Genomic DNA, 288,358 nt, shown 5'->3' with positions numbered 1-288,358 from the left:
AGGCAGAAAAATTAAAAAATTCTTCTCCTTGAACTGGACTCGATCCAGTGACCTACCGCTTTTTAGGCGAACGCTCTACCAATTAAGCTTGTATGAAGAAATTTCCATTAAGTTAATATTAGTAATGTCATTATTTGCTTAGGTTATTATTGTATCAAGGCTCAGATCCTGGTATGACTACCCTATTAGAATTGTATCTGTCTAATAAAATTATTGAAACTCTTTCAAAATTCAATTTCAGTTTTCACGTTGTTTTTTTTAATAACTTGTTTTTTTCATAAAAAGAGTTGAAATTTCATTTGCTGTGACAATATTTGAAGCGTGACAATATACGAATTTCTATTTTAAAATATAAAACAATCGACTGTAAATTACCATGGGTCTATAGTAACTTTCTTATTATTTAGGTATTACAGCATATAATTGAATTCCATACCAATAAAATTTCGTATCGTAGTAGTCTTCTTATATTAAAAATCAAATTTTTAATTTAGTCTTTTTTTTTCATCTAGTTTTCTAAATATTTTGTAATTATTTGACTTTAAAATCAATTTTCCAATTTAAGAATATTGAAATTAAATTTTAATTTCGAAAAATTTTTTTTTTCCAATTAAGAATTAATTTTTTCCTTTCTTTTGTTTGCAAAAATTGTTTTATATTGCAAATATTTAATAATTTTACTTTTATGAATTGGAACGAATTTTCAAGAGTTTGTGGATACGTTAATGTTGCTCCATTCTAAATTGTATAATTTTCTGTTAAAAATTCCATTTGATTTTATGAACAAAAAGAAAAATGTTAAAAATTCTTATTAAATTTTTTTTTCTTTTTTACATTTTCAGATCCGGATGCAGTGGATTTTTAAATAAGAAAATAGAAAAACAGATCAACTTTTAATTAAAATTTTAATTGCATTTAATAGAAAAACGGAAATTCCTTTTTAATAATTCGAAAATTTTATGAAAAGAGGAAGAAAGAGAAAAAATTGGTTAATTTTTTTTTTTAATAATTTTTTTTAAGAAAGTGAAGTAAATATTAAAAAATATAAAAATTAATAAGTAAATATTTTTAAATATATATATTATGTATATTTGTATCTAATATAAATATATAATATTATATAGAAAAAAATCAGTGCATATAGAAAAAAAAAATTAATAAATTAATTAAATTGTGAGTTTATATGAGTGCGAAAAATAATCAAAATAATTTAATAATTCAATTAAAAAAATCATTTCGTAAGAGAAGTGCTAAAAAAATGAAGTCAGTTTCATGATACTATAAGTGGTCGGAATCATTAATATTAAATTTATTAAAAATGCCTTCGACACCATACGATTTAGTACAGGATGATAATGATTTACGGGCACCTGTACATGCTGAACAAGCATTCTTCCAGGGGATTACATTTCAAGCTAAGGTAATTAATGTTCTATTATTGAATATATATAAATATATTATATATGTATGTACATACATACATAGTAAATCAAAATTTTATTTTAGAATTTAAATATTTAAATTTATTTGAAAAATCACAAATTTGATTTTAATGTCAAAATTATAAATTTTTTTTTTTTAGATTAATTACTTAATAATTAGTAATTGTTTTAAATTTAAATGAACTTTTAAAAATAATTGGGCTTGTCATTATTAGCTTTTGTGTAATGCTTTTCTATTGCAAGTGATACCGTATATAAGTAATTGAGTCGAAATTTCTAAAGTGTTTATGATAACTAAAAACTGTTTAATTATCTTATGTATATGTATATATGTAATTGTATGTATGTATGTATGTATTATATGGGTCTGAATTTTTGATATTTCATGACTATCTTACGAAGTTGGTGGCATTGATAATAAAAATGTACAGTTATTATTATTTCACAAATGTTGTTTGGGTCAAAAAATCGATTTTGTACGCACATACCATATAGCCAAAAACTATGAGGGCTATATGGTACTCGTATGTGCATGCGAGATGCCGATGTGTTAAATACAATACAGAGAAGAAAATAGAGAAGGATAAGATTAAATTTTTGTAATTTTGAGATGCAAGCGTACTTGAACCGGTTACACGTTCGCAATACAAAGCTTATAAACAACTAGCTGGATCATTGTCGAGATTGACGCCTACCTCGATCATTTTCAAATCACCCAGTCCTTCCGTCCGTCCGATCGCACGATAACTCAAAAACGAATAATGCAATCGACACCAAACTTTTCTGATATCATGAATCTGATAAAGTCAGATTCATGAAACTTGGCAGTTGTGTGTCCGATTATAGATCAGCTATATTTGCGAAGTTTTGATGGAATTGCTTGACAGGTTCGAGTAGCTCCCATGCAAATCTAAAAGCTTATTCTTAATATTTGGAAAAATAATAAAGTCAGATTCATGAAACTTGGCAGTTGTGTGTCCGATTATAGATCAGATATATTTGTGAAGTTTTAGTGGAATTGCTTGACAGGTTCGGGTACTTGCCATACAACTCCAAAAGCTTATTTTACATATTTGGAAAAATAATAAAGTCAGATTCATGAAACTTGGCAGTTGTATGTCGAGTTATAGGTCACATATATTTCTGAAGTTTTGGTGGAATTGCTTAACAGGTTCGAGTAGCTCCCATGCAAATCCAAAAGCTTATTCTTAATATTTGGAAAAATAATAAAGTCAGATTCATGAAACTTGGCAGTTGTGTGTCCGATTATAGATCAGATATATTTGTGAAGTTTTGATGGAATTGCTTGGCGCGTTCAGGTACTTGCCATACAACTCCAAAAGCTAATTTTAAATATTTGGAAAAATTATAAAGTCAGATTCATGAAACTTGGCAGTCGGATGTCCAATTATAGGCCAGACATGTCCGTGAAGTTTCTATAGAATGATTTCAGAGGTTCGAGTAATTGCTACACAAAAACGAAAGGTGCAGGGTATAATTCAATCGGTTTATACCAACTGAAACGGTTTTACTTGTTTTCTTTTAAATATAACACGCATTAAGTGGACGGTTTACTTAAATTAAACTAAGCATAGCTCAAGACACATTAAATAAAAATTTCAATATTAAAGTTAAAAAATTTAAATTTTATTCTTTGTCTAAGTCGGTTCCCTTTTTTTTCATTTTACAAGAATATTTTCTATATTCTTTTAATTTTTTAAGCAAATATATTAAATACATGATTCATAATTCAAAACTGCACGAAAATTCAATTAAAATGTCGAGACACTTGAATGTAACCCATAATCGTATAAAAATTAGCTTGCTATAATATAAGTATTGTGCTATATAGATTTGTACATTATGTAACAAGAACTTGTGAGTAAATAAATAGGCAATACTCATGTACACAATGAAACATGCAATAAGTAATATAAGATTCTAATTTTAAAAAATAATTTTACAACTATTTTTACAAATATGAAAATTGTTCTTTCGTGCCTGTAATCTTGATTTAAAAGAACGAATAAGTATAAAATTTTATAATAATTTTTGGTTTGGTAAAAAAAACAAAAATGTTAAATAAACCGGCATGCATGAATCAATAAAATTATTTGAAATCACACAAACAAATAATGTACTCAGACACAATGTTATTTTTCTAACAATTGTTGTATAAAATATTTTTGTTATAGCCGAGGAAATTTTCTAAAAATGAAGTAATTTCCTCTATTTCCCTTTCATAACTTTAATTGTTTTCAACATTATATAATAGGTACCGAAAATATAGTTATTTAAAAGCTTAAAAAATAGTTAAGGTTCGTTTAAAATCATTGGTTTCAATTTCTATAACAATATAAATATTTACGAAAATTACAAAAAAAGAGCCAAATAAAAAAATAAATACCATTTCTCTCCATTTGTTTAATTTAGTAAATACTAAATACGAGTACAAAAAAAAATTTGATAGAATTATAAACAGTGTGGCAGACAACTTTTACAAATAAATTTTTGTGTTAAAATGTTCTCAATAAGGACGCATATTTAAATGAAATTATTTAATAAATCTATATATGTTTAGCACTTCTAACAAAGTCGTAAGGCTATTGAATTGCAATATGAATTTGATCTTCGTCTTTGGGGGTAAATTTACATACTAAATAGCTCGAATAACATTATATTCTGTAAATGAAGAAGACGCGATGGAGCATCTGTTGTACAGATCCGAGGTGAATATTCGACTACAGCTCTGAGGTGTTGCGGGAACGGTCTTATAATTTCGGTAGAAGCCACGCGGCTCAATATACTACCTATATATTGCTATGGAGATGACTATACAACACTGCAGTTTATCAGGGGTCTAGGCATAGAGTCGGCGAAAATGGGGATTGCAAAAGATCTAATCAGTTGATGTGAGAAGGCTCAAAGGGTCCCGCTAACTTTTAACGGAAATAAAATTTTAATATGCTGAACAGTGTGAATCACCCTTTTATCGAATTTTCGGGTTCATATATTCAAAGAGCAGACGTAAATAAGATGGAAATTTTGTTTTGAAAGATTATCAATTTTACTTTCAAACTTATACTTATTCATTTCATATAGCGGCAATACTCATTGAATATTGTAACAAATATCTGACCAAAACTAATATTACATTATTATTTCATTGCCTATATTTAGTGTCTATAAAACATGAAAAGTGAGTGAAATGTTGACCATTCTAATTTCATGTTTTATTGTAATTACAATTGAAATTTTCCTAAAAAAAAAAATAATAATATCATTTATAAATTTTTTTTTTAAATAGTAAAGTAACTACTGTTTTGGGTGAAGTACAAGGTCAACAAAGTATTTTAGGTTTCGTTTGCCTATTTCTGTTTTTTTTCTTGTTCTTTTTTTCTCTTTCGAATATTGATTAATATTTGATTGGAGCATGATTTTTAACATGGAATATGTTTAACATGAATAAAATTTACTAGTCATGCTACCTGTTAATTTATTTCGTTTTTAAAGTTGTTGTATATTTGAACAAGTGCATGTACTATAGGGAAATCCCCAAGGAGTTAATACTGTTATATAGAGTTATTTAGATTATTTTTTATTATTTATGTGTGAATGCTTTTAAATTCTAACAGTAGCGTTTTATAAAAGTTTAATTATTTATGTGAACTTAAATTTTCTTTTTGCTTTTTGTATTAGAAATGGGCACTTTATATTTTTAAAAATCAATTTGCAAATTTTGTTTTAGAATGGAATTAAGAAGTTGTTTTTAAAGTGACCATTTGTATTATTTTGAATAAGAATGGAAACGAATGAAGCAAGTTTATTTTATCACATTTTAGTCTTATTACTGACAAATCTATTCCCGGAATTATTACTGCAAAAAATGTATGGAAATCTCTGTGGAATTATTGATACTTGTGGGATTAGATACTTTTAATTTTTTTCTTGTTCTTCAATACCAAATTTTCAATCAAGTCTTCTCAGACCTTCTTAAAATAAATCTCTTTCAATGAATATTTCAATGCATATTGATGCAACTTAATATTTTTTCGATGTTTGTGCAAGTGAAAGGTCAATCAGTAATAATTAACATGTTAGAAAAAGACAGTTGCAGTAAACAATCGCAATGTTAATAAACAAATAAATGTGTACTTCTCGTTTTGAATTTCAAATATCGTATTGAATTGCCGAGATTATCGTCAGAAATAAATTTAACAGCGCCACAATTAGAGCGGACATAGAAAGCATTTTACTAATAAATATAATTTTTCAAATGATCTTATGGTCACCTTGATTATTAAAGTGTATAGATATAAGAGCAAAAAATTTTTAAAAATTAAAAAATAATTAACAAAATTCAAAATATGTAATCGTCTTGTTTTACAATCTTGTAAAATTATAAAATAATGACTTTCAAATTTTTTTTTTTTTGGGTGAAGTTATTCAACAGTTGGCCATTAGTATTATCAAATATGAAAATCTCAATTTATTGTTTACTTATTTGTATATTTCTCTATTTACTATGGTTATAGTTATGAATGAAATGATAGTTAAATAAATTCGATAATTTGATATCACAAATATTTATGTATATTTCATATATATATAAACATTTTGTATGTGTATGTAAACACGAAACGTAGGCAATGAAAAAAATAAAAAATTTTTTTTTTCTTTAAAATTAATTATAGCTCTTGAATTAGGATGACAATTTTAAGTAGGAACTTAAAAAAAGTTTTAATTGAATTATTGAAGTTACTTCATAACATTTATGATTTTTAGTCAAAGATGATGATATTTTTGTTTTTCTAAATATTCTTGACATAAAAAATTGCTATTTAAATTAAATACTTTAATTTTTTCTTTGACTTTTAAGGCGGGTATTAGCAAATTTATTTTAAGAGTATAAAATATTGAAATACAAAAAGTAATTGCTGTTAATGTTGACAATATCGTCATGTGACTGTTTTTTATTAGTTTGTATTGAATAATTATATTAACGTTCATAGTATAGGTAATATATTTAAATACCTAGGTGCATATTCGTATTGTAAATTCTTATTCACTAGTTATTTTTAAGAATTTATTTTTATTAAAAAAGTGTAGAGTTTCTTAAAATATTAATAATATTATGTAAGTACAAAAGTTATGTATACAATGTTAAATAAGCATGATTTTCATTCACAATTATGACTTGAAACTGATTAGAGCTGACTTGAATCGTGATTTGTATTTGTTGTACTTACATTAATTCGCTTTGCAGTTTATTAGTCATGTAATTAATTTTATTTACTATTAAATAACAAATTTATTTATTTATTATTAGAGATTAAATTGCATAGTTTGTTCGATAGTGTTTAGGCAATGTTGTCGATTAATCTTCGTATGCAGTTAAGCAGTGGTGGCATGGTATTGAAAACATGTATATTCTAATGATATTATTATTCAAATATGGTTGAATGAAAATATTTTAGCTTCTTGAACCGATTATTTTTTTAAAGTTGAGTAGATAAGCTTTTGAGCTCTTTTTCAGTGCAGCTCTTAAAAACACTTATGATGTTTGATCACATTTTTAAAATTCTCACATAGTTCCTTTTGGTATGAAATTCGTACTCGTATCAACTGAAGTTTTTCTTTTTGAATAAAAGTATACATTTTATTTTAGCTTTATTAATTGTAAGCCTTTAAAGTTTAAAAGTTTGAGTGCAATTAAAAAAAGTGATTCCAACTGAATGAATTTTCGAGCTCGTTAGCATACCATTAGTATTACATCAGATGGCAAGTCCACATTTTACAATATTCTGTACTTACGACAGACATAACGAGGAACTACAGAAATAACGAGGTAATGCTAACATATATGTTGTATTTGTTTGCTACAAGAACAAGACAAAAGATAACACCGGAAGATTTTATTGAACTATTTAATATTTCAAAGCCTTTTAACTTTTAGTTATTAGTATTTTACTCCATATTAATAGTTCATATTTAATTTTGTAGAAAATTTCAATTATTTTTGAATAATTTGTAATATTAACTTTGCCATAGAGAATTCCTATATTAATAATTTATTAAACTTTTGCCATATAAATAAAAAATTTTTCTTCATGAAGTCCATTACATATTTTAGAGTATATTTTGTATCACGTTCCAGTATATGATATACAATATGATATACAATATTGTATATCATAATAAATGGTATTCAATAAATTTTACATACATGAATCATCACATATTTAATCAAAAAAATAACTAATAGAAATTGTTTGATAACTGAGTATAAGTAAGCACAAATTTCGTACAAAATTTAATTTACATAATATATACCAAAAAAAAAAAAAAAAAAAATTGCACATCATTAATCTTAATCAACTCATTTATACATTATGGTTCTTCCCTCATCAATGTCCTCCCAACAGTATATATACATTTTGAAATAAAAGTCTAGAAATTTGAAGTAAAAATTATAAATTTGTGGTTTTATAAAAAAAAAAAAATCTTTCAATTTTTTAAATTCAACAACAGAAAAAAATAATTTTTCTGTTCTAATATAAAATGTTATGCTAAAAACCACTACTCATATTCCTTTTAATGAAATATTTTGTAATAAAATATAGAGAAAGATTGTGTTTATATAGGTAGGTATAGGTAGGACAACAACATGGGGAAAAAATCTTTTATATTATTTTATTAACATTCCTTATACCTTAACCACCAAAAAAATATCAAAAATATATAGAGAGAAAGAACAGCAAAAAAATAACAAAATTATTTGACAAATTACTACATAAGAAAAGCCCCACCAGGTGTAAACTGGATGATTATTTCATGATTCTGTAATTCTACATTAAGTATAATAAATAACTAATAGCTTTGTATAACACATAAATTTAAATACATTATGCTGTGTGTATGCATATGTATGTCTTACCATACCAACTATATGTGCTGAGTTGCTTGTTGTGAAGTAAATACAAGGGAACATTGTACATATACAAACAGCCCCGGATTTATCATACATGCAAAGTATGCATTTGCAATGGGCGATAAAAAATAGGGGCGCCATTGAAAACTTAAAAAACCCCTAAATTTAAAAAAAAAAAATTTTCACCAAAAAAAAAAGGATTCCAAGTTTTTTTTTATACATCAATTTATAGCGAAATTAACTTAATAAAATCTACCTACATGCAAACATAATATTTTGTTCCTACACATATTTTCTATTTGCACCATATAACAAAAAATGTTCATAGAATTAAAATTACTCATACATTTCTTTACTCTACACTACTCTTTCATTCTTATTTTTTATGTACTGTATATGCCTATAAACACAGAATATTATTTCACACAGCTGTATACATTCAATCGTTCATATATATAAGTGAAATCGTCTCATATAATATACATACATATATAGAAACAATGTACGCAACAAATAAAAATATTCAAAAATACACATGTACACATAATTTATATTGTCTAATATGAATAAGATCAACACTCATGCGTACACATATAATTATGTCATAAAGCAAAATTTTTATTTTGCTGAGATTGCTCCCTATCAACACTCGCTCGTACACATATAATTATATCACAAAGCAAGGTTTTTATTATGCTTAGTGGCTACACTCGTTCGTACACATTATATTTAAATTGTTTCATACATGCAAAATTTTATTTTTTGCTTAGTTGGCGTCCACTCACCAAACAAACAAACACATTATTATAATGTATTACTTTTTCTGTATACTATTGCATTAGTAAACAACAAGAACAAAACAAAAAAACGAGAAAAAAAATAGAGTTGACCTTGTCAACTCTGTGATACCCGTACGAATTTGTTATCCAATGTGCGAATAACTAATGTGCCATAACTAACTATAGGGCGGACTATGACTTTAAGTTGCCGTATTACCATATTAATTTATGCAAAATTTCAGTACTATGTGTTATTCAAAATACTGGTTGTGCCAAAATACTATTGATGTTGTATGGCAGCTACCAGAAAGAGCCAAGAAATTTTAGCGAATTTTATTAAGCACATCGGCCCTACTAATATACTCACTTGTGTGAAATCTCAATATCAGAGCTTTTATAGTTTCTGAGATATAGGCAAATAACTTTTGAAGTTGTATGGCAGGTACCAGAAGGAGCCAAGTGATTTCAACGACTTTTACCACACACATCGGCCCTACTAATATATTCACTTGTGTGAAATCTCAATATCACAGCTTTTATAGTTTCTGAGATATAGCCAAATAACTTTTGAAGCTGTATGGCAGGTACCAGAAGGAGCCAAGTAATTTCAACGACTTTTATGGGGCATATTGGCCCTGCTAATATATTTGTTTGTGTGAAATTTCAATACCATAACTTTTATAGTTTCTGAGATATAGCCAAATAAATTTTGAAGTTGTATGGCAGCTACCCGAACCGGTACCCCGATCATGTCCAATTTAAATAGGGTTCTGGCACTTACTACAATAAATAATTTGTGAAAATTTGGTGAACTTAGCTCAATTAGTTTTTGAGTTATCGTTCGGACGGACGGACGGACGGACGGACGGACAGACAAAGCTAAATCAACTCAGAATTTGACGCTGATCAAAAACATACACTTGAGTCTATATCTAACACCGTTATTTCTTAGCGTTACAAACGGTAAGGCAAATTTAGTATACCCTTCGAACATACGTTCGTACGGGTATAAACACAAATTAAGAATGAGAATAGAAAGAAATTAGAAAAAGAGAATGAGAACAATATTCTTAAATGATGGAAAGCATAGCTTGGTATTGAGATTGTGTATACCAATATTTTGTTTTTGTTTAACCACAAAAAATTTTGAATGAATTTTAAAATTACATGATCGTTATGAATTTCTACTACTATGTTCTGCTTTCGTTTTTGAAAAAACTGTTATCAATCACAGAATTAAATTTTAATTGATAAAATCTACTACTTATATTGAATTGAAAAAATGTTGTTTAATAATCAAGTGAATGTTAAGAATTTTTATACTGAATTGATGTAGTGTAAGTCATCCAAAAAATAAGAGTAAAATGAAATGGCGCATAATTTGCTTCACACATTTATCTCCAAAATTAAAACAGTTAAGCAAAACGACATTCTGAAATTTCAAACCCACGAGCCTATAAATACCAGTAAATGCATTTATTTTAATAAAATCTAAAAAATATAATGAACAGTATAAAAGCTTATAGCTATGTACATTAAAAGCTTAGTTTTTAAGTCACAAATTTTAGAACGAAACTTTGATTTTCCTTAAATTTTTGAATGCAAGTCGAAACTTTTTTTATACGCTGCTTCATTTCTCAGGCGATTTGTGAAATAAAAAGCCAAATTTTACGAATAAAAATAAAAATAATTATAAAAATAAAAATAAAATTACGAATAAAAATAAAAATAATTTTTTACTTTTTTTCATATTCAAATAAGCTTTGAAAAAGTTCATTTGATATAATTTTCATAGAACCTTTTACAATAAGTTTCACTTACGTCAAAAAGTAAATTTTTTGGTTGTTAAAATCAAAAAATCAAGTTTAAGTGATTGATATAAATCTGATCATAACTTCATAAAAAAACGTACAGTTAAATAAATTACCTTGTTTTTGAATTTATAAAACAAAAAATTGAAAGTTTAGTTCCAGACTTTAATTCTATAATTCAGCACAATAAGGTTACAAGAAACTGCTTTATGATGCACAATGTGCAATGCCTATTAAATTTTGTTCACAGTAATAAAATAGGTGAAAAGGTTGAAGGGGGGGGGGGGGGGCGCACTTTTTAGGAACCGCTTAGGGCGACGAATACATCAGAACCGCGCCTGTATACAAATTTGGTATGGTGGTTTAAACAAAATTAATCAATAAAAGTATTAGAATGGTTATAATGTGGTTTCTGTATATGAAAAATTTTGTTATATTATGAGATTTTAAATTCAGTTGGTATGGGTTCGAATGAACCCAAATGATGAATTTTAAAATTTATTGATAAAATATTTTACAATAATCAAATAGAAATATTTAGATTTTCCGAATAGATTCGATTAAGCAAACTTACGTGTTATACACAGAAATGAAAAATAAGACTACATAATGTAAATATTATAAAGTTTCGTGTAAGTATATAGAAATTGTATTTTTCGTTCTAATAAAAACGTGTTCGTATCATATTTATTAATATGTAAAATAAATTAAATCGAATCAAATCAACGGTTTTTAAAATATCCCATTTCCAATAAGCAATATAAATTTAAGCAAGTCAATTATTCTGTTAATATTGCAATCATTCTATTGCATAGTTTAAGGATGAAACCATAATGAAATGGTAAATCAGTAAAAACGTTTCAGTCGGTTTAACCGATGTTATTATTTTAGCTTTATTATTTTTCGAACCCGTTGATCGAAATATACCGCATGATGTATTTACAATAGGGCTCGTCAATCGGCACAAAAGAAGCAATTTGTGAAAGTTTGGTCATATTTACTTTATTTTGTTTGGTTTTTGAGTTATCGTGCCATCGGACGGACGGACGGACATGTCTAAATCAGCGCAGTATTTTACGCTGAACAAGAATATATATACATGTCCATACCGGAGAGGACTCTTTCAAGTGTTCCAAAGTTAATATATCCTTCACCAAGGTGTATGAAAATTAGAAAACGATTGAAAATAAACTGGGGAAATTTAATATAACAATATAATTGTGGTTTATACATATTGCTGCTTCTTTGCTTTTAGAGAAATTCTAAAAAGAAATTTGAGAAAAAATTCTATCTCTGGTCGAGTTCTGAAATTTTACTAATTCTATGAGCGAATAACATTCGGAGGAGGGATGGAGAGTAAAACAAGATAGAAATAATTTTTTTTAAATATGAATAAAATGTTTAACGATGCCTCGAAATTGCTCAAATTTTAAACATTCTCAACTTAGTGTCTAACAGAAAAATGATTTTTATGAAATTATTTCAAAGAATGCAAAAATTATGCCAGTAGACATAAACAAACTAACAGACAAACTTAAATTAATAAGCACATAAGTTTCATAAGTTTGAAAATGTGCTAAAAAGGAAGATATTATAATATAGATGCGAAAATTAAGACAAATGAAATATTATTTTATTACGCTGCAGGTTTCCATCCACTACGACTCATAATGTTATGAGTTTTAGTTGAAAATATTATTCATACATGTATTAGATTATTTGCGTTATAATTCCCACTAGGACATCAAACCCATGTTATTATTAACTGTGTGTATATAGAGAAAAATAAGTTACTTTAATAATAAAAGTAAATTCATAAATTTTGTTTTTATTTATGACTATCATAATAAGGTTTTTGTATTATGAAAATGTTATATAATATAAAAAAAAATTATTTAAATTAGTTTTATTAAATTATATGCATAGGTATGTATATCAAATAGACATACACATATAAAATAAAAAATTATGAAAGTAAAGTTCTGTGTACTCATTTATAGATTTTGTGTTTCCTGCAGATTAATTTATTGTATCTAATATTTTTTTTTAGTATATGAAAAGCTTAATTTAAAATATGCAAATAGAAATATGAGCTCATTTGAAAGGGATTATTGCAAAAAAAAAATTCACATTACAGTGGTTTACAAAATAAATATTAAAAGCATGCAAGTATATCGCTACAATTGGGTCGTAATTGAGAAGCAATTAAGTCATAATATTTTGTATACAACTACTTATATGTAAATTGTAACTTTTTCATTAATATTAAAAAAAATATGTTTGACTAATAGACCATATTATTAGTTTTAATCTCAAATTAGGCTGATCTACAAAAAGAGTTTAAATCTCAAATTCTGACTATGGCTTTCGTGTGTAAACTATAAGAAGTATATTTTCAAGCATATTGACTTGCACCTCAGCTATATGTGCAGGCTGCAGCACACAAAAAATTTTAGAATTTGACTTTTCGATTTCGGTGAATCCGATTTCCGCTCTGCCTCCTGTCCCGATTCCTTCGGCTTCCGTTCCGGTATATATTCTGATTTCGATATTTCGACTTCGACACTTCGGCTCCGACTTTGTCTCGTTGACTCTAATTTCAAATCCCCGACTTGTACATCTCCGATTTTGCAAGTTGTAGAAAATATTAACTTACTTACGTTTAATTTCTTTTGATAAAATGCGAATCGGATTGATTCTGATTACAGATTTGCTACATGTATGCCTAATATAAATGCAAATCTCTTAAGATTATTTCAAAAATTATTTATTATCCCTGCATTATTTATTATTTTTAATTTATGCAATCTTTTATTAGTTTAATCAAAATTATTCTAAAATTTCTTATAAATTTTTTAAATTTATTCTAAAATTTCATTTGCTATTTTTTTTTTTATATAACAAAAATTTTCAAAAATAAATTAAATATGAAAATATAATTTAGCTTGTCCTTTATTTTATTTGGAAAAAAAAAATATAAATTTTATTTTCTATTTAATTTAAAAATTTTATTTATTTATTTGCCTACCAATATTTAAAATGAAAATTCAAAAAAAAAAAATAAATAAATTGTAATACAATAATATTGTAGCTTTTGAAAAAAATTAAATTTTTTATATTTTATTCAGTCCTTTTATTTTTCGGGATAATAAATTGTATATGGGATATGAAATTATTATACTTAGAAAATTTACATATTTTCCTTATAAGTTTTAGAAAAATAATATTATTTGCTTATATTTTTAACAATTTTATTATTATTTAAAAATAAAAACTATATTTAATTGTTCAGAATAATATTATTATGAATATTAGTTTATTCACTTACCATATTATTATATTTCTTTGTTAAATGAAGAATAAATTCTAGTTATTTAAATATAAGGATGTTATTTAAATTTATATAAGAATTTTTTTAACTATAGCAATATTTTTATTTTACTCTATTGTATTACAAAATTTACTGTATGAATGTAATCCATATTTTATATTGAAGTAAAATATTTAGTTATAAAGAATGTACCTTTGCATATACTTGGTATTGAATACATAAAGAAAGCCCAGAGTGTGTTATTGTTTGCAAATAATAGTATTTATTCAAATGTAGAACATAATATAAACAATTTTCTATTATATTTTTGGTTCTTTTAATATTTTTAAAGAAAACTTTTAAGTAAAATAAAGGTATATGCACAAAAATTTCTGTTTTTTTGACCCATATAACAATTAGATTTAGTTTTGAATGAAAATGAATTCGAACTAATTTGAGATGGGCTCACAAATCCATATATGACTAATAAGTTTATTATAAGTCGAATTTGCTTTATATTTTGGAAAAATATATAAATTATGTCAAAATTGAACTCGTGTAGTAAAAAATAATAGAATATTCAAATCCTGATGGCGAATTTTGTTTCAATTTTTCAAAATCTCTTCAAATATTAAGAAATTTTTTTTACTCCCAATCCAGTTTTAAAATTGATAATGACTATTAAAATTCCATTATTTGTTCAGATACATTCATATTGCCCAGTTATCTTGTCAAGATCATATTCTTTAAAACATTTTACATTTTACACAAATTATTTTGCTATACCAATATTACAGTATTTATAAAATTTAAAATAAACAAAATGTTGTATAAATTAAATATATTTTGTTATTATTATTGTGTTCTTTTTTATAATGAACTTCATTGTTCTCTTAATTTTGAATATTTTATTTTGCATAGAATGCCATTTTACTTAAATACACGTATGTACATGTACTTTTATATATTTGTAGTATTTGTATTGTAATATGACCCAAAGCTTATTACAATTTTATTAAATGCAGGATATTATAACATTTATATATACATTTTATGAGGATTTACTTGAAATAATATAAAAGAGATGAAATATAATCCTATAATTACCATAAATGTAAATTTTAAGGTTCTTTTATTAACTGTTATATTGTAAATTTTTGTATTTACTTAAGTATAATTCTTTTGTTTTGTATCTTGTAATAAGCATAAGTGTAAAAGAGACAATTTTGTTTTACAAACTTATATGTACACAATTTACACAAAAGCGCACTTTGAATTGAATGCAATAACATTTGTAACATCCACTGATGCACCGTTGACTGACTGATGTTGGATCAGCAGCTCAACAATCAAAGAGATAAAATCATATTAAAACTACATTGTTTTAATAAAATTTTAATTAAAGAATTTTGTTAAATCGTTTTGGCCATTTAAATGCGTTTAAGTCTTAAGCGTTTCTTTATAAAAGAGAATTTAAATTTTACAAATTTTGTTGTTCCTGTGTATAACAACAACTTCAATACATTGTTCATTTTATGTTACTTGTCTTGTAACTAATTATGAAAACAATAGTCTTTTATATATTTTATTTGTACTTACAAGTGTTCTTAAAAGGTGTTACGATGCGTATCGTATGTAATGAGTTGATTGAAGTTCTTGACAAAAAAATATTTTTTTTTCTTGTTTTGAACTCTTGTTATTGGAGGCGATTTAAAAGTTTAAAAATCTTGAAAAAATCTTGAAATAAATTACTGAGCGAAAATGGTAATTATGAGCAAAAAGCGAAACGGAAACCTCGATTAATAGATGAAAGCTTCATGCGTTTATAGAATTTACAAGTTTCCTGAGGTTTCAGTACAATGAACTGCACAAAAACTAGCCATTAGGAATGATAGGAAAGTTGCCAAAGGTAGGATGTTGCCAAAGGTAAAAAATATAGCATTTTTTTCACAATCTCTCGCAGTCCGTCCGTCCGTTCGTGGACCCGTTTACAAAACTAATAAATGGTTCATTTCGTTAGAAGAAAATTTTATCCATCTCCATCACCTCTAAAGTTATCGCTTCTTGAAATTTGTAAAAATAGAATTTTTGGCGCCTTATATTTCCGAAACAGTAAGCTTTTCCAAATTTCTATAAATACAGAAAACTAACATTTAACGTCATGCTATCAAATTTTCATTTAATTTTTTCTTAACTCCCACAATTAAACTTTAAATTTTAGTATTTTCAATTTTATTTTTACGTTATCCTGAATATATGCAATTTTTAAAACATTTCAGTATATGAACGAAATTAACTTAAATAACGTAAAAGCTAGATTGTTTTTAATTAGAATTTTAAAGGGAAAAGTGGTACTTTATAAACCATTGGTTTGACTCAACTTTATTTAAAATTTTTTTCTGCAAAGCTCCTTAAAAGGAGAGTAAATTTGATTTAATTTAAATTATTATTTCTTAAATAAAGGATAATTGATTTTTGAATTCTGTCTTTCCAAATATTGCTTTATTAATTATTCAGGTTTACTTTTTGCTAATTTTCTTATACATTTAATATAAGCCGCTTTATGTGTCATAGTTAATATATTACGTGTCCTTGACATTATCGGTACATTTCTTTTCATAAATTTTTTTCATTCATTTTCTTTTTCAAGAAAAAAATTATGGGCATATATTTTAAGTAGATATTTCAACCTACGTATCTGTATGTATATATATACGGATTTGCCCTACGCATGTATTTATTACTGTTTAAGTCGATACCCTTTTTCAAGAAAATCCTTTATTTTGATTTATTTCCTTTTTAAGAATGTATACTTTTCAATGTCACATTTTCATGATATTTTCAACTTTTAACATTATCATTATGTAGGTAAACATAGCACACTACGTACCCTAGTACATATTTATGTAAAATTTTCATGGTTATTAAAGGAAAAAAACAAAAAAAAAATTTATAAATGTTTGTCCTCTATGAGAACAATTTTTAAAAGAAATCCTTCCAGTTCTTTATATACTTAAATAATATTTATGTACGTTACATATCATATATGTTTATATACACAAATATTTGCCTTATATCATGGAAAAAATTTTCATGGAAATTGAAATGGAATATGAGTAAAAAGAAAAATTCACGCACGCATTATTTCTTTTGTGACGAAAATTATGATAATAAATTCTTGTTGCTTTGAAAATTGTCACATGCACACGTATACATACTTGCAGATTATTGCTTTATGTATTATATTTCAGAATATTATTGTATGAGTTAAGAGGTACATATATGACCTATAAATTAAATCGATAAAATACAGTGTAGCTGCTATGAGAATAAGAATATTGGATATTAAAAGAGTTACAATGAAAAGTTTTTGTCATATTGTGAAATTAAAGGGGCTATCATTTATATAATGTAATCAAAAAATATCTCTTTGTTATTTCCAATTAAAATCACGAATGAAGTTAAAAAAATTATGTGATTAATTTTATTGAATTATTTTGTGAATAATAATTTGCACTCTCAATTGTGATTGTAATTTAATAAATAATTAATTGAATAGTTTGCACTCTCAATTGTGTATACAGGGTGGTTCGCATGGTGGCAATCAATATCAAGGAAGATTCTGTGATCAAAGTTACCGAAGTGCTCCTACACATAAATTAGTGCTTATAACTTCGAAACCATGTAATATGGGTAACCATCGATGGCTTGTTTTACAGGTAATTGATTGCTCCTTTTTTTCGGTCTCATGATCAATTTGATTTAAAAATCAATTTTATAAACAAATACAATTTTTTTTTTGCGGGAAATTTATCAAAGAATCATCCCTGAAATTATTTGCCAAATTATATGAAACACCCTGTATAATAAAAGTTCATTTTATACCCTACACTTTTAAAATGAATTTCAAACTTAAACAGATTTTATATTTGAATCGAAAATAATTTTCTAATTTTAAAAGGCAATTCAAAAAGAAATTGTTCAATATGAAATTGACAAAGATTCTGTGAAATTGACAATATAACTTCGTTGAAACAAATATAAATTGAGAGATAAATTCTTGCTTTCTTTCAAAGAGTTCCGGTGTTTCTTATAGATGAGCATCACACAACATTTCTCAAAGACAGCATCACACAACATATAAGTCAGGTTCACGCTTTTGTTTCTGGAAAAGAATAGATTCTGAAGTCTCATATTCATAATTAAATTACATTGGCCACCTATTTATACCTTTACTAAATTGATTTTCCAATTTTTTTATAAAAGTTTTCTTAATTATTTCTCACATAGGTTCAATATCTTAAATAAAATTAACACAATGTTGTGTATAAGTTGTTATAGAACAAAAATTTGTCTTAAATTTTGTAATTCGCGACAACGTCATATCAAAAATTCCATAATAACTGTAAAATTATATATAAATTCGCACAAATATTAAAGTTATAATCCTTATTTTAAAGAATTACTTTGATAGTCGTTGTACATAATTTATTTTTACTCTACAGGCGGTCATAATTTTTAAATAATGTTCGAAATACGATCGAATAAAACCATAAAGCAATCAATAAATTTCGAATAAAAAAAGAAATGAAAATACTTGTATATCAGATAGATTAACTTTTGTATGTCATAAGTATATAGTGGGTGATAAATTTATGTCATATAGTAAACATAAATTTGATTATATCAATGTTTAATATTTTATGAAATACATACATACATTTGTATGTATGTATGTATTTCCTAAATGTATGGGAGTAAATATATTTTGGATTTATTTATAAAAGCAAAAATTGCAACGAAATCGAATAAAATTGCTAAAAATATTGACAATTCCAAAACTGAACATGCTTACATGCAGTTGAATATCGGGGAAATTAATATTCAAAAGTCATAACGGTGGATAAACAAACACATTCAATACAAACACGCATAATATACAAATGTATAAAAGGATGTTGTGTGAAAATTAATATCTTTATAATTTCAATTTAAACTATTTTAACTTTTATACGCGATAGTCGTTTGAGTTTTCTATAAAATGATTTTCTGTTTTTTTGCTCCTCTACGTAAACTAGATGGCACTGCTTACAATAAGGGATGTATTGTGCTCTTGTCAAATTTTATTGAATAGTTTTCAACGGAAACCGATTTCATTATGTCAGAAAAACAAAAGTAAACTCTTTTTAGAAAAATTTCAGTTGGTCTGTAAGTCTATCTGTGTGCATTCGTGTATCTCAAATTCAGCTGAACCGATTTTGATGAATTGAAAATATATTTGATATTTCAGATCCCATAAATTAGGATTTTTTCAATTGTTAAATTGACATTTTCGCTCTTAATAATAATTAACAGGTCATCTTGAAATTTCATATTTTTTTGGGTTGTGAACAATAATTGTTCTTTTATTCATTATTAATTATTAATCAACAATTTTTCCAGATATATGAGCCTTCATAGAGTAATTAGCTTTAGAATTTCAAAAGAATTTTTTACCTAGAAGCTTACTAGTTGTTCTGGGGCCTGGAAAGTGGAGACACTTGCAGATTCTGTGGCGAGGATGAGGGAATCGCAATGCGCTGCGAAGAGAGACGGGAGGCGCTGATAGGCTTTGCTTTCATGACGGCAGAGTTGCGTTCTTCTGGGCCTCACAAGTTGTTTGAGTTCATCAGGAGGGTGGGTCTCGAGCGTGTGTTTTAGGGCTTCATTGTAGATGGTCGCGGTGTATTGTTGCGCCCGCTGTACAAATCTACTAGTTATTTTAAAATTTGAAATAATTGTATAAAGCGCATTTTCACAATTTTGTTCAACTTTTTTGCTGAATTAATAACAATAAATTTATTGGAACTACAAATATTATTCACAACATACGGATTGTAGTCGGTTGTGTACTGATCAAATAAAACCTTTTAATTTTAATTTGGGATCTAGTTTTAAATTTTGTAGAGATCAAGTAATTTTTCAATTAAAATTAACATGCAATAAGAAATATGTAATTATAATGAAATATTGAAGGTGGTATGTGCTTATATTTGTAGGATTGTGTTTTTATTTAAACAATATTATGTGGGTTCGAGTTTTAAGGAATAATTGAGTGCATTATTACATGTTTCTATGAAATAGCTGTTTATTTCATGTTTCATATTTCAATTTAAGTTTTTTTTATTAAAATTTTCTGAAAATGTGTGTGGGGAGGAAGAGGGTGGGAGATGATGAAATATGGTGAAGTTTCGAAGTTAATTACATGTATTTATATATGAGTGTTTTAAATATTGAAGAACATCAATTAGCTGTATGCCTAAATTTGTTGTTTTTGTATACTAATTAATTGTGGGCAAGTTTTTTAATTTATTTACTAGATGGAGTAGCTTTTTGAAGGGAAAATTTTATTTGTCAATAAAATTTATGATAGAAAATTTTAATTTGGTTTTAATTTGGATATGAAATGTATTTATTGTGGTCATAAATTTTTGCTTTCAATTTAAAGTTAATTTATACTTACTTGTCAAGGTGGTATATTTTGTGTAGAATGAAAGCTAATAGCTGAAATATTTTGAGCGGTTTCGATATTATGAAAATAAATTGTTGCGTTCCCGTAGGTTAAATTCTGTTTCAACAGATTTTTTTCAGGAAAAATTCGAATAATTTGTGATTGGTTGAGTTTTTCTGTGTTTCTCTTTACAATACGAAGTTTGGTAGAAATGAGTCGAAGATTACGTTGTTGCATGCTCTCAAACATTATTTCTGATTATTTTGAAATTGGTATTAGTGAAGGTTATCTTTGATCCAGACCTTCTTGTAATTTGAACATGTGACTACAGTTTATGTAGTAGTAGGCTGAACAATTCATTTCACTTGCTTGTTGTGTATTTAAATAATAATAATGAGATTGCTAATGATCTTTCGTGGCAATCTAATAGTTGCACTTTGTGCGAGTAAGTAATGGTTTGAAAATGCGTTGTTCATGATAATTGATATCTGGCTTAAGCAATTCGTCTGAAAATAAAACGAATATTTGATCGAAAACGCTTGTGTTCCAATACGATTTAGCTAGTAATCAAGTTTTTATATTTCTGAGTTGCGTAGATACTGGTCTCTGTATATGAACATTTGTGCGAGTCTGTGCCTCATTTAGTAATATTTCATTTTTTCTGATAGCATATAATTAAGGCTCTAAGTGTAGCGCATAACTGCAATAATCAAAATAAAAGATTTTCATAAAATTAATTTTATTCAAATAGATTAAAAGCAAAGAAAAAACTTCATACTCATAGGTAATCAACTATCTAAAGATTACATGATGAAATTTTCGTTTTCCTTTTATTTATACGTGATAACCGCAAGTGATTGCATGCAAAAAAAAAAAAAAATACCATCTCTGTGCTAATCTTGTCTTCGTTTGCATATAATATAGTGGCATAGATAGATTTATTCAATCTGTTTTCATGAAAGAAAGCAAATGGAAAATAATTTGTGCTATGTGCATATTGCATATTGCACATTCATTCATTCATACATGTATGATGGTGTTAACCTAGTACGTGTGTAAGTACTATTATGAATTTTTGATTTATTTTTTGTGTTTTTCGTTTTTTGTTTTTATAATATTGAATAACTAACTGCGATTACACGATTTGTATTTGAATGAGGAGGAATCGAATAGCAACACATGCTGCGATATTTTCTGCACTTTTAAAATTTTTATAATTCTATTTTATTAAAATTGAAAAATAAAAACTTTTATAGAACATACGACGAACGATATTCCAATTTTAAAATATAAAAAAAAAAAAATTCATTAAAAGTATACTATTGACCTAGTCAGTATAACAAAATTAGTTTAGTTTTTTTTTTGTTATATTACTGCACATCACGTTTCGAGTTTTGTAACATGAATTGGATTTTAAATATTCAAATGCATACTATAAAGAGGATAGAAACTCAAATGGTGCGCACACGAGATTTGATATGAAAAAGTAAAATATTGAATTTTTTCTCAATTTCTAAAATTTTAATAATAAAAAAATAGTTTAATTATTTTGATATTATTTTGAATACATACTCAATTTATATTGATGAATTTTTTTTTTATTAATTTTGTTTTTTATATGTATAAGGTTCAATTGAATTTCAAGACGGCAAATTCATTTTTTTTGCTATATTGAATGAAAAAATTTCAATTTTCGCAAGTTATTTAAAAATTTTTAAATTAAATTTGAAATTTGGGCTTATTTTAGACCTTCAATATTGAGCTGGGTTTTTGATTGAGCCGCGCTAATTGAAATTGACTAGCCCAATTAGAAATTTGCCTGCATTTTCTTAAGAAAATTCGCGCCAAATCTAATGTTATGTAATTGGATTTGATCTTTTTATAAATTTTTCTTAATCAAACATTAAGATTAGATTTTTTAAACAGTTTAATATGAAAATTACATAAATTGGATGTTTGGCTTTTTGAATTAAGTTTAAAACTAGAATAGGAAGAGTTGAGTGTGCCGATTCTGTGGTACTGTTGTGTAAGATAAATAAAAATAAATATTGTAACATATGATAATTAATAATCTACTCAAACCAACCTTTTATTTTTTATTAAATGTCTCTGTTGTTCATTTCGTTCTCAACATTAGCATTGTGCCCGGTACAGTATATATTTTTTTGAATTGATTTAAGACTTTTGAAGTTTTATTGCAACTATCATTAGAATTCATAAAAATCTTAATGACTTTGACAGTTTCTATTGCAGTAAGGGCAATATATATATTTATTCATTTTAGTGCGAAATCTTCATGCTAATAGCTTCCGGAGATATAGCCAGCTACGCGAACCACTAGTTTGACCACATCTAAATTCGACAGAGTGTTTATTCAATTGTTATAATCTACGAAAATTTTATTAACTTAGATAAATTTTGTTTTTGAGTTATCGCTTACATGATAGACGAACTGACAAACTGACATATATGAATCGATTCCAAATTCGGCTCTGAACAAAAATATATATATTTACGTCTATATCTTAGACCATTATTTCACTTACAAGCGTAACGGAATATTTATGTCAGTTTCTTTCGAAAATACGTTCGGGCGGAATATAAAAAATATCTCATACTTATTTTAATTAATTTTTTATGAAAATATTTTTTAATTGTAATTTTATAAAAAAATTTCAAAATCTATATAGAATATTTAAATTAAAATTATAATAATAAAATTCTTCCGACATATTGTTTTCATACTTGGAATTGTTGACAATAAAAATGGTATTATTTCTTATATTATTTAATTGTTTTACTTATGTATACAAATTTAATAAAAATTTATTTTTAGAAATACTCCAAAAATAATATTATAAAACAAAAATTAGAATTTCTTAGAAATTGAAAGATTTAAACCGAGTGATTCAACAATTTTCGCAATTGAACAATTTATTTCTCATTTGTTTATATTGAAATTTTTGACATTAAGAAAATTGTATACCTTATTTTGGATTGTGTTTTTAGCGAATTTTGTTAGAAATTTCTTGTTGTAGGTTCTGATTTGAACGGCGCTTTGAGCGGTCTACAAAAAATTAACTTCCCCTGCTTTCAATGCAATGTAAAATATGCAACGCATATTACGCATTATAATCACTTTATTGTAACGTTATCATGCTGAATGCAAGATTAGTCATAGAATTGAAGCCTGTTTGTATATGGTTTATGGTAAGTCCGTCGCTGATTAGATCTTAAGTCTTTCCTAAGAAAATCGTCTACTTACACTTTTGCTTATTGTTCGAAAAATACAATAGGTAGGCAGATAAGTCATTTAAAAGTTCTCTTCCACGAGCAAAAAAAGGCTGTTGTTCTGGTCTGTCTCCATTTTAGCATTATTCCAAACATTTCCGTAATATAACATATATTTAGGTCTAATAGGAATAGCTGAGTGTCTGTGATTTTGCAAAATACAATCCGCAATTATTGTTGTTAAGGCTTGTAAATTTAAAAGTATAAAATGTTGTATGAATTTTATAAATTCAAAAATTTAAACAACTTGTAAGTTTCTAACAAAAATTATTTAGCATAAGTTTAATGTTATAATTTGGAAAAAAGATAAAATGGAAGTCATTTTTAAAGTACTTCTTCTTATTCTATTTCTTTTCTATATTTTTGAAATATTGTATATATAATCTATGTATTATGTATGTGTATGTGGTTTATTTTTATATGGGAATTAAAGAATCCTAAAATAAAATTTTCTTTTATATTATAATATTTAAATTATCATTAAAGGGACATAACAGTAAAATTAATGATATACTAAGATTAATTTTTCAGCTCAATTACCTACCTATACGTACCAGTTATGTGTATATGTAGAATATTAGCCTATAAGTATACATAGAATATTAGCCTATAAGTATGTAAATAAATATGTATTTAAATATATGCGTGTATATAAAGAAATGAATTAAAAGTAATTTCCGATTTTTATTTTCCATTTTATTTTTCTGATTCTGGTTGTGTTCTGTACAAGGCACAAAGCAATTTAGAGATTAAGTATCCATGTAATTTATACTGTTGTTATTTTAGATACTTAAATATTATTGTGTTTATAAATAAGAAGAGATTATGAACCTTAAAAAAAAAACAAGTTATTTTAGTTTTTATTCTTCACCGATAATTTCTTTTCCATTCTTTCTCCGAAAATACTTAATTCTCTTTATTTTAATCTTATATATTATGTGAATATTGAGAACGTGATTTGATTCTTTTCTCCCGATTTTTAATATAGAATTTGATTTGATTTTATGTTTTATGAATAAAAATAGGTACTCTGCTTTCTAACTCATACTACATAAAGGATTTATACTTATATATATATATATACTTGACATTAAGATGTCCTTTTGATTATTTTATTTATTTAATGCATTTATTTTGTTTAAGAATTTATTGAGTTAATTTTTTTTTTATTGTTATTTTTATGTTATTATTAAACAATTTTCAATTTAATAGAAAATAATTTTGGTTTTATTTTTATATTTCTGTGTGATCTGGGTATATTACAAGAATGAAAAAAAAAATTGTTCTCAATAAATGTTTAAATACTTAACTATATTATTTACTCTGTTATAATATAGTGTCCTTTATAGTGCTTTTTTTTTTGGGGGAAATTTTTGTATATGTGCGGTATTTTCTTTGTTGCATGATATAAATTTAGTTTATTACGTGCGTAAAAAGTAATTGACAAAAATGAGTATAAGCGAATTTCGTGATTTGTTTGGTAATGTCCTTCTTATTTAAAAACGAAAAATGAAAAGAGGAAACGGAGGGGAATGAGAAATGAAGAAAAAGAACCAGTATTATAATATATGAATGTTTAATGAAAATGATTTTTTTTTTTATTGTATTACAAAATTTATAATGTCATAAGAAAACGAATGAAAAGTTATGAGAATAGTGTTCGTGGTTAGTTGGGAGTAGTTGAGAGTTTTTAAGGGTAATGATTTTTCTGTGTAGAAATTCAATTATATGCAGGGGTAAAATGTAAATTAATTTGAAAATTTAAATATTAATGGTTTGACGACAATTTTTTCATATGTTAAACTCTTCTTCAAAAGGTAAATATAGCTGTGTTATAACTGTTTTCGCAGAGAATGAGAAAATTTACAGACGAGGAAACTGAAGGAAAGGAGAACCTGCTTTTAAATGGCATACATCCAGCTGTAGATGGTATTTATCTGGTCTGCTTTAGATCAAATGTTGAAAAACAGAGGCAATGGGAAACAAAGGAAGGTAGGATACTATTATTACGGCTTGCATTTTAACACGGCACTGAATATTGGGAGAAAAGATAATGAAACTGGAAATTCCCTCATCTCATGTTTGTACACCGATTGGATGTGTTCGATGATCTCTTGGGAATGCCCACGCTGATTCGTGGAATTTCTTCAAGAGCTTGAATGAATGTAACGCTGATTAGAGGCGTCGATTCCTCTCTTTATTAGAAATTAACCTAACAGATTGCATTTAATAACAATTAATTACAAATTTAAATAAAATTGTAAACCACTGCTTCATCAAAATGTTTTCTGACAAATATAGTATAAAATATGGATACGCATACTTGAAAAATAATTATTACCACCTTATAAAATCATTTTAAGAAAATTAATGTGAACAGGATCAACTGCATTTGCTTTATTGCTACAATATCTTTAATGAATGAAATTTTTAAACAAAAATTTTCAAGGAATTTTATGTTATACTTATTATGTATATGTCCATATATATATGGTAAACCATTAGCATATTCATGCTATAATATAGTATATCGTATAACAACGGTTATATACATAAATTATACTGTATATAATTTCTCCTTGAAATATGTGTATAAATTTTTTGAAATAATTTTTCTTGATGTTTTTAAAACCTCACACACTACACTCTGTATATATATATTGCTTTCATTTTGATAAAGCAAAATAAAAAGGAAGAAAATAAAGTGAGATTGAGAGTGAATAAAAAGAAAACCAAATAAACATAAACTTTGAAATCGATGAAAAATAATGGCTAAAATGGATTTTTAACTTGAAATAACTACGTTTATGCCCAGTCTCTTTATAAATGTTTAACTTGGAAGTGATTGAAATGAAAATATATCTGATAATACATACGAACATACTTACATTTTCAAACGCTGGGTATAAAGAAATTAAGTATGTATAACAATAATGCTTCCATCCCTACATATACATTAATGCTATACATATATACAAGCATATATACAAGATTGCTTAAAATTATGTAAATCGATTTCTAAAAAGGATAATGGATAATGGAAAATACTTAATAGTTTAATATTATTAATGAGAATAGGACAACAAGAAAAAAAGGAAGAAAAGAAAAATATAAAAGAATAAAAACAAAATGAAAATTGGAAAAAATCGAAGTTAATGTTATTACAGTTACATGACTGTGTACAGGAATTGGTGTTTAAAAAAAAAAATTATAAAACACTTTTATTAGTATTCAATGTAGAAGCTCTCGGTTCCGATTCGATATTATATAGTAATCATTTTATAAGTATACATAAACATAAAAAGATTAATATTATTATAAAACTGTGATATCTGTAACGATGAAAAAAAAAAATGAGATAAAAGTTGAGAGAAGCAAACAAACACTATAGTGAATAATTTTTATAAATTATTTTTATATTCTACACATTAAGAAAATATTGACTTTAATTTTGAAGGTTATAATGATGTAAATTGTTACAATTTTTGCATTTGAAGTCAAATAATGAACTTATGCTTTTTTATGTAATCTTTAAGAGATGATTTTTGTTTACTCTTTAAACTAAATTCAATTGAATGATTTAATTTCCAATTGGAGTTGTTTACCATTCAAGAATATTTTTATTAAAAGACAATTATAGAATGCCTAAAATAGCAGTTAAGTTATATTTTTTATTGTTAATTCTAGCACCTAAATGTCAAAGGTTGTATATGAGTTATTGTGAAAATATCTGGAATTATAAATGTTGTTCATAAAATTATATCCTTGTTGTCGTTCTTTTAGAGCTTTTCCTAAATGTCTAGCTGTAATTAATTAAGCTGTAATTGACAATTATATGCAAAGAAAGCATTTAAAATATGCGGTGGAAAACAAGAGCGCCACTGAATTTAAAAAAGAAAACCAAATTTTAAAAAATAAGTTTTATACTCCAAAATAAATGGAAAGGAAAGTTTCGAAAAAACTTTCCTTTCCATTTATAGTGAAACAAACTTCATAACATGTACCTATATAGCAAAACAAAAAGTTGAGAGCTTAGTTCCAGACTTTATAATTCTATGCCTAATCTCGTATTCAGCAAGGGAAATTTACAAGAAAGTTATTAATTATGCGTAATGTGCAATGTTTATTGCATGTTTGTTCATTGATTTGAAGGAGTGGAGATTAGGGAGGACGCGCTTTTTGGAATCCACGTAATCAAAACCGCGCCTGAATGTACTCAATATAATAGAATGCTTAAAATCTGTTGCTTCTCTCTTTGTTTTTCCTTACATTTGTTCAATTTTTTTTATCATAAACCAACAAAAGAAGATATCGTAAGAGGAAAAATCTAAAATTTGCTTTCTCAACATTTTCAAATCTTCCAAGAAATTATTATACAAAATATATAAACTTAAAAACAAAGAAGAGCTAATAAATGCTAATGTATAACTGTAGCATCATAATATAACACCAAGAAATCCACATTAAAACTTTTTCAACACGATTTCTATAATATTTCATCATTTTAGGTGCATCAATAATTTCTTGTCCCAGTCGCAAAACCGAAAAGAGAGTAAACTGACGAGCCAATAAAAATAAAAAAAAAACAATCTTAATTTCTCTTGTCCAGTTCATTCAATTTTAATATAGTAAAATAGAGTCCCACATTTGATTGGAATTAAAATGTTTAAATAACAATTGAAACTAAAACGAAATTAAATAATTTATAATAATTATATTTTAATTAAAACTCAATATTCTGGCATTATAATTATCTTCTGGCTATATTTAGGTTGTATTTAATCTAAAATCATCTATTATAATCAAACATAATATTTTTGTACACGCATTCTTTTAATGTAAATGTCGGTATGTTAATCAAAATCTGTGACATTTAATGGCATTCAATTGAATTAAGTAACAATAATAATATTAATGACAAATATTATTTAATAATTCAGAAAATATTACAATATTCAAATATTTTTTGAATTATTTCAGATTAATTTATCAAAATCTATTATTAAACCCATTGAATTTAAATGAGATTTGTAGCGTATAATATGCGATAGAGTGTGCGTTTAATTATAATACAATTATCATAGTGTGCTGCGTGCGTGTATCAAAAATTATAATGTTTGCATACGGTGTTTTTAATCGTATTACAATAGATTTAAACGAGTTATCTATGTAATTTAGAAAATAACAGCAGCATTTTATTTATAGCAATTTATATATATACTATAGACTACCCATTCGACACAATATTGTTTTATTCACCTATAATTAACGACTAATTTTCTATAATAAATTTCAAGTGAAACAAATAATTCAAATAAATTATTTTCTACGTTCGTTTATTCAACAGCAGCAATGTGTGTTTGTATATTTTAAAAATCTTAACGTTCCTATTAATGTCAATTGTAATTCATTAAAATTATTGATTGAATACCAACTCCGTCGATACAAAGAAAACCTGAATTTACTAAATGACTTAAAAAAAAAGCAAAATTTTGTTTTCATATTTATTCCGTAAAGCTTGAAATTTGTATAACAATAACTGAGAAAGAAACACTGAGAAAAAAAAATTAAAAACTTGTCTTTGGAATTTTATTGTTTTCTTTTGTTGTTTTTTTATTTTGTTAAGTATTTCTGATTAAAAATTTCTTTCTTTGATATCTTTTCTGTAAAACGCATTTTGTACATAACCTCAAAAATTTTACAATATACACATATAAAAAGATCGAATGCAATTCAAACCTCTTCAAAACTTATTGAAAATGCTATACAAAATTCCATAGAGGAAAGTGCATTAATAATAAATTTTATTTTAGTTTTTTTTTCTCGTTTTTGTAATAATTTGAAATTCTTTTAAGGAAAATAATACCAACAATAAAAATTTGTTACTAGCATGAATAACAATCGTAGACCGAATAACTATTATATACGATAATATATGAACAACTACAATCATAAAGTGTCATTTGATGCCTTCTCTTTCAACCTGTTGTTTATGTTAAATATGCATTTTTTTGTATATTGAAGATATTATACCAAGTGTTTCATATTTGATGGGTGCAAAGCTGTGATTGCTCAATATTTTAATTCTGTATACTTATTTTATGGTTTTACAGAGTTCAAATTCTGTCTTTCTCTTCTTGAGCTTATAATTGAAACTAAATGTTAACTCTTAAACTTTCAAAAATTTCTACATGGACAGTTTCGAAATGTGAGGTTAAATTAGTATATAGTTGCCAAAAATTTATCTGTTATACTTATTTGAGTGGTTATGCATTATATGTACTTACTTAAAGCGTCACGTTTTTCGAAAATATTATGAAAATGCTGAAAATTCAACATGCATGTTATATAACAAATAGCGCACATAATAAGTATGTTTATCTTTTATCATTATAATGTTTACAATACATTTGAAATAAACCGTACATTCAATATTTTTTTCAAATTTTTTGCAGCTTAAGTTCTTATCGTAAATAATTATTCAATTAGAAAATTAAGTAACAAAAGTCGAGTATAAGATTCACTTATGACACTTAGGTATTTTTGGTACTAATGTTGTAGAACCAAGTTATTGTTACTGTTTGTAAATAAAAGAATTAAGCTCTCTTAAGGTACTAAATTACTTTAAGAAATTTTATCGTAATATGTATTAGTATTATGCAATATACCAAATCGTATGACCCAACTGAGCCCATAATCTACAAATTTTAGTTGGAAAGTTTTGAAATATCTGTAATACATGAAGGTACTGTTGATATAATAACACTAAAATTCTAATTCAATAAAAATTTCTATTTAACATGAAAGAAATGTCAAAAAACAAGAATGTAATGTCTGATAGCCAAATCTGTTACATCTTGTCTTTTATATAAAGAATAATATGCACTTAAATTGATACTGCGTGTATTGTGTCATAAGCGATATAAAATAAATTAAATAACGCCTTTATAAATGTTACATAAAAACTTTTTTTTTATGACGTAAATATTTCTTAAGTGATTTATTTATAGTGACATTAGACACAAATGAGCTAATTTTGAGAAAAAAATACTTTTTTTAATGAAAGACAGGCGTTAAATTTTAAATAACGATCTAAAATTGTAGATGTGTACTAAATGAGTTTAAGAAACAAATTTTTATTAAAATAATAAATAGTTTCCTGTTTACAAATAAACATCAAGAATATTAAAAAATATTTAAGAAAACTTTTTATCTTAAACTCTTTTTGTTTCTGCCGTCATTTAATTCCAATTTAATTAGTCATAACTTTTATAATAGTCATAACTTTTATAATAGTCATAAATGTAGATATATCCGATGAATTACTTTTTTACACGAACTATAATTAAATTCACCTCATTTGCATAATATGTCAAAGACAACATATTGAATATTGATAATGTATTACGTTAAGTATGTAGATATATTGGAATGAAGATAAGTAGGTAGAGAGTATAAGTTTAGTAAATGTCATGGCGATAGTCATTATAATAATAATAATATATTGAATACGAGGTGAATCACTTTCACAAGAAAATTAGTAATAATATGCGAAAATTTTTGAAAAAATATGAATGAATCTTTACAAATGAAAATGTTAAGGTGTAAAAAATTAAGTCAATCCATTTATGTGATTGGTATTATTTCAATATTAGTAATATTAGAATATGAAACCTTAAATGTATAAATACTTATTTTAAAATTTTCATAAAAATTCGCCGAATACTTAAATATTTATTCAAAAAGTCAATGATAAAAATTCTTTGAATTTGAAAATTTTTTTGTGTGGGAAAAAAAATTTAGTAATATGAAATAAATTGGAAGTGACCCTAATATAATCGCAGCATTATACAACACCAGAAATTTAGAAAAATGTACATTAAAACTTTTTGAATGATTTATAAAATATTGCATAATTTTAGGTGCATTAAATATTTTATTGTCTCAGTCATGTCGAAAAGAGGATAAACTGCATAATTATATTTTGGTAAATTATATCATTATATTAGTAATAATTTATGAAAAATCAAAAAAGTTAAAATACTATGAAAAAAATAGTGTAAACTCATGCGTATGCTCGTAGAGTCATAATTATAAATTTTACAATAACTTCTGGTACAACAGTCGTAGAACCACCAAATTTTGTTAGCATATGAAACTCAAAACGGAGAATTCGCTGGTAAACATATCTCATGTTTGTTTTAACAAGAGTTAGGCGGTTTATGTTTGAGGCCACTGATATATGTGCGTGCATAATTTTTTTAAATACATAATATATACATCAGTTGTCGACAAACTTTTGTGGGTTATGGGCAAATGTGAGTATATGTACTATGAGAGCATGAGTATGGGCCACTCGAGTTTCTTACATTACCCACTTACAACAAAAATGACATTTTCAACTGACTTTATTGATTGTTTTGTTTTGACAAATAATAAATTTGTATGAAACTGTATATTCCTATATCTATTGTCCATGACTGAATTCTCAAAATTTTTTTGAAAAATTTTAATAGTCGCAATCGAATATATTTTTCTCTTGCAAGCAGTATGTTGGGGCACATTTTGAAGTTGAATGGGCGCACGCTGCCCATGGGCCGCACTTTGCCGACGGGTGATGTACATCAATTAGATCAGATTAGAGCAGAGAGACACTCTTAATTTTGAAATTTATTTATAACTGTTAATGCAATTCGTATTAGCGTTAAAGTAAATTATTCATTAAATTTAGTTTTTTTCGAGAAATTGTAAATTTGAATTTAATTCAAAATAAGTAAAAAAACTTTAAAAAGCTTATAATTTCAAATAATTGTTGATTCAGAAAATGTAATCGAGAATTATTTGTTAATTAGTTGCAATGATCTGTAATAGCATAATTATACATAATTACGCTTTTATGCAGTCATTTCTTTAAAATATTTCAAAAGAAATTTAGTACTAGATTACAGAACTTCCAAGTAATTACGATGAAATCATTTGGCCTCTTTATCGTATTTGAATGTTTGTTTCTGCATTTTTTTCTTCATAAACTGTTAATAAGAATTTATTTTTATTATCTCGATACTTACATACTTGTACATTTGTACGAATTATTTAATTGGTGAATTCATTCCACATAAAAATATTATTATCTCACAGATGCAAGAGTTTTCATCCACAACACACTTACACACACGTGCACTTATTTATCTATTTACTTATATTCAAATGTACATATATATATGTATGTATATGAACCGCGTAATTTGTTAATTTGTAACTTGCTTTATTTTATTTTTATTATTTTTTAATTTTTTTTTACACTATTCCATAAATTTTATGTTCATTTTATTACAAATTTTTTTTTTCCTTATTTTAAATATTTTTATGGTTTTCTTTCTATTTTTGCATTATTTAATTTATATAATATATAAAAAAAAAAAAATAGAAAAATGAAAATAAAATCTGAAAAAAAATGAAACAATTTGCAAACATTGAAGTGTCACTAACCTTACAGTTATAAAAAAGTATAAGAAAAAAAAATAGATTGAGGAATGAGAACAAAAAATCAGAAAAAAAAAATTAATAAATATTTAAAGAGAATGAGAAACCGGGAGAGAAAGAAAGACAGAAAGAGAAAGAAAAAAATTAATATTGAAAAAAGTGCGAAAAAAAATTTGAAATGAAAAATATGAAAATGTGAAAACAATGGAAACACAATTTTCACTGCTATGAAAAAAAATTCTATTTTTCTTTTTTTTTTTTTATTTCTTATTGTTGTTTTCAGTAGGTTTATGTATACGAGTATATGATCTCTTAATTCTATAAATATGCAGAAAATTTGTATAAATTGCAAAAATAAATCAAAATTGACCGACATTTATAACTAGTTCAACATGTTATTAAAAATTTTATTGACGTATGTATGCATGTGTGTACATATGTGTATATGAATTTAATCTGTATGTAGGTTTTTACATATTTTATATAGTGAAATTTTATATAGTAGCGACAACACCTATTTGTACTTGCATAATATCAAATATTTTTCAATATTTTTAAGTTTGGAAATAAAAAAAAAAATTTTTTTAATAAAAAAAATAATTTTGAAAGTAGCTCATTACATTTTTACAATTCGAGTCAATAATTATTAATAAAACTTTTCGAAAATTGATGATTTTATTTCAAATTGTGCCGAATTCTTTAATTAGAAAAATGTTTTATTGAAATTATTCTCTTTATGATCATCAGTTTCATGCATAATTTATTAAATTTAACTGTTAAAGCAGGTGGGATCATAATTCAAATATGCGAATCGAATTTCGATGAAATATGTATATTCCTTCCGTTTCCAAATTTTTTGTAAATTCGTTTCTGAAGATATATTTTCATTTATATACCTATTAAGTTATATATTTAAAGGTAAGGGAGCAGAAATTTTGTGTACAGTCACAAAATGAAGACACAGAGGCTGATAGCAGAATAAAATTACTGTCTTTCTCTGGATTTGAACTCTCTTGAGGTGATATACTTGAAATGCAGTTAAAACTGATAAAAATAGTTTATCTTGTGTTAAATGTGTAAGGAGAAAATTCAGTAGATTGATCAGATGTTTTTAGAACATCAGTGGCAATGAAGGCAAATATTTGATATTTGTAACTGTTTGCAAACCCGAAAATTTTACATTAAAAGTGGAACGTATACTCATTCAATTATTATGTTTGTGGTCATAGATATGCTATAGGAAATATTTCTTCTATTTTTTTTAATTTTCTCTTAATTTCTAATGTTTTTTTCTAATTTCTTTGAGTTAGCACTTATAAATATTTTTCTTAAAGATTTTAAATATTTTCAAATTCAAAATCTTTTAGCTTGTTTGCTTATTAATATATTAAAATTAAATTGTAAAAAAAAAAAAAATACTTATTTTTTAACTTAATTGAAGGAATATTCAATATCCCGTACATGCATTCCGAAATCTAGTAATTTTTGTGAAAAATTTAAAGTAAATAAATTGATATGGTAAATTTTCTTAAGAAAGACTGAATAAAATTTAACGCATTATTTATTTCCTGATTTTTACAAAATCGTACAGTTTGCATTTTGTAAGTAAATCAGCTTATTGCTTTCATTCACATATTTTGAAGGTACTTTTATATATTCATGCCTATAATCACAATTATCACACGTGTGCAATTAAATTACTATTTGAAGTCTCCTATTCAATACAAAATGTCATTTTCAATTTAACATATACATACAAACATAGAATAGATGCTATCATATGATAGTAATTTTGCTTTTATAATTGTTCAATAATTGTCAATAATTTTAATATTTAAGATAATTTTCATGTTTTATAATAGGTTGAGCCACTTTAATTTTATTGTGTCATTTAATTTTGTAATTTTTTGTTGTTCTCATGTTTATTTTTAAAGAAATGAATTATCTCATTTAAATTCGTAAAAAAATATAAAATAAAATTGGAAATATAAATAAAACGAAATAAAATATTTTTAATTGACATTAGAAAGGAAATTTAAAGAAATAGAGGCATTCAAATTGAAAGCATTAAACGTATTTTTGCAATTAATTAAAATAATAAGGTAATAATAATAATATAATTAAGGAAATATTAAAATCCTTTCGAATGTCAATGTTGGAACATAATGGGTTCAAAATGTCAGACTATATATTTAATGTAGAAAATACAATTAAGTTATAGTTAATGAGTTTGTTAAATATTAAGAGAAATCTCGATTTCTTTGTTTTTTATTTATATTTTGAGTACTTTTCCAGAAACATTTTTAAAAGAAGTGCTTATTAGTTTAACTGTCTCTGTCAATCCGTCCATCTGTCCGTCCGTCTGTCCGTGAACATGTTTACAAAACTTTTATTTTCTTAAAGATAGAAAGCTGAAATTTCATATATACATAGATTATTCAAATTTTTTTTTTTTTGCGTCATCCTAAAAGTATGCAATTTTTGGAAATATTTTACGATGTTTTTTAAAGCAGTGTTTTCATTTGTTGAAAGGAAAAGTGCTACATTATAGACCATTGATTTGACTCGACTTTATTTTTAATTATATAGTATATAATAGAACTTAATATGTATTATGTATATGTTTGCAATTGTGTAATTGCACAAAAAAATCTCAATGCTGAAGTTTATTGCCAGCTGGAATTCCAGGAAAAATTAAATCATCTTTTCTAATTACACGTAAAACAAAACTATACTTAAATTTTAGCATATATTATATTCCTTTTTGAAATGTTAAGAATAGATTTGGAAAAATTGGAGTTAGATATTGTGAAAATTTCATATTTGACATGACGAATGCAATTAAATTAATATTTTTGTTTCTCATTAGATTTCGGATATACCCTAAATCTATATTTAACTTTCCCAGATTAGTAATTCCTGAATTAAAGATTTCCTATTGTAAAACAATTTATTTATCTGTTCCATTCCCATGTTACAAAAACTTTATCACAACATTAAAACTTCTACGACTTGTTCTGTTGGTTTTTCTTCTACATTATCTTAAAAAAACTTATTTATTGCCAACTATAAGATATTGGTAACACGTTATATAAATAATTGTTTGTATTTTAAAACCATATGGTGTTAAAATTTTTGTTCAATATTTTAAAATAAAACTTTAAAAAACAATTTTTGTGAATTTTATTACAACTATACATGTTTTTTATTTGTATATATTTGTAAAAGTATAAAAAAAACTATAGTTAACAAAAAATCTTATCAAATAAGATTCTATGTTAAAGTTTTCTAATATATTTTTATCCAATATGACCAGCATTATCCAATATGATGTAATGCCCTAAATTTTCACATGATGTAAGTACAAGAATAAGAAAAATTTATGAAAACTACTATGATTCTAATACACTAAAAAGGATGTACTTTGTGCTTAAAAAAGTTCTCTGTACACGAAAGATTTTGTGATAGTTCATTTTATAGCTTACACATACATTAACATATATGTGTGTATGTGTTTACAAAATTTAAGTCGAAACATTTTTTTATTTATTTTGTATATTTAACGTCAGCTGTAACCAATACCACTTTTTCTGTACAATTTTTCCCTTTTTTTATAGGGTAACCTACTTATATCATGCTGTTATAATTTTATGTTCTTATGTTTCTGATATGTGACTTTAATATTTATATAATGTTTTTATTTCATTTTATTTCATTAGCAAATATGTACAAATATATAGAAATTAAGTTCTCCTTTTTAATGATCAAATAAATATTCGAGTATGGTAATGCTTGTTTTGCGTATACATATGTATAATATATGTAATAAGTGCGACACGTGTTAATATTTTTATACATGTGCATATTACGTGTCTAAATACATGTATTTAAGTACACAATAATGTGCCGATGTCGATGTCTTACTTGATAATTTTAAGAAATTTGTTAAACGATATTTACATTTAACTATTCGTTTTCACTATTTTACAACTTGATTGATTTAAATGATAGTAGAATTGGATTATAAGTTCTGATACAGCAATACAGAGAAGTTGTTTTAAGTCTAACTTTATTTGATATCGGAAGTTATTAATTTTTTCATTTTTACACATTAGAGGCCATGATTCTTTAATAGCGAGCAAAATTACCATATTTAGTAAAAATCAAGAAGTTGCTAAGAAAAAAAAACTGGAGCCGTAATCGGTTAATAAAAATAATTTGGTATTGAAAAAATAAATAATATAGAAAATATTAAGAATTTAAAGAAAAAATTCTGTCACATATTGTTTTTTCATAAAAGAAATTTATATACTTTTAACTTACTATTTGATGGATCCAGATTATAGTTAAATAGATATGTTGCGGAAGGTCGTCACTTTTATAATTGAGGTTTTGTTGTCGGAAATGAGCAGTTTGTTGAATACATTTTCCGGGGATGTCGGAAATATAAAGAATTTGGCTTAGATAATTTATAGTTCAACTACTTTATATGGAATTATATAGCATCATGTAGTTTGTTGTCTTATGAATTTGCGACTATTTACAAGTTGCATCCACAGGCGTCTATTTATAAGTTGATATAGGCGGTTATTACAGAATGTTACTATTGTTCACTTGTAGCTATATTTACACTTGCAGGTACGATTTTAATTATATGTATTATTAATCATATATTTAGGAAATAGTAATAATATTGAGTATAGTCAACCGCCTATCGGAGGGCTAAACTCATTTTTAGAATCCTCTGTTATGATAAGAAACGATCAGAAGGGACATAATTAATTTGGTAGACACATTTGGCTGAAATAAATAAAGTGGAATACATGTTGCCGAGGAAATATGGTAGCTTATCCTTCAGTGGGCTGGAGAACTACTGCGGAATCAGAGCGCGCACCGGTTAAGGTGAACTCAGGAAAGAGATGGAAAAACACGTTTTGGGAGGCACATATTTTGGGTGGCTACAACCAGAAGTGTTTTAAGCCGGATATAATGAAAGACTACCTTTCCAGATTTTCTAGGGGGTGGAGGAAATCTCTCCAAACTTTTCAGGATTGTGTGGAGCTCTATTCCTTAAGGGAAGGAGAATGTTGGGGCGTGAAGTGGGTCAACTAGTTGTTGTAGGGCACGCTTGGCACCCGGACTGAGGGATACAATGGACCCATGTGGATCGCGGTGCATTGTCAAAGTAATTGTAAGCAATACACAATCCAGTAATTTGATGCAAGTAGTAATGTTTCGCGTACGTCATGTATAGATTAAATAATTTATATTCAATCTATGCATGCGTGCGTTTCTTTAACCAATCATTTGCTCGTATAAGATTGTGTATATGAAATTCGTGTGTATGGTAATCGATGTTCAATTTAAATAGGATTAAATGTTGAGAAAATTTTACAAAAAACCGGCAACTTTTTATTGTACTTCTTTTAACTAGGAACTTAAAGATTAAAATAAAATACGATATATACATTTAATAATCACGTACATATACAAACACCCTATTTTCATACGCCTATTTTCATATTAATTATACATATTAGTATTTAAAAGTTGTTTAGTTTTTTTGCATACTTTAATACGTTTTTGCAAATTGTGGGAAAAAATTTTCACTTTTCGATGAATAAATATTTTGTTTTTTCTTTCATATGAATTTTTTAATTATATTAATTATTATTTATTATAACAAGCACATTTATGTTGGAATTTGCTCAAGGTAACATTGAAAATTTTTAATTTCTTTCATACGATTTTTTCTTAAGAGGAAGAGGAAAAATTGAGATTAAAACAGCAATACAAAACGTAATTTATAGCCATAATAAAATTAAAATGTTATTTGTTTATTAAAGGAAATTGGAAATTATTGTGAAAAAATATATGTATAGATAAGTGAAACTAGCAATTATTATTAACATTTTTCTTAAATCAAGGAATTATCATGTATTAGATAATCGGAAATTAAATGAAATTCTCCTTATGCACAAGTCACAGACTGCTTTTATTAGAAAAGAAAATACGAAGGTAATACGGTATTACGGTAATGTCTTAAGTATGTAGTGCACCTTCTACAAATTCTTAAGTTATTTTAGCTGCTGTTTTTAAAAACGACAATTACAGGTTGAGGTAACTGAGAAATATCAACGTTGAGTAAAATTACGATAAACAGAAATATTTGCCAAAAAGGTGGCATAATTGCCATAATTTTGTTTATGTTCCCATTTGCTATAATCTGCGATTTAAAAGAATTATTTTCTAAGTGAGTAGGGTTGGAAATTTAAACGTTATTTATGTTTTTAAGGGAAATCTATTGAAAAATTCAATTTTCCGATATGTTAACTAAAATATTGTGTCTTTAATAATTTTTAAATTTTTCAAATTATTGTTTCATCTATAGGAGGAAAAATATAGATTTGTTCGTTCGAAATTTATTCTTCTACCTAAAATTCTGGGAAATCAATCATATATGGGAAAAAGTCTGATTAATCAAATTCGACCAAGATTTCTTTAATAAAATCTTTGAAAACTTTTCTTTAATATTATTATTGTACAAAATGTAAATAAGCTCATTCCATTATTACTTTAAAATCATTTCAATTCTATAAGTACATACTTTTATACCTCATGTTTGTATTTTAATAAATTTTTGGTTTTAATTAATTTTATTTTATATATAGTTCTTCTTATATATAGTATAAATTAATTACATAAAATGTTAATTAAGAAATTAATTTCATTTGAATTTCTGCTTGTTTTTTATTCTTGTTCTTCGGAGATTAAATTATGTTAAAAGAATAAAACAAATTATCTTCTTATGACCTTTTAAAATTTTATTTATTTTATAAATTACCATCTTATTATCTCAATTGCTTTATATTTATATAAAAATTTTATTGTCTTCATTACAAAGAAATTTCGATAACATTAAAATAACTCATCCTTGACTAATAATAATATATTAATTTTAGTCCTTTAACATTGAAATCATTTATATTTTGAGTACATACAACGAGAAGAAGAAGAAGAATAAAATATTTTCACAGAAAACAAAATTGGAATAAGAAGCAAACCAAAAAAAAACAACAAAAATTCTGTTGTTGTTATTTTATCCTTTTGTTACACGTAGTGAGTAGGCTGAAGCGGATGAAAATTGAAGATTGGTGCGGTTAACAACAAAATTCCTTTTTTTTTTTTCTTTAGTAAGACTTCTTCATAAAATCATCTCATGTGTTGGTATAGAAAATTGATTAAGATGGATTTTTGATGGCCATCAATCTTAATTGGAAAATAAAATAATAAAAAAATATTTTCTTTTTTGTTTGCTTGTTTTGGTTGTGTGTATTCGCCTAAACTCCTTAATTTCTAATATATTATTGTCGTCCTAATATTTTATACAATCAGCAATATTTATACTACTTACATACAATATACATTTTATTTTTATTTATTGAGAAAAAAAAGGCAAACAGACTAGTATAAAAGATTTATTTTTTCTATACATACATACATATATGATTTTGAAGAATTTGTTTTGTTTGTAACATTGTGTTTTTGAGAATATTGTGCTGAATGAGTGAACGAACGCATCAAATTGATAAATTTGAACTATAAAAATGGATGGTTAGAGTCATTATTTTGTGTAGTAAACATTTAAATCTACATATTAATAATGTGATTCAGTTTGTATTTGTATACATGTTTCAGTATACATATTAAATTGACTAAACACTATAAAATACATACAATGTTAATAAATCAAAAATGAACTTAGATTACCTTCATGTGTGATATTTTTTGTATATATATCAGAATTTATTTGAAAGCAACTAAAATGAATGATATTGTAGTTTTTTTTTTGAATTGTTAGCAAATACGGAAATAAACAAGTTTAAGGGTTAAGGAACGAATAACCATACTACAACGTAGTTATGTCTAATGTGTCGACTAAGTTACGACAGATGTAGAGAGTTTATTAGAAAATTCCGCAACTACTGTGGGAGTCGTATCATTATGTACTCTGACTTTTGCCTCATTTATGTACTCTGACTTCAGATGCATTCGATTCCAATTATTAAAAAATGTTGAAACTTCGGCTCAGACGTCGCAAAATTATACATGTTTCTTATCAGCACAAGGAATTTTATATTCAAGGAAAAAAACGAACTCATTTTACTTTAACTTTCTATTGCCGTACTAAACAGTACATAAATGTTTACTTAAATCCAAATTTTTCGGAATAAAATATTAGATTCAAATATTAGATTTTAGTATTCAATTAAATTCAATCTCAACTTAGATTCACTTAAATTTAATTCAATATGAAACAAGAAACTTATTTATAATAAAACAAAACTTTCTTATAATAATTGAAGTATTTCACTATAATAGGCTTCTGATGGTCACGTTCTTATAATAGGTTTTCTTCACTTAAAACTAATGTCAGTAAAATAGGTTATGCATGTCTAGTTTTCGTATACCTTTTTGTAATGAATTTAATGAAAAAATATTTAGCAACAATTTTTGCAGTTACTCTTGTCACACATTTTATTTAGGTTTTATATGGGAATGAAGAACAATCAGCAATTATAGGAGCAAAGATCTATAAGAAAATTCTTCTCTCTTAACAAATCTAAGTCTTTCTCTTAATTTTCAATATTCAATTATAAATTTCATTATCGTTTGTAATTTTAAACTATTTACGTGCAAAATTTTCTAAAACAAATTATACAAAAAATTTTACTCTCGCCTAAAAAATTTTTTATATTTTAAGTTTACCAATACTTTGTTGTAAATTTTAAAAAAAAAAAAATTATTTTAATAAGGTTTTGACCTTAAAACACCCATTAATGTAAAACTATACAAAATTCTTAAATTTAAATTGTGTTGAAAATTGATGATTAAAAGAAATGATGATGATAGATACAAAGATACCAAGTGCTAATAAATTAAAAGAGAGGTCTTAACCTACAATTAAAAGTTTACATATAACAAACAATGTTCAAATAAAGCACCTTGTTTAACACTATATGTATGAAAATAAATTTATACTTTTTGATTAAAGTAAGAAATCGTTAGTGTGTACTAACGATTCTTTACAAGAGCATAAAAGAAAGAAAATCTTTAAGGAAAAGGAAAGAGAAGAATAAAAAATAAATTTATAAAAAAATAGAAAAAGTCAAATTTATTCGTAATCATGAATGAGATGAAGGTCAATTCGAAAATCGATAAAATATAATAATATTTATTTACTACTATACCTAAATGTATTTTGATTGGAATTGAAAATAAGAAATTCTGATAGATCTTCTAAGGATCATATGGGTTCATATACTATGTGTGTGTGTATATATGCTGTAGGTTGAATGGTACATTAAATTATTTTGTGTATTTGAGTGTATATGAATAATTTAATACTAATTTAATATATGTATGAGAATTTGAAGTATATACTTATGCCAATATTTATCATAGGATCGCAAATGGACAAAATATGTCGAAGTACATATATGGTATAATGTTATACATATATTTTGTATATAAATGAGTTTATATGGAGTGGATTAGATTATTATGAATTCCTTTTTTTTTAACATTATAAAATAAAATTCGATTAAATATTAATGAAAATCATTTCATTATTATTTATATATAATTTTGATTTGAAATTAAATATGAATTTAATACATATACATACATATTTACATATTTAGGAGAAATTTAAATCAAGGAATCAAGCTATGGCCCCTCAGCTTGTTTATATAAAATATTTATATTTAGACTTTAATTAATTAGTTTTGAAATTAGTTTTTAATATAAAAAGTATGTGGGAGCAATTTGAATTTTTGTTTACATATTTGCAAAAATATAAGAGATTTGTCACCAATAGCTCTTACTATTTAATCTTATAGGTATTGTTAAGTACTTATTTTAAAATTATTAAAAGTGGTTCTGTTAGGAATTAAATATTTTCTGTACTGTTTTTAGTAATTAAGTACATGTACTAAAATTTAGTATTTTTTAATGTTTTAACATTCATTTAATTGTACCCATTTCATAACCTAAATTTTAAGAGAGAAACTTACGTATAGTGATGGCATTAAATTCTACATGCCACCTTTTCATCTGAAATGCACATTTTCTTGATTCTCTTGACTCTTCTTCATCTAAATAATTTTCATCTGAATTTCTTTTTTTGCGAAATGGTTATGGTCGGCTAGTTTTTGCAGTCGTTCATTTCAATTTCAGCTAAATTGATTTTGATTAAAACTTATAACAACGACTTTGTCTTCGATCAACTTTTGAAATGTATCAGATTTCACCAACAACTTATCTCTTACTTTATACTTGTCGGACTTATTTTACTTGTTTTTTTTTCTCCAAAAATTCAACAAAGAAATTTTTTGAGAATATAAGGTTTCAGAAGCAGAATTTTCTTATTTAAAAATAGAAAATATTAGAATTTTAATAATATTTAGAAAATGGACAATGCGGTTATTTTGTTGATGCTGACAACATCAAATTTCTTACCGAAGAATATTGTTTCGAAAACCTGAACTAACTACATTTTACTGTGACACATATATGCATAATGTATGAAAGTCCATTAATTTAAATTTTAAATAAATTTTAAATTTTAAATAAATTTTTATGCATATCTTTTGAATTCTCATTAATTTTAAAAATTCTTTAATAGATATGAAAGAAATTCAATATTGGCTTCTATTTATTTATTATGGAATTTTAATCAAAAATTTTCTTTAGGTATTTTTATTGCTTTTAATAGGTAAAATGCATAAATTTTTATTATAATTCAAGAATTTTAGGAATTTGTTTTTTAATATAACTCATATACAAAAAAAAAAAATTCCAATGCAAAAAGAATTCAAAAGACAGGACATATATGTAGATACGTAAATGTTATTGTATACTAACTGATATTAGGTCAAATACACATGCATTCATACATCCAAAAATATATGCATCAGTTGATTTTAATATAATCTTTGTATTGCAGATATTTCATAAATAATAAAAGAATTTTTTTGAAATAGAACAAAAATAATATTCTATATAAAATGGAGCACAACTTGTATAATGAGTTCATGTGCAAGTTGTTAGATAACTCTATCTCGAGGGTACCCATGTTAATTTTGTTTTATTAGTATATGCAAAATCAAATGGGATTAATTTGTAAAATTTTCGATTATTACAATTTTAAAATTTTCATAAAAAGAAAGATTACGAAACTGTTCTATAAAATTTCATTTGATGATCAATATTGGGAAAATATTTTTAATGGTTAATTTAAAAGTCATTGACTTTATTACTATAAAAAATTATTTATTGCATATTTTATAACTGTTATATTGTAAAAATATTTTAATATTTTTATTCATTTATTTTTCTTTTTTTTTACAGGTGAGTTATTCGTTATTATTACATTTGTTTGCAATCTGTAAATTAAGGTAAATATTTTTCAATACAAAATATAACATTTTTAACAATTACTTATTAAGGCAAGTCTCGTAAAGAAAAATTCAGTTTTTACTTTTGTACTGAACCCTTAAATTAGTAATAACATATAATATAAAATTTTTCAACATTTCACTCGAAAGTTTTGTGCCTGCCGAATAATCATTTTATTATAGTGATACTAAGTTACTATGTTAATTAAGTATATAGTAGTAAGTCCCAGTCATACTTTCAGTCCCAGTCAACAATTCTGCTGAATTCAAAAATAAATTATGTTTGAACTGCAGTGGGTTTAAGGTTGTATCACGGTAATATTTAACACAACGGCACCATTTGTTCGAATGTGTTTAATTTTGAATTACAAATAAAAAGATTATACACTTGAATTAAAGAATCGTAACGAAATTATAACTAATGAATAACGAAATTCAGAAATTCTAATAACAATTTTTTTTTATCGTAAATTAGTAAAATTTTTAAATAATTCAAAAGCAAAATTTTAATTTCCATTTTATACAAGAAATATTACAATTATATAAAAATTATTAGAATCTTCAATGCTAAAAATAATATTGAAAATTTAACTGTGGGCCATTTTAAATTTTAAAATTTCGAATAGATCTTGAATAAATTCTGGGGGTTTATTTATCATGTATACAAAATAAAAATAAATTATTCTATATTTTAATTTAATTTTTTAAATTTTGAAATTTATATTTATGTCGATTTTTTTTTTTAGTTTTCTTTTCAAAGAATTGTGAATTATTTTCGAAAATTAATTTCAATTAGCAAAATAGAGAAGAAAACTTTTTACCTTTATTATTATCAATTTTCATAATTAAATGGAGATGTTTTCAAAAGATATAATGGGGTGGACCGTATAAAATTTTTGATAAAAAAATTTTTGCTTTTATTGGAGTAGAATAAAATTTTGTCAGTGTGAATATCAAGCAAATTTTTCGATAGATTTTCAACTTTTTAAAAAACTAATATTGAATTGCAGGTGGTTTAATAATTAATTCTCAACAAAAATCCAATTTTGTTTAATTATTATAAAGATTTTATTAAATGCAGTGAACCATTTTCTTCTTACCGTTTGTTGGTCTGTCTGTCAGTAACTGGACGTTTATATAAAGGGAAATAATCAAACCAATTTCCTTGGAATTGAACACATTATGAGCGGGTCGGGTACTAGTACCTGCTTGTGAAAATTGGGAACTAATCCTATTATAGGCAATATGGATGTAGAAACTTATTCTAGACATTTTTTATTCTTATATTTTTTTCAAAAACTTGTTATTTTTTGAGTAATAGGGCCCTCAAACTTTTTATGTATCCGGATGTATACATTGTATATTCGCTCGCTAAGCAACATTGCTGCCCATGTGTTAGATAAATGAACTTATAAATTTTTTCGGAATATCAGGACTAGGAATCTGAACTTTGATTAAGTACAATTTTCGGAATGTGTTGAAATTTCATATTTACTTAAGTTCAGTTTGCTGCCGGAAGTAAATGATAAACTTTTCAAGGAATTCGGATGACAAAGTTAAATTCTACTAAGAGCCAAATTTACGTTTTTCCAGGTATATTCACTAAAAGCTTACTGACGACCTTAAACATTTGAAAGAAGTATTTGAAGGTCATTTTCATTTAATAAACTAGACAATTTACTTGCAGTCGGTTATGTGCAGACTTTTCCACGGGTCTGATTATTCTAAGAAAAATTTACAATTTTAACCGAACGAAGCAAAATAACTCTTCTTTTACATTTTTACAATTTCTTTATCATATTTGTAGTAAAAATAAAAATAAGTGTTGCCTACGTGCATTTGTTTTAAAAAAAAAAAAACATTCCAAATTAAGGAACGGTCCACTCTTTTTTATACTCACACACAATATCCTCTTAGCTACGTCTTATTTTTAATTGAAATATATTTCATATATGAGTACAAAAGCTGTACAGATGTATGTATAAAATATACGAGCATTGTAAAATTGTTTTTAAATAAAAATTTTCTCCAAAAACTTTTTCTTTTCCATTTGTACTGCTATGCTATATTTTAAATTTTCTAATTATAGTAAAAACAAAAAAAAATAACGTAGAAAAACCACTTAGCATAATTTTGCTAATCCTTAACTACCTCAGAGATCTTTTCTTATAGATGCGTACACAATATTGTATGTATATATAGGTATACTACTTTATTCGTACAATATTATGAATTAAAACATTGTGTGTATGTTATGTATTTATATTATATAGGTACTTTAGTTAATGTATATGTGTTAATTTTGCAGATATCTGATAATTATACCATTTCCACCACTTTTCTTTTATATTTCTTTAAAACTTTTTTTTTTATTTTTAAGTGTTTTTCATATTACACTTGTCTTAAAGACTTAAGTTAATTTTCTAATTTTTCATTAACAACATAGAGAAAAAAGAAAATTTATTTTTATTAATATAAACTGTTTGTATTTGTTTACAAGTGTAAGTATGTGTGTATGTATGTATATAAATAAAATTATGTACAATATAAGTATGTGTTCAAATGAATGTCTACCTACATATTTTATAAACTTTAAATTTAAAGAAAGAAGTAAATTTAAAAATATGTTCTTTTTCGAATTTGAAATTGTTGTAAAGATCTTTTGTTGTTTATTGTTCTTTTTCTTCTAAAATTTTTACTTGCTTCATAATATACTTAATTATTACATATAGAATAGAGTTATTCTTAACCTCGTTCTTATTTTTATATTAGGGTTACCATTTGAATTTTTTAATTTTTAAAAAAAAATGTTCGAGAATCTGAAATTTTAGTAAGTTTGCTTATGAAAGGTATTCTGAATGGTCCAGGACTAGTGTTAAAGGAGACTAAATTATTCGTATGGTGGGGGAGGAAGAGAAACTGAATTCGGACGTCTGAGTATAGTTCTGGTGGTTTAAGGAAAATCAGATTGGAAAAATTTTGGTTACTGGTAAACGGTATACGTGTGACATAAAAATTGTAAAAGAATGGTGACCAAGTTGTAAAGGATGATAAAGTTTATCAAAAATAAAAAAAAAAGTAAAAAATTTAGCGAATGCTTTTGAGGTATTAAACATTTCTTTTGCTGTATTCTAAGCGGCTATTACTTGAAAACGGTAAGTCTGAAATCTAGTAGGGTGTCTAGTTGTGTTTAGGTCCACTAATTAAGACAAAAAAGTTGCAAACAACATATTGCTTTAGTTTTAACAGCTTCGAATCCTATAATATCACACAGAGTTTTTTTAATCTGATTCTTCAAAAACTGCCTCTAGACACCTCTTGGAAAAATGCACGACATACCATCTTCATCACATTCATTTGTGGTCCATTCTTTTAACTTCGTCCCGTCAAAAACTTGTATTACGCTATTATTGTTCTCCAAGAATTTCTATTAAATGGCCTTTTGAATTTGATGAAAGTTATAAATTGTGCGAACCTCTATTTTATTAATTGCACTAATAAAATATTATCCAGTTTCAACTTCAATTCAATTCTTTTTATTTAAGCAAATTCGGTTTCATGGACTAATATTTTGCAATAATTTTAAATTTTTCTAATTTGTTTAATAAGTTTTCATGGCAGAACATCGATGACGAAACCTAAATAACTATACATACGAGTATATATTAGAAAATATGAAATTATGTTTTGTATTTTATAATACACATGTAGAAAACTATGACTATTCTAATTTAGACACTACGAAGCAACTCACAATATTGAAAGGTCAAATTGTATGAAACAAATTAATATTTTGTATGCATCATTGATTATTTTGAATGAACTAGAATTTAATGATCCTATGTTATATCAAAAAAAAAAAAAAAAAAAAGAAATGTAAGATTCCAAACCTTTATGCTATCGGCAAGTCTAGAATTCAAAGACAAATTATTATTTTAATAGTCTTAAACATTTTCTATAATATTATCTAGCATAACCAAAATTGTGTGTTCTTAAATTTCATTCTCATGTTATCAATGGGGTTGTTTTTAATTCATAATATACATTAAGTATGTACCCATATATAAAACATTATTTATATAAATATTTGTATAATATATGTATATATGTATGTACGTTATATGTGTATTTAATTTCATTATATTTGCTTATGCATGCGTATAAATTTTCTATTTTTCTGGAAATTTTCCCACAAAAATAATACAAAAAACTTATTATAGTTAAACATAACAACAATACAAACAAAACAACAGTATATTATAGAGTATAGAATATATAGAGAGTAGAAAATATAAAGAGCAATATGATCCAAAAATTATAGAAAAAAAATAATAGAGAAAGGAAAAGGAAATAACAAAAGGAACAATAATATAAACAAAAATATATAAAAAACCTTTAATAGGAATTAGGAACCCTATATTTGTAAGGGTATTTGTGTATATGTATATTATAGTAGTAAGTTGTACATACAACATGTGGTACATACGAATGTGTATGATTGTAACCTATATAATATTTCACCCTTACCACCGCATATTATATGGAAGCTATAATACATATTTTCTTAAAATATTTTTCATTATATTGATAAAGGAAGTATACGTATATAGAGAAATTTAAGCGTGAATTTAAAATACAAATCATAATCACCATAATCACAATTTTTCTAGCTCAACAGGTCCCAGTTTACAAGTTAAAGCTACTTAATTAGCGTCGAATCTTTCCTTTTACTTTTTCAAATTTTGAATATAACTTCGTTTACTTGTCCGATAGGCGCACTATTAAGTATAATTTGAAAATCTCAGACCAAGGGCTTTCTCATATGTTAACATTTACATTAGTTATAATCTCTTCAAATTTCGAAATCGCATGACTTTAAAGTTCGAGAAATTTTAACTTAAAACTTTTCAATTTAAAAAAAAATGTTAATTTATTAGGTGGCGTAACATGTCAGCTTTCTAGTTAGCACAACTGGCTACTCTGTTCACTAAACTTTAATTTTGTATGCAAGTCATATTCTTACCCATTAGGATTTGTGAGTTATTGAGGAAAATGAAGTACTGTACAAAAATGTTCAATAAGTTAATGAACAACAACCGCTCAAAATGGTGTTCCTGTTCTGTTAAGCAAATGTTAAAATCAATGACCCGGAGAATATCATGAAAGACGCCATATGACCCTGTATAAGCTAGATAGAATTAAATTTGAAAATTGATTTTCATTTTGAAAAATTTTATGGTTTTAGAAAACTTATGTTATATCTTTCTTTGCCACAAAAAAATTTATAATAAATTGATAAAATTTTAATGAATAAATTTAAAAAAATTCGAAATCGAATATTTAAAATTAGATTCAATAATTTATTTAATTCTATACCACAAAAACTTAATAAATTTGAGTGTTTTGTACAAAAAGAGATAAGATTATTTTTGAGTATTGAGCAAAATTTAAAAAAAAAAAAATATATTTAAATCAATTGAGGTTTTTAAGATTTCAATCAAGTTTTTAAAAAATTTCATTTGTGAGGGTTTTGTATAATTCCGGAATATGAAACAAATTGAAATTTTATGTACTTTAATTTTTAAATCATGTGTTTTAGATTTTCATTTTGGTATGGTCGGAGATAAAAAAAATTTATTCGTCTTAAGATATAAATTTTACATTTTCACTGCGTTTTGGAAGTCACATAATTGCAAATATAAAACAGAAAGTACAAAAACGGAATCGTCCCAATAAAATTAATGTATTTTGCCAACATGTCACTAATTCTCTATGAAATCTCAGAAAAAATCAACATCCTTTTCATAATTTTTATAATTATTCAATTATTTTTTGTGCCTATATACCTAAAAGGCGTAATAAGTACTCACTTAACTTATGCATAATATTAAGTCACATATTCGTGTACCAAATGTAAATTCTTAGACTAATACTCTTAATATAAAAATTCAAGTATACCTTGTGTATTAATTTAATATGTTTTTATATGTATGCATAAATTAAGTTTCTCTAAATAGATTCAGGTTTTTAAGTTCATAGTTGTGGATTTCTATTATTTTTATATTCATTAAATAATTATATGCAATTGTTACAGGAGTATAGTATTGCTACTATACTTAAAATATACAAGAGATTTTTTAACACATATTGAAAATTACATGAGCGTTATATAAATATGTACAATTCAATATGTTATTAGTATGTAAGTAAATTTTTGTTTACTCAAAATTATATGCATGAATTCCTATAACAACCATTCACATACTTATACTAAAATTTCCCCTATGCGTGTGTCGCATGGGAAAATGTTAAAATTATGTAGGAAAAGGAAGAAAAATGATTTATAAGATTTGGAAAAAGAAAAAGGAAGAAAATTTTTGCCGCAAATTTTTGTTTTTCTTGCAAAAAGGAAAACAAAGCAAAAATTAAAAAGAAAATCTTGTTTTTTTCTGAAAAAAATCTTATTAAACGCTAAAAGAACGTTTCAGTACACCATATTAGTAACTATTATGTTATTTTTGTTTTTATTTTGTTTTGGTATAAGTAGTTAAAATGAAGGTTTTCATGTATAATGAAAAATAATTTGTGGGTGTTAAAAAGGAAATGTTGATAATTTTTGGTTATTTTCTTATTTTTTTTTTGTTCTCCTTCTTCGTTTCAGTTCAATTAAGAGCGGGAAAACATTAAAATAATGTTATTAAATATAATATAGGAAATGAAAGTAATGTTTTTAAATTATTAGAGAAAATATTATGCATTTTGTACATTTGTGGGTTCACCTACACATATTATAGAAACTTTTCCAAGCTAATTTTTTTCAAGCACACACGCAATGCGAACTCTGTAATATTGACAACAATGAGATTTTGTTATAAAATTAGAAATAATTGTAATTGGCACTCAATATTATCTTGTTAGTTGTTATGATTTAGAATATAGAATTGAAATGTGCCTGCCTACATGTATCAAAGTGCAATACCAAGCTCAATATTTCTCTCATCCGAAGTAATTGATGCTTATTTGAGTCATTTTCAAAAATATCACTAAATCTTGTGGCGAGAAAGTGAATTGCAAGTACGAAAATGTAATAAATTTCCTCCATTTCCTCACAAAATCTACAAGAGAATTCGTCTTCCAGGGCTGAATTTTTTAAATGAAGCATTCTTCCTTGTGTCTGTAATATGCCCGCTGGAAAACCTATGAGCATTCTCATCTGGTTCGTAGCCATTCTAATTATTATGCTATACTGCTTGGAACTCATTTAGATACATTAACCAAATTTTGGTTATTATTGTTGGAATTATTGATATTTCGAATTTGAAAAAATAATCAGGACAGCAAAATATGTGTAGGGACTTATTCTCATATAGAAGCAAAACACATCTCAGCAGAAAAAAATATTGATAAAATTGCCAAAATAAAACGTAGTTTTTACATTCTATATAGTACTGTTCTACTATATAACTTGTATACTGTTATACTGGTATATATATACTGTATAATGCTGTACTGTAATGTTCTACCGTTTTACATAATATGAAAACTTCTAATTAGCTATTAAAGAAAATTAGTTTTTTTTTATTCATATAACATTCGTAAAATTTTTCCTCTTTTTTTTTGCCACCGTTGCGAGAAATTAAGGAAAACATCAAAATTTTTTGGTGTTAAATTTGATGTGCCCATGTATAATATAGACAGAAACTTTAATTATATAAATGGCTACTAAAACACTTAAATAAAAATTATTTACTTAATTCTTTCTACGATACAACCCTCATATAATAAAAAAAAATTGGTGTTCCTATTTCTAATTGTACGTATAATGAAAAGGACCATAACAATACCTAAAAAAAAAATAATAGTTAACTAATAAAACACAATGAAAATTTTTAATATAAAAGAATAATTTGTATGTAGGGTACTTAAAATAAATAAAAAATTTTAGGGAAAATTTATATGGGAAATGCAGATGTTTAATTTTCAGCTTGAATTATTGGAACCTTGAATATAATTTTTATAGCAGCCTTGAAAAGTGTACAGAAAAACAAAAACATTTTTTCTGCTTTTTGTGTTGGTTTTTAATGCGGAATTGTTTTCATAATAAAAACAAAAATTAGAAACAAATTCTATAGACCCGAAATAATCTCTATGGAAATATTTATGAATTACAAGTAGAAGGGGGGAAATTTATGAAGTGTATTTAATTCATCTTCTATATATGACTTGAATCGGTATGAAGGATTTGAATGTTATTGCTTTATTATAATAGACCATAGACGAATAAGAGGTGTGAAAATATTTGGTAATTAATGAAAGTTGATCAGAAAAATTAATTTATAATATTAATTAGGAAAATTTTTTAATTCTCCTTTGAACGTTTCATAATTATTACTTCTAAAGTTTGACTAATTATGAAGGACCTTTAGTAGTTAAGAAATTAATGTCAAAATGCCAAATTGAATAAAATGTTTTTAAAGTTGATGAATTACGAAACCAGAAAATTAATGAAATTTCACAATAACGATTATTTAAAAACTCTCCACAGATCTATAAGCAATAAAGAATGTTGGCATTTACTGGCATTAAAGGATTTGTTTAGAGTAAAAAAATTGTTTTCTATAGCAGATTCCGAAAAACATTTACTATTTCAGTAACTCTTGTCACCGTTACAAGAAAATTTACGTCTACTGAATATTCTTAAGCTTTTAAAATTTCACCACACTTGATTGTTTTCCCTAAACTTTCATCATATTTAAAAATATCAGAAACATAACAAGAATATTATCAAATCAAGTTGAATATAAAATTGGTGTGATTCCTTAATTCGACTCATAATTGGCATAAAACTGTTCTTCATAATTCATAATTATCCACTATTATAATATTGTGCAGAGTATAGACAGTATATATAAAAACTTTTGAATCCTTATCATTATTGAGAACCAGAAAGTAAAGTTTAAGGAAGAAAGAAAAATAAAAAGACTTCTTATTGCTTCTTTAGCATATCTAAGAAAGTTTTTTTAAGGAAAAAAGGTAACAATTTTGAATGACAAAATCCTTGAAAACTTTAAGAAGAACGCAAAGTACAAGAGGAAAGCAAAAAATATGTTTATGTATTTTTGATGAATGTTTTATTAAAATCACTTTTTGTTTTTCTTCCTTGCCTTTACAATATTCTATATTTTAGTTGTTGTTTCTCTTTTCATGATTAATGTTAAAAGTTTGCACTTAATAGATCTAAATAAAAGTTAAAGAATTCAGTAATGATGACAGATTATATTATGTAGGTTATGTATAATAATTATTAAATAAGATGGAAGTTAAAATTATACAACTAACTCTTACCGGAAATATTTTTTAAGGTTAGTAAATAAAACGTGTCAAACTTTTTCTCGAAAAAGTATTGATTTAATAATTTAATTAACAAAGTTAATTTTAAATAAAATGCAGTGCTCTGTTTTTGTTGAATTGTCAGAATTCTTAAAGGATTGCAAACTTTATGTCAAAATAAAATGAAAATTTTGTTTATAACTCAAGACATCAAAATCTATTTGAGTGCAAGATGAATTAGGGGGTGGTTATTTGAATCAACTTGTATTATAAATATTAACGTATATGAAACGTTTCTGGAAAAACTAAAATTCAAGAAGGGAACTAAATAGATTTGATGGATTTAAAAATTTATTTGCTATAATATTCAGCACGTAAATTTCTTTAAAAATATTAAAAATTTTATTGTTTCAGTTTACTTCGGAATTATGTGTAATGTCTAATGACATATTATATCTTCCAGGCCCGTAAGATCAGCTTGGTGGCCTGGTAGATACATGTGGCATTAGTAGTGAGCTCGTGTAAAAACATTGTGGAATAAATCCGTTTGCCAAACTAACACCAAAAAATTGGTGAATTCGACAGGTTGGCGAACTCTTTTTACATAATAGATCTATAATATTTTTTTCTACCTCCATTTTAAGTTTAAACAATGTACGTGTAATGTTAATCACTGGTACACCGGTCGAAAAAATTAGTGTAAATAGCTTAAAATTTATATGTCACTCAGTTTTTTCAAATAGATTACTGCAGACATACAATCTTTAGTTTTGCAACCAACTAAACTATTGCGTCAATTCAAATCGAATACGTTAAATAAAAATTGCGCAATCAGTTTGTCTTAGCCAAATTCATATTTATCATAAAAACACTAAATTGAAAACTTGAGGGCCTTGGTAACAGACAAAATAATAATTATAATGAATTTAGTTCTATTGTCAAAATATTTAAAAAATTATTAAAATTTCTTGTATAATATTATTGCATGACAACTTCAACCAGTCGAAGAATTTGTCAAATTTGCCGATTAATAATCACATTTTTAATAAGAATGCTTTGACAATTTCTAATAGTGATATTATTTTTATAACTATTTTACATTGATTACTGAAAATTTCTTTTGAAGGCAATCTTATCTAAACTTTAAACCTTTATCTTAAAAGTTATTGCTAAATAACCAAAGCAATTACTTTAACAATTTTGACATGGGATTTAAATTTTATTGTTAGTGTTATATGCATGCAATCCAGAAGTACTCCTACATAATACTTCTGCTTCTATAGCCAATGTAATCATATAGAATTCTTAAGAATTATGTATTGAATAAATTTTACCAACAGACCATATCACATTACATTTTCCACATGTATTTTACCATACATCATTTATTTGTAAGAAAAATTCTTTAGTAGCTATTCTTCGCATCATACTTATTTTTACAAACACAAAAGTTCAACACATTTCACGCTTTATTTTCATTCAAAATATATGAAATTTATTAAAATAAATTTTTCAAGAACTTGACACCATTTTGTTTTTGTTTTTTTTTAATGTTAGCAAGTACCTATACCTACCTACCTTTGTATTATTTGTGTGTATTCGAAGGTGTGAAATTGGAATAAATTTTTTTTTTGTATCCCAGTGGATTTTTGCATAATATTTTCTTTCTTGGATCTCAAATGTACACGTATACGCAGTCAATTCTAAAAAATATAATAAGGAAGTGAAAAAAAAAGTAAAAACAAAAAATATATTCTAAGAACACTAGAAATTCAAATAAGGTGAAAATATTTTTAAGTATGAACATTTTTAAAATTGAATTTGATATTTCATGTGTGTCAGTTTGTACAGTGAATAGAATTAAAATCCCAAGATGAATTTTTTTTTTTGTGTCAAATTGTTGTAAGAGTTGTAAGAGTTTTGATTTAATTCAGAAGAAAAGTAAAATACAACTTGACGACGCATAATTTTTCAATCTTTCACTATTCTTATTATTTAGTTGGTGTGGAAAGATAAACTTACAAAAGGAAAGTTGTTTCTTTCACCTAAAAGCAGTTTTGTCTCAAATCAAATTTTAATAATGCTTTTCTTAATGCCACATATTGTCTACGAACTTTAAATTTATTTTCAATCTTATACTTTTATGATGTAAAGTAGACGATAAATAAATTATAATTGGAGAAAAATATGTCAAATTATTTTAATAAACGCAGATTAGACTGATTGCATATAATTTTTATATTTTGAAATTATTTTGAAATTTTTATTATAAAAACTGAAATTGCATGAAATTTTGAAATAATTCGCAATTATTATTAAATTATTTAAATTAACTTAATTTTGGCTCGATCTTACTATACACTACATTTCGCTGCCCCAATAATAGTTTGGTCCATAAACTTTTGGAAATGATTAAAAGAATTTGAACAAATTTTGAAATGTTCAAACAGAAAAATTATAATTTTCGCGTCACTTACTTACTTAAAGTTTAATTCTTTGTATTTTTGCACTATGTGGTTTAAAGTATTGCACCTGACGGCTCGCTTCTTAAATAAATTATACTTAAATATTTACTCTACTCTACTCTCTTCGCTAAAGATCTCTTGTTCGTCTGCGAGATGATGAGCAGTTTCGGCTATTGGTTACCCATAAATTGAATTTGCTTTTTAACATAACTCTTGATGGTTAAGTTTTCGTGAAGCTGAGAAACTTTGAAGGTGATTTTTTTTGGGATATAATCTCTTTTGCCACAATATGTTGTTTTGCTCTTATACGAAAGTAAATTTGTAGGCCCAGAAGGCTTTATTGTAGATTGTCAATTTGTAAAACCAGGGTAACAATGTATAAGAATCTATTGTGCACTCCTTCCCGGGCACGAGGCATGGCTCTACAGCACCCACTTTAGATCTATCGCACTCATGTACTCAAGTACCTATTGAGGCACGAAAGACCGCAACTTCGCCGTCGTTAGAATAGAGTCCCCAAGTATTTCTCTTATCCTGTGAACGAGAGCAACACACTCTCCCAGCCCAGCCTGCTGAGGTGCCTCCTAAGTCTGCAGTATCCTGGAAATACCCCGGTGAGAACTCTCACCTGATTCTTGCCCATCCCTATGATTTTCTCAAAATGCTCCATCTGCAGTTTGTTTGTAGTTTTATCTTAAAGTTTAATTTCCATTTATTCTAAATATCATTTTTTAAAATAACTGTACCGCATGCAGTTGTTTCTTACTGTTGTATAAATTTTAAACAAAACTGAATTTAAATTTAACACTTCAGAATGTTATTATTCACTAATTAGAGTTAAAAACAAAAAAAAAATCATAACAAAAGAGTTTTTGAATTTTATAATAACGGTAAACAAATATAGAATAGAGATTATCTTTAAGGTTTTAAATTGCATTTCATTTTAATTCTATTCAAAAACCATAAATTTTTAAACCACAAAAGCCACTGTGAATGCATTCATTGTGGTAAATTGACTGCACACATTAACAGAATTACACTTACGTTTGTTTTTTTTCTTCTTTTTTTTTGTATATTTTTAAATTTAAAAGTTGAAGTAAATGTAACGAGCACACTAGAACTAAACTAAGAGTCGAATATATTTTATATCAAAGCATATGAATTTTTGCTTATTTGTCACTTTCATAAATTTGCATTACATAAAAAGCATTTTATGAATAACAGTACTTTGTTTAGAGAACTCTATATTTAGTGTATGTGTACAGTTATTTATGCCGTTTCATTAGTACCGTTTGTTTTAGAATAGTTTGATTGTCATTTTTCAGAAATTTAAGAGAGGTGAAAAGTGTTCGCTTTATTTTGCCATAAACTTTACTTATTCAGGATCTTTGAGCATTAAAATTCGAAAATTACTTTGAGAGATTTGGTTTTTTTTTATCACTCGTGCTTTTTAGTATACTATGTAGTATTAAAGCTTTTGTAGCTCACAAAAATTTCATGTTAATTGCCTTTCGCTTAAAATAAAAAATTATTTTAAATCATTAAGAAATTATGAGATTATTTTAAAAATTACCATAAACATTGACACTAAAAAAACATAAAACATTGTAGGTCTTTAGCATGAGCGGTAATACAAGTTTTTTGCGGCCATATTTCTTAAAATTACCGATTGATATAGTTGAAATTGGAATATCTTACCAGTCATAGTGGCATATAGTGTTACGATATTTAACATAATCCTGAGGGGTTGTTTGTACACTTGTATGTTTTCACTGTCGTTGACAAAACCTTTATATTTAGACTTTCAGAGCTTTTTCCGACAGAATTTGCAAAGTTATTAAAAAAGATTATTGTGAGAAGATCGAAAGAGAAAACTAAGAGACTTGGGATATATTCCGGTACAATTATACTGCATTTTCAAATACAATTGTACTATCGTTTGCTTACTTTTTTGATACTGGTAGTTTACCAGTGAAATACTAAGGGGATGCAAACCCCTAACTAAAACACACGGTGTCCGAACACAAATGTGTTAAAATATTTTTAATTTGAAATGTTCAGAAATCAATAATTGAATTTGAATGTCAATATAGAATATAGTTTTGTAAAATTGGAATAATTATTAATAGACTTTGTAAAATCTCTACTCAATTAATTATTAATTGAGGATAACCACAGCAATTTATGTATCCCTGTTTGAAAATTATTTTTAAATTATTCAATTTTCAAAATTGAATTTTAAATTGTCATTATTTTCATTATCATTTTTTATATGTGCTGTGTGATTGTTAATTTATTCTATAAATAAGTCCAAATATCATTAGAAAAACGAAAAAAACAAAAAAAGTTTCCCTGATTTTTTGGATCTTATCACTGAATTAATTTTCTAATTATATAAAAATGCCTAATTTAAGGCGTCGTTTTTAAATAATTTCCTTAATTAAATAATTATTATGCCATTTTTGAGAATTTTTTTCACATTCAATGTTATTTGTTTTTTATAAAGTTATAGGAGCTACGTGCTTATAAATAAATATCAGTGTCCATAATTATTTATTCGCAATTTTCTTAGCAACTTTTTCCTACTTTGTACATACTATTTCCTTGTTAATTTCATTGTTATAAATTTCTATCTGAAATTTCAATTTTCCTTATAAATTCACTTGTTATAGTTTTCCTTTAATATTTTTCTGATAAAAAGCGTATAATATGAAAAATTCATTTGACGTTTTCATATCAAATAGTTAAAATTTATTGGGAAGAAAGAAAATTTAACTGGATTTTTAAAATTGAGTTGAAAATTTTGCTCTAAGGCACTCTTTCTACTTAAATAGTAATTAAATTTTAAATTGTTTTATTGAAATGACATTAATTATGGGGTATTTTAAATCATATTGGAATTTTCGATTTAATAGTGAACAATGAAGTCAAAAGTGATCGAGATAACGTGATTAATTTATTAATCTTTTATTGCCTTTTTGTTTTGGTTTTCTTGTGGCTAACAAAACCTCAAACTATCATTATGTATCTATGATTATCCGTTCGTAAATTGTTTTTTTGTTCCAGTGTAAATGTTATAATTAATGATGTGCTACTGTTTTATTACTCTTTTCTATATATATAATAGAAAATTAACAAGATATTAAATAAGTAGTTTTGTATAGAGTGTGTTTTGTTAACCTTTCCCCTCAAAGTTTAGACTTCGTTTATTGAGCGTTTAAGTAAGAGAATATGAAAAATGTGAATAAAAAATGAAATTTAAAGGTAAACAGGGTTTTTGATGTGATATTGGAGCAAAATAAAGTATGTAGAAAGCAAAGTAAAACTGAAAAGGAAAACTAGTTTTTATTTGCAATTAAAATGTTCATAGACAACACATTTTTTTTTACGAATATTAAACTTCTAAGAATAATTGAATTGTTAGAAAGCTTATATAGATTTTTGATAGTTGTGATGACGTTCTATTGATTTTTCTATTTAGATTTTTTATATTTGAAAGCAAGTGCATTTAAGACGTGATTTTTTTTTTCGTTTACTTATGTAATATAAATTTTCAAGATTGTTAGGTGTTTGCGGTAGTTGAGGTATAGATGTTAATGGAAATGAAATTCCGAATTTCCAATGAGTGCTGAATTGTACGTTAAACTCAGTTGAATACTCGTATAATTGAAAGTATAAGAATTATAAGTTTTTTGCTCTAGATTAGAGAAATGTAATCACTAATTATAGGGGGCTGTATAATGCAATTATACAGTCGGTTGTAACAAATTAAGATCTTTAAATAAACATTTGTAACACTTAATGAAAGTATACAAAACAAGTTATTAGTCCGACAAAATATTCGATATTTAGCTGTTTTTCTAAAATTATTGAAATTATCAGAATGGGATCAGCTGTGGTGGCTTGACTTTTTCTTATTATTTTTCTACACCGGTTCTGTTATATTGAAAATTCAAATGATTGAAATGTTAATTCGCAGTCTAAAAATATTGTGAATTTATTGAAAATAAATGCAAAAATTTTCCAATATCTATATTTGAAAATTAATATAATTTGAAAAATAAATTAAATAAAATATGTGCACAGTGTATGTATGCAGCACCAAATTGCATTGTGTTCCATATAAAGGATGACAGCTAAAGAAAAAGTGGAATTGAAAAATTTTTCCAAAGAAAAATGCTTCACTCCATTTTTCTCTATTTTTTTTTAATAATGATTCAATAATGATGTTAGTTCCTTATTGAGGAAAATTGAAAAGAAACGACAAAGAAAAAAATAAGAAAAGAAAATCGTTTTTCATCACCATATCAATTGTTTAGAGATTGATGGGTTTTTCTTTTCAAAACAAAAAACCACAATTTTTCTATTCGCGATTTTATTGTTTGCTTTTTTGTTATTTTTCTCTTTCCATTTATCTAAATTTAACATAACGTGCTTTTCACATTAAGAGAACGCATTAATTCAGAGTTGGCAAATTAATTATAGGATCTATATATATATATATAGAAATGTGACGTGAGTGATGGTCTTAATTCAGAAATTTATTGGTCTTTATCGTCGCAATATTGATTACACAATTTAACTGAGAAATGAACAGGAAATTTGAAGGAAATTCAAATATTTTAGGAGTTGCGCCGAAAAATTTAGGTATTTAAGAATTTAAAAATTATTTTGCAAATTTAATTGGGAGTAAAATTTTGACTGTAATTAAGAGTCACAAATCTATAGTTGAAAATCAAATTGTGTTCATATAATCAAATACAGGGTGTTTCAAATTTAATATAGAATTGCATGTCGTATAAATGGTGCAACAATTTTATTACTAATACAAAATATTACGTTACTAATGTAGAATATATTATATTTTAAACTTGATGGACTGAACAAAAAAAACTAAAATGATTTATAACATGATTCCATTTCTAAAGAGTAATTTTTGTATGCATTATAATGAAAGTTTTCCTTCATTTTATTGCAATTATTTCTTATAAAATGAATGTGTAGATTTAAATGATGGCTAAGACCTATTTATGTCATTGTAAAATGTTCAAGAAAAGTGTTAAGGATGTGTGATTGATTTAAGTTTTCTCCAAGGTTTGTGTTATTGTCATATTGTCATAAGTTGATAAATTTATAAAATGAAGTCGACAAATTGAATTAGATTCAGCTGTTGGTGTATAAAGTATATCTGCTATACTACAAAGCAATTCCGGAATATTTTTTAGTTTCTAATGTTGTGATAAATAATTTCTTGAAAATAATTAAAAAAAGGATTAAGTTATCATTCTGGTTACTGGGTATAGTTAAATAGTCTTTTAAAATCGTTCTTAATTTTGTAATATTGAAAATGATAAGTTCAATAATAATTCCAGCCACGTTTTTATAGTCTACTTAAGTATATTATACCCCTCATAGTTCTTGGTCTCTGAATTTCATAAATACATTTTAGATTACTTACAAATACAAAAATTTTGAATGAATATGCACTGTACAAAAATTTGCAGCGTAAAAGTAATAATAGCTTTTAATATAAAGGATTGATTTGTAAGTCATTCAAATCAATTATTCACATCATGTCCATTTACATTTTAATGTGTTCATAATAACGATCAACTAAGGATCTTACCTTATTTTGTAGTAATTAATAATTTTATGATTAAATAAATGTACAATATTAATTAACATATCTTGTAATTATGAGTAACTATATTAAAATATTTTTACTTAATATAATTTTAATTGATTTTTAGTTTTATCACTTGTTGTACAAGTATAAGCCATAAAATTGGTTTATTAGTAAATTAAAGAAAAACTTGATTTTACAATACTAAATTTCTGATTACATCTGGTTTTGAAAGTTTCTATTTAATTTGAAAATTATTTGCTACAATTATGGTTTATGTCATATTATGTATTAATTAACTTCATTAATACAAAGCGTATGTAGTTTGTTAACATGATTTTTGAATTGTAATTGAATTTTTTTTTACAAAGAAATTTTTCAATAAAAATAACAAGATATTAATTTTAATTTCTTTAAATTTCCTATTCAAAACAATTAGAATTGGATTTAATTTTATTATTATTAAATCATATATTGGAACAGATGATAACAGGATGTAGAAAGCTTATGTAATAACCAGCTTAACAGCCTTAGATGAACACATCAAAAAAAAACCATTTGAACTTAAAGATTTCATAGGGTTTAAGAAAATTCTTTGTTTTCGTCATAAATTTTTCTTTTCTTTACCAATAATATTATAGTACCAATATTATAGTACCAATACTTTAATACCTATTGTAGTGAAACACCATACGGTTCAAAATTTCAACATGTTTGCAGCGCAGAACGTTCAAATGAACATGTACTTTCTGGTGGAGAGTGGGGTTCAAGCCTCCGCATAGTAAAAAAGGTTTCTCACTGTATTTCTGTTAAAGTGAATTTTTGTCGCCAATTGGATTTTGTAATTTCCACGTTAGCGGGTCGCAAATTGCCGACAACTGGTAGATATCAATAATAATAACTCTAAGTTATAAGTCCCATTGTAATTTTAATTCAACATTTACAATGTAATTTTTATAACACGAGCCATATTAATAATCATACTGCTGTTGGTGACAGTTTTTACACATAACTATGAAATATCAAACTAAAAAAAAATCCAATGCATGTACATTCGTACAACCATGTTAACTGTAAAATTTTCTATAAATTTTTAATTAGTTTTTTACATCGTTTTAAAACATAAGAAAATTTTAAGATTCATATTTAAAATTTGAAATTTGTCTTTCAAAAGCTTTATTAAACAAAATATAAGATTTTATTAATATAAGTTGGAATAACTATGTGTATCACACCCCAAGATCAATACTATCAAATTTAAAATTTTTGAATGCTGTATTGAAATGAGAGCATATTTTATTTACATTAGAATGTTCAATTCCACATATCGCTGCAAGAAGAATGTCTAGCAAAAAAAAATGTCAGAAAATTATTGAAATCAGCATATGACCGAAAAATCGGTCGTAGCTCAATTTTAAAGTGTACAATTTTCATTTACTCACTAACTCACTTATACACTCAAGTCTTTGTTATTGTTATTGACATTTGATTTGCAAAAATCGACTATATTATAATTTAGAAAGGACAACGCAGTAGATAGCGATTTTCATGTATTTAAGTTGCCAAAATCGATAATCGATTATTGAGTCTTTAAGTTCATTTCATGTACAATATAATTATATGTGTAAAAGTTTGAGTAGTGTTACTCTTGGGGTGGAACGTTATTATATAGTTTGGTTTTTAATGAATAGTACATACTGCTTACGTAATAGTAAAACTTTGATAAATACTTAATCTAATGTATGTATAAATTTTGTCATACATAGAGGAACATTCTTCATAAAAATTCTACATGTACAATATAATTATGGTTATGAAAAAAATTTTTTACGACAAAAGTATACATTTGAGTCTACAAAAGTAAAGAAATATTTGCAGTTTTGAAAGTATTAGAAAGCTATATTGGCAGCAATGTGAATGGATCTAAAGTCAATTTTTATTTTCTTTTAACGATTCTAACAGTGATGTTGTAAAATATTAAAATAAATGAAAATAAAAATGAAGTTTTTATGCGTTTTCTTATATTCTTAAACAAATTCGCTTTTTTATTACCGACCATTCTATAAGAAGTAAATAATAACGTATAATATGGAACATTTACTTTTCTTTTTATTACAAGTTTTTAATTGTTTAGAGACTAAAAGAAATTTTTTGAATGCAACTCTTGTGAATGCATCATTTATTTGAATTTCATTGATCTGAAATATAATAATGTAAAGGTTGTACGTAAAATAGCAATTAAAATGGTCTGTGCAAAATTTAGATATTAAAATTAAAAATAGAATTTAAAAAAAAATTAAGTATACTATAGATTTAGAAGATTAAATATGAATTTGAATTGTAAAATTGCCAAGAAATCAGACCGATATATATATATACATCTTAGTATTTATTGTTAGATCTTTATTGCCATCAATGTACTAACATAAACGAATACGAAATCAATGATAATCTATAAAAGAATTGCTTAAATGTCTTAATTGGCTTAAATGTCTTAATTCAAAATTTTCTTTTACTGATACCAAATAGAAAAAATTGACCGAATTCATGCTTTGGGATACCAAGGACAATGACCGGTAAGCCCTAGGTGAGTGAGCGGAGCCGACCAGGGTCGACCATTGGAACAATTGCTCAAGGCTTTCTCACTCCAAAAATTTATAACCGCTTATGATTAAGGGGGCACAGGCTATACTTGAGGCCATTGGTAGTTATACTCACTGAACATAGTATTTTGATGGTTCATATAAAGAGGATAGGAAAAACGGAGAGCGAGGTCTGTCGTCTCTGCCTGGAATAGGACGCGACCATGGAGCTCTTATTGTACGAATGCGAGGCAGTAACTCGATAACGACTTGATGGGAAATCACAAAAGATCGTATGAGAAAGGTGAAAGGTTTCACTCGTCTATGGGGAGGGAGCAAAAATAGCCCGAAACGTATATGTATAATATATTTTGGTTCCTATGTTTGATGATATGTGAAAATCTTTACTTCGAATTCTACAACTTTTGGGTATAAATCCAACTTTTGCTTGAATACTTTTTTCAAAACCGAAAATACGAATCTTCTATAGAAGACTACAAATCTGTAAAGAAAATGCTTCTCAAATTGTACCAAAAACTTTGTAGAAAACTGATTCAGCAATATTGGATGGCGTAACTAAAACTTTAAGAATTCGGTATTTGTTGCTAGAGTTTGTTAAAGTTTTTAAACTTGGAAAATTTGCAAATATAACAAGTATAACATAATATCGTCGGTTAAGAAGCAGAAAGCATTAAGTCAGGAAACTGTGTTTTGAGTAAATTCAATTTGAAAAAAAAAAATCGTAAAATTGTAAAACTAATCAATTAGTGCAATTCGACTGGTCTCTTTAATTTCTGGATTTATAAACTATATTCTGGATTTGCATGATTTTTTGCCACAACAAAGATGATATTATTCTGATTTTATTCATCTATGAAATCCGAATTCTAAAAAAATGCACTTAGTGCTTTCTGCATTTTAACCGACGATATAATAGTAAGCAATGTTCTTTACATTGTTTACGATTGAAATCACAACTTTTACTATACATAATATGTACATATACTTACAAGCCTTGCAAATGCTTATTATACAAGTTAATTAAATTTCTCTAAAATAATAATAGCAATTTCTAGCATAAGAGCATTTATTTATTTTAAGCATATTTTAATGTAAATGCCCTCTTGAATTGAAAAACTGCTTAATATTTTTATGAAAACTTTCTTTAAAAATCTATATATACATGAAAGTATTGAGGAGACTGTTGTGAAGTTTACATAACATTAATGCAAAATTTAGTAAACAATTTGTGTATATCTGTTTACAATCGCGAGATTTGATCTGCATACACTGAAATTGTATGGAATTATAACTGCAATCAATGTTTATTCAGAAATATATACTTAAAGTGACCAACTATTTATATTATCATTTTTAGAAATCAAATAAGAAATTTTATATTTCTTACTTACTATTATATATATATATATATATATATATATTATGTTTTTTATTGTTTGTAGGCATTGTAATTATTAATGATACAATGTGAAAGTCGAATGGTTTTGTACGCATTTTCTTTATTAGAAATACGCTATAATTCGTCTCAGTATTATGATTGTAATGTAGGTGTGTGTATACGATTTGGATTATTCTTTGGCATATCTATCAGGTATGACCTATATTTTATTTTCACAAGATACAATAATCATAATAAAAGAATTTTCTAGAACAATAATTTCAATTGGTTAATAAGAAGTTTCAAGAAAATATTGTTAAATGAGTATTCAATAATCTTTTGTATAACAGTTTCCAAGAAAAATCGATTACTAGATTAGCATATTAAAATATGGTTTTAAAAGATGTCTTTGAAACATTTATAAATCGACTAAAAGTATAATAATGGAAATTAATCGATATTTGAATCCCCGGAAAATGTTAGGGATATTTTAAAAGACTTAAATCAAAATGAGGAGAACATGGCTAAAAAAATTTGACTTAAAAATTCTCGAACAAAATATACTATGATACTCTTATTATTCGGATGGATGATTTTCTGTACAAACTCTGAACATTGCAGTTACAAATAGACTTTACCGGGAAATTTCTCAGAATAAAAGTTTTATTCATGGTTTAAAATTTTTGTCCGGAACTCATTCTGAATTTATAATACAAATTCTTCGTAGTATACGGAGAAAGTTACATTTTTCATTCGGAGATTCCGTCATAGTTCTTTCTAAGGGTATAAATCAAACGCAAGCGAAAAGTAAACCAGTTGAAAAAAAAAATAGGCTAAATTCAGTTTTTGATAAAATAGTTCAAATTTTTTTCTACAGTACTAAGTTCTTTAAAACTTAATTAACATAAAATTTCTAATTTTGACTTACACATTTTTGTGTTATTGCCACATGTATCCTTTTCTTCTAATTTTTATTTGGTCATTTAAAATAACCATTGTGAATTAGTAATTTTATTATACTACAATGCGGTTTATTATTGTGTCCCGAAAGACTTTTTCTATATATTCCTACATACTTATATCCGATTGGTATACGCTATTGGTATAATAAAATGTTGATCAAATATACAATATTTAGCCTATCTAAATGTTACTACGTGTAATAATCAATAGCAAAACATTAAGTATAACAAAATTTTTTGGCTTGATTGTTTGCAAATATCGTTGAATTAAATAAAACATGAAATGGATTAATTTTTTTTTTAATATTTGTTCACTAAATTTATGTATTTAATGGGGTTACCGCAATTTTGAATTTATAGATTTCACAGAAGTCTTATACTATGTTATTAAATATGGTAAGTAAAAGGTGTAGTTTTGTGATCTTTGGATTTTTTTTATAAACTAAAATTTCAATTCTATCTTAACAGTATTATTAACACAATTAATGTATAACATTAAATCTATAAACTGCAATGTACAGATTTAAGTAGATCTATAATGTTTAAACATCTTATGGGAAGTTGTTTAATTCTTATATTGAAAATTTATCTGAATAATAATGTGAGAAACTATGTATAGAAAAATAATAAAACTGCAACAATATATAGAAAGTTAATGTTCATTCAAGGTGTACAAAACATAATAACAATGCCCATTTTGTTAATTTAATCGAAATATATATAGGCACATAGATAATGTTGCTATAATTTAAAGGGGTAACATGTTATGTTAGAATTTCTCTCGACATTAACGATTAACACAAATGGTCAGTAATGATTTTGAATTTATTTCTAATTTCTTAATTGGTGATGAAAAGTTTTGTAATATTTACGGAAGTCTAAACAATATTATAACAAGCACATCGAAAGCGTGATTCTCAGTTCGTAATTTGAAGCAATAATTAACTAATTACAATTGTGACTAAGTCAATTGCCGTAGTTAAAATTTGCTTAAAAAAATGTTAGCTCGGAATATTATGTTAAAAATATTAGCGACAGAAATTATATTTTTGACTAATAATTTTCAATTTAAATGACATTTATTTTCTGCTATCATTTGGATCGAAAATTCAATAAAACTAACAACTGAAATAAGTAAGTAGCGTTATATATGCAGGTATGTAGCTTGCAAAATATGAAAGGAAAATAATTTTTGTTTTAACAACAGTAAATTACAATTACATATTATGTTAGTAACTGTCAAGCAATTAAATGTCATAAATTTCAATATATGAAAGATATAAGCAAATTGAGATCAAATAAAACCAAAATGTCAACTTAATTTAGTCGAGTTGACATTTAAGACAGTACCTTTAATTTTCATTTCAGTTCTAATTTATTTCAATTTTTTAGTGTTAAAGGAGTTGTACTCAGGTTTAACGTCTATATAGATCGCAACTTCAGTATAATTATGGTATACGTGAAGCCTAATTTATCATAGAATAAAGAGAAAAAGAAACCAAATTTCTCTCCTTTTTTCTCATTTTTCTTCTTTTTGTTTTGGGTTTTTTTCTTTCATATTGAAATTTTAAAACGCAGGTGGCTTTCATAGTTACCTATAGATAAATTCGAAAACATAATTTTTGTATCTAAATTCGATAATTGAACTCTTGGTTTCTGTTTTTGTTTTTGTTTTGGTTATCGCTATTTTTTTCTTCTATTGTGACTCATTGGGGACAAAGGCCATTACAATGTTAATCTCATGTATTACTTTTCATGTTATTTTGTTATAATTATGAATGGCCAGTAAATTTTTTTTTTGTACACTAAAATGTACAATATCTGTATCGTTAAAAATCTATATATAGAAAACTTGTAATAAAATTTAAAATTAGAGTGCAATGGCATACAAAACACAACCAGATGTTTTTTTTAAATTGCAAAAACACAAAGGAAAAATGTTGGTTTTTTGTTTGATTATTGAAAATAAATGAGTGAATTGTTTTATGGTTATTATTACACACAATATAAAAATGCACATTATATGTACACAATATGAGTAAATTTTCTCTATTAAGAAGTACTTGTGGTGTGTTTATAATTGTAATTATGGTCGCATAAATCGGCTATACGAATTTGTGTTTTAAATTGGTTCAAAGAAAACGGAAGCTCATTATGAATGCATAATGGTTTTTTCTTTTTTAAATTGGAAGTAGAATTACAATTTAATAATTTTATTAATGATTTTTTATTAATAAAAGAATAATAGATAATTTTTAATAATTGATGAATTTCTTTTGAAAACAAATTAAAAATTTTTCGTGTTGCTATGAAAAATTCTTCATGTGTGGTGCCTTCATCCTTTGTTACAATTTGTTTTAATTAATAAATTATTAACGTATAGAGTAAAAAACCGTGCATTAATTCAAATTAATTCTGAAATAACTTTATATTTAATTATTCCACTTAGTTTAGTTAATTTCAAAATTTATTTGCAATATTGGAACTACTTCCATATTTTTCTATTTAGTTATTTGCGTATTTATTGATTCTCGATTATATTGTGAGAATTTATACTAGTAAAGTTTTCGGTTGCAAAATCCATAGAAAACATATTAAAGCCAAATTTTTTTTCAAAAGGCGTAAGACATGAATTGAGATTTAATAATCGCAATTTTTTTGTAATCTGTTAAACTCAGTTTCGATGGCACAAACTTTTCCCTATCATACTTCAGAAGAGAACAATCTAGTGGGTTTGAAACCCGAATTCCTACCCGTGTTTAAAACCTAATTATTGCTTATTTAATAGAAAATTTTATTATTATGAAAAAATGGGGTATGCTCTAAGTAAAATGGTTTCAAAATTACTAAAAATTTTTTTTTAAAAATTAGCGTTACAAAATTAGGTTAGTTTTCATTAAGGTTTGAATCAGGTAATGCTGACTTCTTTCATGAACATAATAGCATATGAACACTTATTTATTTATTTTATTTTGTATATTAATATATAGATAATATTATAATTTAGTTCAATGCAAAGTAGAGGTGGCAGTTAAAGTCTTAATATAACAAGTAGTTAACTGGTAATATAACAATAGTGAAAATGATTAAAAAATATATTTTAAACTTGCCGATGTTACAATATACTATTTTTTCTTCATTTTGGTCGAATTCCTTAAAATAATAAATATGAAGATGGTTTCTTAAATGAATGGTTCAGAAGTAAAGTGGCCTAACTCTCATTCCCAAAATTTTTGCTTATTTGTTAGAATTAAGTAGGTCCCAAATTTAATTTCATCGGTAAAAAAAGTCAAATATTTTCTATATTCTGTAATTTTTTTGGTCTAAACCCAAAATTTAATTTTTACCAGTGCAAAAGTGACTTGACCAAAAAATTGTGGCAAAAATTTTTGAGAGTGAAGGTTAGGCCGCTTTGCTTCTGAGCCCCAAAATATAGCTGTAATCTTATTTATTTTAAATCACAATTTTAAATTACTATAGTGTTAATATTTAAAAAAAGATTTTTCGATTTAATAAACTCTAAAACTAAAAAAAAAAATATGAAATTTATTCGGCTTTTAATAATATCAAGTTAATATTTATATTAATTTAACCTTGAAACCAAATTAAAATCCAAAATCCCATATTTCTCTTGGAACTGTTTAAAAATATATTTTAATCCTCTTGAACAATATTACGATTAAATTAATCAATTATAAAACAATTTTAAAATAATTATTTTATAATTAAATCGTAAAAAACACATACTTAATTACTATAAAGAAAAACTAAAAAATAAAATGTTAATAAAAATAATTTAAATTTATAAAATTTTCTCTTACCAAAATAATTGGTAACAATTTATATTTTTAATTATTTTATTTAGAGTGTGGATCCGATAAATCGTGATATTTTATTAATAAGGAAAAGAATTAAAATAGATATTTTATTAAATTGAATACCATATACGGGGGGAAAATAAAATATATTTTCGGTTTTTTTCCAAAAACATAAAAGGAAAACTTGTTATTCTAAAAGTGTTGTTTTCCAAACCCACATACAATTTCATCCAAATAGTAAAAAAAACCTATGGGCACATAACTTTAATCACATCTTATTTTAACGCTTTTTTTTTGTTACCGTACGAATTAAACTAAAAAAACTAATATTAATGAAAAACAAAAGAGGAAAAGAAACGTGACTAAAGGAGCTCGTAGCAGCAGAAACAAAAAAAAAAAGGAAGATGAAGAAAAATAAAAAATTAGGATTCGTTAAATATCGAACAAAGGAAAATTCGTAACTTTATTATTGTGAACTTTCACATAATTTATCCCAAAAAAAAATTTTTCTGTACTTAACAATAAAAATTGAAAATTAAACTGATAAAACTTAAAAGAACATAATGAATTCGATGAAAAATAAAATTTACACTAAATACAAACCTACTGATTTATCAACATATACAGTAGCTACAAAATATTTAGTTATAAAGAGAAGAAGGTGTTTTTCCAACAATTTAAAAAATTTCGTTATTTTTCAAAGATTTGGAGTCAATTCCAAACATTTTTGTAAATATAAACAAGGTTTATACGGTCTTAAATTGATAATTTTTGAATTTCACAGAACAGTGTTGAATATTTTGACAGTTTAATTCAGAAGTAAAGTAACTAAAAGTTATGTCATTATTAAATGATTCTATCGTCCCCTGAAGTCGTATTATTAACATTAATTAAAACGGTTTTGTGATTCAACACTTCAACAATAGCTTGGGAACTCATAACGCGGTCATTCTTATGTCACTTCTGAATATTGTAAAAATAAAGGGTTATGAGAAGGCCGATTATTTGGCTAAACTAGTAAAATTATAACAACGACACACTTGAAACAAGTAATAGCCGCACAGTGTTTGGACACCTCCTCTGACAATTTTATTTGACAAAAAGATGACGCACACTCTGGAAATTGCAAGACAGAACTGCTTTTCACTTTCAATTGTACACAAAGTATAGGTACTAGACTTGGACTTTCTAGCGGGGAACGACATAGTGTAGATTCAGTCTCCGTTTTATGGAGGACTTTTCTCAAGTGCTTCAGTATGACGGTTTTGACATAAATACTGAATATAGAAAATTCAAGTCCTTTGATGTATAGATTCCTTTAAAATTTTTGATATACGAAATCCACTGAACAAAATATTAAGAATTTTTCGGGTTGTTAAAATTGCAATTCCCAAGAAACACTCCAGTCTGTCCATTAGAGATATTATTTTTTATTATGCCAATAGTTTTCTTGAAAGATTTTCTAAAATTTTAAACTTTCACATGAAATTATTTTTTTGTTTTTCAAAATTTACCTATAGTAATTCTGTTCAATTTCTTTTAATATTACAAAAAATATTTCTACATAAACACCCAACTTTTATAAAAAAAAAAAATATTATCATTTATTTTGTTACTGCCACCGTCTATATTTTATTATACCCAATTAATTCAAAATTTCCAAATAAATAAAAATATACAATATATTCATACATACACACATTTATACAGTATTATAGTTTTAAAATTGTTATTTTATATTATTTTAATACCTTTAGGTAAAATTTGGTATATAAAATTCAAATAAACATAACCATAAAATAAAGGTAATCTACAACCGTAATATAATATAAATTTATACATATATACAAATATAATTGGTATTAAATGGTAATTTTTCCAAAAGGCATTTATTTAAATGTTACATATAGGCTATACAGAGAAATATGCGATTACAAAGGAGTAAACAAAATAAGGAAAAATAGAGAGAAAAATACAAAAAAATAGAAAAACTTTTTAAATTTTGTTGCTTTTCATCCATTCTCTAAATGTGGATACAATTTTAAATTCAAATTAAATTCATTTTAAATAAAGGAGTTTTAATTTTTATATTATATAGGGAAAATAATAATAGAAAATTATTTTTCAATTGTATAATTATAATCATTAAAAATATTCACCAATCAACTGTTATACTTGTTACATGTAAGAACAATTTACTAAATAATTTCAGGTGCCTGTCGATTGTATCAAAGCTCATTGTAAATAAAATAAAATAAAATTTAAAGATAGACTTGTCAATAAGTCTATATATTTGCTTTGTATAACACAAAAAAAAATCTGATGTGGTCAGCATATAACCGACCGCAATGTATATTGTCTAGTTTACTGAAAATATTACAGAAGATTATAAAAATGCGTTTTAATCACTTGTTTACAATTTTAAGGACATACTAGATGACATACCTAAAATAATGTAAATTTGGCTCTTATTAGAGTTTCGCTGTTTCCCATTTGAATTCCCTGAAAAGTTCCCGTATTTAGTCTCGTTAACAACCAGGACTCAAACTTTGAATTTCAAGAAATTGCTTGGTTATTTTTCTTCATATGAGCAAAAATGTAAAATCAGCCAGCAAAAAAGTGCAGTCCTCGAGGTCTGATCATCCCAAAAGTTGATTAATCTGTGACATGGCCGAAATAAAGTCACGTATAAAATTTCGTCAAATTAGTTTAGACTAAATTGAGATGCACGAACGTACACAGACACCGACATCTCTAAAAATAGTTTAAGTATTTACGCTTCCCTACCATGGAGAAACGCGTTCCAACCGAAAACTCGACATTCGAAATTTTGTGTCGTCACATTACCTTCTTTATTGTATCTAATGCGGTCGGTAAATACTTTGGCAAAAATGATAATGTGGGCTCCTCTGTGTTAAATACACATACACACACCCATATATTTATGTCAAATTGGTTTTATTTTGGGGGCATTTTGTATATTTAATGTAAATGTTAGATTACTGTTGTTGACACTTTGAAATTTGTAAATACATTTTGAATACAAAAAAAAAAAACAAAAAAAAAAAATCAAAAAGGTAAAAAAGCACCTAATTGCCCTGAAAGGAGTACTCAATGTCAATTTTATCTAGTTAAACATTTTATTCACTAATATTTTTTTCTTGTGTCTAAATGAGGCATACATACATACATATGTATAAATAAAATTTATAATTCATTTTATATTTTATACTTTTTAGGTAAATGTACTAGAAAATTGTTAAAATTATTTAAACAATTTAATTTTATTTGAAAATTACGGAATTCCTTTTTTTTCGGTACTCATTGAGTTTTTTAGCTTTCCATGAATAAATACTTTGTAGTCATGGATAATTTTAACAAATAATTTGATGAAATTGTATGGGTACTACAAATGGTAATTAATGGTTACCTATATTCATTATTTGGTTGATAAATTTTTGATATTTATCTCTGAATGCCTTTTACTATTAAGGCATGCAGTTTAGTTATAGAAAACAAAAGGGGTGATAAAATTTTTTGTGTCGAATTTTTCAATACAATGGTGGTTAAAATTTTTCTTTTTGCTGTTTTTTATTGGAATTTAACAATGTGAGTAATCACTTTTAAATATTATTTGAAGTTCCACTTTTTTTTTGGCGAATATTATGAATTTTTGTTTGAATTTTATGGAAAGAAAACTATTTATGATGATATTTTAGAGTAGATGATAAAAATTTTATCCTATTAGCGTATAAAATTTATAGTTTCCATAATTCTTTTTATATAATTAAATTTTGATACCGTTAACATAAGATTTCTAAATTTTAGCGGAAATAAAGGATTAATTGAAATTTTTAAAAATTTTAGTTCTTGTATTTTAATTAAGAAGTCATTGTAAATTCGAGTAATATTTGATTCATCTACGTACTGAAAATAAGGTTTTGATTTTTGAGTTTTATTTTTTTCGTACTACATTCAGTAAGTAGATTGTAGATAAGCTATTTGAGGATTGGTACCCAATATCACCGTGACCAGTCTCGACTATCGCAATAACCATCACAGACATTAATTCTATGATATCCTCTGTTTTTGAAGAGCATTGGAATAGTATATGAAATGAATTGAACACAACATTCGATTGTTGAAAATTTTATATTCGATTAGAAACATTAATTAAGTAAGTAAAAAGAATTGTTTTAGTAGCATTTTTTGAATTTTTTTCAGAAAGGTTTTTTTTCCCATCTATATGCCGGTTTTTCTTTGTGAGGCTTGAGAGGAACTACACACCTCAATATTCAAAAATTTTGTAAATCAGTGGTTAATTCAACTCGAAACCATTATCCGCATCTCTCATCTCTTCAGACAGAACTGTTTAGAGAATTAAGTCTTTTCTTCCTGCTCTAATACTCTAACACCGTCCCTAATGCTTCGCTATATAATATTCATTTCTTTAGTGGTGCAGTTTCTACTGCACTGTTTTCAAATCTCTCTGTTCTAGTTCCCTTGTGTTTTTCTAGAAAAAATATAAAAGGTCATGTACTCAGATTCGTGCCAGTGTCCTTATTAAGGAATCTTCACATATTGTCACATACGAAAATACCTAGGGCCGAATGAAATTCAATTTTATAAAGTTGAACGAACTTTATTTTAATTTAAATAAATTCGCAAATTCGACAACAAATTAAAATATTCATAAATATTTTTAATATATGCATATTTTACAGAGCAATATTTTTATTTGTGTACACACATACCTACATAATTTTCTCCTTTTGGTACTTATTAAGTTTCTGGTATACATGCTTTTTCTGCCTAACAATGTGAAAATAAATCGCGGAATAAAATTTTACACATTTGTACCATAATAAATTAAAAAAAAAATCTATGTACTTATTATAAGTAAAAAATTAGAATTGACATCAAAAATATTATAGCAGACGCTTTCATTAAAACTACTTGTACCTACATAAAAATTCGGTGTATATAAGTTTCATGACTGTATATTAAAAATTGCTTGGTGTACAAGAAGTAAAACAAGTCTTAATGATTTTGATAGTAATATGCATAGTAGAAGTGTATTTGATGAAACGCGACTAAAACATATTTTTTTTTAATAAAATGTAAAAAATAATTTTCATACAGTTTGGTTTTTTTTTTAACTAAAATATGAAATACAGGGAAAAATTTAATTTTATATTAAAGGTGTTCCATACTCAAAAGCACCTTTATAGTCACTTTGTGTAATTGTGTTTTTTTTTTTGTAAACATAGTTGGGAAGTGGTCACTCAACTTCATAAAGAAATTCATAGATAATGTAAATAAAGTAATTAATATAATAATTTCTAAATATTGATTTCTAGTTGACAATAACACCCAAATCCTCAGAAATTTTAGGATTTTAATTTTTGTTTACAATAATAATTGAGTTGACATTTAATCCTATGATTCTTCGTCTTTGAATGCATTTATCAAAAAACTTTTGGCCCAGCAATTTCGTAATAAACTTTTCTTTGATCTCTTGTCTTATTTGTAGTAACATAAAACCATATTAATGACACACTCAGTATTTCCAAACAAAAAAAATTGAAAAAATCTTCAAAATATTTACACCAGGTGCACATTGCGCGCCCAACTATTAAGTTGAAATTTTTGTTTTGTTTGCAGACTTTTTCTATATACACGTACATTAATATGAATACGGATGTATGTACACGTGTACATTTTGTATTACATACAAAATTTGTATTATATTAAAATTTAAATGTAGGTTCTCTTATTTTATGTGATATGCATACACTCATATAGAAGAAGGGTAGGATGTGGCATACACATGTAACGTAGTCGAACATTTGTTTTATTTTGTAGCTGACGTTTATTTCAAATTATTTAATATTCAGAGTGCTATGCATGCATGAGACCTTCTACTTATATGAATAAAGGTACATGCATATACAAACCCGCAATTTTTTCCACTTTTTTAGTAAAATATTTATTTTAAATTTAAAGTACAATATGAGCAACTTTTTTCTACAATCCTCCTAGTTACGTGTATAACATTAAGATATGTGTGTGTTTACGAAGTACAAAGTAGAAAAAAAAAATCATTTATTCATAGATTTTTTTTTATTATGCAAAATTGTTATTCTTTTTGTTATTTATTTTTCATTTTTTGCAAAATGCTATTATTGTGTATGTTACGGTTTGATGGGTACAAGTTGGACACATGTAACAAAATGTAAAAGTACAAAATGAATAATATTTGCAAGAGAAATGCAAGATTTTTTTTGTATTGCGCACATGCGTGTGTGCATATGTGATGTATGAAAGCCAATAGCGTTGCTGATTTATGCATTTTACACTAATGTATTTTAATAAAATTAAATAATAATTTGAATAAAATAAATCAAAATTATTTTCAAAATTTTGTTGAACAATTTGTGTACATACTAATAAATTAGAATCAGAGGAATGGTTTCAAAGTAGCGCATTTCCTTAAATTGTCATATATGTAAGTATTAGAATGACATACCTTGTTCTGTCATGTAATATGAAAATCATGTTACTTTTAGAATAAAAATAGGTCACAATATATTTTTTCATTTAATTACATGTTATCTCAAGAGAGAATTAATTCGTGCAGAATGTTACAATTTTATTTTCCTTTAGTCACAATATTTATGAAAAAGGAAATACCGTTAATGCTCATAATGTTTAAATAATAGTAATTGTCTTTTATGAAAACTAAATGAACACGAAATGCATTTTGCCTTTCCTAAAATTTTCCTGAATATAATCCGATTTTCCGGAAAAGTTCATTAGCTGAACAATATAAAATCAACCCATATACAGAAAACATAAAAGTTCAGCTCATGAGCTAAGTTTTGACATGTGTGAACTTCAGCAGCTGAATAAAACTCATAAACCGTAAATTTTCATAGAAATCGGTTCAGCCTAAATAAAGAACAGCAAACCAACATCTTGCTTAAAATAGTTTATTTATGTTTCTATAACACGGAGGAACGCATTACTGTTGAAAATTCTACACAGAAAATTTGGTGCCATTACATGATCTACTTTCATTGTGTACAATGCGGCCGGTAATTAACACTCGAATGACTCTCAATAAAATATTTCGAAATTATTCGGTTATCATGTTGAATTGCTTATAATTTAATTGCAATTCCGAAAATACGATTAACTTTTACCGCTCTTGTCGTTAAAAAAATAATAATTATAAAATTTATAAAAGCAACTGTATAGTCTTTACTCCTGTTAATGAAATTTTTTTTTCAAAAAAAAAATTCTACATATATTTAATTAATCTCAATTTATTGTTATTATTTTAATTGTCAGCATCATGTTAAAGTAAAAACTTCAAATTGTTTGTTATTACAATATTTATTGCGATATAACATTATGTTTGCATGCATATTAAAATTAATGAAAATAGTTAAAATCTATAATTAAAAGCAATTTATAAAAGATCACCCAAAGCTGCGTGTAAGATTGAAGATAGAAAAATACGTACATGAGATATTGTGCATATATCATAACAGTAAGCATGTGTATATAGAATGTTAATTTAATTATTACAAAATATACAAAACTATAATAAATTAATGGTGTTACATTAAATGCAATTGCTTATATTTTTTCATCATTCCATCTACTCATATGCAATATGTAAAAAATGAATTTAATTTCTCACGAAAAGAAATGGTAAATAAAAATTAAAAGCCCGGATAATAAAAATGGTGCTACTGTGGAAAATACTATTTATGAGAAAATTCAATTATTTAAGTATAACTTGATTGTCAACATATAACATAAATCCTATAGACGTTTTTCACACTATAAGATTGTGTGCTGATGTGCTATAATTTAACTTATAATTGGATTTGATTTAAGATGTTCTGTGTATAGTAAAGATCACGGTCACATGTAACTAGAAGTATAAAATTAGTTCGGTTTGCTAAAAAAAATGAAACCACCTTATTCCTAAATATTTTAAGAAAAATGTGTAGATACAAGTACTGATAAAAATGTTTAATAATTAATTTTTCGATGTTTCAAGAACCGACCTCTTCAATTCCAGCAGAACTGGCAGTATTTATTCTAACAGAATTGTACGAATCTGTTTTATGCATCTTGTGATAATGTCTTGAACTGTAACTATAGTGTTATTTGACAATATTAAAAAACAATTTTTAATTAATTAAATGTAATTTTAAAACTATAGACACATGGAATTAGAATCTCTACCTAATTTTATCACTATGACGACAATACTTAAAAATATTTTTAATACTGTTGCCTTATTCTGTTGTGAACTTGAATGGGAATAATTTCCTTTGAATTTTGCAATTTAATAAAGGCCAATGAGAAAATGTAAATTAAATTAAAAATATTTTTTTTTTAATTCTATTTGTGTTTTTTTAACAAAATGGGATTCGTTTTTTGTTTATATCACAGCTATACATTATGATTTAAAGCAATTACAATTTTGTACCCAATAAGAGGAATTTGAAGGAAGCAAAATCAAATATACAGAGTAAGAGATGATTCAGTTTGTTAATGTTGTTATAAAATAAATTTTGAGGAATCTTTGGTCTTCTTTTAAAAATTTTATTAAACATTTTTTATAAATAATGCTTACAGAGTGGTAAATTTTTCCGTATAGACTAATGCAAGAATTATAATGAGATATATGGCGCTACACAAAATTATTCGAAGTTTAAATTTGGTGTATTGTCTACCTTGTGTGCATTATCTCCCATATATATTATGATATATAAAAATATGAGAAGAGATCTTCAATTGTTACTTGCGAAATTAACAGACATTTTACTTGCCGAATTAAAATCCTAGATTTTTTATGATGGATACAAGATTTCTTTTATTCGCATTTCGAAACTTAGTTGCCAAAATTTTAAAGCGAAATTTTTTTCATTGTACACTTCAGCTTAGGTTTATGTTGTATGGAAAGTTATAGGTCCTCATCTGGATCAAAAAATCCGAATATAAAGTTGTATATATTGTCGTTTCATTTGTCATCGTTGGACGCATCATACTTAATGCGAAAGATTTATGAATAGTTAAATATTAAAATAGAACTTTATAAAACAATATTCTTAAATGGGTGTTATAGGCACCCATAGTGATAAGATTTCTTTTATAATAAATACCATTTTCACAAGCTTATTCTTTTAAATACAATCATCTAATCCTATCTTCAAAAGATAGAAGATTCCTTATTTGAATCACCTTTTAAATAATCTATTATCTTCTGATTCTGTTTACTTGTTTCAAATTTAATCTGGGAAAATTCTACAGAGTACACTCGCCCATAGTTCCATTTTACTTTTATTTTTGTACGTTTGTTTTTCTTGCTTTTATTTTTCTTTGGAAAACTCATTTAATCTTTGAATCAAATTTGTTACAGCTATAATTATTTCACGTTTACTTGTTGTTTTTTTTCTCTTATTATTTTTTTAAGACTTATTATTATTTGTTAAAGCCTATATTCACAAGAAATTTTATTTCAAATTATAGATTCATATTATTTAAACTGTATACTATGTATAAGGTAGCTAGCTCTGTACAGAGCTTCTATAATATTATATAAAGAAAAAAAATTTATTTATTGCACAATTTTTCTAAATCTTATGTACGTATATAACATTGTTAGCTTTACTTTACTCTTGGCGATTATTATAAAGAATTATTAAGAAGGAAAACAGCACATGAAAGAAAAATATTTATTAAGAAAGATTTTGAATTTTCATTCAAAGAAAAACATTTTTTTTTATTTTTCCTGAAAATCCAAAAAAAAAAAAAAAACAAAATTGCCTAGAATCCAATAAGTAAATAAAAAAAAATTTGTTTTTTTTTTTTTGTGTAAAAAAAAATCATGATAACTAAGGCTACAGGGTAAACACGACCATTTATAATTGTTGAAATTACAATAATATTTTTGTATTTTTTGCTATGTGTTATATAAATTTACAATTATACACACAAATAATAATCTTTATATTATACAAGAGTATAATGATACAATTAAAATTAAAAGAAAAATGCGAGCAATTTGTATGAAATTTGTGCGATCGTAGAATAAATGGTATGATTTCTTAAATATTTTTTTGTTGTAAAATAAAAAAAATTGTAAGAGATTGTTGCAATATACAATTTAATTGTTATTAATAATTATTATTAATAATTATTTAATAAATATGAAATAGATTGAATTAATTTCTTAGATGATTCTTATTTATTACAGTAACGTATAAGAAATGTGATGTGATTATACCACAAAACTTTTGTATATATTTTCATTCGGTTTAAATAAAACTCGAGCGAATCAAACATGTTTGTAATCCGATCTGATGATTCCGATTGTACGTAATATCAGTGAAATTTTAACTGTTATCTTCTGAAAGTGAATTTTCCTTATGAAGTATGTATTTGAATTATTTCTGTGCCATTAGTAATTTATTTTAAAATAAGTTTGCTTATAAACATCATCTTAATTAAGTTAGTTCTAGAATCAAGATTTCGAACATAAACATGTGTTGTGACATTCAATTTATTTTTCGCAATATTACATGTAGGTACCTGCTTAGTCATTTATTAAATATTTCGCATAATCAAAAAATATGATAAAGTGTAATAAAATATGATTATTGAAAAAAAGGATAGATGGAATAGCACTAATTATGACAAGTACTGTTGTAATGTTTAAGTACAATACATTACAACAGTAATACAATTTTAAGTTGCATATGTTTACAATTACTGTTTCATAGCGAATGAATTGTGCGCATGTATAAGCAGCAAAACAATATTTCGCCGATTAAAAGTAACGAACTCAAACATTTCTAATCAAACATTTTGCATAATTGTTTGATTGCAAATATTTGAATTTGCCATTGGTCTTTTACATGTGTGGACACTTTCATCTTAACTAATCGAACACAAATAAGAAATCAAACAATTGGAGAAACGAAAATTGCGTGTGTTTTCCAGGTTTAAATCAAAATAGGAAATGAAAATTTATAATTTTAAATATCAAAGAAGTGGATAATCTTGTGGACAGATTTTCCTTAAATTTATTATTAAAATGAATCAAAATACTGTCTAATACCTAATTGTACTCCTAAAATCTCTAAAAGTATAAAAATATTTGTGCCACACTTGTGTCATACTTTTCGCATGGTAAGTAACACATTCGAAAAAGATAAAAATTGTTCTTTTTTTCCATTCCAATTAAAAATTTACCATTAATTTATGGTTTTATTACGAGTATGATTCATCACAATCCATAAGTTACCAAAAAAAAAAATTAAAAACAAAATTTATTTATTCTGATTTGAACTTTGTATTAAAAATAAATTTTAAATTCAAGTTGAATGCATAGTTAAAAATTGCTTTTTTTCCAATTTTGACCCTTTGAAGATAAATTCGTTGAATAGTAGTTGGTAAATGTTGGTATTTATAAAGTTAAAAAAATTAAAATCTTTGGTAGTTTCCACCCAAGAACAGAAAAAAATATACAAAATTTTTTTTTCTAAAATTTCCCAACTTTTAGGTTAAATGAATTTTTACTAAAAAAAAACTCATATGATTTATGCATCGTTCATTTTATTTTCTATGGTATAAAAAAATCTTTTTCTGCCTTTTGTAGAATTAGACCAGACTTTATAATAATATATAGGATTTAATTGTACCACAACAAATAAAAAATAATAGTAACTAAAAAAGTAAAATAAAATATCTTTAATCTATTTTATGTATTTTTAGTATTACGGCATTTAAAAATTAATTTAAAAATTTTCAATTCTGTTTTGTTTTGTAGGGAAAATTACTATCACATACCTATATAATCTATATAACTGTTTTTCTTAACTTGTGTTCTGACTATGTTATCCTTAAAATATCGGAGATTTGTTTTAGGTTAATAGAATAACATTTTGTTATAATTAATTGCAATTGCAAAAAAAAGAAATAAAAATATGGGTCCCTAAAAAAAAAGTATATTGAGAATTGGCTTCAAATTTATTTTTTAGCGTTTAAAAAAAAAAAAAATCTAATTGGAAATAAATACTTGTATCTTTAACCGTCCGTCCTGTTAAACTGAAATTTTTTTCACTAATATATTTTTTACCCCCCCTAATTCATTGTATTGAAACCGATACCTAACGGTAAATATCATAGCATAAAAAAGCGTGATGTCGTCAGCACATAACCGACCGCGATATATATTGTCTAGTTTACTGAAATTGTTACAGAAATTATGAAAATGCATTTTCAATACATTTTTACAATTTTACAAGGATACTTACATTTTAAGTAACATTCCTCAAAAAATGTAAATTTAGCTCTTAGTATAAAGATTCGCTTTGTGCCATTAAAGTTTCATGAAAATTTTGTCAGTTAATTTGAGAATTCTGCAGAACTGCAGAACTGAAATATTTAATTTCCACCAATTAGTTCAGTGGATATGGTAAAAAATCTAAAATCAACTCCTAGTTCCGTTTCCAAGTCCTAATCTTTCCAAAAAATATTCATTATTTTAACACCCAAAATTTAAATATTAAATTTCAAGGAAAGTAGTTAATATAAAATCGCTTCGCAAAAAAGTTTAGTTCTCCAGATCTGACATATCCAAAAGTTGATAAATCCATGAAGTAGCCGAAATAAACTCATATACAAGCTCACGGGTACACATATTACTCTCATTACAAACTCACGGATACTATGGAGAACTTCGTTCCCACCGGAAACTGAACATCCGAAATTTGGTTCCATCACATAACCTTCCTTACTGTATGCGATTCTGTCGGTAATATCATAATTATTTATCTTAACTTACTGACTTAACAATTGAATTCGAGCATTATCTTAACGGTTTTATATCAAAAATTTTTTTTTGTCTCACCCTAAAAGTGTGCAATAAATTAAAATATTTTATTAAATTAATTTTTTGTTTAAGTGAAAATTGCTACTTTACAAAGGAATAGTTTAATCCGCATTTTTTAATTATTATTTTATTGACCCAGTTATAATATTATTGTAAAATTTGTTGGTAATAATATTAGTTATACCACTTGTATAGCACATTTATACAGGTAAATCTAGATATAATAGTTTACAAATATATATACAATTATTTTCAATAATATAATTAATTAATTATTTAATTTAATTACTTTATTTCAATAAATTTGTATAATTCATTTAAAATAATATTTATAATAATTATTTAATTAAAATTGATAGAATGATTATGTTAATGAAAAATCAAAACCGCTACGGTATTCATTTAAAATTGTTATTATTTAATTAATTTTTTAAAAATTATTTAAAAATTTAATTGATTACACAACCTGGTTGTGTTGTTCAACGTTGCCTTGTTCTTCCTACACAAGTTTTGTATGATAATGACGACCAACAATATTTGTTCTAATTTTGTATGATAAATATTTGAATCGAACTTATATTTAGATTATGTTGTCAGCTTTAACTTCAAAAACAACCTTAAACTGCCCGGTCTTTAAAATCTTGCTACTGGTTTGTTTACATTCTTTTAATCGACAATATTATAGGCTTTCAAAGCTCAGATCGGCAAACTTTCAAATTAATTTTAGATTTGAAATTTTTCATTTTTTCGAAGTTTTTTGATAAAATTAGTTTAACTGTTTTTAGCCTGAGTGTATAATACACATTACAACACAGATTATATTATAATCTGTGTTGAGGAATCAATAGAATATCAAATATAGTGTAAAATTTTCCGTTTTAGGATAATTCACTTATTCGAATCCGGATGTTAACAGTACCACCTCTACGTTTCATGTCGCCTCAAATTCCATTGACTCCGCAACTGAAATTTCCGGATTTTCCGGATGGCCCTTGTATTAATTGATTCAAATTATTGATTTTATATTGTAGTTCCTATACGAATTTCTATAAAATAAACTGAGTACTGGAACATAAACTGATAGCAAAAATTCATTTAGATTTAATATAAAAATGAAAGAGAAACAAAAACTTTATAAATCCTCGAGATATTAAATATTTGTTTTATAACCTAACTGGCTTTCATTTTTATTTCTTATAAAAAAAAATTAATAAAGACAAGCAAACAATTTATTTTTTCTATTAACTTTCCAAAATATCTTGATTTTATCTAATGATGAAAATCTATTTTCCTAAACTACATTTTATATGGGCATTCAATAGTTTATTCTATATGTAGCTTCTGGGTGGAAAAAAGAAAACAGATAGTGTTACCATATCTAATTGCAATATCCGTTTATATTAGCCAAAAGAAAAGTTGGACTATTTTTCTTTCTTATTTTATTCTGTTTTTTTTTCAATACTTTAATAAAATGTTGATTATTGTGTATGCTTAGTTTGTTTAGATTAAATACAAGATGCTGGAAAAGCACTGATGATGTTCAATTGATAAATTGGAAGCGAATTCCCTTTAAGCTTATTGTAGGAAGAATCGAGGAATAACAAGAAAAATAAAGAAGTGAAGTCTTTGAAAATTTTTAAAAATTTTACTTTAAAAGTCTCATCTCTTGTGCAATAATGCAATACAGGCATAGTAGCATTCATACTTGGCAGAGTAGATTTGTTCACAAAATTTCATGAAATATCAGAATTTAGAGATAATAGGGGATGAGAAATAAAATTTGACGATTGACTGCAAAATTAATTTGCGATTTTCTTACTTAAATTTAAATTTTCTTAACTAAACTAGACTGTTAAACTTTTGTTTTACTAATTTTTCCATTATTTTATAAGAAAGGCTTTCTTTGAGTGTCCGGACCTACGCCCTTTTAGGAAACTGTTCAATTTGTTGACAAATAATGAAGGTTTATACAAATGACATCATGGTTTACTTTGATTTTGTTTTGAAAATCTGCAGCAAAATTTTTGCTTTGAATAAAATTTCATGAACATAACGACAGAGTCATTAAATCCTTTTGATGTTTTATTGCACATTATAGGCGAATATTTCCTGTTGATCCTTTTTAATTCAAATACCTAATCATATAGATAAATAAAATTTCGAACTTGTATATGAACTTGTGTATATACTCGTATTTTGGTGTAGTTACATGATAGCAGCCTAAAGCGAATATCAATCAAAAAAATATGTTAAAAATAGTAGTTCATTCAATAAACAAAACTTATATGCAACACGATGTTCGTGGAATATTTTTCATGGACACCTTTTTCAGTTCTTTTTGGAAACTATTTACCCGCGTTAAATATTCTGATAAACCTATAATAAATGCCGGTATTCATGTAATAACCGCACACATTTGACTTGTATTGCGTTTGTATGCCAATATTTTATGTGTTCATAAATCTTATGTATTTGATTTTAATGGTTATTTTATCTTGATATTTTGATAATCGCATAAAGCGATTAAAGTTTATCGATAAAAATTACCTTCTCTTGTTTTTATGTTAAAAGTTTTATCGCACTAAGAAAATTTAAGTGAAAAACTTTTGGTGTGAAATTAGAAAAAAATTAATATAATTTTGTTGTTTGTTTCAATTTTTCAATTACTCGTATTTTTAGTTTGTATTTTACGGAATACGAGGTGTTGAAAATTATTAGAGCAAACTTAATATTTTTGTTGGTTTTTGCTGAAAGAATAATAATTGTAAGAGTTCTGAGTTCTCTCTATTTTTCTGTTATGCTTTAGAATTTTTTAATTTATAACAACTGCTCAATTGATGAAATTCTCAATTGAGCTTTTATAATGGATTTTCGATGTTACCTTTAATTCTAATATAGCGTTTACCTGTATTAAATAAGGAGATGGTTATAAAGGTCTTCTCCTGAATTATGTGTTGAAATACTAAACTTGGTGCGAACAGCTTCTTTCTCATGTTACAAATAATATCCTTAATTTACTATTTTCAGTACACTATGCAATGCATGAAAAGTTGATTGCTCCCAAATGACGTACGAGTATTTGCATATAAAAATAATTTCTTAAGAAATGGAACCCTGGACGTTGAAATTTCTTGTGTTTATGCAAATGTATTGCTTTTAAAATTGTAAATGTTTAATTATAATCGACACAAATTTTTGAAATGAACGTTCAAGTTTTGAAAATCATAGTACTGAAGGAAATAAGTCCCAAATAAAAATTTTGAAAAAACAATAATATCGAATTGAACACTTATTGCTAAAATATGAAAGTGTTAAAAAATTTCAGAAAAAAAAGAATTGTTATCAAAAGTTATCAGCCGAAGTTATAATAAAATTAAAGGCTACATAGAATATAACTTAAGTAGAGTTTTCATTTACGATAAATAGGTACCCATACGATAAAATTGAATTTATTTTAATTATTTTTCTTAATAAGTTCGATGTTACTTCTTGTCTTCTGATTCCTTACACATTTCTTTTGGAAATAACAAAATTTTTAAAATCGACGAACGTTTTGTCAACTTAGTGTTTTTTTTCCCGATTTTATTAAATGCCACTTGTAATAGCTGAGTTCTAAGTCAAGTGAATTTTCGTAACGCGTTGTATACTATAAGTATGCTGGAGATATTATTGTGTGCTTCATTATTTTATTAAAACTCATTGAATTTTTCAATTAAAGTTCATGTCAATAGATTCATAACTTTTAATAAAAAAAAAAATCTGTAAAATTTATGACAGGAACGTAAGAAATGCTGTTAATTACCTACTTTGAACTAAGTAACGTGCAGATGTACTCGTACATATTTATATGAGTATGATAAAAAATGCAATAAATGTCAAAAAAATTAAATTGAAATTTTATTTTTTATTAAAATATTTGTGAATAGAATTTGTAATTTAAGAAAATGACTGTGTTAAATTTTTTCTATGGTGGATAAATTTTTTATTTAAATTGTTAAAGAAATTTCATTTTTTGTGGAATTTATAAAATTATAAAAATTTTTTCGAAAAAATGTAGAAGCAAAAATATAAAATGTTTTCATTTTGTCTTATGATATTTTATTAATAAAAAAAAATTCCGGAGCTTCTTTAAATTGTAGTGGCTACACAAACACATGCATTTCAGAAATGTTTTTAAAGATAGGAGGATAAATTCCGAATTAAAGGTATACAAGATACATGGGCAAAATATTTTCTTCTTAAAATGATTATTTTGTATTAATATTCTTTTTTTATTTTTCCAGAGAAATTTTGAATATTGTAAAATTTTACAAAATTATTTGAATTTAATTGAATTTCTATGTATACTAAGATTTAAGAGATTGGAATTCATAAATTCTCTTGAAGAATCCATTTGTTTGAAGCTATAACTTTAGAGATATTTAACGAATCTCAATTGAAATTTTTAGACTGCATTTTATGTTTTAAACTTAGACTGTATATTTGATCTAAATTGTAGTCGTATTCATCTAAATTAACAAAGTAGTTGTAGAGACAATGGAGTGGGAGTGGCACTCGAAATCACTCACTTTAGGCATACTGACTGTTGTATTGAATTGAGATCGAAATACAGCTTGTCCTTCCGAATTTGAAATTCAAAAACATATCAGCATTATAAACGTATTTCTTTCTAAATAAATTTATTTAAATTTCTGGCAGGTCCATGGTGTTTTCAAAATAAACAAAATATTAAAATTGAAATGAAAATGATTTGAAATTTTTTTATTTTTGTTCAAAAGGAATTTTTTCATTTTAAATTTTTAGTAGAAAAATTTTCGGTATTACAAATTAGAAATATTTTAAATAATCATTCACAATATAAAAAATATAGATCCATGCAGGGTGATTCATTATAGAGTACGATATAATAGGTCATTGTTTTACTAGAACTTTTAAAATTAAGGTAAAGAAAAGGTTTTCGTACCATAAAAGCTTTTTTTAAATTTATTGACTTAAATTAAAGCTTAAGATATTTTATGGTCAATATTTTGTAAAAAAAATTTTAAACTTTCTAAATGTTTCACAAGAAATCGTGAATAAAGAGAACTAAAAAAATACAAAATTGGAATTTTTTTAAAATTCGAATGCTTGGTATTCCGAAATAACATAAAATACGCAATCAAGTAATATCTTGCTTTCAAGCCATTTATTAGCCCTTTCAAGAACTGTTCTTAGGAACCTTCTATAAAAAGGGAAGTTGTAAGCCAAACAGCTTTTAATAGTAGAAATTATCATGAAAATTCGTTAAAATCCCTGTAGCTGTTGGAGATTTGACAATTAGTCCCAAATAGAAATTTTATCCATTATTGATGCTTTAAACAAAACTTGAAATTGTACCTTTTGCTGAATCACTCTGTATATTAAGTGTGTTTTATAAAAGAGTGGGATTGGCGGGGTCAATAACAGAAAATTTAGGTTAGGAATAAAAAAATTAAATCACATTCACTTTTTAGATATTGGATTTCAAATTTTGTATATATACATACATACGTACACAATATGTACATACGAGTGTATATATATATAGGACAAGGAAAACAGGAAAATTAATAGAGATTCATGTTGATAATTGGAATATTTTTCATTTGAATTGAAAAACGATGAAATAAAAAAAAATTTTTGCTAATTTTTTTTTTTCTGTAAATAAAATAAAAATCTATTTTTTTTTATGAATTTATTTATTTATAAATAAATATTTTTTGTTTTTCCAACTTTTACATTTTGATTTCGGTTGCATTTTTTTAGAATGGTACTGCCAAATATTAAAAAATTATTTCATCACATATGACTGACTATTATTGGGTATTTTTTTTTGTTAGGTATTTAAAACCTGCCATATTCAAGGATTAGGCAATTTAATTCTAAAATTTATATAAATGGGTAAGTTATTAAAATGGGGCGAAGGTTTTAAATGTAAATATTCTAGAATAATTATTTAAAAGAATTTCGGACTGAAAGTCTTAATGTGTTTAACTAATTTCACAAGCGTAAAATTGCACAAGACACAGTTACTTACTACCAATGTCAGACTTTTACCCAATTTGGCGTTATGGGCAACGTGATTTTAGAATGAGTGTGATACATTGAACATTTTGTTATGCTTTTAAATTTAATTGATAATATTATTTCTCGAGTTTTTTTTCCAATTTAAAAATCATATCAATTTAAAAATAAACATGAAAATATTTAGAAAAAAAAGTTTTTTTGCAAAATGGTAATAAAATTAATGGAAATGTTGAGAATTTTGAAAGACAAAAAAGGTTTTAATTGATTATAAAAAACCATTGCTATATTTGGAATTAGGCTTGTTCGCTATTTTAAGTTTTAATTTTGAATATAAAAATATTATTGTAATGCTTAAGCGCATTCTAAAAATTTTGAATATTAGTATTGTCTAATGAGCATGTTACATAATAACAACTATGTAACATGCTCATTAGACTAAATAGAACCTATAGATTAACTATAATAGAACCAATTTGTCAGCGGGAATAGGCGAGTTTTCGTTTTTGAATTCAACTTACATTCCTAATTCAATATTCAGGAATTCCTAATTTAAATTCAATACATTTCTATTTCATATTATTGTTTTAATTTGAAAGATAAGGATTGCCGTTTAATGAGGATATTTAAAATCTACCTTCAGTTGAAAAACGTTGTTATATTATCGTTTTTTATTATATTTTTCTGCATATACTCAATTTTCTCAAATCTAGAATATTTTCCAATGGGAATATTCGAACTTCTTTTGAATAAAATTCTAATGGGCCATATTCGAACTTCTTTCTCTAAATCACAATAGCTCTTTAATAAAAAGTAAACGCTTTACGGTTGAGAACTTCACCTTTTCATTTTTAACATGTGGTAAATTTGTAATATTTCGCTTCATTTGAAAATCCACCCAATTATTGTGGGTAATCGAAGATCCTGTGTGTTGGTTGAATTTATTTATTTTATATTTTTTTGGATAATTTTATTAAATTATGGTAATTAATTTTTATTATTATTGTTGTTTTGAATTTTTTTTAATTATATTGTAAACCTTTCTGACAATTTTAATTACATAATATTCAACAACGAATAATTTCTACTCATATTGTAAAATATATGAACATGCGTGTATGTGAATGTTAGTTAAATATTAACATAATAAAATGTCTAAATACATTTGTAAATTTCTCTAATTTTTACGGTTTTTAATGAAATAGTTTACTTTAGTAAATATCCCAAATTTTGTACTTATGTTTGTTTGTTAGCTTTATTTAACTCCAAAGTTATGAATAAATAAAACTCATTGGAAATTTTTTTGTTCAAATATTTTTGTATAAATATGTAGAAATACAGTCGAACATGTTTAGCTAGAACAATATGCATATAAGCGAAATCCTTTAATCCGAATTGGAGAATTGCAAATGAGCACAAACTCCTATGCATATACGCATATATAAATGGGCACATAGGAGTTTGTGCCCATTTGCAATTTCTCCAATTTTTTCCATTATTTGTGTCGCTTAACTGCAATTTACATAATAACAGAACATTTTTATAAGCACAAGCATTTTTGCGTGTTTAGCGTTTTGCCCTTGTAAACAAAACACAAATTTGAGTTTTGATTTGTTTAAAGATTTTCCTCTTTATAAGCACAGATTTTTTTTTGTGATAAAAAAAAATTGTTGAGCCATCTTGCATATTGCCAAAGATATAGAAAATTTATGGATTAATTTTCAATGTTATAACACATCCTTAATAAGTGTAATAGTCGATCTAACACTTTAATTTTGCGAATAGGAAATGGATAATTGCGCTATACAAAATTTAGATATGCATAAAAAATTTGGTCAAAACATGGATAAGCGTATTCGATTCTACATATTTTTCTTAATATTTATTTAATGTAGTATCGTATAAATTTTGCATACCGACTAGGGGTAAATTTAATTGTAGTAATCGCAGTGCTTAACTAGCTTGTATTTATCAATTTTATTTGTAATTTTGATGAAAACTTTTCGGTTAGGCTTTTGAATATTAACTGCAAAAGTTTTGTTCTTGTTTTGCTAATCAAATATAATTTTAAATAATTAATAATATTACGGAATCGTTAGTTATTTGATTGTGAACTTTTGATATTTAAATAAGGCATAATTTTGAGTAAAAATTTACATATTAAATAAGCTTATTAAACTTATTATTAGTTATTATTAGTTATCAGCCTGTTCTATTTGAGCGTAAAATACTAGATATTCTTAATTGTTAGCTAAATTGTGTTAAAAATCAGAAAATTGTTAAATTATTAAAACTATTTTAAAGTTTTTTGTTGCTATTCAGCAAATAATTGAATTATTTTGGTTTTTATTTTTGTTAAATCAATATTCTATATAGATTTTTTTTATTCTGTGAATTATAATATTTTGTTTCAGGAACTTTTACTCTTATTAATTAGAAAAGTTTTCAAAGTTAATTAAAAATTTTTATATTTTTATAGAATGCCTATTGTTTGGTTTGTTGCAAATTTGTACATAATAATTTTTTGTTTAAGGTCATTCATTCCTCTGCTGTTTTTGCCTATACGAAACCTATAGTTATACTCGTAATATTGTTATACACGTACAAAAAGGTGTACACCTATACATTATGTATGCATATGGGTTTTCATGTTTCATAATTTACATTTTAAAATTTATTTTTTCCAATTTATAACATTAAAATTTGTTATTTCGGTATGGAAGAGAAAATATTTGCAGGACTTAAAGAATTAGGCTGATTATAATGCGTATTACTCGTAATATTATAATGCAAGGAATTAAATTTTTGTTGATTTTTTTTATTTTCAACAAAATATTGGAAGAGTGAAGGAGAGAGGAGTGTGTTAATATTTCTAGCTCCACCTCAAGTTATCAAACTTAAAATTATTTTTTGAAATTGCTAGAAGAGAACGAACCCGAATTGGGAATAAAACTATAGGAATTAAGAAATTACATTTAAACAGTTTTTACTTGTAATCGGTTTCCAATTCAGATTTGTGTAATGGAATATAAATTTTGGGTAAGATTTTTCAATAAATCATTTCTAAAATAAATATTTTGAGACGATTACTATTAAGAATTTAAAAGCATTTTAAGCTTTATTTAATGTCAATTTTTGTTTTTTCGGAAATTTGGTCACTTTGCAAAATAATTAAAATCAATATCAACTTAGAGATTAATCATATACATATTTGGACTATTCAAGAACATGAGCAGGTATATGATACAATAAATATGAGTAGTTATACACACACAAATAAATTTTTTGCTTATTTAAAGAGTAAACAAAACAAAAATTTGAAATGATTTTTAATTTTCACCTTTTTCCATTTTTACTTTTCTTTTCTCTTTGTTTTTCGATTTACTCTTTTCATAAATAAATTCGAATTATTTGTTTTTGTGAGCAAAAATTTTTGAGTACTTAGATTAAAAAATTGGGGTGGTTTTTGGAGATGAGAAGTTTTCAATAATTTATTGAATTTTTCTTCTTCTGTTTAATTTTTTTGGAATTTTCGGTTTCGAATTGGCTCATTGGAAAAGGTTTTCTATATCAATGGTGCAAAATAATAAGGATAAAAAAACTTGTAACTTTTTGAGTTTATTAAAAATAATTGAGTATTTTTTTTTTTTTCTTGTTGAAAAACTTTTAATTTTTGAATCTCTTAATTATGAAAAAAGCAAACTATTCATTGATTTGCTTTTAATGTTTGGTACGAATTGATTTGTTTGTATAAGGGAAACTTTGTATAATATTAAAATTTTTTTTTTTGGAAATAAGTTTTAATTAATTAATTTGGAACTGCTTTATGGATATCATAAAAATAAAGTAATGAAAATTAAGATTTATTAAAAGTTCGAGTGTTTTAAAGGTGGAATTTAAATTATTTCAATTTTTAAAAATTCTCTTAGCAAGTAATTTACGTAATTATATCGTAAATGGAAAATTTAAAAGTTATTTCGAAACGAAAGTACTCATTGTACTTTTTTTGAAGTTTAACAACTATACATCTCGTGAAAAGGAAGTTGTATAGATTGTAGATTGCAGCTTGTTGAAGCAAAATATACACAAGAAAATTCCTCCCCTCCGACCATCACAGTCAACCATGGCTTATTGTAGCCCTCTCATATCACAATTAAGCTTTCCCGTTTTCAAGTAAATACCCGGAGATTTTGGTGTTCCATGAGGAAGTTGGATTTGAGCTTCCCAACACTGAGAAAGCCCCACCTGAACTATTTTCTCCTCTTTACAGAAAGCGCAGGCAGCCACACATAACTGGTATGGCCGTCCTCTCGTCACCCTGGTAGAATCTACACAAAAAGGAGACTGATTTTCCCCGTTTGTTTGCAAGTGATATGCCACCGGACAATTTTCAGTGAAGAAACCAGTAACAGCATGAGTTGAATTAAAAATTTATTATGAAAAATAAGTAAATTTAATGAAATCATATTTAGTGTGAGTGCTTCGTACGGTCTCTGTTTAGACTATTTTTTGTAAAGAAAAATCAGAACGATAATGTCCACAATTATTGAAGACCACTGACTAGTAGGCGTTGAAAAATTAACAAGCTGTCTATTACAAATTTTAAGTTTCTGAATATTTTCGAATTTTCTGCACTCTTATGTTCATTTAATCCCTTGAAAGGTTATCTTAACACTATTAAAATTTTTACCAATTTTCCTATTTTTTAGTACAGTTTTCCATAAATGCTTATTGAGCTATGTTTTTTTTTTAGTAAACTTTAAAATTAGCAATAATGATAATGCAAAATTACCAACTTTTAATAATTTCTTGTTTTTTTTTTTTAATGTTCCATTTGCATAAAAATAGAGCAATAGAATGAGGAGTCATTCTTGTATAATTACTTGCATCGGGTTTTGTTTTTTTGTATATTTGTACAGCAAAAGTTTAAAAGTTAAGAACCAACATAACAAGACACAGATAAAAAAAATAGCAAGAAAAAATGGATGACCTGAAAGTTAAAAAATAAGGGAGGAAAAAGGGGGAGAAAAAAGGTTTTTCTGTTTTTTTTTTTCATTTTCTCATTTTGCAAACTTAAAGAAATTTTTTTTGTTTCCTTGTTTTTCCGGTTAAAATTTTTTTTTCTCCTTCTCGTTTCATAAGAATTAATTTCTCATTTACATAATAATGAGTTCTTAATGGCAACCATTTTAGTCGTTCATTTCATGGCTTCATCGTTCTGTTTTTTTTTCTGTGTATTTTATTCTATTTTCGTTTGTTATTATGTTTGTTTGTTGCTATAATTTTATTTTTCCGCCACTTTATCAAGATGATGCTGATGGCTAGCAATGCACATCCGATTTGTTCTCTTTAAGTACTTTATGCATTTACTTTGGTCATTTCTTTTATCGTAAGGTTTTTTCTACTTAAGTTTTTACATGCCATTTTTTTTCTGTTTTCTGTGTTTTATGTATTATGGTCACCCTTGTTTTTCACCGATTATATTAATGACTAGATTTGGAAAGAAAAAACAAATCTAATTTCATATTTTTATTGTACTTAAAACACTTTTTTTTCATTTTCTCATTCGTCCCCTCTTGAATTCATTTCTTCTAGTTCATCTCTTGAATTCAAGAAATGTGAGTGTTTTAAAAATTTCTTTCTTAATGTGATGAAGGTGATGGCAAAGCCTTTAACTGTTGTAATAATAATTTCTCTTATGGTTTCTCATTTCTTTGTAAATAAAACTAAATAACGTGAATGATATTAGAATTGGTTTAAAATAAATTTGTAAAACACTTAATTTAATTAATGGGAAATAAAATTATATTGATAGGCAACAATTTATTTTATTATATAGAGTTTTGTACATGTACTGGTTATGATAATTTAAAAGCAGCATTTAAAACAAATCTTCTCAAATCTTTATTTTAAAATTTTAGAATTGACGGATTATGTTAATTAATATAGATTCCATTCCAGTCGCAGAACGGAGCAAGTGCATCATAGAACGAATTACCAGTTTGTTAATGCCTGTATCTAGTAAAATCAGGCTAACTGCCTGAGAGGGTAATGTAGTGTAATAATATAATGCATTGCTTGGTTTCATATTATTTGCTTGTTAAATTTCTCGACTCTTTCTTACATATGTCATCGGTTTTGTTTCCGACAATATTAGTGTCAAAGACAAAATTTTCGGGGAAACGACTTTAGCATTTAAAGTTTTATTACTAGAAAATTTTGTTTAAATTTCTGTAGCTTTTTGTTTCTCAGAATTTTATGAGTGCAATATATGTAGGTCTCATCAAAGTTATGAAGGCTTTTGTAATACTAGATTTTTTTTACTATTGAATGTGGTTATGGAGTCTATTTATTTATTTATTTAGAGTACTGACTGAAAATTCTTTCTTCATAGTACATTAGGAAAGTGTGGGTAAGGTGGAAGTTAAACGATGTCTCGTTCCTGCCTAAAAAGAAATGAAATATTCATTGATTCGGACTTAGGAAGTTTTTGACACGTGATCCGTGTAAGGACTTTTATGGAACGAACATAAAATATCTTAAAACTTATTGAAGATAGAACAAATCTTTTAAGGGATAATTTATTATAAAAGACATTCCAAAATATTAAAAAACAAGCTTGCAAAAAGTAAAAAAAAATGGCGATTGATGATGTTCTAATACACTATTGGAAATGCATTTAAAATTTATGAATAATTCTTTTCAAAAATAATCTGCAATATAAAATTCAAATGGTATTTCCCTTATATAATTTGTATGCTAATACTTTTATATTATCCTTTTAAATCCATCATTAGAAAATAAAGTATCAAATCAACGAACATAGAAATATCAATCGAAAATTGGATGTTTTTTTTTCAAAAAAAAATGGAAAATGTTATAGAATCGCTTTTCGATTTGATTAATTTTATTGCTTTCTTTACATATAAACTTTTCTTCGTCCTTTTTTCCAAAGTTTCAATTTAAAATTTGAAATTTGATCCGGATTGCATTGAAATACAAAACGTTCTCTATAGTACTACTACAATATAGTGAAATTCAATATGATTTAAGAGCAATTTTCTTATGGTCATTCAATTTCGATTATGAAGACTATAATTCAATTTTCTAAAGTTGAAGCCATAAAATTTGAACATATCAAGAAAATAATAGTAATAATATTGAAGAAACCCTCACATACATAATAAAGAAAATCTAAATGGATAAGGAAAAAAAAACGAAAGAAAATTTTGTTTTCATAAAATTTAAGAAAGAGAAGGAAAAGAAAAGGATATTTGATGAATCCTAGTCTTCATATTTATTAATTTTATTGCTTTTCTATATTTGTTTTTATTAAAAAATATAGGGTGAATGATTTTAAGTTTCTATAAAGTTGGGTATTGGGTCAAAAACAGTTCAAGTTTCATAATTAATTCAACTACTTATTCAAACTGATATTAATTAATACAAGGGGTAGAAAAATCCACTTTTCAGCAAAATCTCAGCTGGGGCAGGAAAAATCGATTTACCGTAATGAGCTGGTTTCTCTATTCAAAATGCTGTTTCAACAAACAAACATGCAAAAATCGCAGTTTATTTGCATTGAAATTAGAGATTATTCAATTTTTCCTGTACCACTTCTCCTTATTATCCCGTAACATACCATGTTACGCACCAAAAATTTCCTAAATTTTATTATGTACTTCAAAATACCTGTACATAATTTTATCAGGCCCGGTTCTGACTTGTTCGGCACCCCAGGCTCTTTTCAAAACGTGCGCTTTTAAACTATAAACATTCCACATTGCGTATAATAATTGCGTCCTTATTTCCCGGCCATCCTTGCATATGCTTACTTTGTATAGTAGAATATTATTATGATATGTCATTGTATGTGAATTTATATCATAATAACACAACGTACATAGTATATAAAGTTAAAAAAAAATTTAAAGGACATTTCCATTTTCATAATAATTTCTTTAAGCATACACATACACATCTTTCTTGGGTTTATGCCTTTTATGTGACTCTTTTTTTTATTTTCAAAAAAAAAAAAACATGAAAAACAAAAAAAGGTCATTTATTAGTCGTCGTTACTCGTAACTCTGCTGTTGATATTTTTGTATTATACATGTGTATATGTGTTTGTCTCGTATTCACTTGTTACAATGATTTGTGGAACTTCTCATATATTTCAAAAATTTTATTTGCATTTGATTTTCTTTTCTTATATAAAAGAGAAGAAAGAGATATTGAAAATTTCTATAAAAAGTAGATGAGAACAGAATGAAAAGCAGCTATACATAAAATATTCGCCTAAGAAATGTCCTTATGTAAATAAAATTTATAATCAACTTGTATCAGTAATTTTTTGTGTACTCAACAACAGGCATCTAAATAAATTTTCTTTCCATTTTGGTATTAAATATTGAAAATTATCATAAAAATAAGCAGTAAATAGAAGCAAATTAGAGCAACAGCAACAATAACAGCAGTTTCATTTGGAATTTAAAATTGGAATGGAATGGGATAGTATCCACAAAATTACAATTTTATGATAATAATTTCGAATTGTGTTCGACATTTGAATTATATTGTTGGGTATTTTTAATGATATATTCGCTTACAAATTCGCTTGAAATCGGTACAGGACTTGATTTCATGTTTAAAATTATTGTGGTTGCAACAAAACAAACTCAAGTGTATGCTTTTGATCAGCGTCGATTTCTGAGTCGATTTAGCTTTGTCTCTCCATCCTTCCGTCCCAAAACTAATTGGGCTACGTTCACCAAATTTTCACAACCGATTTATTATAGTAGATGCAAGAATTCTATTTAAATTGGATATGATCGGGGAACTAGTTCGAAGTCATAGCCTGTCTTATAATCAGCTTTGGGACATTTCCACATAGGATAAAAAATTCGTACGGTTATCACAAAGTTGACCCGATCAACTCCATTTTTTCTCATTTTAATTTAAAATTTATAAGATTTCTGGAATTTTTGATATTCCCTCAATAATATTGAGTTTATTCAATCTCGTGAACAATACAAGTTGTGGTATTGGTTATTTATCACAAGATGTCAAATGCTCTTTGAATATCCTTTAGTTAACTAGCACTGAATCTCATTATTTTTCATTTCTGTTTTGTTATTTATTTTCTTTATCCCCTTTTATTTTTACTATACTCGTATATATGAAGTCAAGGTTAATAGATCAAAATATTTAATCCTTAAAAAAATTATATATATACATATTATAAATTCACATACACATATAATATGTGTGTATACAAATACTTAAGAAAAGAAATGTCCTTTTTTTTGGGCATTTTTGGAGCAAATTAAGTTCAGTTGGCTTTGTTGTCAATGGTTTATTTTGTAATTTTTTTTTGTTGCCTCTTTATTTGTAAAGCTTACGTATCCTTTAATGATTTAAAGTGAAATAAAAAGCAGAATGTTTTGAAATATTGCAAAAAAAAAAAATAGGAGAAAGAAAACAAAACAAATGAGATTGTATAATATTTTTAATGTCCTGTAATAAAAATGTTCAGATACATGGGAAATAAAAAAATCCTTAAAGTGTAAGTTGCTAAGGTTAAATACGTATGTGAACACATTAGAGGAATGGAAATTTTTTTTTATAAAAAGTATAAAATGTTTTATGTGTTGTCTTGTAATTTCTTATTTTTGATTTTGAAAAGGATTTTGAACGCGTAAATTAAATTTCATTGATTGCAAAATATTTTTTTTAAGAAATAATTTTTTGACAGACAGTTTGGAATTTAAATTAAGGAATCGCTAAAAAATATTGGTATAAACAAAAATTTTTGAATTAGATGTGTAAGATTTGAACAAGACTTTTACAAATGTATTGAAAGGTTCATTGATAACTAATATTGGGTTTATTGCTTATAAAAATTGTGTAGGCTTAACACATATGTACATATTAATTTTTTAATTTAATTATTTGTGCACCACTATGCATGGAATGGCGGCTTTAGAATAGAATTTTTTTCAGTACTTTGCAATTTCTTGTTATATTTCAAAACACAGGTGGCAATGTCGAATAATTTTCCTTAAAATTCCAAGAAAATATGTCGAAGTTTTGGCAATTAAAGTGCATAATAACTTAATTTCTAGAATAATGACTTCATACTAGCGTTCCCACTTGGATACAGTATTGTGCCCATTTGGATGCATATTTGCCTTAGTTTTAATCGTGGATATAAAGATAATCAAATCTGCTGAAATGTCGAAATCGGCTACATTTGAAAATTTGGCTGAAATATAGATTCATTTCTTTCTCAAACACAAAAAATATTACAAAACTGTGAAAGTACTGTTAATGCTAAATCGCGAAATTGCTTTTTCTTCAAAAAAATATTATTTGTGGGTTTTACAAAACAAAGTTCCAAATTTATTAGAAAAGAGTAAAAAAGATATTATATTGAATGAAAACTGAGTTCAAACCACTCCTTGTGCTCTGCATATTTTTTAAAATTTATCCGTTTTCACAATGAATCTTACATCTTTACCATGTAGTACAGCAGCTACAGAACACAAATATCTTTCACAAATAAAGGGCAATATGTATTATATTCTTTCTAAAAAAAATTACTAAATAATGAAACTGGCATTGCGGATTAATGAATATTGACATCAATTGTGTGTTAATCTGCATCAAAGAAGTCGATTTAGTATAATAATTCTATTTTACAAGGCTGGATACATTTTGGATAAATTTTTTTCTCGAAATAGGATACATTTTGTTTTTGCGGAGTGGAAACACTGCTTCATATTATGTATGCATTTTAAATTATAGATTGCAAAAATATAGATATGTGATATATAGATATTATGTGCTCTCTTGGTTTGACTGCATTGACATGAATATTGTTGGCTTTCGAGTTATTAATGATCTTTCCTAATGACCTATAATGCAATGCCTTGTGTTATAAGCTATTATGACATATATAGAGTATATGTTCTTAAGAAATTTTGTGGAAAATTCGAAAATTCATTTAAAGAAAAATTCTTATATTAATAAAATTACCAATTTATAAATTTAAACATCTGGATGGTTAAAATACCAATAAATTGCATAATTTAATAAATTTTCTTTCAGGTTACACATAATTTTTTAAAAATTTTTCAATGATAAATGATAACAACTTTCCATAACTACAATATTCACAAAGGATATCAAGGATAATAATATTTTACAATAATTCAATAAAAAATCATTAGTTTTTATGTTTCCTAGTAACAATAAGAGTTACAAATATGATTTGGTAATCAAAAACTGCTGATATTTTTTTCTCTTGGAGATTTTCCAATTTCTTTAAAATATTTTTTTTTAATAACGTCTTTCATATTTTGGCAATTGTCATAAGTTCCTTGTATCAAACAACTCTATTGGAAAGCGCATTAAAAGTTGAAAATTCAAGAAAAATTTTATTCTTAAAATAAAAAGGATTTTTGTCGATTTTCAAAGAAATTTTCTCTTACTAGAATTCTTTCCGATCAAATTCAATTCTGTTGAACAAAAATTCAGGATAATTCGAAAAAAATTTCTACTTATATGAAAACTTACAGATGCTTACATGCTTGTCTAATAAAAAATAAATTTTTCCACGAAAATATAAAATTTTTTTTCTGGATGAAACTAAAATATTTTTATCATTAGAAATATTTTTGGCTTCAGTTTTATTTTAAGTATTTGGTTGTTTTCTTAAAAAGAATTTTCCTTTATGTATTAAAATGCATTTATGATGCAAGTTTAAAATTTAAGTACGTACCTTTGAAAATCATGCAGCCAAATGTTTGTACGAAAATATGACGTTAATTTAATATTAATATGAATTTATGGCTGTTGAAAAGTTCTCTTCTTTTATGGCATTTCAAGAATAATTTTAGTTTGAAAGTTGAATTAAAAATTTTATAATATAAGGTGAAATTTTGATAATTTTTTGACTAAAATTTGTTCTTCTGTAATATTGTAAAAGCATATGTTCTTAGAAAATCGAATTTAATTTTTAAAATTCTGTTCTATTAAAAAAAAAATACAAAGAGCTATAAATTTGTTTTAAAAGTCAATTTTAAATTTTGAATTTGGCTTACTCCGAATATGCTTTCTACGATTTAACTTGGATTTCTTCAAGTTACAAAAAGATTTAAAATGCAGTTAAAATAAGAATGCATGAGATATCTGGTCGAAGAGTCTCTAGTTTAAATTTCAACATTTATGTGTAGTACAACAACAGATGCAATTGCAAACTGCTGATCTTTTGAAGCTTTATGTACAAATTGAGTATTTGCATTTGACATTATATCTATTACGTCTAATGTACTGTACTAGTATTTAATAGACTTGCTAACATTTCATTTACATATTGCCGTACCTAAACACAATATGCAGGATTTGTTAATGAATGCAAAATATTGTTATAAATTTTACTTGAACGCACAAAAATTTAAAATATGAAAAAATTAGAGCGAATATATTTGAGCAGAAATCAGGAAGCAAAAAAAGCAACAACAAACTAAAAAATTTTTCAAAAATTTTAAGGAAATTTTATGATAAAACCAGATCCTTAAATCCATATGAGCTCAGACTTTAACATTATAAAATTAAATTTTTTTTTTATAATCCTTTTTGCATTTTTTTGCATGCTTACAGGCTTCTTACTAGAAATTTTATCCTATTCTTCGTTATGTGGTCCAGTCGTACATCTAGTGACCAGAGAAAAATTTTTTTTTCTTAAATTTAATTTTTTCTAATGTTCTTGTTCAAAAGCAAGGACAAAAGAAAACGACAAAGAAGTTTGCATAAACTGAAAAAATTTTTTTTTATTAAATTTCCTGTCAGTTTGTGTGCACGATAAGTGAGTATACACACCTACATTCACAAATTCCAAAGTATATTACGAAGGACATTAATATAATTTTGATTAGATATTTTTTTCCTGTATGCTTTTTTTTTTTAAGAAGATTTAAACCTTTACTTGCTTCCATGATTTGAATATTTATGGGTGTATATATACATTTACATAAATATTTAAAATAGTAGAGAGTATGTTAGTGTATGTAGATTGTGTACCTTTATAATGTATAGAAATTCTTGATTAAGTTTATTTGATTAAATTTTATATTATGAAAAAAAAAATCAAATATTTCCTAATCGGATCTTTAAGATTAAAATGTAAAGACACTGTAATGACAATTTTATGAGGGCATTTAAGAGGCTCATAAAAAGGAAGTTAATGGAAAAATGTGATTTATGGATGCATGATAGTTTTGAAATTTTTTAGAAAATCATTTACAAAAAATGAGAATTTTTTTTATGTATATAGCTAATTTTAATAAGGAGAAATCGCAAGTACCGACAGTATATCGAATGCATCTACTTCAATCAATAAGAAACGAATGAGAATATTACGAAAATCCACAGCTTTCTTAATTCTTTGTCTAATACAAACTATAATTAGACCTATCAATAGTTTGCGGCTTTAACCCAACCTAAACCGCCTCTTGATGGTCATAAATTCTCAAAACTAGTCCAACAGACCATTAGTTTTGCTCTATCGTGTTTTTGTGTCTGCATTCTCTGAAGGAAGGCACGAAAGTGTTGTCTTTAGGCTTAATGGAGAGGCTTCAGTCTCTTTGTCCTAATCCGCTTTCATTTAAGTCGAGAGGTCTCGACACTTACATGCTATTCCGACTTATTTATTGTTAATTGTTCAGTAATTATATTGCAATATGAGGGTCAAGCGAAAAACATTTAAGTTAAAAAGTTTCCTAAACCTTTAAGTATTAGCCCTAATAATGAAATTTCTCCTAATTTTTTATTTTTCATATTAAATTTTTTTTTTGTTTAATAATTTAAAAAATTGTCTAGGTTTTTTCACATTTCTTCTAAAAATTAATTTAAATCATACACAAAACTATACTTGTCATATTTTAAGATATTGGTACCTCAAGCTTAAAACTATTTTCAAAATAGAAACGAATAATACATAAATTTAAGGGGTCCATTAGTATGCTTAGACTCACACACACTACACGAAGGTAATGTGAGCATTTTATATGTATTTATGCTTTTTTTTTTTGTTTTCTCATTGATTATATTTTAGATCCTTTTGAATATGCAAAACTTGAGCTACTTACAATAAATTTTTTCTGTAATCTTAAATTTAATTCAAAAGAAGTGAATTTGATTTTCCAATACTAATAATGTTTTTTATTAAATTTTTCTTTTTTCTTGTGTTTTTTAAAAAGCAGTGTGGAACCACCATATTCTTATACATATCAACACAGTGTTTAAGAATACTCTTATTTTTTTCCATTAAATTTTTCAGGTATTGTTTTTAAACTGCTTAGCATTCTTAATCCTCTTAAACATTTTTTCAAAACTACAACGACTTTCATACAATGGTGTATAATATTTAAGCATTTGCCAGCTCAATTTTTCTCAGTGAATCATGATTGATACAGAACTGCCAGTTTCTAGATTTTTATTTTAGAGTAGAACAGTTGATTTTTGAAGCAGTTTTATCTGATACAACTTTGAAATCTATTGCAACAACAAAACTTCTATATGCTTACCACCGTGTACAATAGCTCGTACCATATTTACTTCAAAGAACGGACTTGATTTAACAGCGCCATTAATATTAAACAGATTTTAGCTATCATGAATAAAAACAAAATTTTCGCAGATAATGTTCAGTTTGAAATAAAAGAAGACAAAAATCTTAAATATTTTAACATATTTCTTGGCTATTTTACAAAAATAAATTTCAGTGAATGATAAATAAGTGCGCTCATTTTCAACATTTATGACAGCATCTGTGCTTGTGACACGCTTTTTGCTGTACATTTAAAAATTGACTCATTTTTTTTATTTTCATTCTTTTTTTCTGTGGAAGAGAAATAAAATGAATAGTTATACCTTTATAAAATATTAAATATATTTCATATTATTATTCTACATAATACTTTAGTACATAATATATTAAATTCAAGGATCATATTATCCTTTAAGATTTTTTTTCTAAAGTAATTTTTAAAAAATATAAGGTAAGAGAATGTAATCGAAATGGAAACTTATTCAAATATTTTTTTAAAGAAAAAATGAAGACACCATTCAAATATACTTATACACAGTCTTTTAAAATATGTTTAGCATCAGTATAACAAAAGTATGTAAACTGAAAAATAATTGATTTTGAGAAAATTGATTGAAATGAAATACAATATGAATTTCTTCTTGGTTGGTATAGAATAGTCTTGAAAGACTAAACCGGTTAAGTCAAGAAAACCGAGCTGATTTGCTGTTGAAACTGGCCTTTCGTTTCTTTCCCTACTTTTCAGTGCTGAAATCCTTGTGTAGAAATCTGAAATATTAAGTACTATGACGTGGATAAGAAAAGGATAGAGATTTTGTTACTCCGTTATTAGAAACCTGAGTTTCGAGCAAGTGCTTTAGTCAAGACAAGGGTCTTAGCATTTAAAGGAGGCACAATGGATTTTTTAAAGTCGCAGTGCATTATCACCACAATAATTTGTGTATAATGGTCTTGCAACCCCGGAAACTGCATTATTTCACTTAATACACTTTTGTCACAACAGTGCGCACTTTTTTGCATATTTTTTCTGTCGGATTATTATTATACCGGTATGTATTTTTTGCTTGTATATGTAAGCATAAACATTAAAAATGGAATTTTATTTCCAAAAGAAAAAAAAAAATCTTTTAGTATTATTGCTCATCAAAAACAGAGAGAAAAGAAGAGAATAAATGTAATAAAATATAAGAATGGATCATTAGAGAGAATTGTGAAAGAAATAATATAAAAGATGATACGAACCAGTAAAACTCATACACAAGAATTCAAGAATATATACTTAGGGATAGAAATTTCATATAAAGATTAAGTAAATGTTTTGGGTCTAATGGTATCAAAAAAACACGAGAAGAAAAAGCAAAAAAAAGGGATAGTATCGTTCCAAAAAAAAAAAAAAGGAAACGGAATTTAATTGAAAGGGTTTTCTCTGATATATTTTAGATATATGTATATGAAAGGGTTTTTGAAATTATTATAACTAAATAAATGTAAAGGAAACTATGATTTTTAAAGATAAAATGTAAAATGTATAGTTTCCAAAAATGGATCTAGACATTTAATATTCACATACGTTGAAACAAAAGTGTGAGGATGGGAGCGAAAAAAAAAAAGCAGAAGCAAAATTGGAAAGACTAATAGTCATTCATGTTTGCTAGATTGAACACGCGTGTCCTATAATAGGAATATTTTTGTATTAAAACAAAATAATGGAAAAATCCAATGAGTATAACGGATTTAAAAAGGATGTGATTTTGAGTAGTTTGCGATTAAAAAGTCATAGAAAACTTTTTTCATTCTCCGTAATTCTTATTTTGGGAATTAAAATATTATGAATATAGATGGTCTTGAGATTCTGATGTTTCTGATGAAAGAATCATTAAATATAATTAAAGTTTTGCTTTGATTTTGTGATCACCCAGAAAGAATTTTTAACTGTGATAGAACAGCATTTTTCTTATGTCCATAATAGGTAAGAAGGTTATTGCCCAAAAAGTATCAGCTCATACCTATATTGGTTCGACAAACGATGAGAAAGAAATTTTCACAGTTTTAGTAAGTGCATCAGCAACTCAGAAAATTATTGTTACTATTGTGCTTTTTCAATATAAAAGAATTCCTGTAAATATTGTGGCAAAAATACCGAAATCATTGAGCATAGGTAATCCAGATTTCGGATGGATGACTTGTCAGACATTTTATGAGTATATTACGTACAGCTTTTACCCATATTTATTGAGAAATATAATTGAATTACCAATAATTTCATTATGGGATGGTCATTCATCCCATATTTTGCTGCATCTGACGAATTTTTTCCGAGAAAAAGGAATAATATTAATAGCGCTTTTACCAAATCCAACACGTCGTCTCCAGCCTATGCATGGAGACTCACTGAAACAAGCTTGGTAAAAGAATTGGGAAATTGGCAAATGGAAAATAATGGAGGGAAACTAAAACAAGAAGATTTTGCTTCACTAATTGATATTTGTTTAAAAAGTGTTGCCGAGCTTGGAAATTTACAGAATGGTTATTATAGAATAGAATTTGTCATGAACAACTCACATTCAAATGCAGTTGCGCATAGCAAACTACTACAACAAAATAACAATTTGTTCACAATACAAAATGAGAAATATGATCTAGATCAAATCACACCTAAAGCAGAAAAAAATAATGTCAAGTCTGATGAGTGCGAACTTTTTTTATCAATATTAAATAAACAAATGGGTGAAACCAACCCTAATAGTTTTGAAAATAATACAGGATTAAAATAGGCAGGGTGCAGAAAAGATAGACACAGGAGTGGGACAGTCTGCTCAAAAAAAGACAAGTAAATATCCGATAACACAACATAACATAATCAAACTTTATTTCACAATTTATTTGCGGATTCATTTTGGAACGAGTGTAATAAGAATTTGTACTTCAGTCTGATGTGAATCTACATCACTTATGGAGTGGACCAATACTGACACCGCGTTACAATATCCATGAAAATTCAACTGAAAAAAAATACAGAAATAGAACAGATAATAGTTCTTATAAAAAACGGTGTGATTAAGGGGTTACAATGTACGAGGAAGAAAAGTTTCCAGGAATAGTTTTGAATATTGAAGATGACCAAAGTTATAAGGTAAAAACAGTGACTATGAGTGGTACAAATTACTGGCACTGACCTAACAGAGATGATTTCCTTGTAATATAACAAAAAATTAAATTATCTTCCATTATTAAACAGTAGAGGTGCTTATTGCTTTAATGATTTTCATTAAAATTTTTAATATTTAGCACTTTAAATTTTTTTTTTTTTTTCAAAATAAATTTAATTTTTGATTTATGTATTTTTAATTTAAGTAATTGTTTTTTATAATATAAAGGAATGTGATATTTATTTTTTTGTTAAAAGAAAAAGTGAATTAAATTGAAAAAACCATAGACAAAATTTGTAACCCGAGTGACGAAATTGAAAACTCAATGAAATTTTTCGCGAAGATTTTTGGCAATATTATAAAATTTAGAAAAATATAACATTTAATAATTTAACTGTCTCTAAAAGTCCAGTCAGAATAATATTTGAATTTTATACACATGAAATATTTGTAACAAGTGTACGTAAGTCTAAAAAATGAAAAAAAGTCCCTTAGCATGACGGAATTACCTTACTATACCTTAGGTCTACTCTTTGTTGTTACCCTATACATATAAGAATTTTTACTGCTATTAACATTTAGAACAGCAAACTGGCTGTTCTATTATTTATCTTTCGAATTATTTCAACAAATAAATTAAATTAATTTATTATATAAAACAACGAATAAATTAAATTATAAGAACAAAATCTGATGTAGTCTGCACATAACTGACCGCAATGTATATTGTCAAGTTAAGTGAAAGTGTTACAGAATATTAAAAAAATGTCTGTTAAATACTTCTTTTCAATTTTTAGGACATTAGTAAGCTTTTAGTTAACCACCTAGAAAAATGTAAATTTTGCTCTTACTAGAATTTCGTTTTGTGCTACCCGAATTTCCTGAAATGTTGCGAGTTAGTTTCGGTAACAACCAGAACTCAAATATCAAATTTCAAGAAATTCCACCAATTCGTTCCGTAGATATGGTGGAAAATGTAAAATCGGTCGGAGATCAGCTTTCGAGCCCTGATGTTCATAGTTTTAATACGAAGAATTCAAATAATAAATTTCAATGAAATCAGTTGATTATTTCTCTTTATATACACAAGAATGTAAATTTGGCCTATAGTAAACATCCAGTTGCTGATACCTGATTTCTTCCAAAAGTTAGGAGGTTTCGTGGACGGTCGAGTGATATAATTATATATGAAGTTTCAAGTTAATCGGTTGAATATTTCCTTAAAAATGGTCAAAAATGTAAAACAGGCCCGCTATAAAGTGCAGTTCCCGAGGCCTGATATATTCCAAAAGTTGATCAATCCGTGCCATGGTCGAAATAAACTTACATACTTATAAAATTTCATTAAAATCGGTACAGCCGAACTTGAGATACACGCGTACACACAGAGACCGATAGACCGACAAGTTGCTAAAAATAGTTTATTTACACTTCCCTACCAAGTGCGTTCCCAGCGAAAACTCGATACACAAAATTTGTTGCCATCACATAACCTACCTATTGTATACACAATACGGTCGGTAAAAATAAAATTCAAATTAAAATATTGATTTATTCGCATTTTATGTAATTTACATAATCGAAATGCAAACGTGATTTTAAAAAAACTCTTTTAAATATAAAATATAATTAATACTAGCTCTAACAACTCAGCATATTTGCTATTGAGTAGGAATACATAGTTCACATTTTGCATATAAATTATGTTTTATAAAGAAATTTACGTTTATTCATTAATAGATATAGCTTTTGAAAATAGATTTTGAATTGAAATTGTTCATTTCCTGATAATTTTTATACTATCACCATAAATATTAAATTTTAGCTAATCAGTAATAATTTGAAAGTAAGCATGTTAGACTTAGAGTTATTATGAATATTAAATATGCTCCAAATAAATAAATTCGAATTTTTTGAAATTAAAATTTGCAATTTTATAAATAAATTCACAGTGACACGTCTAATGTTCATTAAAGCGCCAAAATTATATCAGAATTCATAATAATCTACATAGAGTACATTTTATGGAAATTTCACTAGGTATTGTAGTTTTATTGCTAGCAACTCAAATTCTATTTACATCGTCATATTGTAGTCTTTCACTTAAAATTTTTTCGTCAAAAATAATTATTGTAGGTTGGTCCACGAAGGGTACATTGAGGCCACTTAGACCGTTGTGATACCGGCGGAACTCTTCTTTACATTCTCTAATTCCTAAAAAATAATATCGTAATACTAATCGTTCATTAGTGGACTGAAGCTAAAGTTTTAATATCAGTCAGTACTCTGTAGTTGAAAGAGGAGAAATATTGCTTTTCTCTAAAGAGTGTTAGTATGTAAAAAATATTGGTAGTTGTATTCATCAATGGCAATGTTACTTTGTCAACAATTAGATTTCGTATATTTTTCTGAAGTAAACCGACTAATGATGCATGAAATATAAATAAAAACCATAGTTAGTAAAGCTGGGTATAAAAATGGCCGAATATCTTTTTTAAAAGTAAATGAGATGAACGGGTAAAAACCAAATGAGAATGATCACTTGACACCAGCTTCATCTGAAGAAGTTAAGTGCGGAACATAAGGGCAATTGCATATTTCTGCGTGTGAATGGAAAAAAATCTATGAGAGAAGAAAATCTCTCACCATTTACATACTCACAGCAAAAAAAGGGTAAATAATCGGACTCCAGTTTCAAAAGTTCGAATTTATCGAGAAGATAGATCTTGAGAAGGCGTTCAAAATGTAATAAATACTAAAGGAATACAATAATAATAAATACTGGATAAATACTGATGGAGGACGTTGTGTCTTAGTTACTCCATTTCTTTATCTACAATTTAAATAATCAAAGTAATTCTTTCAATTTTTGATTGTGATTGCGGAAGGCTGAATTTCCCAATAGGACATGGTGAAGAGATTAAAATTTGTACATGTATGTACAATAATTCGATCAATGAGATATTCGTATATACAGGGTTAGGCAAGTGAATACTGATATTAAATTGCTTTATGAATAATAATACGTAGTATTCTTTAATATATTGTACACTTATATAGCAATGAATTTCGAAATCTATACTACAATGTTATAGTGCTTTATGCTTGCTCAGTAAATAAGTAAAATATTCTCTCCAAAAGTTAATTAATATGCATATTTCCAAAATTTTATTTATTATATAATATAATTTAACGTATAATAGTATAATTAAAACTTATATACAAATATAATATTCATTGCACCCTTACAATATATTGTCATCAAGTTATCCGGCACCAAATCTATATAAGATAATAAATAAAATAGATTGCCTTCATCGAATACAAAACTTCTATACAATAAAAAGAGAATTCGAACAGAATGTTAATTTAAATTTTATAATAATAAATTACTTTATATGCATCCTGTTGAATAGATCTGATATACTCGAACCATAACTATACTTTATTAACCCTTAGCTGATATCGTATTTTCAATTCCAATAAGCGATGTCAAGAAAAATATTTTCTTTTTCTAAATTCTATTTTTGGTTTTTTATTTCTCGTAAATTAAGGCACATTTTTGTAGTTCAATAAAAAAAAAACTTGTTTAGCAAAAATTTTTAATCTTTTTTAAAAAAATTTGAAAGTTTACATTCATAAATGTGCATCACCTTCCAATTCTTCATCATCACTAAGAGTATAGTTGTAGCAAAACGGTGCTAGTTGACCTGTTGCACCAGCTACATCGGCTAACCAACCAAAAAATTAAAAGCATACAATCTTTGGTGTTTGTGGTATGCTATTCTAAAAATAAAGTTATTGATTTTAATGCTACTCGTATATAACATCTGGGCCATTTCTTCTACCGAGATATCAGTTATGGGTTAATAAATAACGTATATTTGTATTTGTGAAATTTTTTTATATCGCAATATACAGAATTGTAAAATAGTCTATGTGGATATGAATATAAATTATATATTAAGTAAGGTATTGTGCACATTTACATAATAATTATTAATGGAAAAATTCAATAATTATTTTTATTTATTGGAAATAAAAAATAACCTTTATTCCTTATTGTACAAATAATAATTTATTTCATAATTACATTCATGAACTTTAGTTAACCGCAAGAACCTCTTTCAGAGCACATTGGAAAATTTTTGGTAAAATTCAATTTAATTTTTGATTATATACAAAAGTTCTCGAACTTCAATTTTGGTTTTAAAGTCATAGTCCTAACATTTTAGTGGATTGAAATTTTCATGAACTTTGAAAGTAAAACCGCATAAAATAATTAACAATGAATAAAATATTTTAAAATATTTAAAGTACATTGTGCTTTTTAGGTTTATGTGCCTATATTGTGTGTTATTTTATAAGTAGTATAGTGAGGATTATTTCATTACATGCATACATAATATTTTGTTAGTATTAAAAAACCATTAGCACACAAAATATTGAACAAAACTCGTTACAAAATGGATTTTTTTTTTCAGAAGTGTTTGGGGATAAAATGTGTCACCAAATTTTAAATATTTAATAAATTTATATGAATATGGTTATGTACGAGTATTTTAGGGGATTGTGTTTAGTACCTATTCTATAAACCACCTATTGAACATAAACCTTGTTATTTAAAAACCTTGTTATTTAAAAGTTTTTGAAAAGAAAATCAAATTCTCGGAATCTAGTCAATTAGAATTTATTGTTTCATATTTTAGAGAAAGTATAAGCGGAAATAAAACCCGTAAAGTGAAAATATTGTAAAAAGTTTAATATTTTCTAATTTACTTTAAACTCAATTTTGTGCAATATTAATGCTCATCTCACGTTAATCCCTCTAGTTAACCGTGTGGTTAATGAAGCTAAAATATGTATGGCTTTATTATGATGCAAGAAGAAAAAAATAATTCTTCAGTTTTAATTTAGGTATCTAAAAACATTAGACATACAATTTCTGACCATGTTCTAGCTACTAATACGATAATAACTGAAGTTCTAAATTATGGCTGGTGCATTGAAGGATGAAATTATAGCTGAAATAATGCAGTGCAATAGTGTTAAGTGTTGCTTTAAAATAGCTTTAGGTTTTTATTTTTCTATTAAAATTTTAGCACACTCCCGATTTGAACATTAAATACCATTCCAAATAACATGTTATGTTTGCAAAACCGATCAAACCAATTGAGACACAAATTGCTATTCATAAAACTTTCATCAATTACACCTAGACCTTACTACAATTTAAATATGCAATCAGAAATGTAAATAACTTTTAATGCTTTGCGGACTTGTGCATCTATTCTCAAAACTTGATATCCCGAACTACATTTTCAAATTATTTTAGATTTTTAGCACATATCTAAACTATGTAAAAAGCGAAGTCTAAAAATGCCACAAATAAAGAATATCCTTTAATGCGATTAAATCGATTGTTATGAGTTTTTTTGTTGCAGTTTTAATTTAAGGATTTTTAAAACTCTTTGATACTTAATATTTTGTGAATTTTATTTGCTGCGTTTTTTTTTTGAAAACCAATTGTTTTTTTACTATAATGAAAAAAAAAATTGAAATTGTTGCTTTGTTGGTATTTCAATTTATTTTAATCCTGATTTTTTGTTTAGTGTTTTTGCTGAAATCTTAATCCGTTTTTGCTTTGATAATAATATTATTGCATGCAATTAATTTATTTTGAAAAAATACACTCAAAACAAAAAAACTAGATGTGATAAACTGGAAATTTTAAAATTAAAGTCTAACAATGATTATTTTTTATGTATTTTTAATCGGTTAATATTGAAAAATTTTGGTAGCTAATCCTAGTATATATTGGAAACTTGATTATGATCACTTTTAATTAAAAATTTGTTGTTTGCGATTATTTCATCTAATATGGACTCCGTAGTGTTATTTTCTCTTTAAGATTACTTTGAACTTAGAGCAGATGTCCTGGTGCGTCTAGTACAGAAAAAAATAGTAATACTCGTATACATGGTATGCGAATATAAGTTAAATATGGTGAAGTAAGCAAATATTTTTATGAATGGCAAGGTATTGTGTACCTGATTTAGCATGACATGAGGGTTCATTTCAAATTTTTTATATAACTTAAAAGATAGTAGTATGTTAACTGGAAATGCTACATGTTACACACCAGATTAAGTCTAAAATTAATATCGGCACCTTAATTTATAAATTTATTGACATGAATATATCAACAGCTGATTTATTTATTTAGAATCAAAAAAATTCTCATTATATTTAAAAGTTTAACGCATATTATAATTTCTTGAATAGAATGAGATAGAATAATTTCTTGAATATGATTTCCCAAATATAGCAGACGCCTATAACGGAACGCCATCTGTATACATTACTTGCCATATTTTATATATGGCAAGTAATATACTACTTTTGCATAATAAAAGCAACAATTTCTTTGTTTATTGAATAGCTTCTTGTATAATGTTTGTTATATAGTACATGCATAGATTCTCTCATAATCATGTCATCTTCATGAAAATCAATATTCTATTAATGCTTCTTCATTGTTTTCTGACAAGTTCTTTTGTAACATTTTAATCTTGGCTTTATGATGGCATTTAAATAATTATTACAACATTACAAGAGTTTTAAGAGTCATTCTTATAAAATTTAGGAATTTTATCAAAAAAAAAGATTTAAAAATTTAGAAGAAAAAAATATTGTGCTCCTTACCTTCTATCGTTCTATTACAACAGTTAAATATTGCTGAAATCAAATATACAAAATTTAAAAAATAAATCGGAAAATTATTGAACACAAAAAAAAATTAAAATTAAAAAAATTAAAATAAATATCGTGATTAAGAGCTAAAATATTTCCCCAATGAATTTCATGTTTTCCATAAAAATCATGACTTCAATTTCGACTTTATGTATGTATGTATTGTTGTATAACATTTTAAAATTTTTCTTGATTCTTGATTTTCACGTAATTTATTAATAATTATTACCCGTACTAACTATGCAATAAATACAAATATACACAAATATTATTAATAATAAAATTCTAGCAAATAACAACATTTTTCATTCATATAATGTGAATACGGCAGTATTCCTTATTGTCAAAAACAAAATTTCGAAACCGTCTTTAAATAATATTTAAGATAAAAACTAGAATGACACTGCATCTTTAAACAAAATTTTTGTTTTTTTGACATTGACTATTTCTTTATTCAAATTGACATTTTATATGATATTACAAATATTATATGGCCATTTTCCTTAAAATTAGCAGGCTATTGTAAATTTTCCAAACCAGAATTTAAAAAAAAAGTCCAAGATTAGCGTTATGTCAGTTAAAATATCAACTATTATGTGTATTGGTAATACTGATCATCAAAATTTTACTAAAAGCATTTGATTTGAATGCACAATCTGCTTTTATTTGCGCATTTTATACAATCCGGAACGCATGACATTTTAAAATTTTTTTAAGATACAATATGGAACGTTATTCATTGTTAATGTTTAATTTTTTTTTCTTTACAATATGGAATACTGCCGATTTAGCATGTAGGTTGGTAAGTTTTTAATAAACACAGCACACCAATCATTATTATGTACAAGTATTTATTGTATATGTTAATTTGTATACCATTATACTTGGTAATCAGATTGAAGATTCAATAATAATAATTTTTGATTCTTATTCTAGAATCGTTTTGTTTACGTTATGTTGAAATATTGGATAAAAAAATTTGTAAGATAAAAATGTTATGATGAAAATAGAAAAAAAATTTCAAGTATAAAATATAGATGTAGTAATGCAGAGTAGATGCTCGATATTTATAAATACAAATTTGGTCTTCAAAAAATTGCCTTATATGTTTTTTATATTCTCCGTTTTTCTCTTCTAGAATTTTAGTTCACGGCCATTTTTGAGTCTTACATAAATTATAAATTTAAAATAATTGCATGAGATTGAGCACTTTTTGAAGGTATTGCCATTATTAATGCTGCTAAATTATAGGCACATTATTCTCATGTTTCGAATTGAATCTTGAGGTTTCATTACAACAAATGTTTACTCTGATTTTAAAAACTCAACTTAATTTGGAATTAGACAAACACACCTATGTGTACGACCATACACTATACGTACACATTTATTTAATATTCAATTGATATCAATAAGAGCACAAAGGTGCCGTACAGACGATGTATTTAAATTAGCTTTTTTTGAATAATTTAAATTATGTAAATATAAAGTCTTTGTTTTAATGATAGAGTTTAACATTTTTATTTTATAAGTAGTATAGTGAGGATTATTTCATTACATGCATACATAATATTTTGTTAGTATTAAAAAACCATTAGCACACAAAATATTGAACAAAACTCGTTACAAAATGGATTTTTTTTTTCAGAAGTGTTTGGGGATAAAATGTGTCACCAAATTTTAAATATTTAATAAATTTATATGAATATGGTTATGTACGAGTATTTTAGGGGATTGTGTTTAGTACCTATTCTATAAACCACCTATTGAACATAAACCTTGTTATTTAAAAACCTTGTTATTTAAAAGTTTTTGAAAAGAAAATCAAATTCTCGGAATCTAGTCAATTAGAATTTATTGTTTCATATTTTAGAGAAAGTATAAGCGGAAATAAAACCCGTAAAGTGAAAATATTGTAAAAAGTTTAATATTTTCTAATTTACTTTAAACTCAATTTTGTGCAATATTAATGCTCATCTCACGTTAATCCCTCTAGTTAACCGTGTGGTTAATGAAGCTAAAATATGTATGGCTTTATTATGATGCAAGAAGAAAAAAATAATTCTTCAGTTTTAATTTAGGTATCTAAAAACATTAGACATACAATTTCTGACCATGTTCTAGCTACTAATACGATAATAACTGAAGTTCTAAATTATGGCTGGTGCATTGAAGGATGAAATTATAGCTGAAATAATGCAGTGCAATAGTGTTAAGTGTTGCTTTAAAATAGCTTTAGGTTTTTATTTTTCTATTAAAATTTTAGCACACTCCCGATTTGAACATTAAATACCATTCCAAATAACATGTTATGTTTGCAAAACCGATCAAACCAATTGAGACACAAATTGCTATTCATAAAACTTTCATCAATTACACCTAGACCTTACTACAATTTAAATATGCAATCAGAAATGTAAATAACTTTTAATGCTTTGCGGACTTGTGCATCTATTCTCAAAACTTGATATCCCGAACTACATTTTCAAATTATTTTAGATTTTTAGCACATATCTAAACTATGTAAAAAGCGAAGTCTAAAAATGCCACAAATAAAGAATATCCTTTAATGCGATTAAATCGATTGTTATGAGTTTTTTTGTTGCAGTTTTAATTTAAGGATTTTTAAAACTCTTTGATACTTAATATTTTGTGAATTTTATTTGCTGCGTTTTTTTTTTGAAAACCAATTGTTTTTTTACTATAATGAAAAAAAAAATTGAAATTGTTGCTTTGTTGGTATTTCAATTTATTTTAATCCTGATTTTTTGTTTAGTGTTTTTGCTGAAATCTTAATCCGTTTTTGCTTTGATAATAATATTATTGCATGCAATTAATTTATTTTGAAAAAATACACTCAAAACAAAAAAACTAGATGTGATAAACTGGAAATTTTAAAATTAAAGTCTAACAATGATTATTTTTTATGTATTTTTAATCGGTTAATATTGAAAAATTTTGGTAGACATTTTTCATTCGAAACAACATTTTTCATTCATATAATGTGAATACGGCAGTATTCCTTATTGTCAAAAACAAAATTTCGAAACCGTCTTTAAATAATATTTAAGATAAAAACTAGAATGACACTGCATCTTTAAACAAAATTTTTGTTTTTTTGACATTGACTATTTCTTTATTCAAATTGACATTTTATATGATATTACAAATATTATATGGCCATTTTCCTTAAAATTAGCAGGCTATTGTAAATTTTCCAAACCAGAATTTAAAAAAAAAGTCCAAGATTAGCGTTATGTCAGTTAAAATATCAACTATTATGTGTATTGGTAATACTGATCATCAAAATTTTACTAAAAGCATTTGATTTGAATGCACAATCTGCTTTTATTTGCGCATTTTATACAATCCGGAACGCATGACATTTTAAAATTTTTTTAAGATACAATATGGAACGTTATTCATTGTTAATGTTTAATTTTTTTTTCTTTACAATATGGAATACTGCCGATTTAGCATGTAGGTTGGTAAGTTTTTAATAAACACAGCACACCAATCATTATTATGTACAAGTATTTATTGTATATGTTAATTTGTATACCATTATACTTGGTAATCAGATTGAAGATTCAATAATAATAATTTTTGATTCCTATTCTAGAATCGTTTTGTTTACGTTATGTTGAAATATTGGATAAAAAAATTTGTAAGATAAAAATGAAAATAGAAAAAAAATTTCAAGAATAAAATATAGATGTAGTAATGCAGAGTAGATGCTCGATATTTATTTGGTCTTCAAAAAATTGCCTTATATGTTTTTTATATTCTCCGTTTTTCTCTTCTAGGATTTTAGTTCACGGGCATTTTTGAGTCTGCGACATAAATTATAAATTTAAAATAATTGCATGAGATTGAGCACTTTTTGAAGGTATTGCCATTATTAATGCTGCTAAATTATAGGCACATTATTCTCATGTTTCGAATTGAATCTTGAGGATTCTTATTACTTGATCACAACATTTATTTACTCTGATTTTAAAAACTCAACTTAATTTGGAATTAGATAAACACACCTATGTGTACGACCATACACTATACGTACACATTTATTTAATATTCAATTGATATCAATAAAAGCACAAAGGTGCCGTACAGACGATGTATTTAAATTAGCTTTTTTTGAATAATTTAAATTATGTAAATATAAAGTCTTTGTTTTAATGATAGACTTTAACATTTTTAAGGTGTAAATACTAATTATTATTCCTAAAAATATTTTATAATGCAAGTACACATCTATGTGCGTACAGTAAAATTACGTCATTCTAAAAAAATTCATCAGACAAATGACAGCGCTTGTAAACTATTCAATCAATTTCAATAAGCAAGAAAAAATTAATAAAATTAAAAAATACAAAAATATTATTCTATAATTGGAAAAATAAAATTTTCTATTTTGGTCATTTTTAAATTGTAAGGAAGTTTTCAAATTTGTATTTTGAGGAAATTTTGTTGTTAAACTTGAAAAAATTGTAATTTGTAATATTCAAGAACGATTGAATTGTAAATGAAATGCGGCCAGAATATTAGTGTTGTATAACATCTAAGAATTTTTGTGATAAAATAATTTAAAAGTTTATTTTTCTTGAAATTTCTGCCTTAATTAAGGAATTTATTTATGTTGTTTTAGGAAATTTCCAAATTAGTAAAAAAAAAAATATTTTTGCATTTATGACATCAATTACATTTTAAATTTTATGAGAAAATAGTCTAGAATTTTTAATAAATATAACGTGTGATCTTCAATTTAAATTGAGTGTTTTCCGAAACATAATTTTCAATTGAGGAAGTTAGTACGAGCTTATTTTATAGTGCTAAATACTTATATGGTAGTGAAAATTAAAATAAAATTGGTGATTTTAAGGTTATGTAAATGGCGCTAACCTTTAAGATTAGCGCCATTTTCCGCAAATATAATCTGATTCTTTAAAAATTTTTGATTTTCTTGAGAAACTCAAATATAATGTTTTAAAAATTAAGTATATATTTGATATTTAATTTTTAAATTGTGTTGGTAATAAATTTATATACCAAATTTAGTATGATTTTCTGTTGGCAAGAAAATTTGTTTTTTTTTTTTAAATTTGGAATTTTGTTTCTAATTTTGTTCTATTACAACTCTTAGTATAGTGTTGAAGTTTTATCTAGTGCTGTTTATTTTATAAAAATACAAACCATTCCAAAATATATATACTCCAAAAGAGTTGAGATTAATTTGAGATCAAATGCACAGCAGTATTTTATGCGGAAATTGGGTTATGGAAGAGTGAAATCTAATTTATTTGAGGCCCATTTTCTTTACAAAATTGTGAAGTCATCTAATTTATAGAATAAATGCACGTAAAATTTCTTCCTTAGATTTCCTTATTTTTTATAGGGCGGTGTTGTTCTGAGTTTTATATCCTTAGAATGTTGAATGCTATTAAACGTATTACTGTATTTATATTAAAGTTGAATTACAAGCTATGAGCAAAAATCCAAAAATATTCAGATGTTATGAATAAAAATGCATGTACTTATTAAAAAATTTGTCACTAATTTTGATTTGCAATAAGAATCTATCTTGAAATACGTGGTTTCCCAAAAAACATATATAAAATATTGCCTGCTCTTAACTCGATTTAGGCGATTATTATAAGTGCACATAGTTATGCCATTTCGAGTTAGATGATTTTTGTATTTTACAATAACTCTGATTACAAGAGTCGTAGAATTATTGTGAGCCTATTCAAAACGAAGAATATACGTATTTAATTTTTATCTTAACTCGAGTTTGGCGGTTTGTGTTTGTAGTACCTGATATCTTTGTTATCTACTCTTAATAAATCTGCGTTTAATAATTAAGTCTGTTATGCGTATAAAAATAAATTTACATAATTTCTTTTATATCATGTTCTTAAATATAAACACAACCTAGACTTTACAACAATATTGTAATAATGACTTTTATTTATTCTAATGTTTTATGGTTTAGTTAAAGAGTCGTAATTGAAAAAGACTTCTTTCTGAACAAAGAAGGGAATAATTTTAATTATTCTTATCCCTACTTAAAATTCTCTTATTTAATTATAAAAATTTATGAATAAAAATAATTGTATATTAATTATAAAATAAATTTTAAAAATTCGATTAATTCAAAAATTTTTCATTAAATTTGTTTTCTTTTATTTTCAGGTAATTACCTATTCGTGATTTTGTGTGTATAACAATAGAATTAATAAATTACCAGTGATGAAAGCAAGTATATTTCTATTGAATTTGTTTACGCAATTAAAAATAATAATTTGTTTAAATTTTGTAAGGATATTATAAAATACGTGTGTGTGTACACAGCGAGAATTAAATTTATCCTGAAAATGTAATTAAGTATTTTATAAATATACTATTGTTCTATGAATTAAGTATTTTTTATATAGCAATAATGGCAGACACAATACTGTCATAATTGTGGTGTTAATTTAAATACGCCTTGTTCTTTTTTTTTGTTTTTGGAATTAAAATTTTTTTTTATTGATTTTTATGGTTTTATTTATGTTAACCACAATGGTTGAAGCAGCAATAATCCTTAATTAAAATAAGTCGGTGGTTCGTTTATTAAATTGTAATTAATTAAGTGCTATCCTGCGATGTCATTCTCATGTCAAATTTTATATACATAATTCGTGTTGAAACATTGAACCTGCGATAAGCAATTCGATAATTTATTAAGTAATGATTATTAGAAATACTAAGATAGATAATTGAGTGTGAATTTTTAAATAAATTTAAAATAATGCACTATTTCGCATAAGAAAAATGAGATATTCAAGAAGAATCAGTTTTATTTCATATATACAATATTGTAATATATTTCTGAAGCCTATATTTACTATACGCTCTTTGGTAAAATTATTCACAAATTTTGCTGAATATGACGATAATAATAATTACAGACGTATAGTGAATCTCACCAGAAAAGCTAGAACCCAATATCCTTCACACTACTTAATAATTGAATAATAATTTAGCTTATTAATTGTAAATTTCTGAAAAATTTCCATAAATTTAAAATTACTTTAAAATCCATTAAAATCACTATATTTTTTACAAAATATTTTTTCAATTTTTTGCTGGATTATTTAAAGATTTTAATAATTTACAATAATATTAAAAAATGTCATAATGACATTATTACAATAAATTGAATATTTTATTATAGGACGCGTAATTTTTATATAATCATAATCTAATTTAAGTGCTGAAAATATTGACAAATATATTTAAAATTAAATTACAGTTACTTAAAATTTTTAATTATATCTCACATGCACATTAAAATTACAAAAATATTAAATTTTATAATAATTTTAAGTTGAATGGGTTTGTAATTATGGAAGCGAAAAATTATAACGTGTATTAGAAATTAATTTTAAAGAATTTCCTTTTTATTATTCATAATATTAAAATTATAAAATAATATTTAAAAAGATTTCTTATTAAATAAAGTTCGATCAAACCAATGATTTGTATTGCAGCACTTTACCCTTCAACAAGTGAAAATAGTGTTTTTAAAAACAATCCATTACTAAAGTTACTTTCACTGTCATATGAAAAAATTTCAAAGATTGCATACATTTAGGGTGAGCGATGGAGGCAATCTTTGCAATAAAACAAAAAAAAAATTAAAGAGGCACTAACATAATGCTAGAATTTACGGGTTAATTGCGTGAGTTGAGAAAAATATTTATATTTTTAATGGCATGGTATTTCCTGTTAGCCATTCATACTCGTAGAGACTTGGAAAAGCTTATAGTTTTGAAAATATATGGTGTCGAAAATTCGAATAACTTGAGAAAGGGTGGAGGTAGAAAAAAAATTTCTTCCAACGAAACAACTATTTGTAATACTATAACTGTCTAAAAGCTACTAAAGTTTTAGGCTTCTGCTACCCGCGGTCTAGAAGAAAACGGATACCAGAAATGTGGAAGAAAATGGATTTTAGATAACGGTAGATTTTAACGGCCATTTTATTTTCGTAAAGTTAAAGCAGTGCTAGAGTAGCCCGCCACTACTTTTCTGAGTTTACAGAATTTAAAAAATGTTTGTGGCTTTGTTAAAATAAAAAATTAAAAAATAGCATTTTTAGGTTTTTGAGTAGTATTTTAAGTAACTTTTAGACGGTGGGAGGTTAGAAACTCATTTTCTAGAAAAATAAGTTTATAAAGAAGGTCTGTGTACATATCATTCCATTAGAAAGTTTTCTATCTTCAAGAGTGTGGAAGTTTTGTAAATGAGTCTACGGAGGGACGTAATGACAATGGAAAACTGCTTGAAGCAACTTACTTAAAAACAATCATTTTTTTAAAATAGAAATTTTATAATTGAATTTAAAATTGAATAATTTTTGTGAATTTTTTAATTGGGAAAAATTTAATAAACAAACAATCTTTAATTAAAACACAAAATAATTAACTTAAATTTATTTTAATAAAAATCAAAAACATATTTTTATACTCTAGTAATCAGGGTATTGAATAAAATTCTATAATTAAATTTGTGTGGGTACAGTGCAGCTTTAATATTATTGTTGAAAATTTTAAATAAAAAATTGTTGAATTTTTTGTTGCTTTCATTAAATGGGTTTCCTTTATATCTTTATTAACAAAGTTTGTGCATATTATGAAATTTATTTTTGAGTTTTATTTTACCCTAATTTACGAGTAGTTGCGAATTTGTTTCACAATTTTTTTTTATTGTATAGTTTGTGTACGTATAATATTTTATAAATGAAGACGAACAATAAATCTATATCCTCGATATATCCGTATAGTTGTGCTGTTACACAACTATTATATTGGGAAAATTAATTGAAAGTCTAAAATAATGATAAAAGTTTTTTATATTAATTGCATAGCACATTTTTTTAAGTAGTTAGTTTGAAAATTTCAGTCATTCTAGATGTACTAGAAGTGAAGTGCCATCCGAAGTAAGAATAAATTTGGACCTGCCGGATCCGAAGTTACATTGTTTTCAAAATAGTTATCTGGTATACTAGTGAAAAATTCGGCCAACTTGAAAAGTACAGTCTAAGCATATTATAACTTCTGTATAAAAGATTTAGAAAAGAATTTAGTAAATCTAGAAAAGAAATTCATATATAAAAGTAGCCCTTTTTCGTGGCCCGAAAAAGGACTGACCCAAAAATATATTATATAGAAAAAATTTAAACATGGTCATGTGGAGAGGTCAAAACAAATACATCATATGTAGTGATGTACAAATACAAACTAATCATTATTTCAATATTCGTTACCCAGGTCATGCGCTAGTATCGACCATATAACCATTTGTTTCACCATAATTTTGTTAATACGAAAAGAACTGGTTTGAAATTACTTCGCTTTTTCACATAGATTTGAACAGAGCAATTACAGCCAATAACTGTGTATATTGACATATAGCAGTTTTTTAACACTTTTACTCTTAATATCCAGAACATGTCAGGATCTGTAGGCCGCAGATCCTGAAAGCCTCTTCTGAAAGCTTTTTTGCTTTCAAAGAGTTCCAAATTTCTTTTGTTAGAACATTTTTTTGATAATTGAATCTGCGTTGAAGTTGTTATCGAAAGATTATACGGTCGTGTTCAAATTAAATTTTTTTCTTTTCAAATTGCATTTTTAAAAAATTTTTATGAGTCTTATATGTTATAGGTGCTAAATTTTATTATTCATTATTTTATTCAATTTGTACGTTATACAAATATATCCATGTGTATATATGTGCGTTCACGTAATCATCATTGAGTTAAATACATTTTATATATTCATACAATTCCAAAAAATGAAAAGAAGACTAATATGTATAAGCTTTTATGAAAAACATAAAGAACATTGAGTATTTTGTTATTATGAATATTTGAATGGCAAAATGAGTACTTGGATATATATTATCTATGTTGATATGTATACATATTTTGTATAATACAGTGTTGTATACAAACAAAAAGTGGAGCATCAAAAATATTCAGAGTACATTATGGAGCAACACCTACACTTTTACTTACTTATTTCATCGAATATCGAATTCATTCAATATTCTAGAATCATATTTCATATAAATACATACTCGTACATACGTTCATATAGAATTTGTATTGTAGCACTTCGGTTATCAGAATTCTGACTGACAGCTTGTGTTCAATTAAATATAGATAGTATATTGAACTTTATATAAGTGTGTGGGTATACTATGTATATACAATATCGGTTTTTATTATACCTACCATTTCTCTTTTTGTTTTTTATATAACACGAATATTTTGAGTACATATTGAAAATTTTTATTTACCATCATTTAATATTCAGTTTATTTTTATATTATATTGTGAATATAAATATAAAAATTGAAAATAATAAAAAGCGGAGAAAAGTTTATTATTTACGAATTTTATTATTTTTGTTTCATATTATAAAAATAAATACAATTTAAATTTAATATTCTTCCAAAATTACATAAGGTTAAAGTCAATTTCAATAAGTTCCTTGTATATTGTAATTGTAATAATAATTTTATTTAAAAATAAAAATAGAACCAATATTTAAAATAAAAACAAAAATCAATTTTTGAGAAATAAATTTTGTTCATTTAAAATATATTGGTTATTTTTATTTTAATCAAATTACATTAAATATGTATGTAGTTTATTAAAAGATTGTCGAATAAAGATTGAGAATAAAATTCTTTATATCTCTTTCTAGAATTACATTTATTAAGGCCTTACTAAAACAGTTTGTTTGAAACTTCTATCTTTTTCGAAAGGGAAGTTATAGGCTTGAAACTTGTGCAAGTAGAAATTTTATGAAAATTTGTTAAAATCCCTGTATAGTTCGGAAGCGGTTCCGATTTGATACTTAGTTCCAAACAAAAATTTTACACGTTTTTGATGTCCTAAAGTAACGGTGATATATAAAATTGTACTTTTTACTGAATCATCTTGTATAACCGTAAATAAGAAAGGTAGAGAGACGTTGTTTAAAAATTTTTCAATTCGAAGCCAGAGTCGTATATGTCTTAAAAGTTAGAATCAGGATGGAAGTGGTTTAAAAATCAAAAATGCCGGGTTGGGATTTGTGTGGAAAAACTGGAGTTGATCCAAGTCACAATATTTATGGACGGACTCCGTGATAAACATTCTTGTATAAATGCACTGTGGTATTATAATTTACGAATATTTAAATTTAATGGGAATGATCCTTGAGAATAAACTTAAAATCGATGAAAATTAAATGACAATTTCAAATATTCTTTAAATAGTCATTAATTTTAAGAAGTCTTATAAAATGTAATAACGATTTCGTGTTTAGACCAGAACCTTATTGATAATTACGATTTCTCTTGAGTAGATTCTTGATTTTTTTAATTAAAATCTTAGAACTCAGATTTATTCTCTCTTGTACTCAAGTTTTTTTTGATATTTTTCATAATGTTCTTCTGTGCCTAAGTTAGATGTATTTTTTGATCAAATATGCTTCATAAATATTAAATTATTGTCGAGCATTTGCACAAAAAATTGTCCTACTTATTGTTATTGTTGTCTCATTCTCTACATTTATCAATATGATTAAATTCAAAGACAGACTTGAAAATTTGGAAATTTTGACACTTTTCTAAAAAAGGTTATTTGCACACTATATTTTTAGTGAGATAGTCAGCTGGATTTGAATAAAAAAAAATAAAATAATTTATTAATTCTAATAGCTCTTATTATTTTTCCCATTTTGTTTATTTTAATTTTTAGAGAAGGAAAGAAAGTTGAATTTTTTTATAGCTGTTTTCCTTTTCATTTATTTTTTTTTTCTCAATGAGATTTGCTTTTCTTTTCTTGCCTTTGATATTTCAATTCATTTTAATATTAAAAATCATGATATTGCTGCAGGATATTAAAATAATATTAGTTTTGTTTTTATATTATTCGTTATAATGAAGATAAATTGAATGATAGAGAAAAAAAAATAGCTACTGATTTGGCATTATAATAGATTGTAGGTAGCTCAGCTGCGGAATTATGCTATTATTATTTCTGTTATTATTACTTGAAAGATTAAGGTCTTATACCTAATGATGCCAATTCGCGTTGACTCTTTTGTTTTTTCTTTTGGATTTTCATCTTTTTTATAGTTTTCTTATTGATATTCTTGCACAAATTTTCATAATATTAGTTTTTGTTTTTTTAAGAAGTTTGAAAGAAAGTCATTGACAATATATGAAAAGAAAAATGTGTTTAGTGAAGAGATAAAGAGAGAAAATTTTTTTATTGAACTGAATTTGAAAGATTAGTTCCTAATCATTTCATGATAGCTCGAGGGTTTTGTTTATTTGTATACTGAAGTTTATGTTTTTCTTTTGTGCTGTTAAAATTATTGAAGTCATAGTTTTCTTTATTATCCCAATTTATTTTTTATAAAATTGGGCAGATAGAAGAAACAAAAAAAGAAAGGACTATTCAATGATTTTTGTGTTTTTTAGAACAACTTTCAAATTTTATGAATTTTATTTGAATTTAATTTTGGTTTAAAGTAAATTAAAATTTTTTTTTTACCCTTTTTCCTCTGAAATTTTTCATTTTTTTATTTTTTAAGTTAAATTGAAAGGAATAATTTCCCTTTAAGGTAAATTTTGATTAAATAGATATTAGAGTAATTTACATGTAAATTAATTTAAAATAAAAGTTATCATTAAAATTTTCTTTTCAATGGTATAGTAGACGTATGTATATGGAAAAGTTTAATTTATGCCCAAAAGCTATGGTTACAGAAAAATAATAATTGAATAATTGAATGTCCTTTATCAAGAAAACTCAAATATGCCTAAATAGGTGGAGTAATTATTCAAAAAATAAATCCAATTTTGAACAATTCTGGAAAGTTAAAAATCCAATTCTCTTATTTTTTGGAAACTTTGGTTACCAAAAAATTTTTATTTGAGAAAATTCCTAGTTGCCATAAGAATAATTTAAATAAGGTTGAATGTAAATAGAGGTTCAGTACAATTAGGACAAATAATTTTGAAAACTGATTAACATTTTTTTGGAATTTAAAATGCTAATTTTGAGGCTCTTTTTCTTATTTATTTTGTTTTTTTGCTTTGTAATTGATCCTAATTTTTAATGTAATGTGCTGATGAGGAAAAATTTAATAATAAATTTGTGGTTGACTACATTAACACTCCTTTGGTATTTTGTTGTTTATACAAATTAGTATAAATCCCTCTTAAAATTTGGTTAATATCCAAGTAAAAGTTTGCACATTCACAAGAGATGTAAAAATATTGATTTGCATATTCAATTTATGATTTTAATGTTATTAAATATATAAAAATTACCTATAATTTCATGTTGTCTATAGAATATTCTATAATGTATTACTATACGCTTAAATTTCTCACCTTCCATAAAAAATTTTAACGAATTGCAAAAAAACAAAGCATTCACATTGAATTTTTAATAATAATACCATAGAGTGACCATATATAGAAACTAAACTTTCTATTATAAATTTACTTTTATATCGTATAATAATTTTCTCTATATACCAAATTGTGTCGCATCACGTGTATTATGTGCAAAAAATAAAATTAAGCCAAAGAAAAAAATTATTGTTTACCAACTCTAAAGTCATCCTATAACTTCATAATTTATAATAGAAAATTTTAACTGCTATATAAAAAAAATAACTTTTTTTTGTAATTCAATTTACCATTTTTTTACCTTCTTTAATTTTTCTGATCATTTAATTCACCAAATCGCAATTGTGTTTTGGTTTTTCCTATTTTTTTTTTAATCGAATGGCCGCATTTCATGGGAGTAAGGCATTAATTTCATTTAAATAACTGTCAAATAACATTTACCGCCTTTTTAATTTAATTACTTTCGGCTAGTTTCTTTTTTTCTTTCTTTTTAACATTACCGTCGTTTATGTTCATTAAAATGTACTCAAATGTAAATGTAATGAAATAAATAAGAAAATAAGTGTTCTTTTTTGTCTTTGTTGTGTTCGTATACCTTGAAAATTATAAACATATATACAAAGCACATTAAAATTGTAAGGATATTTTATTTTATAGTAATTCTTAAATAATATAATAAATCTATTAAATAAGCTATATATACTCGTAAGTGTAGAATAGTTGAAAGAGAAATAAGTTTGATTTTATTTAAAAAATAAATTTAAAAAGAAGAGAACAAAGGAATTTTATACATTATGTGTGGTTGTTAAGCTATACGTAACAATAATAAGGTAACATAGAAAATAAACAAGGATTTAAGTGATATTCTCTTGCTTTTTTTCTCCATAATAAACAATTCTCATTCTATTTACTTAAAAGTACTTTATAAGCTGATTATTAATTCTATAAACTTTGATTGTAGTTTACAATAATGTGTTCTGATACTTTAATCTCTGTTGATTTGTAAAAGAGACTTGGATATTTGAAAAATAAAACAAAGACACATAACAATTATCATTATTAAGTTTATACTGTTAATGTGAAATATAGAAAGAAACAAATATTCTTAAACAAAAGAAATAAATAAAGCGCGTTATATGCATTTGTGGGTAAAGTGGGTAATTATTTTAAGAAATACAAAATCTGAACTTTTTTTGCAAGGTTACATTTAATTAAGTTCAAAGCTAGTTATCATTTCCGTTATTTTAGAAATGGAATTATGTGTTTTGATGAGCAAAAAATGAAATTTGCGGCGGGACTTACTCAATCATTAATACCAAGAGACTTAAGCTACTTAATCTTTAAAAATTTGTAAATTAATTCTTATTTTAATAACAGTTGTTGCCATTCTCTTAATATTATATTATAAGCATTGTGCCAGAATACTACGACCAGGCAATTCGGAAAATTTAAGTAAGACTTAATCTTTCGTTAAAATAACGAAATATTATAAAATTTGACATTTTGCGATATTTGGTTCGATTTCTTAATTGTTTTTTTTATTTTGTTCAATCATGTATAAAATTTAATTCATTATAAACATGTTTTAATAACGATTGTGTTAATAATAATAAAACTGCGATTTTTAGTGCAATGCACTTTTGAGAATATTGCATACATTAAGGCGTTTAAAGATTTTAATAAAATTAAGTAGGTACCTAGTTTAATCTTAATTTTATATTTATATTTTTAGAAATGTGAACACAATAGAACTTTTGGTATACATGTTTTTCAGTTTTGGCAACATTTTTCATCTTGATAATCGAGTTAATGAAGATTATGTTAAAACATTTATTGCATTTATTATAAAATAAAGTAATGCATTCTATATAATTAAGGTTATATTATTCACATATACATGAAAAGAAATTCTATGGTTGATTGACATTGCATTGTTATCTTTTAGAGATCAAAAATTAATTTAAGTGAAAAATTCTTTAGGGAATCTTGTTTATTTTTAGTATAGTTTTACAAAAAATTTGATAAATTATGAATACATCGATTATATTTTGTCTGTTTATTTGACTGCTAAAAAATTATGGAATTTTTAAAGTAAACAAATGTATTGTTTAATTATTCTATTATAAGGTATACTATTGAACGCTTCAGAATTCTTCTAATTACAATTAACGTTTGCTTAAGTTGATTTGCATTATTTTCCAATCTACTGCATACTGGAATTCTACGTAATTTAATTTATATTCCACTTCAACAATTTGGTGAACATATCCCAATTAGTTTCAAGGGTATTGACAATAGCATGAAAAAAAAATATTTTTTTAAACTTTATCGAAATATTTACTCGAAACAGCATTTTTATTACTTGGAAGTTCCTTAAAATTACATGTTTGAGTATTTCCTCCTTTATACTCAAAACTTTCAGGACTTTAAATGTTGTTATAAAATAAGATTTTTACGTACTTGTGTCTGTGATATATTTCAAAAAATTTTTTTTCGGAACTCCGAAACTTCGTGTACAACGAAGTTTTACTGTTATACAACATTGTTGAAGGGAAATGTGCTTCTTTAGAAACCATTAAACTTGTTTATTACTTATACATAGTTACACTCAATTTGAAAATTTTATACGATAAACCGAACAAAAACAATAGATTAAAAATTGAAATAATAAAAAAAAAATAAAATGAAAAAAAAAACCAATAGGTGAGCATTTCTTATTTATTTTTATAGTGTTTCAATAGATTGTAATCAATTCACAGGTAATCACTACTGGTTACTATTGTTCTATTTTATCTATATGAACATCAATGTAATACATACGCTGCTATACATATAAGGTTTTTATTTTATGTCTGTCATTCACGAGAATTTCCAAATTTGATTTGCTCGCAACACTAAACTCCTCTTCCGAATACAACCTTTATACAATATTATAATAGAAAATTCAATAATATAGATGGATACAAAAATTTTCCAAACAATATAATATACTTAAATAATAGAATGGAAAATGTAGGTATACAAAGAAAATAAGAAAATCTTTGAAGACATTAACAACATTATTCGATCATTATTGACAAAGAAAAGGAATTGTTAACATGTTTCAAGGTGTTCAAATGTTATAATCGTTTTGGAAAATGAATTTTCCATTTTATTTGTAATATTTTTCTTTACGATATTTTTCTTTTTTTTTTGGGTTTTTGCCTTGTATTTAATTTTGAAAACATTTAATGGTTAAAGTAAATAACACAATTGTTGTTGGGTGTGTGTATATAGGCAATATTTTTTTAACATAACAATAGTTCGGTTGTTTTTTTTGTTTTGGTACCATAACAGCATTTTGTATCTTTAGCTTTCGATGCCTGTCATCAGATAAATATTTATTGATTTTTTATTACATTTCTATTTCATTTATAAATCTTATAATAGGGCAATAATAATATCAATAATGATGTCTTTTTTCTCCTTCTTTTTTTTATGGTTTTGCTTCTTTTTAGTAAATTTATTTTCAATTTTCCTTTTATTATTATTTTTAGTAAATTGTTATTTTATTTTCAAACTATGTATGTATATATATATATATATATATATATGTGAAAAGAGGGTAGAAAATAAAAAAATAAATTAAATACAAATAAATTTTACCGTTAATTTGATAGCAATGATAAATTTTCTAATGTTTACAATTTATGAGAAAATTTGACAGCATTTAGTATAAAGTACAGTCATTGGTTAGTGGTCAAATATTAATATGAAGACTGTGGTCCAAATAATATCTTCCAAAATAATGGAAGCTTAACGTTTCAATCAAAGATAGTTAAGCATGTTTACGGTGTAGTTGGAGTTACGTTAAACATGCATACTATAAGTTATAGTCGAAGCGTATCGTTCGAATTTTGTGAAAACAACATTCATAAAACTCGAACTGCAAGAATATTGTAAAGGTGAAGATTGCATTTGAGGCATAAGCGTTTAAAGGAATCAAAGTTAATACCAACGGCACGAAAGCACTTAACAAAAATTTTCGATCAATGTGTCAAGTTTTCAGAGGCTCACGGGTTCACGATCGGAAAGTAAAATATGATAGTTACAATCTTATTCATCAAACAAATGTAAGTGTTGTATATTCTTGCAAAAAGGGACAGTAATGAACGAGGAAATATAGGTAATAATGAAACAAGAAGGTGGAAATCAAGATATAGAATTGATAGTGGAGATAAATAGGCAACAGGACACTTTCCAACACGATCATCAGTATCATTATTTCGAAACCAAATCTATAGTGAGATTGTTAAGAAAAAGTGAATGTTGAAAATCTATCAAATATAATGGGGAGAAATGTTGCTTTCGAAAAATCCTACATTGTGTGTAAAGGAAAAGAATGACACTAAATAGAGAAAGTTGGTCAGGATATTTGGTAGCCTACTCCCTGTGAGATTAGAGAAAAGGGAAAATGCCATAAAAGTTGTGCTAGACTGCTAGAGTATTTATAATTGAAGAGTTTCTTCCATTTTAAAAGTTGGAAGTTGAAATATGTGTCAGTCGTAGTCGGCAACCTGAATGAACATTTTGGGAGTTGTATTCGAAATCTAATATGTCAAAATCTTGAACAATTTTGATATCCTCATTAACAATAGAGAAATATATTTAACTTTAGTTTAATACCATTTAATAACAAGAATTGAATAGAATTTTTGCGAAAATAAAATTATTGACATTTGATTTCGGTAACATTTGAACAATATTTTTGTTGAAATGTTTATTGGGTACAAAGATTTGCTTTTGTTTATTTTGTTTTTTTTTTATTACAAATAACATTAAATTGTTGTTACTATTGTGAATGTTATTGTTATTATTACCAAAATTTTATAAATGTTTTTGTATTTATTCTGTGTATAGCATAGACGTGAGCAGAATTTACAAGGGAATTACAGAAAAAAAAATTTCCTGGTTCGTTTGCTTGCTTTTATTTTCCCTCCTTGTTTTTTTTTTTTTGCAAATATTATTTTACAGGTATTGGAATTTAATTTTATTGATTTATTTTTATATTGGTTATATTTGGAGCACTTATGTTATTTTTATTAAAAAATTTTTTAAAAATGCTTCAAAAAAGTTTTAAGTTCTCATTTATATTGTAAATTAAATTTTGAAATTTCACTAAATTTTTTTGATTGATAAGTGAATTTTAATTAATTGATAAAGTATTTAAATAACTGTGAGTTTTTATTTGGATTTTTTTAGTTTTTATAAGGATCCTTACAAAAATATCAAATATCAAAAGTTTTTCTACATTGGTTTCATAATGCAATCATCAGTTATTTTTAAAAACCAAGGCAATAGTTTTTTTATTTAGATTTTTTTTTGTTTTTGTTTAATCAAAATTTGGTCCTTAGTTTAAAACAGAACTAAAGCGATTTTCCTTCACGCAATGTCAGAATTCATATAGAATACACATATTTAAATGGCACTGCCCAAAATCAAGCAAACAAAATTATCTGGTTCCATGTGTATGTGACATTATACGCAAAATACTGAACACTTCATTTGTCATTCCGCTTTTGTTCTTGGTTAACCGTCACTGCTTTGTTTATGTTTTTAAAATTAACAAGGCATATTACCATACAGTCATGCTACCATACAGGCATGTTAGTCGGTAAAACAATCAATTAAATAAAAAGTTTAATGAATTGATTATGTTTCAAAATTCATGTCACAGTTGGCAACTAAGACTCTTTGATTAAGTACCATTGTATTAGTTTACCTTATATTTAGTTATTTAAAATTGTTGATCAGTAAAAATGTTCTAGGTACTATTGCCTATTTAATTCTATTGTGTACTGCTCCTGTGAAACGAGGCGATTGATGTAAAATTCTATTGGCTATTGAGAAATTCAACCGTATTCTTTTTTATACGGTATTGTTCTATTGAATGCACTTCAAATTGAAATATAAAATAGTTCTCCAAATATGTGGGTGTGTAGTACTGTGCGAACTATTATCTCGTTCTGAGATTATAACAGTATTATTAATAAAATACTTAAATAATTTTTAAATAAAGAAAAGGTTAAATCGGCTCTTAACTCAATAATTTTTATAAAGAGTGCAGCTTTTTTTTTCCAATTTTTTTCCCAAGTTAAAATCTTATTTATTATTCATGTATTTTACATGCAATAATCGAATGTGTGCTACAATAAATGGACAAAATTAAATATTTTTGTTTGACAACCAAGTTTCAAAGTAATAATCATGATTAAATTTTAAAATTTTTCGACATTTCAAAAATTGCGGTAATAAAATTTTAATTTAAAAATTTTTACTGTAAAATAATTCTTATTTTATTTGGAACCTGATAGTTTAATAAAAGATTTTAAGTAAACCTATTCACATCACAACTTTTTCATTCAGTTCAATATTCTCTTTTATAAAGATTAAAATCCACCATTCAAATGGCGATTAAAGGAATGAATGTGTTAAAAAAAAGTTTGACATTCCAACACTTATTTAATGCTATAAAATATTGTATTTTTTCTAATCGTCTTTGACTTTTTAGAAATCAATAGAACCTTATTGAAAAATACTCACTTTCAATTTAGATTTTCAGGCTGAATTAAAAAATGATCAAATCAAAATGTTTTTCTTCTCTTTTCCAATACCAAAGTATAAAAATGTCAACCCAATTGACATAAGGAAAAAAAAAATAAATGATAGCGAACAATGAAATATAAAAAAATAAGAAGAGAAAGAAAAAATTCCAACAGGTGTTCATTGGCATTAAAATTGGTATTTTTTTTTTTAACATTCTATTAGAAGATTTAGTGGTGTGGCTTTCAAAAGAATTTATTTAATAGTATATAGTAAAAAAAGTTTACTTATATGATATGATTGGGACTTCTGGTGAATGTTTTTTTAATTTTGGTGTAAATATTTTTTTTTTGGAACCTTCAATAACTACATTCGTTCAAGACTTTGGAGCGGTTTTCAAGAATTTTCCGACTCCAATTTCGATACTGACTTCAGCCTTCTTTTAAAATTTTCATTTCTCTATATAAATTTTACCTATAATTCACTCAAAAATTAATTATATTTGGCTGTCATCTCGATTTATTAGATTTTTACGTCAAGTTCTGAAATTCAAGAGCATTAAGTAACAGGACATAAAAGGAAACTAGTGATTTAGTTGGCTTTCTGCTATTGTATTAAATTAAATTTAATTCTTAATTCAGAGAGACAATTAAAATTTATTTTTTTTTTTGAAATTCATTAAAAGTTAATCTATAAAATTATGGAGCTAAAAAAATCCCGATTTCTGATTCACAATTGTCAACAATTTTAATAATTTTCAAATAAAATGCATTCATAGTTTCTCTTTTGTTTAAATTTTTCAATAAAACATTTTTAATACGAGTAAATGAATTGCAAAACAATATTAAAATAGTCTCTATTCGAATAATTTAAAAAATCTTTGTAAATGGTGAAAATTGACTATATTTGACAATGATTGTAATTTTATTCTCGATTAAAAAGCAAAAAAAATAGATTCCAATTTGAAGGACATTGTATTTAAAATTCTAAATCAATGCACTGCTCTGTTAAAAAGTTCATTTTTTAATTGAAAAATCCAAAAAAAAAAAAAAAAAATTTATTCAACAGTATTGAATAAGTGATAATTTTTCTATCTGTGTATCGAATGCATTTCTATTCAAAATAATTGATGATTTTTTAATTTTTACAAAACGAATACAAAAAATTTGTTAAAAAATGTCGAAATTTATTGGGGCCGTTTGTAAAATATTATTTTTGTTTTATTATTCATTTGACGTCCAAATTTCAATTTGTAAGTTTTTTCATTTTGTTTTGAAAATTTTAATTAGAAATTAATGACGATCCATGCCGGAATTTTTTATCAATTGTAGTCGAATCCATAATTGCAAAAAGCAGGCATCTTTAACAAAGTTTATCGAATTTCATTTGTAAAAATTTAAGGTTCAATCAATTGAATGAAATTTTTGGTTACTTTTGATTCAGTTACTGTTTGAATGTTATAAAAGATAAAAGCACTTGACATATAAGATTTAAACTAAATGACTTCATTCTTAAAATCTAAGAACTCACCTTTGAAGATACGAATTTTTGGTTATACCTACAAAGTTTAATCAAAATTCTCTTAAAAAATTCAATGAAATTTTAGTTTAAGTTCACTTGGCAATCCAGCGTTCATCTGAAATCTGAAATTATCGTCCTGATTTTATTTTTAAAAATATTTTTTGCTTCATTCATAAAGCTCTTAAGAATTGTGTTAACCAAATTGCAATTGTTTTTCACAACATTTCCCTGTTAAGTATTTACAACCGCAATATATGCAATAATTATGGTACATTTTTGGTTTTAATAAAAAAATTTGAATTTTTTCTTAATTTTTTTTTTTATCATTCGATAATCATAATTTTCATTTTAATTATTAAAAGGTTGCGTTTCCTTTCTAATAATAAGAGTTTTTATGGATATTTTTTACAATTCTATACTCGTTTTTGAACTACCAACACTGCAGCGTTCAAATTAAACAAAATTTTTTGTTTTTAATACTTTAATATGCTTCGCAAAGTTCACACAATTGTATTACTTAAAATTACATCAAAATTAGGTCATAATATTAAGACCCATATATAAGATTGTGTTTTGGAACAAAGAACTTTTCATTATTATTATTTTATTTAATAAATCTGACGTAAAAACTAAAACTCTGAAAACAAAAATTACATATAACTAAAAAAAATAAAATATCTACTTATTTTTAATCCTAAAGGAACCTGTAGAATAACCTTAGGTGAAGAAACCAAATTTATATGATAACAAAATCTCTGTAGTAATTTTTTCTTCATTCACATACACATATTACACATGCACTTATATAGATATTTTTCTATGAATGCAACAGAACATCGTATGTTTTGTTTTTCTTACTTCAAATCGCACGTTTTTAATATATCTTGGATTTGAACATCTACTGCACATTTTGCAATATAAGATGACGTTGACGTATTCCATAGATTTATATTATATTCTTGATGGTTTGTGGCTTTTATATACATTTGTATACATTTGTAATAATCTGACGCAAATGACACTGAAGTTGTTTTACACGGGAAATTTTTTTGATTCGGAAAAAAAAACTAAGAGTTTATCATATTTTTATATTTTCTTTCTTTAAATCTTTAAAAATTCACTTAAATGGAAAATGAAGTACAAGATTCATGGAAAATATTAATATATATGCATCTTAACACACAAATTAAAAAAGCAATTATGTAGGTTCATATGGTTGTTAAAAACTAAAGCTAATTTAGGATTGGGTGGTTTTTATTCTCTTAACACGATTATTTCTTCAAATTTTGTTCATTTTATAAATTTTCAACTTAATGAAATTCAGAAATTTAATTAAGTTGCTTAAATCCCTTATTCTCATTCTTCATTTGGTGAAACCAATTATGATACTGCCAAAATGTTTATGCATATCACAATATTGAAAATTTTTCCTTTCCCAGTTGTGGTTCGCTTTGATTATCCTCTTCTCGCACTATTAAATTCAAATTAGTCATGAAAAATAATCTTGTGTTTTTCTTATTCAATAAAATTTTATTCTTAAAATAAAATTTATGAAAACTTGACATTTAAATTGAAAAAAATTATCACGATTATCACGGTACTTACAATAACAAATAGAATTTTCGAAACAAAGCTGTTCCGAAAGTTACCTTTATTTTAAGAACATCTGGAATTTTTATTAATGTTTCAGAGAATGTTAAAATAAATGGCATAGTTAATAAATCTTGTCAAATTAAATGTTATGTGTAACGGGATAAAATTATTGTTATATTGTCAACAAAAAAAAAGGTAAATAAAATTAAAGGACAAATCTTTAAATTGAATGAATTAGATTTATTAAAAAAGATGAAGATAAAAATAAAAGAAAAATAAATTAATTAACCTAAAGTGTATCTATGTTAAAGGCATTAAACAAAACAGTATACTTACTAATCGCCTACTCTAAATTTTCCCTTAGCGTCAACATCATATTTTTACCGACCGTATTGTGTAAACAATAGGTAGGTTATGTGATGGCAACAAATTTTGCATATCGAGTTTTCGGTGGGAACGTACTTCTCCATAGTAGGGAAGTGCAAATAAACTATTTTTAGCAACCTGTCGGTCTGTCGGTCTGTCGGTCTGTCGGTCTGTCGGTCTGTCGGTCTGTGTGTGCACGTGTGTATCTCAAGTTTGGCTGAACCGATTTTGATGAAATTTTATATGTAAGTTTGTTTCCACCATGGCACGGATCGATCAACTTTTGGTATATATCAGGCCTCGGGAACTGCACTTTTTAGCGGGCCTGTTTTACATTTTTGAACATTTTGAAGAAAGTATTCAACCGATTTACTTGAAATTTTATATATAAGCTCAGCTCGACCGTCCGCAAAAATTCGTATGTTTTGGAAGAAATCAGGCATCGGCAACTAGACGTTTACTACGGGCCAAATATACATTTTTGTGTATATAAAGAGAAATAATCAACCGATTTCATTGAAATTTAATATATGAACTCCTCGTATTAAAACTATGAACATATAAATTTTTTGGAAATATCAGGGCTCGAAAACGGATTTGCGGGCCGATTTTACATTTTTCACCTTATTCACAGAACAAATTGATGGAATTTCTTGAAATTTGATATTTGAGTTCTGGTTGTTACCCAAACTAACTGGCGAGCATTTCAGGGAATTCGGGTAGCACAAAGCGAAACTCTACTAAGAGCCAAATTTACATTTTTCTAAGTATGTTAACTATAAGCTTACTAATGTCCTAAAAATTGGAAAGAAGTATTTAACAGACATTTTTATAATATTCTGTAACATTTTCACTTAACTAGACAATATACAATGCGGTCGGTTATGTGCTGACCACATCAGATTTTTTTTCATTTATTTTATGAAGAGGATCCTTATCAAGGTGAAAATAATTTAAAACATTGTGGCTGCTAAAGTATGTATACCCTAAATCACAAAAATATCCGTGTAGGTGGAAACCAACTGTTTTTGTAAAACTAAATATTTTTCTTTTTATTGACTGCGGATCTGGCGAATGTAAATGCAAGGAACCATAGTTGGTTTCTGAAAAGCTCGGGTTGGTTCTTGTGATGGCGGGGAAATTTTTGGATCCGGTGGCTTGTATGTAATTTGCGGTAGCCGCGTTAATCTAACCTAACCTAACCTAACCTAAATATTTTTATGTTATTACTTCTTCAAATGCTTCTTTGGTTAGTTTACTTAACCAGTTTGCATATTATAGAAATTTGTGCGAATTTAAAGGTATTTAATCACTTCATTTAACATTAAAAAATCTGCGAGTGGAAATAAAAGTTACTTAAATATGTGTGGCTAGTCTAGTTGCTTAAAATTTGTTTGAATACAAAAATAAATGAAAGAATAGTCAAACAAAAAATTAAAGATGGGTTTATTTTTGGTACATGATCTGGGAATGGATTGCGTTTTTGCATGAAAGGGCGCCGGTAAGATCTCAAATCCCCCTTACAAACGCTGGTTTACAGGTTGATTCTACTGAAGTAGAATCAGTTCAAATTATTTTATTAATTCTTAAATTCGAAATATTTGAATGGTGCCATACATAGCTGCCTTAACGTCTCAAAATTTCACACATTTTCTTTGAATTTAACTTATATACGAGTAATAATTTGTGTATAACTCATTTAAAGATTGGGTATACAAATTCATACCAATACAATATGGTATATTTATAAAACAAGAGAAAAAGAAAATCTAAATACCTAACAATTTTAACACCTACATTGAGGTCATTAATCAAAATTTCGGTAACGGCTACTGTTCGACTACGAGAACGGAAAGGATATAAGCCATACTATACATTTTTATGTTTTAGTTCCTCAAGTTTGTTTAAATGTTGATGATCTCAATTAATTATTTTTTTTTTCTTTTTGCTTTTGGGAATAAAATGAAATTTTATTATGAAATAAATTTTTATGATAATAAAAAGGTATACGGCATAAACTGTTGTTGTACCTATTAAATCATAAAAATATTTTCATAAATTTTCTTCTCCTCTCTCTCTAACATTCTCTTATATACTCAAAAAAGTTCGTTCCACCATTTTTAATAAAATACCAATGCGAATATTATTACCGTTTTAATCTCATTTAAAATGTTCCCTAATTGTTATTTATTTGTACGCATATTGTTGTAATTAATTGTTTTAGGTCAGCAGATTTAATCCTTTTGTAACAAAAAAATAAAAAAGATATATTATATATATATATATATATATATATATATATGTGTGTGTGTGAGTGTGTATTATATATGAAGGTATACAGTTTTTGCCTTTTGTTGATTCTTGTAGTCCCTTTTGGAAGTTGTTATACATTTATATAGAAAAAACAACAACAGGTTCTCTACTTCATCAGGAACAAAAATTATTCGTAAAAGAAATCAAGAATTAAATTTAAATTTTATGAGCAAAGGTGAATGTAACCAGGAGCTCCGGATCCGTTTTTTTTTTTTGCATTATTTTCGCATTCCTTTCACAATTCGTGTATTTATACCCCAAGGGCTTCCATCATGTTGGTAAATATTATTTGCGATAAACATAAAAAATCGTGTTGTAAAATTTATGCTTAATTTTTTATTTTTTTTTATCTTGAAAGAGGGAGAGTTTTGTAATTTTTATGCAAAATTCGAATGCATTTTGCATAAAGGAACAATAATTATCATATTTGGGCGTATATGTTTATATATGAATTCACAATAGATTTGTAAATTTTTGCGTTATTCTGATTTCCAAAAAAATACAGAAATATAAAAAACAAAAATGCCTGTAATATTTGCAATACGATTCGAAATTTCTCTTTAGTTATGAATTTTAAAATACGAATTTTTATAAACTGGAATTGGTTTGGAAATTCAAAATATGAAATTTCTTTATGGGCATGAACAAATTGTAAGATTTTAAGAATTTTTTATGATATCAGACCTAGAATCATTTTTCTTTGGAATTGGATTAAAAATTCCATTTCTCAGAACTATAGAAATTTGATTTTTAATTTTAGAATCAAAGTAATTTCGAAAATTTAAGAATTAAAACTCACATCGAGTAGCATAATATTTTACGCTTTTAATCTAAAACTAGATCTTCCTCTTATAAATCTCAATATCTTCTAATAAAGGGAACGAGAAATTATGGTTTCTATACAAAATAAAATAAAATTTTTAAAGCTTTTCAAATATCTTAAAATTAATGATCCTTTTAAGTGTACATTTCTATTTATGTCAAATACCTTCATAATAATCCTTTTATTGCATATTTTCCATATGAGTGTACTTAACCACACAGCATTAAGAATTACAAATTATAACAAATTCAAGCCTTATGCCACCATAATGAATAAGTGTTATGATAATACATTGCATAATTATTACTTTTCAAAATAGCAACACCATATAAGAAAGCTTGGAAGGCAAAAAGAGAAAAATATTTTATGAACCAGAAACTAAATTGATCTTACAGTTAAAGGGAAATAATTCGAGAATATACATTATTATGTATATATCTATATACATAGGTATAATAATTTGTATATACAACTTGTCTTTAATATTCAACACATTCAAATTCATGATAAGAGTGTCAGCTTAAAAACTAGAATAATTTTGATATTTTGTTCGTTTCTTTTGTTTTATTTTTTAAGTATAAGTGCTTTGAAACTGTGTACATACAATGTATAACAAGAAAAAGAAGTCAGGAAAGTCATATCATATTATATTATTTGGTTAATTATATGGTCCATCATAAGAAATAATTCGCAACGTGCTCAGTTACTTAAATGAGGACATCAGATGGATATATGTATAAAATTACTGAGATTCCTTTTTAGAGCATTAAAATACAAAAGGAAAAGCAGTACATTATGTGTACGAAACCATGTTCTGTCACATATAAATAAATATATATACATACACATGGACATGTAACTATTTAGCTTATATAGGTGTTATACGTACATACTTCAATATATGCAATTTTAATTTTTATAAATGTACTGATTCCAACAATAAATGAAAGTCAGTACTCGTCATGATAGGATTACGTGAACTTTAGGAATTCCTGTTCAGATTTTTTTTTCTTTTAGAAATTTTTATTTTCTTTCTCTTTTCACTGAACATACTTTGAAATTTTGTTTTTATCATATTATTTTTTCTTATCTTTCTGTAAATTACGGCTATATATGTAAGAATGTAATGTGCAAGTTGAAATATGTAATGGGAATCCTCTAATGATGGGTTGAATGAAACTTGAAAAAAATTTTTTTTTTTATTTTCCTTTCCTTCGAATTTGTGATTGTTTTCCTGCCACCGATTCAAATCTTTAAAAATATTGTATCGAAAAAATATCGGTTGTTAAATGTTTCTGACAACAGTAATCAAATTTAATGGAAGGTCTTTTTAAGTATATTATACGTACAGTGGTTATTGCGTTCGTCTTATCAAAATCATGAATGCCTTAAGGAGAAGAGAAAATAAAATACAAAAATTCTCGTGATTTTTTTTTTTGGTGAAAAATTTACAAATTCTGAAATAAAATTAAAATTTTTATTTAAAATTTTGTTAAAAAAATTATTAAAAACATTTGAAAACTGTGTAAACTTTTGAATGACAATGTCAAAATTTGAAATTTTTAAAGGCGATTTTAATTTTTTATATTTTAACAAAAATTATTTTATACGAGTATAGTATAGGATTTGTATGAAATGAGGTTTGGTTGCCTTAAAACAAAAAATAGTTGGAAAGGTCACAATCATGCTGGCTGTTAGTAAGTCAATTTTCGCAATAATTATGACGTTTTCAATCGGAACAATTTATTAACCATATTCCGTAGTAGAAGTCATTGTCATAATTTTTGTATTAAATAGTTAAATAGTTTTAGGATTAAAAGAAATGTTTGTAATTATGTTGAAATCAATTTTCAGTCATGGATAGTGCACAATATTTGCAATATTATGAGTAATCCCAAAATTATTATAAAAAATTGGGCTTGTGTTTTTTTAAACTTACTGTAATTTTTAAATTTTTCACTATTTTCATTAATATCTTTTAATTGCTTTATGAGAAATCATCCGTGAAGTATGCAATATTATGACATATTATTCAGAAAGTGAACCAATCAGGATTTGCGATTTATAATAAGAATATTATTTGGTTAAGGCCCTAAGCTTTATTCGATTAACTTTTAATTTCATATTTTAAATTTCAAATTTAGTCAGAAATTGCTTTCCCATTCATTGATTTAGTTCTTCGATTTTTTCTCTTAATTTCTCGTCTTATCTTTTTTTGGAAGCCGTGACTTCAAAACTACAGTACATATAATATTATTTTGCTATACAATTCAGCAACTAGAGTTCGTAAACTAAATTGTATATACTAATACTGCGCATTATTACTGCAGTTTTGAAGTGAGAACTTGTTTCTTATAATAAAAATTTTCCAATAACATTACCATTTACGCAATTTTTGAATTCATTTCACTAAATCATCGAAAATCTTAAATGAATGCTCATTGTTGAATTTCGAATAGGTACTCGTACGTTAAATGCGTATATGTAATTTGAAAAATGCGTAGTATGGCATATATGTACATACATATATGTGTATGCAAGTATAATTTTGTACACATACAAGATACGAACGAAAGAATTTCGATTTTCTTTTATAGCAATTTACTTAATTGTAGGTAATTAGGAAATTTCTTTTAAAAAATTCCCTTTTCGTTACAAAAGGCCAAACAGTATAAAAGATAATTTTAGAAAATTATTATGATTATGAGATTCTTTCCAACAAATATTATAGATGCAATGAAAAGAGAGTAAAGCATTTTATAAACGATAATTATTGTCATTGAAAATTTCATATAAATTAGAATTGAAAATTTTTTTTTTTTGGTATTTAATGTGAAAACTTTAAGGAAAAACTTGAATATAAAATTTGAATGTGGACTTGATGAAAATCAATTTTTTTTGTTTTATTTAATTATTATTGTACAGCACTTAGGGTGTAGATAAAGGCCATAAAGAAATCGATTTGATTATATAGGTGTGTTTTATTAATAAAACAAAGAGAATAGAAAATTTTTATTAATATTAAAAACTTATTTCATTACTTACACTCACAAACAAATAAATGCACAACACTGTTAACAAGTAATGCTCTTTTATGAGAAGTTTTGTACGTTTTTTTCAACTAAATTCAAAGTTGGAATTAATGAGTGAACTTAAATATTATTCAAATTTTCCATGTTATATTGAAAATATTTAAAATACGATTTTCAGTCATGTTTGCGAAACTACGTTCAAATGTGGAATATATTGTGTTATTTTAATTATGAACAATTTTCTAAATTGTATGTAATGGCATATCGTATTTGAAACTTGAGTTTACGATCATTTTAATCAATGTAATCAAGAGCTTGAAAATGCATGGAGCTATCAAATCTTTACAACAGTTCAAAATAGTCACATTGCTGGTACTTGAGCAAATTAAGATCAGAACTTAATATTTTAAAAATATTTTTTGACGACTTTATAATTGCATTCCCCAAGATGAGATGGATATGTTATTCTACTCTGCAAGAATCAGGAAAAGTATATCAGATTCATCTAACAGATAAAATCACTCTTGTCTGGCTCCTGTCTAATGACGACACATGAATTAAAATATGAGATAAAATTCTACGAAGAAATTCTAAAGTGTTAGGGGAAAGAAAAACTTTAGACCAACAAGAAGAAAAATCTTTGGCGATCACTTGTTTTAGACTTTGTTTGTGCGACGTTTTAAAATCAACGGCACTTTTTCCCCATCATGGGAAGTGATATCGCTATGGGCATAACTACAACTTTACGAAGCGGTATCGTCCTTTTCTATGACGCAGTTTTCATATTTTGTAGAGAGGAATTTAGTAAGGTGCAATATTTGGATGAATTAATGTCGCTTCTGCAATAATTTTTTTATTGACAAAGAGAGACACGAGTAAGGGAATTCTTTTCCTCCAGCCAACGCAGCTAATCAGGGCTTATCGTAGCCCGCCCATATTCCATTTAAACTACCAAGGTGCAAAGCAAATACCCGAAGATATCCTGCGGGGAGTTGGCCATTACTTGCCCCACATTGAAAAAGGCCCGCCCAATCTATCTGCACCTCGTGATAGCTAGACAGGGCAGAATGTATGTGGCTTTCTCTCCGTCGTCCCGCCACAACCTACACAAAAGGGAGTCCGATTAACTCACTTTGTGCAAATGATATTTTATTGCATCAGTAATCAGTAAAACCAGTAATTGCACGAACCTGATTTCGATCCATCCCAAGTAGCTCTGAGAAGAATTTCCTTGAGCAAGATGGAAGGAACAGTGAAGATTTGATTTCTCCTCAAGCAGGGCGCCCAGTCTGCCTTTAATGGCGGACATTGGTAATTCACAGAAGGAGACGAGTTAAACGAAAGGGACCTCAGATCCCTTACACTTATGCAATAGCTATATTATATTTGAAATTCATACGGACATTACAGAATGGACGGAGTCAATTATAAATTTTTCTCACAACTAATCTTAATATTAAAATTAATGGAATTTGTTTTAAGAAAAATATGTAATTCAATTATACTAAAGTCGTTAAAGAATTGCTGAACAATTTTGAATTCCTTTAGTTTAATTAAATTTATTCCATTTAATTTCTTCTAAGTAGCTTCAAGCTATACGGTGAAATAAACATGCTTTTAAAAGTTCAACATTTTAAATTGTTTAATTATTTGTAATTTAATTCTAATAACATTTATTTTTAGATTTAAAACAATAAAAATGAAAATGTAATTTTGTAATGTCCCACATATTGTTGTAAGGGGAAAAATTTTCGAATTTTTTACTACAACTTTGTTTCTAATTCTATGCGCTCATTCTATCTTATAGAGTATAGTTTGTTTTAATTTTACCATATACTTATTATATAATTTTCTTAATTAAACTTTTCCTGATGACGACTTTTTTTATGACTTCATTTTCAAGAAGTTCAAATTAAAAATACAGAAAAAAAAAGAACATTAATTTGAACACAAGTTTTTCTTTTATATTAACTCAATTTTATACCCTACACTTTAGTGGAGGACACAGTAATTGTGTATAGAGTTTGTTACTAGTTGATTCAGCTGTTTTCAGTTTGAACATGCGGATATATATATATTTTTGTTAAACGCGTTGATGTAAGCACGTCCGATCGCTTAATGACTCAAAGATGAAAAGGGCATTACATTTTCAGAGATTGATTGTTTATTCTTAGACAAGGACTGAACTGCTGGAAAAAGAATTGTAGTTGGAAAAATACGAGCAATGGGTTCAAGTAGCTACCATACATTTACCAAATTTTTCGTCACCAAGAAAATGTGAAATTGATACCTTTGTAGCATATTTGGTAGAGCGTCTGCTTAGTCGGTACTGATTCATTTCGAGGAAAATGGTTCACTTGAATACGCCAACCATCTCCTTTGCCGTTGTATGAAGAAATTTTTATTGTTCATTTCTGTTGCATTCTAAATTGTAGTTTAAAAGCGCCATCAGTGTTGTGAGATGATTTACTACAATGGGTTGTATGATTCTGCTGGTTGCCATACAACTCTCTTAAAATTATTTAATTAAGAATATTACAAAGCCTCTTGCAGTTAACATTGTTCAAGTAGTATCGATTTACTTCATAATCAGACTGTGATACCCTATACTGAATATAGGGTATAATTCACTGAGTTAAGGTCGACTAAAATGGTTTTCTCTTGTTTATATTATAAAAGTAGTATAGGGAGTAAAAAAAAATACATAGTCATACAATGTTTCAAATATGAATATTTAGTCATCATACTACTCAAGAAATGTACAATGTCATATGATAAGTATGGAGGATATAAGAATATTTCAGGTGAATATTAAGGAGGTGAAATGAGATTTCCTATATTATATTATTAACATTTTCTTCAATTTTTTTTTTCTTGTCTTTAACTTTTTAATTAAAAATCGTAATTTTCACCTCGAAAATGAAAATAATTTTTATTGCACTTTTTCTTTTCTTTAATTAAAAGAAAACAAGAAAAATAATAAGAGAAAAAAAGCCTTGTAATTTCATTCATTACCTTGCTGTAAAAGGAAACGATTTTCTTTTTTCATATTTTTTTTTTGTATAAAAAGAAGAGTAGAAAATTACTTGCTTTATTACTACAATGTAATGAATTTGTATTTCAACATGTTGTCTAGTAGGTGTGCTAAAAATTACGTTCTATTCTAATGTCTTGAATTAAAATAGAAAAAAAAATTAGTACATCAATTGGTACTATTGCCGTAATTTGAATTCATTTTAATTTTTCTATATTTTCTACAAAATTAAGTTTAATTCTAAAATATTTTTGAAATGATTTGGAAAATGCTTGAAATAATTACTGTTAAAATCAAAAATAAAATTCCATTTTCATGTGTTCTTGCCGTAATTTTTGTTATTTTTGATAAAATATTAAAATTTATTGCCAGGTTTTTAGTACTTAAGTTGGTGATTATTTCTGAATTTGCTATTATGAATTTTAAAGCTAAAAATATATTGAGCTAATGACATTTTCATCCACCATATTGCAAATATGACAAGAGAGGTATTGTAAAAACTCTTTAAATTATTTTGTCCAGATTTCAGTATAGAAAAGAACTCTTCTTTGCTAGCAAAACGTAAAGAAACTATATTTCCAGTTATAATATTATATTGGTTTGTCTATTTGTGCAGTTGTCTATTTTCAATTTGTCTCATTAATAGTCATCTATTGATGCATTGAATAATCTAACTTTTGGAATAGGTTATGTTCCAGAAATTAAATCTTTGTGTAATGGCTTGTTTTACATTTTTGAACATATAAAAATAATTAATGAATTCATTAAAAATTTTATATTTTATCTGCTTCCACTGGGAGAATAACGCAAAAGATTGTCAGTGAGAACTAATAGTAGAAACTGGACCTCTAATATGAAATTATTTTGTGTTTCTAGAGGGTGTATTGGAGAAAAGTTTCACCAATTATATACCTTCATGGTAGCAAACATTCTTATTCGTATAGAATTAGCATAATAATTTATTGTAACGTATAAGTAGGCAATTTTAGTTCTCATATTGACTGGTCTGACTGGGACATGTTCACTGGTAATTAATAATTCTATTATTACAAAATTGCGATGGTGTTCTGCAAGGGAATACTTTGACTGAAATGCATTTTCAAAATAATATTTAAAATTATCACTTTCTTTTAAAAACGCGTACACTACCATTGTCATAAAAATATTTTAAATAATGAATTTCAAATGTGTAAATATTATTCCCGTTCTATCTATAATACATACATATGCAAGTATGTACTCTAATATTGTATATAACATCAGTCTATCATAATCCTTAAATAACCATTAACATCATTATTATTATATTAAATCTGTAACTTTTTTTTTAATGGTAGATAAACGTGTTTTAATGAATAAATACGAAAAATAATATCCTCAGTATTCCTCCTACTCTTCCTCCTCCTCTTCCTCCTCCTTACCTCCTACTTTTATTATTTAGCGATTGATAGCTGTTATTATAATTAAATTAAATAAATGTGCGAGTAATAGACACGGTTTTGTTTTTCGTAGGTAGTTAATAATTATATAGGTTTTCTTTTTTGTTATAACAAAAAAAAAAATTTTTATTAACACATGCAGACACCATAATGTTTATAATATTCTTCTATAAAGGTAATCGTACTCCTGTGCCATCGTGACAAAAAAAAATTATAATGTACTGCTTGTGTTTCTGTTTTTTACCGACCGTATTGTGTAAACAATAGGTAGGTTATGTGATGGCAACAAATTTTGCATATCGAGTTTTCGGTGGGAACGTACTTCTCCATAGTAGGGAAGTGTAAATAAACTATTTTTAGCAACCTGTCGGTCTGTCGGTCTGTCGGTCTGTCGGTCTGTCGGTCTGTCGGTCTGTGTGTGCACGCGTGTATCTCAAGTTCGGCTGAACCGATTTTGATGAAATTTTATATGTAAGTTTGTTTCCACCATGGCACGGATCGATCAACTTTTGGTATATATCAGGCCTCGGGAACTGCACTTTTTAGCGGGCCTGTTTTACATTTTTGAACATTTTGAAGAAAATATTCAACCGATTTACTTGAAATTTCATATATAAGCTTTGCTCGATCATACGCAAAAATTCCTAACTTTTGGAAGAAATCAGGCACCAGCAACTGGGCGTTTACTACGGGCCAAATATACATTTTTGTGTATATAAAGAGAAATAATCAACCGATTTCATTGAAATTTAATATATGAACTCCTCGTATTAAAACAGTGAACATATAAATTTTTTGGAAAGATCAGGGCTCGAAAACGGATTTGCGGGCCGATTTTACATTTTTCACCATTTTGAAGAAAGTATTCAACCAATTTACTTGAAATTTCATATATAAGCTTTGCTCGATCATACGCAAAAATTCCTAACTTTTGGAAGAAATCAGGCACCAGCAACTGGGCGTTTACTACTTGCCAAATATACATTTTTGTGTATATAAAGAGAAATAATCAACCGATTTCATTGAAATTTAATATATGAATTCCTCATATTAAAGCAATGAACATATAACTTTTTTTGGAAAGATCAGGGCTCGAGAACTGATTTGCGGGCCGATTTTACATTTTTCACCATATCCACAGAGCAAATTGATGGAATTTCTTGAAATTTGATATTTGAGTTCTGGTTGTTACCGAAACTAACTGGCGAGCATTTGAGGGAATTCGAGTAGCACAAACCGAAGCTCTACTAAGAGCCTAATTTACATTTTTCTAGGTATGTTAACTATAAGCTTACTAATGTCCTAAAAATTGGAAACAAGTATTTAACAGACATTTTTATAATATTCTGTAACACTTTCATTTAACTAGACAATACACAATGCGGTCGGTTATGTGCTGACCACATCAGATTTTTTTTTGTTGTTTTTGTCAAGATAATGTTCAGTAAAATATTTACCTAACTTTTAATGTCATTTTGGCATGATTTTTTCCTCAAAAAAAAAAAATGAAAATTAAGAAGAAAAACAAGTTTTCCATTTACAAATTGACATAAAATATATTTTGTTTGTGTTTATGTATATATGTATTTACATATAATATTATGTGTTTTACATTACAGATATTCTTTTGGTAGGCACTATATACAACAGCATAGCACAGGTTTAAGAGCTTTGCTTTTTTTTTATTTCAACGAATAAAATTGCTGTTGTGCCACAATATCATTTAGTAAAAAAAAAAAATTAATATTAGAAAATAAGGTGTGTTAAGTGAAAAGAAAATCTAGAAATAAAATGTAAATGTGATAGAAAGAGATAGAATTAGGTGAAGTAAAATATATTATCATAGTTAAGTTTCCACACCTGTACATCAATTACAATATTTATAATATTTTCATATATACAATGGTGGTTTAATTTTCTTATACGTATAGTATACAATATTCTTATAAGTTTTTGTGCCAGAAATTCTTATATATAGAGTTTTTTAATGAAAAATCTTAAAACCATAATTAATTTTAATAATGATTTTAATAAAAAATTTTCTATAATATTAAATTTAAAATATTAAAATTATTTTAAAATAAAATTTTCCTCCGCAATATTGTATGCTGAAATTCAACTTAGCTTAAAAAAATATTCGCTATTCGCTAGATTTTCAACATTTTTATGAAATAATATTTTGTAAATCAAATTTTCGAACTAGCACTATGCTATCGTATAATTCATTATGAAGACTTTATTTTATGGCAAATGCAATTTTGGGTGTATTTCAAACTCAAAGAAATGTAAATTAAGAAATAAATTGGTAATATTTCAATTATGGTAATTTATGATTTCCTGTAGCTTCAAATTTACGGAATGAAGCTATTAAAATGCTATTGCAAGGGTGTGTTAAATTAAAATTTTATTTGTTAACATTTGTAAGTCGTTTGGTTTACCTTTTTGCCTTCTTGTTAACATAGTGATCTTGTACAAGTCGATTTTATACATTATTTTCCATAAGTTTTCAGTTTGTATGATTGCATTTTCATAAAAATAAATTTTTAAATCAATTTATTGATTAATCAAATTAAAGAATGTAATTTTAAAATTTTCATTTGATATTGAAAAATGAGATAAATTCTTTTTTTTTTAGAATTTTCTCATGAAAATGAAATGACCTTGAATATTCTTTATGACATTGCTTTTCCTCGAACTGCTTGTTTTATTCACGTGAAATCAAAAATTTTTTTCTCAAAAAATTTAAGACGTCATATTCTATCATTCCTAAATCGTTAGGCGATTGATTTGATGACTGAACTCCTTTTAATGTATTAAAGCAAGCGAGAACATTTTCTTTCAGTTTGCGTTTCACTTTTTTTCAACTTGTTTTCAACAAAAATGAATTCCGAATTAATTAAAATTAAAAATATTTTATAATAAATTCTATGCACTTGGTTACAATGAATCAATCGTACATATAAATATTTTGCTAAACAGGGGTGGCTGAGCTTCCTGATAGTTTTAGTATTTAATATAATAACAGTTTCAACCAAAGCAAAAAATTGCAAACATAATCCTTTGTGATGAAAGTTTGCAATTTCAGAATCAACCTGACAATGTTTTTCTCTGTTCGCTCAGTTTTCGGTGACTTTTACCTGAAGGCTCTTTACCTGAATGAAATTTGTTGCAAATGTTGCCAGAACGACTGCGGAAATAGTGATTCAAAGAGCCGCATGTTGCTCGCGGGCTATAGTTTGTCCACTCCTGTTCTATAATATTATACAAGTAGTTCTATGGTATAATCCTATGCATATATACAAAATTTTGATATACTTACATATAAATATTTGCACATTTTTATAATGTCATTGCCAACAACATTCTTTTCTTTCAATTTATTTATTTCTTAAACAAATTTTTTAAAAATTTAATTATTAATTTTGTATTTTTTTTCTTTTATTTTCAGGTAAATTGAAATCAATACTATATAAAATATTGTAATCAACGGTGAATTAAAAGTAATAATAACATAGGTAATTGGTTTTAACAGAATTTCTAAAGAGTATGAAAATACTTAGAGTATTGTAAAATATCACAATTTGACGTATGTGTTACGAAAAGCCAATTTAAATTTACACATCTCGTGCACTTTTAATTTTTTTTTTATTTTGCAGACAAGTATAAAAGTATTAGAATATTTGAATCTAATTCTTTTAAGCTTTAACATTTAACAAGCATATCAGCTTTATTCTAGGTAAATAAATTTTTTTTAAATCGAGATTTCTTTCGCTCATCTAGAGAAGTTGTATACGGTATAATATGATTGTGCATCTTATTTCAACAGACGTCATAATTATTTTTGTATACCTTTATATCTGTTATTGAACAGTATAATGAATTTGGTATTTCGTTCGTTAGTAAGTCAAAAATTTTTTCAGTATAATAGTTGAGTAATAATCCATATTTTAGAGGACTACGCAAAGGTCTGATGGGTGTTGTTTTAAAATTTTTTGATTCCGAATTCAGTCGTGATTCCATTTTTTTTTCAATTTAAATTCCGAATCGGAAACTGAAATTTTTATATATAACTTATTTAGTTTAATTAAATTTCAAATTATAGATTTAATTTTCAAATTGCTTTATCATATACATTCGCGAATCTGACTGACATTAACATTTTGCATAAATGAATGCAATTATAAGGCCACTATTTTTGTGAAATTCTCACTTAAATTCGTTTCTGATATTTATGTTAAAATATTAGAAAAAAAAGGTGTTAACGTTCAGTTAGTGCTTTATTAATGGATAATGCTACACTAAAAGTCGAATATATTGGCAAATAATTTCAGGGGTAATTCTTCGATCAAATCAAATTGATTGTAAGACCGAAAATTAAGATCAATAAATCACCACTCACAAACAAGTTCCCGATAGTACAGAAGTTATAAGCATTTATTTATGAGCAGAATAAATCTAGTACTATTTTTTCAACAGGCTGTAGCAAGAAAACGATTATAATTGCACCTCCCAATCCATCTGGAAAAATCTTCTGCCTTTTGTTTTGCAAGAGGCTCTAACCCGAAATCGAGTATTTCCCTCACCCATACAATTTTTTGCTTAAAATTGATCAAAGAATTATCTCTGAAATTTTTTGCCGCCTTATGTGTCACACCCTGTATACTTTGTTGCACTTTTGTTCTTTTGATTTCTAACGATTGTTTACCGAACTCAATTTTAGTTTCATATGATAATCTAACTGTAAAATTATATTAAATTTTCTATTCTTTTGTTTATTGCATGTGCTCTACAATTTTTATAACCTTGATTTTGACATTTAAATTTTTGTCAGGTGTGTAGAGAATAAAAAAAAAATAACAAAAAAAATCCGGATTCGAAAGATTTTTCTTCCTTAATTGAAATTTGATATTTCGGTGCAATTTAAATAAAAAAAAACCTAAGCATTATAAACTCATATTGTTCATCTTATTTAGATGTTAAAAATATTAAAATAAATTTATATATGTATAGAGTGAAAATTGTTTGGTTGGATAATTTAGTGATTGAAATAGAATACTAAGACTTAGATATCAATTACATTCTATATAGCATTTGATATTTCTATGTTTTTTTTTTGTGCTTTTTGTGGCACATAATAAAAATTTTCAGCTTATATTCTTAATTTTCGAAAGATATTTTATACATACATACATATACAAATATGTACACAAATTGTTATTTATGCATGCAATATAAATTATATTAAATTTCAATGTCATTTAATGTCGTTTAATTCACGTGATAACAAGACTATTAAAATATAAAATGGTTAGTTGAATTAAATTATAAGAATTGAAATAATGTAGATTTATGTACAAATTAAAGAAAAAAATAAATTTCACTTACTCGGTAATTAAATATTCATTTAATGGAAAATTATGTCAATGCAAAGGCATATTTTAAACACATAAAGTGTAATATAAATGCTTTGAATTTGAAAAGCGGAAAAACTTAATTTCTTTCTTTTACAGCATTTTGTTAAATTCGTAAATTTTAGCTTTAACTTGAATTAAGAATTGTAAAAATGTAAAATTATAATACCTTGGGAGAAAATTATGCAAAATTACAACTTTAAACTGCTATTATGTAAAATTTTTAAACTCAAATTACTATAAAATGTACTTTGATATTTGAAATTATTTTTCTACATAAAATGATAATTAGAGTACGACACAAAACGTGTAATTTCATAAAGATGTTTCGAATTTCCGCAAAAAAATGAATATAATTGGGTCATTTTTATTTAAGATTCAAATTTATTGATCTTTTGTAGTATGTATAGGGTTTGAGTCTTTGCTAAAGTTTTATATTTTTAAATTTTACCCTGCCGTGGAAAATCTCGTAATTTACGCTCTTCATTCGCATTTTTAGCAAATCTTTAACTAAATTTTGAAGTAAAAGGATGCGTAATAACAGAAACTGTCCGTGTGTTCGTTCGAGCTTTATATAATTTTATATTTAGATACATAATATTGAAAAAACAAACCACAAGAATATTATTTTTTGACAATATATTGTTTCAAAATCCGAAATTTTCAATTCCTTAAATATAGAAGGAGAGCAATAATATGTTTCTTCAACTGTGAAATGCAATATGGAAATATTTTCACATACAAAATAGCCGTTGTGAGTAATTTTGATTACGATAATACATTTTTAAAACACTAAAGACGCGAGCAGAGATGTAGTCTCAATTTTGCAACTGTTTGCTTATTTGTAATCCCGAAATTGCTTATTCATTAACACATTTATCAACTTTATTCGGAGAGTTTACAGGCTCATCCTGAAGATATCAGTGATATGAGTGAGGTCATTGTGATATTAACAGTAAATTGGAGCGGCCAATTCCACTTGTCTAAGCAAAATGCACTGTTTTAATGATCTAGTGTTTGGTCACCAGGTGATTGATGAAGTTTGTTGACTAATTTAACAATTTAATTTTGACTCTTAAAATTGAGTTATTAAGTAAATCGGCAACCATCAGGGCAGGTTTTCAATATGATTCCAGAGAAATATGTTGCTTCAATTCAAAATAATTGCCTTTCAATTAAATTAGTTATTAAAACTAAAAACGAATACTTTTATTAAAAATATTTTCAATAACACTTAATTTTTCAATTTTAAATTTTTATTCAGCATCGTTTTTATTTTAGAATAATATTTCAATCACGATATTATGCATACACATACATACTTTCCATTAATATACAAGTATTATAATATTCTCTTTATATTCCTATGTGATAAATAATATTTTTTATTTACAAATAACACTTGTGTGCAAATAAAGACATTCCAATTAATATTGTTATTAAAGACATTCCAATTGTAGGAATTCTAAAAATTCAATTCAAAAAATAAAAAAAAATCAAAATAACAATTTATAATTCTTTAATAGTATCTATACATGCATAATTAATAATTATTTTATATATAAAAGATATACGCCTGCCATTTTATATTATGCAAAAATCATAAATATTCTTAGCTATTATTCAAAAGTCAATTTACGTCAACCATATTATTTTATAAATTTCAACATAACATTTAATTCAACTATTATATTTTATTACTGTAAATATATACATATATAATATGTAAAACTGTTTATGTATGTGCTATATACTATAGCAATTAAAATATCAAATTATTCATGAATCTATTTGAACAACTATACATACTTGTAACTATTGCAATTAAATTCCATTAATGAATCGCGAAATAATTATTGTATAAAAATATTTTGTTATATACTTAACTAACTGGCAACAATAAGTTTCTGAATTTTTAGGGTATTCATAAAATTTTGTCATTCAAATACTTATAATAGTAATGTGATTTTGAATAAATTGGTTTGATATTTGTGAAAATTTTAGATGTATTAATTAAGTATATATACATGGATCTTAAGGTAAAGTTAGAATATCCAATAAAATTACACAATCTTAGAAGTGTATTTGAAATAGGAATTTAGTCAAAATTCTTCTAATTCTATGGAGACTTTTGATTTTCAAAAATAATTGAAAAAAATTGTTTAAGATTTTATGAATTCATATAAAAGTTACGTTCACCAGTCAAAAGGTGAAATTTATTCTATTATTATTATAATTATAATATTAATAAAAATACCCTAGGCGGCCAGGGTTATTATGTTTTAAATTTATTCCATTAACTGTACAAATTGTTAATTTTACGAAAAATTGCATATTTTAGGGAGAACACAAAATTTTATTTTAAGATTTTAAATAATTTACATTTTTTCGTAGTTTTTCATTAAATTCCGTGTCCAATAACGTAATAAATTATGATCTTATAACAAAGTAACTAAATTTACGTCTAAATCTATTGACCCTTAAATTTAAATTTTAAAGTAATTTCATGAATTTTTCAAAATTATTCCATGATTCTACTATAAATGGCATAGTGATATCCCATACAAAAAGCCCAACTGATATGAAATTAATTCCAATTTATAATAACTTTGAAAAATTATGATTTTCATTTAATAATACTGAAATTATATTTATTATAAAACTACTTGTATAAAAAATTTCTATTCAATCACATATGATATTAATATCGACCACAAAGTGAACATTTCTCTATAGTGCACGTAATGCAATATTATATTATTATATGTATAACAAAATAAGAGCTTATACAAACTCTATATTATATGACAGTAATCTAATTTAAATCTCTGATTATTTAACAAAACCTGTTCAATAAATGAAATGTTACACAGCATCTATAGTGTTCGAACATAATATTAAATTTCTATTAAAGTTTTATAAAAAAAAATTCTACTTATGTGCTTGAATATAATATGATTTATGTGTACATTATATAGTTACATATATTATTTTAAGCTGATTATACTTTCAGCTGATTATATACCTATTTTTATATATAGACTCGGTTTACCATAATATGAATATGTATATATGAAAATTCAAAAGCATCATATTTTTTTTTATGATTATTTTTCAGCTCAGTGATTATAATGTGCATTAAATTTATCATCTCCCAAATATATGTATGATACTATGACATCCATTTGGTATGGTGACTTTTCATCAGTATAAGGTGAAGGAGATCAGGAAATATACTCATTTTTTTTCTGGTCCCAGTGATTTTCATGACTGAGAATATTTTGATAATAGAAATTTTATTCACTATATATAATCTTTCATATTTAAGCTGTCAATGTTCATGTCAAAATAATATTAAAAAAGAAATGCATAAATTCTTTGGCTGTATATAGCAGTCATAAACATTATTAAGGAATTTTGTTTGGTAATGCACAAAATGCTCGTTTAAAGGATTTTAAAAAAATTATTATTTTTTTTTTTCGGAAATTTTTTAATTATTCATAATTATGAGTTTTACGATGAATTTTCGTGTATTATCATAATGAAAAGAGGAAAAATGTTTGAATTTAAAATTCATAAATTTAATTAAGTATTTGGTAGTGTATTAAGCAAGTGGTTAACAAACATATAAGAGTTAGGCACGTACATATGTAGGATCTTATTAATCAGGTACAATATAAGTTTTCCAGTATAGTGAAAGGACTCCTACTACCACTTATTTAAGATCATCTGTATATGTGTGAAATGAACTCCTACATCGTATAAGAATAAATTATGTATAACGGTATATTATGATGCTAAGTAGTTAAAATAAGGATAATTCTGCTTTTCAATTTTTACTACATCATGTTATACGAAAATATGCAATTTATTATTTATTTATGTGTATATGTACATACTATATTTGTGATAAAATCTATTAACTAAGTACCTATTTTATGTAAATTTCCTACATAAAATTATTAACCTGTAAGGATGTAAATTTTCGTATAGGGATTTTTATGCATGAAAAATTTTCCTGAAATTATTATGCAATGACTTAATTTGGGAATTTTTTTTTTTTTTGTTTTATATTTTGCATACATATAGGTGAAAATTATAATTTTTGGTATATAAAGAAAATAATTTTATCATTATGAGTTAGAAAGGAAGCATACCGTATGCATATGCCGTTGATAATTATTTAATAAACTTAAGTGAATTCCATTGAAAATATTGTTATGAATAAATTAAATTTTAAAACAAAATTGAAAATTTTCTTTTAATGGAAGTTTAGTATTGTGGAAAATTTCGTTGATTCGCGTATATTTTTTTATGTTGTTCATAAAATGTGTTAGGTATAGAGGCGGTACTGCACATAAATGCTTAAATGCGAAATAATATGAAAATTGGAGTGATTTAATTGTAAATTTTCAAGCATTACGGTGAAGGTTTTTTGTGCTTATAGATTAAAAGAATTTGAAAATTTCTGAAGCATTTTACTTCTCAGTTTTTATCTAAATTGTGTTGCTTATTAAAAATTTTTTAATTCAAATGAAATTATTAAAATGCAAAAATTTATTTCAATGATTACGAATTAAATTTTAAACAAAAACTTTATTATTTTATAATTCCATTGATTTTTATTTAAATTTTTTTTTAATAATTAATGAAAATGCTTGCTGAGTGCTGATAATGGTGGGAACAATAACGCAACAAAAGAAAAATGTGTTTTAATTAGAGTGTTGCAAAATTTGTTAATTGTTTTAGACTGAAAATTAAAATTTGGAATTTAAACATAATTTGAATGTAATTTAATTTTTCCGGAATTTTATAATTATTACTTTTAGAAGCAAGTTTGCGTATATATAGACAAAGAAATATAAAATATTCGTGAAATATATTATGAGCATATTAAATTAATTGGATTTTTTATTCTTAGTAGTTTTGACATATAATATTTAGAATGATTAACACTAAAAATTCAGAATTGCTAGTAGAGTTCCTTAAAACTTATTTATGGTTTGATTGAAATATAATTGATATGTTTATGATTCATAAAACGGAGTGTTATTATATTCACAAAAGCGGAAATATGTCTGTTGCGGACTTCCTAAATTACTCGAATGTGATCTTCCTAAATTATTCGAATTGCCCAGAAGGAATACAGCAGATGGTGCAGTGGAGAAGTAAATTTTTGTAAATAGTAGATTTACAAACATCTACTTCTCTATATAATTCAAAATTAGGAGCATGCTCCATTAACAATTTTATTGAATCACCTTAAGGTTTTGTTAGGTCATACCTAATAATTGATGTAGTTCAAGCGAAAATTAATAAATTATTAATAAATCTATTATTTAATTTCAAGTAAAGTTCATAAAAGTACTTCTTATACCTTATAATTCTAATATTTAAAAATTTTCTTTCTAATTCAAAAACTGTTATATTATTCACAAATTTCCGTACGTTAAATTCAAAAATATCATGACAGAAAAAAAATTTAATATTAAACAGAAGAGGCTTTTACATACTATCAAAATATTTAACAGCTAAATCACTTTTAAATCACTTTCAAATTTTCCAACCCTTTTATTTATAACACCAAAAACAATAAACAATCAAAATTCGTATTAAAGATAAACCCTCACAAAATCAAAATACAAAAAAACAAAAAAGATCGAAAGTTCAAAGCTACTTTTAAAAATCTATAAAAAAGAAATGGAAACTTTTTAAATCGAAATTTACATAACACAATCTATTTGGAAAATAAATTCAAATTGACATTTAAATATCCTTATAGATTTAGGAATAATCTACATTTTCACAAACCGTATTGCATATAATAAGGAGGGTAATGTGATGGCACCAAATTTCGGATTACACGTTTTCTAGAGAGAGATTTCTATTTTATCAATATTTTTAGAGAGATTTCAATTTGTCTGCCTTTGTGTGCATGGCGAGCTTCACAATTTCGGCTGAACGGGTTTTGGACTCGGAAACCGAACTGGAAGCGGATTTTACATTTTTTGCTATATCTAAGCAACTAATTAATGAAATTTCTTTAAATTTAATATTTGAGTTTTGATTGTTACTAGAAATTTCGGCTGAACGGGTTTTGGACTCGGAAACCGAACTGGAAGCGGATTTTACATTTTTTGCTATATCTAAGCAACTAATTAATGAAATTTCTTTAAATTTAATATTTGAGTTTTGATTGTTACTAGAAATTACTGATGAACTTTTCAAGGAAGCTGAATGACACAAAGCGAAACTCCACTAAGAGCCAAATTAACATTTTTCTAGGTATGTTAACTAAAAGTTTACTAGTGCCCTAAAAATTGGAATAAAGTGTTTATTAAAAGGAATTTTAATAATCTTCTGTAACACTTTCACTAAACTAGACAATACACATATTGCAGTTGGTTATGTGTTGATCACATCAGATTTTTGATTTCTAAAACAAAATCTGAATGTTAGTTATAGTAATTGTATTGTGTGTTTGTACAAAATATCAAAACATTTACAAGTTTTCAATCATTTATATATTATACAATCCATTTAAAGGTCCTTCAGTTTACCTATATATAATATTATGTATATGTATGCGTTTATCAAAATTTTTATTGGCTTTCTGTTTTTGCTCTCCTTATTTTGTAGAATTTGAATAAATTTCAAAAGGTATCCAATGAGAAAATCTTAGATCAACTGAAATCAAAATAAATTTTTAAAAATGTATGATTTCTAAAACAAAAAAAAATTTCGCATGTAAATTGAAGAATTATAGTTCCAAATACGTATATACTGTATAAGTGCTCCACAGAGCATAAATTTTAAATCCTTGCAAATATTTCGAAACGTAGTTAGATTTAAATCTCAAGGGAATAAATAAAATTCCTACATGATTGAGTTGTATTTTTAATATTGGGAATATCATAAAGTGCTTAATATTTTTAGGTTTACAGTATACCTTTATAATCTTGATATTCCTGTAGTTGTTTTGCTATATGAGTTGATTTAAATTACAAATTTTTGATTGATTTTGTACTATAAATATTTTGGAACAGCTCCCGTAGTAGTAATGCAAAAGTTAAACAAGAAAATTTGGAATGAATTTGAAAATTTATAAACTTTTTTATTTTAATAACAGTAGAAGAACAATTAATCGAAGCACAGTTAAAGTAAATGTTATTAATTGCGTTTAATAATCAATAAAATATCGAGACTTTACATACCCTTATATAGTAGCTTCTTTTATTTATATTTTGGTTCAAAGCTCACATTAAGCCCCTATTAAAATTATTCTCTAATAAATTATCTCGGCCACCGACAGCTTAATGTGTTGTAGTTAATTTGTATATGTATATTGTAATAGGTTTCCTTTGATTCACATTTAGAAATATTTAATTCAATAAATACTCACATTAAAAAAAAATTAAGATTTATGCATTTTGTATAATTTAATCTTTTATTTTATTCACAGACACAATAATGATCGTAATTTGATATAATTTATCATATAACAATAATCTTATTTTATCTTTACTGATTTATCGCCTAAAATTATGCATATTTGAAATAAATTTTATAATAAACAATTTTTTTATGATTAAATAAATAATTGGAAGAAGAAAGTATGAGGAAAAATGTTTTATATAGGTGGAATTTATGAACAATATTTTTTTTATCTTTTATTCTCAAAAATTTCTATTGTGAAAAGTTAATTTATCATTTTGAAAAGGAAATTATTTCATTTATCAAAATGATTTCGTCCACATTTATTCCTTTTTTTTATTCTTTTTGTAATAAAATTTGAAATTTTTACTTTTCCCATGATTCTTCTTTATAGAAATTCAAGGATCTTCATCGATTTGTTATATATAATTGAGGAAGTTTTGAAAAAAATTTTCCTATGCAGCATTATAACAGTTTGGTCAGTGATATTCTAGTTCAGATGGTCATGTGCAAACGCTTTAAAATTTAAATGGTTTGAAAATTTCTTATAGACGAAACTAAGATCTCTAAAGTACCATGTAAAAATATTTATATTCAAAACTGTGTTTTTTTGGTTACATGAACAAATTTCCCATGGGAAATTTACAGAAGAAAAAGTTTCACATATAAATTTTTTATAAAAATCGTATGGCATTTTTGCCAAAAATGAGAAAGAATCCTATATAGGTGGTTCTTTTATTTCAAAAACTAAAAATATGCTATCCATAAAGTAAAAACCTTATTTTTGTCGTGTGTCTCATTTTTTCTCGAAAGAGAATAAGGATATCTCATTTGAGTTACTTTGCCAAAATTTGACTAAAATACCTGGAATGTTGTATTGCCTATTATGTAGACAACATTATGAGAATCTAAAAGTTTTAACCACAGACTTTGTTTACATACTGAAATTGCAGTTCTATATCCTCCAAATGCTCGACAACAAATTCTTATATAATCTCAATTCAAAATATTTGTTTAAAATTTGAAAAGTTTATTTGTTTAAAATTATTTACTTATACTTTTTCCGAAAAGAAAAACAAATACGCTTTAATATTTGTAGCTATTTAATACTTTAGAACTCATCATTTATCATATAAGAACATGAAAGTGTTGATGTAGTTAATTTTGACACTTGATCAATTCATTTTATTTTGGTATATGACAATAAAAGTACGAATGATAAATAAATAAAAACATGAAATTTTAAATAACTTTGAGTAAATTAACTGTGAAATATTTGTTTAGAGCAAATCTGAATAAACAAATGTGGTGAAGTAAAAAATGCTACGAGAATGAGAGAAATGATAAATTTATAGTATAAATTTACACACATACATTTTTAGAAAAATTTTCAAATATAAAACTGAACTCGATTAAATTTATCAAACAAGTTAATAGTAAATAATTTATTTTACTGAAAGACAGAGAGAGAAGATGTGAAACATAACCGGTACCATATCAAAAAATGTCATGCATCGATAATCGGAATGCAAATAAATTGCTTATCATTTATTTTTACAAATATTATCGTAAAATATTTTAGAGAAAACTGAGTTATGAATTTTGTTTGCCGCTTTAAGATAAATAATTTGGGATGAAAGCAAAGTTTTGTAAAGTAGCACTTTTCTCTTGAACAAGCGAAAATGTAGAACTATACTTTAATTAATATTTAAAATTATAAATATAAGATTTTAGCATAAATTTAGGATGACAAAAAAAACATTTTGTGGTCAAATAATGTTTGACTATGGCATTTCGTGGTAGAAAAAGCTGGTCGCTACTGTTCTGCATTTGCATAATTCGAAAGATGTTTGTGTGTTTTAGGCTGTAATTGTGAGATAAGAATTTTTTTCTATGTAGAAATAAGTTTCTATTAAAAAACTTAAATAAACAGACATATGAACGGACAGACAGAAGAATAAACTGAGTAAAACTAATGAGTAAATTTTTCAATTTTTTTATGTAGAAAAAGTGCTTAATATGAAGGGGTTTGTAGGGCGAGAGAAAAAAAGCTTATATCGCAATACATCAGGACCGTCATGCTCATACAGGAATCTGTGTATTGATCTCTTCTGGTTTATGAAGACAATATACTGGAGTGTTATACTGTTGGAGATTTCATACTCGGTTAGTAGGTATTTCGACTAGTGTTAATTTCATGACTTTAAACCATGAAACAGTTTTTCATGTGAAGATATAAATATCGTTTAAAATTTCCATAAACCTAATTCCAATTAATTTTGAAACCTCTATTTTAAATAATTATTTGTTATATTTAAATAAAATAGACTTTTCTTATTCTACGAACCGCAAACTGTTTCCAATTACATGCATATATTTTATTAATATTGTATACGTTTCCCTATAGTTGGTTTTCTAACATTATATTAAACCTATAAGATAACAGTGTTTTATTCAAATTTTTAATATGAACTTAATTTTCATTTAGGGTACTAATTCATGAAATCACGAATTCAAAATTATGGCACAAATCAATATACGTACATATAATTTCTTTTTCTTAAAAGAATCAATTTGATTTCAATATGGCCATAAATTATAAAACTTTTTATGAACGTGCTTACTGGTAAAAATTTCTTTTAGGATCTTAATTTTTTTTTTTTTTGTGATATTTTGATAGATTTTCGAAAAATTCTGTTTTAATCATGAATTCTGTGTGTACGTGTTATAAGTATCCGTATTTTTTTGTTTTGTCATTACTGTACTTAATCAAATTTTCGGCTCAAAAAGCTTTTATTAGGGTGAATCCATCCCTAATAAATTCAAATTCAAAGGTTCTCTTTTATTTTGTGTTTTTTTGTTTTTTTGATTCGTTCAAATATTTCGAGTAAAAAATAGAGAAAAGGACAAAAGCAAGAAATCATAATGTAGTAATAGAGAAGTTCTACAATACATGAGCATTACTCAAAAATAATAAATTACAGTTATTTTCTTCTTTATTTTACGTTACATTAGTTATTCTCTTTCTCTCTCTCTCCTTTTCTCTTTGAATATTTTTTTTACTTCCTTTTATGTTGCTGTCCTTTTGTTAAAAATATTTGAGCTTCTAAAATAAAATAAAAAGCAAAGAAAAAGAGAGAGAACAATTTTGCTTTTGTATTTATATTTCTTTTTTTTTTAACATTCACTTCCGCTTTTCATCATACCACCATATTATGAAATAGTAAAATTAAGAATCAGAAAAATAACAAGAAAGCATTAAAACATAAAAGCATTTAACAAGATAAAAAACAACAACAATTACAACCATGTATATGAAACAATTTCTCTACCGCTAGGAGGCGCAATAACAAACACATAAAGAGCGGATAAAGGAAAAGAAATAGGCAAAAAAAAAAACAGGAAGCATCACAGTTATTTTAAGAATATTATACAGTTATGATAGGATGAAAATAAAAATTAATGATTTTTTCTGTTATTTGAGATTATAATAGCTGCCGACTGCGTATAACATTTTAATATAAATTTCAAATTTATTCATATTTCCTTTTTAATATGGTATTATTGTAATCCTATTTTAACTTCTTATATACATACATATAATGCATAACGACCTTAATATTACAATTTTTAAATATACGCATATAGATAAGAGTAAAATTTTATTCGAAACTTGTTGATCCTTTTTATGTATTTTTATATCTTGTACTTATAAAATAACATTAAAAGGACTAAAAATATTATATTCATATTTTTGTTCTTTTTGTTTTTTTTGTAACATTTAGTGTTAATGGTTTTCTCATTTTAACTTGTTTCGTATTTTAATTCTATTGTTTATGGTGCTCGTATTTTATATAGAAAATTGCCATCCTTTTTGAATTTTTACTTTTTTGCAATGTTTTTTTTTTTGTTTCTTTTTGTGTTATTTTTAAAAATAAATCAACTTTAATAATAAAAACATTTTTTAAATTGACTAAAATAAAATTGGTGAATTTTTTGAATTTAAATGTAGGAGAGAAGTAGGAAGACATTTAAATTGTCTCGATAGGAAGGATTTTGAAAATTTCGTATATACGCCATAACAAATGAAAACAGTTGAATTTTAATGGGTAGTAGTGAAATTAAACAAGATATGCTTTTTTCCTTTGTTTACTCCCAACGGACTTCCCTGTATTCTCTCCATCTCACTCGGTTGAAAGCTAGATGCTTTATTTGGTATAAGGTTTCACCGCTTTCGATGATTTCTTCGAGATAGCTACTAATGTTAACCTGATTTCCGTACCAGATCTCACTCCCATACAACAGTATCGACTTTATGCAAGTCCCGAACACTCTTAATGTGGTTTTTCTGCTTAGCCCGGTCGATCTCCACGCAGCCCACATTCTTCAAAATGCTGCACTAGCCATCCTGATTCTATTCAAGATGTTTTCTTCTGTACCTCCCTAATTATGCTATCGAGGTAAATTAATTTATTTAATTATCTTCTATTGTTGTATTGTTTATCTTGAAGAAGATATGATACGAGTATTCCATGTTTAATATATGGATTTGATATTGCGATTTAATTGCATTTCTCTTTGCATCATTGTGAGATATTTAATGACGAAATCATTTAAATCACCTTTATATAAAATTTGTTAAAAATTATCTGAAAAGTTATAATAAGTCCTTATATTTATCAAGGATTTTTTAAATTCTCTATCATTACACTCTGATAGTTCTATTGTTGTAATTTTTTTACCGTTTTACTATTATATAATTTTTCACATCCTTTTCCTTTCTACTCTCTCTTTTTTATTCTTTTTAAATTTACTATTAAAAGGACTAAAATGGCATTCTTGAAATACTCAAATCGATTACCAATTTCATTGTAGTCGCCGCATACCATCATGACCTTGCTGAAAATAAAAAAAAATCAAGTTTTTTCTTTTCGTATTCTTAACCTACATACGAGAATTTCCTTTTACGTCTTTTTTTTGTTTTTTGTATTTTGTTTGCAAAACAAAGCCAAACAGTGTTAATATTGAATGAGAAACGGATATTATTGTAAAACGATTGAATTTTAAAGATGAACAAAAAGAAAAACAAAAACAAAACTTAAGAAAAAGAAATCTAAAATAGATTTTTTGTATTCCTTATTCTTTTTACTGGCCTGATATTCAATTTAAACTTAGGAATTTTTTAAGTATTTTGCACACTCATGGTGCGTTTACAAGGACTTAACAAAAATAATTTTCTGTTTTGAGTGAAAGGAAAGAAAAAAAAGGACAATTTTTAAAAAAGGTTTTAAACCAGACCCGTTCTTTTTTTTTTCAACTAAAATCAAATTTAGAATTAATATTATCATTGTGAAATTGAATGTGTAGGTATATAAGAAAAAAAAATCAACAATAAAAAAGATAAAAAAAGGGAAAAGGAAACGAAGAGGAAAAAAAAAATTCAATTCTGTTTAATAAGGCGATCTATTTTCAAAAAGGATCAAGTGGTTAAATCCTTTTTCGCATTATATTTTCTCCATTTTGTTTTTTTTATTTTATTTTTTTAAATAATGAAATTTTAAGCGATACTGTCAATTGGTTGTTATTAGATGGGAAAAATTTACGGAAGTACAAAAAAAAACAAAGAGAAAATCAGAACGTAGAAAATTTTTCAATGAAGACAGGAATTTTTTTTTTTGCTAATTTTTTTCTGATTTTTCCTTTTTTCTTTTTTAAGTGAAAAGTGAAATTTGTGATAAAGAAAAAGTTTTAATACTTTAGAGGATTACAGAGGATAATTATAGTGTTTTTAAATTTTAATTAGAGGGGGAAAAAAAGCACTCGAATTTCTTTTCATTAATTTTGTTTTCGAGGTCTAAAGTATTATACGTATAATACTTTAAAAAATTAGAAAAAAAAAGATAAATTTTAATTTTTAAAAGATTTTTTTGAAGAAGGACCTCTATCTACCATATTACTGTTAAGGATAAAAATATTCAACAAATTTTATTTAAGAAAAAAATTAAAAAGTTTTAAGGATTAAAATAAAGAAGATTAGCAAATCAGTTAAAATTCAAATTTTGTAATTAATTTTAGTCAAAATATAGATTAAGTGAATTTTTATTTTATTCTAACAAAATAATTAGGGTACAAAGATTAAAATAAAAATTTTATATACGTATATTTTTATATTATATATAATATGCGGTAGGAGAGTTAATAATGTATAAAATTGGAAAACTAAAAAGGACTAAAACTAAATTGTTTTGTTAAAAAAAGGAAATAAAAAAAAGTAAAAAAAAATTTGACTTGAACTATTGAGGTTATTGAAAATTGAGTATAGTCTATTTATAAGAATTACATGAAAGGTTCATTAAAAAAAATTAGGATTTGAAAAGAAGAGAAAATAAAATTTTAGATCCTTTAGAATATAAAAATTAAAGGATTATTTAGAAAATATTTTCGTTAAAGAGTTTTTAACTAATCATGTAAATTAATTATTATTTTGTACAATAGTGCTACTAAAGCTATTATGATTTTTCAAAGGCAATACATGTACCATTTACATATTTATACCCGTATGAACGTACGCTCGAAAGGTATATAAAATTTCCCTCACCGTTTATGACTTTAAGGAATAATGGTATGAAATATAGACATACATATGTGTACTTGTTCGTCCGCCCGTCTGTATTAACAAATTAACAAATGCCAGAATCATATTTAAATTATATATGACCGAGGTTGTGGTTCGTGTAGCTACCCTGCAACTTCAATAATTATTTGGCTATTATTTCAGATGTTATTGAGGCTATAATATGGAATATTGATATCAGTGAATATTTTATTAGGGTTCTTATACTTCTTAAAACTTTGAAATTTATTGACTTGTGATGGTAGGTGTCATACAAATTTGAAAACTCATTCGGTCGTTAATTATGGAAACTAATGAAATTACAGTTCTTAAATTTTGCTAAGCGAATTATGGCAAGATTAATATTATTTTACAATATAATTTATTTGAGATAGTATGAGATAGTATGATAGTATTTTAGAAATTTACTTTCTATATCTCAATTTATATATGTGTTAATTTATAAAGCGTGATTCGCTCTATGCAATATTTCTGTTTTTAAATCCCACCCAGAAACCTATAAAGGTTAGTATATGCTTGATATATGAAATTTTTTAGTAATCTTACATACTAAATGAAAAAAATTTTCGATGTTAATTAAATTTAATTCTATAGCATCTTATTGTTATTCAACTAAAAGCCTATGAACATGAAACTTATAAAAAATTTGTAAATACTTTAATCGTTTCATATTTAAACACACGTAAAGATCTTATTTTTCCACCCATGCTTTTATAACAAAAAAAAAAAATTTTATTAAAAAAATAAAAATGCGCATCCTTCTTATTAAAAAATTATACCTTTATCCTTATCATATAAATTACAATATCGCATATCATCACTTATTTTCCGCAATTCTTTTTGACTTCTTTATCTAAAACTATCTTGTATATATAGATTTCAAAAAAGTTATTTAAATTTATCTGCATTTTTCTTTTTAAAAAAATAATCATAACCTTTATAATAAAAATAATAATATTTCGCTATTTTCTTATTTTATCTTAAAAAAAAAATATAATATAACCTTTTTATTGCATTAAGGGCTATAGACGAGCGAAAAAAAAAATAATAGTTATTTTTCTATTTTGTTATAACATTATCCTTATATAGAGATACAAAAGGTTCTAATAAATTTATATGTACAATCTAATATTAGAATATATTTTAAACGGCATGATTACTATAAGTGTGTATATCTACAACGAATAAGATGATCCTTGCTTAGAATGCTAACATATTTTTCTTTTATAACAAGAAAATTTAGAGGCAAATATTGAAAAATTAAAATGAAATTTTCTTACAAACTTATAAGAAGTTGCATGGGGCGATATGAACCGGATGTATCCTTTAAGAATTCCATTTTATTTTCGGATTTTTCTTTTTATAGATTAAGTAGATTTTAAAAATATATAATGTTTAAAGAAGGAAAAGGAAAATATTCTCTTTCTTATCTTTGAATACATTTTCAAAATAAATTTTACAATGTATTACAATTATTCGCTTGTATTTTATTCGCGTCTTATCTACGCGAACATATTTTGGTTTTTTTTTTTATTATTTTTCTCTCTTCATTTCTTCTTCTCTTCGTTTTGTCTTTCTTTGGTTACCCTTGCGAATTTATTTACCAATAAACTTCCTTAAGTATCTTACAAACAAAGAAATGAAAAGGAAAGAGCAGAAAAAAAATCTGTATAGGTTTTCACAAAGCAAAAATAAAATGTAAAAATTGAGTGGTGTGTAAACAGAAAAACCACAAAAGAACCACCCAATTGTTTCATTTTTGCGGTAATTTTTGTGAAAAATAACAATGAATAGGCAAAAGGAAAAATGAAAAAACGTTTTTGTCACGGTTCTTTTTTCCTTGTTCTTTTATTTTTTTTTATTTTTGTGCGGTTCTAAATAATTTCAAACGGCATTTTTTATTTTGTGTTTTCGTTATCACATTAAAGACGCAGTGTTGTTTTCATTCAAGTATTCCCTATTTTGCAATGCGTTGCGAGTGGCTTGCTTTACTACAATTCCCTCTGTCTCCTCTCTTTTAATATTTGACATTATTGAGAGCGAGAAGAGAGAGAAATAGAACGAGAGGAATTTTCATACACAAAATTTTTTTCTTTAAACTTTTTGTTGATGTAGGTGATGTAATATCCAGTGAGAGCAATTTATTTTTCTTTTCTACAATCACAATGGAAAATCAGAAAAAAAAAATACAAAAAACTGACAAAGTAAAGTTTTCTTTTGGGTATTAAAATTTCAAGGGTGGGTTCAACAAAATTTAAAATTAAAATATGAAAATATTTATGTGTTTATAAATGTGTTCTTATATAATTTGAATTAATTTATAAAGTTGATCTAGTGCCTTGAATTAGAGAATTGTGAGATTAAGAGTTCTATTAATAGTACAAATATCCAATGGTGTGTATTACATATTTGGTAATGAAAATAATATTCCGATTCAAATGAATTTTCAGATTTGAACTCTTTATGTTTCGGCTACGCTCTTGTACAAAGTTAACAATTACTTTTCAATTATTTTGTGCAATGGTTTCTTAAGGAAACTTTTTAATTTAAAAATACTAAAGAATTGCGGAAAATTGGGTAAGCCAATCACTTCAGATACTTTCCTTGGAAACACAACTGAATTTCGTGAATTCAATGTGAAATTTTAAAATTTAAAAAATAGCTAAGCGTGAGCGCTAAAATTTATGTAATTTTTACTTGTAAGTACGCAGAGATTGTTTTGTTAAAGTGCGCAAATAAAACACTTCTGGCACTTCCTTTCAGAAGTCTACACATATATCACGGTTTTAAATATTTGTGAAGAGGCAGAAAAACTTAACGAAAATATTATTCTGTGAATGGTTTATGTGAACAATATTCGTGAAGCATTCAATTAATTTTTATTTTTATATACAAATTTTGCATTTACAGTGTTCTCCAAACCCCGCATATTGGCGTTTTTAAATTTATTTATTTATTAGTTATAAAGTTATTAAAAAATTTAAATACAAAAAAACTTTTGATTTCTACAATGTATTCTATTTTTTTATTATAATTTCATTGCATACTTTTGGGGGAAGAGTTAAAATTTTTTTTTAAACTTAATATCTAGTTATTTTTTTTTTTTTTTTATTATAATGAAATTCAAAGATTTTCCTTTACAGCCATAGCTATACTGAATTTAAAACATAAAAATTGTAATAATTTTTGTTTATCGTAGAAAAATTCAAAAGAATTTCAATGTAAGCATATAAGATAGGCTAGTATATGACTGTGACTGCGTGTATTCTGAATATGAGTATCATCGTGCTCCAGAACAGTTGTGTTGAATTACAATTTACCATTAATTTAAATAATTTTAATCTTTGTAATCGACTTGAAACAAAAAATGTATTGTTTTTCATTGCTCCATTATTCTTTCTTTTTTTTTTAGCTATTATACTTGTATAACAGTTCGGTGTATAAATGGAATAATATTAACTCTTTTTGTTTTGATTTTTCAATTTTATTATATTTTTTTTTTACTGAATCATTTTATTATTTACAATTTTCTTGAAACGTTACTTTTATATGCCATCCATAAATACAGAGTGATGAAAAATTAAAAATTGTTTTTAATATACTCGATTCTGACCATGCGAGCCATGATGGGAACTCCGATTTCGACATCTGTACATCAATTTTTTACGCTTCTGGTCTCAACCATGATTCTAGCAAATTTTAAATTTGGAAGCACCAATTCACAATTCTTGTTTTAAAATTTTTTTGCAATGACTGTTTTGCTATAACTTTGATTCTGTATTTCGACCGGACTAATGTTCTCCAAATCCGCTTCGTTTTATGGCAGTTTTGCGCTTTTCTAAAACAACTTCAAAATAAACAGGCAAATCCTTAAGATATAAGTAAAACAAAACAATTTGCTAGTGAAAATTTAACGGAGAAGCTCTAAAAAAGAAAAATCTTAGTAAACAAAAATGATTAAGTAAACGGGGGCTTCAAATGCTTTTTAAATGTTAATTAAAAAAATTTCCCGTGAATACACGTACATTTCTATCTTGTTTTCACCACAGATTTTATTTAATGTTTTTTTTCCAAAAAACACACCCTGCTTTCTTCTATTACTTACTTATCGACCTGTCTACCCTATTTTCCCTCTATATAGAACAAAAACAGTATTGTTTATAATTTAAGAATATCACTGCAGTGAATAAAAAATACATTTAATTTTTATTCTAAATGGAAAATTTAGATTTAACCAAAAACCAAGTCAATAATAGAAGGGGCAGTACTAAAATATTTATGGATCTGTATGGAAATTCTTTGAATACAATAAAAATAAAAAATAAAATCGGAAAGAAATAATAGAATGAAATGAGAACAATAACTGTGTGTAGGTGTTTGTCGCAATTTTTTTTCTTCTTATTTCCATACAATGAATTCCCAATTGGTACAAAAAATGAAGAAACTTGAGAATAAATAAAATATAAAATGTGAAAATAAAAAATCCTGCCGTTCTCTTAACTTATTTTAGGTAAAAAGAATTCATTTCTATAAGCCTTTGGTTTAACAATAGAATTTTTTCGTCTGTACTTTACCACTTTGCTTCCGTATTAATTTCTTTTTTTTTTTTTTGGTCATATTTTTTGCAAAAGAACTTGAAACAAAAAAAAAGTAGAAATTCTAGGAAATGTAGGGCTTTATTTATTCTTATTTGAATTGCATAGTCAGGGTACGAATAAAATAAAGGAAGCAAAAAATAAAATCTTTCTGTCATCTCATAGATTTTTTTATTTTTTAGTACTTTTTCAAAATAAATATGAATAAAAAGTGCTTACTCTGTCCGTTTTTTTCCACCTCCGCTCTCAATCAAGTTGTCGCCTCTCGAAATATACAAAGTTTAAATAAATTTTTTTTATTTTGCTTCATCCTAAAAGTGCGCAGTCTTTAATATATTTTGTTCATGAATGAAAATAATTAACATAATGCAACGGATTAATCATAAAAGCAGTTTTTTCACTTGTTGAAGGGAAAAGTGCTACTTTACAAATCATTCGTTTGACTCAACTTTATTTATTTTTTTTAATTTTATCATGAATAACTTTTGAATAGGAATACCGACAAAAATGATAATTCAATTGATCTGGAAGATTTTAAGTATAAAATGTTTGCAGATAAAGTTGAGTTGATTTCATGGGGAAGCAGCTGTAAAGTTATATAAATTGCAAACTTCAGAATTTGCTTTATGAAAGATTGTAACTTGTACCCACCGTCTTCTCAAACGTTGGTTTCGTTTAAAATAATTCGCGCATTTTATAGTATTATTAGTTTTCAGTGTTATTCTGAATAGAAGAATTATTCATTTTAACGCTTTAATAAATTATGGTACAATTGAGATTTTAAACTGTGTAATAGTAAAATAAAAGTACTACCCAAAAATCTTATTCACCTAGATATTTTAAATGAACTTCTAACTATTCATTATATAACTGTATTCCTATATGCATATACATATTCGGTTGATTGCTGCAAAGCTGACATAATTTGAAATTTGTGTATTTGAGAAAATCGAATTCAATAGTTTCGTGAATGGCGTTTTTGAACAAAAAAAAAATTGTTTTAAGTGCTTATTATGATGATTCAGAAATCACATATATTTTTGACTTACGTCACTGTTTCAGCAAATAACTATATGTAATTGTAGTGTAATTTTTTTATTGTGAAATTTTTGTGTAATGCCAAAATCATAGAAATTCTTTATGTTTCAAAATATCATGGTGAGAATGATTGAAATTTTTTTGAAATTTTTTTTATTTTAAAATCTTTTAATCATCCTCGAATCATTTTGTGGTGAGATCATGAGAGAGATTCTTTCGAAATATCAAGATTTAGAAATAAGAGAATGTAAAACAATAATGGAATAATTAAACATGCGTTGGGTTAGAAAAACTCACAAAAAATCTTGGACGTATTCTGTTTCTTTTTTCCCTATGGAAAAATGGCAATATCAAATTGCATTACCTTTATTTTCTTTTGCTATATTCGTAATATCAAATAGTTTTATTCATAACATTCTTAAATTTTCAGTAATTGCCAATTTGGCTTAATAACTAAAAATTTATTTTCACTTAATACGTAAAACATCGAATAATGAATTATATCTAAAAAAAATTTAAAGTATTTTGTAAAACACACACTCATACACTTAATTTAGTGTTCAAAAAATAATACTATATTAATATGTAGTATGACAGTGTGTAAAATAAAAAAATCCTTTTTTCGATAAAAATTTCTTTTAAACAAATTTTGAAAATTTCCAGTTCAAATACTTTAAATTCTTTTGAAAGTATTTTTGCCTTTAAAAAATTTTCTTGTTTTTTTTACTACTACGTTATTGTCCTTGAAAATATTTTCGATAACTTTTATATTATTATTTTTCATATATGAGAAAAATTATAATGAAAAATTCTATTTTTTTCTTTAAAATATGAGAGAAAAATATTGGAAATTTTTGTTTAGTATAAGTAAAATGTATGACATAATGAACATGTGTTTTCTAATATCCTTTTTATAATCAATATTAAGTATACATATAATGAATTACTCAAAGGAATTTTTCTCTTGCATTATACAAAATCATATAGATTTTGTCTTATTTTGCCTTTTACAATTTAAGAATTTATTATAGCATTGGATAATTCCATCCCATTTATTGACCAATATGCACCATGTCTATTGTTAAGATAAAATTTATTATAGTGTTTGACATTATATAAATATATCAAATTCCTATATAGTTAAACATAATAAATATGAATAGTTTTCTAATGTGTGTATATAATGTAAGAATTCCAATTGAAGGATATTTGAAATGCTATAGAGGTACTACAAATAGAATGTAGTTGAAATTGAACAAAAATATTGTAGAAATGTGAAAATTTTTTTGTATATAGACGAGCGGAGGATAAGAGATGAAAAAGAAATTTCTTTATTCACATAAAAAATTATTGTTTGGTTTTTTGATTGGACGTAAGGGAAATATCATATAAAAATTGAATTCTTGACACATGAGAATAATTCGATTTATAAACGAATATGATATTACTTTAGTTTTAATTGATTGTGACATTTATTATATGGGTAGGAAACTTGTATTATCACTTAAATTGACAGTTGTGTTAAGATAATTAAAATGTTTACATATACAATGTGTGTTAGATATTTTGTATGCATGTGTGCATTTATTACGATAACATTTCAATGTTAAGTGATGCGAAAGGATTTTCTTGAATCTGTGAATATTCAAATACTGAAATTAATAAATTTATATTTTTAACTCGTATCGGAATTTTAATCCAATGAAAGCTTAATCTAATGTATTTTTATTGCACATTCCATTGGTCTAGATAAAGCATAATATCTGCTGTATTTAAAGAAGTTTTAAGTGTAAAATAAAATTTATTTTGTGATTAAATGATAATTTTTAAAATTAGTAGGAAAATTTCATGTAAATTGACAGAAACAAGCGAGTTTAGAAATTGTAAAACTGGTAACTTTTAAAATAATATTGCGTGTCCAATAATTCTAATTTAAAAGTTTCTTCATGAAACTAGCAAAACTAAAGACTTTTATTTAAAATTTTTAAATTGCCTTAACATAAAATAAAGTTGGGTCAAACCAATGGTTTGTATTGTAGCACTTGAACAAGTGAAAGTACTGCTCTTAAATACAGTCTATTCATACCTACCACACTTTTACAATTATTTTCATTCATATACAAAACTATTTCTGAGATTGCATATATTTAGGATGAACAGTTTATACAGTTTTTAAAATAAAGCAAAAATTAATTAAAATAGGGGTTAACATAATGCTCAATTTTAAGGGTTAATTGCGAGCAAAATAATTATATTTTTTAATGTCATGAAATTTACCGTTAGCTTTTTGCGTATATAGAAATTCGAAAAAGCTTGCGGTTTCGGAAATATAAGGTGTCAAAAATTCAAATTTTACAAATTTCAAGATGCGATAACTTGAGAGGGGGTGCAGATGGAAAAAAATTTTCTTCTAACGAAATGAACGATTTGTTAATGTCTAAAAGTCCCTTCTACAGGCTGGGGTCTAGAAGAAAAACGAAATCAAAAATTTGTAAAAAAGGGACTTTAGATAACGGTATATTTGAGCGGCCATTTTGTAGAAGTTTAACTAGGCGCTAGGGGAAACAAGCCGCTGCCTTTCTGTTTTTGCAAAATTTCAAAAATGATTATAATTTCATTGCAACAAATAGTTAAAAAAGGCCATTTTTTAGCGTTTTGGGGGGGGGGGGGGGGGGGGTATAACTTCTAGAGGGGAGGACGTAGGTAAAAATTTTGTTCTACAGAAATAAGTTTCTAGTAAAGATCTATGTACATATTAAATTTCAGCTTTCTATCTTCAAAGGTGCAGAAGTTTTGTAAACATTTCCACGGGCGGACGGGCGGTCGGAGTGAAACTAATAAGCACATTTCTTGAAAATTTTTTTGAAAAAGTGCTAAAAATTAAATCCCTTAGACATCGGGTCCCTGAAAATTTTCCCAAAATTTGATTTGAAAAATTATTTATATTTAACAATATTATGAACTTGGTAGGGTACCAAAAGAACTTGTCATCTAGACGAATTTGCAAAATTTTTTAGTTTTTTTTTCATTCTTAGACATACATAAATACTTAGACACATAATACTCTTTATGTAAAATTCAATTTTTTTCCTAGTACAATAATCAAAAACTCTATTTCCATTGAATTTATGTATTTTAAGAATATTCTATTGAAAACTCAATTTCTAATTAAATTGCTACTCTCAGTCTATAATAAAACACAATGTGCTTCAACAATTATTTTACACTTGCATACATTTCTAGTAATGCTATGCTTAGACTGTTCATATTATCATTACTCGTATATACTTACGTACATATACGTATGTACATAGACATAATGTATGTAATCATAATTTGAAATTGTTTAGGAAAATAAAGATGTGCTTGCACGGCCCTAGATTTTCAAGTATGTACTATGAATGAGTGCAATAAACTATTATTTCTAGTGAAACGCATAAAATTTATATAATAATGTATGTATGTATGTAATATATACGCGTAATATGTATGTGGGTACTACTTATGCTAAATTAAAAGTGAGTGTTGAATAGGTAGAACGTGAATAATTTTACATTATAAATTTTCTTAAAATAATATGACCAATCACTTTTATTATACTTTATACGTATGTATGTCAGTTAATCATAAAATTGTCGTATAATACAAAATGTTTGTCTTAAAAGTGACCGTCATACAATAATTATTGTTTGATTTCAATTAAATTCAAATTTTATTGAGTTTAAAACTGTTTTGCAAATTACTTACAAACACAAACTTGATTACGATCAATATAAAAAATTGAACTGTGTAGGTGTTATTCATCATAAATTTTCGAATTTTCGAAAGTAAATAAGAAACAAGATCAGAAGCTAATTTAAACAATTGAACTTAATAATCGATTTTTGAAAAAAGAAAATGTTGACTAAATATTGCATATTTTCCAAGAAATTTTGGGTAATCTCGGGTTCTTAATTTGAAAATAATCGAAAACCATGTTATTGATGTTAAACTGATTTTCACAGATCCGTGAGGTATTAATCATTTTTTTTTTGCTCCCAATTATTAACACCCAGTAACAAAAGTGGGATGTATGATCGTCTGGCTAAGGGCTTAGATATAGACATATAGTTTTTTGGTTTGAAACTGTTTGATTGCTTTTTGTATTCCATATTGCTTTGTATTGTTTGATTGCTTATTTGTATTCCATATATTTATATTCAAGCACGCGCACACGCAACTATACTTATAATATATCGTAATTTGATCTCATACAATTAAGCAATCAAACGCAGTTTCTATTTTTTTTAACGCATTCGATTTGAATTAACGCAATAATTTAGCAGGTTAGATGTGCGCGCAACGATTCTACAATCAAACAGCAATTGCAAAACTAAAAGTTGCGTGTATGCGAGAGCCCTTATTATAACATGTCTGCTGGCTGCTAGTACATAAAACTTTTTAAACGCACAAAAAATTCCTTATTATTTTATACATGAAATGCTTGCACTTCTTATACTTATCATATCTTCTTAAAAATACACACGTATTCACCGAACATTATACAAACTTGTATATTGATATACATATATATATACATGCGATTTAAAACAGGAAATCATAATATTGTAATATAGACAAAAAATCACATAAAAAATTATAAATATTTTCTTTCGTTTTTTATTTGACAAAATGTCAAATTGTCAATTTTGAATATAATGTAAGAGTGAAAGAAAAATAAAGAATAATCAAAAAAATTCCAACATTTCAATTGCATTTCCTTATATTTATGTCAGTCAATATCCACACAAACCTTAAAAATACTATTGTACAAAAGTGTACGTGTGTACGTTGTACATTGTATATACAAAGAGACTTTCATGTCTGATTACATCTTTCTTAGAATATTTTGTATACACTGTGAATTATTCATAGAATTTTAAAATCGAAATAGTAAAGACGAGACTTTTACATTTATTTTACAGCTATAAATTTTATATGAAAAATGTTAACACGTTCTATACACTATTGTGTTTTAGGGCTTTGTGTTCTGTGTTTGGTAGTGTATAAATAGTGTGGTAGAGCATACCATTGTAGAGTGAAATGGTAATTTATTGAAGTCAAATTGTTTATTTAAAAAAAATTTCTTTTAATTTTGATTTTTTTAATGTTTTGATTTTAAAGAGCTTATATAACTGATTTTGGAATCTTTTGATTATCGTAAGATTATGCTTTTATTTACGCGTTGTCATAATAACGCCCTTGTTAGGTGTATGTGTGTGTAGTATATGACGCGTATTGTTTGGATATTTACATAATATTTTCTATAATTGGGTATAACTTAAAAAAGTGGGCTGGGTTCTTAATTGTAGTGATTATATTATTATTTTATTGGGGCCAAGCAATTTTGATATTTTATTTTTCTGGTTTTGCTACCTTAATTGTATTTTGGTGTTCCTTTAGCGTGTGGTATATAACATTGTGTTTTTGAGGTTAAAAGAATTTTCTTTGAATTATTTTTATTTTATGTAGGTATACCTAATTATATTAAATAAAAATTATAGGTAAATTATTACTTGCAACACTTAGTCCTTGAATTAAAAGATCTTTTATTTAAAAAAATTTCTTTTAATTGGAAAAAACACCACAATTTGCCTTGTTTTGTTAAAAAATGTTATGATCATACTTGATCAAAAATTTTACAATTGATTGGCTTTGATTCCTGTAGTAGCACTTTATAAGATAAAACCTTTTATTATTTGTTTCCTTGTCAATTTATCATTAATGGGAAACTTGCCAAATCTTTACCAAAATGATTGGTAAAGAATTCTTTACCATTGATATTATTCTCAATTGTTGGTGGTTATTGTAAAAGCCATATTCGAACTTTAAAATTCAAAAGAGTTCAAATGACGTCATAATGTGAGGCAGTAGAGTGTAAGTCTCGAATGCAAATTCTTAAATTTTTGTTGGGTAACTCATGTTTACAAATTGATTTCGAGATGTCTGTCTTCGATATTTAATTTATGTGCATTACAAGTACATAATAAGAGATTTAACTACAAAATTTTGTTTAGGCTGAGCATAATAATAATTTTTTTAACAATTTTAAGAAACTGCGATATTTGTACTGAATTTATTAAAAAAAAAATCTAATTTCATATAAATTTTTTAATGACATAAATGAATTTTCATATAAAAATTAAGATTTGGAACGTTTTGGAAATTTAATAACCAAACTGGAATTCCAAATGCTTCTTGAACGTATTTTGTACTTTAATTCGTGATACATTAGACTTTATATGATATTTTTTGTTAATTAATTAACTATAGTAGGAGTAGTAATCTAGTCTGGCCCCCAGCACGAAGTCCTTGCAGTAGGCCAAAAAGAAGGCCAGCGGCAACCCTCAAATTAACATACTACAACCCCTACATAATACAATCTCAAAAGCCATCTACCAAAACTATTTAGCCTCCTTTGTGAATCTCAAAAGGCACGCTAAAAACTCCCTGACATATTTTCCATGATGTACTCGTATAAGAGCTCCTTCTATTTCAAATAAAATTCTATTTGTTAAGCAAGAAGTTTAAATGCGATTTTTTCGATATTACTTTGAATTTAATTGCATTAAACACAAAATCATTTTCACTTTGTATAATGACCTTCTATTTATTTAATTTCTCTTCGGTGGTTAAGTTTAGCAAATTTGAATATGTTAAAAATAAATTTTAATATTTTATTCAAATAATCTATTCATCATTCTTATTCCATCAACTTTGTAATTTATTATTTTTTTTTTCAATTTCTCAGTACAATTTGAAAGGTAGTCGGCAAACACTATGGAACATTTTATGTGGTTAAATTTTCTCTAATTTTTTTTTAAATTTATTTTGGTTTTTTTTAGTAATTGAAAATTTCTTTGTGCTATTACGAGTCATTAATAGATTTTGCTAATATTTTGTTCCTTTCACTAAATTTACTCATAAAAATTGAATATTTTCTTAAATATTTAATTATTTTTTCTCAGAGATTAACCAATTTATATGGCCATTATAATAAAGTGCCTTAAATATATGATATATGAAAGTTAAGATCATCAAATTCATAAATCTTTTTGACATTTATTCTTTTCTTCAAGGGAAAACCTTTTCATTCCTCTAAAGACATTAAAATTTTTTTAAAAATGTGGTTTGAATCTATGATACATAAATTGGAATTGCTACATCTTCGAATATTAATTAAAAATGTATAAGAGTGAATATTTATAGTTTAATTTTAAAGAGGATGAAAATTTTGCCGTATACAATTCAAAATTTTTCATTCTTACAATAAATTTGAAACAATAAAAATTAGGGAAAAAATTAGGCGAAATCCGTTCAAATAATGCGAATTTCTTTGAGTTAGTAGCAAAGATTTGCGAATTGTATTGAATAAATTAATAATATTTATCTCATTTCAGTATAATGTAAGAAAAATAGTCCTGATCTACTAGTCCTGATCTTCTGTCTCTAATAGTATTGCTGCTTCAGCTACATCTACCTGATCATATAATCCATTTCTTTGTAATATCTTTTTTAGTACTTTTCCAAAAATTTTTTTGAAAAAAGTGCTTATTAGTTTCACTCTGTCCGTCCGTCCGTCCGTCCGTGGACACTTTTTTTGTTTACAAAACTTCTACACCCTTGATGATAGAAAGCTGGAATTTCATACGTACATAGATCTTCACTAGAAACTTATTTCCGTAGAACAAAATTTTTACCTATCTCCCCCCCGCTAGAAGTTATACCCCCCCAAAACCCTAAAAATGGCCTTTTTTAAATATTTGTTGCAATGAAACCATTAGCATTTTTGAAATTTTGCAAACGCAGAAAGACAGTGGCTTGCTTCCCCTAGCGTGATATACTATAGTTAAACTTTAGAAAAACAAAATGGCCGTTCAAATTTACCGTTATCTAAAGTCCCTTTTTTTCCAAATTTTTGATGTCGTTTTTCTTCTAGACCCCATAATCTAGAACTTTGAAATTTTAGGGGCTTTTAGATATTAACAAATAGTTCATTTTGTTAGAAGAAAATTTTTTTCCATCTCCACCCTCTCTCAAGTTATCACCTCTTGAAATTCGTAAAATTTGAATTTTTGACACCTTATATTTCCGAAACCGCAAGCTTTTCCAAATTTTTATAAACTCAAAAGGCTAACGGTAAATTCCATGAAATTAAAAAATATAATTATTTTTCTTAACTCACACAATTGACCCTTAAAATCGAGCATTATGTTAACCCCTTTTTATATTAATTTTTGCTTTTTTTCAAAGACTATGCATATATGCGTCATCCTAAATATATGCAATCCTAGAACTAGTTTTGTGTATGAATGAAAATAATTTTTATAGTGTGATAGGTATACATAGAGTGTTTTTAAAAGCAGAATTTTCACTTGTTGAAGGGAAAAGTGCTACAATACAAACCATTGGTTTGACCCAACTTTATTTACCAATTTATTCATTGAAAATAAAATTATAAATTGTCACATAAACTACCACGCCATGAATTCTAGTCTTTCATAACATTTTGATTGCTACACCAAATACAATATAATAAAGCTATGAGTGTCGCATAAATCAATAAGATCACACCATAAGCATTAATTGTGCGTTCATGCATTTTTAAATTTTTTTTTGAAAATTCACTGTTTGTATTCTAAAATTTGAATTTTATCTTGTTTATGAAGTTTTTCAATCAGAATTCAATTGTTTCATACTGAGATCTTTGATAAATTTTGTACTTAAGAAAAGTGTGCCATTATATTTTTCTTCTTTTTATGCTTGAAAAAAACACTTAAGAAACGGAGCACTGTAGAATATGAAATCACTATGTAATAATTCCAGAATTTTTTTTTTCGAGTCTTAGAAATACTAAAAATGATTTTATCATAAAAAACTTTAAAAATTTTTAATACATTGTTGCCATAGAAAATGGCAATTATATGCGATTTTCTTTATACGTTTACAGTGCACATATATAGGATTTTGAATATTTCATTCAGGATCCTGGTGAAATACTGAATGTGAAGTTTTGTATTGAATTCTTAAAAAAAATTTTTGATTATCTATACGAAAATATTTTGTCTTTTAATAAATATTCAAGTTAGTTTTCAGAATTCTTGTTAAATTCAATTCAATTTCCAATGAATTTATTATAGAACTTTCAATATACTTTCATACAAATATGTAGTATAGCATACATAGTTCTGAAATTCTAGGTCAATATAATAATATGGTTGGTTAATTTAAATTTCAATCACGAAATTTCCACTACATAATAAAAAATTTTCAATTATTATAATTAGATTTTCTTTCCTCTATACAGTTTATTATATTAATTAAGTTTCTTTACGTAATTCTAAATTGAATTTTTTTGAGAATCAAAGGATTTTGCGTTTTTATCATAATGCAGCATATGGTATCTACTTTTGCCATTGATGTAGTAATTTGAATAATTTACTAAAAAGGATTTTTTAATTAAGATTTTCAGTATGTAGTGTTATTTAGAATCTAGAGAATATTTTGAATATAAAACGTTTCCTATTCCAAAATTGGTATTTGAACAGAATTAATACTTATTATTAGTGTTCTAATCACATCGACTAGGAAATTTAATTTTTCAAGCTTCTATATCTACTTATAATGAAAGTTGTTTAGTGAATGAATTTATAAGTCCTCAAAATTCGAAGTTTGCAATTGAATCAGCAAGCATCTTTAAATCAATAGTCAAAATTGATAAAAGTTATTCTACCTTGCGTCAAATTATAAAATTTTTAACGCTTTCGCATTCCGGAAAAGATTAAAATATTCTTCAAAAGAAATTTTTATATAATAATTTTTAAAGTTGTAGCCCTTGATAAAAGATATTTTCATTATCCTTTTATGAATACAAAGACCCATGTATCTCTACACGTAAATTTAATTCTTAAGGCCTTTGCTTTCTGTCTTCTTTTCTCTTCTTTACAAATAAATTAACCTCGTTTTGATTTTCAGTATCAATTAATCATTTTTAAATATTTTCAAATTTTTTGATTAATGATAAAATGCTTTTAATTTTCGAAAATAAAAAAAAAAAAATTTATTTTCTGTTGTCTTTCTTCTTATACAATATTTTAAAAATTTTGTACTTTGAAATCAAATTAGAATCGGTTGAAAGGATATGAAATTTAAGATAAAAGTGTCACATTGAAAAGGGTTTGTGTCTCTGATTGCTTGTCTGTTTTTCTTTTTTCTATTTATTTGTTTTTGTTTATGTTTTATTTCGACCCATAGGTCTTTTTTTTTTTTTTTTTAATTTTGAAACACAAGATTGGATTAATGTCCTTTGAAAGTTAAGAAAAAAAAAATTAGAAAATCACAAAATAATTTCAAAAAGATTTTAAAATCTTATTCATTTCAATGAAATTGGATTTGATTAAATTTAGAAAAAAAAGAAAATTCTCTTTATGACTAGACTTTATGCTTTAAGATAATTGTAAAATTACAAATATAGATTAATTAGGTCATTAAACTTGAAAACAAGATCTTTTCTATCTTTTATATAGGAAAATCAAGTATAATTATTGCTTAGTATTTGATTTCTAGAAAAATGATATAAAGCTGAATAAGTTGAAATAAGGTGAATAGGTGAAATAAGGTGGTTCAATCATAAGATGAAATTCGAAATCTCTAGTATGTAGTACTCTGCAGTATCGTTTGCAATAGTTAAATTTATTTTGATTAGGGCAAAATAGTTTCCTAATAGGGTGTAAAAATCTAAATATAAAATTCTGAAAGCATATAGTGTTTTTCAAATTAAAATTCTACAACATAAATTCACTCAGATTTCGATTATGACTTTGTTCCAATAAAGTTTTTATTAATTTTTCTGACAATTTTTGAGGACAGTGACAATAAATTTACCATTTTCAAATGAAAGTAGAACATTCTGAACTATAGGCAAGATAAAGATTACGACGGAACATTTCACATTTCAATAAAAATATACACAAGTTCCCATGTCGGGAACTTTTTTTCTCTTATGAATTGAAGGCTAAGCATAATATGGTGTATATTACTTTATTTAATTGAAATTATTTTGATGTACGTTTGATGTGAAAGATGAATTCCTCATTTTATTTTTAAGAATCGTTTTATTACCTAATAATTTAAGTTAGTAATTAATAATTTCATATATAATTGTTTTTTTGGACTTTAACTACGGTTTTATTTAATCACATGTAGTACATGAACAAGTACAATGTAACATAATTACATAATTTACATGCTATGTTATTTTTAGTCCGTTGCCCTACAAACTTAACCAATATTTCTATAATTACATAAAAAATAATAGTTTTAAAAATTTTAAATTAAAATTCAAATAACAAAATGTTATTTAATAATTTTTAATTTTTCGTTTCAGGTAAAAAAAATGGAAAATTTTAAAAATCTACAAAAATGGTAAAATATTTAAGAATCTCTAAATTTTCTTTTATTAATTTTAACAAATTGTATTTAATTAAATTATTTTTACACTTTAAAACTGATAAAGGACCTAATTGAAAAATCAATTACGAAAATTTAATAAAATAATCAAAATTTTCGGCAAAAGGTTATGCTTAAAGAAAGATTTTCCTTGCCAACTATAGAAGTGAGATATTTTTAATCAATCAATTGTTGTTTGTTACGATGGAAAACTGCATCAATAATTCCTAGTATTCTTACATTACAAAAAATACTCAGAAAAATGTAGTGAATTAGTTCGCAAGCTTTCAGTCAAAGTACATAAAATTTTATAAATATCGTGTGCAATCTTATTAATTACTCGATCCCTTAAAACATAATTTATTCGTCGATTTTTTAATAATTACAACCGAATAAACTACCACTCGTGCTTCCAAAATTCTGCTTGAATTAGAATCTCGAATTTGTATGAAACCAGAAAAAATAGGTTGTAAACGAGCTTGTTACAAACCGAATGGAAATTTTATAATATCCTCTAATTAAGTGCGTTTTTAGTTGTTAAAATCCAATATTTCAAATTCTGTTAATAAAATTTTATTCTAATTTAAATAATTTTTACAATTCTCTTTTTATCACAAAAAAATCATTCTCCATTTTTGAATTATATTAAAATGAAGTAAAGCTATTTACGTACGAAATCGAAATTATTACGATATTTAACTTTACTTTGGTGTCTTTTATAATTTAATTTCAATAGTAAATAAAAAAGTTAATCGCTTTCTCATTTTAATAATTTACGAAATCAATATTTGTCTATTGTAATTGGAAATTTATATATAAGAATTTTATATATATTTTTTATTTCTTTGAGTAAATTGAAAATTGGAATGACTTTTATAGGCATACTGCCAAAAGAATGTGATATCAAGATACTAAAATTAAATTCCTAGGATTTCTTTCAATTTATTTATATTGTGAATTCTATGAGTCAAATAATATGCTATAAGAAAATGGTGTGGAAGTAAAATACCCCAATACAATTTATAACAAAAATCAACTTCAATTTTTAAAAATCTGTATACTAAGTTTATTTATAAGAAATTAAAATATATAGAATTTAGTCACTAAATCCCTGTTCCTAAAAGTCCTGTTTTTAGATCGTTTTGAAAATTTTACTAAAAATCTACTTTACCAGATTTGTGAGAGTTAAAGAGAGCATCTCTGTAATTTAAGCAGCCCCACGATATATTCATTATGTAATTAATGAATACATAATGTCTAAGTCGAATTTGTAAATTAAATCAAATTGATTCAACCAGCATCCGAATTTCTTTTTTATTGAATCCACCGTCAAATTAGTAAGCATACAATATGTATAAAGAACTTAAATTTAATTTGCTATGTATCATATTTCTTCTTGTATTCTTTAGGAAATGATTGAACTTATCCGGAAAACTTGAGCGAAATCTTCTTTAAAATTTGGCAATTTTTCATTGGAGAAAATTACCCTCTTCTATTATTCCTTGTATTTTTTTCTCTCTTTGTGTTAACGAAAGTTTTGCCAAGGAAACGTCGTAAATTCGTATTTAATTCTAGATTTACTGATAGAGAAAAAAAAGAGAAAACAAAAGTAATACATTTATTTGTACATTTATATAAATAATATATATATATACTTACATTATGTAAATAATGTTTAAATTTCATATCATATACCAATTTGTGTTGACATTCGATAAGGATATGAGCATGGTAAATTTGGTACACTATAGGATTATTTTTGTTTTTTTTTGTTATTCTTTTTGTGTATAGATAGGTATTTGTTTTCTTGTTCCTATAGGAAAAACTGGGTTTCTGCTTATTCAGCTTTATGCATACATATATGAATTTTTCTATGATGATCTTAATACAAGATTGTTGAGGGTAAAATATTTTATACAAGAATAAAAATTTAAATTATAATATTATTGCTTTTCCTACTTTGTTTCTTTTCCTCTTAAATAAAGATATCCTTATATAAATTTCAGGATTCTGAATTTTCTATAAATATCATTGTTAAGGTTCATAGAATTGTAGTTAAAATAGAAAATGGCTTATTTCTTTTTTATTGTATTCTACTATGATTGTTGTCCTTTTTTTTATTATCGTTATTATTCTTTAAGATTTTTTTCTAGATTTTTGTCTTCTAAGAAAATATTGTCCATTATAATTTGGAAGTTGTCATTTTTATGATTGTTTGTCAATAATGGAATTTATTAAATATTGTTTCAAAATTGAATAAAATGTTTTTTCAGCAAATTATTAATGTAATATGAGAAAAACAGAAAAAAAAAATTTTATTTTCTTATGAAACAATGACTTTTTCATAAGAATCGAATAAAATTTAATAATTTGATATAGATATTTTGTTAAGTTCTAGATTTTGAATAGATTGGAAATCTGTAGAATGTATAAAGGATTTAACAATGAGCATTTTCTTTATTATATAACCAGAAATTTAATTTACTTTAATTAATTCGAATTGAAGTTTTCTTGGGCTTTGAGTATTCCTTTAAATTATTCAAGAAAAATACATATTTTTGTTTTGATTACATTAGTCCGAGATTAAATTTATTTCAAACTTCACGGATTCAACGAAGACAGTTACATGGGATAATTATACACTGTGATCCGAAAGTGGATGTATTGTGTGTACCACGTTGCCTCGTCCCACCTATCATAAATCTTCTTTGTTAAAAAAATTAGAAATTATCTTTTATTTTGCTTTCGTAGCCTTAACTTAACCTAACCTTAAGAAATTTAATTATGAATAAGAACGATAAATTTTAAGTACTTAAAGGAATAAAGAAACGGAGTGAAAATTTTTGATTTTTTTTTAAGTTCTCCCTCTAGTTAAAGTCCCCTTTTTTTATACACATTATAATTAGGAAATCCGTTCTACTACTTCAATTTATTTTTGAACTTTCTCTTGACCTTTGTCAATATTCTTGTAATATTTATTTGAAATTATTGAAAAAAAAATAAAATCCAATTTAAATTTATTATTGACAATAAATTTACAAAAGAATAGGTCTTTGAAATTGAAACGCTGTCTGGATCACAGAAATAATTTTAAAAATTATTTTTATACCCGTACGACACTACGTTTGAAGAGTATATAGTGAATTTGCCTTACTGTTTGTAAAAATAAGAAATAATGGTTTAAGATAAATACTCAAGTGTACCTTTTTGATCAGCGTCGAATTCTGAGTCGATTTAATCATGTCTTTTCGTCTATCCGTTCGTCCGTCCGTCGCTGAAGATCATCAAATTTTTATAAATGATTTTTTACAATAAATTCCAGAACCCTATTGAAATTTGTTATGATCGAGATACTGGTTCGGGTAGTCGTTAAACAACTTTAAAACTTATTTGGCTATATTTCAGAAATTATTATAGCTATAATATGAAAGTATTGTACAAGCAAATTATATTATTAGGGCTATTATGTGTAATATGTAATTGAAATTACATGACTTCTTATGGTATAACTCCTATACAACTTCAATAGTTGTTTGGTCATAACTTAGAAACTTCTTATTGAGTGCAGTATTGAAATTTTGTATAAACAAAAAGGTTCACATGGCAACTATTTTGTGCAAAAGCTGTTAAAATATAATGAACGCTTATTATAGCTGTCATACAACTTCGAAAGTTATTTCGAATTATCTCAGAATTTATTAGAGCTATAATATAGAAGTTTCGTTAAAAAAAAAGTACATTATTAGTGCTGTTATGTGTGATAAAAGTCGCTAACATTTCAAACAGTACTGAACTTTTACGTAAATTAGTGTGGTAATACGACAACTTAAAGTCATAGTCTGTCCTACAGTAAGCAACGGCATATTTGTGCGCCCATATAGGATAACAAATTCATATGGATATCATAGAGTTGACATGGTTAAGTTTGTATCTTGTTCAGAATTTAATTAACTTGTAGTTGGAATTCTTGTTTAAGCCCAATTTCCTTATCAAGGCAAGGAATTTTACTTTTCTTAGTTAAAATAAATATTTTATAGCTATATAAAATTTTTTTAACCAACTAAACAAATTTTCTTTTTAAGATTCTTATCTTATCTACAATTACACCTTTACTTTCGTATTAATATTCATTAATTCAACCGTAATCATATATTTTTTATTCTAATGACCACAATAAAGTAATTTTAATCGTCATCAGAGTTTTTTTTAATTATACGACGATTCCACAATTCAAAATCAACCAGCCAATAAAATTGTATATAAAATGTTATTTAATTTGGCTTCATATTGTTTACTATAGTATTGTACATATATTTTGTGTAGGCGCCTAATTAGACCCTCTCATTTTAGTTGAATATTGAGTACACCGGATATTCGTTAATATATTCACTTTCGTTGTATAAAGTATATGCAATTTTATTGTAAATTTCAATTCTCTTTTCATATAAATTTGTTGGTATGCCCATAGCAAGTCATAATATTTTTTCTATATGTAAAGAACAATTTGTGTACTTCCTTTTTTAGATTTTATAATAAAATTTTTAAGGTGCACTGCGCTTAAACAAAATGAGTTTTTGAATTTTTTATTTTTCTTTTTTCATTTATAATATTTTTTATTTAATTTCTTATTCAAAGCATTTAATTAAATGTGTGTTTTAATATTTTTTTTTGTATGTCTTTGCTTTTATAATGGTTTTTCTAATATGGGAAGTAAAAATGATTTTTATTTCTTTATAATTATTAAATAAAGTTGGGTCAAACCAATGGTTTGTATTGTAGCACTTTTCCCTTCAACAAGTGAAAATACTGCTTTTAAAAACAGTCTATGTATATCCACCACACTATTAAAATTATTTTCATTTATAAACGAAACTATTTCTAGGATTGCATATATTTAGGATGAACCATTTATGCAGTCTTTGAAATAAAGCAAAAATTAATATCAACAGGGGTTAACATAATGCTCGATTTTAAGGGTTAATTGTGTGAGTTAAGAAAAATAATTATATTTTTTAATGTTATGGAATTTACCGTTAGCTTTTTGCGTTTATAGAAATTTGAAAAAGCTTGCGGTTTCAGAAATATAAGGTGTCAAAAATACAAATTTTACAAATTTCAAGAGGCCATAACTTGAGAGGGGGTGGAGATGGAAAAAAATTTTCTTCTAACAAAATGAACTATTTGCTAAGGTCTAAAAGCTCCTAAAATTTCAAGCTTCTACAGGCTGGGGTCTAGAAGAAAAACGACATCAAAAATTTGGAAAAAAAGGACTGTAGATAACGGTAAATTTGAACGGCCATTTTGTTTTTCTAAAATTTAACTGTAGTATACCGCGGTAGAGGAAGCAAGCCACTGCCTTTCTGCGTTTGCAAAATTTCAAAAATGCTTATGGTTTCATTGCAACAAATAGTTAAAAGAGGCCGTTTTTAGTGCTTTGGGGGGGTATAACTTCTAGAGGGGGGGAGATAGGTAAAAATTTTGTTCTACGAAAATAAGTTTCTAGTAAAGATCTATATACATACAAAATTTGAGCTTTCTATCTTTAAGAATGTAGAAGTTTTGTAAACAGACACACGGACAGACGGACGGACGGACGGACGGACGGACGGACGGAGTGAAACTAATAAGCTCTTTTTTTCAAAAAATTTTTGGAAAAGTGCTAAAAAGAAAAGAAATTTCATATTCATAACAAAAATTAGTGAATTTAATTATACTGTATGTGCTTCTAGAATTTTTAAAGGGCGTTGAACATTTTTATTATAATTAAATGAAAAGAGCAATATGCAAGAGTTTTATTGTATAATTTTTGTTTTTTCCTTCTTAAAATCTCTTAAAGTTGAAATTATTTATACTTGGAAAATGTTATGTTTACTGGTGGAAACGCCCTGTTTTTGAACCGTGATCATGAAAAGTATAGGAATATAGAATAGAGAAATTTTGTTTTTAAAGTATAGTCTTAGAAAAATTTTAATTACAATTTATTGAGATCATAGTATTTGCGAATCTGCGAATCTTTACATGCAAATCACATTTAAATTACAAAAGTGCTTTGTTCAGATGATTGTATGATGATTTAACACTACGTATAAAATATAAGCTTATTTTTTGAAAAAATCTTTAGAAAAATATTAAGAATGATATTGGAAATTAAGTGTAACTGGTGTTTTGTAACGAATAATATTAATGTTTTAAGTGGACAGTGATATAAGTTTTTTGGTAATATTTGAATATTGTGAAATCTTATGCAGTAGAACCTGAATTAAACGTACCTGGATAAGAGCAAGGCCTCTTTGAATGAAATTATTTTCCGGTCCCTTGCATTTTTTAACAAAATTTCAGAGTTAGATTGGAACTTCGGATTCTATTGATTTCGGAAAAACTTCTTTAAGCGGAGAAATTAAAAAAAAAAAAGAAAAACCTGAATAAGTGGAAAACTAAATATGCTAGGTGAACAGTCTCTTTAAGTGGAACAAAATGTTTGGTCCCTTGGAGTTCTCTTTATTCAGGTTCAACTGTATGTTAATGTAACATTTTATAAAAGTATTTTGATTTTAACATAACATATCACATTTTCTGTCCTCAAGGTTCGGTTATTCAATTTAATTTTTATTAACGGCAAATAGAATTGTGAAGCAATTTACCCCTTGTCTGAAAATTATGGAAAGAGAATTTTTAATTTGTGAAAATTATTTTGAAGCAATGTCTTGTTTTTGATTGTTCGAACCCAAATGATATTTGAAAGTATAAATTAATTATGTTAATTACCTTAATTGAAGAAATGCAAATTTTGCATGGCGTTTGTTTCAATAGTATTGAAGATAATTTTCCAAAAATATGAAAGCACGACTGCTAATATTCCGCAACATGAAAATTATTTTAAATAATTATTTCAACAATTAATTTTCCGAAAAAAAAAATTAACATACCAAAAAAAAAAAATATCACTATTTTCTTATTTATTCAAAATTTCTCTCTTCCCTCCTTATTTGATAATTTTTTTTCCGATAAATCTTCTATCACCGAATATAAGCAAATTATTTAATAAATCACTAAGAAAATTATTTTATTTGAATATGGTGCATAATATTCAAGATTTTTTATCTTAGTTTGGTTAACCTCTTGATATATGAAAAATAATCTGTCATGCATGTCATTTATTATTAAATTTAAGAATATTTTGAATGATTAATTGTGATATTTTTACAAGATTAATTGTGATATTTTTACATGAGGTGATTAATTTCATAGTCTTTGTTTAATTCACAATACGAGTATACTTAATTCAACATTATTCACAATTTTTTCTTTCCTCTTGACATTAATAATGGTATTCTATTGAATTTTATGATATTGGTGTAAAAATTTTTTAATAATTCAAATGTATTACATTATAAAAATAAGTGAATGTAATAGAAAATATTAAATTTTTAGACACTAAGACCATATGAGGGGCTCTGAAGCAAAATGGGTTAATAATTTATCCCAAAATTTTTGTTTTTTTTTGTTAGACATGCATATAAAATTAGGTCCTTCCACAATTCTTATATATCCTACATTTCTTTATTTTTTTGTTTTCACCTAACGCCAAAATTTAATTTTTTTCAAATGGCCTAATCAACATATTGTGGTAAAAATTTTGGGAGTGTGGGTTAGGCCACTTTGTTTCTGAACCCTTCATACGGCATCCAGTTCAAAAACGAACGATTTTTGTAAATTTTAGAAGAATGTTGATAGTGAACATTTTAGGCAACTCTTGACTTATATTTACTTTTAATAGAATTATTTAAAAAATTTTTTATGGAAACCTTAAAGAACTCTTAATTAAAATATTTCGAATAATTTTATGTCGTCGCTCTGTACTTAAATCTTTTAAATATTTCGAAAGAAATTTTATTATCCAAATACATTTAACTCTATATTTTAACGCTTACCTTTACTTAAATAAAATATTTACCTGCAATGGAATTGCAATTATTTTTTAACAAGGTTTTTTACCTCATGATGAAAGAACTTTGTTTTCTTAAAAAATTTTTACTATGAAATATTTTTATACGTTTGGTGAAGTTCACCGCATACACTGTGTATATAAATTTTTATTAGAAAATTCTTCTGACTTGGAGCACTTAAATTTTTTTATATTATTGCAGTTTTTTTTTTCTAAATATGCATTTTGTGTAAGAATCCGCAAAACTGCGATGCAAAAACTTATATGAGAATTTTATATATACTCGTACATAGGTGCTATTGTATATTATTCATGCATATATATACGGATGTTGTTCATTTTGCTAAAAAAGAAAAAATTGCATTTAAGTTTATTTATGCTACGTTGAACTGAATAAAAAAAAGGCGCAGGTAATGTGAACAAAAACAATATAAAAACGTAGATTTACAAAGAAAAATATTTGTAGTAAAAAAGTGTAAAAATTTATTACAGGTACCAACACCATACTTGGTAATGAGAAAAAGAAAAATTGAATTTTTAAATTTTTTTTTTATTATTTTTCATATGCGCTTATGTGCTGCAGCAAAATTTCTCTTTCTATATTGGAATTGAATTTGTTTTATTCACCAAAACTGATTCTGCAGTTAATTCATATATTGACCGGGTTCTCTATATTGAATTAATTCACTATATAAATTATGTTTTGTAGTTGTATGTAATAATGTGTTTAGTAATAAAGTTGGGTCAAACCAATGGTTTGTAATGTAGCAGTTTTCTCTTCAACAAGTGAAAACACTGCAGTTGAAAACAATCTAGCTATGTTCTGCATGATTAAAATTACTTTCGTTCGTATAAAAATTATCTTAAAAATTGCATACCTTTAGGATGATCAATGAAATTCAGTCTTTGAAATAAAGCAAAAAAAATTTTAAAGATTCGTTAATATAATGTTCGATTTTAAAGCTTACTTGGGTGATTTAAGAAAAATAATTATATTTTTTAATGGCATGACATTCTCTGTTAGCTTTCAGCATTTATAGAAATTGTGCAAAAGCTTGCAATTTCGGAAATATAAGATGTCAAAAATTCAAATTTTACAAATTTCAAGGGGCAATAACTTGAGAAGGGTTGGAGATGGGCAAAAATTTTCCTCTAACGAAATAAAGCATTTATTAGTATCTAAAAGCCCCTAAATTTTTAAGCTTCTACAGGCTGGGGATTTGAAGAAAAACGACATAAATAATTTGAAAAAAAAAGGATTTTAGATAACGGTAAATTTGAATGGCCATTTTGTTTTTCTAAAGTTTAACTATAGCATACCGCGCTAAGGGAAGCAAACTACTGCCTTTCTGCGTTTGCAAAATTTCAAAAATGCTTATGGTTTCATTGCAACAAATAGTTAAAAATGACATTTTTAGGGTTTTGGGGGGGGTATAACTTTTAGACCAGGGAGATAGGTAAAAATTTTGATATACGAAAATTGTTTATACTAAAGATCTACGTACATATTTTTTTTTTTTTTTTTTTTTCCTTTGTTCACTCCTAGAAGGAGCATAGGGCTAGTGTATGATTTCTCATGGACTAGTTTCATAGCGTCATAGGGTTTAACTAGGTAGGTGACTAGCCTCTACGTACATATAAGTTTGCAAAAATACGGACAGACGGAAGCTAAGGAGCACTTTTTTCAAAAATATTTTGAAAAATTGCAAAAAATTATAGAAATTGTTAAATAAACAAAAAAAAATTTAATTGTCATAAATGAATTTAATTTTCATTATAAAAAAAAATATTGAACCAGAATACTTTCTCATCATCTCAATTATCTGACATATCTATAGCACTTGTATAACACCAAAATTTTATTTCAAGAAATAAGGAAGAAAGTGGAGAATACACCATTATTTTCTTACAAATAATTTAATAATAATTCTACAAAATAAAATAATTTTGAAAGCATAAAACACAAAGAAAGTTTGAATTGTAGACAAGAATTCAATAAAGTGGCATTTCAATGGAATGGAATGAGATTAAAAAAAATTATTGACAATGACAACACTACAGGTATTTTTTAATGTAAAATCAAAATTAAATAAATTGTAATTTAATACAAAACAGGCATAATTACAAAATGTTACAAATGAAAAATTTCTCAGTAAAATAATTTAATTCGAAATCATTAAAAAATTATTACAGAGCACGTTTTCTATTTAATAATTAAAAAAAAAATTACAAAATATTATTACAGATCTGTTCATTTTTTTGAAATAATGAAAGCAGTTCAGAAAGATTAATTCTATACTAAATGTATAGAGAAAGTAAAAATCTCAATTATCATTCGAAATGATAAAATTACAAATTCTTAGTATATAGTGCTTGGGTTAATACTAGTTTTGTAACTTTTTTGCCTTAATTGGTAATATTCTAAATAATTATTTTGTATATAGTATAAAAGGTAACGGAAGGGTCGACCGTAATAATTAAGAAGTGGAAGAAGAATACAATGACGATCTTATTACAAAAACAGTATATCGCCAACACTGGTGTTTTATAAATATTTTTGAACTTTTCTCGTGACAGTTTTGATGACAATTCAAAGTGACTACATTTTTGAATGGCAGTTTGATTTTAATAAAAGAAAATTTTGCGCAAGGTATAAGTACATAAGAACACATAAATAGGTGTTTGAAAGGTAAAATAATTATAGCAATTCAAAGCTATTGATAGTTTTGTTTAATAGTCTTCATTATACAGCGGGTAGTTTTGCTTGTCATATTGCTGAATTTTCCCAATAACGAGCAAAAATAGCATTTTATATATGGAAAATACGTACAAACTAAGAGCTAAATCAATTAATTAATAATTAAAAGAGTTGAATCAATTAATACATTTAAAAGATATTATAAAAAATGCTACTAAGCACGGATGTCTGGGGACCGCAAACAAAAGCGAATCTTCGAGCATAAATCACTTTTAAATAAAGGAAGGGGCAGGCCGCGAGCTAGATGAATAGATGGCGTAGGAAGTGATTGACCAATACTATTAGTTCGAGAATGGAAAAGAAAGGCAAAAAATATAAAAGAATTAAGCCAAATTGTGAGGAAGGTCAAATCGCATCACGGGATGTAGCGCTAGAAGAAGAAGAAGAAGGCATAATATACTTATCACAGAAATTATAAAGATTTTTAAAAAATTTTAAAATAATTTTTCCATAATGTTGCCATAAATTTGAATAATTGATTTACGCACATTATCAGCTTAGTCATGTATTTCGATTTTTTACTCACTTTTTATATTCACTTTCAAATCAGAATTCTTCGTTTTCATAATGGTTATTTACATTGTGCAATATTCAATTGGATTTTTTCATTTTTTTTTAAATGATCGAAAAGGAACGTCTCATTTTTAAAATCAAAGTGAATAAATTTTGTATGCATTTTAGAAAAAAAAATGAGATCCACAATACGAAATAATTATTCTCTCTCGAAAATTACATTATAAAAATATGTAATAGTTACTCACTTTCTTCTCACTTGCCGAGAAAAATAGCAAGAATAGACGATCAGGCCCTATGTATCATTTAATTATACACTTCTAGTGCATATTATTTATAAAAATTTCGAAAATATTATTAAAATCTCTGTATTAAAACTTCGACATGTTAAGAATTTTCATCAACTACAATTTTATTAATATTTTACAATTACTATTGTTAATGAAAATTTATACACTCGGTATACAATCTGTTTAACATTATTAAAAACCTTTATTGCGTACATTTTTCTATATTATTGACTCAACATGACATTAAACTTCAACAAATATTATAAAACAAATGTTTTATTAATGTGTACATATATTATGTGTGTATGATACCTTAAACGCACCTTGTGACAACATAAAACTAGTTTAAAGTAGGATACAATATCTAAATAACGTGCGTTTCTATGTATATATACTGGATTATATCTAAAAATGCACTTATTCGCCTTTAAAAAAAAGAACATTGAACTGAGAGTATTGTATATAAATAGGATTTGTGTAATGTCCAGACAACAACCTGGTTTGTTACCATTTTTGTATTAATAATTGAATTTGATTAAGAGTGTCATAAAAAGTTTTTCATACATTTTCCTTTTTCATATCATTTATTTTTTTGTTTGTTCGTTTTTCGCTTTTTAAAAACGTTTTCATTTTTAAGTGAAAATTTTTCAAGGAAAAATCATCAAGAGCGCAAAAAAAAAAAATGATTTATTTCTGACAGTCGTATGTAACAATTATTTTAATTTTATTTTCATTTTAATTCTTCTTTTTTTTCATAGAGAGCGCTTTTATATTGTATAGAGACGGCTGTATGAGAAGGCGATAATGAAAATTTTCATTTATGGAAAAATTTTTTAAAAAATCATAAATTTCTTCTTCTTCTTTAGTTAGATAATATAAAGGTTATTATAAATCTTAGTCGGTCAGGCATAATACTAAATAAGGGGCACATATAATATATTATAAGCGGAGGGAAAATAAAGAATTTGAGTTTTCGAAAGTGTTATAATGTATTTCTTCTTTTTTATATTTTAGTCATTTGATTAAAGCAGTTAAAGAGAAATTTAGAAAAAAAATATTAAAAACTTTCATTTGATATTTTTTTAATCTGTCAAAAATAATTATATTTAATATGTAATGTATTTGATTTATTACAACTAGCTACATTCACATATACATGCACACATATATGTGAAGAAAACGATATTTATTAATTTTTAAATTTATGATATTTTTCACTTGTGATATTTCAATACCGTGAACTTAAATGTATTACTGAAATAAAAGCTGAGCCCCAAATTATACCAAACCATATGAAAATATGGAAAATCGTTTTTCTATTTTTTGGAATAAGGACTACTTTATCTTTGTATAAGAGATCGTGAGATAATTTGATATTTTGGTATATTTTAGATTAGGGAATAAAATGAGGAGTTTCTTTATATTTTTTATTTGGAATTCTTCAGTTCCAAATCAAAGGGTTTCTTATTAGTAAATGGTAACATTAAAAATTTGATATTTTTATTATTTTATAGTAGATTTTATATAATTCTAATTTTCAATTTAAGAAAATTTATTACGAATCATGCTAAAAGTTCAAATACCGTAAATTTAAATTTTGATTCGAGTGAAAATTTTTCGAGTGAAAATGATGATTTCACTATAAGATAAACATAAAAAAATTGATTTATAATTTTTAGTATTTTCAAAATTACGATGAATTCCTAGTTTTTGAATTTCAATTATCTTAAATTAGCAGGATTTCAAATGAAAATGAAATTTTTATAATATCGTAAAAAAAAATTTTTTTTTTTATCTACATTTTAGATTTACAACACTAAGATTTACTTGTTCTATTTACGGTATTTTCTTAATTATTCTCTCATTCTCTCAAATTATGATTTGCTATAATTACACTTGATTAAAATGACTAGAATCAGTTAATTTTAAATATAATTATGGAACCGGCCATTTTGAAGTTAATGAGTATTTTTGAATGAGTATTGTAAACATTAATACCTTACTTGAACTTTAAAAAAGAAAATAGCCGTTAAAATATAACGTTATCACTAATATCCGGTTTTTTCGAATTTTTGATATTGTTTTTCTTCTTTTAGGAAGTCCTTAGCCGCCAAGTTCTAGGAACCTGAAATTTTAACAGCTTTAAGATATTGTTAAATAGTTTATTTCGTTAGAAGTATGTTTTGTCTCCTACGAAATTTGTAAAATTTGAATTTTTGGCAACGTATATTTCCGAAACTGCTAGCTTTTCAAAAATTTCTACAAATGCAGAAAGCTAACGATAAATGTCATGCCATTAAAAAATATAATTATTTTTCTTAATTCACGCAATTAACCCTTAAATTTGAGCATTATTTTAACGGGTCTTTCAATTTTTTTTTTGTTCATCCTAACTGTATGCAAATTTTTGAAATATTTTCGTGCATGAAGGAAATTATTTTTAATAATGTAGTATGTACGTGGGTTGTTTTTAAAAGCATATACAATGTGTACTAAATATATAATTGGGAAATTTCCTAAAATTTGCGTAGGTAAGGTATACCTAAACCTTGTCTATATTTGAGAATTATTTTAGAATTTTTAAAAGAATTTGTATAATTTGTAACAAAAAACAAATTTTAAAAAGTGAATTTTATTAATCTTTTAAGAGGACAATAACACAAATATGATTAAAGGTATATGTAGTGCTTTCCCGTTTTTCATTTATCATACACCAAATACAGCATTGTTAATACATACATATTTCCATCTCACATTCCACCTTCGTTTACCTTAAACATTTTAGTATTCTGAATAAATTACATTACTTTATAGAATTTTACTATCTTATATTTTTGTATTGGACCTTTGTTGTGGCATAGAGTCATAAAAATCATACAAAATAGAATTATAAAAAAAAAAACAAAAATATATTTTGTTATTGCTGCTGCTGTTGTTCTTGTAATTATTTTGTTCGGTGGAATTGCGGTAATTGACCGCGAAACATGAACTTGCGTTTCTTTTTTTCTGTTTATGTCTGCTTCTCTTCTTCTATTCCCAATATTATGCTGGAGGATTAAGTAAAACTATTATACATTATGTTATTTATTTTAAAATGGTCATTTAGAACATGTTTTTCAACAAAGTTGCAATTGCAACGCACATTTATTTCAATATTATTTTTATATATTTAGTTCAGAAAATAAAATTCTTTTATCATTTTTAATGTAAGTCATTTTTGTTTTTTTCTCTACTTATTCTATAATATTTAATCGTTGCAACGATGAACCTTAACCATTATTATTATTTTACTTTTGTTTTATTTTTCGAGCAAAAAAACGTATGCTTGTACATGTATTGAAGATGATAGAGGAATACATTAATATATACAACTCTTAAGTTCTTGTACATTTCTACTACTTTATGTATTTATAACAAACTATATAATTTAGTCGCCATTCAGTCGTGTTCTTTTGCCACTGATGTTTATCCAATATTAACTTATCGCTTGTCTAAATCTTTTCAACAGAAATATTTTAAAAGTGAAGTTCAACATTTTATAGGTACTCAGCAATATTACATACACACATACATACTGTATGCAATTGAAAGCGATAAAGAATGCAAGTATATATAAAATACAAGTACATTATGAACTTTTGAAGTACATTTCAACTCAAGTATATTAAATGTATATGAAAGTGCTAATGAGTAGTTATAGCATAGTAAAATTAGAAAATGGAGGAGGAAAAAAAAATTAATCTGGTAATAATAATAAGAATATTCTTATCTACATATAACAAAGTATAAAATTTTTCATAACAATAATGTTAGTAAGCATAATGAAATGTGAAAGAAGGGGCCAATTACTATATATATAAAATACGATATAAGTATACACATATTATTATGTAGTTAGATATAGGGTTTGTTAAAATTAAATATAATGTAAAAATTATTTAGTATATGAAATATAGGAACGAAGATGATTCAGTCCTGAATATTTTTTGTGTACTGGAATTGCTGCCTTGAACATGAGTGTGCCTAAAATTTTGGCTTATTTGTATGGATGGAGGACAACTTCGTAAAAAAGCCCCAGAAAATTTTCTTCATAGTGTGAATTTCTTCAATTAACCCGGGATACTCACACTGGAGTCTGGGAGACCCCAACAGATTTTAATTAAAATTTTCTTTTTTATTATTAATTTTTCAATAAGAAGTTGAATTGTAAGTATCTTTTCTCGAAGATACTCAAAAATAGCCTTAAATTCGTTTTTGGGCCTGACAGACTCCAGTGTGAATAATGTATAAAAGAATTAAGAAACTTAAATTAGCACAAAATTATTTTTTTTTTAATATGACCCAGTATACTCGTAAGAACATAAATAGTTTTACGAAAATAAGTGTGACTGTAGACGGTTAATGAAGTTTGTATACTGTTATATTGTTTTATTAAACAAATATTGGATTATTGTACAAAGAAGAGGTGACTGAACTATTGTGTGGTCAATATTTTTAATTTCCGCTTTTTTTGTTTTCTTTCTCAAAAGTACTTGGAACTTAACAATATCGATTTTCTTTTATTTATTTTGTAATTTTCTGAGTTTTTCCTTTTCGTTTTTTTTTTTTTAATAAATATTTGTAGTTTACTGACCACATCAGAGTTAATTGTTAGTTTATTTCATTGCCATTATGGTTTCTGTTTAAGTACATATAGTGTGTTCCATGGTTTCAAAATAGCTTATCAAAAATTATTATAAAATGTGGTTTTTATATTGATTTTTCTATTTTGTTTTTACTAATAATTTTGGTACTGTTGAATTAATGAAGCATTTAATATAAAAGAATAATAAGAATAATGAAAATAACAATGATAATTAAGAAAACTTTTTATTTTAAATTTATTAATTTTTACTGCACAGACCCAAAATAAATTATTTATTTTGTCTGTTCGTCTACTCCCAATCAATAAAGATGACATGACAGCGACGAGAATCCTCATTATGTAATATTTTTTGTTATTAATAGAGCTATGAAATGTTTGCTAAATATTTGTAGATTTGATTAATATTAAGATGACAATTTGTGTAATAAGTTGTAGAAAATAAATGAATTTTCGTGTTCTGACATTTAATTGATTATATAATGGAAGTAAGATTAAAATTTTAAATTTTTACGAGAGCTTATTAAAATTATTATTGGGCAGGGTTACAAAATTTAATATACATAACTCAGGGATATTGTTTAATATTGGAATTTTCAAAAGTAGATAAAAAAATTTTTTTTATAATTTTATTATAATGTTTAAATTATTAATTAATATTAATTAAATTAGCGCAAATTTCAAGTTTTTTTTTTAAGTAGTACTCATCACTGCACGTTGTTAATTTTCGGTTGATTTATTGTCCTTTTCCTGCTGATGACACTGTGAGAAGAATAAACAACTACTTATCTTAATTTTAGAAAATTTTTAGAAAGAATCGCATTTTTCCGACGCGGATAAGTTTTATTTTCTCTTTCAAATTTTAATCGTTCTATTTTCAATTTTAACTACACATATTTAAATTTAGTATGTTTTAAGTCTATTAATGTTAACAACACCAATCATTTTTATGTAATAAGGAAATGAAAATGTAATTGCCATAGCTCTGAAGTGAATGAAACTAAATATAAATGCAAATTTTTTCATATTTGAGCGTTAATTTCATTATTTTGTATTGTTTTGTGGTTATTTTGAATTATTTTTCATATTTTGTGCAAAATGAAATTAAACATTATATTTAGAAAAAAAAAATTACAATTCTTCTTGCTATTAGAGCTTCAAGAAATAAATTTAAGAAAAAATTTTTGGAAAATTATAAGAGCAAAATAAAGGAAATTTTTGTATTTTTCAATTTTCCCAAAATTGCATATTTTCTGGATATTTTTTTTTTTTTAATTTTTGAGTTTTTTTATATTTACAGTGGCATATAAGGGCATATTGTCTTATATATTTTCTAGTTTTCTAGGGTATAAAACGCATGCATATTTGAAAGGTTTTAAATGCATGAGCTTCTGGGCTCTGGTAATTCTATATTATTTTAAAAATTTTTTAAAATTTTCCTTTTGGGCAATTAATATGCAGCAATATCATATCACATTAATCTTAAATCAATTAATAAAATTGTAATTAATATTACTATTTGTTTTGTTGTTATTGTATTGTAAAATATTATTTTAATTTATTATTGTAAAAGAAAGTAATTAATTTTATAAAACATTATTAAATCACTAATTAATTATTCACGCATTTATCAATGATTACAATCAAATAATTAATTCAATTTTTTTTTGGTTGTACTTATACTCGTAACTATAATTAATTGATTTTTGTTTAAATTTTTTAAAAATTGTTAATTTTACTCTTTAAAATATTCGGAGTTAAAATTTTTATCATTATAATAAACGGCGTATGGAAGTTTCAAGAGAAATTTATCATTATTGTGCATCAGTGTGGCACGAGAGTAGAATTATTGAAACCAACTGCAGCGTAGTAAGCAACAATACGTAAGTAGTATAAATAAATACATAGGAAACCTTTAAATAAACCGCATTTGGCCTTAATGCAAGGCAAAATGCGATTTATTAAAGGGTTTTATTGAAATTCTGTGTAATCTAATGCATTTTCAAATTGTATTTGTATTTAAACCTTAAGTAATTATCAAGTATAATAATTATTGTAGTAAAATATTGTACCTTAATATTTGTACGTAATAATATTATACACGTTTGCCTTTATTAGATTATTGCACTTGAAGCCATTTATGTAGATTATAGAAATAAAATTTTAAATTGATAAGGGCTGTTTTGTACTGCTGTATACTTTTAAATTTGTTTCTTGTATGACACGGCCAACTAAACATTATTTTATGCACACATCGTGATGAAACAACACAAATGTTCGGAACTACAAAACATTTATAAAAAAATTGAAATTTTCAAATGTGGTGAGTAATTGGTGACATAATAATATCAATTTGATCTCATTTTTAAATTATTGTTGTCTCTGTATCAGATTTAATACAATATCGTGCTCCAGATCAAACTAAAGAGACGAATTTCCATCGTTTAAAATCCCATTGCACGTCGCTCTTGTTAAAAAACTAATCTACAATTTAACAATACTTGGCAGAATTGAGTCTGTGTTTTAATGTGTCTGTATACAATAAAGAAAAAATGAATAATTTCAGAATTCAAATGACATTATGCCTAAACAGGGAAAACGAATGACAATTGTATACACGTGAAATACAAACCTCAAATTACAAAAACACAAAATAAAATTACAAACAAAAAAAGAACAGAAAATTTTCATTTAAAATGAGAAGAGGCTTGCAAAGGGATTTTGTAAAAAGCAGGAAATAAAATTTTCCACTTTCACAAGAAAAAAGAATTTCCATGTTTAACAATGTTTTTCCTTTTGTCATTTTGTGGTGGTGTGAAAAAAAAGTAGATAGTATGCTAAAAAGAAAAGCTAAAAACTAAAAGGAAAATTGTTAGTGGTTGGAAAATTTTACAGAAAATGAAAACTATGTACTAATAAAGAATCCTTTTTTTCTCTCTAATCTTAACGTTCTACTTTAATACAATAATACGTACAGAATAATATTGAAGTTGAATTAAAGCAACTTATAATGAATTTGGTGTACAAGCAGACATTCTACATAGAGAGGCAGAGAACGAAAGAGAAAGAAAAAAGAGGAAACTTTAAAATGAAAAATTATCTTTTTCTCTTTTTCAAACATAACATAAAAACTTTTTACTTTAGTTTTTACTTTTTACTATGTAAGAAAGGATATCGTTCCGTGCTTTGTATTTATATACGTAGATATATTTAAATTGTATAGTAAGAAAGGAAATGGAATTTCCCTCAAAAAATAATAATATTAAATTATGTTGTGTCATAAAGAGAATTTGTACAATTTACAATTGTACAATTGCATAGTATAAAATATAAACTTGTTTGTTTATAAGTAAGAAGTGATATTGTACAGAAAGGATTCAAAGAGAAATAAAATTGAATAAAATTAGCTTAATTTTAAAGCTGCTTTTTGAAAATTTTGAAAAAGTATAATGTCATAAAATGTTATTTGAAGTTGTTCAGCTTTTTTTATCTTAATAAAATAACAAAAATGTTCAGTGTTCATAAAGAATATACGAACTAGTATTATTGAGTTATTTTAAAACATTTTCGCTTGAATGTATATTATACCGGTGGAAAAACAGTGCACCGCGACTAACATATAAGGATTTATTGTGCTCCTCTACTGGGTGGGGAACACGACCCTATAGAACTTTCTCGAAACCAATACTTCTGATGAATTCGAGTACCTTGGAAGATCTGAGGGACTGCAGTGAGTAAGTAGTTTTTCGGTACTCCCCTTTTGCTTCAAATGAAGGATCTACAATGTTCAAGAAGGTGCACTGAGGTCTTCTCATCCTTCTCTCAAAATCTTCATCAAAGGCGACCTCGATTTTTAGGTCCAGCCTCCTAAGTTGACCCCTAAGCTTCCAATATCCCGTCAAGATACCGGTGAGAGTTCTCAAGTGATTTTTGCCAAACTCTGCAATCCTCTTAAATCGCTTCTAGTCATAATCTTCTTAAAGTTACTTGGGCTGCAGCAGGCCCGGAAGACTTCAGGATAAGGACTCCGGGCCAAGAAACGGTGTGTTGGTCTTCTTCCTCACCAACGCATCGGCCGCCCTTTTTCTTTCCATTCCCACATTTCCAGCCACTCATAACAGTATAAATTCGGTTAAAATTCGTAAATAATATTTAAAAAAGAAATATTCGAATTTTATGATAATTTTTATTTTCCCAAATCATCCTAAAACTTTCATTTTACAAAACATTCAATTAGGTTCTTTCTCTTACATAAATTTTTATGCTATAAAAGCGCGTGAGTCTTACTTCTCTTCTGGATTATGTTAAAAAATTTATGTTACAAAACATTTTGAATATAATATAGGCAATTGAAAAATTTTCTGTTCCGGACGGTTCATGTCAAATAATATTGTTAAAGACTTTTAACTTTGTTATTCTAAAAAAATATAAAGAATTTTTTTTAAATAAATATTGTTAACAATAAATACAATGTAATTGTGTATGTAGGTAGGCTATACGCACAAAAATTCGTATTAAATTTGAAGGACTACACATTATTATTATTTTTTTGTATAAATCCTTTTAACATTTATTGAATATTGTATAAGTATGTGAAAAAACATCAAAATTAAACTGACCCTTGTCATAAATTCTGATTAAAATTTAAGTAGGTCTACCTACACATTGTATATTAATATATTTGGACTCTTTCAAATATTTCGCACAAAATAAAATTTATTGAAAGAGATTTATGTCAAAAAAACATGATATTCAAATATGTACACGGACGGTTCAGAATATTGGGGAAGAAGGTACTGTGTGTACATTACGCAAGCATAATATTTTGAAAATCATTTAAAAAAAATTACATAAATTTCCTTCAATTTTGGTAAAGAATGATTTATGGTTCAACCTTAAAATCTTTTGGGGAAACGGAAATTAAAGGTATTCCATCATAATATGTGCGTGCTTCTCATGAGTGTGCTTAAATTTTTTTTTTTATTATTTTATTAAAATTCTTTTGAATGAGCCTGAATCCTTTTTCTCACTGCAAATAAATTTATTTTTTTTTTTCTTTGATAAAAAAAAATATTATTTATACACAATGATTGTATTGATAGATGGTAGTCTACACATATTGAGTTAAAGTGCTCATCCTTAGAGTCTTACTATGGGAGTGTGTGTTTTCTTTAAAAAATTACTTTGAATATCTCTTTTGTTTTTCATAACAACTCTGAAGAGGAAACCTTTTTGCAAAAAAAAAAAATTTTAAATTTCCATTTAAATCCATTAATCTTGAAATAAAATTTTCTAAGTATGATGTTTCCTGTTTTTCATATATTGAACGTTGTTTAAAATTGTAAAGAAAACGAAAAATAAAAGCAAACAATTCAATATTTTAATAGAAGCAATAGAAGTGAGTTCTAAAAAAATATTTAAAATGTTTCTACTTTAAGAGTTAATCGGTAATTTTTAGATTAAAGCAATATTGAATATATTGAAGGCGCGTATAAACGAATCCTGAATGAAATGGTACATAAAATAAAGTTGGGTTAAACCAATGTTGTGTAAAGTAGCACCTTTCCGCTCAACACGAGAAAATGCTACTTTTAAAAATAATTTATTACGTTACTAAAATTACTTTTATTCATATACCAAAATATTTGAAAAATTGCATACATTTAGGGTGAGGCAAGAAAAAAATAATTGGAAGAGGCTTTAAGAGGCATTTTCTAATAACAAAGTAAACTATTTATTAATATCTAAAGGTTGTTAAAATTTCACGCTCGTACAGCTTGTCGTCTTGTATTAATGTAGTACCAAAACTTTGTGAAAAAATATGAATTTAAGATAACGGTTAAGATCAATATTGTAACGGTTTGTTCAAAGATCAATTATACTGTGCTGCAATAGAAGAAGCCAGCCACTATCTTTCTGCATTTGCGAAATTTCAAAAATGCTTTATGGTTTCGTTACAACAAAAAAATAAAAAAATTTTAGGTCTTTGTGTTGGACTGTAACTTTTAGAGGACGGAATATAAGTAAAAGGTTTCGTTTACAGAAATAAGTTTGTAAATGGAAAGCTGAAATTTTATACGTACATATGAAATTTCAACATTTTGTAACCATGTCGAAATTGGTTGGACGGACAGTGTGATACTAATAAGGCCCTTTTTTCAAAATTTTTTTGGAAAAGTGCTGTAAAATGTGTCTTTTTCGATATTTTATTCAAAAATTTAATGAAATTATTTTTTAGAATAAACAAGACTTCAATGAATTCCTCTCATTTGTAAATTCGGGAAGAAGAATATTAAATAGAAGTTTTGGAATTTAAAATTGCATTCATTCGTTTGGAGCCTCTTTATCGCTAATTATTTTTTTATTACCGTAATATACCGTAATATTAAAAAATTATAAATTTTTTAATTTGGAATTTTTTTCAATAAAATTGTTATTCAAGGTAATGAGAAAATTTATTAATTACCACTTAAATACCAATTAGCAACCGTAATATATCACACAGCCCTGTATAAATATTTTTTTTTACCAAAAAAATACTCGTACGTGAAAAAAATCTTAAAATTCTATTCTTCTTCTCTTAAATTAATATTTCCTTTTTAATTAAAATTTTCTCTTACTTAATTTAATTTTATTGAGTAGTCCATGAAAAAAGAAAATGTTTTTTAACATAATTTCCTTCAATTTTTCTTTATTTTTAGTCCTTTTTAATTAAAATAATTATCTCAAGTTTATTATTTTTATTAAAATGAAGGAAAAGAAAAGAAAACAAAACAATTTTTTTTCAAGCTTTTAAGCTCATTTGTAGGGTTTTCTTAAAAGTATATGGTCCACGGAACATTTCTACAATATACAATAAATTCTAAGATTTTGTTAATAATAATTTATAATCATAATAGCACAGTAATTTAAGTAGTCTGTAAACGTCTTTTACACAGTCAAAAAATTTTCATAAATTAATTATTTCATAATTAAATTAAAGAATTATAAAAAAAAGGAAGAAGATTGAGAAAGAATAAAGTGAAAATTTTCTTGTTGAGGTTAAGTGGTTCCTTTAAAATGAATTTGAATTTGAATGGTCCTTGGAATTTTTTTTTATTTTGTGGTGTTCTTCTTTTCTTATTTCTTTCTTCCTGTTTAAAATGTTGCTACTGATTTAAAATGTACGAAATTTGATTGTAATTTATGATTAAATTTTGAAAAATAAAAGAAATTTTAGCGAAAAATTTAATAATATTTAAAAATAGCCTTTTTTAAGGAAAATTTTAAGGTAAATTGAAATTATAAGAGTTGCTAAAAAAACTAAGCAAAATTGAATATTTGCTATTTGCTCAATATTTAGACTTTCTTTAGAAAATTTGTGTACTATAAAATTAAAGCTATTTAACCTAGTTGTTTAACTTCTAGTGAAAATTTAATTTTAATTTTGATTCGACGTTATTGAGTCACTGCGCAAATTATTAAAGCAGAGTGCTGGTACACTCCAATTGAACTGTTATGAATCTAATGTCAAATTTTATTCTAAAATTGGCATTATATACAAATAAATTTCAACCCTATAATCAAAACCTATAATCAAAATGAGTAGGACTTAAGGACGTGACGTATACCAGAATAAAATCAATATTTCTCTTTCGTTTATATTAAACTTTCCTCCATAATATTATATTTTGTGTACCAGATGTGTAATTTTTGATCAATATTAGCTGTCAATTTTCATATCCATATCACTTATCAAATACCTTTTTCTTGTCTTTTGTTTTCTTATTGTTCTCAAAAAATCCAATAAAAGAAGTGGAAAGAAAAAAAGAAAAGAAAAAAATTGTTTTTCATTTTAAAATTATTGAATGCATCGCTCAAATGCTCTAAAATTTTTGGTGTTTTCCTCATGTTTTCCCTTGTATACCTAAAAATAAATTTATTTTTGTTATATTTTTTTGGTATCATTTATTCATACCTATAGTGATAATTCATCATTTTTCGATTGGAATAGATAATTTTTCTTTGCGTCTTCTTTAGAATTTTCCAATCTATATCCGCTTCGTTATGTATCGGAAAATATTTTTCTTGTATATTACAAAACAAAAAGATAAAAAAAATATTACTGCAAAATTTTCTTTTTTAAATTTTGTTAACATTTTAAAAAAAAATTTATTTTATGATTGTAAAAATTTTGACAGCGTAGAGAAGAGTCTTAAGAGTAATGAAAAAATCTAAAATATACTCGTACATTGGCTGTCTATTTCTTATCAACGGCCACTTGATCCAAAACTAAAATTCAGTGTAAAACCAAAATTATAAATTCTTAAAATTATTTTCACGTCATCGTAAATTATAGTTCGTGATATTTTCGTTGACAATACATAATCAAATCCTGGCGATAACTGTACTCTTTTGTAGTAGCCCACCACTTCGGCAATTGTTATTGATTCTGCTTTATTTTAATTTAAATTACATGATAGTTTAGTTCTAACAGATATTACAAAATTTCTTATATAATTTGGAATTTGCAATATTTTCCACATTACGTTATTTTATGTTATAATTTGGATTATGCATAGGTATTAATGCATACGTCATGGAATGACACAATTTATGGACGGAATTCATTTTCTTTTTTAAATTTTGAGAACCAACAACGTAACAACCTACATATTTTCCAATAGTTTTAAGTACATATTCACAAACATTTCTATTTTCTTAATATAATGACCTATTCTAATTATTCGCTACTGCATACATATTTTCATAATTTTGTGGTTTTAGTTAGAATATGTAAGTGTACGATAATATAGAAATTTATATTAAAATCAATACAGAGTGAAACTAACTTATTTTGTGGGGAAGGATTTTCTTTTTATTTGCAGTACATTATGAACGCAATTAAATGGGAATGCTTGACAGAATATTTTCTATAAATTTTTGATCGACATTCCCCCTATTTATGAAAATTTTAAATTTCAATTATATATTGTAAGAATTTTTTTATATACAGGGTGATTCAGAAAGGTATACAACAATATATACCATTGGTTAGAGGATCAAAAATCAGTAATTTTTTTGTTATCAACTAGGTGCTATATCTCAAGGGCTTCCAAATTACAGGCATTTCAATTAATTTTCACGAAATTTCTACTTCTCCAAGTTTTTTTGCTTATAACTTGCATTCCGAAAAAGATAGGGGCTTCAAACAAACAGGTTCTGAAGGGCTGAAAATCAACATTTTACGTGATTTTGAATTTTATTTACTTTCGGAAAACCAAACATTTAAACTTTAGGAACTGTATTATTTTATATAAAATATACTATAATACTGTTCTTAGCCTAACTAACAGCATTTCTTCAAAATATATGTACTATGCTTACTATTTAATATGCGTAGTATGTTTGAAACAAAGTTTGAAAGTGGTTAGATCAAACAAAAGTTCATGACGAAACTAAAGTGTAATATGGATTAGCTTTTAATTCCTCTTCTCAACTCTATTGTACAAATTTTGTGTCTTCAAATAATTTGTTCTCATTTGCTGTAAATATTTCTTTTAGGACAAGTAGAATGTATGAATGAAACTTTTATAATTTCATCGCCATAAGAGAAAACTGCCACTCAACCACCTCTGCTTTCATATTTTAAAAAACACAAAAAAACAAAAAACAGAAAATGCGAATTTTATTAATAAAAAACTTTTTCGCCTATTATTTGATTTATAAGAGAAAACATAAAAAAGTACAAACAGAAAAGCGCAGATGAAAAAAGATGAGAAAAAATCTATAAATTTTAATAAATTGAGGTTATAAGGAAGTTCTTTATAAGAAAAAAGATCTACATACATTCGCATGCATACAGTTTATCTATGAGTGTACTTCTGTGTAAGTATGAAATTTGGAAAATTCTTCGTGGGATAGATTTACTTTTACTTGTCTTTTTTCGTCTTATCTTATTTTGGCAGGTGTAATATAAAAAAACAAAAAAATAAAAATAAAAAATTTCGTTCTTTTTTTTAATAACATCGAAATTATAACACTTAGCGTACGCTAACACATGTGTATATGACGAATTTAAAATAGCTACTCTTATGCCCTTTGATGTGTCCGACCGAATCATCGAAATTAAATTTTATATAAAATTTTATTAGTTTTTATGTTTTTTATTTTAAAAAATTAGGGCAACTTTGACGTCATAGTGTTAAAAATATTTTCATACTAATAGAAAATATTTTTAATTTTTCATTTTCTTTCACCTAAATTTTTTTTTTTCATTTTTGTTTAATTATAAGATGCAATTTTGTTTTATTAAGATTAATTAACATTGTGAGTTTATGAAATATTCAAAATTTTAAAAAGATGTTACTGTACGCTATGTGTGGGCAATTAAGCGTTGAAATACTTTAATTATTGATTTAGTGTAAGGAGGACACAGGTTAGAAGAATATAAATAGAAAAATGATGTATGATCTGGCGAAGAACAAACTTGCATTAGTACGTCCTATAGGTTGCCTGTATAATGCTGGGTGAATGTGGTGTTTTAAAATAAGCTTTTTTAAATTTTAAAATGCTGACAATTTTTAGAAAACCATAAGTTGCCTTCTTTCAAAATTTTTTAAATTTTTTATATTAAGATTTTAGAAAAGTTGATTTCTATATTCTACGATAATAGAATTATTAATTAATTTCTAATCTAAAGGAAAACAATTAGAGGAAGATTCTTGATTTAAAAAGATTATTATTGGAATTTTAGGTTTGATAATTACGAGTATTTTAAATTTAAAAACCACAAAAATTTTTTAAATTCTGCAAAGGTAAGAAAGTAGTTATTAGCATTTTCCACCACGACCTAGTATGGTGGAACTATAGAAAAACAAAATGGCTCGCCACTTTCTTCTAGATGGTAACTTGAAGAAGTCTGAAATTAGCAGTTGTTAGATACTAAGAAATGTTTTATTTCGTTGGAACAAATTTTCTTTTCATCTTTATATGTATTTCCGAAATTGCAAATTTTCAGAATTCTAGGGGGTAATGATATTTCATCAAAAAATGTAATTATTTATCTTAATTCACGTTAATAACCTCTTTTCGGCCATTTCGTTAACACCTCTTTTAATTTTCCTTGTCTCATCCTAAATGTATGCAATATTTTGAAATGTTATGGCATGTGAATAAAAGCTATTTGAAAAACGTACATAGTAAACTAGTTTTAAAAACAGTATTTCCACCTTTTCAGAGGAAAATTTATACTCCTTCCTTATAAATCAGGTTAATTAAAAATTTTCTTTATGTAATATTCAACGAAATAATAAGGCTCCATTGATTAATTAAAAAAGAAAATTATTATGAAGATATGGAAAATACTTCATTGCCATGGTCGAAATTTTTCAATAGTTGAAGAAACATTTGAATAAAATTTTGATCCCTTATGTATCAAAAAGTCAATTTATAATTTTTGTCAAGTTCAAATGTATAAGACTTTTACATCTTATTGTAATCAATAATAATAAATTTTTTTTTTCAAATTCAAACTTATGTCTCTAAATATTTTGTTGCTGTAAGGTATAGAAATGCACTAATTCACCAGTTCATTGCCAATATTTATTATGTTCCCAATTCTACTCCAAGAGTACCAAATTTAATGCTCTGCTTGAAAAATTCAATTAAAAGTTTTTAAGCACTCATAAGCCTAAAAAATCGGATATGGTTAGGCATATGTCTTATAAATGAAAAGCACATTGTCTGCCTAAAACTTATTGATTCTTTTACTTTTGATTTTTATATACACTCATACATGAGCATTATTAGTACTATGTATTTTTTAAAAATATTTTAAATAATTTTCTGCCTTTGTTTTTGCAAATTTTCTATTTCGTTTAATAATGAAAAACTCAACTTTTATGTGTTCAAGGTTTTATGTCATTTCTAAAAGTTTACAATATTTAGTTTCACAACATTATGAAAATTGTTAAAAAAATCTTAGGACTTTTACAACACAATTCTTACAAAAAGTTCATACCACAGATTTTTTTAAATTGTCAATAAAAATTATTCCGCAGACTGAGAATTTTCTCTGGTATTAGTCACAATCTTAGCGCTAAGGAAGTTCCACTTTTAATTCTATTATTTTTATGAGTACAATATTAATAAATTTATCATTTCGGACAGTTAATTTAAAATTGTAACCAAAAATACGGTCATTGTAAATTGCGCCCATGTGAAAATTAAATAACCAAAAAAAAAGTATTTTTAATGCTTTTAATAAAAGTCTTTAAAAAAATTTTAATCAACAACATAAATATCCATTAAAATGTCAATTTATTTTTAAGATAAAAATTATATTTTCCTTTAATAGTATTTCATACATTGATGGGTCGTCGACTGCGCATACGAGTAAATCTTTAATGATTTATTTGGAAAAAAAATTTCTTTTCGGAAATTTCGGAAAAAGTGAAAATTTTTTTCCCAAAAAAAAAAAATCATTATTATAGCCTAGGTGTTTAATGAATTGCCATATATTTATTATGTATGTAGGATTGAGATAAATTTTACCAAGTAAATTGGACGCACACACACAAATGTTACATTCTGTAAAATTGTGTATGTAAAAATGCATTGCAAAGTATAAGTGGAAATTTACAATCGTAAAATTTATTTGAACAAAAAAAAAAAAAGAGACAGAAAATTTTTATTTTCCTTTTCATATGTACACAAATAAACTACATTTTACCAATGTTGAAATTTTAATATTAAAAACATTTTTAATTACTTTTTAACAAGTATTTCAAGTATTTTATTTAAACAAAAAATTTATTACTTTCAATAAATATTAAGCATTTTATTTAAGCTTTTATTTTAATTATCATAAATTTAATCTTAAATCCTTAATAAATCAGTATATACATTAAATGTAATTGTAGCCAATAAATATTATTGTGATACAGAGTGTTCACGACTTAAAAATGTTTTCACTAGAATGCGACTAAATTCTCATAATATTTCTTACCACAAATTTTCTGTAGCACAATTTAATTAAAACTTTAAGCAAAAAAATTTATAGTGGGCTAATCGGATGATAGCACTTTTAAAAGCACTGGCCTAATCTAACATGCAGTCAAACACGTTTAATATCAAGCCTGTTTAATATCACAATTCGGTTAAATTCGTTAAAAAAATTTCCATATACTTTTACCAACTCAAGTAATGTAAATTTATGGGAGCATCGTTCAATTTCGGAACTTGCTTAAAATCACAAATTTTTGGATATTTTTCTATGTGATATTAAGGGGGTTCGACTGAATTTATTTTCATTTATTCAATGGATCGAATTTATTGCAAATTTCAGGAATAAAATAAGAAAAATGTTGCAAAATTTGGCGAAAATGTTTTTAAAATCTTAAAAATAATTACGTTTTGTTGGAAAAAAACAGTTGTTAACTTGCTTATAGGAATACAATTGGAGAAGAAATGAGTGAAAATTTCGAGCTATCAAACAAATTTATTCGATATTTTGTAGATCACATATTTTAAATTGTAAAATATTAGGCAGCTTATTTAATAAGTAAATACATAAATCGCGTATTAGGGCATTAAAAATGCTGTAAGTCAATTGGTCGATCAATTACAATTATTTGAAATTTTAAGACTTCAAAAATATATGCTGTTATTTTATATACCATAAAATTATGTACTTATCAATTGTAATTCAAATTGTTTACAATTTCAATTACAAATTTTATTATCAATTGAATTTTGTGAGATTTTCTTAATTGTTACACTCTGTAAAAGGTAATAGCTTTTGATATTCTTAATACAACACACAATTAAATATTTTACATTTTTTTTTTTCTCTTACATTTTTCTCAACATTTTTAATTTTCTTAAATGATATCAATAACATCTCTGATCTCTGTTAAATATCTAGTTAATTTACTTCAATAAAATAAATATTAGGTCATTTCCTTATTTAAACTAAAATAATATTTATAAAATACCTAAACATGTTCAATTAGTGCAACAAAGTTTTTCAATGAAAATCTAGGGTACTCACTTATACTACATATACATAATCTTATGATAATAAATTTAATGTGAGAGAATGATTGTTTCCATTTTAACATTATTACTTTTTAATAACTTAATTGCTTGTTTCAATCTTCATTTTGTATTCAATATAAAATAATACAGTAGTATGTAAGTAGCTATAGAGGTTTGTATTGTACATATGTACTCATTTAATGTAATAGTACAAAGTACTGATCCAATCTCTTAACATAATAATAATAGTTCTCATTTTTCCCGCTTGTATAGTAATCTAAGTAATTATTGCACACCGTCAAATGAAATTACTTGCTAAATGGATATAAATATGTATATATAAAATTTTTGACATCTGCTAAGAATTTTAAAAAGAAAATTAAAAGTACATTTTAAATTAGAGAAAAAAAAATGTCGCTGTTGTAATTGCCTTAAATTTAGAAATAACTTATGAACAAAATATTTGCTTTAGGGTTATTAATATTTAGTGAAATATGAGTAATATTTACGTCTCAGGTTTCTCACAGCATTGTAACCTATCATTACTACAGTTAGCTATGTCCGAATCGCTTGAAAACAATAATTTGGAGTTGCCTTTTATAATTTCAAAATTAATACTGATAAATTTTTACAAAATTTATTTACACGTATTTTTATTAACCTGTCGTAAAGCGGACTAATTTTTAATATTACATATGTCTTAATTAGGTATATATGTTGCTAAACATTATATTATAATACGAAAATCCAGAATTAAATTGGATCTGAGTGAAAAATCGACTTAAACTACGCAGTTTTGAATATTAGTGTAAATGAGGAAAATATTATTAATGGAGAAATTGCAAAAGCTTTAATATGATAATGTCTTAATCTAATTTGATCTGGAACTATGGTTGTTTTAGAGAAGCAATAGTATTTTATCTAGAATGTTATGATATTTATATTGAGAATTCAGCATCATTATTATCACTTCGAAAATACATTTTTGATTGTCATCTATACATATATTGAAATGAGAGAGGTTTGTTTTCAATAAGTCTCAGAATAATTAATTCTCAATTTACTCTTTCTCACCACAAAAACCTGCAAAATTTGATTTTTATATATAACTAGATAGAGAGTATTAGAGTATGAAAGAGAGACTCTCTCTATTTATACGTATGTAGAAATTACTTATAAGAAATTATTGTTCCCACGTTTACTAATATAAAAACTCATATAGAAGATTTCTTATTATTCAGTTAAAATAATTTATTATTAAGATAAATTTATTTCTAAATAACTATTTAGAATTGAATTAAAAATAATTTTAATTTCGAAATATGTAAAAAAAATGACGATATTTATACAAAAATGCGTATTTTTTTAAACAATTTCATAAGTGACCCGATTTTAAGGCAGCATTTTAATTAAGCATTTTTTTGTCTGATGTTATATTAAACGCCTATTTTAGTTTAATGCACTTATATGCATCAATCGCCTACGCGCACAATATCAATACCTTTTAAATTGGTTTACTATAGATAATTGCTTTACAATAAAAGTATAAGATAATTGGGACCTACATTTTTTTAATAAAAATATTTGTTTGAACTTGCATTTAATTAATTGCTGTGGATTAAGTTTAGCTTTTAAAATTTGATAGTATTTTAGTAAATGAAAAATTCAATAAGTTGACATGCTACTCGTATTGTATACTAATTTTTTAGTAAATGGTGGCAAAGTATAAAATTCCTGTAACATCCCTGTCAAAGTCCCTGTAAAATTTTTTTGTATCGAAAAGACGGAAAACAATATGTGAAACGCGAAAGCCATAAAAATTTTGCAGAAAATTTAGAACAATTTAATCACTTCTGAAAATTTTTAATCTGCCAATGCCGGAATTGATTTTAGCTTCTTTGCTTTCAAATGTAGTAGTTTTATTTTTAAAAAATGGGATTTTATTTGAGAAATGGGACTTTGAATTATTAACTCACCGAGAAAAGTATAAATACTATGAAAGCCGGATAAATGCTATTTCGAAAAACCTGGTTAAACTATGAGAAAACTTTCCATCCTTTCCGATTCAGTCCCTTGTTTCTGACAGGTTGTACTGTATACGAAATGAAGTATGTTTTTCCAGCGCATTTTGTACCACCAGCACATATTTTCTAAATTATTTCATGCTCGATTTCAAATTCAAATTCCTAATTCAACTTTATTCAACCATTTTTATTTTCAAATCAAATTATATGCTTGTAGGACAGGTAAAAATTAACATAATTTCTTTCAACTACTGGTGAAAGTGATCTTGATACAGATGGTACGTATTTGCTCGCCTTTGAAGATTTGCGGAAAGATAAATAAAAATATTTTAGTCAAAAAAAATAAGCTGTCAGCTATGTTCACATAATTTGTTTTTTTTTTTCTGACCACAAAAAAATTGCCATCTTTGATAACATCTTCGCACTTTACATTTTTGCTTTTTTCAAGAATGAAACTGGTATTTTTTTCATATTAAAAAAAATTTTCTCACATTTATGTATCACATTGCGATACATAAAAAAATATTAATAAAATACATCGCACTCTTGCATCGTCCTCTTATATAGAGAACACCTAATATTCGTTTTCGAAATCCAATTAAAACATTTAAATTGTGTTGAATTAAGGCGTACATATTATACGATATTTACTGCGCGTATACGTTCTCATCTTTATACGTAATATATCTTTTCTAAATTGATATATAAAAACACTAATTGAAATTGAATTCATATATCGTGGAAACTCTTTCTCTTTTAATTGAGTTACGAATGACTCACTTAAAGTAAATTGCATAGATGTACACTTCTCTAGTAAAAATGATAAATCTTGTAAAAAAAAAAATGAAAATGCTATTAGCACTAGCACAATAAGAAAAGCAAAATGTAAAATTAATTTCATTATACAAAAAAAGTAAATAAATTTTATTGAAATGAATATTCAACGTATTTACAGTCTGGAAAGGAAAAACAAAATGGAAAAATCGTATAGAATATGGTAAAATCATTCGCATCTTTATTCCAATATTTTGCAATATATGATTTACAGTGACGAACAAAATTTTAGAATTGCCAAAGAAGAATTTTTTAACAATAATTATTAAATAATTGTTGTGAGAAGTCAATATAATTTTATGAGACTACGAGTAGTATGTGAATTTCAAAATTTAATATTGTTGTAAAAATCAAAATTTTGAACAATAAGCATTAAAATTTCGGATCAAAACTTAAAATCAAAACATATTATGTATAATGCAGGAAAAATCTGGTGTCTTGTTTTTCAATACGCTGTAGCTCGAAAATAATTAAAGTTGATCAAAGAATTATCCCTGAAATTATTTGTCAACTTATGTCAAAAACCTTGTATAAGCTATATAAATTAAATCAAAGAGAAATTATTGCATGTTTGACTGAAAATACTGATTTTTCTTGGAAACCTTCCAATTTGTAATCGAATTATTTCGGAAACGGGAATCGCACAAAAAAATTATTAAGAGGTAATTTGAAGACCTACTCCAAATCTGTGGGTTAACTAGAATTCTGTGGGTTAAATATTATTTGGAGCCCTTTCCCTCGTCTCTGAGGGTGATTAATATCATCATCTTCTAGTTATATCAGTAATTTTCTTCAATTTTAGTGTTAAAAATTTGCAACTCGTGCATTAAATTGCAAGCTATGAATAAATTTCACTCTATTGTAGTAAATATTTTATAATATTCGGAATTGCCTTTACAAATTGCATTTATTTTAAATTAAATGCATGTTTTGAAATCTATATTTTTCAATACTCAATGATTTTTTTTTATAAATTTCATAATTCAATAATTTTAATATAATTATTCTACGTATTTTTTCCCATCACTGTAACAGATTTGACTTAATCTGTTACAGAAACCACACCAAACTAAAAAAAAATTCAATCGTCATCGTAAAACTTATATTTATTTTTATTTGCATAACTGATTCCATTAAGTAAACTGGAATATAGAGTTAAAAGTATTGAAAAAAAAAAGAAATATTGAAGCGGTATAGAGAAGCATAGAAAGAAGGAAAAGCAAACCACTTAACTCTTTGAAGTGAAATGAAAATTACACACCCTTTTTTTCATATTTTAAAAATTTTTTTTTCCTAAAGAATTTTCCACACGATTTTCGTTTTGTAGGTTTTGAGTTCTTGCTTTTTTTTTTGGTTTTTGTTACACTTTTTAGAATTATTTCAATTCGAAATGATTGTGTTAGAAATAGCAATTTCTGGTTTAACTTGTTGAATACCAAACATTTGATTGTCAAATTAAGTTAAAATGCTATCTGCTTTGGTTTTATAAAAATTTAATAATCATGATAATATGTTAAGAGTTTTTTTTTAAGATTGAATTAAATTTTTATTTGAAATATTTTATTAAATTTATTACTTTTAGATTGTGCAATATAAATTGTTGTATCTGACCCTTTTCCATGCCACAATGAATGAATTTTGAGTGTTGAGAATGAAAAAGAAATGTTTTAAAGGACGGAGATGAATTTTTGTAGCATTTTGAGCGTTCTGTAAAGTTTCTATGATATGCAGTAATGAGTTACTTTATTATGAATTGTAGTTAAGGCCATATGAACTCAAGGGGTATGAATTTAAGGACAATTTCAGCAAACTAGTGTAGCAAACTAATCAATATGCTACAAAATTCAATGTCTAAGCGAAATAGTATTTAGAATTAACAAGTTAAAAGAATTTTGCCAAAATTTTGGAAATATATTCAAAATTTTCAGAGGAAAGAGATAATGCAAAGGAGATTTTCATATTATCATAAACTTTTTCCAAATTTCTATGACACTGTAAAATTATTTCTACTGCCATGACTCAATTTGTCATAATTTATGTCACTCATTCAAGTTTTAACTTTCATTTCAATTAAGTGATGGCTGCAAGCGTGTGTATTCAATTTGCTTTTGATTATGAATAAAAATATTAGACTATAATAGAAGTACTCACCTATGATCCTTTCAATGGATTCCAATTGCAACTTTTTTCAAATTATTCAATTGAATCTTGTTGCATTGCCATTCAATTTATAATTGATTGATCCAATGGTTTTGCATATTTGCTACACCGTTACTATTATATTGAAGACATCAAGTAAAAGATGTTTAATGGCATTGCGAACAAATCGAAGAAAGATAGAGAAAAAATCATTATTGCATCATGTTAAAAAAAAGCGGTTATAATCGATATGGTGGTTTTGTAGTCAATTTTTTTTTTTCTTAAATAAATTGCAAATAGAATTCTGCAATTCACATTATGTATGAATGTATATACGAATATGTGTGTTGCTTTAACTAACGGCTAAAAGATAAAGAGTAATAAGAAAAAATAATAACAAAGTACGAAAAGGTTAAAATTGCATAAAAATCAAATTGCATATATGCCCGTTTTATTACAAGAAAATTGCATACCATATTGTGGCACCAAAGTTAGCAAAGGTGATTTTATTTAGAAAAACTTGTTTAGTTGTTGATTTTTTTAATTCGCTTTTAATGATTTTCAAAAACGAAAAATAAAAAATTTTAAGCAAAAGATTATGGTAGTTAAAAAATAAAAATGTTAGTAAGTATGTTAGTAGTGCCATTAAAGCGAAATTATTTCATGCTAACGATTTGGGTTTTTGATTTTCTGTTTTTTTTTTGTTTTACTTTCAATTGTAACGTGATTTGGAATTTTTTTTCATACATACCTACATTTTCTAACTATGCAAGTAATTTAACAAGTTTTCCTTCTCACATTTTCATCGAATACAGTATGATCCTTTATTAATTAGGACCAAATTGAAAACTTTTATGACTGATATTCTAAGAATCGTAATACAATTTGTGTGAAAAATAACCAATTTTGTTGAAAAATAATAATTTGTTCAAATAAATTCGGAAACGAAAAGTTTTTTTCATTGTAATAAATTTCCTAATGGCACTTAGTATCAGCGACAGGCAATGGAATTTGAATGTCATCATTTAAATGTCAAATGAGTAGATACATTAAGCAAAGTGCTAATCAAGTAGTGTTATGTGAATTGAAACCCAGCAAGAATTTCGGTATGAAAATTCAAAATTTGATTGTGTTTATCGCATATTTTCCATTTACAGCATTTGGAGTTTTAATCACTTTTCTTTAATAATCGGGTTTTAGGCTTAGGTTGACGCGGCTATCCAGGAAACACTTAGGTCAAGTAGGCGCGTTGCACATACCGTTGGGATTTTCACATCACCACCCGTGACGTGAACCAGTCCGAGTCCTTCAGAAATTGTGAGGGTTTTAATCACATTTATATTCACCAAACTACTTTGCATTTTCAGAGAAGGAAAATTTTTCAAACTAATTTAAAACCCTTGGACTAATTTATTCAATTTTCCCTCTCTAGGTTTGCATTATTCTCAATTCTTATTTCTGTATCTATGTCTAAATCAAGTATATATTCCACTGTATATACAATATATTGCAATATTACGTATGCGAATATAATTTTATGCAGAAAATTTGATTTTTCATCATTATTGCAATATTTATTATAGATATATGAAATAATTTTTTTGATGTATAACAAATTTTTCAATATAGACTATGATGGATTTGATTTCAAACTGTGATTCTTATGAAATATGCAATTATTTCAATTTGTTATGAAATTTTATTTGATAATAATTGAATCGATTATCAAAATTATTATTAAAATGTTACTGCTATTAAAAAAGTTGGTAATATTGTAACGACTGTAAAACGTCTCCATACGAAATATTGTAAAGAATTTTTGTTGGTGCAGGCATTTAATTGCATATGTGGTTTGCTGGAAAAATTACAAAGTGTTATACGTGTTTACAATTTATAATTTTGCAAATTTTTAATAGAACTAGTTTAACAAAAATATTTTTAATAATACATTGTAATTATTTTATTATCCGGTTAATTTTGGTTTAATAAAATTTTATTGGATATGGTTTAGTAACTTGTTAGCAAAATTGTATTAAATGTGTTTTAATTATTAAGCATAATATATTTGGTTTTGCAATCATAATTTAAAATTTTTTATAATTTATTATTTAAGGCGCTCAGCGCATTAGTGACCCACTTGGTAAAATGATATTTCGAGTAAATTTGCAATTGAAATATTTAAATATTTAATTCTTATAAAAATTTTTAAAAACAAAAACGAAATTATGTCAAAATAGATTGAAAAGAGGAGTCAACTAAGTATTTTGAAAATATAGAACAGATTCTTTAGGTCGTTACAGCTTTGTTGTATATAATAGCTGTTGAGCGTTGACCGCCTCATTTGTTACTTGTTATTATTCAAATTAATTTTTGTATTACGAACAATAATTTCACTACATAATTGTGGTGGTTTCCGATTCCAAATATTGAAATTCATCAGAAGAAAATTTTTTTTACATAACTAAATCTAGTTGGATATGCCAATATAGCTGTTGCATCCGTCAACATAATTGATTTAGTTTTTAGGATTGTTTTTGACATCTGAGAAATTTGTTCTTTTTAAACCAATATGTTGAATTAACATTCGTAAATTTTTAACTGGCATAAGAAGCAATAGAATTTTATGATCCTCATCTATTTTAAGAAATCTTATACTATAATTATTTTTAATTAAATAAATAATCGATCAATTATACTATGAGTAAATAATTGAAAACATTAACCCACGAATAGTGACACACGGACAATGGAACACGAACACTGGAACACGAACAGTGGAAAACGAACAGTGGCACACGAACAGTGGCACACGAACAGATAAGAAAAATTATTATGTTTGGACTCATGTGCATCTCTTGTGAAAATTTATTTGTTATGTTCATCCTTAAGAGCCAAGCAAATATGTATTCTTATTCTGCTCCTACGTTATATTGAAAATTCATTCTATAATTGCTACATTTGTAACTTTAAAAAACAAATAATCCCATTTTTTGTGTATGACACTAAAAAAAGTTTTTCTTTTAAGAAAACTTTTTTTTTTATCTATGAATTTTCACTATTTTTTCTTTTCCCTTGTTTTGTTTTTTTTGTTTTTGAAATTTAAATTGCAAAACTATTAAGTTATTACGACACATTACAACATGAAAAAGTAATTTTACAGTATTTTAAAAGTTCTTAAAATTTTTAAAGTATTTAAAGCAAAAAACAAAGTTTTTAAAGTTTGAAAATTACTTTAAATTTAACAATTTAATCATTGATAGTTTTTTGTTTGAAATTTTAGCATACAATTTTCTCGATCTCTTTATCACATTTAACCGATATTTTGTAAATATGTTTACTCTATAATAGTTATACTTAAAATTTATTCTAGAATACCTTCATGTAGTACATATATATATATATGTAATGCATATATGTAGGTATTGTGTTTATACTTGTACTTATGGTTGGAATTTTTTATACAATTGTTATTCAAAATGCGTTCATAAAAATTTTTCAAATTTATTTTTTTATTTTTTTTTCATTTTAAAAAATGCTGTGGAATTTATAATTAAATTGTGGAGAGGTACGAATTTGCATTTTTTGAAATATAATCTAGTAATATTCAGAATTTTTCTTTTAAAGAGGAATTTTAAATATAATATGAAAATGCGAAAATTGTTTTTATAAAAATGAAACAAAAAATAGGGTAATTAAAATTTTCACATATTTAATCAATAAATTTAGTTTCTTTTCCATTATATTAAAAATTGACATCTTTACCCAAAATTCTTTAATAAAAGTGAATCCCCCAAAAGTATGCAATTTTTTCTATAAAATTTATCATTGGTTTTTTTTTTAATTTCAAATATTTGAGTATCCTTAGACTTATGCAAATTATTTAAAATCTTAAATTAAAAATTTATGGATGGAATTTGAATATAATTGAACAAACCAATTTATATATTACAACATATTTGAAAATAGTTTGAATTATTTTTAAATAATTTAAGGAAATTTATGAAATTAAGTTATAAAATCTGATTTCTTGAATCAAATCTGATACCAGATTTCAAAATTTTGAGAGCAGATTTAAAATTTATAAAAAAATTTTAAATCTGGCACAATCAGCAAAATATTGCCAATAATGAATGATTGAAAAAATTCAAAGGGCTTACAATTTTCATTACAGAACAGAGTCTCTTTTAAGTGAAGAAAGCCATTACTGTTCTTGTTAATTTGCTCAATTCCATGACAATTGTCATAGAGAATTTAAAGGAAAATTGCAATAATTGTTATTTATGTTTGCTTACTGAAGTTCGCCCATATTATTGCATAAAAATTGACATTGAAATCCCTGTTGTTAATTACTAAAAATTTTAATGTTATGCCTGTGTAAAATTTTTGTTTAAATAGCCAACGTCATACTAATAATTTCCAATATCAATTAAAAAAACAATTAATTTAATAAAAATTACAATATTTTAGTATTAGAACTGATCATATTCTCTCCTACACAATCAAATATCAAATAATTCAATAGATTTATTTTAAGTGTTTAGAAATAAAAAATTTTCCAATTTCACCTGAGATTTCATTATTATTATCCAGACAATTTAATTGCATTTATATTAAATTTGTTTACATTACCGTATTTTTATTGTTATTATTAATGTACATATATTTTGAACTATCTACATCCAAAAATATTAGAATATAAAAGTAAATATTCAAAAAATTTTAATTATAATAATTATTCCTACCAAAATATTATTGAAATATTACAATGCGATATTTACAAAAAAAAAAGTTAATAAAAGTTTTTAATAATTTTCGTGTTGTTTTGAAAGTGCATACAAATTGTGTTGGAATTTATTGCATGCAGATTTTAATCTGCATGCAATAATAATATTGTATGTATTGTTAATTTGATCGCATAAGTTGAGATGTTCAAAATAATATACGGAATATACACACTATATAATTACTTGGTGGAGTTCTGTTGCACAACATCAAGTTTTCTGTTATCAAAAAAAGAGGGAAGCATATTGTTATTTAAATTTTATTTCATAGCTCCTAAACTAATGCAATACTTTGAAAATCAGGTTAGCAATTTTTCTTAAATTTATATATATTGTATGTACCTATATAGAGTATGTAGAGTATACTTTTGATTATTGAATTTCGATAGAGAATCAAATTCTCTATTTATAAGAATGACTGCGGCAAAAACTTTTTAATACTTAATTTTTATACGAAATACATATTTGATGTTATGGAATCGATGTCAATTTTTTTTTGAAACAATTTCACAGAAAATTAATTAGCACCAAAAATTAAATTAAACAATATTCTGAACCTACGATGTAAAATTTTTTAATATATTCGTCAATATACTAATACTTATTATACATCTCTCCCAATATTTCCGTTTCAAAAAGTTTTACGCACGGCGGATAACAAAATGATAACAAGTAACACTGAGTAGGAGAGCGTTAAACTGTGTGAAGGTTCAGAGAATATGAAACTGTAAGAGAGCAATAGAAAGTAGTAACTACAAAAGCAAAAGCGGAAAGTTTAAAATTTACTATCGCCTCGATTTAAATTTGGTTGGTTGTGGACGTGGCAGGTGCAACAAGTTTATCTAAATCTCCAAAGTTAATTTTTAGATAATAGTCTGGCCCGCTCAGACCCGGACACTCTTAGAGATAGGGAAAAATAGTCCACTTCTTGTTTATTTTCCGGTAGCTGCTACACGTTGCGTTGAAGGGCAATAACAGGCTTGCTGAATGCTCCCCCAACGGCAATGTGCTGTGTAAGCTGCCGTCAGGCAGGCAATTTCCCTCGATTTGAATTTAATTACTGAAATTTAATAATATTTTATAACACCATCATATTTTAAATTTAATTAAATTTAATAAAAAATATTGGAATATCCCCTATAATTTTCAACAAAAATTTTTAAATTAAAAATATTATTTACCATAAATTATTATAGTGCTGGTCATGTATAATTACAATAATATTTTGAAATTATCAGATTGACCTCAATATACATACATACATATATGTATATAGAAAAAAAAGAAGAAAAACAATTCAATGTGGTTTAGCACAGATGTCGATCTAGAGTGCGTATTACCAAAATAATTATTTAATTTTCATCAATAATGGTTATTTTTATTTAATTTAGTGTTTTTTGTTTTTATAATTTCTTTTATTTTTTCACTTTATTTATTTTCATTTGAAACTAATTTTAATATTTATTGTGTTTAAAAATAAATTTACAATTAAATTGATTAAATTTTTATAGTGATTTTTTGGTTTATTTTTTTTCTTAGTTTTTTATTGTATAAACCCAAAATAAAACAAAAATAATTATATTATCAATAAAATATTAATTTAAACAATGCCAGCTGGAGAATTTTAAAATATTTAAAAATTTTTAAAATATTTTTTTTCTCGATAAAAATTAAATTGAAAAGAGAGAAAGAGAGGGAGAGAAAATATTGAAGTTAACCTTGACAACTTGCGGTTATCAAAAAATAATTTAATGAATTTATTTAATGAACTTTTTACGTTATTTTTTGACAATTTTATATTTATATAGTAAAAATTCATCAACTAAGGATATTGTAGAATAAATTTTGGATTTATTTTGGTCAGCACAAATCAGTTACTTAATCTTTGAAAACCCAACATACCCGGGTAAGCATGAGCATAACTTAAGAAAATATATTTTGTAAAAATATTATATTTCAATATTTGTTTCAACGAGATTTCGCTCAAAAATAAATTAAATTGAAAATTTTCTCACAAAAATTATAATATATTAAATTTTTCTGTATAGCATCCTGTAGCAGTAACGAAACTTTAACTGAATGCTGACTGTAAAAAGGCTTCTAGTACTCGTATGTTGAAATGCACATTTTATTTGCTCAATAACTCAAATTTTCCTAATAGGATCCAGTAAATATATTAACAAATCTCCATACCATAATTCTGCTACAAAAAAAATAATTTTAGAATAATTCTTCCGCTCGAAAGCAGACCAAGACGCTTCCTGCTAGCTACATTTCAAAAATTCACGAATATGATGTAAATAGTCTAGATTTATTAGCTAACTCTTTAAAGAAGAGTTAATTTTTACTTAAATAATTATTTTTTAATTAAAATTGATTTTTTGACGATTTGCTTCCAATCAATTTTTCATGTCCAATTCAATATAAAATATATGAAGTGCATGCTGCTTACCTACGTATTTTGAATATATACTAAATATGTGGTATACAAATCAAATTGTTTAGAATGGACGAATGTTTTTTTCTTTAACCTCTAAAACATATTAAAATTATTGTTAATATTAAAAAATATACCAAAGTAAACGTGTGTTAAAAGAATAGAATGGTTAAAAGAGTACATTCAAGGGACTTGGAGATTAAATACAAGATTACAAATTTTTGATCAAAATAATTGAGAAATTAACTCTTAGAAATAAGATTTTTAGTCATTAACCCTAATATTAACATAGAAAAGATGGATTTTCAGAATATCATCACCTGCAGATTTAATTAAATTTCATTTAACGGATGTTAAAATAATTGAGAGTCGAAATTCTAAAACTATTCTTCAAATCAATTAATTTTTGTTATTTTGTGGTCAAAATATTTACCTATACTTATACAGAGTTTGAACAAAATTTGTATGGCGTGTGACTTTATTATTAAATTATTAAAATAGAAAACAAAATCACTTCACCCCAACACTTCACAAAATTATGTGTAAATTTATATTTAAAACATAAGTACAATAATCATGATATTTTATGTATGTACCAATATAATTATAATAATATTATCAATGACGTATGTAACGCAACCGGTAATTTTCATTCGCGGACTAGGCGTGCGATATTAAGTAAATAAAAAAAAAAGAAGTGTTTAATTATAAATATTTATTTTCTATTTTTAAATCAATTTAAAATTGACCATTCCCATTTTTTGTTTTTCGTTTTTATTATTAATATTTTTGTTATTATTAATTTCGAAATATTTACCAAAAAAAAGTATATATATGTATATATATATTATACTTAGGCGTAAATATTATTATACGTTAAATACAATTAAATAAAAATTTCAAGGGCAATTTATTTAAAATAAAGCAAAATCATTAAATTCCAGCCGATTTAGACAGAGATTATTGTTAGATTTTATAAAGGAAATATCAATAATAAAGTTTAATAAGTACAGGTGTTCGAAAGAATTTTATAATTTGGTACATTCAATTTCTCATACGGTACATATGCCATACACCAAGAAGATAGAAGATCCGACTGTCGACCCTTCATCTCCAAAGTATTGTTCAAACTTTCAAATTGGAATTTGATAGCTTTAAACGGGTAAATTATATTTTAACTTCAAAGAGTTTTTCAAAGAAGTAGAATCGATTTGCTATATGGAAGGTGTATTTATATATAAGGCTCTTACGAAGGTTTCCTAAAAAAATTAAAATACCGGCGATCGGCATATCTTTAATAATAAAGCCCCAAAACTATGCAAATTTTATTCGAGGAATTTTGCTGAAAATTTTGAGAAGTTTGGATTTACAGATCAAACATTTTTCACGAATTTTGCTTAATTTGATGAAAAAATGGTTTTTGCTGTGTCGTAGTATAATGGTAAATTGTGTTTGATGGAGAAAAGGGAAGACCATGCAATTTTATCAAACTAAACCCGTGATTTTTGGTGTGGTGCTGACATATGCGTAGTCTTATAACTTTTGAAAAAAAGTTTTATTTCAGTTTAGAAAAATTAAGCTAATATCACGCTGATGTGCTGATCTCGTAGAATGTACCATTCAAAAATTTTGGTAAAGCTACCTTAGCCATTGCTGAATGACTTGTGGAAAGTAATTCCATGGAACCTTAGGTATCGAAAAAGATGTTTCGTTAAAGTAAGTAAATAAGTCCGATTAGAATGTGTTTTGAATTTTAAAATGTAGAAAAATTAATTTTAATTTAAAAACACCGATTTTCATTGTAAGATTTAAATAACTTTACTCAGCTCAAATTTTAATGTTATTTTAATTTAGTGTTCCGAAAATTTGTTGTTGTAATTAATCCAGTGTTTAAGAGACCTCTTGTTTAACATTGTTGTGTTGATATTTTTAGAATTTCAGAAAAATTTAATCAAAAGTTTTACTCAAGTTTTCTTCAAATTACTTAATTTTGTTCTTAATTACTGTTATAAGTTCAAAAATACTTTTAAAATCTAATTAAATTTTTATATTAATAATTTCCAAGTAAGTTGTTGACATCATTTTTCTTTTTAAATTATTTTTGTTGGGAACAAACAAAAAGAGAGCAGTCCTTTATTAAATTTTCTTAAAGTTTAAAACTTAATACAAGTTCTGGTATTGATTTTTTGTTTGCTCTGTTCATGTATATATTATTTACAATAAGGATTTGTTTGCAAGTATATTTACAGAAAATATTGTTTTCATTTACAAATAAATGGTTGTATGTGTACGAATATAACAAAACAAAAACTTGTTATTTATATTTAGTTTTTAAAGTTCAAAATGAAAATGGCAACACTATGAACAAAAAAATAAGCATATCCAGAACAAAAAAAAAAAACAATTGTTCACTTTATTTAGGTTAGTTACCGCGAGAAAAGGTTAACAGCTTCTATTACAACTTTTGAAAATCTCTGAGCGAAAAATAAAAAAAAAGCACATGGAATTTTTTTTAACATGCTTACATACACTTATATTCTTGAATTTTTTTATATTCGTACATTGTACGTACGTAAGCGGTATATAATATTTTATGTATATATAGAATTGCGGTATTTTATAAAATGAACGACAGAGGAAAATAAGTGAAAATAAATTTCATTATTTAAGAGAGAGAAATTTCAAGGACAGTACAAATAAAATTTTAGTTTTGTTTTCTTTTTTTTTTTTTCACAGATTCTTGAATTCTAATAAATGTCCTTGTACAAACAATATTATACCAAGGCATTTATTAATAATAAATATTATAAGCACTGTTTACAATTTTAGTTCTTTTATAGAAATATTATATACGCACACATATACATATACATTATAAGTGAAAGGATATTTTTATTTTATGTTTTAAATATTGAATAAAACTTTTATAAATAATTTATAATATTAAAAATAAAAAAAAGTTTATGTATATGGCTATTTGTTTTAATGTTTCCTGTTTATTGTTAGGATAGCAAAGAATAAAACCACATTTTAATTAATGATGAAAGAAAAAAATTTATATAGCCATAGCAGTCGGTTATGATTATATGAATGCTAATTGAGTTGGTTTTGTTTCAACTTAGAATCTTTGGAGTATGAAAAATTATTTTCGAAAATTATAGAATTCTTTAAGAATATTATTTAATTTTAATTTAAGAATTGGAATGTATATTGAGCAAACATTAAGGTTCTCAACTTTTATTAATTAAAATTTATTAAAATTGCTCAAAAATGTATGAGTAAATAATAATAGTATGAGTAAAAAACGATTTTGTTACCGTAGCTTAACTTTCATACAACACCTACATTTATGCTCAAAACAAATTCTCTCTATTATTTTATTGGTATCCAGATCAAATTCTCTTCGTTGTTTTTGTTGATATTCATGCTTCGTTTAAACAATAATTTCTTCAACAATTTACTCAATCTATTGATATTCTCAACTTAATACTGAAAATAATTTTTATTGTGTATCGTGACAGTAAATTTTGCGAGTACTTCTGATTCTCTTAATTTTAAAATCGTACAAATGCGTTATTCACGTAAAACAAAAATATTATTTCAACACTGGCAGAACATAAAATATTAGTGCTATAATATTGTGAGCAAAAATAGAATTACAATTACACAAATTCTTTAAAGTAAATTACAGAAATTGTTGATTTCATATTCATTCTCAATTTTGTTGAAATTGCTATATGCAAATAAAAATTCTATTGCCTTGATTGATGTTCATTAATCTGAAACACTAATAATTATTTCACTTATATTTATAAAATTTTGTTAATGACCTTAATTGAGAGCACCTGCTTTTTACATTATTGTGTTTACTATCTTTAAAAATTGAAAAATAAAAGGCAATTTAAAAAAACACAAAAAAATGTTAAATATGCAGTTAATATGAAACTCATTATTTATTCATTAAATTTGGAAATTCAAATTTTCTTTTGTTCTTCGGTAATTTTCTTCATATGTCATTGGATTACCTTTTTGCTAAAATTTCCTTATGAATGTCCTTGAATCGTTAAAGATAGTAATTTTAAATTTTCGTTTTGTTCTTCAATTTATTCTTATTTCATTATTCTCTTTATATAATGTATCTTTATTTACTGCTTTTCGTCCTGTTTTTGTTCCGTTTTTTCTCCGTTTTCGCCCATTTCCATTATTTAGATCAGCTATACAAAATTTTGTGCATTTTACCATTTTATATTTAAAATTCACTTTAAGTGTTTAGAAATTATAATATTTTTGTTGTTTTTCTTTCGTTTTTTTAAAAGGTCAAAATTGCAAATTCATCTAGAATTCGAAAATAAAAACAAAATAAAGTTCACGAGTTTTCCAATTTTCAGGAATTTTTTTTCTTATTTGCTCTACTTTTCGTTTTTTTTGTTTTCGTAAAACTTTGAATACTGTTTACATAAAAATTCACAACATAGGCCCCATGTTGAAAATTTAAATTTTTTGCAATTTTCATTTTTCCAATGAAAAACAAAGAAAAACAAAAAATGAACACAAATAATTATGTTAATGTACTTATACGAGTGTAGTAGCTAAAAAAAAAAAATTAAAAAAAAAGGAAAAGGTCAAAACAAGTGTTTTGTGAAAATGAAACAAAAGGGAACCGGGTGGATACTACGAAATATCACTGTTATGTTGTTATTTTGTTTATGGAAATTATAAAATTGGTAGCGGAACAAAAATATTGTGTAAACATTTATGTAAATGAATTTTCATATTTTTTTCGATTTTCCTCTTCTTTTTGCTTATTATATAGGATATTTTGGAAACAGAAGTAATAAACAGTTAAAATTATTATTTAAAAAATAAATTGTATAATATTTTTTCTTTTATATAATTTCAGAAAATTTGAATAAGGTTTTTTAATAAGTACACAACAGCTACATACAATGAAATATATACATAAATATACATATGTAGTGTCTCATTATAATTTTGCCTAATTTTGTATAATGTATTAATGTAAGCATTGGGATTTCACTCTAAAAACGAAAACTAAGAAAAGGATATTTAAGGATATTCTAATATATTATATTTCGGTTTAAGGATATTCATATTTGCGCATATATCTATATTTTTTAAATTCTCAGAGTTTAAACATGAATTATCATAAAATATTTGGTTTTACTTTCTTTGCAAAAGTTGTATAATGATAAAGGTTCATGCCATATATTATAAATTATTAATTCATAAATTATTTAAGGACTATACACAAGTTTATTTTATTTTGGGAATTCATGAAATTATTAAGCATTATTTACTTAGCTGATTATTTAAATTTGTATAATAAAATTTTTATTTATTTTTATTTGCCTTTTTATGTGCTTCAAGGTTGGTGTTTTTGTTTTTCTTTTTATAGGAATTCAGTAAAAATTTATAAAAAAAATGTTAGATTAAACCATTTGTTTGTAAAGTAGCATTTTTCCCTTAAAAAAGTGAAAATACTGCTTTTAAAATCAATCTGTTACGTTTTTTAAATTTTATTAAAAATTGCATACTTTTAGGATAAGTAAAAAAAAAACTGAAAGAGATGTTGACATAATGCTCGAATTTAAGATTTAATTACGTGAATAAAGAAAAATAATTATATTTTTTCATGGCACGGCATTTACCGTTAGTTTTCTGACTCTAAAGGAATTTAGAAAAGCTTGCCGTTTCCGAAATATAAGGTGCTAAAAATTCAAATTTTACAAATTTTGTGAAGCGAAATGGGTGGAGGGAGTGGAGATGAAAAAAACTTTTTTTCTAACAAAATTAACTATTTATTAGTGTCTGAAAGGTGGCTAGCATTTTAGACTTCTACAACTTACGGTCTAAAAGAAAAGCGGTATCAAAAATTTATAAATAAACGGATTTTAGATTACAGCAAATTTTAACCGCCATTTTGTTTTTTTAAAGTTCAAATATGGTATGCCGTGGTAGAACAAGCCAGCCACTTCTTTTCTGCTTTAATATTTAAAGAAGTGGGTATAGGTAAAAATTTTCTTCTTTGGAAATGAGTTTCTAATAAAGATCTATTCATATGTAAAATTTCAGGCTATCTTAAACGGGTGTAGAACTTAGCAAACATGTACACGGACAGACGGACTAATGGACTGACGAACGGACAGACAGAGTGAAATTCTTTCAAAATTTTGTTTAAAGAATTGTTAAAAGAGCAAGTTTTCATTAAAAATTTTTAACATAATTCTATTTAAACGTTTTTAAAAATAATAATAAAATACTTTCAAAACTATATCAGTAGTAGCTGGAGCAACCTTAAGTTTTATTTCGATTATATGATTTTGTATAATTTTGAACTATACAAAATCAAAATTGTAAATTAAAAATTTGCATGTTCGAATGCTTTTAAAGTTGAGTTGTCTCAGTATCCCAACACTTTTATGGATTTTTCAGAGGGAAGTTTTAAAGTTGTTAAAGGTTTTATTGATACAGTTGTAAATAGATTTTCCATAATGATTCTATAAAATTTATTGAGGCAAGGTCTCAGATGTCAGGAAATTTTTGGAATTCGCTAAAATATTTTTTTTTTAAATTGGTATTAAGATCGCGGAAACGAACATTGTGATACTTAAATACCAAAATTACTTTTTTCCCTCCATTTTGATAATTTTAAAATAATTTTTTTAAATATTTCAAAAAATCATTCTGTTTGTTCTCAGTTTCACATTTTCTTCGCCATAAAGAAAAATTCGAAAAAAAAAGAAGAATTAAATTAAATTTTTTAATTCAATTCTTTCCAATTTAAATTCTTAATTTGTTTCACATTGTAATTTTTGATACAATGATCCTCCTTTTTAGCGTTTTAATTTTGGGAATAAATGGGAAAACTTAATTTTTAAAAATAAAAATAGTTTCAAATTTAAAGTATTCATAAAAGTTTAAAAAACTTTTTCTTTTTTGATTCTTATTTAAAATTCCTGTATATCTTCCCCGACCTATAGAAAATAAGAGAAAAAAATATTAGAAAATTCCTGGGTTAAGAAAATTTTAAGGCAATCAAATAAAAAAAAAAAATATTTTAAATTTTACAAATTGTATTTAAAATTTTTTTTTTCTTACAAAAATATTTTCTAGCATCATTAAATTTTATTTAAGTTCCCTTTGCTTTTTCTATAAAAACTTTTAAGTTAATGCACAACAAAATGAAAGTTACACCCAAAGGATAATGATAATATTAGGAAGAAATGTAAAGGGAACTGTAGATTTTCATATTTTTCATTAAATTTTAAATATGAAAATTTTGTAAAATTTTTATTAAGCACAATTCATAATATTCATACAAAAAAATGCAAGCCCTGTTGATATTCAGCAAAAAATATATTTAACTTCAAGGAAAGATTAACGAATACAGTAGAACATTCATGGATGCACGTATAAGAGTTAACGTTTGTAATAAATGCCTTAATGAGTGAAAACTATTTAGCTATGTGCAAGTATGCAATCATAGAATTTTTACGAATGATAGCAAAATTTTAATTAAAATATTACATTAATGAAAATTGTTAGGGAAATTAACCTTTTAATATTAACAAATTCCTGAGATTCCAAAATTGATCCAAAAAAATAAAAAAAAAATATACCTACTGATCTCACTCTCTCCGTCTATCCGGCCGTGGACATGTTTACAAACGTCTACACCCTTGAAGATAGAAAGCTGAAATTTTATATGTTTATAGATCTTTCCCAGAAACTTATTTCCTTCTTCCTTTAAAGGTTTACGTTAACGGAAAATAACATGTTAATGAAAAATATAATTATTTTTCTTACTTCACTTGTCCATTTCTAACCATCCAATTCAACCAATATGTTAATGCTTCATCCCATTTTCTTTTTTTGTTCATCCTAAGTGTATGCAATAGTTTTTTATATAATTTGTCATTTACATTGAAACGAATTCAAATAATGTAGTAGATTGCTTTTACAAGCAGTATTTTCACTTTTTCAAGGGATGAGTATTTCCTTGCGATTCACTTACTTGATCAAACTTTATTATGTTTTCAAATCGAAAAAGTGCAGTTGAATGAAAAATTATATTATGAGTTAAATTGCGGTTTTCCTTAAGGATGACTATTCTTTTGCAGCGTTCTTTAATACATTGTGAGCACTGAACCCATGTTGCAATGTAAGGCTAGAAATTCAGCTGTCAAAAGTAATTAGTGTTTTTGATTATTAAGGCTCTCATTTTAATTGCAAGTGAAAAAATCTGTAATAAGTTCCTTTGGAAAAATAATGATTTTACAAATATATATTTGAATAAGAAATCCTTAAAATTTAGTCGAGTCTATAATATTTTAAACACTCATATTCAAAGGATGTCAATTTACTTTTTAAATCAAATTGAATACAGCAATCGATTTTTTTAAAAAATTGTTATGAGTCTTGACGTACACCTTTACATAATATCTTCCAATAGTCATTGCAAAAATTTCTTAATATCATAAGGTTTTCTATTTAATATTTTTACTTTAACATTAAATTTCTATTCATAATTAAAGTTAAACCACGTTAATGTCGTTCTATCGTTCTAAAAAAATATTTTTATGTTGAATAATTTAACCTATGTTAATAGTAGCAATCTTCACCTGCATAGATCGTTCTATATTAAACTTATTCAAATATATTGAAGTATAGCTAATATTAACTGTATAACCTGTAACAGTATGCTAGAATTTTTGTTACATTCATTTGTTACCACATTATTTATTCAACTAATATTTACCAATAATACAACTCACGTATTGTAAACCTTGTTTATATTAATTTAGATGAAATATACAAAATTGTGATCTGAATAAAAATATTTTTTTTTTTGATTTTGTTTATTTTCATTAGTGTAAATCTCAATGTTTCAATTTGGATTTGGTAATTTAGTAAATAATAATGACTGCGGAAATTACATTGTAATTTCATTTTGTACATGAAATTCACCATGTGTGTTATGAGTATAACACTTAAAGCATATGAAAGCTTTATAAATTTTTTTAATTACATAATTAGGTAAAACAACATGCACGAATTCAAGAACTTTTAAATATTTTGAAAATAATTGAATAACAACTCTGGAATTCATGAACAGGAAAATGCTATTATATAAAGACCTACATGTATTCACCAACACTTAATTGACAGAATCAAAAGGAAAATCATTTTAAAAATTTCAAATACACAATATAATTTCTGCTATGTTAACAAAGAATGAAAGAAAGAGAAAACGACATCACTTGTTTCTTAATTTCATTATCCTTGGCCTTTTCTTTATTCAAATATTTTTTCAGGTCGGACAACATTAATTCAAGAAATTTTCGTGCTTCCCAATTTTAGCAAAGTTTTTTATTTTTGTTTTTTAACAAGGGTATTAGATAACTTGTTTTAGGTTTTTAAGAATTTCAGTAAAATTGTATGTGTAGGTTCTTATACCATAATCTATAATAAAAAATAAGAATATTAAAATATTGTGTAGAATAAAACTGGAGGATTTATTAGAAAATATCTTTCGTATATTTTCGATAACCCACTCTATAGGTCGCAATTTTTGGTAAAACGTCATACTTGGAACGACATTGTGATGCAATCTTTATGTGAAACTTCAAGTGAAAAGTGTAATATTTCAATGGGAATTTCGAATTAAGAATAAATTGAACATTTGAATCGACTGAACAGTAATTGAATATTGAGCCGCATTCAACACACGAGAAATTGAATACCGCGGTTTAATTTTTCAAAGGCATAAAACATTTTTCAGAAATTTGTATGCTTGATTTTGCGAAAGTACAAAAAAAAAAATACCAAATAAAAAAATATGGCGGTTTCAAACCCTTTTTTTAGCTTTTTTCAAAAATTATTTGATAAAAGCTTTTATTTATTTGGGAGGGGAAGTTTTAAGCAAAAACAACTTGAACAAGTAGAAATTTAGTGAAAATTTGTTGAAATTCTTGTATCTCAGACACAGTAGGAATGAGACACCTGATTCATGATAATCCACAAATGAAAATCATGTAAAATAAAGCTCTGATTACTGAATCACTCTGTATATTACTTTATTTTGACATGGCACAAAGGAAATACCCTATGAATTGGAAATACAACCATAAATTTCATTTTGTTTGAAGTATGCCTTATCAAAAACATTTTAAGTATACGATTGAAACGTAGGGCAAGTAACAAAGTGTTTTTTTTTTATTGTTTTCATGTAGAATGAGGGTGAAAGAAAAAAGTAACATAAGAAAATTAAATAAATTAAAAAATTCTTTTTAATTTTTTTTCTCTTTCATATGAAAATTCTAGTATTTTCATTTCATCTTCCTTCGAAAAATAGAAAATATTCTTATTGTTTTTCTTTATGATTGTATTTCCAAAAATTTTTCTTTTATTTTTCATTAAAGGCATCAAAATAAAATGTAAAAAACAAATAAAACTTTCAAATCGCTTAAACATCTGTGTGCAGTCACGTAATAATTTTCTTTCATTCTGTTTGTTCCTTTTGTTTTTCGCCCTTTTTTTCTCTTTTTGTTCTTCTAATTTTTATTCATATGGAAGTTGAAGTATATTATATATATACATAATATGTACCTATGTATAACAGATTTACGATTATGGGCGCTAATTTAACCGTTGGCAAATTGTAATAGAAAAGAGCTTTTTAGAAATTTTCTAAAAAGCATTCAATTAAATTTTTAAACTTTTTCAAAAAGGAAAAAAAAAAAATTAATAAAAATTTTATATTAAACATAAATTTTTGTCACGCTGTCCGTAGCAGATTTCCTAATATTGTATTATTATTTTCGTTGAATGCTTAGAGTTGAAATGTTTTTGGTGGATTTAAATAAAAAGCAATAATTATGAGTTTTAAAAGAAAATATCTAACCTCGGCTTGATTATTAACCAAATTATGGTACATAAAAGTAATGTGGATGGATCGAATTAAATGTGGATGGAGCGTTGAATTGCATTTTTAGTAACAAAAACCCTCCGAACTGAAATTAAGTAAAAACTGGTTAATTTAAATGTAGAAATATTTCATTAATTTTATTAAAATCTTTTATGCATCACTTTAGACAATAAATAAGGCACAACTTTTACAAGTGCAATTCTACTATACTTTTACTATTTATTTTACATATAAATTAAGTTCCTAAAACTATGCAATATACGGGATTTTCGTATGCATTTATAACACTTTAAAATTTATTGATCGTGTTTTTAAATAAAAATAAAATACTATGAAATTTTGTCGATCTTTTGGTCATCTAATGCGTTAATATTCAATGCATTTTAATGCAATAAACAACAAACAGTACCAGTAAATTGCATAAACTGATTGCATTTTCAGATAATTTCAGGTTCGGCTGAACCAATTTTGATAAAATTTTATATGTTAGTTTACTTTGGCTATGCCACGGATTCATCAACTTTTGGGATATATCAGACATGGGGAACTGAACGATTTTCTGTTCGTTTTTACCAACCGCATTGAATACAATAAGGGATGCTATGTGATCACACCAAGTTTACGTACTTTTTAGCGAATTCGAATGACACAAAGCGAAACTGTACTAAGAGCCAAAATTACATTTTACTAGGTATGTAGTGAGCCACACATTATCGCCAAACTACACTATACACATTGCTGTCGGTTATGTGCTTACCACATTAAATTTTTTTATGTTAATTTCGTTTTATTCCTCAAACCCAATGAATTTCGGCGCCCATTTCTCTCAGTATTAAATATGTAAATTGTGAGGTATAACATAAAAGTTTTCTATTAAAGATAGAAGATATTATTTACTGTGTGTCCAATACACTGTGCTTCGTATTTGATTTTTGCTATAAAATAAAATTAAACTTTGTTTTATTGCTTTAGAACATTTTTACATCATTAATAACATTAAGTTTCCACTATGTGGGTAAAAATAAAAAGCGTTCTAACACAATTATTAATTTAGCGCTTTGCTATAATGTCATCATTATCAATCATCATAACATTAATTATCATCATTATAATATTGTTAGGAAAATATCATGAAAAGCACATCACGAATGAAAAACAAAAGTGAAAAATAAAAAACAAGGATTAAAATACACAAACAAATCGTATGCCTTACGAATTTTTTAGAAATTAAAGCACTTACATACATACTACATGCATAGGTGTGGTGAATAAATTTTTTGTTTTATAATGTTCTATATATGAGAAAAGTTTCTGTTATAATATAGCTAATGGTGAATAAATAATAATATTGTGTTCATCACAGTTCATCACTATCTTTTAATGATCAAAAAATTTCAATAATATATTTTCGCTTTGGAACATATTGCTATATTGCGTGTGAACAGTTCGAATTCTTATATATACAGATACACTTATAATGAGTATTACATATTTATATATTCTAAGAGTGTATAACTTAAAATGATGATTTCAAAGACAAAATTTTTAAAATTTTTTATCGTATTGTGTATAGAAACTGAAAAATAAAAACAATATATTAGGGCATATTGCCAGAAGTCAGAAAGTGTCATAGAGTAAAATATTCTTAAAATGTTACAAACATACGAACGCATGCTTTATATCAATGACGTCAAACTTTGATGGGGCGAGAATGCAAGCATAATATTGTGAACATTTAAATATACATCAACAATGTTACAAAAGAAAACAAATAAAAATATTATATACAAGTAAAATGTAAAAAAAAAAAAAAAATTTAATAATACAAAGAAAAATATTTTTAAAAAATTTTAAATCTTCTTAAATGCCGATGAAAATGTCATAAAATTAAAATTTCAGAGAATATTAAGGAGAGCGGAAAATAAAAATAAATATAAAATGAGTGAAATAACAATACAAAAAAAAAAAGATGGAAGAAAAACTTTGTAAAGAACAATAAATATTTATTTCAGGTTATGAATTTTAACACTTTAATATAGATTGATTTATAAAACTATTAGGAATATCTAATTTCGTTTAGAATATAGCAAGAAAAATAAAGAAATAGGAAGAGATAGAGTTGAATAAGTGAGCTCAGTGAATAACAAAAATGATATTCCAATCAGGCAATTTAAAAGGAGCACTGGGTTTCTAGAGTTAGTCATAATTTGTTGAGGAAGACATCATATAAGTCGTACACTCTGCTCTACTAATTGTTGATCGCATTTTATTGCAGTTGGTATAATTTGGTTAGTTGATATTGAATTTCGTCAATAGTTCCGAATTATTTCAATAATTTCAGTGAAACAAAAATTCGTTCAGTTAAATTTACATGCATATATCAAAATTTATATAAATTTATATATTTATTATACATATATTTAAAACTTTCGATACTTCAGGGCAGTACACATAGCAATTCGAGTGCTAATTTATGTTAGCGTAGAGCAATTTGAGTTGGCAGAGTAGATCAAATTGTAACCAAATCTTGCGAAAAATTAGTGGAATCAAAGGTTGATTAGCAACAAAACTTTTGATATGCTGGACTTCCATTAAAATTTACTACATGTTTTTAGTACTGCTTTATTATTATTATTAAATAACGTGTAGTAAATAAAGAATTCTTTTTACTTTCTAATTTAATTTTATTTAATATTATTTGCTTTTCTCTTTCTTTTTTGTTTTCTTCTTCTATTTAGAAAATATTATATTTTAAATATGAACTTTGATCGCTGTCCCAATCTTCTAAAATTCTGTTTATAAATAATTGATGTTTACTGTGGCAGCTTATTGTTTCTAACCTAAAAAACAAAAAACAAAAAAATTATTTTAAATAATGGAAAAGAGTAAAAAAAAAATTATGAATTTTTCTTAGAATTTTTTGGTTTTAAATGGAATTTTTAAGATTTTTTCATTTTAATATTTTATTTTTGTTGTATAGAAACTAATTTTTTAATTTGATTATTATAAATAATTCATCAAAAAATTAAATTTAAGAAAAAAATAATTTTTATTTTATTGGAAAATTTTTGAAAAACATTATTGCAAATGAAATTTTAATTGGAAAATGTTCGGAAAATTTTAATAATGCAAAGTTAAAAATAATTTAATACATTCGTTGCATAGTTCAGATAACAATTAAGTTACAGTAATTAATGTCAGAAACATGGAGGAACTTCATCAACAGAGCTTACTCTAGATGCCAGAGATTGATTCCAATCAGTAGTATAAAATTAGGAAAAAAATTACATACGAGTATAAGAAATGCGGACACTGCGGAGAATAGAGAGAAAGAGAATTTCAAGTTATTGGAGAATGAGAATATCAAGTGTTTGTCTATGAAGGACGGTTTGGGGATATGAAAATTTTTTTGGTAAAGAAAATTTATATAGGTTAGCATTGCTTTGAATGGACTTGAATAATTTGAAATAAACATAATCTGGATTTTTCCTTCATATTAGGTATTTAGTTTAAAAGCCGAGTCTTTATTATGGACAAAGATCTCATTCACAAACTAATTTTTTGACATGTACATAGATACTCAATGGACTCAATGAGGTTAAGAAACTATTTTGTTGAATCCCTGAATAAAACTTGTGTACTATAAAAAATTTTAATTATGCAAAAAGCTTTTTAGAAAGTGTTGTATTTTAATTATCAAAACAGCATATTTAATATGGCCATAAAGTATTTACATTAAAACTAAAGAGCCACCTGATGTCACCTGATCTATGAGAACTTAATCATTTATACAAAACAAAAACATTTTTAAATACAAAAAAATAAAAAAGAGACAACCACCCCAATTATACTTTTGATTTAATTTTTACTCTTGCTTTTGCAAGTCAATTATAAAAAATGAGAGAGTGAGAAAAAAATCTTAAAACATTGTTTTCCTGTTTTCTTTATAATTTTTTTTTTTTAAGTATTTTTTATTTTTCTTATGATTTAAATTTAAATTTTTTTTCTCTTAAATTTTTTTTATTGTTTTTTTGATTTTATCGCAAATTTAATTTTATTCAAACTCTTAATTTTTCACTTCATTTCTCTTTTATCTCTCTCGCGTATCTACAGAAAATACATGAATTTTTTTTTTTCTATGTTAAGCTTTTCTTTTTTGTTGTTGTTTTTTGTAGCGCGGCACTTAAAAAAAAAGACAAGTAGAAAATTTTGCTTTCATTTTTTTTATTTGCTATTTTGATTTTTTTATTTGTTGTACGGCACGAGTTACAATTTGTTTTTTTCATCTTTGTTTTATAATATTATCATATCCACCCACCAATCTAAAAAATCTGAAAGGTCATAAATAATTCACTTTGTTCCACTCTTCTTTTATCTATATTGTATGTACACACATACTAGCTCCTAAAGAAAAAAAAACTGAAAAACTGAAAAACTGGAAAACATGAAAACTAAGAGAATTTTTCATTTGTTTTGTGCACATACTTTAGTACGTATTTATTTTAATAAATGCTTCATAGTACTTGCAGATTATGAAAAACGTTTAAGTAATGTACCCACAAAAAGTACCATTTGGAAAAAGTACTGTATAAAAATACAATATTTTGTTGGATATACTGCGACTCTAAATATGCATTTTTTACTCTCTATACTACTCTGATTTTGATACTTGAAATTTGTTATTGTAAACTATACATTAGTTTAGATACGTAACGGAACTATACTATATACATTATGTACTTTAATTCGAACATTCAATGCAACGTAATGAAATTTAAGTACAGGCAACGTAACCAACTTAACGCAGCGTTGCGTAAATTGAGCGATGTTTTATTAGTAAATCGCAGTGGCCTCTTTCTGTATAAATACTTCCTCCACTTACGTACTTATTTAAATCTTTTTTTCAAAGAAACTAAAACTATTTGATTCACTTTTCATTTTCGTGTTAATTATTAATAGCACTATAGCTATTACATCTAATTTAGAGAGATGCATGTTCGGCTATTTGAATATTATCAACTTTCTCCCAAATTTTTCTTTTCTCTAATTGTAATTAAAAATTTTGGATTGAGAGAAAATTCAATTTTATTTCTCTTATTAATAATCTCAAAAGAGATACAACTAAAATCGTATAACATTTATTGCGGGAGAGTCGAAGAATAGTAAATTGCATGCATACTGATCCTACCACTATTATGTGATATATGCTGTGTGATACGAGATCTACTAGTAATGGAACTTTTAAGGCCATCACAATAAATTCACAAGACAACAATAATTGTTGTTGGTAAAATGTTAAAATATGCAGTAATTCAATTCTTATACAAATTAAAATACTATAAATATAAATTCTTACAAAAAATTACACTATGCTGCACAGAATAGCCTTCCGGTACTTTTTTAAATTTAATAAAAAATATAGAAATAAAAGGAAACTAAAATATAAAACAAAAATCATATAAAATAAAGGATAAATAGTGAAAAATAAATCTCATATCCTCTTATTTGTACAAAAACATTTGTTTTTCCTTTCGTTTTACCTGAAAATTTTTTCTTTTTCAGTTTTTCCCTAAGGGAAATTAAATTTTCATATTTGAAGGAAGAAAAACCGAATGAAAAAGTAAACAGATTAAAACAGTGTCGGTTTGTTTTTACCTTTGTTTTACATTATTGTGCATCGCGTATTTTTATTTATTTTATCTTTATGGTTGTTATATATAAATCATGTTCAGGGGTAATTTGTTCTCGCCTTCCTCAGAATATATTCTGAATTATTACATTTAAATTATTATGATGCAGATTTTGAAAAGTTTATAATATTATGTATGTATGTATAGGGATTTGTATAATAATATTTGTTTTAATATTTACGTCATTAAAAAATGAAATTTCTATTTAAGTTTTTATGTGGCTATAGAGGAAATACTCATGATTAAATAGAACAAGGAAATTATTAATATAAAAGTTTATTTTGAATGTCTTGAGAATTTATTTTAAAGTATACTCCCGTATTATTATTGTTATACTATGCATTTACATTAAATATAGAAATTTGGAGTTTGGTCGACATTCTTTGTAAATTTGATCAAATATTTTATTGTAGTTCTTATTGCAATTTTATTAAAATTCTAAATTAGGTTTCGTTATAAATTGGAAAGCTTCTTTATTTACAATATGTTAGGTTAATTTTGGAGTACGCGTGTCAGGTTTCGGTATTTTACCATCCTGTTAATATTTCTAGAATTGAGTCTGTTCGAAGGAGATTTTTTGTTTCTCATTGCGTTTTTTAGGTTCGTCCAATCTTCTCAGGTTTCTATGGTATAAAGATAGGCTATTATTGTAAGGCTTTCAGATGTTTCACTCTTGTACAATAATCATTGACGTGGTTTTTATTCATCAACTTGTTTCGGGGAACGTTGTTTTGCCGTTTTTAATGAAGCAATTGTATTTCAGGGAAAATTCGGTCAACTTCAGTTCTTCACGATCAGTGGAACTTTTTCAATGTTCGTCATCACAGTCTGGATCATGGTTGGAATGAGCCGATGGATAGGATGTTGCGTGCCGCTAGTTCTAACCCTAGTTGTTTTGATCTTGATATTGGAAATTTTGATTTTGATCTTGATTGGGGCTCTGAGGCCTATACTTTCTAGGACTTTAAATTTCGTTTAACTATTTTTTTTTCTTTGTTTTTGTCTTCTTGTAAAAATTGATCCAATTATTTTTTGTGTCTCTCTTACTAATAAACTCTAACTGCACTATTTCCTCTTCCCTTTTTAATCAAATGATTACGATTTTGCTAGACAATCAGATAGTTGTATTTTGTGCGTCTAAATGATGATTGTTTTAGTTCTTTCGTGCAATATTAACTTGCATGATAATTAAAGCTTGGCCTTAGCAATTCGTCTGGTGCAATAAAAATCTACCTTGCTTTACTGTGAAATTTTCAATATAAATAACTTTACCTTTTATTTTTATAATTAAATTTTAATGTTAACCTTAATTTACTCGACACACGTTTTTTGTTTTTAACTAAGCTATTGTTTCCATAAAACCTCAGTAGTATTCAAGAGCATTATGTAATAATTTGTTTATATAAGATGCAATGTTTAAAGATACTAATAGAATTTACTATTACAGAATATTGCAATAACTAAGTGTACTCGTAAACAAATGGTCATTTATTAAAATTTTTATTCCTGTTTTTTTTTGTTTGCAAATTAATATCCCACTTAAGTTGGAAAATATACAATCAGCATCCCCATAGATTACAGTATCATTTATATTGTATATATACACTCAAAGCTATAGATATGAACATTATTGTTCTACTTATTTAAAATACATTTTATATGGAAAATAAAATATGCATAGCACAAAACTATAAATACAAAATTAAATTAATATATGAGAGAAATTTTTATTATAAATAATGGAGAAATCATTCAAAGTTATCCCAGATGGTATAAAATGCAATTTTACAATATTATTAATGATAATTTTGTTCTGAACTTTTATAAAATTATAATAGTCGTAAATGAAATTTTTTGAAAAGTTTTGGTAATCAAAAAATTTTTTTAAAAATTATTCAAAAAAAAAATTAATATCAAATTTATCAAAAGAAAAAATTTTTGAAAAATTCCAAAGGTGTAAATATGTAAGGACTCCATTTTCGAAATGTAGTTTAAAAATTGGAAGAACATTTTATTTATAGTCCCAAGTGACCTAGTTTATTCAATATTATTATTTTGCTATAGTTGACCAAAATATATTAGTGTAATTTGAAAATTAAATTAATTTTTGCCTAATATCTACTTTATCAAATTCTGTGCTATGAATCTCTTATATATTATAAAAATTGTGGTCTAAAATGGAAACTAACACCGTAAATCGGATTACAGCGTCATTGGAATAGAATTAGAGACAATAATTATTTATTTTCCTGGTATATACTCTAAGAATAATACGAGTACATACTTTAAAATGTAATCTAGGCATAGTAATTAATAATGTAATTAAACTGTTATGAGGTTTTTAAACGCAATATTCTGTTACTCCCAATTTTAAGAATATTAAGTTTAAATTATGCTTAAACTTAAAATTAGAATATTGTTTAAACCGCGTGTTAAAAGAAAAGCATTTCAAGACTGTAATTACATAAAAAATTGAACCCTTTGTTGACTGACACTGCTACCAACTTTAAATCGTTTAAAAATTGTTCAATTATTTCAGTTTTAAATCATTAAATTTCAGTTTTAAACTGTTGATACCTTAAAGTATTTCATTATCTCGCATATCTGATCGCATTTTTTTATGGCATTTGGTTTTGACAGTCGTATTTTGAGTTGTCAAAATTAAACGACAAGATTAAGTATAACCGATCAGTTTAGTAAAAAGAGAAAAAACTAACTTCACTTGTATTTGATATGTAGGAAATTGATGATACTTATAAGTTTTGGATCCCTAAACTCAGACTCAACAACCGAATCCAAAAAAAAGTTTGTTTTCAAGAAACTATAGCTTCCATTTATTAAAAAAAGAACAACTTAGCAATATATTTCGCCTAAATCTATTCTCAGGGAATAGAGGGTTAAAGAAATTTGTTTGTATATTGACTAGATTAATTCTCTATTAAATAAATTGGGCTTTATAGAACAAAATTCAAAACGAATTGCAAAATCTTGGTAAAAAAATTTTGGTTCGAAACATTTTAAACTTTGGAATAATTCCGATATGAATTTTTTTTTAACATTTAATTTTAAAAAATAATTTCAAATATAATTCATAAAATTTATTTGCCCAGGAAATGCAATGTTCATCCCCCCCTTCAAAATATTGTGCATATAAGTCAACATTAAATATCAAAAATAGAAAAAAAAACTTTCTCTTGTATTATTTATTTTGAAATTTTTCGTTCTATTTTCATTTCTCGTATAAGGCCACGTTCCCATTTGCATAGAAATAAGTTTCTTTAAATGTGAATAATATTTTATTATTTTGATAAAAGGATTTTAGAAATGGATCAAGTATGTAATAAAGTTGACATTTTTAATTTTAATAAAATAAATTAAAAAAAAAATTTTCTTCTCCAAGTTCTTCGTAATGAAAATTGTGAGTTTTAAGTTTTTCTTTTGAAATAATTTGTTTTCTTTATTCTCCAGGAAAGACTCCATTTCTTAACAAACTACATTATTTTTTAAATAAAACAGAAGTCATTTAAAAGGACTTTGTTGCTGCTTAAAATTTTTTTTATTTTATTACTTTATTTTGTATACCATTTTTTGAGGATTCAAAACTTCATTCAAACCTAAACTATTTTTAACCGTCTACACGTCATTGGGGTCTATGTGAGTAAATTATTTTACGGAATTGTTTCGTGAATTTAAAATAATTTTGTCCTAATTTAAGTTTTTTTTTTATTTTATAGCAACAAGCCTTCATTTGAAAACTTCAAATCGTTTATTTTCTTTTTCGCTTAAATCTAGGTTTCTGAAAAAAAATGCCGATTACATTTCCAATTCAAAGCCATTATTATTTAATTCATAATTTATCGGAGCAAATATGGGTGCTCTGTGTAAATTTTAAATGGTCAAAAAACACAATTTACAACGAGAAAGAAGTTTTCTTATCGTTTTTCCCGGCTTAAAAAGCAAATTTGGGCAAAAAATTTTTATCTTTCTTTACAAGTTTTCGACAAGAAAAAACTTAAATCCAAATTTCATTCTAATTACTCACACTGAGTGTCTCTCAAACCCGATAATTACTTAATGGCTATTTTTGGGTATTTTCGCGAAAATATACTTCCTGTTCAGCTTCTTATCGTAGACTGCAATAATAAAAAAGGGGATTTCCATGATCTTCTCGAATTTTTTACACTGACTTTGAAAGAGAAATTAATAAATTAAATTCTGTAAGGGTCTACAAGACCCGAGTGTGAGTGTCCCGGGTTAAAAAAATTTAAATATTTTTTCTTAATTTTATTTTTCTTTTAAATTGACTGACTCTCTTGTCCTATTATTCCTAAATTGAAATTGTCCTAAAATTATTGTTTAACAATTTTATAGTCTTAAAATGAAATTCTACTTAATTTTATAAATTTATTTATTTTTATTTTCTATTCAAAAGAAAAAAAACGAAGACAAACTCCGGAAAATTTTTCTCTTTAAAGCAATTTCCTGTTCAATTTTCTTTAAACAATTAGGTTAAAAAATTTTCAACCATTTTAAATTTCGTTAAACTAAAAAAATTTTTAAAAGTTCCGGAATCCTTTAAAAAAATTTCTTTAAAACACTATTTTTAAAATTTCTTTAAAATTTCAAATATTTGGAAGGGTTATAGAAGGAAAATATCCTTTGTACACAAAATTTTTTTATTAGTATTGAAAACTTTTTTTTTGTTCTTTTATAACTCCATTTTTCTTTTTTTTTTTTCAAATAAAACTAAAAAAATTTTATTTGAAACCTTTAAAAATAAGTACTGTGTGTTGTTTTCTTAACTTTAACAAATAACCAAAATAAATAAAATAAAAGAGAGAAAAAAAAGGATTTTCCCTTTAAGGATTTCAAAGAATTTTTAAGAGGAATTTAAAAGGCGTTTTGTTATTTTTTTCGAGAGGAAAACAAAAATCCTTTTACATGTCATTTTAAAATGAAAAGGAAAAATGAAGAACAAAAAGTTATAAATTTAAATATAAAGAAGAAGTTAGTTTAAAAAGTGAACTTCCTAGTAAACAATATTAATTTGACTTAATTATGCTTCTTAAAGCTAAAGAAAATCTTAAGAATTAAAAACGGTCCCAAAGAAAGAAAGTCAAGTCTTTCTAAATTAAGTTGTTTAATATTAAAAGAATTATTCTTGTGAAGAATGGAATTAGAATAATGAACTGTTTTTTTTACACAAAGCCAGTGAAATTTTTATTTATAGTAAGTGACTCTAGAATCTAGAATTTTTCGAATGAAATTACGATTTGAAATAATTGATTTACACATGACAATCAAATTTGTATTTGAATTTGAATGAATTGAAATATTGAGTTGAAGTACTCGTGGAAGCCTTCATATTTTTATTTCTAAGACTGGCGTAAATTTTTTATGGCTCATAAGTCTAGCTCTTTTATTTGAAATAAATTTTTCAGTAAATTATAAAAATTATTACTAAGTACGAAAAAATGTTGTATTTTGCTGTTGCCCCAGCCATTTGACTTTGTAATCAATGTGAAATATTTATAAATAACTGCAATAGTGGCATGTAATTCAGCGAGATCAATTTGAACTCTTCTTGTAATTCAACTTTTTCTAAAGTGCTTTTGTTAAAAATTCAACAAAAACTGAGTACATAGTGATTGCAAAAAAACTACGGTTACCTCTTGGTAATAAAATCAAAAAAATTGTACTCTTAATTTTTGAAAGTTACAATTAAGTATAGAAATACTAAGGCTTTCAATAAGATCGAATTCAAAGAATTTTTTCCCTTACTCCATTCCTTTGGGAGCATTAGGACCGTCCAATCAATTTTAGAGTCAAGCATCAGTTTTATATGTTATTGCATCTAATTAGGCGGTGACCTACTTGCCGTAAATTTTCGTCATGCTAAATATTGAAAGTTATTGATCGTTTATGTTCAATATCGAATTTTGTAGGTACATGGGCAATTAATTTTATATTAATTTTTTATTTATAATATAGAAAGCTACGTAAAGTGACCTGACCAGGTTATAAAAACGAGACCCTTCGAATAGAGGACCAGTGCCATAACCACTGCCCCATTGGTCAAATGAGTTCAAACTATTTTATATATACGGAAGCAAAATTATTATCGTTATCATTTGAAAACTAAAATAAATTTAAATTAAATAAGAAACTATCTAAAAAAGTAGATAGATCGAAATTTCAATTGGATCCAACTGGTGGATGGAGTTGAAATTAAGAAATTGGAAAATTTCCAGTATGAATATTGTTCAGAATTTTTAAAATAGCGTGAATTTTTCAAGAAGTTCTTTAAAACTTTTCAAAACGAATTCGATTATAAATTTTTTTTGTTCAATAGGCCTTGGTACCAGTTAGATTCAAAATATTGAACAATTTCACAATTTCTAATAATGTCTAATTCGGTTCTGAATCTCAAATTCTGAAATTATCATCAAACCTTGTCGCCGTTATTGCTGCTCTTTCAATTTACTTCAAATTTTAAGTTTTTCGTAATTGAACTTAATAGTCAGTTTCCTTTTGGGAGAAAGGAAATTTTGTAATCTGTCAAATAAGTCAATAACATGCATAATGTTATATTAAAAATTTTTGGTATATTGCAAATTTCGATTTACAAAATTTCAATTTCCCAAGACATTTTTAGCAGCATTTCAAAAAATCAAATTTTAAACAAATTTGAAGCAAAAAATTTTCTTAAAAAATGTAAATTCAAATTGAATCCTTGCAAATAGAATTTTATTCACTTGAAAATTTTCTATTCTTCTACTACATAAAATTTTCATTCCTTTTTTCTTTTCAAAATGCTGAAAATTATTTTGTTTTCTTCGAAATTAAATTTTGGGGGCTGTTTGATATTTTAGAAAAACATATGCTCAAATATAATATTTTATTTTTGACTTCTTCTTTAATTTTTCAATGTTAGAATATTTAAAATGTGTTATACTAGGTATATCTACTATACTGTATGCTAGAAAATTATATTATTATATTAATGCCATTGATATAAAATTTCCGTAAAAAAGGGATCTATTTTGTGTTTCTCTTCTATATCAAAAATTTTTACAATATTTTCATATGAATTTCATTTGAGTCAGGTGTTTGGTATATACAACAGAATTACACACATGTAACTGATATATATTGCAAATAATAATGATTATAATATTTATATATAACAATATTATATATACAATTACGTAATATATACGATATTATTGTTAATATGGTAGTATGCATATATAAATGAAAAGATTGGGTCACGATCTAGCAGATGTTTTTTGGTATATTGTGTATTATGTATGTGTGGATGTTCTTATAAATTTTGTTTGAATGTTCTTTTTTATTTTTTAATGGGTTTTAAAAGAATTTTTGTTAGAGAAAATATTTTCATCTCATATTATTAAAAATGAAATGAATAAATATGATTGTATTAGTATAGAAGACGAAAGGATTTTAATATTTAAATTAAATAATATACGAAGGAAACGATTAGAAATAAAAAATTAGGAAGGATACAATAATATTATAGAAAGTTTAATAGCAATTATTATTTGGAAAGAGGGAGTAGATAGTGTAGATTTTTAATAATAAAAAGGAGATAATAATTTCACTTTATTTTAATTTTATGACTGTATAGACCTACTCCTTCCATATTTCTAAACGATTTTAAACTTTTAACATTTTATTCTACATATATTTCTATATTAACATATTGTTGGATTAACATAAGATGGCATGGCAAGGATTTTCATTTTAATGTTCAAATTAAAATACAAGAAGAAATTTTTGTATATTTTGTGATTTTTACCCAACATAAAATTTCTATGATTTGAATGTAAGAGTAGATTGAGACTTTGAATTTTCTAAAAAAAAATTCAAAAAGGATGTTGGTATTCAAATTAGTTTAACATAATATTATAACAAAGGCAATATTAAATCGAAATATTCTATGCTTATATTGGATTTGATTCACATTTTTAAAGTTAATTTTAAAAAGTGATGAAAAAATTAAGTGTAAAGATTTCTCAGACGATTTATTGTAGGTATATCATGCCTATTTTCTTTATTTTCTTTTTGATTCTAGTGAATTTAAAAAAAAAAATAGAGAAGAAAAGATGAACTTTCCAGACAAAACTGAAAAGTTTTTTCTCGTCTTATTTTTTCAAAATATTTTTGCATATTATTGGATTCACATTTTTTCTTATTAGCAATTTTTTAATAATTTTGTTGTTTTTTTGAATAACTTTTGATGTTGAAATATTTTGATTAATAAATCCTTTTTACATGAAAACAAAAAAAATTTAGAAGAAGAATTTTGATAAAAGAAAATTAAAATTGATTTTTCCACACAAGTGAGATTTAGATATTGCTACCACGAAAGGACAACATTTAAAATAAGAAGGTTTGTTACATTTTGTACAATTATACAGAAACAGGGTAAATTATGTAAAATTATGAACTAAATCAAGTGTTAATTCGTAAAATCTTTGAATTATTCCTGAAAACAAAATTTTAAATATAGTCCGCAACAATATCGCTATGAACTAGCTTACTAGCATACAAACTTGTGTGAATTGTAATATTATTCTTAATATTTGCATTACATTATCGTAAATGTTGATAATTTAAGTAATAAATTTTAGCAAATCAGAAACCTTGTGAATGAAAGTCTGAAGAGTCATGCTAAATTTTGTTAAAAAATTAAACAATTTATGTGCAACGCTCAAGATTTGATTTCCATTTAATGAGCTACATGTTTTTTTAATTATTTTTGTATTCAACTAATTAATATTGTTACAGAAGTATAGTCGTCTGTAAGAATCCGAAGTAGATGTGAATGGTTTGCAAATAGAAAGTTGTTTTTTATGAAAATTTGAAAAACACAGGAGTATACAAATTTGTAATCATAAAATTTAAATATTGAAGATTTGGCATTTATTTATACTCAATTTTCTGCTCAATTAACTCTTTTTATATAGTTTTAAGTGTTATACACCTAGCATGTTACACGTTTACAATGTTAAATACACTTAAATGAAACGTGATCATTAATGTCATTTTTATTCAATTGTGCTCTAATAAATTACAATAAAGATTTAGTTTTCGCAATATCACTCTGAAAATAGAAATGCAATTTCTTCCTAGAATTAAGGTATGCAATTCCCTCTTAGACTTCAATTCCTTCTGTAGTCAATTAAGTTAATTTAAAAATGCATTCCATTAGCTTAAAAATTGAACACTCAATAGTACAAGTAGAAATAGAATTTTTCGATACACAAAAATTTACAGTGTCAATGAACTGAAAGCAATTCAATAATTAATTAATGGAACAAGAAAATCACAAATAATTTTGGAAGCTCCACGATTTGACAATTATTCCTAGAATTGGGGGAAAATAAATCCTCACTCTCATTATTTCATAAAACTGGTTGCTACTATTAAGTCTAAAAAGGTCAATATTTAAAATGTCAGTGGTAATGTGGCAAATTTAATCAATTTTATAACTTAATATTAAACAATATTGTAATCGTTTCTAATTTAAAGTAGCCAAACCACCATAAAAACAATGAAATTTCTTTTATTTTTTCTCTTTTTTAAATTTACATCAATCATTGTTGTAATCTTTTATGTAGGTACTGTAGCTATTTATAAAAACTAAAATAATAAAAATAAAATGTAAAAATAAAAAGCAAACACCATAAAATTAAACACCGCAAGAAAACGAAAAACAAAAACAATTTTATAACGATAAAATTATCATTTCAAGGTCCTTGAATAGACCGGCTATTTAAAATAAAATTATAATGTAATTAACCGAAATCAATGAAATTGGTTCGTACATTATTTTTGTTTTTATCCTATGAAGGATAAAAATTACGTATTTAATGACCAAGAACCTTGATTTGCCCCACATTCACTTCTAACTATTTAGAATCTTTAAGAATTCAATATCCTTGAGTTGGTTAAAATTTTTTCTCTATGTTGATGTTTTATTATTGTTCTGCTTTTCTATTTATTTTATAAATGGTTCAACTAAAAATTTTTAAATATTTTAAAATTTGCATTTGTTCTTTTTTATTTTTTTATTTAATAAATTGAAAATAAAATTGTTAGAAAAAAATGACAATTAAATTTTAGTTTTCCATGTTATTTCTATGATTTTAAATAATTTGTTAAGCAACATCAATTCAACATGAAAATTCGAAAACAAAAAAAAAACATTCTGTCAATCATTTGATTTTCATATTTGAAAAATTTCTCAATATTTTGATGAGTGCATGAAAATTTGAATAATAAGTGAAGCAAATCAATATTTTTTGACACAAATAAAATGCTTATGTTGCAACAATAATTTTTTTCTTTATTATTTTGTCATTATGTCATTTAGAATCAAATTATTAGGGTGTTAAAGTGGGGCATAAAAATATTGAACATTCTCAGTACTGTATTTTATTCTTAATGCTTTAAACCTACAGCATATTCAGTATAACAGTTACATATGGTGATGATTCCAAGGGTATAGCTTAAATATAATTGTGATCTTGCATAAGTAGGACTTTATTTATGACACCAATTATTTCATAATTTTTGCAGATTCAAAGGCACTCATACTAAATATTATGTCCTGGCCTCCCTTGTGGTATTTTTAAGTATAATAATTCTTCTACATTTTATATTAAAATCTAAAAGTAAATTCTTGTTAAAAATAAATAATAATTATATTATTAGCAACTGAATTTTGCATTTTTTAGTTTTATTAAAATATTTTTAGAAATAACAAGAAAAAAAAGTAGAATAAAAAGCACAAAAAAAAAAAATTAGAAATAGACGCTCTGCTTTCATTTAATGGCAATTCACCAGCAAAATAAAAACCCACAACAAGTAAAAATTTTGATCATAGTCACAAACTGAACATTTTTTGTTTTCTATCCTATTAAAAGTGAAATTTTCCGATTTCTTAGCGGCAAATTGTAAAAATACATATAAAATTTATTTCACGTATATTTTGTGTAGCTATCTAAAATCTACCTAAAAGTAAAATTTTTTTTTTTTTAAATGTGTGAAAATATTTATGATGCACATGCATTTTTTGAAATGCAAGGATGATTATTGTTATTTTGTTTTATTTAATTTGATTTTATGCGCATTTTATATGCGACAATTATATTAAGATGCACGCATTTCAAAAATAGCCAAATAATATTTTGCGTAGGTTGTTTTAATATTTTAATCGAATTCATTTTAAAAAAAAATTAGTGAATCAAAATATTAGAATACATTTGAAATCTCTATGGGTTTCGTCCTCCTGAATATGAATTCGTTTCGAAAATTTAGTAAGTAAAACACCTGTATTACACTTGAATTTAGATTCCATTCGAGTTTACATGAAATTCAGCTTTTACATTGATTCAGTTGTATGCAAATAAATAGCAGTATTGTTCTTGATGGAAAAGTATCAGCGCACAAAGTAGGGGAACTTGTCTCTTCCAAACTGGATGATTATGATTCATCAGGCATTTCAGGCGAAATCATTATAAGATTTCTAAAGGAAACAAGTTGATTTTAGTTGAAAAAAAATTAATATTTTGAAGATATATAGTAGAAGGGGTGATAATAATTTTTAAGTTTTGAATTTCTAAAAAATAGTCAACCTTATCCAATTCAATTTCATCAGAAAATCAATAAAATGTAATCAGTAAAATTGCATACTTTACGGGGCTTAATATTAAAAATGTTACATTGTTACCCAAAAATACGATTCAATGTTTAAATATTAATTTACTCATAAATTTTATTTTTATGTCAAATTAATAAAATTATGCATTAATTGCTAAATTTTTTTTTTGTGCTTTTTATTCTACTTTTTTTTCTTGTTATTTCTAAAAATATTTTAATAAAACTAAAAAATGCAAATTCAGTTGCTAATAATATAATTATTATTTATTTTTAACAAGAATTTACTTTTAGATTTTAATATAAAATGTAGAAGAATTATTATACTTAAAAATACCACAAGGGAGGCCAAGACATAGTATTTAGTATGAGTGCCTTTTAATCTGCAAAAATTATGAAATAATTGGTGTCATAAATAAAGTCCTACTTATGCAAGATCACAATTATATTTAAGCTATACCCTTGGAATCATCACCATATGTAACTGTTATACTGAATATGCTGTAGGTTTAAAGCATTAAGAATAAAATACAGTACTGAGAATGTTCAATATTTTTATGCCCCACTTTAACACCCTAATAATTTGATTCTAAATGACATAATGACAAAATAATAAAGAAAAAAATTATTGTTGCAACATAAGCATTTTATTTGTGTCAAAAAATATTGATTTGCTTCACTTATTATTCAAATTTTCATGCACTCATCAAAATATTGAGAAATTTTTCAAATATGAAAATCAAATGATTGACAGAATGTTTTTTTTTTGTTTTCGAATTTTCATGTTGAATTGATGTTGCTTAACAAATTATTTAAAATCATAGAAATAACATGGAAAACTAAAATTTAATTGTCATTTTTTTCTAACAATTTTATTTTCAATTTATTAAATAAAAAAATAAAAAAGAACAAATGCAAATTTTAAAATATTTAAAAATTTTTAGTTGAACCATTTATAAAATAAATAGAAAAGCAGAACAATAATAAAACATCAACATAGAGAAAAAATTTTAACCAACTCAAGGATATTGAATTCTTAAAGATTCTAAATAGTTAAAAGTGAATGTGGGGCAAATCAAGGTTCTTGGTCATTAAATACGTAATTTTTATCCTTCATAGGATAAAAACAAAAATAATGTACGAACCAATTTCTAAAAAATAGTCAACCTTATCCAATTCAATTTCATCAGAAAATCAATAAAATGTAATCAGTAAAATTGCATACTTTACGGGGCTTAATATTAAAAATGTTACATTGTTACCCAAAAATACGATTCAATGTTTAAATATTAATTTACTCATAAATTTTATTTTTATGTCAAATTAATAAAATTATGCATTAATTGCATATAATTGTACCATTTGTATCTTGTTGCGTTAATAATCGTAATTGTTTTATAGAATAAACAAAGAAACCAAAAAAAAAAAAAAAAAAAAATTGAAATAATTAAGTGGAATGAAAAATAAATACATAAAAAAAAACACAAAATTTAAAATTATTATAATTTACCGCTACTCTGCCATTCAAAATAATTCCCGTTTCAAGATGCCAAAACGCAAAATACAAAAAAGAAAGAAAAAAAAAACCGATACAACAAAACGATTATAATAGCATTATAGCAGCAGCCAGCAGTAGTAGCAGTTTAGTATCAGAAGCCAAAAATCACATAAATATTCTATATTCTAATTTCAGATGCTCTCTAATGACGCAAATGATGGGCACAAATGAATCTATCTTAAGTATTTTCACTTTCATTATTTATTTTTGTAATTTATAATTATAGTTTTCTCTTGTTCTATTCTGATTTTGTTTTTTTTTTTCAATTTCCAAGTTTTATTTTTGTAAAGAAGATTTTTAAAAATAAAAATTTTCAATTTAAAAATAATTTTTTACACTTTTCAATATGATTTTTTTTTGTTTTTTTTTTGTATAATAAAAACGATCTTAAATGAGAAATGCAATTATTTAGGAAATTATGTTTGTTTCACGATTAATTTTAGATAAAAATTCATAGGCTTTTCTGTTCGCTCAGATTTATACCCCGGAATGCAGATGCATTTATTGCTTTATACTGAATATTTTGGGGGTTTTTGAAGAATTTATACAGCACCTAACTTGCATTTCAAATATTTTGGCATATGTTTTATGAAACCAGCATCTACACCTTACAAATTAAGTTAAATTTTATTCTACGTGGAAAGAAGTAGAGTGAGGTAATACACTTAAATATATATTACTTATATTTTCTGTGAGATCTGGGGTTTTGTGCAGCTTTTCTCTCCTAAACTAAAATAACATTTCAGAAATATGTGCAAAAGCATTTTAACAGAATGTTTCAAGTTACATATATCAGCCTAATTAATTTTTACAAAGTGAAATATTGGTGCATGTTTTAAAGTTCAATTGCGTGATATGGTTGTATGCGGCTTAGGTTTGCTAGAAATTAACTAGAATATTACATGAATGCAGAAATTTAATGGCTCAGTGAGCGATCATTCATTAACTTAATCTCTAAGTGAGGAATTGCTCATTATTGATAATTAAAATTGCGATATGAATCTGAACCCAAAGTAGCAACATAAAAACAAAATAAAAATTATAATAAAAAGAAGATCCGATACCTTTAACTATAAAAATAATTTCGAATCTATTTTTTTTTTTTTAATTCTTATTCAATTTTTATATATTTCATACATAATTATATATGTGTGTTTGTATATACATATTATTTATATAATATTTTATGTATATTTGCCTTATATTTATGTGTATATATGTTTTTTTCTCTGTTTTCAGTTCATTGGATGGGAGGAAGTACAAAGGCCCAATACAAGAACTGAAATTGTGCAAGCAATGCGAAGAATTCGGGTGAGTATTTTTAATATTTTGATGACGTCAAAGGTAGTCTCGTTTTTTAATTTTTTTTTTGTTTCACTTTTTTTTGTTTTTTTTTAATTTTTACTATTTATTTTTATTATTTTTTAATTATGTTCTTTTAATTCAAATATTTTTTTTTGTTTTACTTTTGAATTGCATTTATATTTTATGTTATAGGAGAGTGTAACTATAGATTTATAGCATACAAGAATGTGTGTATGGAATTATTGAATACATAATTCAATTAAAATATAAAATAAGTAAAATATAAGTACTTAATAATTTTATTATATTATAAGGATAAAATAAATGGCATATTAAATGAATAATTCATTTAAATAGTGTTGACGTACGATTGGTAATTAAAATAAAGAGTGTGTGTGTTTGCGTGTGTAATGATAATATATTTATTGAAATTTTAATTATTTTAATTGGAATTTTATAGTTGAGTATTAAAAAGATGAATATAAAATTTGAATTTTTCTTTTCATCAAATATTATTGGACGAATTTCGCTTCAGAAAACTTATCGTCCTAATTTGAATATCATATATTAAAAGAAATTTAAGATATCTCCGAAAATGAACTAGCAATTTACAAATATATATTAAAGGCTCTTTAAGGGTAATAATGCATTCTTTCTCAAAATACATAAAAATAAGCTAAAACTAGATGGCTGCAGTCAGTAATATTGTTGTTCGTTTGGCTTTCTGAAACGAAACAGGAACGTATTAATTTACAAAAGTAAATTTTGGAAAAATCATTTAAAATAAGGTGTGATATTTCAAATTTTTAGATTCCAAAATGAGGCCGCCTTATGTTTGAGATCGTCCAATTCACAATTTTTTAATTCACAATTTTGAAAAACTGATTGTAAAGAAATGTAGTAAATTTGCTTAAATGATGAAAATTACGTATACTCTTATTTAAATTTTCTCTGGTGTGACGTTTTTTAGGCACTCGAATTTTTTAATATTGTATTCCATGCTTAATAATTTGTGTATTCCGTATTATAAAAATTATTATACAATCAATCTGGTGAAGTGGATGTAAATTTTTATTGAAAATTCACAAGTTGTCAATTTTCTATAGTCAAGTTGTGAGTGTAACAAACGTCCCTCTGATTAAAAATTTATTTCATTTATAAACTCATATCAATCTAATATTAATTTTTTTCCACAATATTTCATTATTTTAATAGTAACAAATTTTAATGATAAACGAAATTATCATCCATAATTATTACATTTCAGGATATTATAAACTTTCATCGTACTTAACACAACTACAAAAAATTCGTGCATATTGTTTAATTTCTTTTAGCGCTTCTCTAAACAAAACATTTTGTTTTTCAAATTCATTTAAATTCAAATTAATTACTCAAATTAATCATAATAAATTTTTATTTTATTTTTTTTGTCATTTACATTTTTATTTATTTCCGTTTTACTTTATAAAATAAAATTGATTTTTCCTTTACTTGTTTTTCTTTCCTAAATTACTTTTCATTCATTTCCATTTTAATTATTCCTAATTAAACTTTACTTTTAATCATTTTTCTTCAGGCTTATAATTGTGTACATTCATGTATTTACATATTGTATACATAATATTATATTTATATATATATATATAAATTTAAAAACGACATTTAATTCAAGTATTTGCCCTAAAATACAATTTTTTTAATTATTCCAACACCATACTAAATAAATAATACAGATGAAACAGTAATTATTGTTATCCGCAAAAACTGTATAAAATAATATTATCCTTAAATTACAGCACCAAAAGCAAAAAATGACAACAATAAAAAATGAGTGTAAATAACAATAATAATAACAACATTTTTTGTTTTGTCAATAAAAACTTAAAATTTAGGAGCATTTTCTATAGAACGTAGAATACCGTGAAAGATATACACAATAACTGTTTACAGATGTACCGACATAGAACGGAAACGTTTCGGAAATAACTATAATCTACTGGAATATAAATGGAAATGATAAAAAATGAAAATTAAAAAAAATATTTCTATTTAAATTTGAAAATTTCAGTAAAAATATTAATGGAAATTTAAAATATTCAAAAAAAAAAGAATATTTCTTAAAAAAATATTGTTATTTAGTTAATTTTGAGAAATTACAAAATTACCGTAATTATTATTACACGGAGGGCAGAAGAAGAATAAAAAATTATTTTTAATTCGAATTTTTTAGAAGAATTATTTACTAGAGTTCAAAATAGAGTTCAAACTATTTACCAGCTTGTATAAAATAGGATTAATAAATTTTTGATCCCAGTCTTTTTTATAAATCAAAAAATAAGTACGACAGCTCTTGATGTTCTTAATTAGAATACAATGTTGATCAACCAATCAAAGCTTAATGAGACTAGTATATCACCTAAATTTGGAAAAATTTAGATCAAAAAATTGTGTATTTTGTAAAATATACGTTTGATAATAATAATTTACATTACTTTACAATTCGAAATAAATTTTTCAAAAAAATTGCATATATTAAGGCTAAATATTTTTTATTCTTTGTAAAAACTATAGCATTTGATTAACTCACTGTTATTTGTTAAATATTTGCTTAAGTATTTATTCCCTTTAAATAAAAACAGCACATATTACAAAACATACCACAGTATTTCTTTGATACCGTGTACAATACACAGTCTCCCAGATTAAATGGAGAGCTCTTTTACATCTTATTTGATATGTACACGATTTTTTACGTTTTTTACAAAAATTATTTAATATTTTAAGTTGATAAATGCTAATTCTTTATAAAAAAATTCGACAAGCATTTTGTACATAAAACGTAAAAAATTGACATTTTTTGTAAAAAAAGTAGAAAAGTTCATAAAATAAAAAACACTCTTTAATGGACTTATTAAAAAATCCTGAAATTTTTGCACATTACGTTAAAATTCCCATACAAAAGGTAAAAAATGTAAACATTTCTTTGTTTAACGTAAATTTTTTTTATTTTTACAAAAATTGCAAAAAAAAAATTACAAAAAATTACAATTTTTTTTACAATATGTGTAAAAGGTGTAAATTTTTAGGTGTCGTAAAAGTGACTAAAAACACTTGACGAAGGGATTTCTACAGTTTACATGGAGATATATTTTTTACGTTTTTTACGTTTTATACAAAAAATATTCAGTTTTTTTTACGTTTTATGCTAATGTGAAAATTTGCGTTTTTTACGTTCAAAGCATTTTTTTTCGCATAAAACGTAAAAAATCGGCAATTTTTGTAAAAAACACGTAAAATACTATATTTTTCTGTGATAAAATTGAAAGCAACCTTAAAAAAATCTGTAATTTCTTCATATAATGTGAACAGTCCCAAATTTTTCATCTAAAACGTAAAAACGTAAACAAAATTTTTATTCCTTATATAAAATGTAAACATTCTTTAAGTAATGTAAATTTTTTTACTTTTATAAGAATAACAAAAAAATACATTTTTTTTACGTTATTTGTACTTCTTTCACAACTCGTATGAACTCGTAAGAGGTAGAACTCGTAAATTTTCACGAGTTGCAAAAGAAGTACAAGGTTCTTTACGTTCATCGAAGGTTTTTTACATTTTATATAGGATATTTTTCTTACGTTTTTTACGTTTTATGTAATAAATACGAGTATCTAAGTTTTATTTAAAATTTTGTTTTAATAAGAGCAGTCGAGCTGGCATAAAAGGTAACCATTTAGTATTCTAAACTAAAAAGGCGGCACAATAGGATTTTATTTGGTTCCATCTTTATTACCTTTCTTAGTCCTTTTTCATTGTTATATCTTCGGTCTTTCTTTTTTTTCTGAAAATTTACTTAAATAACATTTGATAATATAACTTTTATACAAGTCTAACTCTGAAAAGAAGAAAACTAACTTATGAATATTTTAAAATCATTTTAAATGGCCATACTTTAAAAGCAAAAACTCGTTTTTTACATACGAACTAATTTTCATTCTGTATTTTACATAATATTGTAAATATATTCCAAATATTCATTGCTAAAACGCAAAAGTTTAACCTTAGACTATTTAAGGAATTTTTATTTAGTTTTTGCAGTTTATTTTTTTTTTGTTCATTGTTGAAAGGATAATTTCCGAAAATAATTATAATTGAAAAAAAAATTTAGTAACCAAAACATAAAATTTTTGTTTTTGAACCATTTCCAATCTTATATAAAAAATTTTAGGTCCCAGTCTGACATTTGATCTTTTAACTTATAAAATTACCAACATGACTTTTCACCATTCATAAAAATAATTAAATTCAAAAAATTTTTTTTTGTTATACATATTATATGTATTGAGAGTACACAAAAGAATTCTTTTGGAGGGTAAATGTGGTAAAAGATTTATGAGAACTAATGTGAGCTATTATTGTTACAATATAAAAGTAGATAATATTGTACAATTCATTTGCATATATTAAGGATATTAAAGAAAATTTATTACTCCGTAATTTAATGTATACGGTTAAAAGAGTTTACTTTTGAAAGCAACAATTATTATATGTGCACGTGTACAAAATACATATGTATATACACACGAGTTGAGACTTTATTATAGATATTGGGTATGGAATTTGAAATTTGTTAGGCGGCTAATTAGTTTTTTATAGTTATTATAGGATATTTAAATTAAAAACTTTAAAAAATACTTAAATTGAACATCTTTAACGCCTAGCTGCGGTAAATTCTTAATGCTTCTGGTTCGACTTAACTACTCACGACTCTTGTACCACGGAATTGACTAGAGACCGCAATCACGTTTAATATTAGGAGATTATTAGAATACTGCTGTTTACGCTTTCACTCATATAAGTGAAGAAAGGATAATATCATTTAAATTTTTCGTTCTAAGTTCATAAGAGTGCATATTTCATAAAATTTATTTAAAAACAAAATATATTCTAAAAAAGTAACAAGGTATTTTTTATAGTAACAAGGTATTTATAGTCTAAATGGTACTAGTTAATTAGAAATTTTTAACATTATTCCAAGAATTAGGTAACTGTGCACTGTACAGGATCGGATCGTAGGAGTGCAGAGATTGACACTTTTCTCCTAGAGGAAAGCATACATCAGGTGTCAACTGATATAATCCATTAAGCATGTAAACAGGTTTAGGCTTGCTATATAGTCACCCGTCTGTAGTGATCTATCATAAATAACATGCAAACTTGAAAAAAGGACTTTATGAGGCAACGTAACAACCTACATGGGTTTAGTAGATATTTTTTCATACCAAAGTAATTTTAAATGAAAATTTACTAATTGATTTAGTGGAAAATTCAGTATTTTTTACAATATACTTCAAACAAAAAAAATTTTCATAGGAAAAAATTAAGACATATGCTCGTTATCCTGGAACTCTCCTTTTTTTAAATATTGTATTTGAATGGTTCTTTAAAAAACAATTAAAATTTTTTCGAAAACACATACTCAGGCATGTTGAAAAATGCAACAGAAAAATCATTATTACCTAAATCAAAATTTTTAAAAGTTTTCAACTACAAAAGAAAATTCCAAATATTTGAAAAATTTCATAATTTTTGGTTAAATTAAATCGAAAAATGACAATCTCCAGAATAATCAAATTTTGTACTGAAGTTTACAATTTACTTAATAAGCAAAATACAACAGCATTAATTAATCAAATCATCTGTCAGCTTAAAATTATATTCAAGTGAAAAGATCCTTGTTTTTTCGATTTTTTTGCTTTTATATTTTTAAATACGTTAATCTTTTTCTTCCTCTTGAATAATTTCATACTCTGACTTTTTAACCTCGTGTAATACAATTAATTAAACATGAGTTCGCAATGATGTTATTAAAATTTTATTCAATTTTTCTTTTTATATTTTCTTTTTTAATGATTTTTCTCTTAAACCCTTTCCGTAATTATTTTATGAATTAAAATTCAACAAACATTACAATTTTATTCACATAAATTAACATATGTAATTTACATATACTTACTTTGTATGTTGTGTAGTTTGAGTACACACAATATAATTAAAAGATTGTGTAATTAATAAATAAAAAAAAAGTTTGTTATACACAATTTTTGTAAATTTTTGAAAGAGGTTTATATGTGTATCTTTATACAAAGTGTACACATGCAGACATTTTGCTCAACTAATTATTTCATGTATAAAATTCGAGATCCTCTGCAGTGAAATATTAAGATATTTCTGAATTTGAATTGCTACGTCTCCTTAAGGGATTTCACAAAAATTACTCATTTCAAATAAAAATTTTTTAATAATTTTTTATATTTAATATGCAATATTATTTAATATTTTACCTTTAGGCAGTTTGAAATACTAAAATTTTCGTAATTGTATGTAATATAATTTATGCCCCTAAAAGTAGGCAATATTTTAATTTATAGTTTGTGTGATTACAAGCTTTTAATCAAAATATTCCCAGATTCATTATAACACTGACAAGACTACTTAATTATTTGTATATTTGTATTTCATGTAGTTTTCAAACACACACACACAAGTAATAACGTTATTTAATTTAACATTTACAAGTTAATTCTTTTAAAATTTAATGTACAAAACAAAAATTAATTTTAATTATGTAGTTTTTCAGAACAAAAAAAAAATATTCACACATCAGTCTTCATTTATTCTACAAAATAATCTTTAGCTTATCAACACTAAGTATATAATTTATGGTATATAGCATTGCTACTCGTACTCGTCTCCTAAATATATATACATATATAATTTAAACATTAATAAAAACTTTAAGTTCTCATGTATGCCAGAAAATTTTTTTTAATATATAAACCCTAATGTGTTTATATTCGAATAAAATCATACCCATATGATGGTGTAGAAGTAATTATTAATGAAATACATGTTTCCGGTTTTGTTAAAGTCATCTTAATTCTTCATCATCTCCTTCACAAACACATATACATATACGCACTGATTCATCGTTATTTTTGTAAGTCTTATTAAAGAATTTTTCGATTTTTTTTTTTGTTAAAGAAAACTTCCTTTTTCCTTAAAAAAAAAATAAAAAAAAAATTAAAAATGTGCGTTTTTCTTAATTTTACTTTTCTCTTAGTTAAAATCCTTATGTATATCCTTGTAAATTATGATTAATTGTTTGAAAATGTATTCGTAAACAAAGGCGAGGTGAGAGGCGGAGTGAGAAAGCATCGTATTAACTTTTTGTTTATTTAGCATTTTATTCTCATTTTAACCAAATGAGTCGGGAGAAGAGGACAGGGGTTTAAAGTGAAGTTAAAATTCCTTTTACTTAATATCCTTCTCTCTTTTTTCTCAATTTGTTTGTTTTTGTAATAAATGGTAAAGAAAATATATAACACTTCCTTTAATTTAAAGAAGATGGAATTTTTTTTAGCTTTTCTTAAATTTCAGTATGGTATTTCGTTTATGAGTTTAATGGGTTGTTTAATTAATGAATACAATAGACAACTAATGAATATTATGTATAAGAATTTGAAAATGTTCGTTTCAGTTACCGTAGCAACTATTTTACTTTGTTATACCTCTGAAAATTTATTCATCTTATGAAAAACATAAAATCAAGGGTTTGCTTCGACTTTGAACTCTTTACAACAAGGGAGTTGTATATTAAGGTAAGCGATGCTTACGAGCCAAAACACAATCATTGAAATCACGGAAAATATGATTTTTTTTTCCATCTATAATAATTTTAAGGTATTCCAATAATTTAAACGAAAACATTCATTCAAGTAGCTTCATTCAAGTACTTTACATTAGACCTAGAAAATAATATTAAAAATTTAATGATAATCTTCTTCTCCATACATCATTAATCAAGATTTAACTTAACTGTAATGTAGGCCATTACAAAACAATTTCATATTCACATTTATGATGAATGATTCATTGAGAAGGAGTTTGTGTACTCACACGTATGTACCTTTATATTGAATATTTATTTTAACACATATGGTTCCCTTCTTATTTTCCTAACTTCAATATATCCTTTTGAGCTGTAAACAAAAATCTCAGGATATTAACTTTTCCTTTTTTCTCTATATGTGAGAAATAAGTGCGAATAAAATAAAAAAATTATAACAAATCCAAATACTCGTATAACAATTAAAAGCAACAAAATGTTTTTAACAAAACAACTTTTCACATTAAAAGAGAAACAAAAAAAATAATAGAACAATAAACAAAAATCATATAATAAAAGTGTAATGAACGAGAGTGAGAGAGAGAGAGAGAGAGAGAGAGAGAGAGATATTACGTCACTTGGGAAATTAAATTGTGTTATATAGATTAAGAAATTTCCGTAATAAAAATTATAATCAATATACTTATATACGATTCTAACACATAACATTGTAAATTATAAATATGTGTTTTCAAACTGAACAACTTTTTATTATTTGATTGACGTTTCTTTTGAACTTTTTTTCTTTATTTTCGGATTTATGTATAACAATTATTTTATTTTTTTGTTTTATTCTTTCTGATTCTGATGAAAATTTAATTAATTTTTCACTTTTATATTGAGAAATAAGATTAAATCACTATATAGTAAATTTACAATTACAAATGATTCAAATATGCTTAAATTTAAATGAAGTAAGAAGAAAAACGCTTTAAATTGACGCGAAATACTTCACGTCACATTTAATGGAAAAGTTGAATAAAAATATTGTGACTCATTTTTAATAACGCGAAATTTCAATATTTTGTATAAGTTTGGTGTATTCTTGTTAAGCGCATTTTTTTTTTAATTTTTCAATAAATTTCTAGATTTTCAGAGCGTATTGGTCTAGATTAAATATAAAGCATAAAAAATCATATTTTATCACATTTTAATTTTTGACCAAGCTATGGGTATTCAACTTATTTCCTTACTACCGCTTTAAACGGCTTAATTCATTTGGAATTGAGCGACAACGTTTCATCTTAAATCTCATTTATAAATTAGTTTTTGTTCTATATTCGTTCTTGTATTGCGTAAGATAACTTGAAACTATATTTAATTTTCAAAATTTAGAATAAAACTTGACACAAGTACATAAAATTTTATATACGAGTATATATCTTTACTAGTTTTTGAAATATTAACAAAAATCTCTTTGAATTGTGCGACAGCTACCAGAACCCGTTGTCCCAATTGTTCCGTTTGCAATAGAGTCCATAATTTGTGGAAAGCAACTTGTGAAAATTTAGTGGTATTTGGTTTATTTGTTTTTGAGTTAAAATCAACGTCAAATTTTACCCTGAGCAAGAATATACATATACACATAAAGGTCCATATCGCAGATCGATCCTTTGAGTGGCTGCATTATGCACATCAAAGTCAATATATTCTTCACGAAGGTGCAGTGTGTAATGATTAATGATTACTTATAATGTTGAAAAAACGCGGTTGAATTACTTAATTTTATTCATGTTATTCTAGAAAAAAATTTGTTTCTGGACAATTACTAGAAATTGTGCATTCACGCTAATTGATTCTATGAATTTTCAATTTAGCTAAATTTCCAAAGAAAATTTTCGAAAAACAAATATTTCTTTTTATTTTTGCAGTAAAAAGCTTGAAAATTAATTTTTTTTATAAATAATGAAATAATTCACAATAGCAATTTAAATTTAAATTCAATATTCGTGTACATAATGTGAATCACTTGAGTCTTAAAGCTATAATATAGAATTAATATTTAACAAAATTCAGTAAAGAAGCTTAAAACTAAGAACAATTTCAGTCGAAGAGCTAAAATCAAATTGTGATATAAATTCAGTCAAGAATTACGTTGGTTTTCCGAAATTCTAATTTTGATGTCTCATAAATTGGAAAGGAAGACCTGAATAGCAAAATATCTCTAGGTGTTTTTTGTTCATCGTGAGTCATGCTTCATAGGAAGTACAATCGAGTTTTAGAAATCCTGTATATAATCACATATCGTAATCATAAATTACTTTATTTTAAGCACTTATGCTATAATTTTTTGAATTTCCATCTCTATTTTGAAATAGATAACGTACTAAAGATAAAGAGGTCTACAGAATAACAATATTATTATGTATATAGAAAATTTCAAACGAAAAGTGTGGAAAAATTTCTTAGTTGCCGGTATTATTCAATTTTGAGTTCAACCAATTTAATAATACTCAATTTAAAAATATTTATTAGTCTGATTCTTAACAAATTGCTTAATTATTTCAAGGTAATGAGGATGATTACACAAATTTACCCCATATAACAGTTTTATATTAATAAATAAATGATTTTTTTCATATTACAAAATTGTTTACGTTTTGTTTTTATTTAAGAATTACAAAATATGTAATCATTAATTTATTTGAGCATTGGTGATACGAACGTGCTTAAGAAATTTCATCAACATTATAGTTTTTTTTTTTTTTTTGGTTCATAAGCCCGTCGATTTTAATATTTTTCAAGGTTCCATAGTCCTAATTTATTTTACAAACTTTTATAGTCGTACAACAACATAATTTCTCATAATGACAGTAATTATTCGGGGTGAAGGACTGATTTAACAATTAAAAATAATTAGAAATATCATAAATTTTTTATTTGTATTTGGCACGTTCTCCTGATAAAAAATTTAATGATTTAAGTTACAAAATTTTCAATATATCAGTGAATTTTATTACAGTTTTGATGAAATTAAATGTTTTATACAAGATTGTATTTTTAGAATTTTTTTTTTGTATAAAATAAATAAATTTGATTAAAAGAAGAGGAAAAGTTTTTGATTAAAAAGCGGAACGAGATCCGTTACAGACCTATCGTATATTTCTTTGTTATATATATGTGTTATATATATTATGCGCGTATTTTTGGAAAATCTCCAAATTCATTCATTCTGTCATATATTTTTTTGTCAACACATCACTTCATTATTATAAAAAAAAGAAAGCATTCACGTTTACATACTCGCACAAAATTATAATTTTGTAAATTACAAAATTCATTCTGGTACCAAACTGTCTCTTAAATTTTTTTTTATTCTGATCATGTCACCCAGATGTCTCTCAATGTATCAAATTGTGTAATCTCACTTTTGATTATAATTTATAATAGAATATAAAAGCGTAAATATATATATAAAAAAAAAAATTTATGAAATGAAATCTTGTTCATGTTATGAACACATTTCTGTTTACCAAAATGATATTAATACAGGGTGATAAAAATTAAATAAAATTCTTATAAAAGTAAAGAAATTCAAAGTATATGAGATTTTAAGTCATTTTGAAAGAATCGGTCACAAAAACCAACTTGAGAGTACCATTGAGTAAAAAAGTATTTTTCTTTTTCTGAACTCAACTTGCTACTACTTTGTATGAAAAGCTACTTATTCATGAAATAAAAACATGAATAATTTTAGGCAAAATTAAGAATAATTAATAATGTTATACAAATATACATTATTAAATAGATGTTGTCTAGGTGAACATTGCCTTGTCTTATTGTAACTGTTCAAATATGGTATCGTAAATAGAAAACTAGTTCTAAGTAAAAATTAATTAAAGAGATTTACTTAGAACTTAAAATTAGCCTTCCCATAATGAAAACGCTTGCGTACATTTTCAATAATTTTTATGAGATTACTTAAATATGTTACACAAATTTTGTGTGTGTTCGCATAAAATTTTTTAATAAATTTTAAGTATGCTCAAACAATTGAAGTACTGTTCTACCCTGTTTTCATTTTCTGTACATACAGTCTTTAAATACTCCATGTACAATATTTATATATGAATGTATAATACCCTTGGTCATAATTAATTAATTGTGATTTATCCCGTATCAAATTTTTTAATACATAATACAAACCAAATCATATAATGCGTTTGGTTTCTGTGGTTTACCACACTTTTTACGCTTAATCCCTATTGTGTGTTAACAGAAATCTCCATATACTTAATATATGTAGGTATATAAATAAATTATTTCAAAACTGACCTATACAAATATTAAATAAATTATTTCAGTTTACTTTTCCTTTGATATACTAAATAACGTATGTCGTATACACATTAACTGAAGGCATATTTGTTTTATAATATGAAATTTTATTTGTGGTTAAAGAATAATGAAATTATTATGGCATGGTATTTGAAAGCAATTATTGTCAACAGCATTTTAATCAATTCAAGAACTTGTGTGTATTCGAACTTAAAATTTATTTTTCGATTATTTCTGTCAAAAACTACTAAAATTCATAATCTAATAAAACGTATGAGAGCTTACGGAACTATTCTTTATGTACCCCTTCATATTCGAAGTTCACTGCATCTATATGTATGCATTTCGTTTATAATTCTATAAGAATACATTTGTATACTTTTCAATACCACATTTCAATTTCCTTTTGAATTTCGCGACAAATTTTCAGCTTATAAAAATGGAATTTTATTTTCATTTTTAAAATATGAAATTAAATTTAGTGCCAAAAGTTTATTGCTCCTTGTATTATAAAATATATATCTACACATACACATATAGTGTCATAGTGTAAAATAAAATTTTATTCCCGGAAATTGAAAGTATATAAGGAAGGGAAATTACGGATTCGTTGAAAAAATTTTCCTTATAAATCGCTTTTCTGTCAACATTTTACCTTAATCCTTTTTAAATATAATTTTGGGTGTTTAGCATACATAACATAAATTTAATATTTATTTAATATTAAAGTTAATTTTTCTATATATTCAAAGTATTTCTTAAATTATTATAAAAAATTAAAGGTATAAGGGTTATAAATAAATTTGCGATTCAATATTAATTTATAAAATTTTTTGATAATTTACTGATATTATATGAAAAATTTATTAATGTGAATTAATATGGCTATATAATATTCATAATAGAACTAAACTAATTTCGATCTAAACTCACCGAAATTCAAATGAAAAGGGAATCCAGTAATGAACTGGTTTACCTTAAGAAAATTAAAAGATCATCATAATCTGTATAGAGACTAGTAAAAATTAATAAGCGTATGGATTCTGTAGATTCTGTTGGGAAGAAGACGAGACACCTTTGCAGCTTCTCAGTGAGTATTGAACGTTGATTTATAAGAGATGGGACTGCATGGATGCACCCTCAATGGTGATTTGTGATTTTGCCAAATGAATTTTTTGCCAAATTTATGTTCCATATACAACAAGTTTCGTATTAACATTTCTTTATTCTCCACTTTCAAGTTCCCACAATTTTTAATATTCTTAAAATTTTTTAATACGCACTCATTGTCTAAATAAAAATTTTATTTCATTTCAACTTTTTCTCGTTAACAAAATATTATCAGCCTAATATAATTATCACGGACGACACACTTATTGTTAAAAAAAAAAATCAATTTCCAAAAAACTACTTAATTTTCAAATTTCCAAATAATTTATAAGCAACACGATTTTATATAGTAACAATGAGAAAATTTTGACTTTTGCTGTAAAAAGAAGAACAAAAATAATAAAGAACAGAGGCACGTTGATGCTATTGTGTCATACTATTTTTAGTACATAATTTATTTTTTCAATTCTGATGAAAAAATCAAAAAAAATCCCTCAGTTCCATAATTAAAAATGAAATACAGAAAAATAGAAGAAGAGACAAATAAAATTTACAATCGCATGAAATTTAAGTATTTTTAATTAAAATATTTTTTTTCATTAAGTTTTTGTTTGTGTTTTTTTTATAATAGCAACGCGGTAAAAGTGAAGCAAGTAAAATATGCTCTCCATTATTTTTTTTTTTGCCTTTTCCTCCTGCTACACTTATTGAATCTTAAAAGATTTATTTTTTTAAATGAAATGTTAAACCACTATGGTTAGCATCATTTTGTTTAAGAAATTTATTGAAGAAAACTGCTTTTGATAAATTGAAATTTTTATTTACGACTTCTTTCTTTTGCTTGATTTTTAATAAAATTACATACTCTTTAAATAATTGAGTGTCATATACTATTATTATATTCTATAAAAGAAAAGACGTAGATAACACACAAATAAATTCGAAGAAGAAGCAGTTTATTGTTTTGACGTGAACAGCATGAGACTGAATTATCTTGTGATTGAAACACAATATGATGCAAAAATTATAAATTTCTCAAATTCAAAATTGTTTTAAATTGTTTTAAAATTAATCGGGTGCTTTAATTTTTTACTCAAGTATAAATTAATTATCTATAAATAGCATGGTTTTGAGAATAAAATTGGACTTGATTTATAAATGTGCGTCAGTTCAAATATATGCAATATTATTGCTAGTAATCATGTTTCAATGTATTTCGTTTGATTATTTGGTCCCATTTTGTATTCATACTACGGGTAGGATTTCTATGGTTCATACAATTGGTTCGATCGTACTTCGTAAGTCGTATAGCATTGCGGTGTATTTTTGTTTTGATCTCTGAATGTTTATTATTCAGGTATTAGTATGATTCAGATTTATGTACCGTTTATAAGAATATTATTCCAGAATTCATACTATAACTATGTGTGCTATATTCACTCGCAAAAGCCAAACAAGAACCTTAATCTATTTATTAAGTGATTTCATTGTTTTTCGTTCTGATCTTAATCGACTCAAAAATCCACTGAAAAGTAATAGATTGTTACGAAAGAAGAGCTCGAAAAGAAAATGTTCGATAACATTCAAATCAAAATGATGTCATACCATATCGTTTTGCTTTCATAAATTCGATTCCAAATCAATTCATAAAATTAAACATAAACCATATTTAATGAATTTTCAATCACTAAAAAAGATAAATACTTTTCAATAAAAAATTTTGAAAATTTGTTTTTTTTTCGCCTTCATTTAATTTTGAGTGTTTTTATTTTTGCTTCTCGTGTTCATCGTGTTGAAATCTATCAAAATGTTCAAGTGTACATCATCACAATAATTTCTCAAATCAAAATCTCTTGAAAACAAAAATGAACCAATAATAATGATTAGTGAGTATTTTTTCTTAATCTTTTCTCATAATCAATTCAAAATCAGGAGAAATTTCTAAATACATTTTTTTTTTCTCTTTTCTCCCATTATATTGCTTTATGTTGCACTAAGTGGAGAATAATCCAAGGACCAAACACAATTTTTTTGTTTTTACTATAGTGTCGTTCCTCTACTTAGAGTTTTCAGTCGACAATTTATCAATTAAAAATCTCAATTTTTAATTTGATATTTCATATTTTTTATTATCACGGAATATATTTGTTTTCGCCTAGTGTAAAATCTTCGACTTTAAGAAGAAAGTATACTTACGTAACAAATTTAAAAAAAAAAAATTTTTGTAGCAATATCTCGTCTTATCGAATGGAAGCGTTAGTAACTTCAGGCGGTTTTTGAGCAACTTGGGCTAGTTCGAACGAGGCATAGAAAAGAAGAAATCCTGTGTTACCATAATTGGCAAATGTGTATCCTTCGTGGAGCCGCAACAACCTTCTCTATTGAACAACATTATCACTTTAGTCACGTTCTATGAAACATGTAATATGTTCCTTGTAAATTGTAGTGAGCGCTTTTTAAAACTTACATGTTTGCAAAAAAACAACCAAGCTATGACTTCAATTTTAATGTTAAAAAAAGCGGTTACATTTTGGCTTAGGCGTATTTGTGCAATTATTTTTAATACAATGAAATATTAAAAAAATTAAAATCAATATTCTAGAAGAAACTATTCGTGCAAAATCAATAATATAGAAACTATAAAGAAAAATCTGTTTCCTGAAAAACCTATAAAAAATGACTTTATAGTACTTTTTCTCTGGACCCGTAGAAATTTTCTGTTTACACATCAACTACCTTAAAATCTTATTTTTATTTTGAACTCGTGAATTAATTTGTTCCTTTTTGCTTATTAAAGACAATTCTAACTATGACTGCAGTATGAAATTTGCACAAATACAGGAAATCTAAGATCAACAAAAAAAAAATCTGATGTGATCAGCACATAACCGACCGCATTGTGTATTGTCTAGTTAAATGAAAGTGTTACAGAATATTATAAAAATGTCTGTTAAATACTTCTTTCCAATTTTTAGGACATTAGTAAGCTTATAGTTAACATACTTAGAAAAATGTAAATTTGGCTCTTAGTAGAGTTTCGCTTTGTGCTACCCGAATTCCCTGAAATGCTCGCCAGTTAGTTTGGGTAACAACCAGAACTCAAATATCAAATTTCAAGAAATTCCATCAATTTGTTCTGTGGATATGGTGAAAAATGTAAAATCGGCCCGCAAATCAGTTCTCGAGCCCTGATCTTTCCAAAAAAGTTATATGTTCATTGCTTTAATATGAGGAATTCATATATTAAATTTCAATGAAATCGGTTGATTATTTCTCTTTATATACACAAAAGTGTATATTTGGCCCGTAGTAAACGTCTAGTTGCCGATGCCTGATTTCTTCCAAAACATACGAATTTTTGCGGACGGTCGAGCTGAGCTTATATATAAAATTTCAAGTAAATCGGTTGAATACTTTCTTCAAAATGTTCAAAAATGTAAAACAGGCCCGCTAAAAAGTGCAGTTCCCGAGGCCTGATATATACCAAAAGTTGATCGATCCGTGCCATGGTGGAAACAAACTTACATATAAAATTTCATCAAAATCGGTTCAGCCGAACTTGAGATACACGCGTACACACAGACCGACAGACCGACAGACCGACAGACCGACAGACCGACAGGTTGCTAAAAATAGTTTATTTACACTTCCCTACTATGGAGAAGTACGTTCCCACCGAAAACTCGATAAGCAAAATTTGTTGCCATCACATAACCTACCTATTGTTTACACAATACGGTCGGTAAAAAAATCCTTGATAAATAGAATATAATGATCTAACGGAAGATCACATGTATTTTGGAATGCAAGAGGTGTAAAAAAAAAATCTTTGAATTTGTTGATGTTGATTGAAAACTTTTTAATATTAAAAGTAATAATATAATAAATTTTTCTGTTATATTCACTGTATTACACTTTTCAACTCTTGTTTTACTTTAAAATATAAAATTTTAGTTGAAAATTTATTGAATTTTTAAATTTCTTACACGAACATGCATGTACAACAATATTTACAACCAAAAAATCCTACCATTATGGTAGGTACATATATCATCAATATTGAAAGTTCTCAATACTAATAGGTTGTACTCGTATCCTTATATAAGATTCAAATATTATTTTATATAGATTGTGCCACATGAGAATATTAAAATGTTTTATGGAGCGATAAAAACCAATAAAATTGTTATTTTCTTCCTTTTTTTTCAACTTTTTACTTTTTTGTTATTTTTATTCTGTTATATTTGCGTTCTTCATTTTCTAAAAATAATATGTGTGTATAAAAGTATGAGAGACAATTTATGTGAAAGTAAAATTGAAAAAGTTTAAAAGTGATGAAATTAAGTGTTAAACTCGTAAATTTATATCCCAATTCAAGAATATAAAATAGAATATATAAGTAAGTATATAATATTGATATACAATAATATACACGTAGTACATATACATAATACTATAAGTCATGCACATCATGTACGTGTAAATGTGTAAAATTATAATATTATGTGATGTGTATTTTAAAGTATCTATGAATATAAAAATAAACATTATTACTCCCGAATTTTTAATGTACCTATAGAAAGTCTAATATAACAAAAATCTTGGTATTATCGCATGATATAAAATATATATATTGACATGTATGTGTTGAATATATGTAGAATAATAACTCATATAAAAATGTATAATAAAAATGAAAAATGATTATGTATTCAACAATGATAGTTTAAAAAATAATGACTTTGTTTGAGGTTGCGGGAGCTAGAAGACAATTTCATTGTATACGTAATATAAAAATATATGTTCGTAGATTATACTCAAATGTGAATGGTAAAACCTACGGCATTTGTTGCGATTAGAACGGTACTGTTTTCATATCAAGTTTTAGTAAATAAATTATTTTCAGTATTAGAATTTTATTCATTTTGTGATTCGACAATTATTGTACGGGATATTTTCTTTAATTGTTAAGAATTTCTAATAAAGGTTCCTTTTTTCAAAAAGCTGTACCTTCCATAAAAAAAGCATAATCTTTAAAATTTAAATCGGCTATATACCTATAATTAGAAATGATCTTGCCGCAGGAAATTCTTCATGATTTTTCATGGATGTTATGCTACTGTTGAAATTAAAATAAAATTTTCACAATTTAATTAACAAAACTACAATGAATACTTTTCAAAAAAACTATTTTGCACAAGAAAGTATGTATATAGGGTGATTTAGCACAAGAAAGTATGTATAAAAATATATGGTGATTTTCAATGAAATAGACCATGACTACTTCGATATTTTAAATGTCTCAATTCAAAAAATTGCAGTGTTTCAATATTCTTCTTCCGAAGATTGGAATATTATCAATTACCAATTCAGTTTTGTTTTCCAAATCTACTCCATTCCAGATTTGTGATGAAAAACATATTTCCCTTACATCGGTAAGGGAAGTAGTTCAGTTGACACGTTGCATGATCTCGACTGTATGAAATTCACGGGTTGACGACTTTATTGCTCAACAAACGTATTCTTATTAAATTTTGAGATTTTACAAATCAATAAATTTGGAAATATTTAAGAAATTTTTAAAAAAAGTTTTTGGGATTTCTAAACCCCATCCCAATATCTACTATACATATTGTGCTTGAAAATATATTGCTTTTTTTTTTGGATCATTAAAATAAAATTATAAACTATGGCAGCTCTAAAATGTCATTGAACTTTAATTATGTATATCAAGTACTTTCACATATACATACGTATACTCAGTTTTTGGCAATGTATTAGTTTGGCTTCAAAAATTTCCATTTTGCCATCATACTGAGAGAATGTTCCTGAGATTAAAAGTTTTATTTGAATACGATAATCTAAATTAAATATTTTGTTAAATTTTCAAAATGAATATTTTTATTTTATTAATGAAAGTGATATATGCAATGGAAAATTTTATTCAAAAACTTTTTCGTTCAAATAATCAAGTGAATAAATTTTTAAATTTTTACACGCATTTATTATAAATGCATTAGATTTTCAATTATATTTGAAATAGAAATAAAGTAAAAACTTTTTCAATTTACTTTTACAATTTTACAGAATTTTACATTATTTATAGTTAAGAATATTTTCATACATAAGAGAATGATTACAGAGTCATATTAATATATGTATGTGTATATGTGTGTATATTATAGTATAGGTTGGAAATGTATGCATAATTAATTATTAACTACTTATATAACAGTTATTCGGAATTGAAAACTATATTTGCATTTATACAAAATAAAGAACTTATAAAATTTCATAATTGAAAAAAAAAGTAATTTGAGGCATTCGAAAAATTGAATTTACTAATTGTATTGTATTGGGAGTAATTTTTAAGTAATTTTCATAAAAAATCTCATGACTTAAAGGAATTAAGGTTGAAACACGGTAAAAATTCTAAATTTATTTTATTAATAAAGAGTTATAAAATTTAGAAACTGAGAAAATAGAAACTGAGAAATAAGAAACTGGAAAAAATATTGAATGTTGCTTTCGAAATTGTTAAATTTTGTAAAACAATTTACAATAATTATTTTTATGTTATTTAAATTCATTACAAATCTGCCAAGTATTAAATACCAAGTTATTTATTAAATTAATATTAAATATCAAGTGCGATGAAAATTTTCCAAATTATTATGGCAAAAATGGATAAAAATATTTTACTGCCCCTAAATATATGCAATTTTACATAATTCTAAATTTATTTGTACTCGAAACGAAACAAATTTTCTTATCAAACCGAAAAACTAAAGCCAAAACCATATAATAAAAATTTGTAGAGAATTGAATAGAGATTCATGTTATAATAAAGCATTGTCATATATTTTTTACCGATCGCAGTGCATACAATAACGAGGAAGTTATTTCGTATGTGTAAGAATTTTATTTAACAAATATAGGATAGCTAGCTGTTAAAAGACTTATTATGTACTTTAAATATATATTTTGAATTGTTTTTTTAAATTATTACTAAATAATTTATTTTTATTTTATTTTACTTACAGTATGAATGCAAAGTTCAAAATCTTAAAAAAAGAAAAGTGACAATACACATATCAGTTAATGGGGTTAGAGTTTTATTAAAGAAACGAAGAAGAAAAGTAAGTTTACATTTTTAATTATATTTTAATTTATATTGATGAAATTATTGTTGGTTGACGTGGCAGTAGCAGAAGGTTCACCACACGTCAATATTAACACAAATGTACCGTTTTGATATCCGTGATCACCAGGCCATCATTAAGTGTACGATTAGAGGTGGCCCATTGAAGCTACTCGCTTTTCTTGAGGAATCCATTTAAAACCGCGATATTAATCTTAAATATCTGGTTCAGCCACGCCAAACAAGTTGTGCTTCAAATTATCAGTCTAGTCTCGCCAAGAATCGGACGATTTGAAAGATAAAGGAAAAATTGTCTCCTTCTTGTCTATTTCCCAACACGTTGTATTGAGGGGCAATAGCTGTTTTATTTTCTGTATATGTACATGTCGATAAAAAAGAACACTAAAGTGTAATCTACGCTTTTTCTTAATGGAACCTTAAAATTTTGTGTGATATTGCTTAGCTGTATAATAAAAAAGGAATAAACAATTTTGAGGTTATGCAAATGTCACATAGAAGGTGTAAACAGCCATTATTTATTACAAAATTTTTCAATCATAATTTCTTTTCTACGCACGAATTCTAAATTTTACCGGCTTTAATTAGACTATAATTATGTCATTTTTAAGGCCAAAATAATCTCATTAGCCCATTGAGTTTTCCTCATTATTCCCAATAATAAATTCTGGTTTAATTAAACTTAAGTATATTAAAATAATATTTCAGTTTCACAAATTTCAATCAAATAATTCTAAAAATTTTGTTTCAACTTTCTTTGAGTTTTATTTTACTTAGTTTAGGCGGTGGATGAGTGTTTTTTTTTATGAAAAAACATTCCCATATCATAAGATTCTATCTTAACTCAATTTATTTCAATTTATTAAATCTTCACACAACATAAACAACATTTTATTAAATAAATTTAATTTTTGTTTTACTTTCTTCTAAATGTTTAACTTTTCACTTAAATAAACTGAAAAGTTAAAATAAATTTTTTTTTATTAAATTTTTTTCAATTTTTTTGTTTCGTTTCGCAGTTAAATATTGTACGTGTATATTTCATATGTAGACGTAAATTGTTCGGGGCAGAAAATGTAAATTAAAAAAGTTTTTGTGGTAAAAAAAATGTTTTACAAATTCAAAAATTTTTAAACGCGATTTCGCGCTCTTTCGCCTTAATATTTTCTTCTTAAATAGAGAAATTAATTTAATCATGTTCTTTACGAATAAAATCAATTTTTTAACTGTTTTTGACAAATTGCGGGTCTAATCGATAAGAAATTTAAAAAAATGATTGATTTTAGGTGTTGTGTGCCATATAGTTTTCTGATTTTGTATTCCTTTATGCAAAATATCAGCACTATAATATTAGTAGTCTCTATAATATACGGCCAAATGACTTTCGAAGTTGTGCGTCAGATACCACCACAAATAAATAAACTTTAACTAATAAAATATTTGCTTGTTCGAAATTTCATTATTGTAGGTAATAAATTTCATTACTTTGGGCATTTCTGAGAAGTGGCCAAGTGCCTTTTTTAAGTTGCATGGCAGGTATAATAAGCGCTCACGATTATTTTAATTGCTTCTTTCGAAATTAATGACAATTTCACCATAGTTGTTTTTGGAAAATTTCGTTTGTGTCAAAATTCGGTATTATAAAACACAATATTCAATATCAATAATTTCTAAGATATCGCCAAATAACTCTTGAAGTTCTGGGGCAAATACCACAACAACGGCCTCGATCACATCCAATTTAAATAGGGTTCCAGCATTTATTTGAGCATAACTCGATTAGGAACATACACTCGTACGAGTATAAAAATGCGTTTAAAAAAAAGCGAAAAGTTTTAAGAAATACAGAAAGAAATACTACTAAAACTTACTAGTAGTACATATAACATTTTTATCGGCCATAATAAATATGACTTTGAAATCATCTTTTTAAATTAATATTAATTTTTTCGTTTCAAATTAATTGAAAAATTTTTTCCGGAATAATTAATTTTCCTAAAACATAAAAGGAAAATCCATAATCACGTTGAGATTCAAGAACTATCTTTTATTTCGCCGATTAAGAAGCAGAAAGCATTAAGTCAGGAAACTGTGTTTTGAGTAAATTCAATTTGAAAAGATCGTAAATTGTAAACTAATCAATTAGTGCAATTGGATTGGTCTCTCTAATTTCTGGATTTATAAACTATATTGTGGATTTGCATGATTTGTTGCCACAACAAAGATTATGTTATTCTGATTTAATTCATCTATGAAATCCGAATTCTCAAAAAATGCACTTAGTGACTTTTAACAATAAATTTTATTGTTCTAAAATTTTCAATATATTTTTGCTCTCTTGCAATTGTACATACTTATATATTATACAAACTAACCTTGTTATTTCATCATATTTTAATAATATTGAGAATTTGTTTTTTTTTAATTAAAAATATTTTCTTTTATTTCAGAAAAAACAATGGAATACTGAGCCTGAAGAAATAGAATTAATGAATCATCCAATTTATAGAATATTTTATGTATCACATGATAGTAGCGATCTCAAAATATTTAGTTATATTGCAAGAGATGCCCAAACAAATACATTCAAATGTTCAGTTTTTAAGAGCAATAAAAAGGTAAGTTTGCATTCTACAATAATTCAATAAAAACCAAAAATTCGAAATAATAGATATTTAACTTACATTTTCATAACTACACAAAAATTCATCGAAATCGGAATGAAAATTATTTTTTAATTATTTTATAACTACTATATCTTCATAAGAGTAAAATTTTAAAAATTTTATGAAATTTTAATTTTTTTTTTAAATTAGAATTTTATAAATGTTTTTATTATCGCAATGTTCTGCTATAGAACATGCCTTTTCCTTTCATTATTTCCTGTTTTGGTTAAAATTTTCAAATAAGAAAGGAAGATATCAAAAAGGATATTAAATTTCTTAATGGTAGAATTGAAAATTTGAACCACCTGCAGGGTTTTAAAATAATTTTCTAATATATTTTTTTTTATTGAAAAATTTTTTCCTTTTATTTTTTATATAAAATAAAAGAGAATTAAGATATAAATTACTTGTTCCTATTCTATTATTTTTCAAAGAGGCTATTGGGTTTTATTTAATTTTTTTTTTTGAAAAGAAAAATTTTTATTTTATTCGAAGTACAGCGTGTTTCTTACTATTGGAGACATTATTATTAATATAGGAATTCTTTGAATGCAGAACTAGATTTTATTATTTATTCATTTATTTACTTATTTATTCAAAATGTGTGAAGAGAGCCTATCCAATTCTCAAAAAAAGACTATATCAATACACTTCAGTACAAGATTTAAAATACAGTATCTGCAGGAAAAGGGGAAGTGGAAAGTATTGTGCATGTTATACAGCGCAAAATAAAAAATTTATGAAGCATGAATTTCATCTCTTCGAACCAGCATAGTTGAAGTATGAGTACTCAGGTTGCATAATTCGTGAATATGTAATATTAATTCAATTTTTATGAAATTCCTAACTAATAAAATACCATTTTCCCTGTGAATAATGTCAGTTCCCTCTCTTTCTCTATTTGTGCTTGAAGAGATTTTAAATGGCTATATTTTGAATAATTTGGATCATATTGATGGTTTCAAAAGTACCAGTATACCATAGCATGATTTCATTGATTATTTCCATGTATTTTATTTGCTTACATTTTTAATATACTTTTGCTTGTACTCGTATTCTGAACTGGTTTTTTGGCTGTACTCGTCTACAAGTACATACGAAATTTATAGGAAATTTCTCGGTAATATCACAGTTTTTAAATTTGATAATATTTAATATTTACTAATGTAGGACGTATTCGTAAATGCGGTACATATATTATTAATTTTTTGAATTTTTGCATTCAAAACTTTCTTTTAATGGTTTTGCCTACTTTAAGATTTATTTTCTATAATTTCTTATACTGCAATTATTACCTAAAAATTTGAGTAAACAAATAAAGTATACGAATTCTTAGAAAAAAAATTTGTAATACTTAGGTTCGAAAAAATCGTGCACATTTTCGTACATTTAATATGTACCTTTAATTATGAAACACCCTATGTCTTTATAATATCAAATCATATCCGGAGGGCAATTTACCTTTGAAAGTTTATTTTGTTATTTTTTTTTTTTTGTGTTTTAGACATGACAAGTTAATTTTTTTAAGATACATACTTACTTATTTCAGTTATTTTTATAAAATCTCATTAGCAATATTGAGGAAACAGAATTCAAATGACAAAAAAATGACAATTCCATAAATAAATTAAATTTAAAAAATTATTTAATTTGATACAAAGGATGCCAGGTACAATAATAACTATGTATATGTATGTAGTAATAAGGAAAAAAGGATCAATTTTATATCTACTTGTATTTATTCGAAAATTTCATTTCATTTTTCTTCAAATTATTGTTTAATGATTGAATAAATGTTAACATTGTTTTTTCTTCCGTTTATTTTTAGAAAAATCAAAGTCATTAAAATTTCTTCAAAAATATTAAATTTCATTTAGGTTTTTAATAAAATAAAATTTTGGTAAATTGAAATTTTATTATTGTTAAAAATTTGAAATCATTGAATAAACTAAATTTTATGTAATAATTTAAGAATGGGATTACGAGATTTTGTAATTAGAAAATAATAAATAATAATTAGAATCTACTTAATCATCATAAAATTTAAACACTACATGTCTATAGGTGTAACAAATAAGGTTGGGTCAAACCAATGGTTTGTAATGTAGCACTTTTCCTTTCAACAAGTGAAAATACTGCTTTTAAAAACAATCAAATTATGTACTACATTATTAAAATAATTTCGTTTCTATTTTTCTATACGAAAATTTTTCTATACGAAAAAACTTCAAAGATTGCTTACATTTAGGATTAGGTAAAAAAAAAATTTAAACAGGCGGTATCTGATGCTCTTATTTAAGGGTAATTTGGATGATCTAAGAATAATAATTATAGTTTTTAATGGCATGGCATTTACCTAGTTGGTAAAGCACGTTTTTTCGAAAATATAAGGCGACAGAAGTTCAAGTTTCGCAAAATTTTGATGGGCAATAACTTAAAAGGAATGCTAAAATAAATTTCAGACTTCTACCACCTACGGTCTAGAAGAAAAACGATATGAAAAATTTTAACAAAACGGATTTTTAGAGATAAAACGGCCATTTTGTTTCTATAAAATTCAGATATGATACACATCGGTACAATGAATTGTTCAAAAATGGCATCTTTAAGGTTTTGGGTGGTAATAATTTGTAGGGGGGGGGGGAAAGATAGGTAAAAATTTTCTTCTACGAAAATAACTTTTTGGTAAAGATCAATTTATGTATAAACTTCAGCTTTCTATCTTAAAGAGTATAGAAGGTTTGTAAAAACGTTCACGGGAGAACGGCCGACCGAACGCACAGAGCGAAACCAACAATCGCTTTTTTTCGCTCCATATATAAAAAATTTTCGATCAATTAGCAAAGTATTCTATTTCATAATTTATTATGGAAAGAGAATCTGAATACAAAACAAAAATATTTTAATTATATTTACCAAAATTTTAAATTATTAATTAAATTTTTATTGTAATTCATATAATACTCATCAGTTGCACTTAATGCTCATCTGGTTTAAGATACCCATACATAGATTCCAATTATTCAACTACAATGCATTCCATAAGGACATAAAATTAATTTGAAAAAGTTTAGAGTGTTCCCTTTGCCAAATGTTATTTTTCCTATTTTCTTTTTTTTTTTTTGCACAAAACGAGATGAAATCTGATATACCCACACGAAAATCATTAGTACAAATAATATCAAAAATATGAAAAATAGAAAAAAAAAAAAACAATTTTGTCCTTTTTCTTTTACAATTCTATTGGGAGCATTTTCGCATGACTTAACCGAAAAAAAAAAAACATTTTTAGGAAAGAAAATGAACCATTCTTTTCTTTTATTCATCTTTCATATTACGTCACAATAATTTTTTCATATTTTAGGATAAGCAAGGCAATGTTTTATTTTTTCTTGTACTCTTAAAAACTAAAATAGATCCTTAATCAAAAAATTTTTCTTTTAATCAGACACAAATTTTTACCGAAATTTTTGTGATATAAATCCCGAATGGTATACGTTTTGGGTTTATGTACCTAAATTTCGTTTTCTCTTTTAGCCTAATAAATTATACGAGTTATACTACAAGTTTGTGATGAAATTTTGTTTTTTTTTAAACAAAATGTTTTGATCACGTATTTTGTGTGTAGATTGGATCTTATTCCTTTTTCAAGAAAAGTTTTAAACCATAAATTTTTCTATTTTATTTTTCAAGGTTTTCAATATGTAATAGAAATATAGTTAATATATCGAAAATATTTATTTTAATAGGAAGGAAGGGAATTATTATGTTTTGAAAATTATATCAGATTTAATAATATATTTGAGGGTCAATATTAGATTTTAGGTCAACGATTTTAATGAAAGCTGAAAATTTTAATATTATTTACACTATAATATAAGTAAGAATAATAATAATATCTCATCATTGGAAAATATATACGTATAAAGAGAACATGTTATTCATTATAGCTAGTAAATTAGAAGAGTTTATATTTATTTGTCTTTGCATTATTACTTACGAAAATTGTCTTCTTCACGCTTCCATATATCTTTCTTGCTTAAATTTAATAAAAATAATTTTCCATTTATCTTTATGCTGCGTAATAAAATTATTACTCAACATTTGGGTTGAATAAATGAAAACGTACTTACTGTGTTGCCCAATATTGTGGAGTGGGTAAGTAAAAACGTTCTAAATTTTATGAAGTTCTTAGTACATTTTTTATAATCTTATGGTTTTTACTAACAACTAAAATGTGTCACTGTGCCATGTTAGTTTGGATCAACAAAAAAGCAAAAAAATAAAGAAAAAAATTAAATTTTGTAAGCTCTTCACCCATACTGCGTATCACACTAGTATACAGTAAAATTTAAATACGATGTTTGGTCTCAAATGGCCACATATTCTATATGCATGAAGATGTACGTATTCTCATGTGCCATACACTATTTGTATAAAAATATAAAATTATTGAAAAAATTCATTAAAGAAAAAAATTAAAAACCAAAAATTCTTATTATTAAATTGTAAAGAAAAACCGTATAACTCTAAAAATTAATATTTTCAAATTTATTAATCATTTGAATTTCATTTAAATTACCAGCAATCACTATAAATTTGGATAAAAAATTGAGAAATATTGAATTGATTGCCAAAATTATATTTCCTATAAATCATTGGTTTTTTATGCAGAGTGACTCAAAGTAACTAGTTTTTAAGTAAATACACTCGAGCCCCGGCTTAGGACGTTGTTTTAACGACCGAAAATTTTGAAACGCATCTCGTAAATCGAGGAGGAACTAATGTATTATCATTTGATAAATTCGTTTAATTGTTGAATTGTTAGCAGACATTTTTAATTAGTTGTATCTGCAGTATAACTTGACCACTGCAAAACTTTTAATAGGTTTTTCAACTAAATTTACTCATATAATATTTTAGTTAAGAATTATTTATGAAATATTACCTATTTTTTGGTAATTTTGGCCATGCTTTTGAAAAAAATTTTAATAATCTCTTCGCTCAGTAATTAATTAATAAGCAAATTTCTATAAATTAATGTTCAAATTTCAATAAAATTAAATTTGCATTTCTCATATTTTATAGACATTTTGTTCATTAATGGTCATGTTGTTTTTGTTAAATTTTAATTTCTGCCAATTTTCTTTTTTTTTTCTCCAAAAATTAGTATTTTGGAAAACATGTGCGAGTATTTCACTTTTTAATTAAATTTTTTTTTATAAAATTTACTAAATTTTTTTTAATTTCAAGAACATTAAGTGATGTGTATGTCGTGTTCAGTATAATCACATCATTTATGATATCATTTAAAAAATTCTTTCAATCATAATTCGTAAAATCAAACAGCCTTAATAAAAAAAAAAAATTAAAAATTACTAAAATGGTAATAAATTTTATTTGTGACGTCAAATCAATGTTACAAAACATTGCACGCGTATACAATATAAATGTATGTACATATATCAACATAATTTTTAATCTGTCAAGACTGTCCTGCCTGATAATCTGAATTGGGTATATGTATAGAGTTGGTAAAATGGTGTTATTTTTTATTCGATGATTTTTTTTATGCATGTTTTACTTTAATATTTTTTTGATTTTATTTTTGTTTGTTTTCTTTTTTTTGTGTGTTTTGAAGTGATGATGATTAATAACAGAAAAATTATTTTTATAGTAAATAATTTTTTTTCTCCCAGTTTTATTATACTTTTGCTTATGTTCTTGTTTTGGCTTTTTTTTTGTGGTACACACATAAGAACCACATGCGTTTTAATATCGTTTAATTTTTGTTTTTTTGCTTTTTTGTTTTTCTTTTAATACATATATTATTTATATATACAATTTTTTAGTAGACATTTTAAAATTATTAATTTTTAAAATGATATCATCGAAAAAAATATCACAAATAATATTTACGAAAAGTTTTAATTTCTCTTTCATATAAAATGAAACATTTTTAACTAAATATTGGTAAAAACTTTGTATTAAAATTTCTGTACAGGGTGACCTATAAAATGTTTAAAGTTATAAATAATCATTAGTGTTTTATTGGTACGTTAATTAATTGGGCATTAGAAGTACCCCACTTAGCACAAATGTGACGTTTTGCTAACATTATCCCGTCAACAAGTTGTTATCAAACATTCAATTACCGGTAACCTGTCTATAAAAGTCGGCTTTTTGAGAAATATCTCTAGTTCCCTGAAAATCTATATTTGATACCATGTCAAACCGACGATACGTGGGCTTGCTGAGCCCAATTTCTAACTAGTTAGTTACAAGTTTCCAACTATAAAGACAGGCTGGTCACGTGATTAGTTGTTTCGGCATTCGCAACGGAAAAATATTTCCCTTTTTGTTAATCTTCCGACAATGAAGTATTGAAAGGCAATGCAAACCTATTCATCCCATGCACTCCAAAATGGGT

The sequence above is a fragment of the Condylostylus longicornis genome, unplaced genomic scaffold (genome assembly GCF_029603195.1).
Source record: "Condylostylus longicornis isolate FDR11 unplaced genomic scaffold, ASM2960319v2 ptg000044l, whole genome shotgun sequence".
Lineage (NCBI taxonomy): Eukaryota > Metazoa > Arthropoda > Insecta > Diptera > Dolichopodidae > Condylostylus > Condylostylus longicornis.
This window is presented reverse-complemented; position numbering follows the sequence as displayed.